General features: G+C 42.9%; 5 protein-coding genes across 16 annotated transcripts; 2 read left to right on the forward strand and 3 right to left on the reverse strand.

Moving 5' to 3' along the window:
• The first annotated feature begins 284 nt into the window (after positions 1-284).
• On the forward strand, positions 285-175,195 carry MTSS1 (MTSS I-BAR domain containing 1). 8 transcript variants are annotated; one of them, XM_084619974.1, is made up of 15 exons: positions 285-832; positions 24,002-24,063; positions 28,761-28,834; positions 124,466-124,550; positions 126,061-126,152; positions 128,413-128,487; positions 153,659-153,816; positions 154,945-155,052; positions 156,378-156,475; positions 158,700-158,910; positions 166,351-166,470; positions 167,427-167,621; positions 169,417-169,581; positions 170,001-170,160; positions 172,279-175,195. In XM_084619974.1, the coding sequence occupies exons 1-15, from the start codon at positions 761-763 to the stop codon at positions 172,974-172,976; spliced, it is 2,373 nt and encodes a 790-aa protein (XP_084476100.1). In that variant the 5' UTR covers positions 285-760; the 3' UTR covers positions 172,977-175,195. The 8 variants fall into 8 exon arrangements, with proteins under 8 accessions (XP_084476100.1, XP_084476103.1, XP_084476101.1 ...); XM_084619975.1 differs by having other exon boundaries at positions 290-832; positions 158,784-158,910; positions 169,998-170,160; XM_084619973.1 differs by having other exon boundaries at positions 294-832; positions 169,998-170,160.
• LOC311515642 (myb/SANT-like DNA-binding domain-containing protein 7) lies at positions 105,117-106,735 on the reverse strand (the record flags this gene model as incomplete). The annotated part of the gene is made up of 2 exons (XM_084618878.1): positions 105,117-105,611; positions 106,189-106,735. 2 exons carry the CDS (start codon positions 106,733-106,735, stop codon positions 105,526-105,528), a joined length of 633 nt encoding a protein of 210 aa, XP_084475004.1. The 3' UTR covers positions 105,117-105,525.
• Positions 175,196-183,060: 7,865 nt separating the features above from the next.
• Positions 183,061-191,222, reverse strand: NDUFB9 (NADH:ubiquinone oxidoreductase subunit B9). Its single transcript, XM_084620653.1, has 4 exons — positions 190,994-191,222; positions 188,458-188,650; positions 184,521-184,634; positions 183,061-183,312 (listed from the first exon to the last, which is right to left on the reverse strand). The coding sequence occupies exons 1-4, from the start codon at positions 191,218-191,220 to the stop codon at positions 183,181-183,183; spliced, it is 666 nt and encodes a 221-aa protein (XP_084476779.1). The 5' UTR covers positions 191,221-191,222; the 3' UTR covers positions 183,061-183,180.
• Positions 191,138-216,549, forward strand: TATDN1 (TatD DNase domain containing 1). Of its 5 annotated transcripts, none has more exons than XM_084620649.1 (12): positions 191,138-191,240; positions 191,939-192,004; positions 196,533-196,582; positions 200,164-200,227; positions 202,427-202,570; positions 202,659-202,701; positions 206,366-206,451; positions 206,558-206,598; positions 207,784-207,860; positions 208,784-208,854; positions 211,485-211,611; positions 216,126-216,549. In XM_084620649.1, the coding sequence occupies exons 1-12, from the start codon at positions 191,219-191,221 to the stop codon at positions 216,226-216,228; spliced, it is 894 nt and encodes a 297-aa protein (XP_084476775.1). In that variant the 5' UTR covers positions 191,138-191,218; the 3' UTR covers positions 216,229-216,549. The 5 variants fall into 5 exon arrangements, with proteins under 5 accessions (XP_084476775.1, XP_084476774.1, XP_084476777.1 ...); XM_084620648.1 differs by having other exon boundaries at positions 213,993-216,228; XM_084620651.1 differs by lacking the exon at positions 191,138-191,240 and adding an exon at positions 191,249-191,400 and having other exon boundaries at positions 213,993-216,228.
• Positions 216,550-217,854: 1,305 nt separating this feature from the next.
• RNF139 (ring finger protein 139) lies at positions 217,855-228,338 on the reverse strand. The gene is made up of 2 exons (XM_084622040.1): positions 227,997-228,338; positions 217,855-219,729 (listed from the first exon to the last, which is right to left on the reverse strand). The coding sequence occupies exons 1-2, from the start codon at positions 228,175-228,177 to the stop codon at positions 217,934-217,936; spliced, it is 1,977 nt and encodes a 658-aa protein (XP_084478166.1). The 5' UTR covers positions 228,178-228,338; the 3' UTR covers positions 217,855-217,933.
• Positions 228,339-282,106: the final 53,768 nt, after the last annotated feature.

Below are 282,106 nucleotides of genomic sequence, written 5' to 3' on the forward strand. Positions count from 1 at the left end.
TGGCTCGCGGGGGTGGGGTTGCCAATAAAGACCCGCTGAATCCCGTGTACTGGGGCTTTCTGGAAACATTGGATTCGTAGTTGGCTCCCCTCCCGCCGAGGCAGCCAGGCGATCGAGCGCATTAATAAATGCAGTTGGGCTTTTAAAATTGAAATATTAATTTGTTGCTCTGAATGCATTAGGCTTTTTTTTTTTTTTTGGCAAGCCTTTGATTTGTTTTGTTAAAGGCGCTTTACTTTTTTTTTTAAGTGCAAGCTGTATCGTGGGTGTATTAAATGCGTTTCTTTGCGATCAGATTTGTTGCCTTAAATGAATAGTTATTTTCTTTTTTTTTTTTGGTAGGCAGCAGATCTGGTGCATTAAATGTATTTTTAAACAGCTGATGCTGTTTTAGATTGAAATACCAGGTTTGATCCTACTTGTGGGCATGACCCATTATGCACAAGGATGGATTTTGTTGTTGCCCTTGTGTGGGGGGATAGTAGCAGCTTCGTTTTAAATCTCAGGACATTTTGGGGGGGTTGTTGGGGACTGTATGTAGAAAATAGACACCAATAACATTGGGATTTTTTAAAAAATAGATAAGGATTTCAGTTATTTTCCCTGCTGCCTTTAGATTTGCCTTTTTTTTATATATATATATATATAGAGAGAGCTGCTCAGGTTTTGTTTAGAGGTGGGAGATTGGGGCGATTATTTTTTTTTAGGGTTGTGAAATCGCAGCAGTGTCTGTGTCCTCTTGTGTGATCGAGCTGGGAAAATGGAGGCTGTGATAGAGAAGGAATGTAGTGCGCTTGGAGGGCTGTTCCAGACCATCATAAGCGACATGAAGGTAAGTGATTGAGAGGGAAGTGGGGGACCAGGTGCCGGGAAGCCATCTACTAACCTTTGCTGGGTAAACTTTACAAGCACCACATGATTGCACCATAAATTCCAGCTGCATTGAAGGGTCATTGCATTAACTCCCTACCCCACCCAAAGCCCCTTACTTTAGTTTGTAGGTGAGACAGAGACCCCATGTTTAATCTTTGGATGCGTGGTGGCATCAGTTATAAATGCTCTTTGCAGTATGCTAGGTAATTGTTGATGGTTTTGACTCTTGAGTTACTTGCAGGACACCACGTCCTTCTCCTGCAGTGCCCGTCCCTGAACGTTTAAGTTTAGGTCTCTTTACCTTAGGGCCAACGTTTCCTATACCGTTTTTTAAAACTGGTTTAGGCTGTGCCATTCCTAACAATAAATGCAACAAGGCCAGTAGTGATTCAGTGTAGGACACCTATTATAGTGTGTTGGAAAGCCCTAGGGTGGGGCTGAAAGGGGCAATATAGGCATCAATATACCACCATGATGAGTGCAACATAAGAATCTGGACCTGCAGATACTAAAAAGTATATTTGTTTTTCTGGGTTGAAACTGTATCTTAATCTGTGATTAATGTTTTTGTATATGGTATGTTCATATGGATGGTAGCTGCCCTTTCCTGAGTCCGTTTAAATGCAAAGTGCATCAGTTCTCATAGCTTTGCCCCCTTGCAAAATGAAATCACAATCTATGAAGATCATTCTTGTAAGGGAGCCATCAATTAAGGGGTGTTGACTGCATCCTTGACTGCAAAGGGCCTCTCTGCAGGATATGTATGTGTGTATGTGTGTGTATGTATGTATATATAGGGAGGATCTTCTAGCCTAGTCTCATTTAAAAAAACCAAACTACAGTATCTCTGCAGTAACGGTCCCAAACCACTATAGCTTAAAATAACGTTACTACAGTGTTTGCAGCTCTTCTTGCGGAATACTGTACAATGTTCTCCTTAACAAGGGCAAGATGCCTTTCGTGGATGGGGCATAGATGAGGGGCTAGATTTGAGGGAATCCAGCTATAGTCTACATACAGCCAGTAGTGAAGTGTTACACTGTTTAGAATCATTGCTGTAGGATGCTGTAATGTATTTTTAATTTGTACAGGACTCTTCCTAGAAGGGCTGGGAATTGAGGGTGCCAGGTGGAGGTAGTTCTCAGAGGTGAGGGATTCACTGGTGGGCGTGGATGTGCTCTGGATGGAAGCTCAGTTTTACTAGCTAAAAACTAATTAGAAATTAATGTTTTTTTGTATGTACAGTGTGGGAGGGGAGGTATCTGGTCCAGGGATTATTTTTTAGGTTGGTTTCACATGCATTTTCATCAAAACAGATCTTAATTAAAAGCATGGCTTGTAAAGAGTCGGCAGATTTGGGGGAGAGGTGTGTGTATGTGTGTATCAGGAGAATTCTGTAATTCAAGTGTAGTTTTTTCCAAATTTTGCTTTATTTTTTACTTTACACTAAGTGTAGGTTTCATTAAAAAGACATAAAAAAACCCAACCTCCGCCCTGTAATAATTTTCATTAAATATACCTCAAGAAAAACATTTAGCAGATGTTTTGTTCTGCCAGATTAAATCTGTTTTTTTTAAATTTAAATAGAGAAGAGCAGAACATGTCTTTACTTCTCTCCAATGAAAATGATGCATCTTGTTTTGCTGCTGCTGTTGTGTGTGTTTATGCACTGTTACGTGCACAGAAACTCTGCTCACTTGAAAGATTTTAACACTGCTGCTTTACAGAAATGGGAATAGGTGTGGATTTAAAAAAAATCTTTACTAGCAGTGGAACCTGTTTTCTAGACTGAACGCTAGAAGGGGTGTATTAGATTTAAAGAAAAAGAACACTGCCCCAATTCTTACCCCTGTTGATCACTGTTTAGATAAACAAGCACAATGTTCCTTATTGTTTAGTCTAAACAAAGCAATTAAATTACATTAATGCAATTAATGAAATATTAGCTGTCTTTACTAATTATGTGCAAGGATAATGATAGTTTACAAAAATAATTTTTTCAGAGATTAATGGGTGCTTTCAGCTACCTGTACCTTTGCAGTAAAATGGAACTTAGCTTTCTAAGGACCATTTCGTACAAGTGGAACTGTTTGGGGTGGACTCCTTACAAAGCTGTTTGGATCTGAGCAGGGGTCTGCCCACTTATCCTGTTGCAGGATCTGTCCGTAATTCCCATAATGGGAAGGCTATAGCCAGAGCCCTGTGTTCTCTGCAGTGGTGTGGAATTTGCAACAGAATCCAGCCCTTTCATTTTATTAATTTTTATTCTTAGTCATTGTGATGAAAAAACCCCAAATCTGAAGAGTGTGAACAGAGAGTCAGTGTTAAAGTACCCATTGCATGTGTCAACAATGGGTATGGATGAACACTGTTTGATTGCAAGCATAGAAGCAGATATATTCCATTTGGAACTGCTTGCCCATATCTGTGCTTGTATTTAAACTATGTTTAGCACCACTTCAGCTGTTCTGTTGTTGATGCCCACCTTTCCTTAGAGTGGACAAGGCTTCTGAGCCTGTAAAGAATAGCTTCAAAGTGTGATCTCCGCCAATAGACTCAATGGTGTGTTAACTTTGAAACTTAATTATGACTATGTTAGCAAGCTTAACCAGTCTAATGCTGGTTGTCTTAGCAGAAACATTGAACTAGTTTGCTTCTAGTCCACAGTCATAAACTGCTTCTCTCAATTTCCGAAGTGCCAAAAGTTCCAAATTGTTTTCCAGCAACTTCTACAATGCAGGTGTGGTTTCAGTGCAAAGTTTGGCAGCTATGTGTAAATTAAAAAATTTGGAGCATTGTATAATTAAGAACATAAGAACTGTCATTCTGGGTCTGACCAAAGGTCCATCTAGCCCAGTATCCTATCTTCCAATGCCAGGTGCTCCAGAGGGAATGAACAGAACAGAATGAACAGAAGGTAATCATCAAGGGATCCATCCTGTCGCCCATTCCCAGTTTCTGGCAAACAGAAGCTAGGGACACCATTCCTGTCCTTCCTGGCTAATAACCATTGATGGACCTATCCTCCATGAACTTACCTAGTTCTTTTTTGAACCCTGTTACAGTCTTGTCCTTCACAACATCCTCTGGCAAAGAGTTCCACAGGTTGACACTGCATTGTGTGGAAAAAATACTTCCTTTTGTTCGTTTTAAATCTGTTGCCTATTAATTTCGTTTGGTGACTCCTAGCTCTTGTGTAATGAGAAGGAGTAAATAACACTTCCTTATTTACTTTCTCAATTAAATTGAATATCAAATTAAATAACACAAGGAATATTGTATTGTTCATTTTAATATATAATTCAGGAACCCCTCCCCCTTCAGTTTTTTACTTTATCTTACTCTGCTGTGGAATTTACAGTTTGCTGTGTAGGCAAAATCCAGGCCCTCTGCTGCAAAGTTTAGGTCAGATTTATCATGGAGTATGCAGGGTCTTCACTATGACAGACTCAGGTTTGACAAGTTCACATTTGGTCCCATGCTTGGTATTTTTGCTCCAGAATCAGGATTTGGCAACTTCAGAATTCAAGCGAATCATAGAAATTTAGCTGTCCATTCTTAATGAACTATTGTTCCCTACAATCTATTCTTGAGGTGATAATGTACAGATGTTATATGTAAGATCTCTTTCAAAGTGGTCCAAATTAAAAAAATAAACACTTGCTTTGTGCCCTCTGAGGAGTAGATTTATATGCTGTGCTAACATTGTGCAGTTTTCCCTGTGAATGTAATGTGCTTTCTGTAGCTCCCTGTGGGAAGATAGCATTTGATCTGAATGGATTGTAACTCCTTTCTGGAAAGAAAACACTGAGAAGCACTGTACAGTAGTACACTGTTAATTTCAGTATTTCTCATCGCGTACAGCAAATGTGTGGAGATCATTTTGTGGTGAGCTTTTAAAGAGCATGTTTCAAACAATCCTATCTTTAGATGCAGATCATGCTCGCCCTTTTCAGTGTTGCTCTTCCTTTCCTTCTTATTCCTAATTCTGTGCTCTTCTTAACTTACTCCCTCCCGCTCCACTTTAGTCACACTATTCCACATTATAATTATTCGCTCCTCCCTCACCCCAAAAAGGGAACAAAGATACTGTGTGCCACTCATCACTCTTGCTTGCATGTTGCATCCTTTTTCCCCAACACACCCTTCATCTGTTTGGTCTATTCAGACTGTAAGCTTGTTGGAGCTATTGCTCTGTACAGCACCTGGTTGAATGGGGCCCTGATCCTGATTGTGGTCTCCAGGCATTCCTAGCATACAAATAAATGATAACAGGCAGGCCTACATTGATTATATCCATGAGTTTGCTTGGACTTATATTGAACAGGGTTTTTTAACCACTTTTTTTTTTTTAATGAAAACAAATCTTAAAAGATGACTGATATTTGCATTCATTTGTCCAGATGTAGGAGGTGCTGGGGGATTTGCAGTTTAAAGATACAAGAAGGGGATATACATTTTCTTGGAGAATAGAAACATATGTTTCTAAGGATCAGTGCCCACTTCCCTAATAAGGGATGGAAATACAGAGGCCTAATTATAAGAGAATATAAATTTTTATAGTCTTTTAGTTGAAGTCTCCATGAAGTAATTGAGAGCAAAGACTTGATGTGACTTTTATTTTTAATGCTAAGTTGGAGAGACACCACTAACTTTATTTTGCCCTGTGGTGGCTAGTAATACTCTTTCGGATGGGAATGTGGTATCGTTGCTGTCAAATGTTCAAGGCTGTTGCTGGTAGAGATATAGAAAGGATAGAAATCTGAGTGGGCCCAAAAGGAGAATAGATAAGAGAATGTATATGAGTGGTTGAGAGATGAGAAATATTAAGTACTGAGTATTTTTCCGATTGTCAGTGTATTTTCAGTATGGGAAGAGTGAAGAGTAGTTGTAAACCATGTACATGGCAAAATTTGTCACAGGATGCCACAAGGGAAATGGCTATAGTTCTTGAAGCAATTTGGTAGTTAGGTTCTACCACTGATTCAGTGGTTAGGGATAGCTGGTGGCATTTTTGTTTGTGTTTGGTATGAACACAAGGAAATGCACGTTTGAAAAACAGATGAAAATATTTGTGATGTGACTCGAACAATGCTAAGCCATTGTTGGGGTAAGCAAAGTGCTGAGCCAGTTACCACACAAATATGGCGTGAAATGGTCCTGGTCCCGTGATCAGATCTGTGCAAACACAAGAGGCTGCCCACATATATCTGCTTCCAGGACCCTGACTTTATTTTGTATAGCATCTCTCAAACAAGCTGTCTCTAAAAGCTTTGGAGTAAGCTGGTAGTAACAAAACTGAAGTAAAATATAGATACTACAGCTGAATTTAGGGTCTTCCAGCCATCCAATTTCTAATATGGCTAGCATTATTTTCTTTTAATGGTTAACTTAAATAAATGTGCAAAGCACAGTTGTAGACTTTGGGGGGAAGGGAGATGAGAGAGGGACTTCTTCCATTACTGCAATGCATACTACATTAGAATTTACATGTCTCTCTACATGATTCCTGAAGACGAGCTCTGTTTCAAGCATAGGGACTCCTGTATTTATACTATACAGTGTGTTTCTTTTTTTCTCCATGCAGCTTCTTTTTTTAGAATAGGTGTTTTGCTGTCAACACTTCTGTGGATAGCAAATACAGCTGATTGTTTGCAATTTGTGCAAGCAACTAGCTTGTTTTCTCTGAAATTCTTTGCTCTTTACAAACAGCTGCAGAATATTTCTGTAAGTGTCTTAAGGACTTCAGAAGAAAAAAATCTCATGAATTTATCACGAAGCTTGAGTGATAGTCTAGGAAAAGAAATACTGAATGCTTATCAGTGTATTGGGCCTATTGGTATGTTCCATACAATTGTGGCAGAGAGATGAAAATGCATAACTACAACCTCTTTTTAGCAGCAGATCCTCAGCTGGTGTAAATCATCTGCAGTGGAGTGATGACAGTTTACAGCAGCTGAGGATCTGCCCCTCAAGTCTTTAGAGGGCAGTTTTGTTTCCTGATATAGTGTGGAGGGAAAAAATATTTTAAAAAATCCTTTCCGATCAGGCAGATTGCCTTGGGCTAGCTACATAGTAAGGTTTCCAGTGTTGTAGCCTAGAAGAGGTTGTGCAGCTTTGCATAAAAAATACAATTAACGGAACAAATGCTTGAGAATAACGAGACTCTGTAATTATGCACCCAGCACTGGTTAATACATAACAAACACTGATGTGTCTCAGAGTTCACCGCTTCCTCGGTTCTGAACCTGGAAAAGGTGCATTAAAACCAGCCGTATACAATAGCAAGTGCTGTACTGTGTATGCATGTCTCTTGGTCACCTATTTGTTGCTCTAAGTGATGGAGCACTTTTGTGTATCTGTATAGAATATCTTCTAGAAGCACCACTATCATTGTCTTGGTGTTTTCAGCTTTTCAGTTACAAATCCCCATTTTTAATCAGGAAGGAAGTAGCGATCTGTCCATGGAAATGTCTATACAAGGTATTCGATGGAGGAGGGGGGGAAGAATCCCATGTCACAGAGCAGAATAATAAAATGACAGCTGTACTTAAAAGACGCATGGGTCTACTTTGAACCCACAGAATCAGGGGGGCTCTGAATTAATAAGGAGGAGTCCCCCCAGAGGGCCTCTCAGCAGGGTGGATTTGTTTTCTCTTTGTGTTTAGGTTTGTCAGTTTAGCATTATATACCGTCCCCAATCCAGCAGAGCACTAAAATGTATAGATCGTGCTGAACGTTAAGCACATAAGAAGTCCCTGTAGAGTCAGTGGGACTGCTTGTGCATGGAAGTGCTTTGCTGGATTGAAGACGGAATGCTTGGCACTAGGGTTGAGCCCATAGTGCATTTCATCTTCAAAGTGCTCTACAAAGGCTAGTACCCAGCTTCACAGGAACGGGAACCGTAGGAATATTTATCCCCTCCTTAACAGAAGGGCAAGGTGAGGCTTGGAGCTTTGGTGACGTTTTCCCCAAGGCTGTAAATGGAATAGGACTTAGAGCAAGGATTTGAGTTCAGGAGATTCTGGCTTTCACTACTGTGCTCTCTGAACTTTGTCAGCGCCTCAGACTTCACTGATGGTTTCCCCTTGTTTGAAGGTGGAGAAGATAATCTCTACAGTTGCTCATCCAAGTCTGATCATGAGGATTCCCCCCAACCCCCCCCCCCGATGTACATGAGGCCAAAAACATTGGGTACAACAGCTGTGTTGGTTTTTAAAGGAAGGGACTGATTGGAGCACTTTAACCTGTGGGATTATAGTGTATGAAGGATCCATAGCTGGCTATTCTGTGAGTGGCTGTTTTATCTCTGTCTGTCGCACTGTCACTAGCCAACAACAAGCTGTTGAAGAGGCAAAAGCGGAGCAGTGCTGTGCTGTTTGTGCTAATCTTCGGATGCAGGCTGAGATACTGGTCGAGGCCAGCGGTTCTCAAACTTCAGCGAACCGAGGACCCCAAGACCCCTGCTCAGCCCCGGGCCCTGCCCCCACTACACCCCTTCCCCCAAGGCTCCGCCCCTGACTAGGCTGACCAGACGGCAAGTGTGAAAAATCGGGATGGGGGGGTAATAGGAGCCTATATAAGAAAAAGCCCCAAATATCGGGACTGTCCCTATAAAATCAGGACATCTGGTCACCCTATCCCTGACCCACCTCTTCCTGCCCCGCTCCACCCCTGCCCCTCTTCTTCCCTGCCTCTTTTTGCCCCATCCCTGCTCCTCCCCCCCATCCCAGTGCCTCCTGCACGCTGGGGAACAGCTGTTCCCCCCGGCATTCAGGAGGCACTGGGAGGGAGGGAGAGGAGTCGATCAGTGGGGCCGGAGGCCCTCGTGGACCCCAGTTTGAGAAACGCTGATCTAGGCTATGTCTGCAACAGCACTTCTGGCAGTCAAACTTTTGTCAGTCGGGTGTGGAAAAAACACATCCCTGACCAACATGAGTTTCACCGACAGACGCTCCGGCGTGAACAGTGTTGTGTCGGCGGGGGATGCGGTCCTGCTGACATAGCTACCGCTGCTTGTTGGGGGGTGGTTTAAATATGCTGACGGAAGAGAGCTCTCCCGTCGGGCATAGAGCGGCTACACGGGAGACCTTACAGCTGCGTAGTTGCAGAGGTGTTGCTGTGCCGATGTAAGGCCTATAGTGTAGCTATAGCTGTGTGTCTGCTATAAGTAAAGTTAAGTGAGTTAACTTCTTGTTGTTGATGATTTTGTTGTGTTTGGTGCTCTTAATGATTATTCTACCTGAGAAATTCAATTTATGCTACCAAAAAGAAAGGGGGTGGTGGTGGTGGAGTGATATCACCTGTGGGTCTGAGTCCTCTTTCTCCTTAAACTAGCAATGCCACCATGTTTGCGTGTTGGACCCTCAATGTTGTTGTGAAATAGCTTTTGTGTAATAGCTCTGTAGCTGAGGGGGAGTTAGCCCGTCAGTGTTGAGCCTTATTTTGAGTTGGTAATAACTGTAGCCCCCTACCCTTTCCGATTCTTCTTTGCTGAAACTTGGCTTAGGTGTTTAGCTTGGGGCTCGGAAATTACTTTGTTTTTCTACTCTTAGCTAGTAATAAACTTGTAATAAACCCGGATACATATCATGAATTTTGAAACTATCCAAAGGGTAAAACCCTATATAGTTTGGGCCAGGCTGTCCAAGAGAACTCCCTTTCTCCCTATGTGCTGCCTTGCAGCTGTGATCAGCTGAGGCATTTCTCAACATCTTGGGAAAAGATTTTTGGCCCTGGAAATCATTTCATCTGCTGGCCTGAGGGAGCCTGTGTTAGACTTAACCATTGGCATTGAAACCATGGGCGTCTCTCATGTGGACTTGGTGGAGCATGCTTTGCATGGTGTGACTCTTGTAAAGGAGACACTGGTTAGCACATAAGATGCATAAAATATTGTACCATGCACAGGTACCGTGTGGTATGGGGCACTGTTATAAATTAACTTTTTTAGGCTAAAAGGGCTATGTAAAATTTTAGCTGATCAAATCCTAGTGCTGTTAATGGAGTTACCGGGCCATGGGTAGGCCCTGGTGTTGCTTTGAGAATTTACCCCGTATGCCTTAACCAGAGTGGATGCCTCTTGAAATTTTAATAATCTTAGTTTTGAGCCAACTGAAATATTGTGGGTTTAAGCGTCTGCTGTGCATACACAGGAGCTGATTCGTAATGTTAGAGTGGATGAAAGGCTTCTATTGATGAGTCTCTGTGGAGAAATCTTCTCTTCAGAGTTTCTCACAAGTGTGGTGTTCTAATCTGAATTGACGAACATGTAACTAAACGTTTCCCCTTGCATGACTTCTTTAGAATTATCTTCTTGTGTATACAACTCTTTTTACAGAATGCGCCATTGGATACTAGGTCAGGTTCTGCAATAGCTGCAGCTGGGTAGCTTTTTTCCTCCTCCTACAGACAACTTATTCTATTTAAAGAGAGAGTCTAGTTAAGACTTCTCATTTTAATGGAGGTCTGCATATGTTTGAGAGGGACTTTCAGAGTGGAAAAAACGTAAAGATATCCAGTGGGTGTGTACCCTCTCATACTGTATTAATACATTTTCTTAACATGTTTAATAATTTCCCAGTCTGTTTGTATTTAAACTTACTTTCTTGAAACTAAGTTTGCTAGGTCTTATGAACCTGTAGTGAAAATGTGCCATGAATGATGTCACACTTGTTGGCAGCTGGTGAGTGGACTGGTCTCAAGCCAGGATGTTATGCTCCAAGAAAGGGCAGGATGCTTTTAGAGCCCAAATATCTTGGGCCATTCCACCCTTGACATCTCACAGACTGATGTGATTATGACAATACAGTGTGAGTACTTCACTACTAGATCCATTTAGATGTGGGCTGTTGGGATGTGGGCTTTATTCCAATAAGAACTAAGCGAAGAAAATGGCTCTCTGATAACAAAATTACACCTGATTCGTATTCCTCAACTCCTTCCCTTGAATTTTTTATAGCTGCTATGATCATTAAATTGCCATATTGCAAGAGGTGGCTGCATTTCAGTGCTCTGGAATTAGTTATTGTTTGGTGGTCAGAAAGAGCTTTGGAAGTATCTAAATCAGTGGTGGGCAACTTGCGGCCCGTGGGCCACATGCAGCCTGTCGGTCGCCCACCACTTATCTAAATAGTAGAGATACTTTTTCCTGTGGTGTGGTGGTTCTCTTCTAGAGTTTTCCATAGACTTCCACCATGACTGGATCAGTTTCTTGAGCTGACCAAGCTGTTACAAAAACCCTGGACTAGTAGGGGTGGTTCCGTGAAATTTATAACATTTAACCCATACAAGCTTTCCACTGAAGTCTTTAGATTGTGTACGTTGCAGCATTGTGCTATTGCACAAGGCCCTGAAAGTAAAACTGGCAAGTCTGTTTAGATTGTCTAGGCTGAGAGAAATAGAAAAGAAAACAGTAGCATAAGTGGTGGAACAATAGGTTAGACTTAGATTTTCCTTTTAATCCTCTACTGTCATGGTTTTCAACTTATGGTCTACGGATGCCTGGGGGTCTGCAGACTGGCTAAGATGTCCAAAGGGGTCTGCACCTCCATTTGATATTTTTTAGTGATCCGCAAATGGAAAATGGTTGAAAACCACTGATCTACAGTCTTCTGATCCTGAAACGCAACACGGGCTAAACCACCTTTTTAACCTGATTTCCTGTGATTTGTCAGTGCTTTTAGTTGTGTGCAGTACAGCCTCTTAAGCTTGATGTTTTTCCTTTTAGCGAAGTTGGGTTTGAGATGCCTTAGTTTTGAAAGGAGATGAAATTAATGTCATTCTGTTCTTTAACTGTTAACTACAACATATCATTCCTGGCCCTGCAGGGGTTCTGGTGAGTAAAGAGTTTCTTTGGTTGCTGCAAAACCATTGCATCCTAAATCCTGCTCTGTGTATAGCATTATTTCTTTCTTCGGTTGTAGAACTCTTCATGAGATTATGGGCTTGCCCTTACCACTTGTGAGAGGTTCTGTGCACACTTGCTTCTCTTTTGAACAAAGTTGCATTCTGGGTACTCACAGTTCTCTAAGTGAAACTAAGTGGGGAAATTATTTTTCATTTCCCTTTCAAAAATAAAATAATACAGTGCAGTATTGCTTAGTAGGGGAGTGCTGCCCTCTTTGATCCCACAGGTGCATGTATATCTGTGATGGGTGAATGGGGATGCCTATTGGCTTCACTTTCAAAGGTGTCATGAAGATACATGTGCTCACCACCTTTTGTAAATCAGGCCATGCATATAGTTTGTAAAGCATTTTGGAATCCGTTAGAGTGAAAAGATTTTCATAGAAACATGAAGAGGCCTTGCATCTGCTTTATTCTAATTATCTATCAACAAGTTAAGGGTAGGTGTATTTTCATCTAATACAAAAATATTCTCAGATGCTGGTTATGAATGATATAGAGAAGGTAGATTGAAACTTCTGTTTGTCCTTTCTCATAATATAAGAACAAAAGGATGCTCAATGAAATTGAAAGGTGGCAAATCTAAAAGCTGCTAAAAAGAAATATCTGTACATAAGACTGTACATAAGATACCATTGAAGGGAAGAGATGTTCAGGATTCCAAAAAAAGAATGAGATGCTTATATGGCTATCAAGAAAAACCATAATGGTGACTAGTAAACGAGTTTTGGAAGGGATATAAATCTTCATGCTTCACGGCATAAGACAGTCTCTAAGTTTGGGGGTCAGCCTGCCACCATGAAAAAGCTTCCTCTGATCTCATTAACTACCTTGAGCAGGTTTTCTCATCCCTTCCTCTGAAGCATCTGGTATTGGCCACTGTCAGAGACAAGATACTGGTCTAGATTGAGCTCTGGTCTGGTCTGGCCTTGGAAATTCTAACAGTACACAGATTTTGAAAGCTTGACTTAAATTACATTGAGATTTCTCATGTTTATGCTATACAATTAACAAAATATGTTTTGGCTGGCATATCAGACAATGGAGTAACTTTTCTTTTAAGAAAGATTTGAAATGGAGTATTTTAATCTTATTTTTAGACCTTGGAATTGAAACACTATATTTTAAATGATTGGTTTTAAATTACATCTTGACATTGGAAAACAAACTAGAAATGCTCAAGATCTTGTATGATGGAGCGTATGGTGCATTTGGTGTTGCAGAAACTTCACGGGTTGATTCACTTAACTGGAATATTAATATTGAAGGATAGGAAAGGGAAGCGTGTGGGAAATGAATATGTCAAAATCACTTGCACCAAAGCAAGATACAAATTGGTAATGAAGGCAGCAGTAACGAAGTGCTGTTCATTAAGAGACAAAATAACATCCTAGAATACATGTGCTATTGTTCTAGATCTGCGTGAAGAAAATAGAATGAACTATTTCTGGACCCTGCCTGAGTTTACATTTCAGCTCACTGTAAGATTGTAGTTAATCTGATATTTTGTTGGGAAACAGATTCAGCTGAAGATACTTCAGATAGGTTCTTTAATTATTTTTAATGTCAGCTTTCTGACCTGAAGAGCGGAGGAACCAGCCAGCTTAGAGGGAATGCTACCAATGAGAGAGAAAATTATTACTATTAAGGTAGTAGGGAAGCTTGGAAAAGGTGATCATAAACTTCAGATTGGACTGTCTGTTCTGTGTCAAAGATGATCTGTTTTTTTGCAAGAGCTTTTATGGTCTTGTGAGTGGCTACACAGTCTAACTTTTGAGTTATATAAACCCATCCATGGATTGAGGAGAGAAATGCAGTACTGTTTGCTAGTGTTTTGTAACTTCTCTCTCTTGGCTTGCCAAATGCCCTTTTCCCTTGTTGACTGACTTAAAAAAAAACAAAAAAACCCACAAACTGTTTGCAGCAGATGTTGTTCTGGTTTAGCAAACTGATTTTTCAGCCGCTATATCTCCCCTCACATGTTGATATTTGTCAGCGGTTAAGGTCCATTTTAAGGTCATTGTTGTATTGCTTCCCCTGGGTGTTCCTTGCTCTGTCCATTGAAATTTCTTCGGAAGACTGGTGTCCTTTATGTCCAGTCTAGTCCAGTTGTGCTTTGTGTGTAACCTTTGTATATTTGTACAGCACCTAGCACAATAGGCTCTCTGTTCTGATTGGAGACATGGTGGTGTGCTCATAGTACTAATCATTCTAGTGGTTGTGGTAACCAATGAGAGGGAAGTTTTGTTGTGGGTGGGTAAGATTTTTAGGGTTGTGTGGTTTTTTTTATATTTTCAGGGCGTGTTCAGGAGTAGAGTTAATATTGTTTTGTTGTTGTGAGGACAGATGTGCAGTCTGTGGATGTGTTACTAGTGTGTGAAATTTGGTGACAGAACTGTAAACTTAAGTTTAGTTGTACAATTATGCTAAAAAACCCAAGAAGGAAATCACCAGTTAACTTTTTGAGAAGTGCTAACATAGTGGTTTTCAAACTTTTTGTATTGGTGACCCCTTTCACACAGCAAGCTTCTGAGTATGACCCCACTTATAAATTAAAAGCAGGGGGGTAATTTAATGGGGGCTCAGGGTTGTCAGCCCCACAAAGCTGACAGCTCGCAAACCCCATATAACCACCTTGCAACACCCTGAGAGGTCACGACCCCCATTTTGAGAACCCCTGTGCTAACGCCCATGATTTTTGTATTAATGCCTCTAAACAGTGAGCTGTTAATGTGATAAATGTGGGTTGCAGGGAGGGAAGCTGTGGCTTGAGGGGAGGAAGTGGAGATTCCTGGCTTTGATGAGTAACACTACTGCTCTGCCCGCTGCCCTCACCCTGCTTCCTCCCCATTTTCTTCTTTTTTTTTTCCTCCTCCCACCCCAGTGGGACCGTCAAACCATCTTCTCAATTTTTTCCCTAAAATAGGTAGTACATCCAGGTCATCCTGTGACGTTCAGATGGTTCTGTCAAAGGTTGTGTATGTGATGGATGTTAGCACAAGCAAAGAGTCAAACTTTTGCTGCGTCTTTTGCAGTAATTGTCATTGGTGAATGTCATAGGAGGAACTGACACCAGGACTGGAGTCACCTAACACCGGTTTTATTAGCAATGTGCATCATAGCTTCATCTAAGTCTTTCCTTCACCTTTGTCATTCGCAGTACATGCACATAGACTATTAAGGAAAGCCAGTCTTTTTCCTTGAAGTAGATAAAGAATCATCATAAACTGTTCACTAATTCCTTTTGCTAAGCTGTCAAGACCCTTAAATTTATTTTGGATTGCACAGTCAGCACCAGCAATTTGGTTCTTTCTCATCCTTGCCATTAGATATAATCCGTGTAAGTATGGCCCTCTTCATCAAGTATAGCCTTACTTTGCGCATCTATATCTGTGCAGTATTGGTTTCTTGATAAACCAGATCAATATCCTTTTCTGGAGAGAGTGAATCTTTACTCTTCTCAAGCTTGATGTTCTTAGACCTCAAGGTGATTGTTGTTCAGTTGTTTCAGTTCATATATTAACTACCTTTGCAGGTTTACTGGCCTGAAAGAAGGAAGAGAGCCATTTTTAGATCACCTCTTTTAGCAACTCCCAAATCCGCCAGGGAGTGACCATTCTACACTCGTTCCTGCGTGAAGAATCATGACCTACGTTCCCTGTAAGCTGTGCAGCAGCCTATTTAGTGCCGCGCGGGCGCTCAGGGAACCTGTCTGGGGACCTGTCGCGGCCAGGGGAGGGGTGTCCCTCCCCTGGCACCAACTATGCCGCAGCCCCCAACCTGCCACGGGGCTGCAGGTGGTTGCCAGGTTGCCACGGTGGTGGCGGCCCTCTGGCCCCAACTATGCCGCGGTCCATACCTGCCAGGGCGGCCCCAGCCCGGACCCAGAGGCCCAGATCCGGCTGCGGGTCACCCCTCCCCGAACCCAGCCCTGGCCCAGACCTGCGGGGGCCAAGGGAGGGGCGCCTATCCCAGCCCCGGAGCCATGGCGGGGAGAGGCGCCTCTCCTCCTCCAGCCCAGGTGCTGCTGCAGGGAGAGAGCTGGGGGAGTTCTCTCTCCCCACCGTAGCCCTGGAGCACCCTCCTGCACCCCAAAACCCTCATCCCTGACCCCACCCCAGAGCCCGCACCCCCAGCCGGAGTCCTCACACCCCTGCACCCCAACCCTCTGCCATAGCCCTGAGCCCCCTCCCACACTCCGAACACCATGGGCTCACCCCCACACGTGCACAGAATCCAAAGTGCTCCCCTTTGCCCAGGCTGGTACCAGCGGCTGGTACCAGTGGCCACTTTTTACCGGTACAACGTACTGGCGCACTTTCACCCCTGCCTTGAGGGGACACGGTTTGGAGTTTTAATTGTGAACTGGCTAAATACTGACAGGGTAGGACTCACTGTTTCCTTTGTCAGTCCGCAGGCTAGTCAGTCAGGGAGGAGAGGTAAAAGTAGAAAGACAGTGCCCTGCCCACCTTTACAGTACATGAATCGCCTGATCTGAGGAGAGGACTCACCCACGCTGCAATTAATCACCCATCAACCAACCAACTAAGCAATAAGATATGGTCTAATAATGACACGCCTTGATGGTTGGATGGCAAGCAGCCAAAACCAGAGCGTGCTAAACACCAAGGTGTGTCACTGTAGATACTTTGGAGTGTCTTATTGTGATGAAATATAAATTCCAAGGAAAAACACAGTAGTTGACATTTAAAGAACCAAGTTCTTCAATAGGCATAAGGTTAGTTCTGAGAAAACAGATCCCAAATGATAAAGCATTAACATTAAGAAACCTCCCAAAAACCAAAACTACAAATGTCTGACTTGTTGTGTAAACCATGAAGTTGCTTAATAGATGGCCCTTGGACTTATGTCCTGAAGCTGATCTGCCCAACACTCCCTTCATACTGTGAACAGGGTTTGAAAGATAAAGGAAGCCTTCCCCTTTTACAGATAACACTTGAGCTCAAATGACTCTAACATTTAAAGAAAAAAATTGATTTCCTTTATCAGCTGTTTTGAAATCAGAAATTTCAGACTGAACAATGAAACATTGCACTTAAAACCTCTTTGTTGTTGTTCTTCCAGAGTAGTCTTAAATCACACAAGGATTTTTAGTCAAAGCAAGTATATAGTTGCTTTTCCAATTAATTAAAAAAGTAATGTTGCATTAAATGTTTCTTAGGATGAAATCTTACAAATTTAATGGACAATCTGTTGGGCCAAATTCCATAGCCCCCTGTTGTATAGTATCTGAGCACCTTACAATCTTTTATCTTCACAACACCCCTTTGAGGTAGGGAAGTATTGGTTATCCCCATTTTACAGATGGGGAACCCAGAGAAACCAAGTGACTTGTCCAAGGTCACACACACAGTCTGTGGCAAAGAAGGGGCTTGAACCCAGGTCTCCCAAGTCCTAGGCTAGTGTTTTAACCAGTGGACCACCTCTTCCTCCTTATTTGCTCTCCATAAACCTCATCCAGATGGTCCTGCATAAATTGTTTCCTCAGCTGGAGGTAGGGTGCCATCAGCCCTGCCCACAGTCCACCCCTGCTCCTCCCAGGCGCCACCCTCATGCTGCCCCAGGTCCCGCCCCCTCCATATTGGGCCCCCCGCCACTGCGTCCTTCCTCATCCCCCACCTGCTCCTGGCTTGCTGCATCCCTCCTCAGTCCCCCCACCCACTGCTCGCCTCCTCACACCTCCTGCCCGCTGCTGGCTCGCCGCTTGTCTCCTCACACCCCCTGCCCATCGCTGGCCCACCACTCACCTCTTCACCCTCCCTGACCACCGCTTGCCTCTTAACTTCCCCGCCTGCTGCTGGCTTGCCGCTCACCTTTCCCACAACTCGCCTTGGACTATGGCACCGACTTCCCCTCTGCCTGGTGGGTGTTTGCCCGCCTCTTCTCGCCCCTGCACTGCCCTCGCCTTGCCCCCATTCCACCAAGTCCCTGCCCCTGCCTGCCTCTTCTCCGCCTCCTCCCCTGAGTGCACCACATCCCTGCTCCTCGCCCTTCCTCCTGGAAAGTCCTAAGTGTCGCCAAACAGCCATTAGGTGTTGGGGGTGCTAAAGCCCTGGGAGGGAAGGGAAGGAGTGGGGACGTGGCATGCTGGGGGGAGAGAAGGAGGCGAGGAGGGGGGAGCTTGGCTGCCGGTGGATGCAGCGCACCTGCTAATTTTTCCCTGTGCGTGTGCCATCCCCGGAGCACCCACAGAGTTGGCGCTTCCCTCCTGCTCACCTCCTTACTTGAATATTGGGACAAATGGGGTCCCAATTGTACATCGATCGGGATGCGTGAGAAAGGGTTAAATATCGGGACAGTCCTGATTTTATCAGGACCTGTGGTCACCCTAGCTGGAGGAGACAGGATAAATATTTACCCTCAGATCTTGTGACCTGATGAGCATCCTCAACTCCTACTGCTTTCACTGGGAGTTCAGGGCATTCAGTACCTCACAAGATTAGGTTGACAGAAGTATTTGGTTGAAGGGTTCAAAGGGACACCATAATTAATACACATGAATTAAATTCCAGAAAAGGGGGGCGGGTGAGGAAACAAACTGCTGATTTGGCTTCAGAAGAGGCTGACTTGAAGGTTAAAGGGAAAGAACATTTTCTACTGGATAGGAATAATTGGAAATTACAAAATACGAGTTTATATAGAAGATTAGTGGGGGAGAGGTCAGAGCTGTGGAAACGCAGAGTGAGTTATTGCTAGCCAAAGGGGTTATACAGGAATTAATGCTATAAGTGAAGTGCAGATAAAAACCACAACACACACATGCTGCTAGAAGGTGGGCTTGTTGCTAGATTGCAAGTGAGCAAACATTCAGGGATTCAATTAGGATTGAACTAAGAAATTGCTATTTTGGTATCAAGTTAAGCTAAATCGCGATCAGCCACTCTTAGATCAGTTTAAGAATGTCCACGTGAAAGGATTTGTACTGATTTAACTAAATCAATTTAGAAACCAATTTAATTACATTGATGCAGCTTCTGTGGGTAGGCTTAAAAACAAAGAGAACCAAGATTTGTGGAAGTGGTAGATGATGATTTGAATTTGATTTCTGTGTGGCAAGGTGGTACCACAAAATCTCCCCTTCCCAAGTTATATTTTGTCTCTACTCTCTCTTGAGTCTCCCTGTGACACAATTAAATTCATGACTGGTGTCCGTATTCTCTGTACCATTAGGCACAGTTAGCAGTGTAATGCTGCCACTGGAATGCTAAGCTTAGTTGTCAGCTTGTATTTTGCTTGAGAATCCAGTAAAGCCTTAGACCCTGCTGTTAGTTGTCAGTGCTTTGAATGTTCCTGGCATACACATACATAATGCATACGTTGCATATAGACACTCTAGCCAGCTTACTGTTGAAAGAAAAGGGTTCAAAGTAGTAGATTTCAGTAATACTGATAGGTTTAAGGAGATGGCAGTGATTAACTCATCAATGGGTGTCTTGCATTTACATGGCTGACAATTCTGTCTGAACATAAAACACTTTATTCAGGGTCTTACCACCCTGAATAAAATTTTAACATCCATTTCTTCCACATGAGGTGTAGACATACTTAGGTTCAGGTTCATGGCAACCTGACTGATTTACTGAATTCATTAAAATAAATGTGTGTGAAAGGTGTCATAGCCCTAGAGACGGAAATTTTCTCCACCCACAGAACAGTCACAGCTAGGATAATAGCAGGGCTTCTCCTATCTTGGTATGGTGTTTTAGTTATGCACAAGCTACTTCTAGGGATAAGAGGGAAGGGCCTCCTTCATACATCTTCACCCCTGGGCCTTTCTGCAGAGGTTGCCAGCTGTGGAGTGACTTCTTGTTTGTGAGAGATGTGGTCACTGGACAAGAATTTCCCATTTTACACACAGGCCATTCATGGCTCTCCAAGGATAGCCAATTGTTGTTACTCACCTTGGCCAGACTTGAATCAGAAATTTAGGGCTTGTTTTCACTGCAGGGTGTAAATCAAGCATTGCCCCCAGCCCAGTTCTCCTCCCCCGCCCCATCTCTAGCTTGAGGTAAATGATGTTTTAAACTCAAGCTAGCTGGCCTGTTAGGGGTGTAGCTGGAAGCCCCGTTGCTGTTGATGCTTGAGCTAGTAATTCAGCGAGGATGCAGCTACAGACTACCTTTCGAATTAGCACAGCTCATAACCTCCTAATCCAAACACTGTATAGCTCAAGCCTTTTGCCAGGTGGCTGCTCTCACTCAAGCAAGGCTGGCTCAACAAGGACCTGGAGCTAACTGCTGCAGTGAAGACAAGCCCTGAGATGGGTGAGGCTGTGTAATTCATTATCAGTCCTCTGATTCATTCTGTTCTTCTCTCGATATTTGCTGTTAATGATGGAAAGGCCAGTGTAGTGTTCTGCCATTTCTCTAGTTAAAGAGTCTTCATTTCTCATGTCTAATAGGTAGTGTATTAAATTAATTACATTGTGAGGTTGCTGGTGTTCAGAAGGCAGCAGATAGCCGAACTGTAAATGCTCTGGTAGTCCAGATTTGAGTTTCCTTCCCAATTCCTGATGGTGGTATGGAGGGCAAATGTAACAATCATTTCCTGTGCGTTTCATAAGGCACTGATGCAGCAAGGTACGAAGGACAGGGAGGTAATTGGGACTATTCATGGACTGAAATTTCAGTATGTACTTAGGCCCTGATTCAGCAAGGTACTTCTTTGACCTGTGTTATAGTAACAATAAGAACAATACAATTCTGCAAGTGCAGAGCCATTGGCTGCAAAATCTGGTTTCTAAAGGAATCGTGAATGTGGGAATTACAAAGAGGCCTCCTCACTTCCTGGTGTTCATTAAGAGTGGGCCTTGCTGATTTGGGGTGTCACCTGGAAAAAATCTCAGGGTAAAATCCTGGCCATATTGAAGTCAGTAACAAAACTCTCATTGATTTTAGTGCAGGCAAGATTTCAGCCTTATACTTCAGCGTCTGCATGTTCTGAAGCTGACTTTAATTACATGTGGTCAGCTTCATGCTGGGGTTTGTGTCTGCTGACATTTCTCAAAGTGGGGGGGAGAGGGGATGCATTCCAATCAATTAGCTGTGAACTTGATTAAGGAAATGCACTGTAAAAATGAGGCTTCTAAGACTTGTCAGCGAGCTGAGTTGAAATAATATTAGGAAAGTGGAGGAATCCGAGAACAGTAAGTACCAAATTTACATTAAATTGGCTATGTTGTATGAAACTTTTGTTGGGGAAACTGGTGTGTCCTTTTGAACCTGCTGCTTTCTGTTTTGCCCTGAAGATATCCCTTTGATTTAACCCTGCCAAGTACAATGCTCTTCTTTTCAAATAAACTTGGTTTTGGTTTAGCAAATCAATACAAGATTGGTAAAATAGTTAGTCTCTTCGATTAGGTGAAAAGATTTTTTTGGAGGTATTTAATATCTTAATCTGACTTATTGACACTGATACTTATCTACCATCACTAGCAATTTTAGGGTTTGAACCCGAGTCGCTGATTTCAGTGGGAATTATGATTAGGCTTGCCGGGGTCAGGCCCTTATTTTTAAATTCCACTGGATTATAGTTAATAAACACATTGTGATCTGACATTCTGATTTGCTGTCATATAGAGCAGTTAGCAAAAGAAGCCACTCCTGGTGCAGAATTCCTGTAAGATTGGGGTGTTACCAGATACGGTATTGCATGATACAAAATCTGAAGAGTAGATAATGTCTGCAAAAAACTGGACAACGGCTAGTGTACTGATATCACTGGTACACTGATATCAGTGCCTATCATGCTGACCATTCTTATCTTGTTGTTTCTTTGTATTTCCCAATTTGTATGACTGTATCATCTTTTTTTTTCCTCTTGACTGATATTTAGACTGTAAGCTCTTTGGGGCAAAGACTGTCTTTTTGTTCTGTTTGTACAGCACCTAGCACAGTAGGGCCCTGGTCCATGCCGAGGGCTTTTAGACACTGTGGTGATATAAATAATTAATAGACTATCTTCTGTCTCATTTGATAGAAGCAGAGATGAAACCTGTTGAGGGCAGATATGCCTTACTACAAACAATTGTATTTGCATATAATAACTTCCTATTTGGAATGCGTATTCTCAGAAATGGGCATCAGTTTTATCTAGGCTTGTACCATGTTGCAGTAACTGAGTGTCTTACACATTTGTTAAAGTGAACACAGTTCTCTTTTTCTCTCTAACCCCTAGTCAGTTGGAATTATTTGTGGGAGGGCATGGACAGTTGGTTGTACTAGGGCGGGGAGGGAGAAGCTAGGTCAAAGGGGGACTTGACACTTATTCTGAATAGAACTGTTGTGGTAATGGGGCCTACCAGTTTATCCTAATTGTGAGCTCAACTGAGAAGAGTGAGTGAAAGTCTGTAAGATGTCACAATAACCTATGCCAATAAACGTTGATGGGAAAAGGTGCAAAAGGGAGACAGACTGAATTAGTCTTAACAAAAACGCCTACTGATATAATTCAAGAACAATGTTAAGATAATTCTTGGTAACCAAGAAAAGCCTGGGGACAGGAAAACAGTGAACCAAAATTAGGGTATTAGAAACTAGGCCTAATTGGTGGACAAAATAATGAGGACCACGAGTCCTCAGAAGGAGATTTTGGGGGATGACGGCAATGCTGGCTGATTAAAAGAAGGGGAAGGAGTGAGCCCCACTGTCTGCTGGGACCTGGATCTTCTTTGTCCTAATCCTGAGAGGTGCTGAGCAGACTGGGCCAGAGAGGGAACCAGATGACATTGTCCTCTCCACTGGCTCTGGCTAAATCCTGAATACCACCTGGGATGTGAGACTTTGTGCCCGCCCCATTTCCCCCCCCCCCCCCCCCAACCACCGAGTATGTCGTTTTCCATCCACACGTTCTTTCTTATCTTTGCTATCCTTCTCAGTTTGCCTTTTGTCTTAGAGTCTGGCTTAGCCAGCCGAAAGTGTATATTTTGCTATGCTGCTTTGAGTCTGTGATCAGAAAGAGGCTGTTAAAAGCAATGCCCTAAACAGCCCATTGCTGGTATAAGTTTGCCAGGTCTCAGAGTGGCCAGTAAGACCATGTGCTGTGCCTGTGATTTTTCCAGAAGAGAGATTGCAAGCGAAAGTTAACACCAGAGACAGAAGCTGCACTTTGTCTTTGCTGTTCCTTCTTCTCCCTTCTTGTGTATGTCTTGTTTTATCTAAACAGGGTCAAGGGTCAAACTTCAGCTGCATTTATAAACTGCATTTATAACAGGTCCAACCCATCTCAATTAAGTTCCCCTCCAAAAAAGACAGTTATCTTTGATACCATCTGAAAGACTGTCAAACAAGGTGTTTTACTCAAAAAAATTCTCCCCAGGTAGAGTGGAAAAAGGAACAAGGGATGTTGTTCAAATGAAAGCCTTATTCTACATTTCAAATGCTTTAAATAGTAACCCCCCCCCATTTGTAATAAAAGGTTAAAAAGATGTTTAATTGTGTTTGCAATGGTGCTAAGCAGGGCTATGGGATCTGTATACCAAACCTTATTTGACACGGTTTAATGTTAGACAGTTTCACGGTCATGTTAGCACCTTTGACTCTTTGGGGGGAGATCGATCTAAGTTCTACAACTTCAGCTACATGACTAATGTAGCTGAAGTTGACGTAGCTTAGATCTACTTACCGTGGGGTCTTACGGGGTGTACTTAGATCTACTTACGTGGGGTACCGTCATCCTATGTCGATGGGAGACATTCTTCTGTCAACTCCCCTTGTGCTTCTCGTTCAGGTGGAGTACAGGAGTCGACGGCAGAGCGATCTGCGGTGGATTTAGTGGGTCTTCACTAGACCCGCTAAATTGACTGCCGATGCATCGATCGCTGCATGTCGATCTGCCGGTAAGTGTAGACAAGCCCTAAGTGGTTTGCCCAGGGTCACAAAGGAAGTCTGTGGCAGAGTAGGAATTTAAACTTAGGTCTCAAGTCCTGGGTTATAGTGTTCTCTCTGCTGCTTATGTTCAGCAAACAGGCAGCCTGAATTCAGAACCAGTGGGAGTTTTTTTTGTTTAAGGACAATGTAATTTTAAAGGAACAGCAGATAAATTGCTAGAAAAATATTACATGGCTCAAGGGATGGACATTTATTAAACAAAAATTAGGCTTTATTGCTTTACTTTGATCATTCATATTATCCCAAACACTGAATTCTGAACATCAAAATTGAATGGCCACTAAAATTCTTTTTTTTTTTTTTCCTTTCAGGGAAGTTACCCAGTTTGGGAAGATTTTATAAACAAAGCTGGGAAACTGCAGTCTCAGCTAAGGTAAGTTTCTTATCGCATAGCCCATCCCCTTGGCATGTGGGACATGCTAGACATACTGCGTAGTTTAAATGGTGTTTCATCCTTGATAGTCTATTTAGCATGGTTTTAGTTTAGCGTTTCTTTTTAATATTTCATATTCATAACTCATCGATGTAAATTCTGTGTGCCTCCTTTTACAGTTTTAGTATATTTTAGAAAAATAGCTAATTGTCCACACAGGACTGTAAGTTCTTTTCACATTTTCATTTTCATGATGTGGCCCCATCTGGAATTCTAATGTAAGACAGTTGATTTATTTTGATTTAATTAACCCATAGCTTTGGGGTCGAAAGTCCTCGCATTATTTTTATAAATGTAAGATAAAGAAGGCTTATTAAGTTACAGAAGTACTCTAAATATTGGGTAAAGTCTATGGTAACCTAAAAACTAGGACAGAAGATCTGGCTGCCAAGGAAATCCCAGTGCTGGGTCATTTGGCAGCAGTTAATAACATGTAACTAGTTGGGTCTCAGTATACTAAGAACATTCTGGATAACTTTTCATAGACTTCCATTAATAAAATATTATTCAAGCAGCTTCTATATCATATCACAACTTGGTATCTGTAACAGAATCAACAGGCTCATAAAATGCCTTTCTGCTTACATAGGGAGAGGGGAGAAATTTAAATTGCATGTTACTATGAACTGAACCTTATTTCCTAAACTAATGGGATATACACTTCTCATATGTCCTATTAAAAACCCCACAAAAATCCTGTATGTGGTTGGTTGCCTGACGTGTGCTTCCCTTTCCATGCAGTCCCATCCCATTGGGTTTCCCAGGTGGGATTCACCTGTCTTACTGAAGAAGTAAAAGGAAGGAAAGAGGAACCATGCTTTCTCTGACTCCTATTAGATTGTGTAGTTATCTATTTTTAAAGATTGTTTTCAGGTTTTTTTTTCCCCCACCCCCATGTCCTTCTCTCCTCCACCAGCAGTCCTGCAGTATGGGATTTGAAGCGTGCCCCTGGGGCTAGGAAGGCATTGTTTTGGCCAATGTGAGCTTGCTTGTCCCCACCCTATCCAGCCCCCACCTGCCCTTTTTCGATATGTGTTGCCAGTAAGGCAATTGCCATGTACTGGGAGTACTTAAATGCCAGAAAGGTTTTACAGGACTGTGCCAAAGTGTCGCTCCAAGTTGCAGATCATTATTAAATCCACTTTGGATTTTGGAAGGCACAACTGGAAAGAGTCTGCCTGGGTTCTTAGATGTTCAAACGTTGTCTGGCCAGTTTCCAAGTTCTCCCTGAAGTCTTATCCTGAATGGGATGGACTGGAAAGTGGAGCCATATTGGTACTTTTGGAAGGAGCTAGGCCCACTTCCTTATCTCCAGGAGCTCCTCCATGTACCCAATACCCCGAGTCTTATCTGGCTTCCTGCTTCTGCCACCTTTCCCTGCTTGGGAAGCTGTAGGGATAGATGGCGTACAAATGCAGCTGTGGCCAAGTGTGGGGAGGAAATGACACACAGCGAGAAGTGGGGGTAGTCTGTACAGAGGACAGGTGGGGCTACTGCTGGGAGAGGAGAAAAAGGAGTGGAGTCCTTGAGGGGGTTAACTGTTTGAAAGGTTACAGTGTAGTATGTCCTTAAGCTAAGGTGTGTTAAACAAATTAGGGCAACCTGGAAGTTTTTAATAATTTATTTAGGAAATACAGTTTGTTTGCCCAGTTGGGATTGCTTCAGAAACCGCTCCAGTTCCTCAAACATCCTGAATGCCACCAGTTCAGGACAATTGGGCAACTCCTTGTCTTTCAACAAGGAGACCAGAATCCAGGAGAATCTCCAGATCCTGGCACACACTAGCTAGCCAGATCTTGCCCCCTGCTTTGTCTCCCCAGTACATCTTTGGTCTCTGCCATTTTCTGGCTTATCAGTGCAGGTTTTCAGAGTTCTTCCTCATTTTTGTAATTTTCCTTATGGGCAGCAGTGACAAGGGACATTCCTCTCCTGCCCCCAAAAAAGAGGCTCTGCATACTCTAGCTGCACCTGTACAACATGGACCTTCGTCACGGATTCTTGCTGTGAAGCTGCCCTTCAGAAGGAGCAATGGCATCTGGCAGCACCTCAAAGCTCCAGACTACCTCTCTGCTGCCCCTGGCCTGGACAGTCTCTGATGCCAGCTGCCCATGACAGAGATTTACCTGAATAGGAGCTTTCAGATCCAGGCCTTGTCCTCAACTACTGCAGCTAGAAGAGTAGAGGACAATTTCCAGGACACCATCTCCTCCAGCAGCTTCTTTTCAAAGGGGGGAAGTGTTTGCCTTCAGGTGCTGAAGTTCTGTTGCTCAGCCAATTATTTTATAGGTCTTATTCAAAGTCTTTTTTCTCTACCACCCACGCAGCACAAAGAAAACTTCCCTCCCAGGTGCTTTAATGGCTCTGTGCACAGACAGTTTGAGGATTCACTCACTCACTCCCAGAAAATGTTAATCTTTTGCCTCTGCTGCTTCCTTTGACAAAGGGGAGAATATGTAATCGAAGCTGGAGTCAGGCCCCCCCTAGTATTTTTTATCAGAGAAGTGGAACCTCCTTATTAACAATCTGGATAAGATAATGTAGCGCATGATTTTGGAAGAGCCTAACAATAGGAAAACAGTGCTGGAAAAATCCAGGTCTGGAAATAGCCAGGTCCATGAATAAGTATTAACAATTAGCTAGAGAAGCCCTTCTCCTCCCCCTGTCTCGGGGCTGACCTACAAATGACAGCATGTAGAGAGCCCTCCTTCCATCTGTTTGAGGTTATCATCTCTTTCAAACCCATATCTTGGATCAGAAGATTGAGAAGGCTCTTAGGAGGAATTCTGCACCGGCTGTAGCCCAACCATGCACTACCATTTATTTCTCCTCTATTTTGAGGGTGTGCATGAAGTGAGGGTTGGATAAAATCCAAGTAGTCCAGTTCCAGCTCTCCCAGGAAAACCATTCTTTATCTACAATTCTGACTGCGGACAAGCTTCCCTGCAGCTTTCTGCTCATGTTTTTGGTTCGGCGGGGTGTGGCTTAGATGGACTTTTGCCTTTAGGCCACAATGAGGAGACTTCCATAAATTTTACTTTGTCTCAGATCTCTTTAAGGAAATCTTGATTGTTTGGGACTCATTTGGAATGATCTCTCCAACTGTTGTGGGCAGGAGGGAATTCACTATATTCGCCTATGTTTCTCTGTACCTCATTGTCCATGAGGACTAAGTATTGCTGTGCCACTGTTCTCATTTAATCCCTAAAGTCCTGTCCTAATTTCATTTAAATCAGGATACCCAGACTGTAAGAGAGAAAAAGAAAAGCTCTGGCACAAAGCTGCGATGTGTAGGGCCCTCAAGACCTGCTTATTTAGAAAATTGGAATCTGTTTGTCCATTCTGAGGGTAAGAATCACTGGATGCCAGCGGCTAGATTGGCTATCTAAATTGATAAAACTGTTTATCTGAATTATGCAATTAGCAGGCCTTCCTTGCCCTTTGAACCTTAAAGGCCTATCCAGTTCACTTCCTAGGCAGAGCAGGTGAGCAGCTGTAGCTGAAGAAGTGCAAATCTCCCACTTGGTGGTCCCTGCAGAAGTGTTCTCAACATACTGCCTCTATGCTTTCATCCTCAGATGCTGCCTATGGATAATGCATTCCTCATAGCTTGGTGGGCCTGCCCTCTGTCAAGGATGTGGGGGGTTATCGGGGGGAAGGTATTCTGTATCTTGTGCATTAGTTCTGATGGAATTTTCTTCAGGTGGCTCGTCTGCCTTTGCCATCTAGTCTCTTCTGCCTCTTGGGGTGTGTGTTTGTCTCCTCCTTGTGGTGAGTCTGCCTCCGGTACAGAAGAGACTTCTTACTTGTAACTCCTTTCTTTGCCCTGGTTCTGCTTGCACAGGCGCGCACGATTAGTCAGCAGGTGCAATTTTGTTGTTGTACATGTTTATATATAAGACATTTATAAGACATTTGGTTTAGCTCCTCTAGAGGCAAAGGTGGAGGTGGGTCTAGCTGGCTCGGCAACGAAGACTGAAGGTGACCTGCCTGTAAAGAGGAGAATGACATAATCATTTGTTCTGCCCTGGTGTAACTGTAGAACAGAGAGAACTCTCTGGGTAGTGAATATTCTCCTTTTCCCACTGGTCCCAAAACTCCCAAACAGGATCAACGGATCTCTTGGAAAGTACCCATTTGTGCTCTCACAATTATCAGGGAGGCAGGTACACTTCAAGTGAGAACTCAAATGATGTGCTTAGGATAGGGATTTGACTGGGACTGCAGAGAACTTACTTCTCCCTTATCTGGGGATGTATCCTGAAGCATACAGGTGCCTCCCAAAAATAATAGTGGCTTTAATTTGTTTAGATTCTTTTTCATGTTTGATTGCTTTAATATTGATTCATCAGATAAAATCCGCTATAAGGGGCTGACTGCATCCTTTTGAAATAACACCTGTCCTGTGCAATTCACAGTACAGCATTAGCATGTCCATAGTACCAGCACAAAGCAAGGAAGAGATTAAGAAATGAAGGCAGAAGAGGGCTAAATTCAAACACAAAATAGAGGGGGATTTGTTATATTGTTGCCCCTGCAAGTTCCCACTAGTTTCTTAATAAGCCTAAACATTTTTGACAATAATTAAACGGGCAGCAATGAGACACAGCTAATGTTTTGTTTTTCTGTATGCATTTCAGGACTACAGTAGTAGCAGCTGCTGCCTTTTTGGATGCCTTTCAGAAAGTGGCTGACATGGCTACTAACACACGTGGTAAGCAGATGTGTCAATATTTAGTTTAGCAGAATGCTGTGTCCAGCTTATATCATTTGTGGTAGTAATAATAATAAAAAAGCCTTACTTGTTACCACTGACAGGCAGATCTGGTAGACCTCTGTTTGATGAGCTCTTACTTTGAATATGGAGAATATGAGATGGTTTGAAAGATTTGTGGAAAAATGATGGAGACCCATAATTTAGATTTGTTTGACATAAATCGTTTTGAATATTTCTTAATTGCCCTCCGAATTACATGCTCAGGAAGAATATTTTAACTGTAGATTTATTGAAATCTGTATCTGTTCTCACTCTGACACTTTATCCCATAAATAAGTTTAAAAGAGATGTAAAGCCAGCTCCTCAGCTGGCGTCAATCAGTGTAGGTTCATTGAAGACCATAATGCTGTGCTGACTTGCACCAACTGAGGATCTGGTCTGTAGTTTTTTTTAATTGCTTTTTAAGCCTCGGTCCCTGGATATCTGAGGCAGTTGCCTGCACCTTCATTTTAGAGGAATCTTCCTCTATCGTCCCCACCTTTCCATACCCTATAATTTTTCCTTAATCTGCTAATTAATGGCCAAACTAGTTCTCCTGGCCTCTAGCAGGAAATGAGGGATGTTCAGGTTCATATGGGTGACTGACTGCAAGTTTGTCCGTGAATAGACCAGTAGAAACAGTGCAACTGACAATCCTGCCAGACCCCTAGGTGAGCGGGGAGCAAAAGGCTGCTTTTCTGTGGTGTGCCAGATGACCACTGACCCAGGCAATAAGAGTTCTGATGTCTCTGCAGAGGCTGGGCTGGCGAGTCCAGCAGGGCTCTGTTATTAAAGAGCTATTCCAAAGTGAATGTACAACTGTTCATCAAGTTGTTTTCAGTAGTTTCTAGCTTTGGGTTTTTGGGTGGTGTCCCCCCCCCCCACCCCCAAAATAAATCCTTGCTAGTTTCTATCTCTGAGTAATACTGCATCCCTAATGTTGAAAAGTGTGACGTTTAATTAGCAATGTGCTAACTATCTAAGCCACACTTTTCCTTCTGAGAGCAGTAGTAGCAGCTGGAACAAGAGTTAAATAAGGGCACTGTGACAACTTTGAGGAACCAGATATTTGTTTTTAAAAGCTGCTAATTGCATTCTGCTAAGCTTATCTGAAGGAATTTTTTTATCTACTATTGGTGATATTAATACATACGTTAAAAAATGCCAGCTCATACATGTTAGACATCAAACCATGACTGACAGACTTGGCTTCCTGTGTACATTGCACGAAAGGGACAAATCTAGAGATGAGACTGTCACAGGGACCCAAGATGAAAAATTTTGGGTTTGGAGTCTGAAACACCCCTCCAAAAGGTCAGGCTTGGCTGAGCTCTGCTTCAGTGCTGGGTAACTAAAAGCGCTTAAAGATCATTAAAACATTCTTTTTACAAGTGTTTTGAATTCTTGAATGACCAAAAAATTAAATAATGTGGATCTATGCAAATTATTGGGGGATATTTTATCCCTTCTGTTCCATGTATTTTGATGTATTTGGACTATATCCAGCATGCATTGCATCTTTCCAGACTACGTCCTTCAGAAAAGATAGGTTTCAGAGTAACAGCCGTGTTAGTCTGTATTCGCAAAAAGAAAAGGAGTACTTGTGGCACCTTAGAGACTAAATTGAAGTGAGCTGTAGCTCACGAAAACTCATGCTCAAATAAATTGGTTAGTCTCTAAGGTGCCACAAGTACTCCTTTTCTTCAGAAAAGAAGCTCTGTAAATTCAGTCCAGTGAAATTTGTATAACCCCCACTGTTCTTCCTCCCTTACTTCTCCCAATTGAAATGATAGAAGGGAATTTTGACATATTTTTAGAAACTGACATTCTGACCAAATAATTGAAATTTCAGGCTAGTGGCTCTTCCATTTCCCCCTATGTGTTGTTAAGAATTAGCACCTTGCATTGTACCCAAGAAGAAACCTCCTTGAGGTTCTTCAGCTAATGTGAATCCTAATATCTTTTGTTGTAGACTGGATGAAATCCCGGTCCCATTGAAGTCAATAGTAAAACTCCTGTGACTTCACTGGGGTCAGGATTTCATCCAGCATCTTCATAAAAGTAGTAGCTTAAGTGAAATCTGGCTTAAAACAACTGATTTCCACCCCCCCTTCCCTTTTGTGATGTGGAGATTCTTTTCTTGCCTGTGGTTTTGCCCCTTGAGGAGTTGTTAATTAGATATGTAGGACTGAAGACAATACTGTACTAAATGTTGTCATTTGTTTTGTTTCTGTGTATTTTATCCTTTATAAATGGTGTATTTCTTTGACCTGTGGTGGTTGCTGTTGGTATAGATTACACCTAATGCTGCAAAACCAAGGGTGGTTTTTAAAACAGTTTTGTCCCATGTTTGTTTACATTAACTGAAATTAGCAAAGTTTGCTTTTGTGTTTTAAGTATTTGTGCAGAGAGTATATACAATGTTTTTAATATATATGCAAATGTTTGAGGGTAAACTACAAGCAGGATATACATGCGTGTCCTGTGTACCACTACACAGAAGGTTTAGCAACTTTGCATGCTGTGAATTATAGGTATACATTGTCATTGTATGAAGAAGTATTTCTTTGATAACTTTAAGTAAAAATGCTGATCCACCGCCTATTTCAGAGAGATAGTGTTATTCCCTAATGTGAAGTAGTGTGATTAAATTGTTGTAAAGCTGTGTGCTGTTTTTTTATTTGTAATTGCTTACTGTTTTACTGGAAGTGGTGTGTTATTTTAAGGCCCAGCATTCTAGCTGATGAAAGCATTTTATCACAGTCAGTCAGCAGTAACCCTCTCTAAGTACTTGTCAATCTGCTTGCATCAGCATTTGCTTCAGAGGGAGAAAATACTGTCTATGTATATAATATATAAATATTTACAACTATACATACCCATGTATACAGGGGAAAACCTAATACCTTTGCAGATACCTGAGGATGGTGGGCTTGTACGTAGCTTCTCGTTTCATTTCTATGAAGTACAACACTGAAGCCAGGCTTTTCTAGCTGGCACTAACCTCTACATGATACTTGAGGTCTGCCACTCTGAAGTGCTGGCTGTTCCCTTCCTATCTACCTATCTCACCGGTTCTCAAACTTCGTTGAATTGTGACCCACTTCTGACAACAAAAATTACTACACAACCCCAGGAAGGGAGACTGAAGCCTGAGCCTGCCCAACCCCTGTCACCCTGGGTGGGGAGTGGGGGCCAAAGCCCGAGTCCCACCACCCTGGGTGGGAGGGAGGAGGGGGAAAAGCTGAAACCCAAGGGTTTCAGCCCCGGGCTGGAGGCCTGTAACCTGAGCCCCACTGCCCGAAGCTGAAGCTTGAGCCCTGTCTCCCAGGGCTGAAGCCGTTGGGCTTCGGCTTCAGCCCTGGACAATGGGACTCTGACTTTTGGCTTTGGCCCCGGACCCCAGCAAGTCTAATGCCAGCCCTGGCGACACCATTAAAATGGGGTGGTGACCCTGTTTGTGGTCGTGACCTACAGTTTGAGAACTGCTGGTCTCCCTTGGTCATTTGCCTCCTCTTGACTTTAACTTTGCAGGTTTTGCTTGTTGCACAGTTTTTATATTTGTGTTGGGATTGAAGTCTTTGAGGCGGAAAGCTCTAAGGGGAGAGTGTAAAACAATAGAATCACAGGGCGGAGTGTGCAGTACGCTATGCTGTGCTGCGCCATGCCATCATTCTGCACATGCTACCTTTGAGGGTAGCAAAGACCCCCTCAGTGTGACGCAATGCATTGTTGTACTGAGCTGGTATATAGAAACAATAGCTCAGAGTGGTATGAGCTGCTCTGTTCATTTCAAGGTGGGGGGCTAACTCTGAAGGATTTTAATATTGATGATGCTTACTTCTGATGTGTGTGAGCAGAAACATTCAGCTGTTCCAGGATTGTGAGTGGAGGATAAGTCCTACCACTTCTTATTTCCAGTCTGATTCTTTAATAAGAAGAGCTGTTAAATGAGTCGACTAATGAAAGAACATTGTCCATCTAACAGATGCAGTAAAAGTGGTGTGTTGCCTGTATTCGTTATATTTATATTCCGGATACAGAATTTGTTATAAAAGCATGTGAGCTCCAGTAGTAAAACACTGTGTTGTATTGGAGGATTTATCTCGCTTTAAGGAGACAGTGTGGTCTGGTGGATTGACCGCGGGCAGGGAGCCAAGTACATGTGAGTCTGAGTTCTGCACTGTATCCATTTCAGAGCTGGCCTTCCTCAGGTTGTGGGGCTTGCGTAGACTAGGATAAAAGGTATATTTAAAGGATGCTGGCTAAATTGGTTCACTCTGCATTTTTAAATATCCACCTTTTATTCTAGTCTAGATACACCTGCTGTGGGGCCATCTTGGGATATGTGCTGAGTGCCCCCAACTCCTACTGACTTCATTGGAAGTGGACTGTGTTTAGAAACTCCCAGGACCAGGCCCTGTACTTCTCCTCCTCTCTCCTCCCGCTCCATACCAGAAGATAATTCTTATCCAGAGTTCATGGGAGGATTAGTTCATGTGTAAAATCTATGGCCCCAGTTCAGCAAGGTGCCTGAGCTCATGCCTAACATAAAGCATGTGAGTTGTCCCACTGACTACAGTGAAGTTACTCATTGGGTGAGAGTTATTTTATGTCTCAATTTAAAAAACAAGCACCAAATGCCCTTAGAATTATTAAATGTGCAATAAAATAACAGTAAATACTAATACATTAAATTGCATTAGCCCCTGGCATTAAGGATGGGATTTTCAGAAGCGCTCAACGTTGGTGTAACTGTTCCTGTTGAAGTCCATGGTAGAGATATTATTGGCTGCAAATGGAGATCAGTTTACCTTGGCCAGCAAAAGATTAATAAAACAAAACAACCCCCCACCCTGAGAAGCCATTTTTCCTCCCAATTCTCCAAAATACTCTTTCTGCCCCCATCAACCCTTTCCACTAGATGGCTTTTGCCAGTTAGGCATAAGTTTCAATACTTTGCTGAACCGAGGTCTGTATGATGGTGTAAGTATTTTTATTTTTTTTAAACCCCCATCATTTAAAACTTTTTTTGCAGAAAAATTACCTCAGACCCATTTAGAATTTTTTGATTTATAAAGAACAATATCTTTCACCGGGTTCTGCCACAAAGTTTCCGTGTGACCTTGGGCAAGTCATTTAGCTCCTCTGTGCTGCAGTTCCCCATCTTTAAACTGGAGATACTAGCACTGCCCTACCTCACGATGGGCGTTGAGGATAAATGCATTAAAAGATGGTGAAGCGCTTTGAGATCTACTCATGCAAAACACTACATAAGTGCATTTTTAGGCGTTATTATTATTTTAATTATTATTGGCTCAGTTTGCATTTTGCTGAGGATGGAAAAAGACTAGATTGGTCTAGTCATTTTCTCATTTTCATAAGTTAGTGCAATGTTATTGCATCTTAGTTCAAACCATTGAAGGGGTAATGGTCATTTTTAGAGTCTTAAAATCCTAAAGCCTCTCCTCTAACCCAGCCTTCTATAAATGTTGGCCTTAAATTAAGTTGACGTGGTCCTGCTATGTTTTCTTATAACAAGAGAATCCCAATATGTTCAAATTACTGTAGTTTGAAAATGTAATATAAATTTGTTTTTTGTGCAGTTTTAGCATGTGGGTAAGTTGATTTCTTCGCTTTGTACCTACACTAATTTTCTCTTTGCCTTCACTGTATTTTGATGTCCTTCCGGACTGGCACTGGATTTAAAAACTTGAATATGTAGGGTGGAGAGGAATAGTGACATTCGCCTAATGTCTTAAAGCTTCAGAGTTAATACTGATGTTATCCTTTAAATCTGCTTTATTGAATATTCATAGGAGAGCCTGAATATATTAAGTGGCAATGTCTCCCCACCGTCTCCTTCGTTTTCACAGGTGTAAATTTAGAAGACTTATGGGAAGAGAAATTGAAAGCTTTGTGATTATGCGGGAGCTAACAATTGATCTTCAAAGTACGATTGTTAATGAGTCCTTCAGTATCCACTACGCATTTAGCTTCCCCCCCCCTCCCCCGTATTGAAGTGGTTTTTAATACACATAGCAGGAGTATTTGCTATTGGTAGATAAGTGTGCCTCAGAATGGTTTAATTATACAGTAACTCAGAGAGCTTTTCTGTGGACAGTCTGATTCAGTGTGTGATGATGCAACTCGGGGGCTTGACATGTCCTGCAAGGGATACGCCTTCCCTTCCCATGTACAGTGCAGTATACTTTAAGATGTCCGTGCTGTTTATGCTCTCAATCCCCTTCATTCTACAGCAGTCCATGAGGAGCGAAAGATGATCTGCACATTAGAGTGCTAGTGAAATGTGTGTCGGAAATGGTTTCCTGACGGTAGGTTAGGACTTGGGGTTAGAGGATGTCAAGGCCCTGGAGGAATAGCCAAGATAGCACATTAGAGAGCAGCCAAAACTGGTGCTTCTGTCTACGCTGTAGCTGAGAGCGTGCCTCTCAGCCCAGGTAGACAGACACACATGAGCTCCGCTCAAGCTAGCATGCTAAAAATAGCAGTGTGGATGTTGTGGCTGGATGGCAGCATGTGTTAGATGCCCAAGTGCAAGCTCACCTACTCCCTAGGTCAGAGCTCAGGTGGCTAGCCTGTGCCTCTGCCCATGCTACTATGTCCACAATGCTGTTTTTAGTGCACTAATTCAAGTCTGACTGGGCTGGGAGACATGCTTCCAGCTGCAATGTAGACATACTCCCGGGGCACAGGGTGCATACTCTAGTTGCTAGCCAGTGCCGAATTTTGTGAAGCATCTATGCTGCTATTATTAACCATGATAACTAGATTAAATCACACCTTTGCTATAACGCACCCGTAGACGCACCCATGGTGTTCCCAGGCTGGGGAAAGGCGACTGAGGGCTGTGGGCAGAAGATGAGTCTCTGCCATCCTGTCTTGTGAAAATGAATTATTTATTTGTATTTCAGTAGTGCCTGGAGGCCCCACTGTGCCAGGCACTGTGTAAACATGAAGTGAGATGGTCCTTGCCCCAAAGATTTTGCGATCTAACTAAACAAGATAAGTGGTATGTGGGGAAAAACCGAGGGGAAGTGATTTGCCCAAGGCCACACAGCAAATCACTAGCAGAGCAGGGAATAGAAGCCAGGTCTCCTGAATAAATATTTTAATTCTTCTAAACTGGTGTTTGACTTAAAAAAAATGACGGTAAATTGTGTTCGCAGGACAGAATTCTTGACCGTACAGCTGAATAGCATGGGAAATATTGAAAGAAGTGTCCCTTTTCTGTCCAAAAAAACCCCTTCAAAGTTGAACTTTGAACCAGCTGTAGAGATGGGTGCAGAAAAGAAACGTAATTTCCCCCCAAAACTTGTCCCTGTTTTTTGTTCGGCTCTATGGCAGTCTCCATTGACAGGTGAACTTGTATAAACGATGACCTCACAAGAAGCATGGGAGTAAAAGTGGAGCTGATGAGGGGAAGGGAATTTAGTCACTAAGAAACTATTTTTTTCATGAACAGCTGTTTAACTTCAGTGATATTAGAATAAAGGAAACCTTTGTTCAATTAAGGGCCAAAGGACTTACAATAAACATCTCTGTCCTTCCACTGGTCCTCCCAAATAAAACCCAGGGATGATCAGACTTTCCACACATGATACTTGTAAGGTGTAAATCAAGCAGGAGAAAAAGCAATATTTAAATAAACCTTTCATGCTACCAGTACGTGCAATAAAGAAGCAATTTAAAATCCTTTGCAGGTAGTTTTTAAATTGCTTGAACACATATTAACATACAATCTGTGTTTTGTAATATCAATTAATGCATAACAGGTTTAAAACTATTATCTAACTTTTTAATATTAAATCCGCAGAATCTGGGAAGTACATAGTTGAAGACCAGTAGGGTTAGCCATGTTTTCTCATCTCTATCTCCTTGCGCATAGAGTGCAGTGTGAAGGTCACTGAGCTGCATACCGACCTTGAGAGTTCTGTGGTACTCGGTAGAAGGGGTCAGAATGGAATGAGACCTGAGTCTTGTCTTTTTAGATGTTGTTTAATCTTAAATGCATAAATGCAAGAGATTTAAGGCTATTTTCTTATATTTTGTTGTTGTTTCTAGCTAGATTTGTGTGTGTGTGTGTGTGTGTGTGTTTTTCCTTAAGGTCAAGTCTGAAGCTAGCTCAGGATTCATGTAATCAAAATTAGTGCTGCCTTGTACTTCACACTGAGGGGAAATTTCCAGTTTGATAGATAAAATAATCGCTATGGCAACCTACATGGCCACCTAGTCCACGGTGCTTTGTGCAATATGGTGTATAAATAGCCAATGATGTCTCTTTCCCTAAGTTGAAGCGTTTTTTTATGAAGCCGTCTGTCTTTTGTAAAGAGATTGAAATGCAGTTAGGAGATGGATTAGGCTGCTGCAGCGATTTGTATTCAGGCAGCAGAAATGAGCAAATTTAATTGCAAGGGTTTCTTTAAAAAACAAAAAAACCCCAACAACCACCCACCACCACACCAATGTTTGGGAGGGAGTGCAAATAAGAAAAGGGCACGTGTATAGTAAGGAAGAGCTTGACACCCCTTTCTGATTAAAAATGCAAATCTATTCAGAAACATTGAGTCAGAAACCTTGTTGGGGGAGGTTGTGGGGGTAGAGGAAGAGTGAGCATTAGGTATGCATTGCTATTTAATCAATAACAGCAGTTTTCTTTCTGACTTAGTATTTCTTAGCACTGTAGTATCTAAGGCCCTACGGACCGACCCCTATGTCCATATGGTGCCTTTTATTTGACGCTGTGTAGGTGTCTGCCCACGTGGTGTTCCTTGCAGGACTGGGAATGAAATGCCTGTTTTTGGAATTGGTCTTGAGTTACAAGTGTTAAAGGGATGGGATTGGAATTTTAAAACCTTCAAAAATCCAGTTTCTTGGGGAACTGTGAAGATGAGTGTAAACCACAAGCTGTGTAAGGATTATTTCATTTCACTAATTTTCTGGCGGGAGAGAGTGAGAGAGAGAGAATGACTTTTAAAACAGTGGCGGCTGAGGTTTTAGTTGGTGGTTGCTTGTCAATATAGCTCATCTTCCTATGGTTGGAGATCCCCTTTCAGTCTGATTCAGTCATGATGTGATAAACTGGTCCTGTAGTCGGTGCATAACCATATTTCTGTAGTAACCACAACAAAAGAGCTTTTTTTTCTGCTCTGTGAATCTGTTAGTTAGCAACAGTTGCCAAAGAGATGTTTCCATTGTAGTTTACCAATATTTGTTCTATTTTAATCTATTCATCATTAGGCATCTATAGGAAAAATAAGTATAAGGTCATTAAGTTAGAATTGAGTTGCTCGTCCTTTACTTAAAGTACATAAGGAAGGTCATACTGGATCAGACCAAAGGTCCATCTAGCCCAGTATCCTGTCTTCTGACAGTGGCCAATGTCAGGTGCCCCAGAGGGAATGAACAGAACAGGTAATCATCAAGTGATCCATCCACTGTCACCCATTCCCAGCTTCTGGAAAACAGTGGCTAGGGACACCATCCCTGCCCATCCTGGCTAATAGCTACTGATGGACCCATCCGCCATGAATTTCTCGAGATAGGTTCATGCTGGTGGCCCTGGAGATGTTGCCCAAATAAAAGTACTGTATGCTTGCCCAACTGCCTTTCCAAATCCCACCCGAAGCCTTCTGAGGCCACCTCTTGAGACAAAAGGCAGCTGATTCTCTACGTGCCAGTTCACTCCTTGGCCTCTCTGGGTATGTCTACACTGCAGATGAACACCTGTGGCTGGCCTGTACCAGGTGACTTGGGCTCTCAGGGCTCAGGCTAAAGGGGCAGTTTAATTGCAATGTAGAGGTTTGGGCTTGGGCCACAGCCCAGACTCTAGGACCTTGAGAGGTGGGAGGGTCCCAAAGCCCAGGCTGTGGCTCTAGCCTGAACCTCTACACTGCAGTTAAACAGCCCCTTAGCCCAAGCCCTGCGACCTCGAGTCAGCTGGCATCAGCCAGCCACGGCTGTCTTATTGCATATGCTCTGCTGAGATTCAGAATGACCACTGTGATGGTAGCTTTAGTGAACAGGGGAATGTGCCCATGAGAAGTCAAATTAACAATGTCAACTTGCTTCCTGCAACTCACACCACATCTCTGTGCTGGTAACTTCATGTAGCTGTGTATCAACCCAGGCAGGATTCAGACCACTGACACAGGAATATGTCCTGTTATCACTACTTTAAGCCATTAGCCCCCTTTTCATTCCTTTACATCAGTTCTGAGTGATGCAAAGCGGTGTATTTGTTGCACATTATAAAGATACATCCTTTGGACTGGAATACAGGTTTGTTCTTAGGTTTTCCCCTCAGACAAAATTCTGTTTCTGACAACACAGAGGATACAAGCAAAGGTGAGATTACAAGTCTTGGAAGTCTAGAATTGAGAATTGCACATCCAGGACAATGGAGCTCTGTTTAATCCTTGAACAAAAGACCCAGTGGCATTTGCATTGTCTACCAGGCTTTCCCCCCTCTGTGATATACCGTCTGTCTCTCAGAAGGATGCTTGAGCTACTGTTTCTGATGTTGATTTAATTATTCCTTGGAGGCTAAACTCTGCCATGTCAATTCCTTTTATGCACCCTTACTGCAGAGGTGTCAGCAATTTCAGGGGGTGTGTGTGTGCGTGTGCGCGCAAGCAAACTAGTTAGGGCTGTTCTCATTGCCAGGCAGTTTGCTTAGTGATATGATTCATCCCGCATTTGTATACTTGCTGCTCAGAGGAAGGTTATACATTTGTATGGTAATAATGAGGTCTTGCTTAAAATAGATCGGCTTCCTGTATTTTCTTGTCCTTCTGTTTGCTTGTGAGCTGTTGGGTGTTGCTAGCTCAATTATTTGCCCCTGTTGCTATGTGCAAATGTCAGTTTGTTTTAAAATGAGGCATCTCCTGGAGCTAGACCTTAGACAGTTTTCTGGTCTTGTTTGGCCAATATTGGGGTAGAAATACCCTCTGTATGCAGAATTCTGAGCTCCTTAGGAGGGGAGCCCTTTCGGTTGTCAGATTGTACTAGAAAACTAGTATCAACCTAGGACAAGTGACTTACTGTTCTCCTCTCTCCCTCTCCATTCCCTTGCTTAATGAAGTCCAACCTGTAAAACTGCGTGAAAATTAAATAGTGTGATCGTCCTGCTGTTTCAATTCAGTGTTAGAACCTCTCTTATCTTCTTTTCTAGGAAGAGTGGGTGTAAAAGGGCAAACTTCTGTAGTGAGTGATTTCCCCCGCCACCCGTTCTGATTGTTTCGTTTGGCATTTAGCAGGCAAGTTCTGGTTCAGAAATGACCCAATCTCAGTGAATGGTTGGCTTACACTCCGTTAAATCTCATTGCATTTGGCACTGTTTGATATCCTCTTGCTAGGTCTGATACATGAGAGGGAGCACGTTCCTTATTCTCATTAGGACCTTGGTGAAAAATGCTGCCATTTTGCAGCAGCGTCCCTAGCACAGGTTGCAGATAACCATGTGAAAAATAACAGGGAGTGGGGGAACATTCTGCTGTATTGCAGTGTAGCAGAATCATGGGATAATTGTATGGGGTGGGTCTGTTTGCTATGCCAGTGCTTACAATTACTATGCAACTCTGTCTTTCTGAAGCATTTACTGCTATGTAAAATTGAAATCTGCATTATCCCCCACTGTGAGCATCTGGGCCTAGGGACTGGTTACTATAGAAACTAATATCAAGGAACTGGCTGGTGCTTTTCTTTGGAGTTGTATAGGAGCATATTTCACAGTTCCGTGCAATCCTGTGCAAATGTTTGATTACGACCAAGAAGATAGGGAATGTGGCTTTCCTTGCTGCAACTGAAGTGCATGCACCTCAAATGTGTATTGCGATCTGAAAATGGGCATTCTGTAGAATGCCAGCTTCAGGGGTGGACAGCGTGTAGGTTTCTGATGTTGCCAAAAGAGCCATAGATTTGAAGGATTGAAGAATACAGTGAGAATTGATGGCAGAATATTCTTATATTCTGGGCATCACTTCAGCCCATCTCAAAGTGAAATGTAAGGCTAAGAATGGGTGCTATTTCTCCACAGGATAACAGCTGTCACAAAAGTGTTTATCTCATACTGAGACTGAGCTGGAGTCTGTTTTGCTGGGCATAGTGAATAGCATTGTTAACAAAGTTCCAGTTGCAGGGCCAGATTCGGCTTTCATTTACACCTGTGCAGTTTTAAGTTACAATGGGGTTGCATAGCAGAATGAAAAGAGACAAGAAAAAAGGTGACTTTTACAATCCAGGTTTTGTGGTGCTGGTAGTCTGGAAAATATCCTGGTTCTTCTTGAACAATTATTATGTTGTGGTCTGAGAGATAAAGATGGAATCCCATGATATCTTTGTATCTTTCAGAGTAGAACCCCATTTTCATGAGAAGGGGAATACAACATAAAAATAGTCTACTGCAGTAGAGTAACAATCCCTGAGCAGAGAATATTTCATACAGTCGGAAGAATGCCTCAAAGAAGTGGGCATACCCAATGCAGAATGGTACCTGAACTGTGAACAGTTCCCCAGATATGTGGAATTAAAGTCAGCAGTCTTATTGCCAGCCAAATTTGTAGCATCAACAACATAGTCTGAGGTGTGAATGTGTATTCTAATATATAATTGAAAGACAGTTGAACATATATGAGTATAAAAATATGGATAATCATTCTTTTTAGAATAAGATTTCATAAGAATGGCCATCTAGCCAAAAGTCCATCTAGCCCAGTGTCCTGTCTTCCGACAGTAGCCAATGCCGGGTGCCCCAGAGGGAACGAACAGAATAGGTAATCATCAAGTGATCCATTCTCTGTCACCCATTCCCATCTTCTGGCAAACAGAGGCTAGGCACACCATCCCTGCCCTTGCTGGCTAATAGCCATTGATGGACCTATCCTCCATGAACTTATCTATTCTTTTTTGAACGCTGTTATAGTCTTGGCCTTCACAACATCCTCTGGCAAGGAGTTCCACAGATTAACTGTGTATTGTGTGAAAAAATACTTCTTTTTGTTTAATTGACCTTATGTTATCCATAACATAACAAAATGTTAACCTGCCTGTTCACATGATGCCATTGGTTTAGTGCAGTCATGATTCTGAGTATTTTTGGACAACAGTGAAATGTTTCCAGGTAACTTGTTACTGCCTCCTTCTGAGAGGTGGCACTGTCAGAACTAAACAGTTTGTGTTGGTTGATATTGCTGAGAAACCTTGTTAATCAAGGGGTCAGTTCTGGGGCCAGTTTTGTTTAACATCTTCATTAATGATCTGGATGATGGGATGGATTGCACCTTCAGCAAGTTTGCAGATGACACTAAGCCGGGGGAAGAGGTAGATACACTGGAGGGTACACTTGTGTGTGTGTGTGTGTGTGTGTGTGTGTGTGTGGGGTGGGGGGGAGCGTAAACAATTAGAGACACAGAGAAGGAGGGCCCAATCACATAAGTTTGAGAACCACTGTGCTAGACAAATAGTAGCTAAGTGTGGGCTTCAGACATGCTGGTTCAGAGGTAAAGAGTTCACATGTACTTCTGTGGCTGTGCAGCCAGGAGCCTGAGTGAGGAGTAAGAGTGATTAAACAAACGGCAGTTTAGCCTGCAGTTGGGGAAATGAAAGCTGTCTTTGAATAGATACTGTAATACTATGCCCGTTCCAGACCACTTGATAGAAGGGCACCATACAAGTTTGTGGTGGTTAATTGATAAAGCCTGTAATAGGGTGGCTTGCCCCAAAAGGCTGGAGGGCCTGGGTTTAACCAACCCTGATTACTAAAGAGGCACATCTGGGTTGGTTTAGGTACTTCCCTATAAAGGGCAGGAGGTAGCTATAGTTAAGGAGGAAACTGCAGGAAGTAAGAGAGATTTTTGCAGGAAACACCCTCTTACCTAGGGGTTTGGAAGCTAGAGCCATAAACCTGAGGCTTCAGTCAGTTAAGGTCTGGAAACGGCCTGCCACAGCAGGAAAGGCTGCAGGCAGGAAGGCCTAGAAGTAGGGTGAATTGGCTCCAGCAGAAACACCTGGAGCATGGGGTTTCCCTCCTGAGACTACAGACAGAAAAAGCCTGGGAGTGACCTGTCAAGAGAGTAAAACTGATTAATTGTATCTTGGAGCTTTGTTTATGTGAATAAACTCAGAGAAGGGGTGGTGAATGGACAAGAAAGGTCTGTGTGGAGTTTAAGAAGCTCCTCAAATGGGGGAAACAGAGGCAAACTGCCTGCAAAGTAACCCAGGGCCACAAGTGGGCACATGGGAGGCAGCCAGCTTGTGAGTGCAACATACTTTTCAAAATGGGAGGGAGGGAGGGTTTTTTAAATAAGCAGGGTGGTGCCAAAGACCTTTTTGTGAGTAAATGATGAAAGTGCAGAAGAAAAATGTACTGTAATACGACTTGAAATTTCATGCCCAGAATAAGTGAACAGTAACCTGCTCTGAAAAATTGAGAGAAGAGTGATGTTTCGAAGCAATTGTTGCCTGGTCGAAACAAAGCCTGCCTGTTCAAGCATGGTACTAGAGTACATAAACTTCCTTACAGTAGAACTTGAATGGGTGTGTGTTTTAAGAAAATGTATCTGCCTGTCCTGAGTGTCGCTGTGGGATGTTGGACAGAGCTGGCAGGAAGATCTAGCATTTCCTTTGCTTGTGGAAGGACTGATTACTTAAGGTTAAAGTAGGAAAACATGACTGCTTTTTTCACCTCAATAAGGTGGACTGTTTGATATAGTATTGCATTCAGATCAGAGTGCACTATCAAAAAACAAACCAGTGCTTCAAAACCTAATTTTTAATGCCACCTTTTATATGGGAAATATTCAAGCCTGACTTTCAAAATAGGCCTCCGTTTTTATGTGCACAGTTTTGCAGATCCAGTAAACAGTTCTACCCGCAATTTTTTTGTTCCTGTCTAATTCATACTTTCCTCTAGTAATTCACCAGGAGTTAGTCTTGGCAGATAGTTTGCACTTGCCAAAATGGTAAGCTTGGCTTGCAAAATGGGTCCTACAGGTGTTCCTAGATAGTGTAGCTTTATTGTTTAAAGAATGCCACCAAACTTTAGGAACTCTGTTGTGGAAAATAAGGAAAGGAGGTGCTATTAGCATCATTCTTTACAATAATTTCCTCTGTTTCCCTTTTTAAAATGAAGTGCATTCCCCATGTAAAAAGCTTTCCCATGACCAATGGGAGTAAACATTAAATATTAAGGCTGTGGTTTTAAGTTGCATGGAAATGAAATGGGGCAAGTCAGTTCAGTTTACCTTTGATTCATTGCTTCTAGGAGCTGCAAAGAGGAAAGGTCGAAAGGACATGAGGAAAATGTGAACCTTTTCCTTAGCTGTTTCACATAAAGGTGTGTTGTGTGCCAGACAACAACCTAGCTAAGGAGATATGTTGCGTTTAGGTTTCAAGTGTGATTTGTGGGTAATTTTTTTTTAAAAATTGCATGCCAACAGTATCTGACTGTGGAACGTCCGTTTATATAATCACAGTAATTTCTAGTTAAGGGTATTTCAGGTCTTTCTCAAAAGGGGAAACAGCCTAACAAAATGACTCAATGCTCGGCAAGCTAAGACTGTCTGTGGTTCCTCTTGGATAGCGGAGTGAACAGATTGGTTTAAACACTAGGCTGGGTGCCAGGAACTTCTAAATTCTAATCCCATCTTTGACATTTTTTTCTCTCTCTGACCTAGCTTATTAGAGTGGTTCCTCCTGACCTTAAAATCTATTAACTCTGGGCAAGTCACTTAGTTTATTTTCCTCCATCTGTTAAAAAGGCGAGTATTTTCTTACTTGGTGTTGTGGATTAATTAATGAGATGGATAAAAGAGTATTTTTTTTTTTATAAATGCTCAGTGCCTTCCCCTCAGTCACCTGTAGGATGCAGTGGTTGATTTGTGTTGGACTGGGGATTTTTCCATCAATGCCCCATAAGGCTAACAACCATGCTCTGCTTTACCTTTAAAGCTCTCCCTACGTTCTTTTGCTTCATTTAAATTATTTGTAAATTTTACCACTCCTGAGAACACAATGAGAACATATGATTTTCTAACATTTTTTGCGCGTGAGGTGGGTGGTAAACACTGGTAATTGTTCCCCATTTCTGGCCAGACTTCTCATGCCTGGTTCACGTAGCTCTACTGAGCAAATGGTAGACCTCACATTTTATTCACAAAGGCTTTATGTGCTGTTTTCCATCCTTTATCTGCACCTGTTGGTATCTTTCTTGTTTTGGAAGCACAAACGTCCTATGGTAAGAAGCAGCATCGTCAATATATTTGCATTAAACTAATGACCCATAAATATACAATTTGCAAAATAGTCCGGTTGTTGGTCACGTTTGTGAAAAGCAAGGTGTTTTGGACCCTGATTGCTCTAGCTCTGGATAATGGGGTTAGGGCTAGCCACAAATAAGTCTTAGCTCTAACAAGCCCAGGTGTTATGCCTAGTAGAGCAGACCTTTCTGATCAATAGCCAAATCTATTTTGCAGTGTAAAGCAGGTATAAAACTAGACAACTTTGAAAGCCTTGTTAATGTTCCACTTCACTATCTTAGTTCCTTTCATTCCAGGTTTTTATTACAAGATACTAATGAAAACAATATGTTTAGACACTGAAACTTCCATGCAATAAATGTAAAGAACACTTCAGTTCTTTAATTTACGTCCTGTTTAGTACTCCCGTTTACTCTTTTAGATTTCATTTCAGCAACTAAAGATGTTATCTCTAATTAATGACATTTTTTTAAAAACCTAGTCTACAGGGAGTCTGGTTTCTTGGAATTTTTTTTGAGAAATCTCAAATTACTTTTAACTCGGCTGAAAACCTTTTAATGTTGTTTTTTATTTATAAGTTTTAGACCTGATCATGCTGACAGGAGAGTGGGAGTAGAATTGTTTTGGCAGGAACATAAGGGACTGCATCTCTAGTCTGAATGAAAGCTTTCTAGACGTGGCTTATCAATTAATTAGGCCTCTACTTTGGCAGGCTTCAGTGGGAGTGCTAAACAGTGATGGCATAAAGAAGGCCCAGTATGACATAAATATTAATGATTGTCAGTTAATTCCTATGTGACTCAGATGGGTAGATCTGGGATCAAAAGGACTGTTGTCTTTTGACTTCATGGAATGTAGAATGCCTTTTGGGGCATTGCATTGTATATCTATCTGTAGTAACATGTGGATGAACTCTTTGCGGTGCTAAGTGGGAAACATCCTTATACATTTCCCAGTGATCAGCCCAGAGTGAGGAGGACAGGTCTTGCTTTACTTGAGAAAGATCGAGATGCTTGGGTGGGACAGGGAATACCACGTGGACTAGGAAGGACAGGTGACTGCTGTAATAGAACCTTCAATATGAAAAATATTGTTTCCCCTTTCTCCTGAATCTTCATGCTCCATACCTTTGAAATAATCATCTTTTTTTTTTAACTCCTCTTGCTTGTTTGAAAATGTAATACCCTCTGTATTTTTTCTAGATTGATAGATTAAAAGGCCAGAAGGGATCACTGCGATCATCTAGGCTGACCTGAATCACACAAGCCATAGAACTCCCCCAAAATAATTCTTAGAGCAGATTGTTTAGATGGAAAAACATCCAATCTTGATTTAAAAATAGCCAGAGATGGGGAAGCCACTATATCCTTGGTAAATGGTTAATTACTCTCACTGTTAAGAAGGTACGCCTTATTTCCCGTTTGAATTTGTCTAGCTTCAGCTTCCAGCCATTGGATTGTGTTATACTTTTCTCTGCTACACTGAAGAGCCCATTATCAAATATTTGTTCCCTGTGTAGAAACTGATACACTGTAATCAACTCACCCCTTAACCTTCTTTTTGTTAAGCTTAAATAGACTCAAGGAGCTCAATCGATCACTATAAGGCATGTTTTCTAATCCTTTAATCACTCTCATGGCTCTTCTCTGAACCCTCTCCAATTTACCAGCATCCTTCTTGAATTATGGACACCATTGAAATGTGGACACAATATTCCAGCAGCATCAGAAAGGTGCTGGCAGTTCCTCTGTCTGGTGTACATCAGACCTAATGGCTTGTAAAATGCCTAAGAACGGTGCCTATTTTGCAGAGTGGTTTGTAACAACACAGGTAGCCCTGCTGTACTTTGGCCAGGGCTTGTTCTGTAGGGAGTTCCTCTTTGCTGACGAATGCACTCTTGTAGCGCATACCGTTGAAGACATACAGCATCAAATCGACTTCTTTCTGGATCAGCAAAGTGATTTGGACTCTGTCAGCCTCAAGAAAACTGAATTGCTTTACCACTCTGCTCCAGGAAAAATGTATTCTGCCCCTGAAATCGCAGTTAATGGCACTCTGCTTACTGTGGTAGAATAATTTTGCTATCTTGGCAGCACTTGATCTAATAATGCCATGATCGACAACAGAATCACGCAGCGCATATCACAAGCCAGTACTGTCTATGGTCCTCTTTGTCACCACCTGTGGAATGTGAGAGGTGTTCGACTTCACACCAAGATTAAGGTCGGTTGTCACAGGCAACCTGTGCCTGTCGATCGATCGTGGGGGGAGGTAGATAGAGTGAGGACAGCTGGTTTCAGCAGTGTTTATTGAGCATGCTCAGTCTAAGGCAAGTAGCAAATCTGGGGGGCACGTGATCTTGCATGCACCCCTCCACACGCGTGGTCTCTGTCTGTTAAGCTCTCTTAACTGTGTTAAGCACTTCTCTCTCTGGCTGTGAAACATGGACACTACAGCAGGCACTTGGAGCAACTAGAATGTTTTCATATGCACTGTCTGTGTCTCATCTGTAAAGTCAAGTGGTCAGACAGGATACCAAACATCGAAGTCCTGGACCGATGCTGCATGACTAGCTTTGAATCCCTAGTCATACAGGTGCAATTTTGCTGAGCTGTTCACCTTGTACTATGGGTGATATGTTTCAGAGTAGCAGCCGTGTTAATCTGTATTCGCAAAAAGAAAAGGAGGACTTGTGGCACCTTAGAGACTAACAAATTTATTTGAGCATAAGCTTTCGTGAGCTACAGCTCACTTCATCGGGTGCATTCAGTGGACTGGATATGGGTGATATGTGACTCCCAAAGCCATATTTTATGGGCAGTTGAAAATGGGAGCACATACCTTGGGAAGCCAGTGAAATATAAGGACACTCTCAAAGATCAACTAAAAGCTGACAAAGTCTACCCGAACACATGGGAAGCTGCTGCTGATAGATCAGGATGGCGGCAGGCCTGTTGGTCTGCAGTTAAAGCCATCAAGAATAGCAGAACAGAAAATGCCAAAGAGAAGTGTGAGTGAAGAAAGCGGGCTGTGGTAAAAATATGAGGCCACGTCTGCCTGACCTGCAGATGCATCCATCTGTGTGAATCCCTCACTGGTTTACTTACGTACAATAAGATGCACTGAAACCGATTCTCCTACTTATCGGAGACCTCAGAGGTCTGTTGTACTTTGGCCAGTAAAACATTAAAGCTATGCTCTGGATAAGAGTTTTCCTGTAGCAACGATGGAGACCAATAAGAGGCTAGAACAGATGTAGAGATGCTGTGTTTAGATTTGAGACACAGTTGCCGTAACGATGATAATTATGACAGTTTAGAGTGCTTTGGGGTATATTTACTTGGTAAGATTGTCACCCAAGCAGCTTTTTGAAATGCTATAACAGGGAACTACCTTTGAACCTCAATATGCTCTTCTATCCCTCTTCCTACCATTTACACTGCAGGAAGGGGCTGGACAATAGGGAGGCTTGTTTCCTTCTATGCAAGCACAGCTATCTCTGAGTAACAGTCCCATTTTCAAAACCTGTACGTTGCTGCTTTAAAGCTGGAATAACTAAAGATGGGTCAAAATGTATTCTGTGCTATATTTTAAGCTGTAAACCTGGAAGATTTATTTTTAATTTGATAATGTGGGTGAAGAAAGAATTATCTTAATTTTTTATTAGCTCATTTAGGAGCCCTGGGTTGTACGGAGTGTAGTTCCTGCAACTTGGAATTACCCTGAAATATTGCCGACTAATTGCCACATTTTTGCTCTAGATGAAAACAAATTGCCCAACAGCTTATAATATGTGGTTTCAAATTGTATCCCAGAAAACTTTAATTGGATACGTCCACCATATGTGGATAAAATTGCCTCTCACTTCATAGTTTGTCAAGCACTTCTATGCAGACTGACAGATTGGGGTGAGAATATATATAAAAATACCTTTTGAAATAATATTTTAAAGATTATTTTCTTCTGGTATATATTTAAGCAGCTGGGCCATTTCTCCAAATTAGACCCCATCGTAGAGTAACTATGCCCTTGGTTTTCTGAACAGTAAGACCTTTAATAGCTAGGTCCCTGGTTTATGTTCTCTGGCAGTATGGTTTGTATGTTCATCTAATCACATTGAGGACCATGAACCTTGCACTATTGTAGAACACACACATATTGCCCCCTCCCTATGGTTTTGTGGCACTTGGTTTGGAAAGGGGATAAATTAGCTATGCTGGACTCTTTCAGTCAAATCTTGCACTTTACAAGATGGAAGGTATTGGCAAGGCAGTTTAGTAGATCTTACTTTGCATTACTTGTCCTTAATCCAGTAGAAAATCCCTGGCCAAAGTATACAAAGTTTGTGGATCCTTGTTCTGTAGGAGGGTGGTCTATTTGGAGGAAAGACTGATCTGTATGGAAGAATTGGGAACACTTTTTTCCTCCATGGACAAGGTTGGGGAGCTAAATAAGAAGTCAGAAAGCTTGTGAATGAGTCACCTCTCCCACAGTGCATGTTGAATCCTCCTTTCTTGTCCAGTAAATAGCAGTTACCCTAACTACAGTCGGGTACCTCCTACACCATGGCTGGTTGGAGAGAGGAGCAGACTAACAAGGTTGGCGGTCTGTCTTCTAGAATTGTGAGGGTTATTTTTTTTTTAAATGCTTTGAGGTGTGGTTAAGAAAGGATGATTAATAGTGGTCTTGTGCATTACTGCTCTTTTTTGGGTCTTTCCAGTAGTTTGCCAATCAATACAGGGGAGGTAGAGGATAGATGAAAGGGAGCAGTCAACTAGGGAGAAGCACCCAACAAAATCTGTCCGTAGCCATTCCAAAGTTCTTCCCTTGCTGAGGGACAGACAGTTGGCCTTTGGGAGAATACTAGCTGGACTGTCACTGAACATATGGCAGTGAGGTCAAGCAAAGTTAGAGAATGCTCTTTCTCCAGAGAATGGACACTTGGGGAATACCTGATCAAGTCTTCTCTGATTGTCCCCTCAGAATCACAGTAATGGCAGAGGTAGCAAAAGACCTGTGAGAGGATGATTTCAGTTGGTGGAGTTCTACCTCTATGTAAACATACATGGAGGCTCAGTGGCTCTGACTCCACAAATATTACTTACTTTAATATAACTGTAAAACAAGCAGCAACAGATTTATGAAACAGTATTTTGTATATAGTCACATCTATAATTAGAGAGGATTAGAGTACATATACAAATGTTGCTGCTTGTTTTACTGCAGTCTTATCTACATTTGGTGTGTGTAAATTTACATAAAAGATGTAGTTATGAAAACTTAGGTTACATCAAAAAGTGTTCTTGTAACGGGATGAGGAGGACAGAACATATTTTTGCTTCTTGAACTGCAGTTGTGATAGTGGGGGCTAATAGCTATTCTAGTATATTTGTATATATTTTTTGTAAGCACTCCTGCTTTTCTGATTGCAAAACCTTTTGATGCCCAGTTTATCTCTGCACGCTCAGCATCATTTGAAAAACTGATTTAACATTACCTCCGTTTCCTCATCTCACACGAGCGAGATGCTTGGATGAAAGGGATTATACCCATAGAAATTAAAGGTCATCTAAATCTTGGGGCAGTTATTTCTATATTGTACACTGTGGGATACATTTGTGTACCAGTGACCTACTTGCTTTTCATTTGTAGGTCTGAAGGTTTTTTAAATTTAACAGTAATTTTATTTGGAGTAAGCTAATGTGAAACACAACTCTTTACATTTCTCTTGTAAGCCTTTAATGTAACATGCATCTTTGATTAGTAGTTCAGACAAGCTCCATCCTGATTATAAAATATAATGGGCCTGTTTGTAGACCTCCAGCACAGATTTAAAGGAAGGGCACTATAACTGAAGCTTCTGGCTGATCGCAAAAGTTTTTGTTTAGTGTCTAATTCTGAAAGTCCTAGGTAGCCTAGCACTGTGTTTTTGTTTGTGTTACATTGCGGGATACATTGCAGGAACCAGGGATAGTCCCCAATAGTTTTTAAGAGACAACAGTAGGGGAAAAATACATTTTAAAGCAAAGTTGCAATTTTGGAACTGTATGAGACGTTAGAGCGCTCTCCCTGTTAAAACTCACTCTTCATTAGAGACAAAGCAGGACTTCAACATAGCAAATCAACCCTTTAGACATCCTGGGATCACCTACAGTGGAAGTGGTGAAAAGGTGTCTAGCTGGCATTCATTTCAACTGTTCTGTGATTCTTTGTAATGGTTTTGAAAGCAAAATTCATTGTTTGCAAGAGTCTGGAATGCCCAGCGACTTAAAAAGTAGCTAGAGAACATGGAAATAAGTGCAACTGCTTTTTCAGTAGCTCCGTCATAGCTTTTTTGGTGGTGGTTGTTTTTTGGTTTCAAAACATCTATTTTCAGATCTCTTCATGGTTTGATTAAACTTAATTTGATCAGTTTTTAACCCCCCATGCTTGTGCAGCAAAACATGCTGACGGTCCAAATTCATGCTTCTAAAACTATGGAGTCAAGAGTGGTTTTAAAACTGGTTCTACTTATCTTCTTCCAGTAATACGAATTGATACAGTACATCTGTGCAACTCGAGAACAAACAAGTATAAGTCATATTTCTTGAAATAATACATAGGATGGAAATGCTGAAGACAGCTTTCATTTAATCTCCCGTCGATCCTCGTGTACAGGAATTTGGAATCTTGGCTTTGACTCTGCATGAAGAATGATCCCGCTATCAACATCTGGGCTCTAGTTGGGAACAGATCTGCTTTAGATCAGTGTCTCTAATAACTTTTTTAAAGAAATTCACTTAATATAAGAAATTTGAGTGGTCTCCAAACCAGCCCAGATTTCCAAACAAAAAATTAGAGCAGATAGGATCTAAGTAACCTTAAAATGCTGTCAGCTGTCAGAGTCCACTGAGCTTTGTCTGTTTTTTGTAGTCTGCAAAAGGTAAACTGGCATTTTTATCGCCTACTTCTGCATCTTTTCAGGTGTTAAATTAAATTTTCCTTCTGCTCCACTGTATCTGCATGCTCTCCCAGATAATCTACACTGCCATGTTGCCATTTTTTTCAAGTGTTAACTATTTTAAAACTTCTAACTATTAGCCAGAGAATCAGTTATTACAATGTTTTGCTTTATGTAGAAGAGTGATTCTCTTCCCTGTCTTGTAACAAACCATTAGGATCTTTTAGTGGTGATGGCTCACTTTTTAGCTTTTGATCTCTGGGCATATGGAGTAATTTCTCAGTGTAAAAGTTACTTCTCAGCATTTCTTAATGCCTGGTAAAGCTTATATCTATCCTTTTTCTTAACTGTTTGTAGCGTACATCTGACTGTTAGTAATTACTTTGAGTGAGACTGTATTACTTTAACTTCCAAAGGGTTGTGTTAAACTGTGAATCAAGAATAACTTTTAAAAAAACGAGGAGAAAAAGTAGCCTGGTGGTGGTTCCTCATTCTTTTAAGAGGAAGCTGCAGTGCACGCCGTGCAGAGTTGACCTGGCGTTTGTGCCAAGAAATGGCTTTAACGCCTCTGAATTAAGGCTAATACAACTGCAGTCTGTGCACAGTATCTGGAGAGTCGGGGAGGTAAACAGGAACTTAAATTTGTCATAATGAAACTGATTCCTAATCTGTTTAAAAAAAAACAAACTTGCATGTGAACAACTAGACTTGCAGCCAAATTTATCTCTGGTGTCACTCCGCTGCATTACACCAGGGAAGAACTTGCCCATGATTTCTTTTTCAAACCGTTTTAATTAGAATATTATGTTTATATATTCTAATATTTGGAAGGCAAAAGAGGGAGAAGAAATATACTGACTCAGCCTATATGTGAAGTGTTTTTCTTCATGCAGTCAACTATTCTTAACGGGAAACAGATTAGTTCAGCAGCAGATTCAGAGATTGCATCAGGACTGTTTTAAAGTAGAAGTTAATGTGGTTTTGAAAGCAGGTCTCTTTTTAAATTACTCCACATGTACTCTTAAAAAGAACAAAATGCAAAAAGAGACCTGTGCATGGCAATGGTTAACTGGTGAAAAGAAGTTATCGAGTGCCGGAATCAGAATTTTCCTGGGTTGAGCATCACCTTAATTACGGAATTTGTACCATTCTGCCCCGAAAGGTGGCTATGATGAGTAGCCTTTTGAAAGCATGTTGTGTTGCTGTTGTGCTTACCACACCCTAAGTTGCTGGTGCCATTTTTAGAGATAATTGAAAGCTCACAGAAGAGCAGTAGTGAAACTGGAGCCTCGTATCTGTAGCGTTGGGGGAAATGCTATAATTTCGTCATTTTGGAATCAAACTATAAATCGGTTACTGTGTGACTGAGAATATACATTGTTTTGGCTTCTTCTGTTCCTCTACATCTACCCAATAATAACTGTCCACACAACATGGTTTAAGTGATCAGTCCTGGTTTTTTTATGGGGATGTAACCATGGAAACAGAAATGAAGGCTAGGAAGTTCCACATAACCTACTGTATGTGAGGGGAAAATAGATGTTGACCAAAGATATGTGTGCATTTAATGGTAGGGTTATTTAATGATTTGGTTAGCTGGGTTATGTGAAATTAACAAATCATTGCAGAAAGAACTTAACTACAGCACCACATATTGCGTTTCAGATTGTTTAATGGTGTAGCCAATAATAGGCATTTTTAGGCTAAATTTCCAAAGGAGGCAGGTCCAGAATGCAGAAGTGTGCATTTACTATATTTGCATGCACGAATAAGCATGTTGGAGGCCTTATTTGCACAGGAGCCTGATTGTCAGTGGGGTGGGGGGAGCTCAGCCCTTCCTTAAAATCAGTCCTTTAAGATGTCTCAGTTTGGTCTTCAGAAAAATGAGACCTAAAATCACTAGTTACTTTTGAAAACCTTATCTGAAATGAGCGGCTAAGGTTCATGCTCTCCCATGCTGGACAAATTGTATTTAGTATGAATCTAGGTGCCAAAGCGGGGAATGTGGAAATGGGATCCAGTGCTTATGTTGGGGTAAACTTTAAAGTTTTTTAATGGAATTGTAACTCTGGCAAAAACAGTTTTCTTATGTGCCTGCAATCTTCCTGAAAATTAAAAGGGAAAACCATTTTGGAATGCAAGTGATGGACTTCTAGCTGTGTATCGTTTGCACTGAGAATAGCATAGCTGTTCAATCTATCCTAGTGATTTTATTTGAAGTGCTGCAATGTTGATAAATCTATATAGTGGTGCTGAGTTAACAATGCAAGAATAGGTGGTTATGCCGTGGTTCAGTTTTCCCTGTTGCTTATGTTTTCTGAGGTGACTAAACAACCTCCTGTTTATCAGGTTAAGATAATGTCTTATGACTTATTCTGCCAAAAAGTAAATTGGCTTCTGCTGCTTCCATTATTAGATTTCCCCCCCTCCCCCACTGCCCTGTTTGAAATACTGCACCTTGAAGATATGGCTCGTGGTCAGAAAATTTTCTACCAAGGTTTTGGAGTGTCTTGTGTCTTTCCCACTGAAAGAGAATATGGGGCTTCAAAGAAGTGAAAGAGTAGATGTTAAATCAAAGCAACTTTTCAATAAATATGTGTGTGTGCAAGTTTTAGGTACAGTTCCACTTGGAACACTTGTATTGTCTAATTCAAGTTCTTGAAATATACTGATGGTCAAAAACATTAAATTGATTTTGGAGGGATGGTGTTGCCTTCACAGGCTCATTCGAAAAATATTGGAGATCATGCTGTTACCTTCATAACCACGAACATAATTAGTCACTCTCTCAACTGTAGTATGGAAGTGGTTAGTAACATCTAGATAATGTCTCATGCGCTTCCTTTTATTAATTGTTTAATTGGAAAATGGAAAATTAATTCAGAAAAGGTGGGTTTAAAACCACTTGCGTATTTTATGGTTTAAATATTGAATGGATTAGAAGGATGCATTTCTTCCTGAGCATTTTCAAATAGAAAGCAAACCTCTGTAAATAGCAACGGTGTCTGTTCCAGAACTTGGGGTTGTAGATGTTTTGCTAACCTAGCAAGCAGTGTATATATATTTGTGACAAAATGAGATACCGGTTGTACAACTGGATACTTTCTGTAAAACTACGTTTTGGTTCCTGCAGATACTATGTTTACTATATATGACCCCACCTTAAGGTGTAATGTATGTTTTGAGTGTCATGTTAGCCCCAAAAATATACTCTTTGGATAAACAATGATGTACAGTCACTCTAGTGTGAATGAGGTGGATTATCTTGAATGTGATTGGATTTAGAAGATGATCATCATTGACATCAATGGCTTTTAGGCACCTAACTCTCACTGAAAGTCAGTGCGAGTAAGGTGTTTTAACTGCTATTTGTGCCTTTTGAAAATCTCCCCTGTAGTGTTTAAAATATCTAAGCTTGTTTAACTCTTCTTGGGGGAGTTACTAATGCCTGCACTCAGAGCTGTAGTATCTGAGTGCCTTACAGGTGTATTGGTGTGTCCATGTAGGTCAATTGGCCTGTCTCAGCTAACTCTTCAGGCTGAAAGGATTCCGCTCCCTCCCACCCCCCCGCCACGAATGCTCGGATTATTTATTAGGCTTTGTAGAGTTGATGGGAAGGCTAGATTGAAACTGGGTTTTACATCTCATTCTGAAACTGCTGAGGTGGGTCCCTGAAGAGAGTTTCGCCATCAGGGGCCAGTTGCCAGGAAAGCTCTGCCTTCTGTATTCGTGTGCCATATAGGTAACATGTGATGGTTTCCAGAGGAATATGCTTGTCATGGGAGGGCTGTGATCCTGCAGAGAGAGGAAGGGTAGCCTGACCAGCCCTCTGGAGGGCTCTGAAAGGTGAGGACCAAAAACTTGAACCTGACTTTGTATTAAATGGGAAACAAATGATGCACCAATGGAAGCTGTTTCCCAAGGTTATCAGTTTTGCTTCCAGGTACCTACTGATGACGATGCTGTATGTAGCTTCATAAACATTTTTAGGTAGCAGTTGAAAGGTGGAAGTACCGTAGTCAAATCAAAGGTACCTTTATTAGGTTTGAGAGACTTCAGTACCCCGTTTCCCTAAACGGTATGGATATGGGGTTTGAAACCATGCACCGGTTTGTAGTAACACTTAAATGAGATTTCCTCATCACTAACACTGCTGTTAAATTCTTTGAATATAGACATGTGTTCTGATTGGCAGGGTTAGTAAATGACATATGCTTGTAAAGTGTTTCATTACTGCACATACAGCATAGGAATACAAAGAAATGGTTGTGGTTTGGGCTGAAATTAAATATTTCAGTGTACTTTTCTTGTTTGAATGGGGCATCAACTTGCATTCGAGGCTTTCCCTGCTTTTGCTGACTTTTTTTTTAAATAAAAAGGTTTTAAACACTGAGAATGATAACATAAATGGAAGTGTGAATGTTGTGTTAGGGCTAGGCAGCCCCATCGGGCAAGAGGTTTATGGTGATGACAAACGTGGAATCTGAATGTATCTGTTTAGAGCCTGTTGATGTGGCCAGACAGTTGTTGCATAGTTACGTGAAACTGCGGCTGCAGCTAGCCACAAGGGCCTGCAGGCCTCTAGCCTCAGTTGTTTTACTGTACAGCACCAGCTGTCCATAGAGTGCTAAGAAAAGATGAGTACTTCATCAGCAGTGTTGCCCAGGTGGGCCCTGTCTCTCTCTAAACTGCCTGACTGCTCATGTATCTTTCCACTTAGTGGGCTGATTTGAAGTCCTTTTCTCAGGCTGTCGTAGCCATACCAATGCTAGGTGCCCAGTCTATTTAGCAATGTGCAGGCCCTTCTCTGAATGCTATGGTAAAGCTGAAAGAAATAGGAATTTTTTTTACTAGCTTTTCTGTGTAAAGTGAGGGACTCTTTGTATACAGCATCAGGTCTACTATGAAGTCTATTTAAATAGAATGTCCATATTAATGAGAGAGCTTGCTTGTATGCTCTGTGCGTGACTTCTGTCTGCCTGCTCCTCCCTATTTTGCATTTTTTTCCCTCCCCACTTTACCGTAGAAAAGCTGCTGAAAGGTGGGCGTTCCAGTGCCATTTCTCATCTTGTCCTTCATGTATTCCCTTACCTGAAATCCCATTCATCTTCTATCCCGCCCTCAAATGCCATGAATTGATCTTAAGATGATAGGGGTGAGACAGCTGTTGCTATGGTTGTACAATTGCTTCCATTCTAACCCTGTTTCCAATTGCTCGTAACATTCCGAATCTTCTGTGTTGAAATGTTAGGGTCTTTGTCTCTGCCTAATAGGGTAGGTGTGTGGGAGTCTATGTGTGGGTGTGTTATAAGTTTGAGCAAGTGCTTTGCTGGGTTAGGGCTTAAGAGAAACCTGTGTTAAGTAAACCGCAGCAGTATGACACTTTTTGTGATAGAGCTTTGCTGTAGCATTCCATTGGCATGATTCAGGTGTCAGAATCATTGTCAGGATGCCATCTTGTATTGGATTGGTGAATATGTATCGTAGTAATGTTATGGTTTAGTCATATGACTTAGGACAGAGGACAGGAGTAGGTCTCTGGCACCTGTCCAACCATAGGAAACCAAAATATATTTCTCATGCTGTTTGATATGGTAATATCTTTGAGTTAGGAAAAGAAGGTTACAAACTTCCAAACGTACTACTGATGAATGCAGAGTACATATCTGTGTTCTTGTTAAAGGGGGACATAGTCCTGTGACTAATTTGGGTTTGGAATAGCTATAATCTCTCCTGGATTTTATATTTTGCCTTCTCTTGGATATTCTCCTTGGTTAGCATTTTGAAGGTCATTCTTGGTCAGTTGTATGGGCTGCTGAGAGCGCCAGCTGGTCAGGATGGCATTCAACCAGCTCTGCTGCTGCTGCTGTGACGCAGAAAGCAGGGGAAAGGATCAGAAGAGGAATATGGGTGTACAGCACTCTTACTACTCAAAATTATCATAGTAACTGTGGTGGAGTGACTCTTCCCATGCTGATGAACTAGGAGCAGGTATACATGAGGTGGAGGTAGCGGCATCACACATACAGATTTCAAGAACACTACCAAACCCATGAATTATCAGATTGAGCAGTGCTAGCTCGGTGAATTGGGCACACACAAACAGTATGGGTTTTAGTACAGCTAAATGTAAAATGTGTACATCTAGGAACAAAGAATTTATAGGCCATACTTATCTGATTTTTTTGGAGGGGCGGGGACTTCATCCTGGGAATCAGTGACTCTCTGAAAAGGACTTGGTGGTCAGGGTGAATAGGTTAGTTCCCATTGCAAACTCAGTGGCCAAAAGGGCTAATGTGATCCTTGGATGTATAAACAGGGGAGTTTCAAGTAGGAGTAGGGAGGATATTTTACCTCTGTATTTGGCAGTGGTGTGAGCACTATACTGGAATACTCTGTCCCCTTCAAGAAGGACGTTGGTAAACTAGAGAGGGCTCAGAGAAGAGCCACGAGAATGATTAAAGGATTAGAAAACATCCCTTTAAGTGATAAACTCAAGGAGCTCAATCTATTTAGCTTAACAAAGAGAACGGTAAGGGGTGACTTAATCACCATCTGTAAGTATCTACTTGGGGAACAAATATATAATAAGGGGCTCTTCAATTTAGCAGAGAAAGGTAGAACACGGTCCAGTGGCTGGAAGTTAAACTAGACAAATTCAGACTGGAAATAAGGCATAAATTTTTAACAGTGAGAGTAATTAACCACTGGAAAAATTTACCGGGGTCACGATGGATTCTCCATCGCTGACGTCCTTTAAATCAAAATTGGATGATCTAAAAGATCTGCTCTAGGAATTATTTTGGGGAAGTTTTATGGCATGAGATCAGACTACATGATGACAGTGGTCCCTTTTGGCCTTGGAATCTGACTCTGTAGTACATATTCTTTGAACTACAGCTGCTAGAGGGTGTCTGGATCTTGCTTTGACACATCCCATCCAGTAGAGAGCGGCTTACAGTGCTTGCATATGGGTGCAAGCACACTAACGTATGTATATAAATGGGATGCACTAATCGAAGATTTTATTCCTATTAATATTTGGGGCCCCCTTTAATCTATTTCTTCTAAAGTGTTTATCTTCTATATTGATTTGGCCTTTGTCTTGAATTGTAAGCACTGAGATCGCTCTTAGCTGGAGAGCAAACTTGTAATATCTAACCACCCCTGCTGTCTGTGAGTTATGAATATTGCAGTGTTTAGTACCCTAGGTATGCTAGATACAGACCTATAAGAAGGCCACAGAAGCTTACAGTCTGAGAAGACAAAGGGTGGAGGAAAAGGTTACCACCTAACCCAGATTTTAGAGATCCTCTCAGTGGACTCCGCCAGAATGGGAGAAACTTGGAAGAAGAATAAAATAAGTTGCAGCCAACATGAGTCATTGGCTTTTGCTTTTCCTTCTGTAGAAGTGTGGGGATGGAGAGATTCAAGGAAGCAAATGGATAAAAATGTGAAGTGTATTTTTAATTTTGTACCATATGCACCAAATATTGGATATGACATGCTGGAGTTGCTTCAGCCTAAATCTTTGGAGGAGCCATGTGCTAACTAACTGTCATGATTTACGTGGATCTGTAAAGCAACACAAATCCTCTTTTTTACGTCTGTGATGTGTCTTAGTATATACTTTCTTTAGCAGCTCCCTTCAGTAGTTTTTGTTTACATTATTAACAGTACTTATTCCTCCCAATTCCCTGCCTATCAGTTTAGCCATATTCCTTTGCTGAAGGAAGAGAAATGTTTTTTATTTTTAGAAACTTACCAGCCTTCAAGTTATGATTCAATTTGTGGCTTCCTGAGAAATTACTTTGGCAGCACAAATCTTTAGTGGTTACATAGAATTTTAAACAGCTGTTCAGTACAGGCCCAGACTGACTGCAAACAAGACTTAAATCTCTTTCCTTTACAGTAATGGTGTTTCCCCTATAGCTGGGACAACTGGTTAGCTAATCATATGCAGATTTTTCAGCACTATCAGTCCTGAAATATCAAATCAGTGAATTAGGAGGGAGCTGGGGAGCCTTTCTTTTTGGGAAGGTTTAATATATCTTAGCTGTTTGATACATTGCCTCTGGCATAGATTTTACTTGATAAAATCTGACCTCATTTGCTCTGTTGTCTTGTAAGTAGAATTCCCCTGTACCTGCTACTGTTGTTCACACTTGTTAGTCATCAATGACTGTACACCTACTTTGATATGGATCAGAGCTAATGTCGGTCATAGATTGACCACGTCAAACGAGGCGCTTTACTGGTGAGAAGGCATGCTGCCCTCAGTAAATGCACTTGTGCTAAATCTGTCAGATGTGTGCTGAATATATGAAAGGACATTACTTCATAGGATTGTTTTAGCTCTGGATCTCACTAACCACAAAACAGCAAGTGGCTTCTGAAATAGTACTTTGCACTTCTTGTAGAGTGGGAAGGTGAAGCACCAAGGAGACTGCTGAGTATTGTCCCTAGTCCTGGTGTGGTACCTGAACGCATGACCTTACATAGGCAAGATTTCTACAAATTGAGCGTGTCCTGTCATGTGTGCCCCCCCACCCGTTTTGGAGTGACAGTGAACTGATTCTTAACATTTACAATATGGCATCAAATCACTGTTCTCTGGAGAGAGAGAGAAGTAGGTTAGAAAATTAAAAGTCCAATACATTGATCCCTAGACAAAAGCCAAAGCTCTGTGCAGTAAGTATTATGTGCTTAGGTTACTGCTGATGGCAATTGATAAGCTCCTCTTAATGTTTTCTGCCCTAGTTTACTGATAAATATTCCAAGAATACAGATGCAACTGTGTAAAATATGCATACTTGTGCACTCTATCCATTTTCAGAGCAAGTTTGAGGGCAGAACAGAAAAAGGGTGCTTAAGGCTGAGAGGTATGGTCCCAGGAGGCTGGCCCTAATGAAAGAGTGTGACCCTAAGGTGGCTGACATCACTGAAGGGGTCCTCCCAGGGACTGTTCCAGAGCTGTTCAAGAGGGGCTGACTTGTGGATCCATGATAGGGGGTAATTTTTCTTCTAAGTATACAAACAAAACAATCAAACTTTAAACTTCAGATGGAGAAGTTCTGATAATCCGATTTCTCCAGGCTGGAGAAACAGCACATGCATAGAGCTAATACCTACTCTGATTACACTGCACTATGGGAATCATTCAGCACACGCTTTTGGATCATAAAAATCCTGGCTTTACAAGACCACCAAAGTGACATAACTACTTCTGCATAAAGTGGACGCCTTTGACTCACTCATTCTCGGGAGGCTTCGTTTCCATCATCACCTTGCATGCCTTTAGTCTTCAGCCTGCTGAGTTGACTAAACTGCCGTGATTCTTATTATGGTTAGGTTATGTTGCATGCTGTCTAGAAAATACCACAGATTCTTTTGCCCTCTTCCTTTTTTTAAATAGGTCATTTGTTAATCAAACTGATCAGTGGATGAGGTAGACAACCTAGTTTTCTCATGTATGGGATGCTTATTTATTTTTAGCGTTGGACTTAATCTTTACTTTGACTTTATTCAGTTTGGTCTCAAGATTTTGTCCAGAGAGATCTCAAGGGAAAAGTCTGAAGACACCCCAGTGTTGTAAAATGCAAACACTAAACAACCGCTGGTTGTTAAATATGTAATACATACAACAATATGCACACTTTGTTTAGAGTAAGTTATATGAAACTCTGGTTCACTTGTTAAACTGACTCTTATCAGGGATTTATGCTTCCAAGCCAGTATGGGAAGTATTTTCGTGGAAACTAAATTAATGTAGGGATCGTTACAAGCTAATGTTTGAGTGACTGGTTCCCTGGGAGTTGAGAAGTCACTGCACACTCTTAGCTGGAACAGCTTTGTTGCATTATTTGGTTATGATACATAGTACACTAATAATTTAAACACTACAATAAATTATCCATGGAAAAGTGCCCTCAAATAGGAGCCCCCTGATGATTGATATAATTGGGGTGTGTGTGTGTGTGTGTTTTCATAGAAACATCTTGCCACAACTCTACATTTTGATTTAGTAGCTCCCGGTTTCAGTAAAGTCTTGGGACTGCAATTATTTCCTGGGTGCTGGAGGCACAGGGTGTTAACACCACTTTAATTATGTTCCTTTAGGGCACTCTAAACTGCAGAGTGCAGCAGCTAAAGTTCTGCGGACTGGCTCAGTTACTCCAAACATCTAAACCAAAAAACCCCTTACTTTGAAAAAAAGAAATTTCTGTTTATTATTGTAGGGAGAGTTTTTCAGGGCTGCTGTTTAGCAAGCTACAGATATAGTGCACCATTTATTGGTGTGAGTATCCAGATACATTGTTGCCAACTTTAACAAATTTATCACAAGCCTTGTCATATATGATGATGTCCTTAAATCCCCAACTCCTGGATTCATGTGATTAGAAGAGAGTATCTCTGTTTTTATTTTAATAAAAAAGTAAGTTTCCAAGCCCTCATATTGCAGAGAAAAACTTGAAAATGTGGCCCAAGTGCGCCCCTAATAAATCAAATTAGAAGGCAAATAAAAATACCATCAATTTATTATATTTCAGAAATTACATGATTTTTGAATACTTAGGGTTGACAGTGCAGATATAAGTACCTTGCAATCCATACTAAGGCTATGTCTACACTACAAAGATAAATTGTTAGTTAATTAATTTACTGTGATGGTGCATGTCTACACTACCCTCCTTGTGTCAATGGTGCGCGTCCTCACCAGGAGTGCTTCCCACCGACCTAAGAAGGGCAGTGTGGGGAGCTGAGAGCCCAGTCTCGGCTCCTTGGGCAGCTCCTTATCAGCTGCCCCACAAACTCGCAGTGGGCTTGCCCCCTCCTCGGCTCCCAGTTCCATGTTGGGAGTGGGGAGGTAAGCCACCCGGGGCTTCTTGCCTCCCCTCCCCCACCAGGAGCAGTGGGGACACCGCTCAGGGCTTCTCGCCCCTGGGGAGCAGGGTCCAGTTGCCCCGGCTTCTTGGCCCCATCTGCTGGGAGCTGGGCAGCTTATCAATTTCAGGTCTCCAACATGGAGCCATGAAATTGACAAGAATGACAGCCAACAGCCCATGTAAGGAATGCAGCAGCGTCTACACAGATACCGAGTCACCCTAAGTGTATCGACATAAGCCTTACGCCTCTCATTGAGGTGGTTGTATGATGTCAGCGTAGCACGGGAGTTGCATTGGTGGGAGGAGCATTTCAGTGTGTACACCTTCACTGTTTCGAGGACAAAAGCTGACTTTTGTCGACAAAAGTGTGTAGTGTAGACAAGGCCTAGATCAACTCGATGTAATTGGCTGAGTGAAGCGAGGTTTTAGGCCAGGTCTACACTATAAATTCTGATGGTAGAGTCTGTGTTGGTCAGGGCTGTGAAGAGAAGAGGTGTACTCCCTGACCACATACAACATGGCTGTGCTGGCAGAAGTCCCTAGTGTAGACTCAGCTAAACCAGCAAAGCTGTGCTTTTAACAGTGTAACTTGTTTTGCTCATGGGGGGTGTTTTTTTGGTACTGGCACGCAGCATGACTTTGCCAGGATATGTCTAGGAGTGCTGTGTAACGAGGAGGGCTTTGCTAGTATGGTATACCGATACCCCTACGCTAGTAAGGTGCTCCATGTATGATGTGGGTTTACATTCAACTTGATGGCATTTCTTTGTCTCTGTTTGTAACACCATAATATTTGAATGCCACATACCATCAATTCTAAAATTCAGGGAGTGTTCTGAGCATCTGTGTGTGGAAATCTATGGATTTTGGGGGCTTTTGGGGCTAGACAGAGCCCCTGTCATCCTGTTAGCAGAGTTGGCAGCTTCATTAGTCTGTCTATAGATAAAAAAAAGTTGATGGCTGCCATTAACACCTTCCTGCATAATAATACACCACATCTCAGCTCTGTCCATTATCCCAATTCAGTGTGACCCCCTAAATGAATTCCCTCCCGCATAGAAAGAAAGAAAGAAAAAGATGAGAATGGTGGGAGAAATGGGGGCACTATAGAGCCCCTGGCATGGTGGGGAGAATGGGGGAGCCTGGTATGGGGGTAAGGGATAAAGCGGGGCACACAGAGTCCCTGGAAAGGGTGGGGAGAATGAGGGCAATGATGTGAGGGGGAGGGAGACATGGGCACTCAGAGTCCCTGACATGAGGAATAGGGGAAACACAGAGCCTCTGCCATGAGAGTGTTGCAGCAAGTCCCTGAAATGGGAGGGTGTGGGAGCGGCAGGGGAAGGTGTCTCACAGGGAGCTGATGGGGGTGGGGAATAGAGGGATGCAAGGAGTTCCTGGTTTGTGGAATGAGTGTGGCTTACAGAATCTGTGAAGTGTGTGTGTGATTTTCTGTCAGGACACTTTTGCATCACCGTCACAATCAATCTTCCACTCATACAAATCTCTGGGAGTTCTTCTCTCCCTGCCTGATTTCATTCGGGCGGTTGTGTCCAGCCTTAGCTTCCACAGCTACATTCTCAGTTTCTGGGAGCAGCCAAGCTGAGATTCTGCCTGCTGAATACTTTCTCAGGTGGTCCTTAAACCCAAAATGCCATTTGAACTTAAAGTTGGCTCACACTCAGCACTCATCCAAGTGTTCGGTCCTCTGTGAGAGACCTTGCTAAGCTGCGTAGACCACTTTGCTCACAGAAGCTGCGTGAATACTACATTCAATAGCTTCTAGTAGAGCAATGCTACGTAATCCTGGCTTTGTATGGTTTTTTTAAAGAGGAGATTTTAACAGTTGGCTTTGCAATGATCAGGTTGTCCTCTGAAGCTTCCAAACATTTCATCTGTAAATCAGTTTTTTCAGTGTACATTATCAATCAGGACCAGATCTTTTCTTCAAATGGTAGCCAGTTACCATCTAACAGCTTACTAGCAGGGTGCTGAGAGATTAATATTTGCCTCCCCATAAATTAAAAAGTTGCCGATTATTTAAAACTTTTGGTCAGATTTGGCCCTCATTTTAAAGTGAGATTACATAAAGAGAATGCACAGTTACAAAACATTCGTAATGCAGTAGCTATGCTGTGCATAGGGGAGCTCTGTAGTTGCTTGTTTCCTTTGTGTGCAAAGGAACGTTACTGTACGCAACTTTTAAGCACAGAGTTTGGATTGTACTTTTGAAGAGTGTTTATTTTCTAAAATCTGATATTACAAATACTTTATGATGCTGCTTCATTTTCAACGAAGGGTTTTTAATCTAAACATTTCTCTACAAGTTTTGAACCGAAGATTATAGTGCATTTGAACCAGAAGATGAAATTATAGTCAATTTTCATAAAATCATTTATTCTGTCATTGTCTAAGCTGAGAATAATGCAAAATGTGAAAGTTCAGTTAGGGCTTTAAAACATTTTCAGCTGTGGTCATCTAAGTCAGCAGTTCTCAGCCTGGGGTGCAAGGCCCGCTAGGGGGCCTGAGCAGGTTTCAGGGGGTCCGCCAATCAGAGCCGGCATTAGACTCACTAGAGCCCAGGGCAGAAAGCTGAAGCCTCACTGCCCCAAGCTCTGCCCCTTGGGTCTGAAACCGAAGCTTGAGCAACATAGCTTCGCGGGGCTCCCTGTGGCATGGGGCTTTGGGCAGTTGCCCGGCTTGCTACTCCCAATGCCGGCCCTGGCTTTTATACAGGGGAGCTGGAACAATCTGTAGAGTGGGGGTGCTGAGAACCATTGAACCAAACTATAAACCCTGTGTATGATGGAAACCACTTCAAGCTAGGGGGTGCAGCTGCACCCCCAGCTCCCCAACACTTATTCTTTTATGTGCAGAAGAACTGTTGTTTTGGCACAGGTGGGCCATGGAGTTTTTATAGTGGGGGGAGGGGGGGCGCATTCAGAAAGAAAAAGGTTGAGAACCCCTGATCTAAGTTATTGGTAATGGAAAGTTGTGGATTTTTTTAAAGTTATGTTGTGTTCTTTTTAAAATAAGTCCAATTTGTGTTATAATTATTGTTTGGATTATTATTTGTTGCATTAAATACAAGAAAGAAATGAATGTTACTAATGCACTTACCTATAATATGTTACAATCATGAATATGTATTGTGTGTTTGTATGTTCACTTAGTGCTACCTTACTACCTGCCTTTTAATTTGAAATGGGACCTCTGTGTTTAGGGCAGCTTGTTTCCTGAGATGGTAAAATCCTTAGTTGCATTCTGTGGGAAGATCAGTAAAGGGCAATATTTACAGGCAGAGAGAAGACAGATGCTAAACCACAGGAACCTCAGCATTCTAGCTAAGGTGCAATTAACAATCTGTTGCAAACTTTGGTGGTCAAAGGGCAGTAAACTGGGGCAATGAAACTTCCACTAGGCACTGAAACATCAGTAAGTCTTAATTTGTGGGAATCGATCTCCTTGTTTAGTTAGTATTAATGGGTTTAGGTAGTTGGTGTGACAGTTCTTTGCAGGAGCACGTAGGGTGCTGTCTCCTGGAAAAAACTGTTTTGTTGACACTTTAACTGGATTGGTTAAAACACTCAGTTCACAAAAGACTATGGGGAAAAAACAGAATTGGTAACTAGAAATAGAGGTGGAAATGGGGGGAGACCATGCAAAGCACCAATCCAAAGAAACAACTGTGCAGTCAATATGACAAAGAAGCAAAGTTGCCTCAAATGATCAGAAATTGAGACTTCCCATTGGGAAGTTGTGATGAAAAACTGTGTATAACCTTTGGATAAAGATAGTTGGTAGGAACAATAGGCTGCGATGGAGTAAAAAATGGGCAATGGTAAGTAGGCACAGGGGATTAAATCCCAAACACTACTGAGAAAACCAGTCCTGGGAAGTTGCCTGATGTACTGATCTGTTTTGTGACAGATACCAAAGCTTTCTGTCCTTCACGCTTTGGCACTTCTTGTGTAGCTTATCTGCCAGTGGATTACTTCTGAAACGGAACGAAGGTTCAAGGCGTTTACTACAGGAGGTAAAGCTTCTGTATCTGGTCTGGGGTGAGACTTGTCGCGTTCAGCAGCCATCAGAATCACCTATGCCTGTAGTTGCCTGCCTATGGCTTAAACTTCACCACTTCTACCCCCCAATCAAGAAATGCTAGGGTTTACAGAAGGGCCTTTCACTGTGTGATGGTGGTCAGCAAATTCTATCTCTGGTCAGGCGTGCTGGAGCAATTTGCTTAGTGGAGGTGCTGAGAGCCATTGAACCGATCTGTAAACCCTTTATATGGTGGAAATCGCTTCAAGCCAGGGTGTGCAGCAGCCCCAGCACCCCTAGTTCTAGCACCTATGTCTCTGGGCTGCCAACAGACGTAGAGCTGCCCAGCCAGGTCTCCTTCACTGAGAATGCTCAGATTCTAGTCCTTGAGTTCAGGTGGTGTCTTAAGAGGATACTAAGGAAGCAAGTGTATGTCTTTGAGATAACTTGATTCCAAGCCATTTAGGGGTTGATAGAGAACAGATGTTTAAATTTAAACGTGACAGCCCCTTTGAGCCAGAAAAGTAAGTGCATTAAGTCCTAAGAAACTGGTCTACTCCTATCTCGTCCCTTAGACAGTCCTAGAGATGGTATTTTTGAGAAAAAGTTGTTCTCATTTGACTTGCTGATGTATTATTAGACTGGACTGTGTAGGAAGGATGTGGTCCATCATGTGGAGTAACCTTCGTTACTCTGAGGTTCCACCATTGAAAGAGGAAACTCTCATTTGGCCTCTGGAAAAAGTTGTAAGATTTGGCTATTCACAGCCTTATTTATTATCTTTTTCCCCTTTCTTTTGTAGTGGTTGAGTTTAATGTTTGACTTTCAGTCCTATGTAACAGTATAACAGCCTTGCAAAATGCTACTTGCCCAGGATGGGTCACTTTTTTTAGCATATCGTTAGATTTTTTTCATGATCAATCATAATATAGGACAGGTAAGCAGATTTTTATCTGGGCCATTAAATTTTCCAAGACTCTGTTTAGGACATAATTTTGATTTGATGTGGCACCATTTTAACTTGAGATATTTTAGTGCTTTATGAAGTAAAGAGCTGAATCCTGACTCTGTGTGGTGGGGGGACAAATAGAGCAGCTATTTTTAGGTGCGTGGAAATAGCCCCTGTGACGTTATGAATGCTGAAACTTGTTTTATTGAGAGGAAACATGGAAAAGGATACCTGGATTATCCTCCTGTTCTTTTCTTATAAATTAAAACTTTTTATGCCACCTCTGCAGTAAACTAGAAAAACATGTAACCATCTCATTGGAGGTTCTAGGTACTGAATATATTTACACACCATCCCTTCCCCAGTCGTCTTCCCCCACCCTCTTGGGAATGTGTAAAGTGGGGGTTGTCATTAAATTCGCCTTCCCAGACAGCAAACATTGAAAATACCATGATTAGTCACACCAGGATTATAGGTAATCCTGTAGGTCATGTCAAAACCAGTCCATACCACTGAAGTTGCACGTTGTATTTTTTTCCCCCTTCAGGAGTTGTCCACTGGTAGAATCTATAAATTTAGTCTGTCATATTTCCAGAAGGGGTACCATAGGAAATTGTAGGGGGAAAATAAAGACATTAATTGTTTCAAACAGTGCTGTAGAAAGCAACAGTCAGTTTCTAACTGGAGAGTCACTAGGCAGGGGGAAGAAAATTCCTTTACATTCATGTAAAGGTGCTTCACTGTCCCAGCTTTGTGTACTGCAGGATATGCAGTGAGGGAATCTTAATTTCAGAAATGAAATCTCTGTTTGTTGTCATGAGGCAAGGGTGTTACCAATTATGCCAAACGGAAACAATGGTGGTCTTGCCTAGATCTGTTTTGACTTGTATAATGTTTGGGTTGGCTTAATTCTTTCGTATTTTGTATGACATATATGGGAAGATCTTTCTCCTTAAATCAGGTTTCAGAGTAACAGCCGTGTTAGTCTGTATTCGCAAAAAGAAAAGGAGTACTTGTGGCACCTTAGAGACTAACCAATTTATTTGAGCATGAGCTTTCGTGAGCTAGTGAGCTGTAGCTCACGAAAGCTCATGCTCAAATAAATTGGTTAGTCTCTAAGGTGCCACAAGTACTCCTTTTCTTTCTCCTTAAATCATTCATTCTGAAGTTGTTTGCTTATTTAAAATTGTTTGCAGTTCTAAAATGTTGCAATCCACCCCTGTGGCATAGTACTGATAAAGAGAGCATCCTTCAGTGGTTAAGGGACTAGCCTAGGACTTGGGTTCAGGTCAGCTCGCTTTCTGTGCCTCAGTTCCCCACCTGTTCAATGAGGGTAATGGCAGGGCCCTATCTTGCAGCAGTGTTGTGAGGATAGATACACGAAAGACTGTGCAGTGCTCAGATACTATGGATGAGGGCCATTTACATAGCGTAGTAGAAGGCTACGATCAGTAGGACACACTAATTTTTTTAAAAGACAGAAATCGGAGTTTCAGGATAGTAAGATGGCTTTGAATGCTTTCCGTAGTGTAATTTTTGGGAATGTTTTTGAGATACTTGATGATGACTTGTATTTAAAAAAAATGTGAGCTTACTCTGATTTTTATTATTTGTATTGTGATAGCACCTAGGAGCTCTGTTTGAGCCAGGCCCTCATTGCGCTAGGTGCTGTACAAACACAGAACATCCCAAAGAGCTTACAACAGATGGAGACAGACCGGAAAGCACAAGGAAACAATGAGACAATGCTGGTCAGCCTGATAGGCAGTGGTCTCAGTATGCTTGTTAAATTTTTTGTAGGGATCCTGGCAAAGAGTTTGAAGGAGGATAATGAAGTGAAGGGACAGCATGGGAAAAAGCACGAAGGTGCCTGTTGGAGAGTTGAATAAGTGGGTGATAGGGGCTGGCATCATGGGCTGATCGAAGGCAGCTGACACGTCTGTAGTGCAGTGTTTCTCAACTGCCAGTCTGTGGACCAGCGCTGCTCGCTTTGAGATCTCCCTGACACAGTATGGGAAGGTAGCAAGCTGGTCTCTGGTATCAAAAAGGTTGAGAAACTGTAGTGTATGAGATAAGTAGCATGGAATGGGCAGTGAAAGGCCTTGAAAGTGAGGACTAGTAGCTTATGTTTGATGTGATAGAGAAGAGGGAACCAGTGGAGGGATGAAAAGAGAGGGGTGACATGGTCAAAGCAGTAGGCTAAGAAAATGATCTGCTTGGAAGCAAATGTTGGCAATTCACCATCCAGCCGTGTAGATATTTTGCATTGTAGGATATGTCTCATGGAATCTTCTTTGCTTCAATCCCACACTTTAGAACATTTACACATTCCTTTATTGGGGGAGTGTAGAGTGAATATTATGGCCTAGAGGAAATAACCTGCTAAGAAGATAAAAATGATTCTAAAATAGTTAAACTATTGAATTTCTCTTTAAAAATTTAACAAGAAAACCAAGCAACCTAGGAGAGTGGTGGGCAGCACGCGGCCCATCAGGGTAATCCACTGGCGGGCTGTGAGACAGTTCGTTTACATTGACCGTCTGCAGGCACAGCTTCCCGCAGCTTTCAGTGGCTGCAGTTTGCCGTTCCCGGCCAATGGGAGCTGCGGGATGTGACTGGCAATGGTGAACCACGGCCACTGGGAGCTGTGGGTGGCCATGCCTGCGGACGGTCAATGTAAACAAACTGTCTTATGGCCTGCCAACGGATTACCCTGATGGGCTGCAGGTTGCTCGCCACTGATCTAGGGGCTTGTCTCCACAGTTGGGTAATGCACGCTATGGGAGTGAGAGTTCTAAAGCATGCAAGGGAACCTTTAGTGCATACTGGAAATCACCCCCCTGTAGAGCTCATTAGCTCACTGAGTAGACAAGCTCTAGATCAGAGTTTGATCAGTCAACATTCAGTAAATTGGGATATTAACCTATTCAAAATATAAAGGGAGGGAAAGGAATTGCATGAAATAGAGCTTAGGGGAATTTCTTTAGCCTTCTCTTTGTTGTAATAGTCTGTCAAAGGAAATGGTAGCAATCTTGTCACATGAATCATTCATGACTACACTGGACAAAATATTTGAATACGTACACTATAGGGAACTTCCGAGTCGGTCAGGAATGGACAGAGGGCTTACTAGTCTGTCTACCTTTCTCAGTTTCTATGATTACTGAAACAATAACCTGATAAACACTATCAAAAATGTGAACTAAATGAATGTATCTGAAACTGCTGTTCACATAGAAGTTTAACTAAGCAGATGAGGTGAACCTAGTATTTTATTATGATTATTTGGGGATTGCCTGCTTACTGTAAAGCATTTATCTTGTTTTTTAACCATAAAAGGAATTTACAGTTGGGAACCTAGCCCAATGAGGCTTGGTTGATGAGAATTGATTAAAATGATTGAGCAATAGTCTCTGATCTTTGGAAACGGTAGGCCTAATACCATTACCTCTACTTCCTGGTGTTTACTGAGATTTCGTCATATTCTGGGAATTACGCTAATAGTTTTCTGTTTAATTGGGATTATGTCATGAACTCAGGAATGATCAGCAGTATAAATTGAGCACCTGGTTGCAATGGACTCTTGCATCAGTTTGGCTGATCCACTGATGGAGACGTCAGTTGCATAGATTTTTTTTTTTTTTTAAGGCCGTAAAGGATTAGTGTGATGTAGTCTGATCTTCTGCAAAATGCAGACCCAGAATTTCCCTGTAAATGAATATTGTTGAGCCCAACAACTAGATAACTGGTTAAATTAGATCAAATATTTTAGAACGACTTTGCGTGATGAATTTGCCACTTCCCTTGGCAAACTCTTTCTTGTTAATCTAACCAAACTGTAGAATAGAGGCAGAAAACAAATGAAAAATATAAAATCTATGAAGTGGCAATACGTATTAAGAAATTAAAGTATGACAAAAGAAACTACTAACAATAGAATAAACCTTGATGAGATGAGAGAATTTTCTGTATGATACCCTCTTTTACTTTGGGCTAGCTTTTACCCATAAATTGCATTAATAAGTATTCCAAGTTTATTGTAGCTGCAATATGCAGCAGTTAAGTTCTATTTTTTTTTTAAATTATAACCAAAGAGGGGACGCAGTTTCCAGTGTTACATACTGCTTCCACTAAAATAAAAACCTACATGTTTTGAGTTGTGCACTGGATGCAACCTGAGTAATGCATTCCAGAAATATGCTGCTTTCAAAATGAGTTATTGTGGCAACCTGTACCCAATGTTCACCATTTTTATAAGGTTGATATATTTTGTACAAAGTATGTCTTGTGAGATATCATTTGAAAACTCATAAACTGCTGAACATCATTGTCCTGTTAAGATTGCATAACAACACTGTGTGTAAAGCTATAAGATTTTACTGTAGGATTATTAGTGAAATACGTTGTAGTTCTGGGTAATGCCTACAAACCAACTTCTCAGAGACAAAGAGACACTGGCACGCCGGCCAAGTGCTAAAGGGCCCTTACTGATTGAATTGGCTATTCCCTAGCGACTGGGAAGATATAAACAAGAAATTTTCATTGCATCGCAAGAACGTTTCAAATCTCATGTACACAAGGAACTGTTTGCCTGCATCCCGGCGGGGGGTAATCCTCAAAGAGGGGAGGAGGGTATAAAAATAAGAGACCATGACCTTCACCTCACCTCTCTCCTCCTTCCGTTTCTATTCTCATGAGAACAATGGCTCTCAAAGAACTGAACAAATGGGAGTAGTGATCCCAGACTGGAAAGGGACACAGCCTGTAAAATGTATTGCAGCTCGTGGTGAGACAAACTTTTTGCTTTTAAGTCTATTAGCCTTGGTAAAGTTTAGGAATTAGCTTGTGTGTTTTTCCTTTTATTTAGACTTAGACTTTAAGGTCAGAAGGGACCATCGTGATCATCTGGTCTGACCTCCCACACGATGCAGGCCACAGAACTTCACTCGCTCCTGAAATAGTCCCCTAACCACTGGCTGAGTTACTGAAGTCCTCAAATTATGGTTTAAATACTTGGTTACAGAGAATTCACCCTTTACACTAGTGTAAACCTGCAAGGGATCTGAGTCCCATGCTGCAGAGGAAGATGACCCCCCCTCCCACCCACCCACCCCCCGGGTCTCTGCCAATCTGACCCAGGGGAAAAGTGCTTCCCAACACCTAATGTGGTGATCAGTTAAACCCTGAGCATGTGGGCAAGACTCACCAGGCAGATACCTGGGAAAGAATTCTCTATAGTAACCAGAGCCCGCCCCTTCTTGTGTCCCGTCTCCAGCAGTTGGGGATTTTTGCGATTGGCAGTCACCGATGGGCCACATGCCAAAGCCAGTTAGGTTTTTTGCCCACACTGCTGTGCTTGGAGGGCTGTTCCAGAACATCACTCCTCTGATGGTAAGAAACCATCTTTCTTTTGTAACCAATCCTGACTTATATGCATCTATACTTGTAATTATTTAAAATCTTTCTTTCTCTAGTTAATAAACTTGTTTTATGGCTTTATTTAAACCAGTGTGTTTTGCTTGAAGTGCTTGGGAATCTCCACTTAGGTCAACAAGCCTGGTGCATCATCATTACCCGTTGTTGGAATGACAAACTATCTATGAGCTTGTACTGACCAGTGGGCTTCTAAGCAGTGGCTGCTGAGTAGTACAAGGTGCACGTTTCTGGGGAACAAGGCTGCGGCTGAAGGATATGCGGGTGCTAGCCTGTATATAATTCATGGATGGCTGGGCACAGCATTCATGTAGTCAGCTGGGAGTGACTTTGCATGCTGGTGGCCGTGAGCGAGCAGAGCCCGGAGAGGCTGCTGTTCATCAGCAAATCGGTGTAGAAAGCATCCCAGGCTATCGAGCTAAGGGGATGCATCAGTCCAGCAGTTCAGATTGCACCCTGGGGAATGCTACCGTTACATCTTGAAAATAGCTCTCGGCACTGTGCAGAACAGTGGTAAGTGTAATAAGTTTCTAATTTTTTCCTGTCAGAAGTTACATATTCAGATATGTAGGTTCCTGAATTGTAGTTTTCTGTGGTGGGCCCTTTGGGATAAATGGCTTTGATTGAAGTGCAATCTCTGAAACAAATGACAAGAAATGAAGCTGTGAAGCAGCCTTTTTAGAAACTGAAAACAAGGGCATTTCTTCCCCATCAGGTTCTTCCTGTGGCTGGCTGGCGCTACATGTTTGTATTTTTTTTTTAAAGATAACAGCTGTTGTTCATCATTTCCCTCTCAATAATAAGATCTTCCATATTTGTAAAGGTTTATCTAATTATGGTTAAAAGAATCCATACTTGCATTTCACATGCATGTAAATCAGTGTCTGAGATTTTCATAGTGAAGTCAACAGCCTCTTACGGTATTGTGGTAACAATGCTATACTTCTAAGGTTGAGATGGCACTTCCAGCTAAACCCCGACTTTTTAGAGTTTAGAAAATCTTCCAGAAATGGTATCTTTGAAGTTTTTCATGCTTGGTCTTGTCCTAAAAGTGTGTCTTTAGATTTTAAAAAGAAATCCAAGAGGGCTGGATAGCAGAGGATATAAGCCTTTTGTTGGAGGCTGCGGGTTCTTACGCTCTGTCTGCTCCTTAGTCTCTCTCTGGTCAGTAGAGACAGAAGGTTACTTATCTGGTGGCTCTTTGAGCTGTGTGAGAATGAGTTTGATCTCAGTCAAGTTCCTAGAGCGCAGAAGTTAGTATATCACCGCCTCCTCCCCGCCCCCCCCCCCCCCACTGCCCCACCCCGAAATGGCTGTCTTGACAGAATGGTCAAAACTGTAGTGTGCTGTGGAGACCAAATGACCATCTTCTCTTGAAGGTAGTCATGGTTGAAGCAAGCTGATGGAAAGACGTATGCATCTGTGAAGAGGGGGCTTCCCTATCCATAGTTGTCAATCTAGCACTTAGCACATGAGAGAAAAAAATTTAAAATTCATTTTGAAATTATCCATGAATGAGGAAAATCCTTTCATGATCAGTTTTTAAAAGCCACCTTGGAACTACAGGTTTCAGAGTAACAGCCGTGTTAGTCTGTATTCGCAAAAAGAAAAGGAGTACTTGTGGCACCTTAGAGACTAAGTGAGCTGTAGCTCACGAAAGCTCATGCTCAAATAAATTGGTTAGTCTCTAAGGTGCCACAAGTCCTCCTTTTCTTGTTGGAACTACAGAAGCTTTATTTTTATTTAGCCAATTTAATGTCTGTGCATAGGTTGAACTCCGTAATGAGATGGTTTGCATGTTAATAGAGATACAGCTTCTTTGCATGTTAAATGGTTGTGTATTTGGTGGTGGTATGGCCAGTGGCTCTGCAGCTTTGTAAGAATAGTGATGGCTGGGCACCTTGAGTACTCATGGGCTGAAACCAAAGCCTGTCTAAGCACCTTCAGACATTCGCAAAGTCTGGATCCAAAGTCTGTGGCTTGGGTCCATCCCAAAGAGAGGAGAAAAGTTCATGGAGGTTGGCTTTGTGTCACAATCTGCTGTTAAGAAGGGGACTCCATTTTCTCTAACTTCATTTTTTAAAAACTCATTCTGCACTAAAAAATCCCTCCCTTAAAAACAAAGGAAAACACGCACAGGATGTTTTTGCATTACAGCAGGGACTCTCGTTACATAAGCTCACAAACGTAGACATTCTCACATGCTCTTCTGCGAACATGACACAAAAGAGCAGCCTCCTGTTCTGTTTGCTTGCATTTTTACAACGGGAGTTTTTTGTTATTTCCACATATTGTTAAGTCAAGTAGTAAAGGGGTTGGTTGTAAAGTATACGTGAATGGGGAGGGAGATAAACTGGCTTTGAGGATCTTCACTCTGAATTTTAACGTTAATGTTGCTTTTGCGTGTGTGTGCGCATAGAAGTATTGCTTTTGAATATATTGATACGATTACAGAGGTGAGGTATTTGAATGGGAGTAGATTATTAGAGGAAACAAATTTGGCCAGGTAGAGAAGATGGGGAAACCCTCTACTTCCTCTTCCTGTTGTATGAGAATTGTGACGTTTTTCACTTAACATGTAGGCCGTTGTCAGAAAATGTATTCTGTTCTGCCTTTTGTTTGTCATTGAGTTCCATATGCTTTGGTAGTTTCTTTTTAAATAAAAATACTCCATATATAGGTTGAAAGCTTTATCTGTTTATCTCCTCATTAAACAGAGACAAAGTGTATGAAATGTGCCGACGAGGCTTTTACTCTTGCTTTCCATTCACATTGCATTTTCCATTGAAAGCCTCCTTTACCCTAGTTTTGTTTCACAGTAAATGAGATGATGATGTGGTTAAGGCACTGGACTAGGAGATCTGGTTTCTGGCTCTGTCATGACTGCTGCATGATCATGGGAAAGGCATTTAGGGCCTGATTCAGAGCCCACTGAAGTCAGTGGGAATATTTCTGACGACACCGATAAGAATGGGGTTAGATCCTTTAAAATGTGTGCCACAGCTCCTGGCTACAATATGGAGTAATACCAGTGATCAGCTGCCAAAATCTTAACAACTGGTTCCCTCCTCACCCCACGAGGGGGTCGTTGCCCACCCTCGGCCCCCGGGACTCCTGCCCCATCCAACTCCCCTGAGTTCCTTGATGTGCCCCCCCCCCCAGGACCCCTGCCCCATCCATCCCCCTCCCCTGTCTGCCCCCAGTACCGGGCAGGATCATCTTGTGGGCCACTGTAGCGGGTGGGGGAGCAGGGGGAGCGGCCACTCCCCCCACTGATCACATCAAAAGTGGCGCCTTAGGCGCCGACTCCGTGGGCGCTCCGGTGCTAGAGCACCCACGGGGAAAATTTGGTGGGTGCAGAGCACCCACCGGCAGCTCCCCACCCCGCGCCCGGCCCCAGCTCACCTCCGCTCCGCCTCCTCCTCTGAACGCACCGCCCCACTGTGATTCTCCGTGCGCCCCTCTCCCCCCGCTTCCCATGAATCAGCTGTTCGGCAGGAAGCCGGGGAGGGCTGAGAAGCAGGCGGTGGCTTGCCACTCGGGCCAAGGGTGGCGGAGGTAAGCTGGGGCAGGGAGCGGTTCCCCTGCGTGCCCCTCCCCCCCTTCTGGTTACCTGCTGCGGCGCGGCCAGCCCTCCTCGCGCCCCCTGCCCCAGCTCACCTCTGTCTCCCTGGGCCTTAGCGGGAAGCCGTGGCCTGCTTCTCAGCCTGCCCCAGCTTCCCGCGTGAACAGCTGATTCACGGGAAGCCGGGGTGGAGAGGGGGCAGAGAAGCAGGGCGGGGCGGCTTGTTCAGGGGAGGAGGCAGAGTGGAGGAGAGCTGGGGCCGGGGGTGGGGTGAGGAGCTGCTGGTGGGTGCTCTGCACCCACCAAATTTTTCCCTTGGGTGCTCCAGGGCTGGAGCACCCATGGAGACGGCGCCTAAGGCGTCACTTTTGGCCAGTTAAACTTAAAAGCCCTTTTAGAACCGGTTGTCCCTCGCGGAACAACCGGTTCTCCCTCGCGGAACAACCGGTTCTAAAAGGGCTTCTAAATTTAACAACTGGTTCTGTCTCACCACTGGGTAATACCCCACTCAGAGGGTTAACACTTGTAGATCCTTGCATATAAGGTGCTGTGGAAGTGCACTGTAGGAGTCTGATTTTCAGAAGAGCTCTGCTCCCATTTAGGTACTTAAATAAGTGGCCAGATTTTCATAAGTGCTTACTACCCAACATGTTGAGCATCTCAGCTATATTTTGGTGTCTGAATGGGAGCAGAGCTGTTCAGAAAATCTGGCCCCAGGTCCGCTAAAGCAAGTTAGCTAACTACTTTGCTGCTACTTATGCTTTTTTCTTGTCTGCAGCAGAAAGTTGTACTGTTTTAACTATACCAGCATACTTAAAGTGGTACAAACCCCTAATGTGAATGCAGTTTTATCTGTATAGCTATTTCTGTACAGGAAAGTGAATAAGCTAGAAACTATAATGATACAAAATAAACATGGCACACATTCAGTGGATTAAAAACTGGCTGATAGGTCCCAAAATGTAATTGTAAATGGGGAATCGTCATTGTGCGGGTGTGTTCCACAAGGGTCGGTTCTTGGCCTTATACTATTTAACACCTTGACCTGAAATGATATGAAATGAGACTATAAAATCATCGCTGATGAGGTTTGCAGATGAGACTAAGATTGGGAGAGTGATAAATAATGAAGAGGACAGGTCACTGATGCAGACCATTCTGGATCGCTCGGTAAGCTGGACACAATGTGTGTTTTAATATTGCTAAATGTAAATGTATACATCTAAGAGCAAAGAATGTAGGCCATACTTATATAATGGGGGACTCAATCCTGGGAAGCAGTGATTCTATCAGCCATGACCTCCAAGTCCTTTACAATCAGCTGATTATGAGTTCCCAATGTGATGCTTTGGCCAAAAGAGCTAAGGCAATCTTTGAATTCATAAATAGGGGAATATTGAGTAGGAAAAGGGAGGTTATATTACCTCTATTTGGCACTGGTGTGACAACTACTGGAATACTGTGTCCAGTTCTGGTGTACACCGTTCAAGAAGGAAGTTGCAGAGGGTTCAGAGAGGAGCCATGAGAATGATTAAAGAACAAACAGCAGACTATTAAATCGGTGTGGAAAGTGTGGCCAACTGACATGCTGCTGGTCTTGGATCCTGTTATGAGCTTAGTGTGCTATAAACATACCTGATAGTGAGATTTGTTTCCCCATGTGACTTCCTGATATCATCTTCTACCAGATAAGCTTGATCACCGGTTCACTGCCCAGTACAGCCAGTGTATGCACCTGTCATTTAAAAACATAATCTGACTATGACAAAGCCTAAATGCGTGGCTGTGTCTAATAGTTTGTGTGTGAGGGTGCGGTATCTGTGTGTGGGAGGGAATGAGGGCAGAATTAAGTGAACAGCTGGGCAAAGAACTTTCTGTGGAATCCTTACTGTGTTATAGGGAAGTAATAAACTTGATGTGAAATGCAAGTTTAAAAAAAAAAAAAAAATTCTGTGAAATACAAGTTGGAATCTGCAGTGGGTTCTGTCCAGCTGTTTGCTTAGAAACTGAATTCTTGAGATTTGGTTAGTGCCTGGATATGTCTAGGTTGTTTGTTTTTTTGGTGTGTTTTTGTGGGGGAGGATTTTTTTGATTAAATTAAAGGACCGTCTGTATGGGGTTGAATTTTCTAGTTATTTTACTACTCAATTAATAACAGATTAGATGTTATGTAATGTTGCCTGTCTCGATGGTGAAACAGCATGGTGTCTGATAAGTTCTTGCTTTATAGTACTCAGTTTAAGCTGCTGGCAATACATAGGTGACTGGGATATTCTAATGAAGCTGGAGTTATTGAAAATCTATTACATTTCAGGGATGTTTTGGCTTCACGCTTCAACAGTGGTAATTAGATATGTGACCCATTTTCCTTCTGCCTTGGCTCTTGGGGATGATGGAGCCTCATTAGAGATATCAAGGACAGAAAATACATTTGTTTCTCACTCTGAATATCTTCTTCAAAAATGCCCAAAGAGTTAGAGTGCTTTTAGTGTAGGAAGTTGATTTGATTTTTTTTTTTGAGAGAGCGCTCCTCTTTCTCTCTCTCCATTTAAAAATAAACAGAATTCTATTTATTTTAATTTGGAAAACCTAATGACAAATTTTCCTCTTCTATTTACTTGTCAACTAAGTCTATCTTGTTCTTAAACAGAACTGAATACCTTAAATATTACAAAAAGAAAAGGAGTACTTGTGGCACCTTAGAGACTAACCAATTTATTTGAGCATAAGCTTTCGTGAGCTACAGCTCACTTCATCAGATGAAGTGAGCTGTAGTTCAGGAAAGCTCATGCTCAAATAAATTGTTTAGTCTCTAAGGTGCCACAAGTACTCCTTTTCTTTTTGCAAATACAGACTAACACGGCTGCTACTCTGACACCTTAAATATTACAATAACTTCCCATCAATTGATGGATTTAGAAAATGCTGTCTGTGCAGCACTGCACTAAAATGTGCTGCGTGGCTGGCTGGCTGCTGAGAAAAGGTAGTGGCCATGAAAAGTAATGTCTGCAAATAGACTCCAGCAAGAGAGATGTAATGATTTAAATCTAGGGGGGAGGAGTAGGTAGAAAATCAGGCCAACAGCTGCTTGCAGAGCTGTTGAGTTTATTTGTGCTCTGTAGTCTCCAGGTTATTTTCCTGTAAAACTCAACTGCTTCATAAATAATTGTAAATAAAACAAAACAGATCATGTCCATCCATAGTGTGGAAAGAGCTGTTTTCTTAGGATGTTGAAAGATCTTTTTGTCAAAATAGGGAGCTGGGAGTAAGGCTCCCGGGTTCTGTTCCCATCTTAACAATAGATTATGCCTTTGAGCAAGTCTGTTAACATCTGTGCCTCTGCTTACCCATTGGTGATGCCTGTAATCTTTTTTTTTTATGCCTACAATAAAAATACAGGAAGAAATTTATTTTTAATTTACATTTACTGTTCAAGGCTTTGTTTGTAAACCCACATTTTGGAGGATTGTTTTTGGTGGAGCCTTTATTCAGATGAGTAAGCAAGCTGCGGTAGGGCGTTAGTTGGGTTGGGTTCAGGAAGTTTTGTTGTATGTTCGTTCTCAATGTGGCATTCTCAGTGACAAAGCTGTCTTTAGTCTAGAGGTATTTAGTGCTGTGGACTTTATAGCTCTGTTCTTTGTATTGTTGCAGACATGTATGCAATGGATGTTGAGGTTAACCTTTCTGTCTGCAGAAGGGGAGGGGAATAACCTTTTCAAAAGCTGTTGGTTTTGGAATGAACATAGTTTTTAAAATATGAACATGGACAGTATGAATTGGTTTGGGGTAGTAACTTCATTTGTTTTTATTGCACTTGCATCCAGAGTGTACTAGGCACTGTGAAGATGAACAAAAACAGCCTCTGGCATGAGGCACTTGCAGTCTAAACTAAGAAGCATACAAAGAACCTGGGAAATGGGGATAAAGGGTTGTGACTGGTTCATGTCTAAGCTGGAATCCTGCAATGATTTAAGCACATGGTTTATCTTCATGCACTGTCAGTATCCCTGTTAGGGTCGATGGGACTACTCGCAGCTCATATAGTTAAGCATGTGTGTAATGCTGTAAGGCCAGAGACCTACTTAGTTCGACTTGTAAAATATTTAATTTTTTAAATGTATAGAATTCCTTGCCATTAGCTAATAATCAAAAATGGGTAAAAAGTAGGCAAAGTATTTTAGTTGACTAGCTCAGGGCCTTTTGCCCTTTGATTGCTGTTTAGTTTATAATCTTCATCAAAAGTTCATCTGTATGTTCTTCCCTTCCCTGTCACTCGCTTTCCTGATCCTTCTGGTTTCATTTTCTTTTAACGTCTTGCCTGTTCTCAAAGTTTTAAATTGTTTCAGCACATTATTCATCAGGGCAACTATTTTCAGGAACATATCTGCCCAGTAAAGTATCTTTCTTGTGATCCTGAATGAACAGGAAGTTTGAGCTATTAGCTAATGCCATGTAAGGATTTCTGGCTTCTTTTGGCATACTTACGGCATCCCATGCGCTAGTTGGTGTTATCTATGTACTGTACAGCAAGTCTCCCCATGTGTTGATAGGAGACTGACTCCTGCTAAAGAGCAAATTCTGCCTTGGGATACACAAATGCCAGTGTTTCTCTTGCATTCCATTGAAGTTGTGGACTAGGATGTTCTTTTGAAAAGAAAAACATAAGCCACCTGTTACTACAGGCCATAGCCTGAAAGAACAGCTGTTGCCTGAACAACCGCATTCAAGAGAACAATGTCTGGCCTACAAATTGCCTGTATTTGTTACAGGTCACACTTTGGAATTTATTTAAAGTTGTTTTTGTACACAAATGATGTTGATATTTGGAAACATTTTGTGAAGTTTCTAAATTGATTGTTTAAAACCAAGACAGGTGTATCTGGGGGCATTAAAGTCAATCAGCAGTGAGTGCTGCTTTTTTTTTTTTTTTTTTTAAATTTAGAATCTCTGTGAAGAAAAATTGTTTCACTGATGTATTTACAATTGAATGAAACTTCCTTCTGTTTTGAGGCTGTAGTTTAGGGAGGATAAGGATGAGGACACTAAAGCACCTAATCCTTTTGTGGATCTGGAAAATAAGGTCATTCTCTCTTTGAGGTGAAATTTAACTCTCGTTCATCAGCCACGCTCAGTGCCCTCAGAAGTCAGTGGGAGCTGTTGGCATACGTTCAAGGGCAGAAGTTGGCCCTAAAGATCACAGAATGACGTTATGGATAAGTTTTAGCGAACTTAGTAGGAATGAAACAAGGTAGAAATTCTTCTAAAATCCTATAGATATGGGTTAAATTCCAGCAGACTTTTCCATTCCATAGCCGTATATATGGAAGCTATTTAGTGTCCAAATGGCGTACTCTGGTTTGGGTTTGATCAGAGAGTAAGGTTCTTCTTTGAGTGATTGTCCCTATGTGTATTCCACTCATGCACCCTGCTCCTCCTCATGCTCTGAACTTGTGGATATTAGAGGTGGTGTGAACTGACTGCTTCTCCAGTTCCGTTCTACTGCCCGCAGTCTGAGATTGACTTACCCAGACTGAATACACGTGGAACTTTTGGTGGCCTTTCTTTTTGTGTGGTGCTATATAATATCAGACATGGGTTCTGGGAATAATGACTATATGATAGAGTTCTTGTCCATCTTCCATCCCCCACAAAAAACCTTTAATCTGCCACCTGACTTCAGAATGATCACCATGGCAGCTATAGCTCCACTGCTAAACAAAGGTGATTGGTTTGCAATTCTTGACTTGAAGGGCACTATTTCAACATAAATATCCACCCTGCACACAGGAGATTCCTGCAGTTTGCTGTAGGCCTAGACCCGTGGTTCCCAAACTTGTTCCGCCGCTTGTGCAGGGAAAGCCAGTGGTGGGCCAGGCCGGTTTGTTTACCTGCCGTGTCCGCAGGTTCGTCCGAGGGACGTACTGGCCGCCGCTTCCAGCAGCCCCCATTGGCATGGAGCAGTGAACTGCGGCCACTGGGAGCCGCGATCGGCCGAACCTGCGGACACGGCAGGTAAACAAACTGGCCCGGCCCAGCAGTGGCTTTCCCTACACAAGCGGCGGAACAAGTTTGGGAGCCACTGGCCTAGACCATTACCAGTACAGAGTGCTCCCCTTTGGCTTCTCAGCAGTGCCATGGGTGTCGCGAAGGTGTTTTCAGTAGGGGCAGCTCATCTGCATTGTCTAGGTAGGGGAACACTCACATACCCTGACAACCACACACACAGGAAAGTCATGCCAAGAAGTGCAAGTGGCAGCTGGACCCTGCTCCAATTCCTGTAATCATTAGGACTCCAAGTAAATGCAGAAAAGTCCACTTTAACTCCCACACAGACCATAGATTTTATTGGAGCGACCCTCGATTTGGTCAGGGCCAAAGCCTACCTATTTCAGAACAGGTTCCCAGCTATGAAGGATCTCACTATTCAGCTCTGAGTGAGCCCTTGGACAACACCTAAGATCTTGTTTTGTGCTACTGGGCCACATGGGATCATGTACGTGTCACACCTTTTGCACACTTCATCTCAACATGTACAGGCTTGGTTGTGGATACTCTATGCACAAATGAGCACAGTTTGGACAAGGTCCCCCACAGAGTTCTAACTTCAGTCACCTGATGGGAAAACATGAAAGTAGTGTGTATAGAAGTTCCCTTTGTTTCCACTCTATCTTCCGACAATAAGACTGATTACGGATGCGCTTCTGCTCTGTTGAATGTACATATAGCACAAGGTACTTCAACATAACAGGATTCCAACTTACACATAAACCTACTAGGAACTGGTGCATGAAGCCTGCAGATGGTTTCTACTGCTGATCTGGACCCAGCAATTTCAAGTCATAGTGGACAACATGACAGCAGTTTGTTATATCAACAAACTGAGGGGCAAGGTCCATCCTTCTTTGCATAGAGGCTGTCAGTGTCTGGAACTGGTGCATCTGCCACCAGATTACCTTTTGGCAGAGCATTTTCCAGGGGTGCAAAACATGCTGTCAGGCAGCCCCAGCAAATGTTTCTTCAGAGACCGTGACTCAGTGGTGCAGAGCATCTTTTAGCAGTGGGGATTCCTGTCATGGGATCTCTTCACATCTCAAGAAAACAAAAAATGCCCGGCCTACTGCTCCAGGGCCACAACTCCAGAGGGGACACGTTTTGAATACAAGGGTCATAACCCCTAATGTACGTATTTCTGCCCATCCCTCTCTTACCACTAGTTCTGAGGAGGATCAGACAAGACAAAATGATGGTGATCCTCATGGCTCCCAGGTGTCTGAGGCAGTCCTGGCTCACTTGCATCTTCGAGATGGGCTTGCATCCATTCATCCATATTCAACTCTTTCCAGATCTGTTGACCCAGGACAGAGGCAAGATCCAATCTCTGTCCATCTGGCAGCTTGGTATTTGGATGGCTGATGAACTTAGAGCGATCATGCTCTGTGCCTGTATATTCCATCCTTAGCAATAGCAGTAAAAACTCCATGAGAAAATGCTATACAGAAAAATGGAAGAGATTCTCTATATGGCATCAGCTTCATCAGCTTCATCATATGATCTCTGCTGTTCTGGACTGTCTCCTTTCTGTGAAAATTTCAGGGTTGTATCTCGGCTCCTTGCACATAGCAGCTATTAGCGCATTTCACCTTCTGGTGGACAACCATTTTGTCTTCGCCTGTCTGACTACAGTATAAGGTTTCTGAAAGGTCTTGTAAATCTTTTTTCCAGTGTGGAAGCCTGCCCTGATATGGGACCTTAATCTAGTCCTACCTGCACAAATTTCCCATTTGAGCCTTTAGCCTCATGTTCATTCCTTCCTTCCTTCATCTATCTATGAAGGTTGCCTTCCTGGTGGCAGTCACCATAGAGACTTTCTAAATGGATTTCAGGATGCAGCCTGCTTTGCTACGAGTTGGTAGTGGCCCCTCCTGCATGTGGTATAAGAGCCCACTTGACTAGAGCTCAGGCTGCATTGGATGCTTCTCTTTGAGATGCTCCTCTTCTGTAATGCAGCAATGTGGGGCTCTGCATACATTTGCAAGACATTACGCCCTGGTACAAGCTCCTACAGCAGATGTCTCCTTTGGCAGAGCAGTCCTCCAATCTGTGGTGCAGCAAGGGTTCCTCACACCTTCCTCCTCAAAGAATACTAATTGAGAGCCAACTCCGATGGAATAAACCTAGGGACCGTTACTTGAAGAAGGACTGGTTACTTAGCTTGTACAGTAACTAGAGTTCTTTGAGATGTGTGGTCCCCCATGTACGTTCCACCAGCTGTCCTCCTTCACCTCTGCTGTGGATCCTTATCCTGTGGTTATTAAGGGTTCAGAAGGAACTGGAGAAGTCGTTGGTCTGCACTGCCCCTAATATCCTCAGCTCAGAGCATGAGGAGGAGAGGAGGGCAGGTGCAGAACGGACACTGCTAATTACAAATTTTCTGATCTTAGGCTCATGGAGCACCTCAGGTGGAATACACATAAGGACTGCACATCTCAAAGTATTCCAGTTATTATACAAGGTCAGAAACCAGAATATATCCTATAGGAGAGCATGGACTGTTCTGTTTTTCTGCAATGTTCATAAGTCAGATGCATAGTGGATGGGTGAATATTTCAAAATATTAAAAATGGGTCTTACTGTTCCCTATTTGCTGAAAAAATAGAGGATCTGCTAAACAACTCTGGAATCTGCAGACATGCATACACACTTGGTTGTCTTGAAGATTTGAGTGTTTTGCTGTGGTTACTGAGGAATGATTTAAACATGTTGATCTGTACAAGATGCTTTATTTCACTGCCTGGATGGATGACTGGATGCAGTCTCTGGGGTGGGGATCATGGCGCGCCAGTAATTGTAGTTAAATGAACATGGCTGGCTCTCAAGCAAATGAAACCGAATTTGTCACAGCTGTCAGAAGGATCATGTCACATCTGTTGCCTTCGGGAGCAGTTTTAGGCTGCATACCATGTTAACGTTCCCGTTTCTGTCATTAAATATCAGGCCACATGTTTGCTGACCCTAGTCGTCTGTCTATTTATTTATTTATTTAAATCATCAGTTCCATCTCTTCTTACCTAAACCAGGATTGAACTTCTGTGAATCTTAGTTGTGTGTTGCAGCCTAATTTCAGACCTTAGCAAGTAAACAGTACAGTACTTCAAGGACTTCAACATTTCAGAGATGTTTGAGTTACCTGCGCAAAGAAGCAGAGAGATTTGTTTGTAGTTTAATATATTCAAAAGTCTTAATAGAGAAGAGTCCACTTCAAATTATGTCTTAAAGAGCCAGCCTCCCAGGCTATATTCAACATCCGTTTACACTCTGCCTCATGCTCTGTAGACAAAGCAAGCTACTGGAAAGTCCCAGGTGATTCCTGAATCCTCCTTATCCGTACCATCTGGAGATGCAGCAATTGTCTTAGTACAGGACTCGGATAGATTTCAGCATATAAATATTGCAATCAGGTGCAACTTGTCCTACCATTCCCCCTCCACCCTATATTTTAATATTTACTTTCTTTTTAGATAAGTGCATTGAGTCTGAACTGGATAGAGATATTCCTCTGCCATAAAATAAGTGCTATTTGGTTATCAGACACTGGGGGGAGATAATTTTCTGCCACACTCAAAATGTGGTTCTAAAGCAGAATGTTTAGTGTGATTTTAAAAATTAAAAAGTGGGTAGAATACCTGTGATGCATGTTGGGGCAGGGATCCCCTGTATCCTTATGAATGGGGCTGAGGGGCTGTGAAGTGAGGTAAAGGTCTGTGTCTGTATTGTATAGCTGTGTGGGAAAATGTCAGCAGTTTCTGGGGTCACTCTGAGGAATGAGTCCTGGTGCTTTCATCTAGTCAATGGACTTTCAAGAAGGCATTGTGTAGCAGCACTGCACCATGAATGTCATGAATTGTATAAACATGGCTTTTTCCCCCCCCTTTCTTTGCCACCTGTGGACTGAAGTGTAGACCTTCAGCAATGCAGACGTATTCTTTCCAAGCTACTCTGACAAAGTCAAGAGATTTCATTATGAGCAATGTCCTGGCTGTGTGTATTAGCCGACTTATTTCCTTGTTCAAGTTACTACATGTATTTGGCAGTCTCTAACCAGGGGTATCCAGACATTGGACTTTCAATAAACCTGTACATAGTAATTGCCACTATGTTACAGTTGCAAACACGGGGGTAGGAGGAATCAATGGAGGAAGTGGAGTGAAGCCAATAAGATTGGTTCCCCATAGCTGCCTTATTAATGAACACTACTTAAAGCTTCACTTGTTCTGGGCCTATTCGGCTGTCAACATAATGGCAGCAGCTAAGGGTTATGTTTACAGTCTCTTCTTTATGACTTTCCATATATTCCGCTCCAAAAAATTTTGTTTGTGATACAGAAGAACAAATTACTCCTCTTACATGAAGTAAAGAGAAAACTTCTTCAACAGTGATCAGGTTTAATCTTCCATAATATCTACAAAACATTTTAACAGTTAATAAAAAAGCACGTCTGTTTTTGTAGATAAACATTTAGAACTTTAGCTTAATGATTTATTGAAATTTGCATTTTTGTTTTGTTGTAACTTTCATTTTTAATACGCAGCTGTCTGAGTGCCCCTGAAAACAAAGAGACCAACACACTCAGATTTGCATTGCGATTAATGACTTTAAATACGTATACAATTTTTTTTTCCCCTGAGCTCCTCGGCATAGGATTCTTCATTCTCCTTGCTCACATCGTATATTAGATATGGGAGCATGCAGAGCTTTGTTAGTGGGGCTTATGTTTGCTTTTTCATTCTGGTTATCGTTTTTTACCCAGACTCCATCCAAAGTCCTGAACTGTTGTTGCTGCTGACCTGGAGCTTTTGAGAGGTGATAATCACCTCAGAAACTGCTGGGCTACTCTGTCAATCTTTGACATAATGGAGGTGATGAGGATGATGTACCACATGAATCTTCTTCCCTTGTCACCTAATGCAGAGTGGCTATGCTGACTACAGTCCTTCCACTCTGAGCCTCTCTTACAAAAGCTGCTTCAGTTTGTCTGGAAAAATCAAGGCAGAGTTACTCTGAAGCTTGTTGGGAGCAATAGTGCATTGTGCCATCTTTGTCCTTTGCAAACATGCATCGTATCTTAGTGGAATGGTGCTAGTTATGACTAGCTCAGATGTATTTTAAAGCCACTTGGGTTTACTATTGGCTTTGGTGGTTTAAAAAACCACCATGGCTCACTCAGGAGAGTCTCTGCCAGATGTGCCCCATCCAAGTCAGATCTGTGGTAGCTTGTCTCAAACAATGCTACATACACAGATTGGAGCAGGAAGCATCTTGGTGGTGGTTTCCATTCACAAGGTAAGCAAAACTGGGGGAGTCAGGAATACTAGAGAACCTGTCCTAGTTCTGGATGAAAGTGGAAATGCGTCAGGTCTTCCTGTTTAACTTTCAGGAGGAGACCAGTTCTGATTATGCCTCACAGCTCTTTTAAAACTGTGGCTAGCTTTCTGAACATACCTTCCACCAGAATACCAATAAATGCTCTGTAAAGGACTATAGGTGCATACACCTCCTGCATGACCGGCCTACGGCAAAGCAGTTAGCCACTTGTCGTGCACAGTACTACATCATCCTCATTATATGACCCCATTGTGCAACACTGACTCATGTTGGTGAGCAGTTACTTAGAAGAGGAGTCCTATATGGACAACTTGTGTGACTGAGGGCTAGACATCTAGTCATGAGATGGGTCTATGGGTCTTGATGGCGTAGTTAGGGCAGTTATAGTATAAGGCTTTTGAAAGGCAGCTGCTGGTTTGCCCTGCATACGTTGAGGTTTGGTCTCCTTTGTGTATATATATGTACGTAACTCCCATCCGCATTAGTGGACGTAGACATGCTGTTGAGGGGATGATCAGTAATGGCACTGCTGGGACCTCTTTCTGTTGTTTAGTACTGGAGTGCTAACAGTGCATTTTTATTGGCTGCTGAAGAACAAGAAGCGACTTAGTTATTAAAAACCCTACCCGTGATTTGTTTAATACATTAGCAGGTTGTTTTTAACCAGGAAATTCTCACTTGCATGTGGGGCTGCAGCTCCATTTGCCTTGGGGAGAATCATATTGCCTGCCAGTTATGGTACCTGCTATATAATGTAGAATGAGGAAGAAAAGGAAGTTGTGTAGGTGTGAGGGTGGACAGGTCCTGCAAATGACTACAGTCGGGGGTTAAATAAATGTGGTGCTTAAGTACTACACTTAATTGAACCAGATATATACTAGTGTATTATCCATTTTAGGCACAGATTATAGGCTGCTTACAAAAAAAACTTCAGTTTTAAATGATCAAACAGTCCTCTTTCATCATGGATATATACAGGGGAACACCTGAGTCTTTTGACCTTTGTCATTTTGGAGGCAGTTCCTAAAGAAGTGGTGCATGGTTGGAGCCCAGACTAGAAGTAAGGAGCTCTGGGCTGTAGCACTGATAAATCAGCCTCTTTGGGATATGTCTGTACTTCAGTCTCTGAGTGCGACTGCAAATCGACTACACGTTCCCTAGCTAACTCGGGTAACAGAGCAGTGGTGCAGCCCTGCCCAGACCCTGGGGAATTACTCATGTCGCCAGCCTGTGCAGCTGCTATGCTGCTCCAGGACCCAGACTAGATAGAGCAAAGCTGACTCAGGTGTGTCTGCTTGCGCTGTGGTCACACCCTGTGATTGCAGCCTAGACTTAACTTCCGAGTCTGTCCCTCTATCTGCAAAGAATCTGGGAAGATTTCCCTACTCCACAGGGCTGGTGAGGTGTAACGTTTAATGCCATTCTGAGATGCTGGGATGAAAGGTGCAGTGAAGACACTTGGTTTTGAATTTAGCTAGTGCTGCTACAGGTGTCATTCCATCTGTCCTGAAATGAGAGACAGTTGCATGGTGATGACTTTTGTGGCTGAATGTTTTGTCGTGCATTATTGAAGATGGGAACATATTTCTTGACTCACGAGCAGTGGGGAGGCAAAAAGATACCAATGGGGGGAGTACTTTGCCAATATGTCATGTACTGATAGAATAACCATAGCAACACTTTGGAACATCCAGTCCTGGTCTGTCTGCCACCTACCCTTTTGGCAACATCAAGTCCTGAAAAGGAGTGGAAGAAAAATATCAAAGCTAATGAACATGCCAAAGCCGGTCTCTAGAGTACTTAGGGTTTCAGAATGCTTATCCCTCTTAATTTTATTTTTTCGTCTTCTTTCCAGCCTCCATGAAGTGATCAGGGGTATGCCTACACTGAGGTAAAACACCCTGGCTGGCCCATGTCAGCTGACTTGGGCTCAGGCTGTGGGGATACAAAATTACAGTGTAGATGTTTGGGCTCCAGCCCAGAGCCCGAACATCTACACTGCTATTGTTATAGCCCTGTGAACCTGAGTAAGCTGGCAGAGGCCAGCCATGGGTTTTTTTATGCAGTGTAGACATAACCCAGATGTCCCAGCCAGAGAGGAAGAATTTGGTTATTCTATTAGGTTATTCTGGTCTTGTCAATATGCTGATGTGCCTATTCACTGCTCTTCTGCCACCTCCTGTGTTAATTATTGGTTGGGAAATCAACTCTGGTCTAATTTCCAAATGCAGCAAGGAGATTGGGCAGCTATGAGGGAATGCTATGTAAGCATGATGTGTCCAGTCAGTAGTAAAGTAGCTCTAAAGTTCTCTTAGCAGAATTAAACATTTATTAGAAGACTGTCTGTTAAGCAGCTGGTTTTGCCAGTCCCTCTGAGTTGAGTTAAAACAAGAGTCATTGTGGGTTGGGGGGGTTGTTTCTGATTTGATAAAATGTACTCGCTACCAGGTTTTGTGTTAGTCAATACAGAACTAATTGACTAAATGTCAGTCAGGCTCAACTCCTTAGAATAAACTTGACCACCCTCTGCTTTGCAAAACTCTGTGGAAAAAACATGGGCCATATACTATGCCTTACCAGGTTAGCACTTTTGCCTTTGATAGATCATTGAGAGAATTGACTGGCACAGCTGAAGACTATTCACTGAGAATGTTGTGTCCCCTAAATTCAAAGGTAGTCCAGATTCTGGTGCAAGGGATGTTACCTTCTCCCATGCTTCTGTGAAGTGGGTTGTGGTTGAAGATTGTGAACTTTCCCTCTGCAAAGCAGTTCAGTCTCTTCCTCCCTCTGCTAAACCAGCTTCTTAGTACATGTTTTCTTTGGAGTCTTTTCCAAACCTCCATCTATGTTGGCTGTGGGGTGCCTCATTGTGGCACAAGACTCCACTCAGATTCTTTAGGATGTGAAGCAGCTCTGATTGTTGTCTCAAACTTTGCTAAAGTGTTTGGGGGAATTGGAATCCTACAAGGAAGAAAAAGTTTTCCCCGACCTTTTATGCGGTCACCTTGAAGTACCTGGGCCTGTTTTGCTTGTGATTGGAGTTGCTAGGATTTATTTGTAGGAACAGTGAGAGGTTTGAAAATCGTAAGTGATTTTTATAAACATAAAAGGACTGATAGAGATTATTATTATTATTATTATAGAACTTGGAGAGTGAATGTGTGTTGCTGTATATACTCAAGAGTAAGACTACCCCAGTAGAAAAGAGATTCTATTTAAAGCTTTTCCTTAAAAGAAAGGTGAGCTATTTCAGACTCTCAAATATAATAGAGATAAGAGCACCCTTTCCACCCTGCTTTCTAGTCACATGGGTGATGGGATTACTGTTCACCTTTTTTTTTTTTTTTTGGACCAGCTGTCTGCTTGCTTTGTGGAATGGATTGATTCCCCACCCCCCCTTGGTTTTCCACTTTGTGTATACATGAATTTTTTTTATTTTTTTTTTTAAGGAGTGGGAGAGTCCTCCAACTTCATTTCTTCTCACTGGTGCAGGCATTTTGATGTCCATCACGCAAGCCTTTCTCTTGCAGCTGTCACGGCTGTGTTTACCCTTTGAACTTTGGAAAACCTCTGTTACCAAATTCTGAGGGCTTGTCTACTCTGGAAAGGTTGTATCCTTTCAACTATATCAGTATAATTGTGGTGTAACACCCCCCCCCGCCCTCCACCAGGCCTCCCCAGTGTGGAAACAGTTATATCACCATAAAATTGCTTTATATCCGTGAAACTCAACCTTTCCAGACTACTGTTCCCCTTTCAGGAGTCTGATTTCTCTTGCAGACCACCAAGTTACATCTCACTTAAAAACTACTTGCTTACAGAATCAGACATAAAAATAAAGTGTCAGAGCACACTATTACTGAAAAATTGCTGACTTTCTCATTTTTACCATATAATTATAAAATAAATAATTTGGCATATAAATATTGTACTGACATATCCGTGTATATAGAGCAGTATAAACAAGTCATTGTCTGTGTGAAATTTTAGTTTGTACTGACTTCGCTGGAGCTTTTTATGTAGCCTGTTGTAAAACTAGGCAAATCTCTAGATGAGTAGATGTAAACCCCCCCTCTTCCCCATTCCTCCCGGAAGACCCCAGGGGTACGCATACCCCTGGTTGAGAACCACTGCTTTATACCATTATAAGTCACAATAATGCTGCTATTTACAACTGACAGAGTAAAGAGATACTTAATGAAAAAGTTTGATAGAACTAGCAGTCATAGATGAAAAAGCTTTCCATGCCTATCCTCATAAAACTCCCTGCAGATTCTCATTTTTTACTCTGGTTTTGAAGAACACGTAGTCTCTGGATGATGGGTCAATGGCAGCAAAGCTCGAACCTGAGACCTCTGCTGGATCTGAAACCGTGAGCCTCTAGGCTGCCTGTGCTAAAATACCCAACTCTGCAAACTCAGATAGGTTTATGAGTTTGCTACTGTGTGATCCCGCCACTAGAGGGAGCTAATCTCCAGCGTGGGTTACAGTTGCATACCCAGTAACTCATCAAGTTAGTGTGCACTTGGCTCTTACGTTCAACTTGAATTTACACTTTTCCAGTGGATTAGTAAAAATCAAACTCATTTCCTGTTTCAGTTTGACATGGATAATAAGTTTGCTACATAATGCTGAGGGGTTTCGAGCATGATGTAAGCTCTTAGGGCATGCTTTCATGACTTTGGCACTGGCCAATGGTGATTCCTATTGATTTAGATTAAAGCCTGGGATTTCCGGAAGACGTGGTGGTCTCCACTGTTCTACTGCAGTGGCTTTGTGATTGGAAAAGCAGAGCTTTGGGATTCAGTGTTGATCTGCCAACCATTAGATCTGTTGGCTAGAAATTTCAGACATTTGCCAGCAATTCAAAACCTTCAGTAACTAAATTGTCAGAGTGGAGGGGAATCAGAGCTCCAGAGTTGCATATTTAAATGGAACGAACACCTTTCCAGTTATTTAGTTTGCATTACAGTATTGAGTCTCCTTGTGCTGAATAAATGCATAGTAAGATGCCCCAAAGAATTTACTGTCTAAATAGGTTGTAAATTTACACCCTAAATAGACAAAGCATGGGGCAGAGGTAGTATTAGTATCCTCATTTTACAGTTAAGAAACTGAAGCCCAGAGATGAAGCGATTTTTCACAGAGTGATGTAGAAAGCCTGTGACAGAACCTGTAATAGAATCCAGGTCTCCTGAGTCTAGGTCCATTGCCTTAACTGCAAGGACCCTCCTCTACCTTACATAAACACGTCATCACAGAACCTTCCCTCCCCTTTCAGCCTCTGAAATTTGAGTGTTTTAACACAAATGAGGTCGTGCATTGCATACTGTGCTGAAGGTTTCACTTACTTGCCATACTGGGGAACAAGTCCCAAGCGGCTTCCTGGTTCAGTCTCAAGCCAACTGGAAAATAGATTCAGTGGAGGAGAGCAAAGGGATATATAGATTCATTTATCACTGAATTACAGCCATTTCTGGGGGTGGGGGCAGCAGCTCAGGCCAGGAAATGAAGAATAATGTAGCAAACTGAAACTGCAGAAGGTTAGCAGTTTAGGCTGGGAGAATATACTGCCCAAGTTGGATTTGCCAGGATACCAAGGTTAATGCCCCCGGCCTTGCAGAAAGCACCATGAGACCAGTGACCTCAGGAGGTCAGCATCTCAGATTTATGTAATTGAAAAACCCACCACCTGCAGTTGCAAAATCAAGGGAGTGGTGCTGCCAAAGTGGCCCAGTGCACTGCTCTGGCACCTGAAATCTAGGTTAGAGCAAAGCTCTGGCACTTCAGAATTTCCCTCTCCCTCTCTCCCACTGACTCCCTCTGAGGCTTGTGCTCCTCTCTGAAATGTGTGTTGCCCAGTTGCTCCCGGAGACACTGCAGTGGGAGAGGTCCAAGGGGTGCAGGTGGCTAGGGCTAAAGGGAGCCTAGCAACCCCAGATCTGAGCACCCCTGCTGCCTGTGTATACATCCCATCTTAGCAGGCAAAGCTCTGGCAACGCTAGGGCCAGCTTGTCCCTGAGCTGCCTGGTTATTATTTTTCCCTTTATTTGTAAAAGTGCAAAATTAGTCTGTACAAACCCAAATTCTGTAGGTATAAAATTGAACAGTCACAACATCGTGAACTCTTCCAGGAGCTGATAAGTTACAGTCCAACTGTGTAGCTATATGAAGTTTAAATAGTTTTAATGTTCAGTTCAGGGTGAAACACAAGAATTGTACCACTTGGGGATCAGATGGAGAGCTGTCTCTCAAACCTTGAGTGGGTCTCTGTCACCTGGCAGTTCTCAAGGTTCCAATAAATTAATAAATAGGTTGCCAGGCATCAGAAATGAGCCGGGAGAGCTCCCGGAGCCTGGCAGCAGGCAGTGAGGTGAGTGCGCAAGGCCCCAGGGACATGGCGCTTTGGGCAGACTCCACCCTGGGTGTGGCCAGCGCCCAGCAAGCCAGCCCCATCCCAGCTGCAGCTGCAAGTCCATTCCCTCCTCCCCTGTGCTTTTGAGTGGAGCTGGGACTGGTGCCAGTGAGGGAGGTGGTAGACAGAGAGGGGAGGAGGGGGGAAGAGGCTGCAGAGGGAGCCAGACACCACCACAGCCAGCTGTGGCCATTGGCACCTCCACACAATGTTCTCCCAACCCCCGCCACCGCCATAGACTTCCAAATAACCCTGCTCCCACCCACCTCCCCTCAGCCCCTGCTTAAACTCCTGATACCCCACCCCCCAAATAAACACACCCCAACTCCTTCCCACTCCTCCTCCCCCAAACTCCCCACTACCTCAGCTCCTCACCCAGCCACACCAACCCCCATCTCTCCGAGTAAAGCTACCCCATCACCCAGCCCCCCCAAAACACTCCTATGAAACATCATCCTGCCAAACCTGCCCCACATCTCCACCCCCAAACCCTCCCCTGCTACTGCTCACCATACTCCAGCCCCCTTCCCCAATAAACCCACCTCTTAAACCCCTTGTACTCACCCACCCACTAATTCCCAAAACACTTCCTTCCCCCTTCCTCCCTCTTCACCCCTGCCTCCCCCACTATTCCACCGCCACTTCCTTCCCCAAGGGCTCTTCTGCTGCAAGTCCATCTGCTGGACAGATCAGCCTAACTGCCCCCAACTCCTGGCTGCACCAGCTCTCCTCTCCCTTTCCCAAGTGCCCCAGTCCCCTGAGGCTCACCCAGGAACACCCTGCAGGGCCCTTTAGCCCTGGCATCTGCATCCTATATTTGCTTTGAAGTGTTAAGCACCACCCCTCTCATCTTGGGGTGGTCAGATGACTGTCATCTTTCCCTCCTCCTACCCTTATTCAGAGGAGCCTGCCACAGCAACTCTGCGAGTGGTAAGAGCCAAAAGGCCAGAGCAGGCAGCTGGGCCCATTCCCGTCGGACAGAAGCCGCTACTTCGGGGTGAGTTTGGGGCGGGCATGCTCTCCAGTCCATCAGTCTTCTCTTTCACACCAGGCTGGGCTAGAGACAGCCACCCTTGCATGCACCAAAGAGCAGGGCCCAGCCCAACAGTTGTACCCGTCTCCCCAAAGAATATTTTCACTAACCATTATGCTAAAAGGCGACTTGAGCAGAGCATGGGGGGCAGGCGCTGGAGGGAAGGGGCAGGTGTAAGGTGGGGAGATGGCTCCAGTACTATAAAACTTACCTCACTGCCCACAGGGACTCCAAATGCCATCCCAGGGCACTGATTGAGTGCCACTGACTAAACCATCTGCACTATTCCCTGTAGTACCTGAGTTTTGACCAGGCCTGGCCCTACTTAACTTGTGAGGTTGAATGAAACTACAGTCAGGGGGAGTGTTGCTGCAGTAGACAGATCCTGAATCAGATTGAAGGTTGTTAAGTGTCTAATTGAATTATTGCACTACAGGGACACAGTGACTCATATTGAAGCTAATCACCTGCTGTTTTTTCTTGGCCACAAAGAATAGATCAGTAGTTAAACACTGGCAGGTCATAGTCATGGTAATTGGGATGATCTCCTTGTTTTTCCAGTTTGTGTCTGAAGGCATCCTGCAGTAAGTTAGGAGAGGTGCTTCAGAGAAGTAGCACTTTAAAGAGGAGGGATTCCAGCTGATCAATTCTTCCATCTCATGCTGTGGAGCAGGTGATATTGTTTATACAAAGGACAGTGTTTTGAGTTTGTGAAACTGACGTCCCCTGATCCAGCGACTTAACACACATTTCCCCAGCCCATAACCACTTTAGAGACATTCTTCTGTGGTGGTTCACTTTAAGTCCACATAAAACACAGCTCTCCGATCCTTGGAATACTTTATTCAGGGCCATAACTAGGGTGTGGCATCCGCTGGAGCCCAGGGTGCTTGGCGCCCCCATCCCTGCAGGATCATGGGCCCAGTGACCCCAGCTGGCGTAGGCTCTCCCTGTGGTGCTAGGACCAGGGTAGCAGGCAGGCAGAGCGCTGAGTGCGCTGCTTGGCTCCTGCTATAAATGTACTCTAATAGACTGAGCACGCTCAGTAACATCTTTTGAAGCTGCTGCGTTTGCTGGGGATTAAAATCTGCTGGTGTTCAGAGAGGTTAAAGGGAGCCAATCGGAGGCGGGGGATGGGCTGTGTCTGAGCAGGGGTGGAAACTGACTGTGTGGGGGTGTCAAACAGCTGGAGGCAGGGGCAGGAGTGCGGCCGAGGGCAAAATCAAGGATGGGAAGGGTTAGGAGCCAGGGGTGAGGGGCTACCAGAGTGGCAGAGGGCAAAACCCTGGCACAGGGAAGTGCAGAGGGGGTACCAGTTACCGTGATGGGTTGAGCCACCTGCAGCGGGGGGGGCGGCGGGCTTTTTTATTTCCCCTCCCTCAGAACAGTACAGCTCAGCATCCGCTTCTAAGGGCTCTGTTCTTAAAGGCACTGGCATCCCAATGCCTACACAAGGCAGCTGTTCTGTCTCTTATAACGTACTGAGGTGGTATAGGAGACTTGATTCAGTGACATACACCCCCCAAAACTGTGTCACACATTTTGAATACCTAAAAGAATCCCTTACCAGTTTATATGTCTGCATAAAGTCTCATAGCAGTTCACAGGTTTGTCTCATCTGCTGCTGTAATTCCCTGAATTTCACCCCCTTTCTGGTAATCCATTTTAAATAGAGTTTTGCTCCTTCTAATTGTTTAGTTTTTTAAATGTTTTTATTACTCTTAGCATTTCATCATTTGCCTTTGCCAACACTAAGCAGATGGATGTCATTGTGCTCTTCAATGATTATTTGCTATTATAATATAAATTAAAAATGTTTATAAGTAAATGGTTGCTAGTAGTTTTTAGCAATGACATCTGTGTTTCTAGCATAGCACTTTCTATGTTTTTACTATAGCACAAGTTTATTTTGTTGGGATCATGTGACTTCCAGTCTGACTGATTTCCTAGCTTGGTGTCAAAACTTCATTTTCATTTGATCCGCCAGTGGGGATTGCCTTTCTCAACTCTTGTTTTGCCTCTCAGTCCAGCCCTTCGTGCTTTATGCATGTCACTGCTTCTGTGTAGAACTTGCTTCCCCAGTAGTCACAAAGGGCCGTATACTATCTCATATTAAATCCTCTCAAAGGCAAACATCTGTTGTAATTTGTACTGAGCATAAGAACAGCCATACGGAGTCAGTAATGGTCTGTCAAGCCCAGTATCTTGTCTTCCAACAGTGGACAATGCCAGGTGCTTCAGAGGGAATGAAGTCATCGAGTGATCCTCTCATCCACTCCCAGCTTCAGGCAGGCAGAGGCTAGGAATATGGACATCCAGAGCATGGGGTTTCATCCCTGACCTTATCTAATTCTTTTTTTAACCCAGTTATAGTTTTGGCCTTCACAACATAATGAATACATATCTACAACCCCAAGATTGTTTGACAATCACAAGAATTAAAAAATCATGAGTTATACACCCTGAAGTCATGAATAAAAGACTGTTTTAGTCATGGGTATTTTTAGTAAAAGTCATGGACAGGTCACGGGCAGTAAACAAAAATTCACGGCTCGTGACCTGTCCATGACTTGTACTATATGCCCATGACTAAATCAGGGGGATGGGCGGCCAGGGGTGCCACATGTGCTATGGGCTGTTCAGCAAGGCTGGCAGGCCTCCTGCCCAGCTCAGCACCTTCTCAAAAGTGGCAACATCCCTCAGCTCCTAGGTGGACTGGGAGGCACGGCCAAGCAGCTCTGTGTGCTGCCTCTGCCCCAGTCGCTGGCTGCACAGCTCCCATTGGCTGGGAACCATGGCCAATGGGAACTGCGGGGGTGGTGCCTGCAGGCAGAGGCAGCGCAGCGAGCCCGTTGCCACACCTCCGCCTAGGAATGTCACCATTTCTGCGGAGCTCCCCCGAGGTAAGCACCGCCCAGAGTCCTCACCCCCTCCTGCGCACCCAGCCCTGAGACCCGCACCCAAACTCCTGCTGTTGCTGGGGGAGGGAGACACGGTGGCCTGAGACTGCCCCAGCAGCAGCCAGTGCGGCTGGCCTGGGGCTGCCTGAGCTGCTCAAGTGGCCCCCGGGCAAGCCGCACCAGCCACTGCAGAAGTCACAGAGGTCCTGGAAAGTCACACAATCCGTGACTTCCGTGACAAACTCGCAGCCTAAGTCATGAAATTTTTAAAACAAAATAAATGATACTGGGTTCTTTTTATGTGTCTTTGTTCCTGAGCCTTTAGGGTGCAGGAGGCTTAGATCCACAAAAGTAAGCTCTCAGTGTATCTTGGCCTAGCCTCATACTTTTGCTGTTACCTCTCCCAAACAATTCATATACGTAAGGCCCTATCTACACTACAAACTTATGTTCACTCAAGTTACATCAGCATACAGTCACCGCAGTGAGTATATCACTTGTGCATGGGCCTGCTTGGCTCCTTGTGTCGGGATGAGTGTACTCACTAGGAGTGCTTGTACTGATTCAGAGTGCGGTGCACCATGGGTATGTGTCAGCCACCCATCACAATTTGCTACCACTCAGTTGTCATTCTCTAGTCTAGGGATAGCAAATTGTGATGGATGGTTGACACCCTGTCTCAATTTGGTACTCCTGGACCAGAGGATGGGAAAGGCGAGAGGTGGCAAATCATGACAGGGCAGCAAAAGAGAGCATCCAGAGGTGTCAGTAACAGCTACTGGTAGAAAAATCCATCAGTTGCAGTTTCTGACAAGGTACCGTGGCTTCTGGCAGGAGGTGACGGTTTTCAAACTGTAGGGCATGTCTCCCTCATGTGGCACACCCCACAGTTTGAAAACCTTTGTGCTAAATGGAAGGCAGAAATCTGGGAAGGAGGAATGTGACCCCTCATGCTCTGCCATGCATCACCTCTAGTGGGCACAAGTATGCTTGCTCACCCTGGGCGCTAAAATGCTTAGTTACGGCTCTGACTTTATTCCTGTGGATCTCAGTGAAATCCAGAAGTGAAAGCAGAGCCAGATTCCCAGCCCTCACAGCTAATCTGGTCCAGGCCAATGGATTTAGCAGAGCTTTCTTGCTCATTAGGCTAAAAATATCTGAGGGTGACAGGGTTTTTCTATTTCCACCAGAAGCTTCTTGACAGCTTTTTAATGATGGTTTTTGATAGAGAGGGGTGTGTGTGTGTGTGTGTGAGAGAGAGAGAGACATCAATTTAGAATATAACTTGCATTGCTATATTCCTCTAATCAATTGCCTAAGGGATTTGGAGGAGGAAGAACTCAGGGAGTCAAACCTTATCTTGCATATCTTCTGTAGAGAGGAATTGTGAACTCTCCTCTGTGGATCGTCCATCAAGGCTACCCAATATCATTCTGCGTGGTACTTTCCTATTAAGTTGCTGCATTTGCTTATTGCTTCTTTTATTTGGGATAAGTGGTATGATTCCATGATTCATGAGAGTAACGATCATGCCATCAAAACTAGTGGAGTCATACTTGGCTATTAGTCTGGAATAGAGCTCTCACGGTGGAAAATCCAAAGATAAAAGGACAGAAAATTCCCTCCTGTAGCACATCATGGCAAAGCATCAAAATCTTCAGCTGAGAAATCCAGTTATTAGGTCGTTATTTTTTAATGTTGGCATTGGTTTGTGGCCCCAATTAAAATAAGACTTCTGAGGGAAGTTACTGTGATGTTTTCCATACAGAGGTGTTCTGTGGCAGGAAATGTTCCCCCCAGAACACAAATTAAACTATTTTAGAGTCTGGGTCAATGACTAGGCATGACTTTTTTCTTTTGAAGTAATCTTGGCTGCCCTGAGCTGGCTAGAGAACACTGGGGTATGTTTCAAGCTTGGCTACTTCCTTAATTTTTTCTATGATTTGAAATCAAAGCTTTGGAGACAGTTTGGCATGTAAACAATGGGTTTCTTCCTTTGCTGCTGTGACCTCTGTTATTGGACAATGATCTCATGAAACTAGAACAAAACGTTTGTCTGTAGCTTGCAGACAGCTATGCTGTACACTCTAACACAGGATGCATGCGGACCAGCAATCAGCTGCTTGGGACTGACTTGGTGGATGATGGCACATTTTGATTTGCCCATGGCTCACACTTCCCCCTCCACCCTCAGAAGGAAACTTTGCCAATTGCCTCTACGTTTTCTCCTATTGTATTTGTTGGTATTTAGTAGAACAATGATAGTAGCCATGGATCCAACTATAGAAAAGCCTCTTTGAAGGGTGTAAACACTAAGGAGAGAGAGGAATTACTTAGTGGTAAAGAGGATGACTGCGTTACGTGAAGAGGGGAAAAGTTTAGGATGAATATCATGAAAACTTCCTGATGATGTGTTAGGCTGTAGATTAGTCTACAACTGGTGCGAAGCACTGTGTTTGGGACACTTAAAACACGTAGTGCAGGGAACAGCCCCATGTTGTCAGCGAGATGAACTCGATGGCCTGATAGGTCTAATCCCTTTTTGATGTTTTCATCCTACCCCGTATCATTTTAAAAAATGTGAGCTCTTTGACATCTTTAGACTAAAGAGGAGGCCATTTCTCTTAATGGGACCCCTCTGCTGCTTTTGCAGACTGATTTGTTTTACTCTTCCTTTTGCAAAAGGCAGAGAAACTTCAAAGGGGGCCACATCTTACCTCCGCGTGCATGCGCTTTACATTCAAATCAGATTCTTCTCGTTCATTGCTTGTGGTGAACAGAATGTCCTGGAGGGGGCTTCCCAGTGCATTAAATTACTGTCATTACTATTGTTATAGGTAAGCTTAGAGAGGGGGCATATTGGAAGAGAAGCTGGGACTGCTGCTTCTTGCTCAGTACTTATTTTATGGCTGCAAATCTGGCACCTCTTTAAGCGCTTTATGTGCACCCACCCACCCCAACCCTGTAAAGGGGAGAAATCTCCTATCTCCCAGCTCCTGTTTGGAACTTGGCATGCTCTTTAATTTCAAGCTTGCCTGCTTGAAACAAATCTAGTAGAGTAATATGTAGATCACTGTTCCTTGAGTCTGGTTCTGTTGTTGATTAGCGTGCTGAAATTTATCAGTCCCCTGAGAATTTTCTGTGCTTCCATTTCTGTCCATGTAGGATTCTGCCATAGTTACTGGATAATAAAATATTGGATTACATGGAATTTATCCCACATGCATCCCTGTTCTCTCTTTGAATTACCAACATTGCTCTCATTTTATTGCACTTTTTCCTGTAAGCAGTTTTTCACAGGTTTCTGATCCTTTTGGAAATGGCAGATTAATGAGACTAAAGGAGTGCCTTGGAAAGGTTTTTCATAACTATAGAGTGGCTGCTTAGGCCAAGATCTAATTACTCTGTCCTTATTCTTCTATCAAGAAGTAGTTCTTTATATAATTTATTTTACCTACTTAAATATACTGTTATGAAATCTAGGCTAATGCTGTTGCAGGCAGTTGTTTCTAGAATGGATTGCAGCTGGACAGATTGAATGCACCAATTATTTTGTTAAGGATTTGCCCTTGAGTTTCTCGGATTGAGTGGCAATGTTGCTGCTTCAAAAGACAAAATCCGAGATAATCAAAGACCACACAAATGCTGCATTGCAGTTACTGTGAGCCTACGTCACAACCAGAAATCTGGGCTGTTGAAGTGTTCATCAGGAGCTTTTAGGGTATGTCTACGCTACAGAATAAGGTCGAATTTATAGAAGTCGGTTTTTTAGAAATCGGTTTTATATATTCGAGTGTGCGTGTCCCCACAGAAAATGCTCTAAGTGCATTAACTCGGCGGAGCGCTTCCACACTACTGAGGCTAGAGTCGACTTCCGGAGTGTTGCACTGTGCGTTGCTATCCCACAGTTCCCGCAGTCCCCGCTGCCCCTTGGAATTGTGGGTTGAGATCCCAATGCCTGATGGGGCTAAAACATTGTCGCGGGTGGTTCTGGGTACATATCGTCAGGCCCCCGTTCCCTCCCTCCCTCCCTCCGTGAAAGCAAGGGCAGACAATCGTTTCGCGCCTTTTTTCCTGAGTTACCTGTGCAGATGCCATACCACGGCAAGCATGGAGCCCGCTCAGGTAACCGTTACCCTATGTCTCCTGGGTGCTGGCAGACGCGGTACGGCTTTACTACACAGTAGCAGCAACCCCTTGCCTTGTGGCAGCAGACGGTACAGTACGACTGGTAGCCGTCATCGCCATATCCGAGGTGCTCCTGGCCACGTCGGCTGGGAGCGCCTGGACAGATATGGGCGCAGGGACTTAATTTAGAGTGACTTGACCAGGTCATTCTCTTTAGTCCTGCAGTCAGTCCTATTGAACCATCTTATGGTGAGCAGGCAGGCGATACGGATTGCTAGCAGTCGTACTGTACCATCTTCTGCCGAGCAGCCATGAGATGTGGATGGCATGCAGTCCTTCTGCACCGTCTGCTACCAGCCAAAGATGTAAAAGATAGATGGAGTGGATCAAAACAAGAAATAGACCAGATTTGTTCTGTATTCATTTGCTTCCCCCCCTCCCCCGTCTAGGGGACTCATTCTTCTAGGTCACACTGCAGTCACTCACAGAGAAGGTGCAGCGAGGTAAATCTAGCCATGTATCAATCAGAGGCCAGGCTAACCTTCTTGTTCCAATAAGAACGATAACTTAGGTGCACCATTTCTTATTGGAACCCTCCGTGAAGTCCTGCCTGAAATACTCCTTGATGTAAAGACACCCCCTTTGTTGATTTTAACTCCCTGAAGCCAACCCTGTAAGCCGTGTCGTCAGTCGCCCCTCCCTCTGTCAGAGTAACGGCAGACAATCGTTCCGTGCCTTTTTTCTGTGCAGACGCCATACCAAGGCAAGCATGGAGGCCGCTCAGCTCACTTTGGCAATTAGGAGCACATTAAACACCACACGCATTATCCAGCAGTATATGCAGCACCGGAACCTGGCTAAGCGATACCGGGCAAGGAGGCGACGTCAGCGCGGTCACGTGAGTGATCAGGACATGGACACAGATTTCTCTCAAAGCATGGGCCCTGCCAATGCATGCATCATGGTGCTAATGGGGCAGGTTCATGCTGTGGAATGCCGATTCTGGGCTCGGGAAACAAGCACAGACTGGTGGGACCGCATAGTGTTGCAGGTCTGGGACGATTCCCAGTGGCTGCGAAACTTTCGCATGCGTAAGGGCACTTTCATGGAACTTTGTGACTTGCTTTCCCCTGCCCTGAGGCGCAAGAATACCAAGATGAGAGCAGCCCTCACAGTTGAGAAGCGAGTGGCGATAGCCCTGTGGAAGCTTGCAACGCCAGACAGCTACCGGTCAGTTGGGAATCAATTTGGAGTGGGCAAATCTACTGTTGGGGCTGCTGTGATGCAAGTAGCCCACGCAATCAAAGATCTGTTGCTATCAAGGGTAGTGACCCTGGGAAATGTGTAGGTCATAGTGGATGGCTTTGCTGCAATGGGATTCCCTCACTGTGGTGGGGCCATAGACGGAACCCATATCCCTATCTTGGCACCGGAGCACCAAGCCGCCGAGTACATAAACCGCAAGGGGTACTTTTCGATAGTGCTGCAAGCTCTGGTGGATCACAAGGGACGTTTCACCAACATCAACGTGGGATGGCCGGGAAAGGTACATGACGCTCGCATCTTCAGGAACTCTGGTCTGTTTCAAAAGCTGCAGGAAGGGACTTTATTCCCAGACCTGAAAATAACTGTTGGGGATGTTGAAATGCCTATATGTATCCTTGGGGACCCAGCCTACCCCTTAATGCCATGGCTCATGAAGCCGTACACAGGCAGCCTGGACAGTAGTCAGGAGCTGTTCAACTACAGGCTGAGCAAGTGCAGAATGGTGGTAGAATGTGCATTTGGACGTTTAAAGGCGCGCTGGCGCAGTTTACTGACTCGCTTAGACCTCAGCGAAACCAATATTCCCACTGTTATTACTGCTTGCTGTGTGCTCCACAATATCTGTGAGAGTAAGGGGGAGATGTTTATGGCGGGGTGGGAGGTTGAGGCAAATCGCCTGGCTGCTGGTTACGCACAGCCAGACACCAGGGCGGTTAGAAGAGCACAGGAGGGCGCGGTACGCATCAGAGAAGCTTTGAAAACCAGTTTCATGACTGGCCAGGCTACGGTGTGAAAGTTCTGTTTGTTTCTCCTTGATGAAACCCCCCCGCCCCTTGGTTCACTCTACTTCCCTATAAGCTAACCACCCGCCCCTCCTCCCGTCAATCACGGCTTGCAGAGGCAATAGTCATTGTTGCTTCACATTCTTTATTCATTCATCACACAAATAGGGGGATGACTACCAAGGTAGCCCAGGAGGGGTGGTGGAGGAGGGAAGGAAAATGCCACACAGCACTTTAAAAGTTTACAACTTTAAAATTTATTGAATGACAGCCTTCTTTTTTTTGGGCAATCCTCTGTGGTGGAGTGGCTGGTTGGCCGGAGGCCCCCCCCTCTGCGTTCTTGGGCGTCTGGGTGTGGAGGCTTGGGGAGGAGGGCGGTTGGTTACAGAGGGGCTGCAGTGGCAGTCTGTGCTCCAGCTGCCTTTGCTGCAGCTCAACCATACACTGGAGCATACTGGTTTGGTCCTCCAGCAGCCTCAGCATTGAATCCTGCCTCTCATCACGCTGCCGCCACATTTGAGCTTCAGCCCTGTCTTCAGCCCGCAACCTCTCCTCCCGGTCATTTTGTGCTTTCCTGCACTCTGACATTATTTGCCTCCACACATTCGTCTGTGCTCTGTCAGTGTGGGAGGACAGCATGAGCTCGGAGAACATTTCATCGCGAGTGCGTTTTTTTTTTCTTTCTAAGCTTCACTAGCCTCTGGGAAGGAGAAGATCCTGTGATCATTGAAACACATGCAGCTGGTGGAGGAAAAAAAAAAGGGACAGCGGTATTTAAAAAGACATTTTATAAAACAGTGGCTACACTCTTTCAGGGTAATCCTTGCTGTTAACATTACATACATAGCACATGTGCTTTCATTACAAGGTCGCATTTTGCCTCCCCCCACCGCGTGGCTACCCCCTCAACCTTCCCCCCTCCCTGTGGCTAACAGCGGGGAACATTTCTGTTTAGCCACAGGCAAACAGCCCAGCAGGAATGGGCTCCTCTGAGTGTCCCCTGAAGAAAAGCACTCTATTTCAACCAGGTGACCATGAATTATATCTCTCTCTCCTGAGGATAACACAGAGAGATAAAGAACGGATGTTGTTTGAATGCCAGCAAACATACACTGCAATGCTTTGTTCTACAATGATTCCCGAGTACGTGTTACTGGCCTGGAGTGGTAAAGCGTCCTACCATTAAGGACGCAATAAGGCTGCCCTCCCCAGAAACCTTTTGCAAAGGCTTTAGGAGTACATTTAGGAGAACCGCGAATGCCAGGGCAAAGTAATCCTTTCACATGACCATGTATAGTATTTTAAAAGGTACACTCACTGGAGGTCCCTTCTCCGCCTGCTGGGTCCAGGAGGCAGCCTTGGGTGGGTTCGGGGGGTACTGGCTCCAGGTCCAGGGTGAGAAACAGTTCCTGGCTGTCAGGAAAACCGGTTTCTCCGCTTGCTTGCTGTGAGCCATCTACAACCTCATCATCATCATCTTCTTCGTCCCCAAAACCTGCTTCCGTATTGCCTCCATCGAAGGAGTCAAACAACATGGCTGGGGTAGTGGTGGCTGAACCCCCTAAAATGGCATGCAGCTCATCATAGAAGCAGCATGTTTGGGGCTCTGACCCAGAGCGGCTGTTCGCCTCTCTGGTTTTCTGGTAGGCTTGCCTCAGCTCCTTCAGTTTCACGCGGCACTGCTTCGGGTCCCTGTTATGGCCTCTGTCCTTCATGCCCTGGGAGATTTTGACAAAGGTTTTGGCATTTCGAAAACTGGAACGGAGTTCTGATAGCACGGATTCCTCTCCCCAAACAGCGATCAGATCCCATACCTCCCGTTCGGTCCATGCTGGAGCTCTTTTGCGATTCTGGGACTCCATCATGGTCACCTGTGCTGATGAGCTCTGCCTGGTCACCTGCAGCTTGCCACGCTGACCAAACAGGAAATGAGATTCAAAAGTTCGCGGTTCTTTTCCTGTCCACCTGGCCAGTGCATCTGAGTTGAGAGTGCTGTCCAGAGCGGTCACAATGGAGCACTCTGGGATAGCTCCCGGAGACCAATACCATCGAATTGCGTCCACAGTACCCCAAATTTGAGCCGGCAAGGTCGATTTAAGCGCTAATCCACTTGTCAGGGGTGGAGTAAGGAAATAGATTTTAAGAGCCCTTTAAGTCGAAATAAAGGGCTTCATCGTGTGGACGGGTGCAGGTTTACATCGATTTAACGCTGCTAAATTCGACCTAAAGTCCTAGTGTAGACCAGGCCTTAGGAAGGTGTGGCTTTAGTTCTGTATAGTGGGAAGAGGTCTCACAATGTGTAGGCTTTCTAAGGTTTTTGATGTTTTAAAGGCTTTTTCTGCATGATAGTCACTTGATATCAGCCTGCTCCTCTCTTTAATACTATGTACAAAGCTGAAAATGCATATGCAGTGAGAGATTTTGAACCTTCTCTCTATGTATGTGGATATATACACGTATAGTATGTAAGAGAATTAACCAGAAGAGCTGGGACCTAGCTCCAGTACTTTAATGCAGTAGCTAGTGATCCAAAGTTTATTTACAGGATGGAAGCACGGATTTGATCACAGTTGTGTTGCAAAAGAGCAAAATAGTAGACAAGTAGTGCATATCTATTTTTCCATAAGTAAATGGCCTTGCAAGCTGCAGGTGGTGAGATTGGCTGTTGGGTATTGATGCTTCAAATGGAAACTGATTGTGGAGAAGAGATTTGTGGGGTGGAAGGAAGTAAAGCAGTGAAACTTCTATTCCATTGGATGTCTCAAGACTGATAAGATGTTATACATACCAGAGCATAACCAACTTGTATATTTTGCATATAGCATACATTTCTAAGGATCACCACACTTCTGACCATCCCATTCTTTCATATAGTGCAATATCTCATTTCCGGTATTAAATATTACAAAGTATTTTTACTAGTTTAATAACTGGATGCTATTTAAGGCTCACAAGTATCAAAACTTGATGAGAATCATTGATACAACTCTGTAGTTACAGCAGAACAGCCCTGTACTTAATGGATAACTGATACAAATTTTGCTGAAGCAAGGGAAAGAGCTTTTGGATGTTAAACATGCTGTATTCATTTTAGTACTTGTGGCAATATTCATTCTTAGAAAGCAAAGCATTTCAGAAAGATGGTTAAGTTCCATTATTCCCATTTTACAGTTGGAGAAATAGAGGTATAAAGAAGCTAATATTTTGCAATTCATATTCATAATTTCCTATTTAAAAAATCAACCAAAACCTAAGATGTAGCAGGTAAACTGTGTGAGAGACAGACCACACAGAAGGAAACAAAACAAACATGCTCCCTATGGTTGAATTTATGTGATCTAAAATAATTTTGATCACTGATCTTAGTATAGCTTTGATTTTTTTTGTCAGAAGTTTCATTTGATCTCTTATATTGTTTTTCATTGACGTTTACCGTCAAATATAAGACACATTTATTGATGTGTCCATAATGCGATATTTTGGGCATAGTGTTAATTGGGACGCATGGTTCCCTTAAAGCAAGGGTAGTCAATAAGCGGACTGCAGGCCAAATACGGATCACCAGATTGCAAAATCTTTTTATTTACTAATTATTATCATTATTATTTTCTCTGGAGTCTGTACCTTGACCAAGAAATTTGGACCTTGACAAAAAATAATTACCCCGGCCTTAAAGCATTATGAGCAATCGTACAGTGTAGAGAGTAATTAATACCATATGCAGTAGCTATGGTTGGTCTCCCTCTGTCTCGCACCCTTTCAGAGATGTTGCATTCTTGTCCTGTGGACTGTTTTTTCTGATCTTCAGGACCACACCTTCCATCTGGAGCTCCTCTGTCCCACCCTTGGCCATGATTTGTAACTCATTCATGCGCTGCATACAAACAGTTTTAAATGAATCATACTTTGATCTGGGGATCTGAGACTAGAACTCAGGTCCTTTAGCTTCCAAAATGCAGGTCTTCACCACTTGAGATCACAGTAGACGATCTCTTAACCTCTCTGTGGTCCATCCATTAGAGCAGTGGTCTCCAAATTGGGGTGCATGAGATGATCCCAGGCGGTGCACGGCAGCAGGAGCGCCGCCGGACGGCACCCCGACTTTTTTTTTTCTTCGGCGGCAGCTCTGCACATCCACAGCTGGTGTTCCCCTCCGGTAGCGCGTCTGCGGCAGGTCTTCCAGTCTTCTTCCATCAGCGGCACGTCTGCGGCAGGTCTTCCGGTCTTCACCCTGGGGGTGCGTGAGCCGAAAAGTTTGGAGACTACTGCATTAGAGGGCATGTCTCCCACAAAATCAGGAAATTATAAATGCACTCTAAAAGACATTGCAGGAGGAGTTACTGCTCCCTACTACCCCATTAGAGCATAACAAATGTTAAACTTATAAAATGGTCTGTAATTGGGTCATGCTCTTTGTCTGAGAGTAGCCTGGTTCTCATGTTGACTGTCTTCAGAGGAACAGCTGGGTGAAATGAACAGAGTCCTGCTTCATGGTCGACAGAGAGAAAGAGAATGGGGGATGGGGGGAGGGAAGTCTATAATACAAGAGCATCACTACTAATGTGGGAACATGGCACTAAATCAAACTACTTCCTCTGGGAATAGTTAATAAATTCTAAATAGCAGGCGAATCTTTCCAAGTAGTTTCCTGGAAACCTGCAATTTAGATGCTGGCATTATGTGCACCAGAGCACTAAGAGCCTAGGTCAACAGCCCTTTTGCCTCCTCTGACATTTCCTGTCATGTTTAGCTGATAATTTTATAAACTAGCCCTGCCTTCCTAAGCAAAGGCTGAACAAAGTTGAACAAAGGAGTGGTAATGAGGCTTGAGAAGATGTGAGATTTGCATGAACTTACCTCAGTACCAAAAAGTCAGATGACCAGATGCCGATCTCAGTATCATTAGGCATAAGTCAACTTAACCTTGAAAAACAGGGCAAAATGTATTTTGATGTGCTTTAGGAAGTACAGAGAAAATATCTGTGTCCAGATATGTTGGTGTTATCCCAGAGCTTAGCTTCTTTTGCTGATAGGTCCTCTCAAGTACACCAGAGAATCTCTGTAACTAGGTTGTGACACTGGCATTTGACCTGTTTAACACACATGGTTGAGTTGTGTTGACATAAAAACATTTTTCCCAATACAAACAAGCGTCCACTGTGTTTCTGTCCACACCTACCAGGCTGCTTTACCACGTCGTCTTTCAGGTCATTCTCGATAAATTTGGGCAGCTAATGCCTGAGGTGGGAACTGAGCATCTAGAAGTCATGCACACAGCAGCAGTGGGCAATGTGCTCTGGGATGTTCCACTTAGGGTGACCAAATGTCCCGATTTTTGGGTTTTTTTCTTATATAGGCTCCTATTACCCCCCACCTCGTGTCCCAATTTTTCATGCTTGCTGTCTAGTCACCCTCGTTCCACTGCACAAAATGCTGGGAGGAAGGACAACCAGCTAAACTGGTTACACAAGTACTCTTTGTGAAGGGAGGGGGGAGATGAAGTGGGCCAAATGAGTTACAAGAAGACAGCCATGTGCCAGCTGCATATGCTGGCAGGGAAGGGAACGTTGCTAGCTGCCATAGTCACTAAGGCGGGAGCAGCAGCAGTATTGTGTGTGGACAGAACCTTTGTGTAGAGCCAGAGAACCTTGACTGATTACAAACTGTTAAAAGTTGTAAAGTAGACGGGGTGATGGCACTGTCCTTTATAGGTGTGCAGAGGAACTTTGTCTTCCTTTTCAAGTCTTGAATCGCAGGGCATGCTAAGTCTCTATTAATCTTTTTTCCCCCCTCTTGCGTGCTTTCCTTCCTTCTTTTAGCTTTTGTCTTGGTGTCCGTGGGTAGGGAAAAAACTGTCGCCTTTAAGGGTGGGTTTCTCAGAGCTTTTTACAATTCGTTTCAGTGAGGGAATGCACAAAGTGTCTTTAAGCTTTCTTGTCCAAAATCTGAAACTTGTTTTTTGCTTAATTTGTGTATATCGTAGCAGCAACTATACAGCAACGTTATTTTGTGTGCAGTCTAACAATCTGAGCTCTTAAGTTTCCATCATAGTTGTGGGGATCTCCTTAAAGAAGAAATCAAAAAGACACGTTGCTGTATTTTGTGGACAGTGCTAAATCCTGCACTGGTACTTCCTGCCTTGTCCATGCATTTTACTTCCCTTTTTCTCGCCTTCACTGATAGCTCTGCAGCAGTGAGACATGAGCATATGCTATGCTTGTGTAAGTGGGGGAATAGTCCCACTATTGTGGGGAACTTTCCTGGCTTCTGCACTACCCCGGTGAAGTGGGCCAGCGAAAGGATCTGAGTCCTCACTCCCACTTCCTTTACCCAGAGGCCTCCCCTTCCACCCTCCTGTCTGGCAGAGTCCTTGTAACCCCAACAAGGCAGGGCCCAGGATTCCTGGGGGGCTCGACCCCCAACCCTGCTGTGGTCACCTGGGACAGGGGCTAGGGTGTCCCCACTCCGGGGTACTCTCTCTGCACTGGGCACTTCTCTGACCCACTGACCATTACATACAAGTTAAAGCAAATGCAAGTTATTTAATCAACAATTAATTTTAAAAAGAATAAGGGAAAATGGGAAAGGTTAAAGGAAACACATCACCCCACTCTGTGGCAGGGAACATCACAAACAGTGTCTCTGGAACGTCAGGGCAGTTCACAGTCTGTTCCTTGTAAGGCTCTGGCTGCTGCAGGGATGCTGTGGGTTGGACACTCGCTCTGGTGGTGGCCACAGACTCTCAGGCTCTAGGTGTCAGGCCCCTTCTTCCCAGCATTGCGCCCGCCCTGTCGGGGTTACCAATCCCCCTCCGAGTCTGGCCTGCAGAGCCTCCTGGCTGAGGCGTCTTCCTGTGCTGGGTCTGCTGCCCAGGATCCCCCTCGCTCTCCCCAGCTGCTCACCACACCTGGCTCCGGACTGCCCCAGTCCCAGCCCCGCTCTGCCTCAGCATGGCTGCTGCTCTGCCTCCAGCTCCCTGGGCTGCTTCTCTGGCCCCTCTGCCTTTGGTTGCTGCAGCTCTGCTCCCAGGACAGGTCTGCTCTGCAGGCTGCTTCTGTGACTCTGCTGCCAGCACTGACCTGCTTCCTGGGCTGCTTTTCTGGCCCCTCTGGCTCTGGTTGCTGCAGCTCTCCTCCCGGGGCAAGTCTGCTCTCTCTGGGCTGTGCCTCTGGCTTTGGAGCTGCAGCTCTGCTCCCAGCACAGGGTCTGCTCTCTCTGGGCTGCTTTTCTGGTCCCTCTGGCTCTGGCACAGCTCTGATCCCCAGCTCAGCTTGGTCCCCTGTTTTCTCCTTTGCTCAGCCCCACCCTGTCTGACCCAGGCAATTCCAGCTCACAGGGAGGACGGGACCTCCCTGGCCTCCTGACTCCCTGATTAGCCTGCCTGCCCTGTCATTCAGGCTGACCTGGAGCATTGGCCTCTCCCCATTGTTCCTGGGGACTGTCAGTCTCAGGGTCCTGCTTTCCCTTCGACCCTTCCCCCTTTTAGTACTGGGAGCTGCAACTAAAACACCCCCCACTGAATGTTAGTAAGGGGGCAACAGTCCCCTTACACTTGGTATTTGCATGTAAATGAACACCTTAAACATCTTGGTTTGCTCCAGAATTGCCATGCACTACAACAACGCACAGCTTTTTTAAATGAAGGATGTTTTTTGTAAGATTTGCAGGTTTTACTTGCAAAATAAGAAAATCTCAGGAAGCTATTCCCACTTTTATGCTCCATGCTTTGAACAGAGGTGCTTTAAATTCAGCATGCCAATTTCGATTGTTGTAAAGAATTTTGGGGTAAACAGTACATTTGCCAGCTGAGCTGTTAACTCAAGCCTGCAAAGAATTTATTTGGAGAACAAGAGCTGGCCTCATCAGGTTTCCCGCCTCTAAATCAATCTGTTAATGGGTATGCAAGCTGCTTAATGTAAAAAGCGTAGTCCTCTACTGTGCGTATATGCAGAGGGGGAAAAGTAGCTACAGTACTGTTTTTAAATTCAAAATTGAAACATTTTATAATTAGATTTAGTTTATTTCAGAGTTTGTATCGTTTAGTGCATTTATGTGGCCAGAAGAGCAAAGACACTTGACTTTCGTGTGTTCAGATTATTGTCCTCATTATGTTTTTCATAACAGGTGGAGTATTGCTTTTTTCCATTGATGTCAATGTTGTGTACTAAATTCTTGTGCCTACTGGGTTTAAACAGCCAGCTGGTGTTAGGCTGTGTGGTGCTAGTCTCCCTCCATTTGTGGAAAAGCATAACTAGGTAACAAATGTAGGAAAGCTAGAGATGAAAGTAGTTGCACTAATGCAAAATATTAGTGCCAGACCAGCACAGCATTGGTCTTTGAACATAGCACTGGATAAAATAGCTTAGCAGGTTTCATGGAATCTAGGTAATCATTTTAGTGGCACAGTTATCCAATTTAAACTTAATACTTGTGTTGGTTGTCGTTTGGTTAAAGGAGTTAATAAATTCTCCAAATTTTGCTTAAGAAGTTGCTGTCTAGAGAAGTGGTGGGAAAAGACAGTTAATTTTAAAGCTCCATTCTTTGTACCAATCCATGTTAAAACAAATTTCAACAGTGAATTATTCCCGGGAGATAGAGTTCACAGGTATTTCGAAATACAGTTGAGATCAGATTTTTAAAATTGGCTTCACAGAATGCTCAGCAGCTGCCTTTGGAGAGTGTGCATTTAGGTGTGCAATAAAAACTTGTTCTGACAGTCATACCACACTAACCACAGTGAAAGAATGTTAACACTAATGCAAAGTGAAAGACATTCACAAGTGGGAAATGAAGCACATCACGGAATACCTGGAAATGGAGTATAGCATTCCTCTACATGCTTTATTGGGCTGTGTTGTGCAGAAGACCATGTGGTGCTGTTCTGCTTAATTGTGCATTTAATTGTTGTTGTTGGTTGATGTTGCCATTTTAATTTAAACTTTCGTACTGTATTCCTGTATGTTGAATGAAGACCTGTGAAATTTTATGGAAAATGTGTTAACTTTAATATAGCATTTAGTGAATTTTCTCCTTTTGTTACCCCACCATCCTCCCTTGTACCCTGCCAAGGAAACTGCTCTAGAGTTGTTCTGCTCAGAAAAGTGGCAGTTTTAAAAACAGCACTGCCATACTCTGCAGAACTGCTCACTGTGTGTTCTCTCAGTTGTAGCTGCTGCCTTCAGTGACAAATTCTTTGTTCTGCTTTTTGCACCTGTTAGACTTAACTGTGTTTGGATCCAACTCACCCTTCCATGTGAATATCAAACAGAATTCCAGTAGCAGTGATGTCCTGCATATGTCATCAGTTTCATCTAACCCTTAATACATATAGGATGTCACAGAGCGTTCTGGTGCCCAGTTATCTGGCATAGTCCAGTGAACACTTGTGTATTTGCATGCTCTTCCCATTTCCTAAACTCAACCTAGTATTGCACTAAGTGCACCCACTGTGTGTGGATGTCAAAGACCTAATCAAACATTCTATTCTAAATTGAACATCTTGAATACAGATATTAACAAATGAATTTAGACTGAAACCGTTCACGCGTTTTCTCAGATTGAGGGGTTTTATTTTGTTTTTGTGGGTTTTGTTTTTAAATTCCCAAACCTTGTTTGGAGATCCTCAGAGGGCAGAGTTTTGTTGCTCTTCAGGAATAGTCTGTGCCTCTATATTTTACTGAGATCCATCATTCACATTAATTAATTACTAGGTCTGGTCCACATCTTAAAAGTTTTGCCAGCACAGATACGTTGGTAAGGAGTTTGAAATATTACACCCCTGACCGACATAACTATATTGGCAAAAGCTGTATGGTGCAAGCACTTATGTCAATATAGTTTATTTTATTCGGGGGAACTGATATAAGCTATACTGTCAAAAGAACCCCTTTAGCTAGTATAAGCTGCATCGCCACTGGGGGGGGTGCTGGCATAACTATGTATTTTTTTAGCTGCGGTGGCCAAACTTTTTGGCCCGAGGGCCACATTGGGGTTGCAAAACTGTACGGAGGGCCAGGTAGGGATGGCTGTGCCTCCCCAAACAGCCTGGCTCCCACCCCCTATCCGCACCCTCCCACTTCCTGCCCCCTGACTGCCCCCCTCAGAACCCCTGACCTATTCAACCCCCCTGCTCCTTGTCCCCTAACCGCCCCCTCCCGGGACCCCCCGCCCTTAACCACGCCCGGGACCCCATCCCCATCCAACCCCTCTGCTTCCAGTCCCCCGACCCCTATCCACACCCCTGCCTCCTGACAGGCCCCCCCGGGACCCCACGCCTATCCAACCCCCCCGTACCACGTCCCCTGACTGACCCCCACGCAGAACCACCGCTGCATCCAACTGTTCGCTGTCCCCTGACTGCCCCCGAGACCCTCTGCCCTTTATCCAACTCCCCAGCCCCGGCCCCCTTACCATGCCGCTCAGAGCAGCATGTCTTGCAGCCGTGCTGCCCGGCCAGAGCCTGCTGCACTGCCCTGCAGGAGCGCACAGCCCCGCCACCCAGAGCGCTGCCTGTATGGCAGCGTGGCTGCGGGGGGAGGGGGGACTGTGGGGGAGAGACCGGGGCTAGCCTCCCCGGAGGGGAGCTCAAGGGCCGAGCAGGAGGGTCCCGCAGGCTGAATGTGGCCTGCGGGCCATAGTTTGCCCACCTCTGGTATAGCTAGATCCTTTCTATTGTAAACAAAGCCTTAGTACCATTGACACAAATAGCTCCTTCAAGAATCTGCATCTCTGAGGCAGTTTTCCTCTGATTTGTGTCTGCAAAGACTTTGGCATCCTTAGTTACAGAGAAAATAGCTATTTAGCATACTTCTTTCTCAGCCAAGCTGGGAACAGAATCCCATAGCCTGGGCAAATTTTCAGTCATGTTTATATCTAAGCCCATTTAAATATATATTACCCAGTACTTTTTCAAATAGGCTGTCGTACTGAATATTACACTTCATCTAGTCTGTGTTGACAATTGTATGGCTATGCAGTGCATGACTTTGGCTTGTCATAATTGTAGGGTTTTTTTTCTGATTTAAATGAAAATAGTTGAGGGAGTTTAGACCTTGTAACAATTGCAAATTCACACTTGTTTCAAAGATGTCTAATTTTTAAAAAAGTGAATGAAAAAACTTTAAAAATTATTTTAAGTACCTAAGAAAATTGCTTAGTTTTTATCACCTTGAGCAAACAATGTTTAGAAATGTTTTCCAAGTGCAGTTCAGCTAGGAGTTGCCCAACACTCAACTGTTTTTCCAACAATTCTTTTCAGGGGAGGGGAGGCGGAGACCTGTGCTAACTTAAATAAATCTATAAACAAAAGCTCCTTCCTCCCCCAAAAGGTAGTTTATAGCATGGTTTTAAACAAGTTTATAATATTGTAACAGTGTTCGTTTGGTTTAGTGCATGCAAACAGTTGGCCTGTTGGGATTTCTTGGGCTATATGGAGCCTAGCATGGCTGCAAGTCTCTGTGGCACTTATCCGTCAATCCATCCTTTACTTTTGTGGGACTGCATGTGGACACAAGTGTCCCCCCATGGCTTGTAACCCATAAAGGAAACTGTCTGCTATTTCAACAGCTTGAGTTTAAATAAGGGTTGAGTGATAAGTCGAGAATGTCCCACTGCTTATCAGCTTGTCACAGCCTTGGTATTTAATGTATTTAATAATGGAGCCTATAGTCAGCTGCTTGTTTAATCTATGCTATGAGATGGAAGCATCTCTTGATAACTTTGAAATTGCAAAATATTATGTCCCCTTTTCATGGTCTCCCTTCCCTTTTGGACTTCCCCCTTGAAGATAAAAAGGAATCACTTAAGTGGAGTCTTAAAGTCACTTCCTGAAAGACAGTTGTCAAGCTAACCTTCTGTACCCTGCTCAACAATGAAGTTAAAGGCTAGAAGAGATAAGAGGCTGATTGTAGCCAACTGCTTTGAGTATACAGAAGGCCTTGTAGTTATACAGCTGCACGTTTCATCAAATAATCATTTCATTGATACATGATCATTAAGTAGAACAGAATGATTCTAATAAAGCAATTTAGCCTGTCTCTTCCTCTCCCCCTTCCCCCCCATCCCTACTCCTTTTATTCCTCTGTGGTGTTGAATAACAAATGGGCATGGAAATAGAACCATTTAAGCCTTTACAGTGGCCTCCTTGTAGCAGTATTACACAGCATTTCATTTAATTAGTTTATAATGAGATTTTTGGTCTTCTTAAGCTTGGTTGGGGGACGCATGTGTGTGTTGTGAATAATGCATTTTATTTCTGAGAACACAGAATCCTTGATTTTTTTTTTACCCTGTTTTTTTAATTTGATAAAATGACAGGTTTTTTTTAATACTGATGAGAGGTTCCACTGTATAGCAGTAATGCCATTCTCCACTTGTAGAATATTTCTTTAGACAGTGTTAGAGAATTTTAGAGACGTTTAATGAATCATTGTAATGTGCCCTGTAAGGTACATAAATTTTACCCACATTTTATAGGTGGAGAAACTGAGACGTAGTTAGGGAACTTGCCCAAGGAGTCATAGAGCAGGGAGTGGAACTCGGGTCTTCCAACACTTTATCATCTCTTTTACTAGGAGACTGCTAAATATGCCATTATAATCTCTTGTCTTCAGGGGATTGTAAGTGTCATAGAAGCATGCTGGGACTTTGTGCAAAGTGTCAGCTTTTAAACAAAATGGAGTTTAAATTGGTTCAGCAATTTCTCAGCTACAGGAATGCATGGGAGTGGATGGTATTGCAATGCAAAGCCTTTTGTCTGGCTCTGTCCAATTGGGTTTGGTAGCAGCTGAAAGCTGGTGCTCTCTGTTTGCTTCTGGGAAACAAACTGACAGCATTCTGTTCTTCAGTGAATAGGTTTTCCCTTTGCAACTGGCCACTTGTAGAGAGTCTTGGTGGGTAAGAAGTGAACAGGCATGGAGATTAGACTCATCTCACCTTTTTAGAGGTGGGTCTCTCTGGGACATGGTTGCGGAAAGTGTATGAGTTAGTGCTGGAAAGCTTTCACTGCAGCTTCCTATGCTTGACTGTAGGTAGACTTCACTTTTCAGGGTCCATGCATACTTGCATTAAAACTTTTATTTTAAATATGAAAATACTTTCCCATATGGATTTTAAAATCCTGTTTTGTGCTCTTAAGCACTAGACTGCACCAATTGTACTGCATACTTAATACACGAACTTCCTCCCACATTCCATTCGTGTTGTTGTGAGGCTAAACTCCCAAGTATAATGCTGAGGGTTTGCCTGGTGGATTAGTTAGTGGCTGAATTACTTATTGCCATGTGAACTTTCATAATTCTGTAATGAACCAAATAGCTAGTGGTTTGTTAACATCTCATTCTATGGGCAAGACCAGGGGTCCCCAACACGGTGCCATGGTGCCTGCCGGGGCATTTTTGTGCGCCCGCAGGAGATGCCGCTGCCGAAATACCACCGAGAAGCGTTGCCATTTCTCGGTGGCATTTCGGTGGCAATGCTTCTTCCCGCTGCCGCTTTTCGGCATTGGGGTGTCTGGCGCCTGCCACAGTCTTCTGGGGATCACTGCAAGACACTAAGTTACTGTAATGATGAACCAAAGTATGGGACTGCCTTTCCATCTGTGATGACCCTCTGGAGGAAGCTAAAAATTAACGCTAGTTTAAAAACAAAACCAACAACAAGCTTCAGCAATTTTGAAGATTCACAAATTTTGGATCAGCTCTACTAAGATCGTATGACTTGAAGAGATCTTCTTCTGCCTGGTGCTAGTCTGTGTGGGCAGTGTCCCACCAGCCGATGCCAGTATCTTTAAGAAGTGCTGGGATTGACCAATAGCAGTCCTCCCAACAGTGGGTACTGCAGTGCCATCCTGTGGTGTGGCTCAGCCCAGTCACCCCCCCAACACATACATACACACACACATTCAGTTCCTGGAAATTCAGTCCCTATTAATGTATGGACCAGCCACAGGAAGGGAAGCCAGCATGCTCTCCATCACAGAAGTGAAGATAATGAGAGGGTCAAATGGTTGGACATATCACAATAGGAAATAAAGCGAGGCTGTAAAGGGCCTAGTGCAGGTTGCTCCAGTTGAAGGCCAGTTGAGGGAGGTCTAGGCTATATTGATATGGGCATATTTAGCAGAGACTGAAGAATTATATTGGTAGGGTGGCTCTTGCAGTGACTTTAGATGGAAGGACAACTGAGGGAGAGATCAAAGATGCAGTACATGGACCAGGTATCAGTGGACCTCAAAAGGACATATCTGCACAGGAAAACCCGTGCCTGGCTTGTGCCAGTGGGCTCAGGCTGAAGGGCTGTTTCATTGCTGTGTAGACTTATGGGCTTGGGCTGGAACCTGGGCTCTAGGACCCTGTGGGGTGGGAGGGTCCCAGAGCTTGGGCTCCAACCTGAGCCTGTAAGTCTACCCAGCAATGAAACAGCCCGGCAGCCTGAGCTGGCTGGCATGGGCCAGCCATGGGTTTTTCTTTGCTGTGTAGACATACCAAGAGAGATCAGTTTGCCCAACAGCTTGGCTATAAAAGTCATCAACCCCAGATAGGGAAGTAGCAAGAAAGAAGAAGATAACTTTCTCCCTGGAAAATATACTGAATATATTGATAGCATGGTAGTGTTTAAATGGTGTAATCTGATGTGGGGCTGAAGACCTGGTAGGGGCCTGCGGGTTTTTTTCTGCCCCTGGAAAATATTTTTTAAAATACCTGGGGTGTGATACAATCTGGTCCATTCCAGTCGAAAAACATTTGCTCTTCAGGGTATTTTTCAGAGTCCTGGGTTATAAGTAATCTTTGGCAGGGATACTTTAGTGATAGGTGGAGAAAGGGGGTGGTTGATTCAGAGGCAGGGATATCAACCCAGTTTGATGGTTGAATTTTATCAAGGGGCTCCAGGGATATCTCCCAGTGTCATTGTGTAGGTCATCTTCAGAGATGAGATACTCACAGGTATCAGTGCAGTTGTTTCTTCTTCAGCATCTCTCTCTCTCTCTCATATCCTATAAACCCAGCATGCCTTCTCACCTGGATAGGTATTTACAGACATATTTGTGGTTTTCTGGCTTTTCTGATCAAAAGCGTGTTAAGATTAAAAATCCAATTGTCTCTTCCAGCAGTTCTGTCTCATACACTTAATTATACTTCAACAACATTAGCTCTTAAATGGGAATTTGAAATGCAGAGTGACTTTGTTGTTGCAGTATGCTTTGAATGAACCCCAGGTTTGTTTTTGTTTTTTGCTGCGGCAGAAGCCTGCTCATACAGAACAGCTTTTTCAGTGCATGCTTGCCACCTGCACCCCTCTATGGACTGATTGACTGTGTAGCCATTAGCTGCCTGCTGTGTTGAGACGGTAGCAGCCTGCAAATGAGAGGGCTTTGAGGAATAGAACAAAGATCACCATGGTCTGCATCAAACAGCACTGTAATTGTTTATGGCAAGTTGCTATATGCAACTGGTTTTTTTTTTTTTGTTTGTTTTAAATGGTCCCATATTATTGTTACCCTGGGATGAAGATGATGATGAGCTGCTGGAAGGTCTGGATCTGGGACTTAAATAGTCTTTGCAGCTATATTTTGATACTGACTGGGGCACTGCAGATGTCTTGTTTCTGGGATCATCAGACTCGGTGTCCCTCTGCTCTTCCATTTATGCATACATTTTCATTTAGTAGCACATTTGATCTTGAAGGTTCTGAAGAAACCAATTCTTTGTGTTTTATTGTATGAGCATGAATCGTCTTTTGTTACTTAGCAACTTTTGGTATTCACTTGTTTCCTAACACTTCCTTTGGTTTTAGACGAGCTGAGTCAGATACATTAGTGTGCTGTTTGGAAATGACTTAAACATTAACCACTCATTTTGTGGTACTGATCAGTTCAAGTTTCACATTTACCACTTAGAATGAGAAATTGCTTGGTGAATTCAACACTGAACAGAGAAAAAGAAGATTAAGCTAACTGACATTATACAGCATCATTGTAACGGGGTGCCCTCACTTTTTGCGAGCGCCCTCTGGCAGAGTGTGTGTGCTTGCATTTTCTCTCTGCTTTGTGATGAGTCTTCAGCGATCCAGCCCTCCGGCCAAGTCACACACAGTCTGTGTGTGAGATAAATCAAACCCCATCCCGGATATAAGCCCAACAGGGGGCCCATCTCAGGTCCTGCAGAAGACAGGGTATGCATCCGATGAAGTGAGCTGTAGCTCACGAAAGCTTATGCTCAAATAAATTGGTTAGTCTCTAAGGTGCCACAAGTACTCCTTTTCTTTTTGCGAATACAGACTAACACGGCTGCTACTCTGAAACCTAAAAGAGTTCAATTCCTCTTCTGGGGAGTATCAAAGTCCAGGCCACTTTCCCAGTGGCTGGTGGGGCTGACCAAGCCCCGCCCTCTACTCTGGGTCGCAGCCCAGGGATCCTATAGAAAGCAGCCATCCGCTGCTTTTAAATAAACTGTGTCAGTGCTACAGTTCCCTGGGCCACTTGCCTGTGGCCCCAGAACATTCTTCACCCTTACCTCAGGGCCTTGTCCTGGTGGAGTCCCATCAGTCAGCTCAAAGCTCCTTCATGTTCCTGCCAGCCTCTGCCAGCACGGCTCTGTCCTAGGTCCTGTAGCTCCCTCAGCCTAGCCAAATACACCATCCACTCTCCTCCAGCTCTAGCAAAGAACTGATCTCTCTCTGGCCCTGCAACATTTCTTATACTAGCCTGCTGGGTCCTGATTGGCTGCTCCCTGCAACCCCTTTCTGATTCGCTGTGTCCCATACAGCCACTCTAGGCAGCTTGGAGGACCCTCTCCACTGCCCTTTTCTGGGGCGGGTGTGGCAGGGCTGCGAGGCCTTCAGTAGGGGCCCTCAGAGCCAGGTCCGCCCCATCACAATCATATTATCAGATGCCCTACCCACTCACAGCAAGATTTTAACAAACTAAGCCTCCTGCTAACCATTGACAACTTCTCCCAGTCTCTTCTCTTTAATATTCACTGACGTTTAATTTCATGTGCTGGTCCGGCTTCTCCTTGTTATCATTGACTCTGCCCATTCGTCTTCCCTTCTATGCTTCTGTAACAGTTCTAGACTTTGTTTCCTAACAGGCATACAAAAACTTGGATGTGCTCATCATTTCCCTTTTTTAGGATAATTTTCATTCACAGATTGACATTTACACCTAATGTTTCTGGTATAAAAAAAATAAACCACCTTTCAGATATATACTATGATTCTAGAAATACTTCCAAAGAACATGGAAATTCAAAGTGGGGTGGGGGGGGGCAATTGGTGGTTTGTTTGTTTTTTTAAAAGACTGTCCATCCCAAAAGTAGTGTTGTTTTCTGGGAGAAAAAAAGTTTTTTCACACCTCTGAAAGAGCTTTTTACAATTAATAGTAAATACCTTCCCTTGTTTCATACAATGTTGTTGTGTTATATAGTATATATCCTTGGTGTTGAATGTGCATATTTATGTTGGCTGGTTACTGCTACTTGGGTTAGAATAGTGCTACCTGGCAGTTTTTATTTGTGCCCTTCTTCATTTTAGCTGACCCTTATTTCCCATTTTACAAAACACGTTGTTCCCCATTTCCCATTTTCTGTTCTTAAATGGCTCTTCCTTTTCTCATGGTGTGGGGTTAGGGAAGCATAAATATTTAACCTATAAAAACCCCAGAATACTTGTGTTCCTATTCAAGTTTCCCCAGTTCTTGCGTAATGCAGCATTTCACTGTATCTTGAAAGATAAGTTACTCCACTAATCACAGTGGAGATAGTTTTAGCAGCCATTTCTCAGGAGACCTTCCTTGAAATCTGCAGTAGGAGTTCTGCCTCCATTAGGACAAGAAGTCCTGCTCTTTGCTTGTTTTTTAATGGCCTGGTAGTTCTCTGTTGGGGGAATGAAGAATAAGACCATATTGAGCATGTGGGACAAGAAAGATGCCGTCAGTAGCTGACATAGTTTTTCACTGTGGGAGATGAGGGGTCTGACTTTTCCGCTTTTTGGTACACAGCTGTATGTGTAGTAACAGCTTTTGTATGAACTGCAGTATTAATGAGAGACGACTGATCTGCCTCCACTGTAAAGACCCATTCAGATCTGCAAGTTTTCTTCAGTCATTGTTTTTGCACAGTTGTTAGTTCTACTACAGCACCTTAATACTTATAAATGTTAGTAAAACTTCAAACTTCTGTATGTTCGTTATTAAATTAATTCTTCAAAGGAATTTAATTCTGAACATGTTCAAAAGGGTAAATAAAAGGCTTCTGCCATAATAAGAGCCAAAAAATAAAACCCCACAGCATTTTTGTGCAGAATATTTGCAATTTCATTCATTTGATGGGCCCAAAATTTTGTAAAAATAATTTTAACATAAAAACGTGACATTTAGCAATTTTTTTAAATGTAAAAATTGGAATATTGACCATATTGAGCTTTTCACTTGAAAATAAATTCTTTCCCCTAGTTTTTAGCAAAACTCACAAAATTTCAAAGTATATTGCAAAAGCAGATCAAGATCACAATCAAAATGAAAAACTTTACATTTTGAGGTTTTAAAACTGTTATGGGTGTTTCACACAACCCTGGTGAATATTTTTAATCAATTAGTTAGGACGTTGCGTAGCAGTTTGTTGAGATGCTAACTACAGCTTGGCTTACATATAGGTAGAACCATATGGCTATCAAAACAAAAGCTAACTGAACACAGAAAAGGCCAAGATGATTGTTTAATCAAATAAAGCGGGCAAATGCTTGCTTTAAAAGAAAATATACTTTGGGGAGAAAAAGTCGTAAAAATTAATCGTTTGCTGTCAAGAGAAGTTATCATTTGGAGGCACTGAAATGAGTGAGTGGGAGTGCAGAGCACATAAACAGTGCCATCTTCTGGCAATATTGTGAAGTGATAGATGCATGGTCTATGATGACTACCGATATGTGTCCTGTATACAGGATTGGGTTTGGGAAGAGAGAGCGTAATCTGTGCTGAAATGGGGTGTTTTAAATGTCAAAACCTTTGCAGTATTGGCTGTGAAGAATCTGGCCAAAGAAAATTAGTCGAAAGTCCTGGATATGTTGTTTCAAGACTTTGGATTACTGTGTGAAGTGAGCTGTAGCTCACGAAAGCTTATGCTCAAATAAATTTATTAGTCTCTACGGTGCCACAAGTCCTCCTAATCTTTTTGTATCTCTCTAGACACTGACTTGATCAGTGTTTATGCTACTGCTCCCAACTCTCTCTCTCTCCTCTCTTCACCCTACTTCTTCCTCCTACACACCCAGCTCTGATCTCCCAGCTCTTGCGCTCCTTTTGGATCCCTTCCAAGTAAAATGTTGCGAGTATGTTGATCCTCTACACATTCTTGGCACACTAAGGCCTCTAGAGAGAAAATTACTTTGTCCTCTTGTTAATCCAGTTCTGGGCTTCTGGTGACCAGCAATAAATCTCTCTTTTCCTAAATGTCAAATATTGTTTAGTGGTTCTGCTGTGTTAATAGTACACTAAGGACTTAATTTTACAATATGATATTTAATTCAGCTTCCATCTACATCCCAGTGAGAGTCTCACATCGGAGAGATCCCTGTCCCTTAACTCTTTTGTATTTCATTTGCAGGTGGTACCAGAGAAATTGGGTCTGCCCTGACGAGAATGTGCATGAGACACAGAAGTATAGAGTCCAAACTCAGGCAGTTTTCAAGGTGAGCAATTACACAACCTGGCCCAAAGCTTGGGAATCACTCTTCACTGGCTACTGGACTACAGTCAAAACGTAATTGTTACACAGCCCCTTTCATTCAGGAGCACGTTAAGCTGTGTACCAGTATTGGCTTCCAGCTGACCTCTGACTTAAAGTCAGTGAGAACAGGCTTTCTTTTCTCTCCCCCAACAAATTGGACTTCATAGAAATAGAGAAGATCAGGGATTTAGCTGCTCATTCTGAGAATTGGACTTGCCAGCTCAAGCTGCTTTAAATGCTGGAAATTCCTATCATCAACGTTACTGTAGCTCAGCAGTGAGCAGTCAATTCATGGTATTGGGGACCAGGCTTAAAATTTCTGTGTTGTCACTGAGTAAAAGCAAGTACTTCACCCCGTCTTCTCAAATGCATGGGAATCCGAATAACATGCAGCCAAGAAAGTATGGGAGCAAACTGACATGAACTGAACTCCTCCACTGCACCCTATTTCAGTAGATTTCGACAGAATGCAGAAATAGTGAGGTGGGGAAGAATAACACAATCTTGTTGTGTGTTAGGAAGAAAGCTGCCAATATGCTTACTCCAACACCTTTTATCAGAGAAGTAAAATGCATACTCTGCCAGTGGTAAGAGGAAACCATGACCTGCCATTTCTTTGACCTAGATACGTTTTTTTTTTTTAATGGGGTAAATTTGAGGGACTGAATGAAGATTGGTGAAAGGGGGTAGTCCTGTCATCTCCCAATTACTGCTTTTAATTCAGTTCATGTCAGCTATGGCCAAACATTGGCTGGTCAGTAGCCTATTTGAAATGAGTTTGGTCTCAATCCAGTTCCCTAGAGCACAGTTCCCAATGCCATATCACAGAATCCACAATAACAATTGAAACTCCTACTTGGCATTCTCAGTAGAGATGCCAGGAATTCAGTGGGCATAGAGTGGGCTGAATTAGCCCATCACCATGGTCCCCACTGATGAGGATTGGGGCACATGGATGGGGCAGAATATAGAAGCTTGCAGTGCTGCTGGTTTTGCTCTGCGTGAGCATTATGTATTTGTACAATCTTTTTGGATAAATAGAAGCCATTAGTCTTCAGGACATCAATCTAGAGCATTCTGCAAACACTGACTTCTGCAAGCGTGTGACAAATGAAAAATCTAATAGTTTACATTGGCCCTGTTTCAGGTCGCTCTTCTGGTTTATATTCTATTCCACACTGTCCCTGAACTTCTACACACTGATTCTTGTTGCCCTCTTATGTGGGTTTTTTGATTGTCCCATCTTTGGCTTTCATCCAACCAGAGAAATTTGGTTCACGTCCTAACAACTATTTAACCACCTGATTGTATACCAGGCACTTAAACACTTTTGGGTTTAGATATTTGCATTCCATGGCACTATTAACTGTTGCAGCGGAGTGAAATACTCCAGTATTGACCTTGGCTCTGGATAGAGAAATAAGGGCATCTGCAGGATTTGATTGCTCTTTGTGTTTTTTCAACAAAATTAGTGCTTTAATTGACTGTCTGATAAACCCACTTCAAGAACAGATGGAAGAGTGGAAGAAAGTGGCCAATCAACTGGATAAAGACCACGCAAAAGGTAGTTACAGAGGAAGAACACTGTAGTATAATAGGACACGGTTGTCATACAAGATTTCTTCCTAACACGGCACTTCCCTTTTTATTGGGTATTGGGTAAACCATATTAAACTTGCTTAAGTATCTATACTAATTTTCCTCATTAGTTTTTGAAAAACTACATAGCAAATATAGTTAGCTAATTCTTCAGGCTTTACAGGCTTAATTTTGAAGCTAGGTGCTTAAGGGTCTAAGTGAACTCTGTAATGGGCTGTTTTCAGCATATTACTAAACGTAGGTGAATCTTCTCTTGTAAATTTAAGTCTGGCATGGTGTTTCTCTCAGCAATCTCTTGCTGCGTGATGCCTTGTCATGCGCTCTGCTGGGGATATGGCACCCACCACTCGACAGCCCTGGGATATGTAGACTACCTGTAAGGTTAAGGCAAGTCTCAGCCAGACTGCCCTCCAGATATTGTGTAGTCTTCTGAAGCATTCAGTCTTTTTTGGTTTATATCCAATAGGATATAACAGATGAATATTCAAAGAGAACTTGGAAAACCATCTGTTAGAGGGCAGGAGAAGCCAACTTCCCACTTGGCAGAGCAAGAGTGGCAGTGTTGTTCCATGGTGGGGTGATCTCTCCCATAGAGTGCCCAGTGTGGGGAGAGAGGGACACTTGCACGCAGCCGGAGCCATGGCTGTTGCCAGGAAACAATTTCAGACATACGAGGCGTTGCATTGGGGGGGGGATGGGGGGGAGTTGACCTCTGACATAGCCATTTGAACTTGTTTATGTTTTGCTGTTAGCCTTTAAAATTCAAGCCCTTGGGTCTGCGTGAACAAAGCAAAATCATGCTTGCTGATCTAATAATGCTCTGAGCATTCAGATCAGGATCTCCTGCATGGCTGTGCAGTGACTCAGGCTGGCTGGACTGAGAGCAGTTGACACTGCTGTGGAGGCTGCACAGTGGTCCCTGTGGGAGAAAGTGCCTCTTAGCACTCAGTTCATGTTATGGCCTAATAGAAGCATCAACAGTCTCCGAAGGAATTTACACCCTGACCTTCACCCTTGCAACTACAGAGGTGACTGGGGGAGATTTAAGCAGAGAGAGCAGTGGGCAGGAGGGATCTGCAGGGCTCCTAAGTGTGGGGTTCTCTGAAGAGTGGAGGTTGGGGCTCAGTGCAGCCAACTGGAATGGGATACAGGAGACCTGGGTTCAGTTGCTGGCCCTGTCACTGTGCTGCTGGGTGATGTTGGGCAATCCCTTCCTTTTCTATGCCTTAGTTTTCCCATCCGTAAAATGGGGATTATGATACCGACCTCCACTATAAATCCCTTTGAGATTTACTGATGGAAAATAGTATATAAGAGCAAGGTGGTATTACTGTTAAAACAGATGAGAGATTGCATACTTGGGACCAAAACAATTTGCCAAAATGACACATGTTCACGAAATGTCGGTCAACCAGAATCTGCATTTTTAATTTTAATTTTTTTTTTTTTTTTTGCAAAAAGAGTTTCAGCCAAAAAGTTTTGCCTAGCTCTAGATATGACATCCCTTCCCTGACTTTCAAAGGGGATAGTAAATACAGTGTTCTCTATTTTACAGTTAGTGGTTACTAATTTTTTTAACACAAATGTTCTAAGAGGCCTGTCAAAATCCTTCTGTGTTCCATTGCTGTTAGTGGATAAGTCATGAATCAAGCTAGTTCTCTCATTTTGTGTTGTGTTCACTGAGATTTCTGTAAAGACCTAGTTTATTTGGAAAAAAGTCCATTGGGGTACATCTACAATGTGATACACTACATGGCATGGGAGCAGTTGGCTAGCATCAGCTGACTCAGGCTGATGGGGTGCAGACTGTCAGGCTATAAAATTGCAGTGTAGACATTTGGGCTCAGGCTAGAGCCTGGGCTCTGAGACTCTGCAAGGGGGAAGTGTCTGAGAGCCCGGGAGCCAGCCTGAGCCCAAATGTCTCCACCGCACAAGCTCTACGAGCCTGAATCAGCTGACCCAGGCTCTGAGATTCAGTGCTACGGGTTTTTTATTGCGTGTAGATGTACCCTGTGAGCACTATTTCACCCAAAACCAAAGCTACAGACACTACAAAATGTCAATCTGATTTTTAAGCTGCTCTGATTAAAAGTGAATATCCCTGTGTGCTGTGCTAAAATTTCTAGTCTAGGGAGCATTTATAGTGTCTTAAAACATAGTCTTTTTTGTAAAACAAAGACTGAACCAAGTATCAAATGTGTTGACATACAGACTGTGTTTTTTAGAGTACAAAAAAGCCCGCCAAGAGATAAAAAAGAAGTCGTCAGACACACTGAAACTGCAGAAGAAAGCAAAGAAAGGTAACTTCCTCCATACTTTTATCATTGAGGTACTTTTGTGAAGGATTCATTGGCAAAAATTGCCTAGGTATAGGATGTTCTGTGGAAACCCCATCATTCCATATAGTGTCACATCTAATGTGTACCTGTAATGGTGTTCTTGTAGAAAGCATAAAAGCTGCTGTCTGTCTTAAAATGCCTTAAAAGTGTGTGAAAAATCTCTATGTACAAAATTGATCAGCAGAGAGAGTTTTTAAAATGGAATATTTTTGTGGGCTTTTTCGTGTTAAGAAACTGGTAGTGTTGTATGACTTGTGCTGTGTTATACATGCAAAATCTCCTGGAAGCTTTGGAATAGTGCAGAAAAGCCATTATGCAAATGCTCTGTAGTGGTTATAACAGGAAATTATGCTGTTCCCCCTTTTCCACCCCCTTCTTTTACAACCTATAATCTCCTAAATTTCCCATTGTTTGTTACAAGATTCATAAAATGACAGCTGTAGAAAGCTGTCAGAGAGTGCACTTAGCAATAGTGAAAAGCCAGAAGATGAGGTAAAGAAGGGCAGTACAATAGTTTCCTCTTCCTCTTCCCCAGCAAAATTCCCAAGCTCTTTCTCTCATAATCCCTTGATACAATGTTTAGTAGCAGAATCTGTGGTTTTTCACAGTGGTTTGTTCCCCATTGGTGACTTGCCAGTGCTTTATTTTAAATTTGCACTTTCCTGAAGTCAGAGAACTGTGGTGGTAATACTGATAAGTGAGGTCCCGAGCGCTGCTGAGTGATGCACAAACTTCACCAGCCTGTAAGTTTCAGATTCTTCCTATCACCTCTGTACGCTTGCAAAACTAGACTGGAAACCTTGCACTTCTTGGGCTCTCTGATATCAGGTTGGTCGGAAATACGCTTTGGACAGATTCGCTGTTGGAACTTATGCTTCCCATCCTGGCTGAAACCTGGATGTGCAGAGCCAAGCCAAGTGAATGGTGGAGATGTCGTGTTTCCTTAACTTTCTACACCTCAGCGATTCAGATGAATTCATGTTTTATCCAAGGCATCCCTTTCTGACCACTGAGTTAGCAGAATTTGTGAACAAGTATTCTAATGGTTGATCATATGACTAAATTATTTCATAGTAAATAAATTGCTCTTGAAGCTTCTCTAGCTATTTAAAGGAAGAATGGAGGGGAAGGGGGAAAAAAGGCAAAAGACTGCAAAATAGGGGATTAGCACAGTGGGGCCAGCAATCTTTGCCTGTATCAGTAGTTGTCCTGGGGAAGAATCCAATATCAAATCATAACCTCGGTTTAGGTTCTTAGCTTTGTTTACTCCTTGTTTGAGAAATTGGCTGATTTCAGTCTTAATTTTATCAAACCAGTGTATGTTATTCCCCTCCCAACCACCTGCAGTCCCCCTTGCTTCTTCACTGGATACCATGAGCAACCCTGCAGTGCATGGCATCCTTCAGATGGAGAGTTACAGAGAACATGTCCAGAGTGGGACTATGGAACCATCTTTACATGAGTTTTGTCTTAGAAGTTATCCTCTAGTGGGTTATCCCTTGCTCTCTCCCAGGCCAGCCGGCATACTCAGTGCCGCAGAGACTCCCTGGAGAGAAGGAACACTTAATGCCCCCTCTGCTGGAGCATGGAGATGTTCATTGCTATCCTATCTAGTTTCTTATACCAGGCTCATCACTGTAGTATCTGAGCATCTTCCAGAAATGCATTAAGCAAGGTGACTAATGTGTGTGTTCTCTTATCCTGTCCCCATGTACAGGAGTGTGTGCAGAGGAGGGTATTGCCTTGATTTTTTTTTTAAAGGAACCAGAGCTGGCCAAGAGAAAATCAGCTTACTGTGGTGTTTTATTTTATTTTTTGAAAGGATTAAAAGGGGAGAAGTAAAAGGCCATTTGCGTTAGTGTCTCCATTGTGACACAGATACCATGGTGGTAATACTGTGAATAGGTACTGGTTTAAAAATCCAGTCACCTTTTCTAAATGTTGGCACCTTGGGATATGTTGTCAGACTCCTTACTGAATCATCCATGCTGGTGTGCAATGCATTCTTGGAACACTTCAGATCCCAGAGTTGTCTGTCTTGAACATTCACTTGGATCCAAAGTTTCTTTAAGGTAGAAATTGAGGACAAAATTAATGGTAAAGTGAGCAGCAAGGGAGGTTGGAAATGAGGAGAGCAAACGAAGCCAGCCAGATAGCCAACCCAATATATAGTGAAATCAGGGTTCACCATGTTTCTTAGGAAACTTTTGTCCTTTCTCTGTCTACCTGGAGTATGGATACACAGTTGTCTAGCTAAACACTAAATCTTATATAGAAGTGGAAAAAAAATGAATTCCTGTGATCGTAGTGGATCACACACACAATGGATAAGAGCATAGCTACTTCCTCTAACATTTGAAAAAGCAATGACGTGTAGAAGAAAATAAGTGTCACGTGCTTTCTCTTCTCCATATCCACTGCTCCTCAGACTTGAAGCATCAAGACATTGTCCTTAAAATAAAATCCGTGTCTAGCTAAAAGCAGGCATCATGAAGGCAAAAGTGTTTTTGTGCTTCCTCCTAAATATCTGCTTAATATGCCTCAGTCTTGACTGCATTATTCTTGCTATCAATCTGCAGTGTCTCATAAGCAGAAACTTCTAGTACTACCAAACTGAAATGGGCTTGGTAATTAAGTGTCAAACTTCTACCAGGCACTACATTGACAACACTAAGCGAATTCCATTCTAGATAGAAACAGGATTTGAACCACAATCTCTAGAGGACTGTGTACTAACCAGTAAGTGTATTAACTTTAAAACCCCAAAACCTTGACATCATGACACATGTAAGTTTCAAATGAGTATCCTTGTACTCATACCTGTGTGTCTATCACCTGTGTTTCTTCCCCCCTCCCACTTCCTGCTAGTCATAAACTCATTTGTCTGTTACATCCCTCATTAAAATTGAGCTATTTCCAAGCAGGAACTTATCCCTTTTATTTTCTGTAATGTTCCTAGCACGCTTTTGAGAACTATAAAATAACAAATAAGATAATCTTTCACCTTCCACTTCTCAAATATATTTAACAAACCTTATGATCCAAGATGGGTCAATGGGGCAGTGCTGAGATCTGGATCTAGATTAAATTTAAGGTAAAATCTGGTGCCAGAATTTTACTAGCTTTCCATAGCAAAATTTCTGCCACAACTGAATTGGAAAGTAGACCCCTCTTGGCTTTGGATACAAACTATATGGGTAGCATTGGATTCAGAGATTTGAGCATTATAATCTGCCTCAACACAATGCATCCTTCATCCCCATTCCTTAGAATTCAAAGAAGGTTGAATGTATTTGGTCCATATTTTTTTGTCTTGTGTAGACTATATATAGTCCTGTGTGACTATGTGGAAACTCAACTTTAGACTTTCTTGAGATCAGTAGTTAGACATTATACCTATGGAATCAGTGGTGTTAATTGGGATAAATGTGTTTCCTTTTAAGATGAATGGGAAGCACTGGAACGCTAAACTAAATGAATGATTTTAGGATTGCTTTTTCCAAGTTTGCAAAAAGGTATTTGGCAAAATGGTAAGACTTTTATGGAAAGGGAAATGGAGATTTTACAATTTTCTTGGGGAATCTTATTGATTTTGTACATTGAGGTCGTTTCTTGTGGCTGCTTTATGACAAGCTTATTAAGACTATAGGAAAAGCATATGCTTTAATTGATCTACATTTTTCATTTATTTTTGTTTGTTTCCAATGGATGTAATTACATGTTCCATCTTTAAATTGCTCTCCTTTTTCACATTATTTTTTTGAGAGATCAATCCCTTCCCACTTTTGTGTACTCCGTGTGCATAGGAACTGATTCAGTAAAGCACATAAGCATGTGCTTAAGATGAGGTGTGTACTTCAAGTGTTGTGATGAATTGGGACCAGGTCCCCAGCTGGTGTAAATTGTCGTAGCTATTTTTGTAGGTGTAAACGTGGGGGGGCAAGGGTGAGTTAACATTGTTAGGCACATTTTAACTAAAAATCATATTTTTAAAAAAATATTAACTAAAATCATGAATAACCTCATAGGTCATAATTGAAAAAAAAATCTAATTACATCTAGCTAGACTACTCAGATTTCACTATTGCTTAATTTGTGTTTGGTAGGTTTCGCTTTCAGGGTCTTTGTGGAGCATTGTGTTAGTCCAAGGGCTGCAAACACTGCAAGGGAAAATGATTAAATCTGAAAAGTTTTCAGATAGATAAATCTTTTGGGGTAGGGGAAGCAATTAATAGTCAAAAATCCCTTTCTCTCTCCCCCCCCCCATAAATTTTATAAAACATATACAAAACCTGCATTTTGGATCTGAACTACCCAATAAAGTCCCTTTAGAGCTCTACTTACACTTAATATACCTGAATGGGGACATCTCTCATCCATCAGTAGCCAGTGCCTAAGTTCATGACATGTAGGGCTAATGGGTATTTACTTTAGATACTGATTCTCTGTACTTTTGAGTTACTCAGCAGTTCTTGAGAACTTGCTCTTCAGAATTTTAGTGTATATATTTGAGATTTGTTTTTTATTAAGTAGCTTTAGAAGCTCTTTAAATTCTTTTTTTTTTGTTAGACAAGATAAATATAGTGATGGCAGCCATATAAATACTTAGATTAGCATTTTGATTAAAATCTCTTAGCTCAATTTTGCAGTCCTTAGTACGAAAAGCTCTCATGAACTCTCACTGGAGTTGGATTGCAGGTAAAGGACCTCTGATCAGGTCCAATTTTAGAATGTGTCTACACTAGGATTTTCCCTTTTAAAGTAAGCACATGTGCTATCACAGTGCATGCAGCTCCAGCAGTGGGAATGTAGACAGAGCTGACTGCAGTACAACCAGGCTTGGAACAGTGATTGGAGCTAAACTGGAGGTAACAACTTCTAGAAACTTTCGGAGAAAATTATAATGTAGACAAGACACCTAGGAGCATCTTATTTCTCACACCTCTATCATGTAAGCTCTGCTGGTGACAAGATGAAAATAAAGGTGTTAGGGAAATCATTGACCAGAAATCTTGTTTTGATACTCGTTCCTCTTATCGTATTTAAAATCACAACTTGCAGAGGGATTGTTTCCCCTTCGTAGTAGCCGCCTTCTGGCATTGTTTTTTACTGCATCAACCTTTAGCTTATAAAACAACAGCAGAAAGTATGCTGGAGCATGCTGCAGCAATCGGTGCAATATGTCAGCATTGCAAGGACTTGAACTACTGTTCTATGTATCACTGCAGCTTTAAATAGAGGTATAGGGAAAGTTAGACAAAAGGACATTTACTTCATTCTTGTTCATTAACTTAATGAGTCTGAGTATTAACTATATATAGTGTGTGCTTTCTTTAAGGATCAGCTACTGTGGTGTTGCTGTAAGTTAAACAATGTTGATTTTAAAAATTACTAAATGGGTTTAAAGTTACTGCCTTTAAAATATAACTGCTTGGCATGTAATGGGAGGTTTGTTTATTAATGAACTGTTGTAAATCAATGCTAGCAGTTTTTCCTTGATACCAGCACACGAAGAAGTCAAAGTAGTATAATCTGAAGTGACTCTCTCTCTCTTGTCCTGGAGCTGATATTGATGTATAAACACTAGGAATGCTGGAATACCAGTTTGACTTTTTTTATTTTCCTTTTTGTATCAATTTTATATCCTGCAATTTCTCATCATGCGCACCTTCCCGCCAGCTGAGGCTCTGGGTAAGTCTGTGCTGTGCTGTATCCCTGGTGGCTGGTTGGTTGTAGTCCTTTCTGTGGCCTCTTCATGGTTGTCTAGTCTCCACTAGCTGCCTAGACTTTAATTTCTAATTAAAATAATAAAATTAAAATACCACCTATTCTCAATGATCTTGAAACTCAACAATCATTCTTTTAATTTTCCTTTTCTTTGCATCTAGTTGGAACACTGTAAAAGGAAAAAAAATCTGTTTGTAGTAGCTAAATTGTAGGTTTATTTTAGAAAGGGATTAATATGCACTGGTTAAATCATGCCATGCTTGTGAGAGAAGTTACATTACATTAAACACACAATCTATCATCAGGGTGATGCCCAAATAACTTTTTTTCTTATTGCCAGTGTGATTTTTAAAGTCTAGAGCTTAAAATCCTTCGTGGTGTTTTTTTTGTAAACCTGTTATCTGAATCCCTTTTAAACACATTGCATGCACCTTTATCATTGATTGATTAGTAACAAATTATATTGATCTTTCAAAGGGATGGAAATTGGATTCTTCTTTTCTGCTGCTTAACTGTCTTAAATCTATTGAATCAGAGGGTTATCTTCAACCATGCTATTGGAAATTGAAAACGGTTGTTTTGCTTAGTCTTTTAGTATTTTTTCTCCTTTTTGAATTGTACTTTGCATTTTTCCTGGGCTTATCTAAATCCATAAGTTTGCATTACTTAGAGCTGGCCTTATAAGGACAACTAACAATTTTTGCAGCATTAGGGACTGATCCAACGTCGTCTTCTAGTCACTAAAAAGACTCTCATGGATTTCAGTGGGAGTTGGATTTGGAATTAGTTTCTGAAGTTTGCAGCAGCAATTAGCTGTGTATAACAAGGGGAAGGCAAGTGGAAGACAGTGGAAGAGGGGTATTCATGTCTTCCTGTATTTGGACAATTGTTTACTGAGGGTCAAGTCCAGAGAGGAAATCCTCTGTCCTGTCCACATCACACATACATCATACTATGCCTCCTAGGTCTCATCCTGAACAGTGGAAGTCGACATTGGTTCCAACTCAAAGAATTGAGCTCATTGTGGCCCCAATAGATGTTGAGTTAGAGAGCTTTTCTGCCAGCCAAGCGATTATTGGTGATTCACCACCTATGTCTAACGCTGCAGTCTCAACCCTCAACCACAGCCTGAGTACCTCTGAGGTTGCTAGGCCATATGCCTGCATGCTTTCTTAACAGGTTGGGGAGCACAGGGGCCTGCTGAAAGTTCAAGGTCTGTAGTCAGAACAGGAAGCTTCTCTGCATATCTATGTCCTGGAGCTTCATGCCATTTACAATGACTGTCAGGGCCTTCGAGATCACATGAGAGACTCAGAAGTGCACATTCTTACCAACAATGCCACCTCGGTGTATTACATGAACAGACAGGAGGAAGCAAACTCCAGCATGGTGTGTCAGGAGACGATCAGGCTCTGACAGTTTTGCCCTGGGAAAAACATTATCCCCGTGGCTGATCACTTACTGGGATCCAAAATCACTCCAGCAGGAATTTCTCCTTTAATCATGAGTAGTCTCTGAACCCCAGTGCCCTGCAGTCTATCTTTGCAGTTCGGAGCATCCCAACAATCTGCCTGTTCACTGGCTGTTTTGCTCTTAAGGGGGTCTCAGTCTGGGCTCCTTGACCAGTGCTTTTCACCTGAGTTGCAAATCAGCACTCCTGTATGCCTTTCCTCCAATTCTGTCATCCGATCATTCTCAAGCTGAAATTGGACTGTGTTAAGCTCATTCTCATTGCTCCGGTGTAGCCAAGACAGTGTTGTTTCTCCAGCCTCCTTGCGTTATCAGGTCGGCCTTCCATATCTCTTCTTCATTCTGACCTCCTTATTCAGCACCATGATCAGTTTTGCATCCCACGCTCAGCTTTCTGCATCTCTCAGAATGGATGTTGCATGGTTAGATGAAGAGAAGGAACAATGAGGAACAAACAAAAGGAACAAGGTCCAGCACGTCTTGCTGAATAGTAGGAAGCCCTCCACTGAGAGACCTCTTTGGTCAAGTGGAAGTGGTTCTCGATATGGTCTCTAGCCCAGGGAGTTCATCCAAAGTTGGCTTGTATCTAGGATATCTTGGGGTACCGGTTACACCTTCAGTCTTCTGGTCTTGTGCCCTCTCAATGAGCTAAGCACCTGGCAGTGATTTTGGCGTGTCATCTGCCCATCAATGGAAGATTGGGGTTTTCAAACGCCATGTTGGAGGGGTTTTTGAAAGGAGCCGCTCGTCTCCACCTGCCGCTTAAAGAGCAGATTCCTTTTTGAGACTTAATACTATCTCAGCAGCTCTTGTGAGGCCTCCATTCGAGCCTCTGGCCACGCCTTCTTTTCTCCCTTTTGTGTCAAAACCTGCCGTCTTTATGGCAGTAATCTCTGCAAGGAGGTTGGGTGAGTTGTAGGCTTTGATGGCGGAAACCCCGTATGCCCAGGTTTCTGAAGACAAAATAACCCTGCAGCCGCGCCCTAAGGTTTTATCTGAAGTGGTTCCCTAGTTTCACTTGAATCAAGCGATATGTTTACCTGTATTCTTTCCTAAGCCGCATTCAACCCCAGAGGAATAATATCTTCACACATGGGATGTCAAGAAATTTTTAGCTTTTTATGTACATAGGACCAAACCTTTGCATTCCACATCTCATTTGTCAGTTTCATATGCTGACTGAATGAAGGGTCAAGCGATCCCGTCACAGATGATCTCCAGGTGGATAACTTCCTGTATCGTGACAGCCTATGAAGTAGCCCCGATTACGCCACCTCAAAGGGTGCGAGCTCATTTCACAAGCACCCAGGCAACACTGAATGCATTTCTAAGTGACTTTATTGGACATTGGCAGGGCTGCCATTTGGTCCTCTGTGCATAGTTTTATACGCCACTGTGCCATACTGCTGCATCCAAATCAGATGTAAATTTTGAGAAGGCAATCCTGCAGTCCTCTGGCCACCCTTATATGGCCAGAGGAGGGGGTAGGGCTGCAGGACATGAGCACCACTCCTATGGATACTGCTAGGCAAAGTTCTCCAGCTCCAGTACCCTGGGCACGCACCCACAAGTAGAAAACACATCTGCATCACCTCTCAAAAAACAACGGTTATAGATAGGTAACCGTTTTTTCTTGATGTTTGCAGGAATGGAGTTGGGGACTGGATCAATTACTGGGCTTCTAAGGATTCTGTTCTATAAGGTACCTCAGGCATTCCTTAGAGATTTTGGAGAAGGTTATTTGTAAGTTAATATAACACATTTGAGTTTTTCCTCTTACTTTTGAAGATAGTCGGATTAATCCAACAGAAACCATTTTTTAACAGGCTATTCTGACAAATTGCAGATACTGTTGTATAGTTTCTTCCCAGCGGTCTGAAAACAGTTGCGTGGTTCTTTTGTTCTTGGACTACACCATAGTTGTTTGTTTATTCACTGTGCAGCACTTACAGTAGTGAATTATACTGGAAGGTCAAGGTGCACACGGTTGCCATAGGAGAAGAATAGGGGGTGCACGACTACAGCAGCTGTTTTTTGGTGTTATTGTTTATGTGCTCAGCTTGTTAATGTGTAGTGTAAATTGTCATTTTGCGTAGAGTCCAAATTAAAAATTCCTTGTAGACACCTGGAAGGAGTGGGGAAGCAATCTGTGAGCCAAAAAGCGTGCAATGAAAAGTAGTCTTAATTGAACCAACGTATATGGTGTTATCTGTCTTGTCTATGCTCGCAATACCATTAGTGTCCAAACCTAAATTGTGGGTGCGTTTTATACTCCTGGGGGAGTTCTGCGCCACTGCCTGTGCTCAGAAGGCATAGCATCACAGAATCATAGAATATCGGGGTTGGAAGGGACCCCTGAAGGTCATCTAGTCCAACCCCCTGCTCGAAGCAGGACCAATTCCCAGTTAAATCATCCCAGCCAGGGCTTTGTCAAGCCTGACCTTAAAAACCTCTAAGGAAGGAGATTCCACCACCTCCCTAGGTAACTCATTCCAGTGTTTCACCACCCTCTTAGTGAAAAAGTTTTTCCTAATATCCAATCTAAACCTCCCCCACTGCAACTTGAGACCATTACTCCTCGTTCTGTCATCTGCTACCATTGAGAACAGTCTAGAGCCATCCTCTTTGGAACCCCCTTTCAGGTAGTTGAAAGCAGCTATCAAATCCCCCCTCATTCTTCTCTTCTGCAGGCTAAACAATCCCAGCTCCCTCAGCCTCTCCTCATAAGTCATGTGTTCTAGACCCCTAATCATTTTTGTTGCCCTTCGCTGGACTCTCTCCAATTTATCCACATCCTTCTTGTAGTGCGGGACCCAAAACTGGACACAGTACTCCAGATGAGGCCTCACCAATGTCGAATAGAGGGGAACGATCACGTCCCTCGATCTGCTCACTATGCCCCTACTTATACCCCCTTGACCCCCTTGTAGATTTCTTTGCCTCCTCACAGAAAATGACAGGGAAGCAAAGGGATGCTGCGTGAGGGGAGGGACTGGGTATGCCCATAGGTGTGGTTTGGGGGGGCATTGCCAACCCCCAAGCTGAGGCGAGGTGAGGGGGCATGCAGGGTCATGTGCCACGGCTCCACTCATTTCTGCGAGCACAAAGCTGCCTGGCTGAAGGAGGCTGGTGCTCCGCTCTCTGGCTCTGAAGCTGGACACTGCCTCCTGGGTCCCAGTGCCTGGTTTGTGTACAACAGTGAGTGCCCACGGTGGGACAGGGTAAGGTGGGTGAGGGAAATGAGGAAAGGGGGATGGGGTGGTGGGAAGAGGCAGTGGGGAAGGAACAGGGGTGGGATAGGGCAAGGGGTTATGGGAGTTTAGGTGAGAGGGATGGGCCAGGGGACAGTAGGGAAAGGAAGAGGGATGGGATGGGGAAGAGAAGAGGATAGAGGATTTGGGGGCAGGTGGGAGAAAGCAGGTGCCTGGTATGCAGCATCCCCTCAGCAGTAGCAGCTAGGGCTCTTCTATTAAGCAGGCCCATCAAACCCCCATCCCGAAGAGCCCCACCCCCTTGCACCTGGACACCCCAACAAGCCCCCTGCACCCAGACCCCCATCCCACTGAGTCCCAACCAGCTGCACCCAGACCGCCACCCCATCAAACCCCACTCTGCAGCACCCAGACCCCCTCACCGAGTCTCCCTCAACCAGACCATCCCTCCTGAGCCCCAACCACCTTCACCTGGCCCCCAGTGCAGAGTCCCATTGTCCCTATGCCCAGAACCCCGCAACAAGCCCCTGTGCATCCAGATGCCCCCACTGAGCCACCCGCACCCAGGTTGCCCCAGACAGAGCCCTCTAACCCCACACCTGATCCCCCTCACTTAGCCTATCTATGCTTGGATCCTGCTGATCCAGAGAAATGTTCTGGAGAAAGGGGTAAACAGTGAGGTGGCAAAGTTTTCAGATGATACTAAACTGCTCAAAAAGAAAAGGAGTATCTGTGGCACCTTGGAGACTAACAAATTTATTTGAGCATAAGCTTTCGTGGGCTACAGCTCACTTCATCGGATGCATCAGATGCTGTAGCTCACAAAAGCTTATGCTCAGATAAATTTGTTAGTCTCTAAGGTGCCACCAGTACTCCTTTTCTTTTTGCGGATACAGACTAACGTGGCTGCTACTCTGTAAACTGCTCAAGATAGTTAAGACCAAAGCAGACTGAAGAACTTCAAAAAGATCTCACAAAACTAACTGACTGGGCAACAAAATGGCAAATGAAATTTAATGTGGATAAATGAAAAGTAATGCACATTGGAAAAAATAACCCCAACTATACATACAATATGATGGGGGCTAATTTAGCTACAACTAATCAGGAGAAAGATCTTGGAGTCATCGTGGATATTTCTCTGAAGACGTCCATGCACTGTGCAGCGGGAGTCAAAAAAGCAAACCAGGATGTTAGGAATCATTTAAAAAAAGGATAGAGAATAAGACAGAGAAGATCTTATTGTCCTTATATAAATCCATGGTATGCCCACATCTTGAATACTGCGTACAGATGTGGTCCCCTCATCTCAAAAAAAAGATATACTGGCATTAGAAAAGGTTCCGAAAAGGGCAACTAAATTGATTAGGGGTTTGGAACGGGTACCATATGAGAAGAGATGAAAGAGTCTAGGACTTTTCAGCTTGGAAAAGAGGAGACTAAGGCGGGATATGATAGAGGTATATAAAATCATGAGTGGTGTGGAGAAAGTGAATAAGGAATATTCTCAGAATATAACAACTAGGGGCCACCAAATGAAATTAATGGGAAGCAGTCTTAAAACAAATAAAAGGAAGTTCTTCTTCACTCAGCATACAGTCAACCTGTGGAACTCCTTGCCTGAGGAGGTTGTGAAGGCTAGGACTATAACAGGGTTTAAAAGAGAAGTGGATCTATTCATGGAGGTTAAATCCATTAATGGCTGTTAGCCAGGATGGGTAAGGAATGGTGTCCCTAGCCTCTGTTTGTCAGAGGGTGGAGATGGATGGCAGGAGAGAGGTCACTTGATCATTACCTGTTAGGTTCATTTCCTCTGGGGCACCTGGCATTGGCCACTGTCGGCAGACAGGATACTGGGCTGGATGGACCTTTGGTCTTACCCAGTATGGCCATTCTTATGTTCTTGTGCTGGACTGAGCCTGCCAAGCCTGCCATACCTGCCTCACCTGTTATAAAGGGGCAGGGCCCTAGGTTTTCCCGGGGAAGGCCCCACCCTTGCACTGTGTCAGGGTTGGGTGCAGCCTCACTGCTGAGTCTGTGCCCCGAGGGGGTTTGGCGCTGCAGAGTGATCTCCCATCTCCATGTACCCAGTGGCCTGTGTTCCCCCCTGCTATGCTGGAGCCTCCACATTTATTTATTGACGGATAAAATTTGCAGAATGTTGCAAAATTTTAAAATGTTGTGCACAGGATTTTTAATTTTTTGGTGCAGAATTCCCTCAGGAGTAACTTTTTTAAAATAATCCATCAATTCTGCAGTTGAAGCTAGCTTTTATTTAAGTTGTAGCACAAACCTCAGTCATGAAAACAAGTTGGAAATTAGAATTATTAGTTTTTAGTATGCTCCTTTCATTAAACTTTTGTTTCAATAGATGAGTATTTAGGATTCAGGCTCACAAGCACATTCAGCTGCATCTCTCACAGACGTTTTAATGCATGTTGGCCCTTGAAAACTCTTGCATGCCATGCTACTGATCATGCATGACTGAAGCAGCTGCTATGAAGGTAGCATATTAAGACTGTCCTGTGGGTAGCCATGGATTCTTGTTAATATCAATGAGAAGCAACCCAGCAGCTGTGGTGAGCTCTCTGTACAGTTTATTAGACGTGTATCTGCCTGTGTCGACCTCTTAGTCCCACAACTGCCTGAAGCTGCTGCTTTTTCGACCCGCAGAGTGGAGTCGGGCCACAACCACTCACGCAGTAGCTCTGCTCCCCGTCAGCAAAAATCAAGATTGAGAGAAGAGTGAATGGACAATAAGAAGCCTTTTGCCTTCAGAAATCTCTCCTCAGGGTATTTGAGCAAGTGATTGGTCCCTTTCTGAGCGTGCACCTTAGTGTTCTGTAGAACGACCACACTGATGTTCTTCGCTCTCGTTGATTGGGGGAACTCCAAATCAGACCTTTCTGTCTGTCGCTAATTTCTATTCTGTCAAGTCATGCAATCCAATACCTAGCTGGGGCAGGACTGTCCCCCAGCGTATATTTTTCACTGCCGTGTATAATCCAGTATTAAATGACGAAGCGTCTCTGGAAATTTTTTTTTATAATTTAAGAATTTTATTCTATGAAAACATTCCTAGGTAGCTAGCCTAAGGCCTTGTCTATGATAAAGAGATTAATCGGTTGTTAATGTTCCCTGTTGATTGCGGTGTACCATGTGTCCATGAGGAAAAATACTTTCAGTGGTAATGGAGGCAATAATCCATTGAGGTTTCCCTGGTAACTTAGGGGGAAAAGCCTCAGTTGATTGAAGTTGTTCATTCAGTGCCAGTGTAGATGCATGTGCACAGTTGGCCACCTCTCCTCTCTGGCAGCAGCTGGAGCTGACAGCTCCTTCGCATGAGTAACGCAGTGGAGTCAGGTTGATGAAGGCAATAGCTGGGAAGTGCCTGGTGATCTGCAGTCTAATATTACAACCTCAGAGTTTTTCAAAATGTGTATCGCAGTGTATCAGGAGTGCAGCCTAGAGGTAGCCCTGTGTGCCATTTCGCCTGGGGCATGGAGACCTCTGTAGGGCTCAGACACAATTCCTGCACTGGTAAAGCCTGGGAGTGCTGCAGTTGGCAACTGCCACTGCTTTTTCTAGTAGTGGACTTATGGGTGCTCCACTTCAGGTGCGCATGTGCTCTCGAGCCCTTGAGCAGAGATTTTTCTGTTAGCAGTGTCCATTTGCCCCTCGTGTGCTTGAAACAACTTCGTTCCACTCTCTGAGCATACGTAGGGCTACGTTGGTGAACTGACCTCAGTTCCTTTTCTACCGCCTTGGCCTGAGACGGGGTTCTAGCATGTCTGCCTCAGGTATGCCTCACTGTTTTCTGTAGTTGTTGTTTAGTTAGTTTAGTGTTTCTAGTTAGTGTTGGCTATTGTTGGTATAGAATGAATTAGGTTATTGTGAGGGGGTTCAGTTTTTCCTCCCCCCCCCTATTTTTCCCCTCCCCTATTTTTTCTGGGGGGCTTATTTGTCCTGCCTGGGTATGCCTCACTCACCAGGTTTCAAACACTGCCTCTCTTGTGGGGAGGCTATCCTGGTCAGTGACAGCCACTCTATGTGTATCTGTTGCATGGGAGAGTTCCATAGCTCCCAGAAGAGTAACTCTACCTGACTCTAAAATCTAGAGCTCGGAAGAATCGGGAGATGAAACTGAAACTGCTGATGGAAGCGCTCTCTTTGACTCACTTCCGAATCAGATCAGGAGACCCCCCACCACCACCTCCCCAAATACATCCGTCTCCAGACAGATCCAGTGCCCCTTCAACTTTAGCTAAGGTTTCGCCTAAGAAGAGGAAGATTTTGGAGGACTCAGGGTAGGCCTTGAAGAAGAGGAGCTCAGCCTCCTACCACAAGGAGCCAGCTCCCAACAAGTGCAATTCTCCTGGTAGGTCTGTGATGTTGTGAGCCTCGACCTTTTGACTCAGAAGAGTCTTTCGTCTCCATGGTACCTCCAGTGCCAGCAGAGCAGGGAGATCCTAGAGCACTTTGGAGAAACATGACACTGGCAGGGCCCCAGTACTATGCCCCTCCAAATCTGCACTATCTATTTCACTTATTAATGGGGCCTTCCCACTCCGCGGTCTTGGTACCAACAAAATCAAAGCGCACAGCTTCGGTGCTGGCACCTAGATGCTCCAAACCAATGGTACCACCAAAGTCAACTGCTCTGTAAGTACAACCCACTTGTTACGACAGAAATTCCATTACTCCAGGAACTTGTCAGTGTTAGATGAGCCAGAATCCCCACTGCTCGTGGGTACTGAATGACTTGGTACCAAGACCCTCGTCTCTGGATTACCAGTGCTTCTCCATGCCATAGGATTCTTTACCCTTTTCTACTACCCCTCCACCATTAGAGGACATTGAGGAGGATTAGGGAGACATTTAATCAATCTCCCCCTTATCAGAGCAGGGTTCTTTCCTCATCATTATAGGAACCCATACTTTGACAGAGTCACGCCCATGTCAGTGTGGGATCAATCCTAGGTACCACCCCATCTCCTATATGGGGATCCTTGAGCAACGTATCGGCAGCAATTTGCCAGACCTCCAGCTTCACTGCACCAGGAAACTAGAGTCACGCAGTCTCCTCCACCAAACCCTGAAGATGCTCCCAACTCAGGGCAGATGGTCACCTCAGGAAACCAGTCTCCATATCAATTTGTTGGAACTCAGGGCAGTCAGGAATGCCTGTCTTCAGTTCCTACCCCTCTTCAGGGGCAAATCAACCACAATCCTGATAGTGTATCTTGTATGTTCTATATCATCCCTCTCCCTGTGTGCCAAAGCTATAAAGTTATGAAACTGATGTATAGCCCATCAGATTCAGATTTCAGCTCTTTATCCTCCTGGAGTCCAGAATGTCACAGCCAATATGCTCAGCAGGTGCTTCTCCCAGGATTATAAATGGGAGCTGGACTTTCAAATTCTTCATGAGATATTGCAGAGTTAGTGACTTCCACAAGTGGACCTATTCACCACACCCAGGAACAGGAAGTGCTCCTTATTCTGCTCAAGAGGAAGCCCTAGGTGCCTCTCTTTTGGAGACACCTTTCTCCTTCCTTGGACAATAGGTCTGTTTTATGCATTCCCTCCAACACCACTAATTGTAAGAGTGATTAACAAAATCGGGCAGGACAAGGCCAGGGTTATCCTCGTAGTACTGATCTGGCCAAGGCAAGCTTTATATCCTGACCTGCTTCACCTGTGTGTCCAACTGGCACTCAAGCTTCTGACCGTCCCTCATCTCTCCCAGCGTGAGTTGTGCTTCACCCCAATCTAGGGGTTCTCTGTCTCCAAGCATGACTTCTGCATGGTTCATGGGATTAGAATCCACCTGCTTGACAGGAGTACAAACGGGTATTACTAAACACTAGAAAATTGAGTCAACTGAAATTACTTGCCAATGACTGAACCTCTTCCATTTCTGAAGGGGTCACCATTGCTGTCTTGTGTCTGAATCTTTTTCGCCCCAGACATCTTGGATTATCTGCTGGACTTGGGGAGAGCAGGGGGAGCTCTGTTAAGGTTTATCTTGCAACAATATCAGCTTTTCATTCCCCACTAGAAGGACTTTCTGTTTTTGCACACTCTGTCATCAAAATTTATTAAGGGTATGGGGAATCTTATTTTTATCCCCAGGTTAAGGATCCCACTCTGACTTGGGATCTCAGCCAAGTACTTAAATACCTTTTGGACCCTCCATTTGAACCTGTGACGACCTGCTCCTTGTTTCACTTACCTATGAAGATGGCCTGTGTAGTAGCTATCATGTCAGCCCACAGAGTTGGGAAATTGGAGCCTTGATGGCAGACAGCCTCCCACCCCCCATTTACAATATTTTTCAAGGACGAGGTCTCCCCATGACTGCACCAAAGTTCTTACCTGAGGTGCTGTCTATTCTTCTACCAGTATTTTTTCCTAAACCACATAAATCTGAGCAGGAGACTTCCCTTCACACATTATATATATATGAAGAGCATTGGCCTTTAATCTGGATAGAACCAATCCATTTCAGAAATAACCTACACTCTGTGTTTCCATTGCAGAAAGATTAAAGGGGTCCATGATCTCATCACAGAGATTGTTGGGAGGGATCCCTGTGTGTATTACTGTTTGCTATGATGCAGCTGGTGCTTTGCTTCTGCAAAGGATCATAGCACACTCTACCTGGTCACAAGCAACTTCCACAGCATTGCTCAAAAACATACCAGTGTCTGAGATGCAGAGCTGTTACATGGGCTTCAGTACGTACATTTTCTAAGCACTAGGCCTTGGTCCGCACCATCAGATCTGGTGCAGCATGTGGTTCTGCTGTACTGTCTTTAGTCTTGGACTTGATGATTAGGCTCCCTCCTCCCTGTGAGGATACTGCTCGGTAGTCACCTGAAGTGGAGCACCCATAGGAAGGCTGCTTCAAGAAAAAGAAAAGTTACTCATCTTGTGCAATGCCTGTGGGTCTTCAAGATGTGTGTCCCCATGGATGCTCCGCTACCTGCCCTACTCCCCCCTCTGCCTCGAACTGTTCGTTTTGGACGTTCGGGTGGGGAAGGAACCGAGTGAAGGTGGTTCGCCCGCGTCGCCCTCTGTATTTTCGGAGCACAGCATGGAGTAAGGAGTGCATGCATGAGCCAAACAGAAACTGCTAATGGAAAAATCTCTGATTAAGGGCTCAAAAGGCACATGTGCACCATAGGGACATACATCTCGAAGAACCACAGTTACTGCACAAAGGGAGTAACCTTTTCTTCAGGGAGCAGGGAGGGTAGGCCACACATAGATCACAAGCCCTATCTGCTGGCTGGCTAGGCTCTGCGTTGTGGGTATTCAGTACAGTTTTCCTGTCCAAGGAACAGTCGTTAGGATGCATCCTGTCCACATAGGTTTGGCAGGTTACATAAAGGAGTAATACAAGAGCTTTATAAAGGCACAGGTGATGCCAGAGCTGTGTGAGGTTAAAGAAACTTTGTGTTGAAGGGAATTGGGCTAAAATACACTGGGCCTGATTTTGGTTACTCCTTACTTACACGAGTGGTAGTCCATTGAAGTCAGTGGAGTTACATTAGTATAAGCTAAGTCACTTATACACCAAGTAATTAGTGCAGGGTTTTTTTCTATATAACTTTTAAACAATGATGATTTGAATTTCACCATCAGTTGACTTTACTTCATCAGTAGATTCCTAGTGAAATAGTGCATCTTTTATCATTTATACCAATAGACCTATGAATTTAACCTAGAATCTCTGTGTTCATCCAGGGCTTTCACCATGCACAATTATATTTGAGGAGCAGCTGAACATTTCTAGCAGCTCTCTGAAACAGAGTCATTCATTAGTTTCAGCAGTTCAGCTAATGACTAATATTTCGCATTTGGTAGACTTACATTTGTGAGCTACTGTCTAGATTTAAGTCACTTACAATCATTTTCAAAATCCTTCTCAAAATATAGTCACTTTCGTATTTTCTTGTGTGGTGTCAATAATATAATCCTCGGTCTGATAGAAAAGAAAAACTCCAGTGTAATGTAAATGGTATTCTAATCACTGCATCTAATTACAAAGAGGAGCGAATCACTTGAAATAAAAAGGATTTGAAAGTTATTAAAAAATGACACAAAGTTACCACCTTGCCTGTTTCAAGAGGCAGATGAGGACTCTGAAAATGTGAGTCCATTCAGGAACGATTTGAAATTGGGGTGGATAAAAATCAGGGTTTTTTTTAAAAATCAGATATTTTTATTTAAATTGGATTTCTTTGATTTTATTGGTTTAAATTATACTTTTTCTTTTTAAAAATCTATTTAAAATGAACTCTGAATTTAACAGTAAACGGCTTATAATCTCTTAAAACATTTAAATAGAAAAAAATATGCTGAATCCATGAGTCTCTTTCAGAAACTTGGAGTTAAAACTGATTTTCTATATAAAGAGAGAATCGGGAAAAACATCTAACTTTTGAGGTCAAGCTTTATAAATATGGCACAATAATAGTAAATAAGCAATATATCCTTCACCATTTTCTAACATACTAAAAAGGTACAGATAATAGGAATCTGAAAATACTAAGCTCTGTAGTTGCTTAGATAAATGTATTTGTGTACCCTCCTAAGTAGCAAAAAATGTACCAAGCCTGATGTAAAGGCAGCATTAGTTGTAAATCAACATGGTTTAATGGTTATATCAACCAATGAGAATGCACCTTTCTTTAGAAAATAACTGAAGAACAATTGATTATTTAAATTGAGGCTTTCCACTTGGTGCTTTAAATTGCCTTGATTTAAATCAGTCCACCCTGTTTCAAATCAGAGTTTGCCAAAAAAACCCACAATTTTTAATGTTTCATTTTTTCGGGGAGGGGAACTTAGTAATTCTATAATTTCACAGGCCACTATTAAATTAACTATTTTTTAAAAGTTATAGACCCTACTGTAAAACAGTTGTGAAAGTGTTAGGCCTGGTCTGAGAAAAATCCACGGATGGTAATGTCAGTCAGTTGATCTGACACAGCTGGTCAAACACCAATTGAGTGTGTCCTCACTGGTAATGCTGCACCAATGTAAGTCAGTGTGCAGTCTTGTCCTGGGTCCATGCTAGCACTGTGCTGCTTTAGTCGAGGCAGATGCATTGCCCACTAGGAAAACATCAGAGAGTTCTTCACACTGTACAATAAAGCACAGTTTTCTCTCTAGATTACACTCTCTGCATGTGCGTGGATCGGTCTCAATTTTTATGTTTTTGTTATGTTAGAAAATTATGAATAACACATTGTATTTTCTACATGATGATTAATGTTTTACTTGTGATTTGTGCCAACCTGTATTTGGATGGAGATTCAGACTCAATTAAAAATGCATGTCATGGGGTGAAAGGGATGGCACCTTTGACTGATTTTTCCTTTCAGTTAATTGGGCAGCAGATAAGCACATGTGACCAACTGGCTGCTGCTGATCAAAAAGGAAAGTATCTGGGTTTCATAAGGCAGGGAGGAGTGGATATGAAAAGAGGGATGTGGAGAGTTTCCTGGGAGAGAGTCAGGAGCAGCAGGGGAGTGCAGCTGGAGGTAGAGAGGAGCAGCTGGGGTTGAGCTCCTGATAGGATTCCTTTGGGAAGCAATTGGGAAAGTTTTCTGGAGGTACAGCCTGAGAATCCAGAGAGCAGAGGTGTCAAGAAAGGGACCTGGATAACTCAGAGGACTCCAAAGGGAATGAGAGGAAGTTGGAGCTAGAGAGCACTGTATTATCCAGGGAAATTGAAGCCAGACCTCAGAGAAGGATGACTGTGAAAGGGAAATAGACAGGCCTTAGACAGGAGGACTGTACCCAGTGGAGGACCTCAGAAAGAGACTTTATTTGAAGCTGCGAAATAGAAAGACCTTCAGAAAGGAGGGGCTGTACCCAGTAGGATACTGGGACAAAAGGGACTGTTTGAGCATATTGTATGTTCATAAACTACTCCCCAAGAAGGGTGTTGGCATGTGACACAGGCCTCAGTGGACTTACTGTGGAGCTCCTGGGCGAAGGGAAACTGAGTGCCGCAGAACAACTGTGCTCATTTCATGCACAAGAACAGCATTTTAAAATTGTTTTTATGAGTTAAATAAAATTACCTTAAATGTTGTGGATACATAAAGAAAAAAGTCAGTTTATCAAAAACAGGTTTTGCATATAAACTTAATTTATTAAACAGAGGAAATACTATCTGTAGTTAGTGAATTGAACTGATTGTTTCTTGTCACCATGTCCTTCAGGACTTTAGAACTAATAGATCTCATTCTCTAAAACAGTTGTTCTCAACCTTTCCAGACAATTGTACCCCTTTCAGGAGTCTGATTTGTCTTGTGTACCCCAAGTTTCACCTCACTTAAAAAGTGCTTGCTTACAAAATCAGACACAAAAATACAAGTGTCACAGCACACAAGCTTACTTTCTTGTTTTTGCCATATAATTATAAAATAAATTGTTTGGAGTATAAATATTGAACTTGTGTTTCAGTGTTGTACTTGAGCCTGTTTTTCACTTGTCTAAAACCCAAGCCTCAGGTGACGGGGCTGAAGTATGTAACTGAGCTTCATGGGGGCTGGGGCAGTTGCCCTGCTTGCCACCCCCTAATGCTGGCCCTGCATTTGCGATTCCCCAAACCCATCCCTGTGGCTCCCCTGGGGGCTGCAATCCCCAGGTTGAGGAAACACTGATCTAGATTAATTGAAGTATCCACTGGAAGACCTCTGCATACCGCCAGGAGTACTTGTACCCCTGGTTGAGAACCACTACTCTAATATCTAGTTTTTATTCAGAGATTGGAAGAGAAAAACAAACATCTCTGCTTTTTCAACTCCCATTGGTGTCTTAACTTTGATGCCAACTAGTCACTGAACTGAACTAGCTGAATAAACTGAAATGAAGAAAATATTCTCTCTGTTCCTGAAGCAGCAGCCACTGCTGTCAAACCCGGTTTAGCACTTCAGAAAATTCTAGTTCCAGCTGTTTATCCACTGACTTCTACCAGTTCAGTTTTCAGTGGCTTGACTTTCTTTAAAAATTTAGCAGCAGACATGTACTGATAATTTTTTTTTAATTTAATTTATTTTAATAGCGTATAATAAGTTTAAGCCTTAACATACATCGTCATGATTTCATGGAGCTGGCTTGAACTTTGATGATCAGCTGGCAAGTGCAACAGAACAAGGGCACAGTTTTGCCTAAAAAGTTGGGACGTCCAGGGTAAGGCTTAAAAAGGGGACTATCCTGGCCAAAACAGGACGGATGGTCATCCTAGGCTTTGGTAAGAGCCTCCCAGAGAGCCCAAGCCACTGTGGGGAACCTCGGCCCCTCCACCTGCCTTGGGTGGGGGGCCCGAGAAAAGCTTTGTCTTTGCCCCTTGGAGCACACTGTCTAGGGCAGGTGCCAGGGCTCACCACAACAGCCCAGGCTCCCTGGGAAGCTCGTACCACAGCCCAGCTCTGCTTCTGGCCTGAGCTGGGTCTTGGTGGGAAGGAGAAGAACAGGAGGCAGGGCCCTGGCGGGGGGGGGGGGAGAAGAGACTCAAATATTCTTTGTGCCCAGGGCCCCAATAAATATTAATCCAGCTCTGCGCCTATAGCTTCGATTGGATTTGCATCAGATAATTATATTTTTGGTAGCTTATCATTGTTACAAACCACTTTGACAGAGCATATATATTGTATATTAAGGCACTCACGAACTCTCAGTTTAATTTTACACGCTCCTCAAAATACTTGATCATTCAAGATGTCATATGTACTCTGCTGTCCCTAAATGTGCTGGTGTCCTAGCTTCTCTGCTGTCCTACATCATTAAAGCCACAGAACTTAGAGCCTGGCATGTAATTCAGTGCCAGCTTCGGCTAGCCCACAGAAATAACTAACTCCTATTGTACTTATCTCTATATAAATCTTTACTGACAAACATGCATCTTAAGAGATCTCTGCACCAGTTTATACTGGCTGTGCTTTTAGGTCAACCACTTTAGTGCTAGTTGTTTGATACATATAAGGTGTAGTTAGCTAGAGATCTATTAAATGTTTTCTCTACCTGACTTGAGTCTAAAACAAGTGAAACTGAATTATACATATTTTTTTCAACCCATTTTAAACTCTAGATTTCAACCCCTAGGCAACAGGAGCCCTGAGCTCAGCACACACATTGCTTTAATAAATCCCAAGTCTCAGCACCATGGGTTAAATTCTTAGAGTATTTTCCAGAGGGGCCTCATTCCCCCTAACATGCTATAAAATCTGTAGGTGGGTTGAAAACATTTACCGGAACGTGGCTCTGGACAGCTCTGGCTGAATTTAAGCCCTGCTCAGCACCAACTAGTGAAAAGACATTCACATGAATTCTCTTTGCTGACCTTCACCATAAAAGCCCTCAGGTCTCAGTGAATGACCTTGTTGAGGGGTGAAGCTGGTCGTGGTGCCTGTACGGTCCAGTTAGTCATGCTCCCAAAATGGCCCCAGACATCACTACAAGGTGATGCAAAATGCTCCTTTGTATAAACTTCCCTCCTAAGAAAGGAATATGCTGCCTCTAAAGGAGACAGTACATCTTAGATGGTGTACTTCCATCATGTGCATGGTAATGTGTTACCATCAGGCTAACCCAATCTTACCTTGCCTTTTGCTTTCTCTCTAAAACAATGTTGTACCAAGATATCAAATTCTGTTCTAATTAAGGTTGGCAGTAACTATTCTCATCCAATGTATGAGAGTCCAAGGTGAAATGAGCATGTGGTCTCTGGTCTGTATAGGCCGCGTTATACATTTGCACCTGGTACATCGAGTAGTCTTTTTGTTTTATAGAGGACCATGTAGGTATAGCTTCTGAAGTTGGCTTGCAAAACAGTAAGGAAAAATCCTATGTTCTGTCAGGTCTGCTCCCTAATAGGATTTCAGCTTCCAGGAATTGCAACTCTGCCAACTTTCATACCACTGAAGTTTTGGTGCACCAGAAAAGGCAAGTTAGTTTCTTCATCTGCCACCATTTCATAAACCCCATCCTTGAGCCAAACATTACAAAATGTTATATAGCTGTCTTTGGTGTAGATGGAGACAAAAAAGGTTTCTACAGAGGGTGAAATGTAAATGTTGGGCCAGCTTCACAAAGGGTGTAGGAGTTGCAATGCCTAACAGGTGCTTAGAAACTACTGGAAAAACACTGGGAATCCAGAAAACCTGAATTAAGTGCCTACACTCCGTATATGGTGAACGGGGGGAGAGAGGTGCTTAACAAAAGCCAGCATACTAGGCAGGGAAACGCCTAAGCAGCTAATGGGAGATGCTGAGAAGAAGGGTATGTCCTAAGCCCTGCCCCTCTCTTGGAGTTCAGTAACTCAGCTTGGGGGGAAGCCCCTACATAGCAACTATGTACCCAAACATACTAACCAACTGTTATCTTGCCTGGAAATGGTCTTCCCCCGACATTTCAGATGGATGCAAAAATTAGTGATGGGCAGTATCACTGCAATGAATCTGGGAGGAGGAGCTTCACTAATATGAACAAACATAAATATAATATACAAGTAGTCCTTGGTATTCCACACTGATGGAAATGGAAATATACAAAGTACATAAAATTTTCAGAAAAAAGAAAAGGAGTACTTGTGGCACCTAGAGATTAACCAATTTATTTGAGCATAAGCTTTCGTGAGCTACAGAAATTGGTTAGTCTCTAAGGTGCCACAAGTACTCCTTTTCTTTTTGTGAATACAGACTAACATGGCTGTTACTCTGAAAATTTTCAGAAAAGACATCACATTATTTAACGCTTAGGGTAAATGTACGTGTCTGAGTCTAAAATATTACAGAACCTAATAAGTTGTACTAAAAAGTCTTGTAGCTATAACAGTGAATCAATAATGCTTTAGCTAAGGCTGCTTTTCATTACAAACCCATTTTTTTGGAGTTGTGGACAGTACGCATGGGTGTAACTTGTTTTAGAATGAGACTTGATGTATACTTACTGTGGCAGCAAGCTTCAGCATAATGAGTTTGTTGCAACTATATAGATGGATCTCTGACAAAAGTCTGTTCCTATTACTTTTAGTAGATTGGTTTTAGGTAAAAAAAAAAAAATGTAAAAGCTACTGGACTTATGCATAACTTATGAAAGGGTTTTGACCTTAGTAGAATGGTGAATACTGTGTTTTGCTATTACCAGTTACTTCTAGAGATACAAGAGAATTCAGTGTTCTAACCATCAGTAATTAGCACCTATTGTCATTTGATCCTAAGGAACATCACTAGTGCATGAATCTTTCGTGGTCCTACCAAAACCAAAAATAACTAGGAACTAGGCTCAAAGAGAGGGTAGGGGAGAGAGAGAAAGCTGTCAGTGATTGGCACCTTCACAACTCCTGCATGCAACAGTCATTAACAAGAATGGCTGAGGGTTTTTTTAATAAGATTGGCTTTATACAGCCATCTTACACTCTCCATGTGAAATACAAACCAGAATCTGCTCTTTCTAACTTGAAGGAACCTCCTTCAATTGGAATTGAGGGGGTTGTATTTCTTCTTCCAGGTGAAAAAGAAATTATGGTAAACTACTTGATTAAGAAAATATATTTTAATTATAGAAAATGCTGATTAGTCTCACATTATGAATAGCCTTGTCAGGCAATGAGGCAGTGATATTGACTGAAAATAGGGAATTCCTTCTGTGTAAGCAAGTAGTTCAAACAAAACCTACTTATGATTCTTTCCCATGTACAGGGAGAGGAGACATCCAGCCCCAGCTGGACAGTGCATTACAAGATGTCAATGATAAGTACCTGCTGCTTGAAGAAACTGAGAAGCAGGCTGTTAGAAAGGCCCTCATTGAAGAACGCAGTCGCTTCTGTACTTTCATCTCGATGCTACGGCCTGTGATAGTAAGTCTTTTGTTTCAAGTTCTTAAAATTAACAACCCTGACAGGTGAACGTAATTTTGAGGTAGAGTAATTAGTAATAAAAGTTTTGAATGAACTTTTAGATGTTACTAATTCATATTCTGCCTCCCTCTCTTTAAAATGGGATATTAAAAAGTATCCTTCCTCCCTCACTCTTCACTCCGCTAGGACTTGTGTACATTCCATGAGCCAACCCCCCATATACAGAAACGATTATCTGACAGATTCCAGTTTGCTCCGACACAGTTTTCCGATGGCATCGGCCACCTACACAGGGCCCTTTTCAGTTCATTTGAGAGGTTTAAGTATATTTCCTTAAGCTCAGTTTGCCTGAAGCCCAGGGATGGAATGTTGTCTCATTATATAAGACTTGTGTATTTGTGGATAGTTGCATATGCAATATGTTCTTGATGCTTGCTTATGAAAGGCATCAGTCCCTAAGTAGAACCACAGTTAAATGTTAGGTAGGAGGGTGCCTAAGCAATAAGAAGTGAATAGCAGACGCTGGAGTTCTGGATAAAATTGCCATGGTAGCTGAAGCAACTGCTGTGGTAATTTGCCATGTTCCTGAAACTGTAAGGTCAAAACCAGCCCTTGGCATAATTATGTGCCAGTCTGAATCTCAGATTTATGTAATGACTTTATCTAAATGAAGTGCACACAAAACCAGCAAAAACTATAAGTTCAACCACTGTGTCTTAGTTTCAAGGATAAGATCCCTTAGGCCAAACACTGAATACACTTAGGAGTTCTGATTGCCATTCCAAATGCAGAGAGGGACTGCACTTCTGTTTGCACAAGTCTTTCTAAAAGTTTGCTTAGATTTCTGCATCTCCTGGGTGAGACAGGTGGCTTATTGAGCATGAGCTTTGAGGCACAGATTTGCTGCAGTGTGGTTCTCGTTCTTAAGAATTATAGATTGAACTTTCCAGCCCTTTTCCATGGGAAATAATAATCTCTTGGACAAACACATGAGCATGTAACTGATTGTTTGACATAGTTGTACCCAGGAGGAGGAGTGATAAAGGTTGCACATCATGGTCTATATATGGCAATTTTTAAAATCCAAGAGGATTGTGAGCCTTACTGTTATGTTTTTAATCTCTTCAGGAAGAAGAAATATCAATGCTAGGAGAAATAACGCATCTCCAAACCATATCAGATGACCTGAAAAACCTCACTATGGATCCTCACAAATTGCCATCATCAAGTGAACAGGTTATTTCTTATTCCCTAGAAAAGGCAGTGTTATGGGAGTGGGGGGAAGGGTGGCTGCTTATTAGAAATTTTTACTAACTCCAAGTGGTAAAAAATACTTGAGTATATATTTGTAGGTGCCTAGGTGCAGCTTGATAACTTTTTCACTTTTAATATATACAGTGTTTCCAACTTGATAAATCAAGTAAATCATCGATTCTCTCCTGAACTCGTGGCAGACCAACCCAAAATGTCACTTTGAATGTAGCTAAGAAACAACCACCTGTGCTCCAAAAAGGACTGAGTGGAAAGTGCTGTTTATAAATCAGTTTCACCATTTGGTGCTGGAAAATAACATCCTGCAGCCACAGAGCTGGGGGACTCTTTCAAAGGGAAATGGCTTTTTTTTTGTCATGGGGCCCCACTGTAAGTTTGCTGCTGGCTACAGTTAGAATTAGGCTGCTCGGGGAGAATTTTCCACCCTCCACCACCTTTGTTTGGCCACTGAAAACTAAAAACTGGTATAAATGTTCTTTTGAACCTTTAAAAGTATCTGTTAAATGCATGTATAGAACTGTAAAAGCAAATGCAGGAACAAATCTTAAGGTAGTTATGGTAACATTTTAGGCTGGACATTTCAAGAGGCTAAGGGAGTTAGGTGCCCAGCTCCCATGGAAACTCAGTGGATTTGGGTGCTTGACTCCCGTAAGGTACCTTTGAACATCTTAGACAACAGCAGCACTGCTCTGGATAGATAATTCCCAGCATTCTGTTATTTGAGTTTTACACCCAAACCCCCATATAGGTCTACTATCAAGTAACCTAGTTTTAGAATTTAGGCCCTTATCCCACAAACACTTGAGTAGTCTTATGGAGTCCAGTTCTTATTCATTCTGACTCCTTTACACTGATCCAGCAGTGTAAATGAGAATTGGATCCATTTAATTTAATGAGTATGCTCTTATTTGCAGGATCATGACCCGAGGGTTGATATTTTTTTATTATTACTACATGTAAATAAGTGAAAAAATTATTATTATTTTTGTATAAATCTAAACTTTCCCTTTCATGTTAGTAACCCAAATACTGGGACATTGCTTTAGTGTGCCAGAACCCAAAAATGAAGCTGACTAGTCTGTGCTCATCATCCATCCAGAGCTAAATACGAAAAAAAATAGAAAGCATGAATTTGGTGATCACAAAGTGTAAATCAATAGAAGAATATCGCTAGATTTGTAGTGAAAATTCCTCTAATGAACAACTTTTTGCAAATTTGGAGTATTTTCTTGAGAGGGAAAATGGCTTTTTTTTTAAAGCATTTTATATGATCAATTCTGTTTCACCAGGTGATTTTAGATTTGAAAGGTTCTGATTACAGCTGGTCATATCAAACTCCTCCATCCTCTCCCAGTACCACCATGTCCAGAAAATCCAGCGTTTGCAGGTAAGCAGATTGGGGAAATGTCATTTTAATCTATTTTGGGGAAAATAGAGACCCAGGCTCTGTTGCAAATTTGTGCCTGTATTTTGTTTTAATAATGAAATATCAATCCCTACTAGTCATTATCCATTTAACTGTGTGACAGGACGTGAAAAATGAGGGGCACTATTAAATAACTGAATGCAAGAAGACTAACCGCTGAGGATACGTTTGATTCAGTTCAGCTTAGTGCACTGCAGATGAAAGAGAAACCATATTAGCCAATCTAAGCTCTGAATTGTTCACTCATAGTTGCCCTTTTTGATCATGAATACATCATGTTATGATGATTTAGATAAAGAAATGATCATGCAGTAGCTGTAATTCACTACTAGCTTAAATTGTATGAAAGGGAAGAATGTACTAGTCAATTACTTTTTCAGTCTTTTAAATGGAAATGCTTTACTGTGAAATACAAGACTATTTAATGCTGTCTAATTCTGTCCTAAAGTGTATTTTGGAATAGTTGGATCTTGTCTTTACTTTCTCTGGAAAACTGTTTTCTTTCAGTAAAACAGTTTATCAGCATGTTGCCCCTGTGCCTTGGTGTCTAAATAATTAACTATCCCACCCTTTAAAAAAAAAAAAAGGGATGAATACCTATTGTGTATTCTGCTCTAATACCTTTGTAACCTTTAATGCTCTTATCTTTTTGATTTACCTTGCAAATCAAATGGATCATACGCTCCTTTGTGTGAGCTGAATTCAGCCTATAGCATGGCAGACCTAGCAAAATTGCACTTCTTCATATATGTATCTAGCTGTCTCTGCATGCATATATATATATGTATATATATATATAATATAAAATTATCCACCATATATATACATACACACACACACACACACACACGTGTATGTATATATATGTGTGTGTATATATATATATATATATAGTGGATAATTTTATATGTACAGCAGTGAACACAGGCTTAAAGATGCAATATCCTGAAACTGTAAAAGAAAATGGCTGAAAATACATTGTATATTCCTAGACAGCTTTTTATTTTCTCAAGTGATAAGATCATGTAGCAGCAGTTTTTGTGTGTCTGGATCAAGCAACACAGCCCTCCCCATCTTTGTCCCAAGCACACACTTTTACATGCAATTTTTAAATAGAAAAATTATGTTATATATGTTGAATCAGCATACAGCTGGGTGGATACCTTTTCTGTTTCCTTTATACCATTGGGGAGAGCTTACCAGTCTGAGCAGTTATTCCCTATACTTACATTGGGGAGTGCTACTAATGCCATTAGTAAGTTATCTTAAGAGGCAAGAGGAAACTCTTGAAAACCACCCGTATGTGGCTGGTAAATAATTAATGCAACATAGATTTATTGGAACTTTGAAAACAGTCTCTTTTGGATTATTCAGAAGTCAGTAATATTTATGCCTTTTTCACAGTTACTAGCTGGGATCTTTAAGTCTCTTCCCTCTCTGTACTCACTGACATTTGATAAATACCCTCAGTATAGCTTTATCTTATGTGCTTTCAGTTTGCAGTTTACCAGCAGAAATCTTTTATACAGTGAAACCTGCTGTAGAAGATCTAGAGAACTCAAGATAAGTTTGCATTTTCAAAGCCATTTCCAAAAACTGCATCTGCCTGCCTACTGACCCTCTTTGTCCAGTCAGATGCAGGCTATTGGATGTGCCTTTAAACTTTGCAGACATGTTACTGGCCACTACCTTAACAGTGTGGCCCATTACATTGAATTTAACATATCTGAGCCGGTAATATTAAACTAGACTCTCTCTGCTGACCATCAGATAGGGACAGTAATGGACTGTTCATGCTTGGTGACAGGAGCTCTGTAAAAGCCCAGGGAGTGAAAGTGAGTGAGAGAGAGTGTGTTCTACTGTCTCCCCAAGCTAGGGAAATGAATTCCTTAGGGCCAGATTGTTCTACCCTTACTACTCAGTGTGAGTAAGTGTGTCAGAGTCCAGCCCCTAATGAGCGCAGAACACATAATAATGCAGAACACCATTTTCCCTTTCTGATCGCTCAGGATATTTGCAGCTTCTTATGATTTTTACCGATTATTGATCAACATTTCTTTTCTGGTTTATGCTGCCTGTTGCTAGACCTGTAGAGTGTTAATTGTACTGTATTGGTCTCTTCCCATTCCTCCCTCTTGTCTTTCCCTCTCCCCTTTCCTTTCTCTTTTCCTTTTGTCTCTCACAGCAGTCTGAACAGCGTTAACAGTAGTGATTCCCGGTCGAGTGGCTCTCACTCTCACTCACCTAGTTCACACTATCGCTATCGCAGCTCCAATCTGCCTCAGCAAGCGCCCATGAGACTGTCCAGCGTGTCATCCCATGATTCTGGATTCATATCCCAGGATGCTTTCCAGTCCAAATCGCCATCCCCTATGCCACCCGAAGCACCTAACCAGGTACGTGCAAGCGAAAGAATACAAATCTGAGTGTGTCGTGTACGGTAATGCGCACACAAAATTTATGGAGTTAGAGGAAGGAGCACGTGGTTTTTGGGTATCATGGAATCAAGTTGAACACTTTTAAATGAGGCAATTAATTTCCACTTGAACTTCACGCACCCAGCTCACTAGTTCATACCCTATCTAGGTCAGCAGTGCCTGCAAGTTGTTAACATCTAATGGCTGTTGAGTTAAGTCATCTCAGTTCAATTTCTCAGTGGTCAGATATCCATGCCACAGTAGCCTCATAATTCGTATTAACTCTGGTGCCCTTGCTGATAGTGTTGGCAAAGAGGCCAAGGACTAAATACACATAAGACTTCATTCCTGTTTGACCTCTGAGAAATGGCCCACTCCCAAAGCAGGTGGAGTACCAGAAGCGCTGGGAGAGCTCTCTTCAAAGCGCTGGGAGAGCGCCCATGACAGCGCTTTGAAGTTTTGAGTGTAGCCATGCCCTGAGTTGCTCTGCCACTTGTGGTATCCTTCTCCATGGATAACCTCATTCTCCAGGGCTGCCGATCCAGCACCCGACAGAAGTACTAAAACAATGTAAACTTTTTAAATAATACTACTTATAAGACATGCATATTAACCTAAAGATGTTGGGCGAAATCCCAGCCACTTAAGCCAATGGGAGTTTTGCTGTTGACATCAGTGAGGTTAGAAGTTCACCTCTTGCTTTTTTCCTGGTCTTTTTAAACCAGACAGTACATTCTATACATGTCTCTGTCAAACTGAGTTGTGTTCTGTTTATGGTCTGTTTGTTTGTATCCTACAAAACCTTGGTGAAATATGCAAATGGAGTTTCTGTGGCTGACTGGCATCTCGGTTTCAGCAGCTGAATTTTGCATAGTTTCTACAAATCACCCTTTAAATACAATTTTTTTTCTTGCTCTAATTAAGGCTTTTTGCCATTTTACATACTAAATTCCACCCCAGAGCTCAACATCACAACACTGGGGGTATGTCTGTACTTCAAGCTGGGGGCATAGCTCTTGCATGAATATGTCTCCTCAAGCTGGGAATTATATCCCCAACTCAAAGTGTAGACATACCCATTGAGTAGGTCTTTGTCATCTTTTGTAAAGATTTGTGTTTGTTGCTTAGTAGCCCACAGGTCACTGGAAGAAGAGATGCCCTTAGCGCCTCTTTAATGAAGGTTTTTAGTTTAATAAATACAAATCTAATCTTTTTCATCTGGTAAAAGCTAGGTGACTTTGTATGCACTAAAAACTATGACTTTCCAGCTAAAGCAGGAAATGGAGAGTTTGAATCCAATCAGTAGAAACACATCTGTCATCAGTACATCTGGTGCATCAGGTCCCTTGTTTCTTGCTGAGTATTTGATAAGTATAACTAGAAATAAAACTGTAGGACATGTAGCAGAACGCTCTCAGGTTAATTTAGGTCCAGAATATAGTCACATAAATGGAACATCAACACAAATACTTCCATTTTTTTATTTTAATGAAAACATTTTGTTTTCAAGTAAGTATATCCTCTGCAGTGTTGCAGCTCAGACATTGCAGCATTTTTCACATGGATGAGATCCTGAAAGTGAAATTGATTAGGAACTGCATATAGACAGTTAATTGACTGCTCTGTTTTGATGATCTAAGGCTAAGCCAAGTGAAATGCAAAAAGTAAATGCAACATGAATGATCAAAAATGAAAATTGGATTAGTAAAAAGGTAAGAAAGTTAACTTTAAAATATATGGATTTAACCTGTCGGTATCCCCTTACCTTTCCATAAAACATCCAGCACATTTGGGTAAAAGGGTGGTGAGTTGCGGTATGGTACTGGCAGGTATTTTTGCAGGCAAAGTTTTTTCTGTTAAGGTCATTTAGGGAAGGGAAGCATCAGCACTATCTCCTACAAATTGTCTTTGCATCTTCTTAAATAAGGGGACAGATCCTCACTGTATAAGTCGACATAGCTTCATTGAAGCCAATGGACCTGTGCTGATTTAAACCAGTTGAGGATCTGGCCCAAGTATTATTTTAGTTCATTTCTGAAGCTACGTATGAAATCACAAAGCAACCCGAATACCACTGTAGCTCCTGAATAGCGGTAGTAAATTAGTAACTGGGAATTCAGCTATTTTACATTGACTTGCCAACTGTAGTATCTTGGTACGATCCATAAGTATGTACTCAACATGTCGTAAGTTATGTCTGCCTTTCCCTCCAGGGAAAGGTAACAGATCATTGCCTGGCAGTTTCATTTTTGCTTAAGTGGCTTGCTTTGTATGTGCAGCACTAATTAAAATGCGCATGTTGTGCTGATAAATTTGTGACAGGAAATTTATGAAAAGGCTGTTTAACGTACAGGATATTTCATGTTGTGAGTCTCCAGCTAACGGCCAGACTTTCATTCTTGTATTGTGCTTCCACGCTCCTATGGGAAGAAAGCGCAGGTACTGTTTGCTAAATGTTGCTTTTGAAACCCAGATGTCATTTCCAACCGTAACATTTTGAGAAGCAGAAAAGGGAGTTTTAGAATGACAAAAGGAAATCAAAAGCTGTACATCCAGCATTGACTGAGCACCTGCTCTGGTGATTTCTGTGAGCTCCATGTATTAACACCACGTTGTTTAAAGGGACCGTGCATAAATTCCATGGTCATGTATCTTCCACGAGGGCTGTAGGAGATGGGTAGAAAGTGTAAACCATAAGTTTTAGAAAAGTATATAACTAGTGGTTTAACAATAAATCAGGATGTGGATTTTTTTTTACTAAGTTAGCTGAAAATGAGGGATACCTAGTGTTTTAAACAAGAAGGATACAGACTTTACCAAACAGATAGACAGAGCTACCTAATCTATCAGTGAACATCCAGCAAAGTGAAGACTGCTTTTCAGTATATTGAAGTGATAGCTGGATATTACTGAGCAATTAAAGAACACAGATCAGGTTGGTCTTTTGTAGTTGATAGTTATTTAAAAGGCCAGACTTATATCAAGTGGGGTTGGAATTGCCTAAGTCTTGTTTTGAGGGAACTCCATAAAACTAAGGAGGAGAATATGCTGGTAGAGACAGCACGTAACATCTCTTTGGGGGCACACTTTACATGGCAGAGGTCCTATTGAAGCTAACCATAGCCTAGTACAATAGAGAGGCCCAGGTTTGGGAGCATCTAGGGTCAACTGATGTGGTAATTATTAGGGTTGTCAATTAATCACAATTAACGCATGCGATTTAAAAAAAATGAATCACGATTAAAAGAAGTAATCATGATTAATTGCACTTATAACAATAGAATACCAATTGAAATTTATTACATATTTTTGGATGTTTTTCTACATTTTCAATATTGATTTCAATTACAACACAGAATACAAAGTGTATAGTGCTCACTTTATATTATTATTTTTATTACAAATATTTGCACTCTAAAAGTTATAGACAAAAGAAATAGTATTTTTCAGTTCACCTAATACCAGTACCGTAGGGCAATCTCTTTATCATGAAAGTGTAACTTACAAATGCAGATTTTTTTTTTTTGGTTACATAACTGCACTCAAAAACAAAACAGTGTAAAACTTTAGCGCCTACAAGTCCACTCAGTCTTGCTTCTTGTTCAGCCAATCGCAAAGATAAACAAGTTTGTTTACATTGACAGGTGATACTGCTGTCTGCTTCTTATTTACAATGTCACCTGAAAGCCGGCGTTATTTACATGCCAGATATGCTAAACATTCGTATGCCCCTTCATGCTTCGGCCACCGTTCCAGAGGACATGCTTCCATGCTGATGATGCTTGTTAAAAAAAAATAATCCATCAATTAAATTTGTGACTCTACTTCTTGGGGTGAGAATTGTGTGTCTCCTGCTCTGTTTTACCCGCATTCTGCCATATATTTCATGGCATAGCAGTCTCAGATGATGACCCAGCACAGGCTGGTTTTAAGTACACTTTCACAGAGGATTTGACAAAACGCGAAGATATCAATGTGAGATTTCTAAATACAGCTATGGCACTCGACCCAAGGATTAAGAATCTGAAGTGCCGTCCAAAATCTGAGGGACGAGGTGTGGAGCATGCTTTTAGAAGTCTTAAAAGAGCAACGCTCTGATTCGGAAACTACAGAACCCAAACCACCAAAAAAGAAAATCAACCTTCTGCTGATGGCATCTGACTCAGATGATGAAAATGAACATGCGTCAGTCCGCTCTGTTTTGGATCATTATCAAGCAGAACCAGTCATCAGCCTGGACGCATGTCCTCTGGAATGGTGTTTGCAGCATGACGGGACATACGAATCTTTAGTGCATCTGGCACGTAAATATCTTCCAATGCCAGCTACAACAGTGTCATGCGAATGCCTGTTCTCACGTTCAGGTGACGGGGTAAACAAAAAGCAGGCAGCATTATCTCCTGCAAATTGTAACCAACCTTGTTTGTCTGAGTAATTGGCTGACCAAGAAGTAGGACTGAGTGAACTTGTAGGCTCTAAAGATTTATATTGTTTTATTTTTGAATGCAGATTTTTTTTTGCACATAATTCTACATTTGTAAGTTCAACTTTCATGGTAAAGAGATTGTACTACAGTACTTGTATGAGGTGAATTGAAAAATAATTTTTTTTGTTGTTTTTTACAGTGCCAATATTTGTAATAAAAATAAATATAAAGTGAGCACTGTATACTTTGTATTCTGTGTTGTACTTGAAATCAATATATTTGAAAATGTAGAAAACATCCAAAAAGATCTAAAATAAATGGTATTCTGTTGTTGTTCCATCACATAATTAATCGTGATTGTGGTTTAATCTCTTGACAGCCCTAATAATTATATTTGACTTATCAGGGTAATAATAAAATGATGTCTTTTGATTTTGAGTGAACATGAAAATGCCTTGTTTATAATAATGTAAGAAATGTACTGTAGGAAAGTGGACAGTAATTACACAGTTGGAGAGACTGCACATGGAATTAATTCTAGTTTAAATCTAATCATGACAAAAGGACAGCAAAAGCCATTGTAAAGGCACAAGTCACAAAAAATCAAAAAAGCTTTTAAAACAACCCAGTGAGGATGAAAACTAGGTAATGGTATTAGAAAAGTAAATAAAGAAGCAGACAAAGCAAGTTGAAAGGACAACTAGAGCAAAATAAATTCTGATCTCAAATTGCAGAAGACAGTTTGACTAACAATAAAGGATTCTTAAAATATCTTTCTAGAGATGACAAAGGAAAATGGGTAATCTCTAAAAAGGGAAACTAGGTCAGAAATATGTGGCAGGTTTGTTTTAACTTGCTTTTGCATGTACAAATCAGGAAGCTGATGGGAATCCGCTGATGAGGAGATCCCAGATAGTAAGGAAGAAGTTAGTATAGTTCAGAGTGGAAATATTTCTGGAAAAAAATCCTTCTTTCTACATAAATTATGAAGTGCAGATAACTCTACAAATCCTTTTCTTTAAAAAAAAAAAAAAAAAAACCTGACTGAAATTAGTAACAGTTTCACTGACAGTCAGTGTGTGTTTGTTTTTAATACCAACTTAAAATATATGGATCAGGAACCTTTACTACATGTGTTAGGTAAACTAGTAGGAACACCTGGGTACAAGGGCCTGGAGGTCTGTTATGCTTAACTAATTGTTGGAGTTCATCAGTTATTTATATGGCAGTCTGCAGAAATTATTATGACTATAGCTCCCCAAGTGTGTTGAGTGCTTCCCAATTACAGATGAAGATGCAGCCTCTGTCTAAAAGATCATACAGGCTAAAATACAGGATATCCTTTGATACCTAGCTATTCAGAAAGCATTCAATAAAGTACTACATTCATTGGCTAGCAGAAAGTTCTGGTGTGTGGATAAACTAGCTTTCCTTGGTTAAGAAACGGGCTTGGAAGACATTAACTGACTGGACCAAGCATCATTTTGGTCATGTCAGGAGCTCTTCCTTTGTTAATGATTTATAAAATATCAGTTTGTTGTCACTTCATTTCAGAATTGACCCAGTCACCCAACGGACCACGTGTGAGATTTAGTAGGGGTCCCCCAGGAACTATAAATCTCTGTGAGCCACCATCAAGTATTAGCTTGTCCTGAGTTTCTTCAGCTTTAAAAAAATCCAGTTGGGTTGTGTTATTGACCACAGACCATCAGAAGTCACTGCAGAGACTTTCTGCTGCCCGTGGAAAAAATCCAAGGGAGTGATCTCAAGTCACTGTCAGCCTGACCCAGCTGAAGTCAGTGGAAAGACTCCCACTGGTTTCAGTAGGCTCTGGATCAGGCCCGTCAGTAAGATTTTGTCTTCCTTGGTATGGTGAGAAAAGTTTTTTGTTTGTTTTTAAGAAGCAACACAGTACATGAATTGAAAATATAGCAAAATGAGGATGCCGACAGATTGAAATGGATATGGCTCTTGTATAGGTCGAAAGCTGGAAAGTGCCATCTAATCTAAAAACATGGTACAATGGCCCAAAATACTGTATATATTCGATGGAATGCCCCTAAGCCATACTAACCAAGAAAGGTTATTGAAGAACAATCCCTGACACCAAGAGTCGTCATCTAACAGACAAGGTAGCAGTCTACGTAGAACAAAATATAACCCTGAAAAATGGCATTTGTTGGCTGTGCAAAGCACTGTTTAGATTGCTATGTTAGTGTTGTGTTAGCTTTAATCTCTTTCATACAAGAGGTGATTTTTAGATTTGTAGCGAGTGCATTCATTGAAGGGTAACCACGGTCATTCCAGGCTTTAACAAAATATAGACCGTGATGAAATAGTTAAAGGGGTGAATTGAACTTTAAGCTCACCTAATAGGTATGTTCATAATTGTGAGGGGATTTCATAGTCAACCTGGTCTCACAGGGAAGGGTTCCAAAGAGGGAAAGTCAGACTGTATGCTGTTCTCTAATGTCCAAACGCAATCAAGCTTTGCATACGCACATTTGCATCTGCAAAAACCAGAAGTTGTTTGCACAAGGGGTGTTTGCCATTTTGCAGGCACATGTTGAGTCTAGACAGCTTCCAGTAGGAAACTGAGCTCATGATATAATCTGCCTTTGATATGAAATAGTTAAATGCATATAGGGCCCATAAGCTGAGTTCCCTCAATTTCCACTGACTATATAGGAGGGCCCTCAGCACCTGAGGGCATCTGGCCCTGGAGGTGCAGTGGCACAGAAAGCAGTGGGGGTGAGAGAACCAAGAGGTCCATCTGTCCTTGCATTAAGGAATTAGTTTCTTCTGTACAGTTACTGATCACTAGTGATGGCTTTGAGCAGTATTTAATGATTGATTTTAACCCCTAACCCTCTGCTTTTCTCATCCTTCCCCTTCTTCTGTGTTTGTCCGTCTGTTTGTGCGTGCTCTTTGTTTTCCTTTGTTGGTGGCTTGTTTTTTCCTTTCCTTGCGTTGTGGTGCTGTTCACGCTGCAGAATTCGTCCAGCTCTGCCTCTTCAGAAGCTTCTGAAACCTGCCAGTCAGTGAGCGAGTGCAGTTCCCCCACCTCAGTCAGCTCAGGCTCCACCATGGGGGCTTGGGCCTCCACAGATAAGGTGAAAAATTTCATCTCAGACATACAAATCTTTTGGCTCATTAGCCAAGCCCAGCCATTGAATAACAGCATGCATGGGACATGGAGCTAAGACCCTTCCCTGTGAAGATGAGAAAAAGAACTGTTATACACTCCCTCAACGAATGAATACATGAGTAAACTACAGTGAAACTTGTCTAAACTACCAGTCTGGGGACCTACAAATTGGTGGCTTAAGAGTTTTTGTAACACAGGTGCAGCCATACTGCACTCTCTGCTTGGGGGCACTGTGGGAAGTTGTCTGCAGAGAGTAGTTGCCTAATATGAGTGGCCTCTTGTTCAGGTTTCACTGTCCATGTGTTTTCTCCAAATTATTGTATTATGCATTAATCTCTGAGAAACCCAGGTATGCAAAAAAAAAAAAAAACCCACCATGCTAGAATAAATTTTGGATAAACCCTAAATTTAGGGGAGCCAGTGATGTCAGTATCCATTCTCATCCAGCCATTTTTCCTTCCCTCCCTTGTCATTATGCTGCTGGTACATATCATTTTCAGAGGCTGCACACTTTCCCCTCTCTGTTTTATTGCATATGATAAAGCTGACATGAACATTTTCAGCTTTGGAAATGTTTAGTTTCCATATCCAGAGCTGCATCATCAGTAAATTGTTGGGTCTCTTTTTTTTCAAAATACCTTCTCCAGGGGAGACCAGGCAAAGCTGCTTAGTCCAAAAAAAAATGATTTCTGGATTGTCCTCTGAAATTTGTTAATTCAAATAACAATTTTCAAGCAGGCACACTTCAAGAGCAAACATTAGATCCTTTTTTTAATTAGCTGTTAATTTGTAGCAGTTCTCAATTTTTTTGCTTTAAAATTAAGAGACTTTCTGCCCAGAGCATATCAGTCACCGTATATTTCCATACTCATCTTGTTTATATTAATTTATTTTTTGTTTGTTTGTTTTTTTTGTTTCCAGTTGTCTAATGGGTTTTATCACTGTAGTTTATCAAGTGACCCATACCTAGCTTCAGTTGGTGCAGGTCCTTTCCCTCATTTCCCGCCTGTCTCCCGCGCATGGACTCGGGCTTCCTCAACCCTCCTTCCAGAACGCGGTCATTATTACACCATTGGGCCAAGCATGTTATCATCATCTAAGATCCCTAGCTGGAAGGTTTGTGTTTCTTTTGTTGCAGCAATGCTCTCCTCTCCATGCATTTCGATACTCACTGCGGTCCTTGCCTTTCAAATCCCACTTAATTACCAGTTGATCTGCTCTGTTTAGTACCATTCTAAAGTGGAGTTTAAATGCTGAATATTTACCACAATCCGATTATAAAGAACTAAACCAATATTTCTGCATGACCATGAATAGTGTAAGGTTTGTAAAATACTTGCCTTTAAAAATAGGGTTGGCCTTAGAAAGGGGGATGGGGGGGTTGTTCCTTTGTGGGCACTCTAGGCTCTGTTCAACAGGTGGTAAGACTTCCACAAGTTGCTTAGCACCCCACCGAACTTATGCCTGAAGAGGCAAATGTAGGGTTGGCATCTAGTTCACTGAGTAGATGTTTTTTAAATTGATTAACAATGTACATATGTTGCATTTAGCTATTGTAAAGAACTACTAGAGAATACCCCTGTCTTTTAGTGGATGGAATCAGAACTGTTTCATTGTGTCATAGGCCCAATAGTGCCCAGAGCTTTCAGAGATTCTCATTTAGCTCAAACAGGAGGAATGGGCCTGTGTTTTTGGACCAGGACAATCTGAGTTCTGTCCCCTTGAAGCTCCAAGTAGCCATGGTGTGCATCATACAGACAGCTGTGAAGTTCTTGGCTGGCTATGGATTTTTGTTACAAGATTGCAGCTTTTTTAAATGGGACTTTTTATAAATTAAATCCAGACTTGGGATACTTATTGCAGCTGTAGAATGCTACATATAGGCTTCCAGTTCTACCCCACCCTCTGAAACTTGGAGTCTGTAGCTCTACCTCTCTCCGAAAGCCCTTTATGGAGGATGGTAATGACCACCTCTGGGCTTGGGTATCTTCCATGAGTCCTCCATTGACTTCAAGAGGGTAGAGAAGAGGCTGATTAGCAGCCAGGCTGCTACCAGAAATGGGCCGTGTAGTCTTCAGGTTCTGGCAGTTCACTTATGGAAAGGGGAGAAAGGACTTCATGTACAGATTAGAGAAGACCTCTTTACAATCAGTTGAGCATTATCATTTGGTAAGCAGCACCTCTGATTCTGGTCATCAGTGAATTTGTAGTCCCACCAAATTTCTCTGCTTAACACCTTTCCTGGTGCATGCTCTATAATTTCTATGTACCCTCAGAATTTTCACTGCTTAAGAGAGCCATAAGTGCATATATTCCCAATAGCTTGAAAAGTTGCCTTCTTCAGGGATTCAGCATCATCAGTATGCAAAGTGAAGTTAGCCCTCCTCAATATAGCTCTAACTAAAACCTAGATTTCAGCTAATAAATAGCTTTAAAAGAAAACACTCAGAATAAATGCACACTTTTAATGTGGTATTTAGATCTGTTGAAGACCAAATTTTCAGAACACTGCAACCATAATGTGATGTGTGCACTTTCTGCTATTGCCCATGCATATGAATTTTTAGATGGCTAGCTGGCCATTTGCACATGCATTGCAATTGCTCATTTGTGGTAATGACATAAATTTTGCCTCTGTGTTTCTGAAAATTTAGGTTTTAAATGCAACTGAGTTTTACCTGGAGAGAATTAAGGTATTTTAGGTACCTTGTTTAAAGGAGGATTAGAAGAGATGGGTTTATATCATGAACTTCTTCATATATATCCTGAGAATTAAGTATTTTATTTCACTTTTTTCAGTATTGTACCTACATTTGATACCTAGTCTGCTGCTATGTTGGTATTGTTCTATAATAGGAATGGTTGTATTTCTGCATAGACCATATGTTTACTAATGGAAACGTTTTCCTAGGATTGGGCTAAACCAGGTCCATATGATCAGCCTATGGTGAACACATTGCAACGCCGCAAAGATAAACGTGAACCAGACCCTAATGGAGGAGCCCCAAGTGGACCATCTGTGCCCACTGAGGAGGCCCAGAGACCTCGGAGTATGACTGTGTCAGCTACCACAAGGGTGATGCTCTAATTTTTACTATGGAGCTCTGTGCACAGGGCATGTATTTGTTAGCTCTTGCAAACATTTTAGTTTAATGATTTCTGTGGTCATAACTCTTTTTATAAAGACAAAATGGTTAAGGCATGGGCATAGTCTTCGGCATTCATAAATATGCAACTATGGAGGATACACAGTTCAGTATGTTGGCACTTTGGAACTATGATGTAAGAAGAAACACCTATTTCTCTCTCCTTTTCTTTTTCTTTTTTTAATAGTGAATATTTAGAAATAATCCTGTTGGGTTGTGGTGGTGATTCAGGTTGAGGTGGGAAAGGATACAACAGTGACAGGACCAAACTTGGTGTGGTCTCGGAAGTAATGCCCCAGCGGAATCATACATAAATCTAACGAGCTGCTTTCCTGTGTGTAACTAGCAGGGAGAGGAGATAGAAGCATGCGAGGAGCTAGCTCTGGCTCTGACGAGAGGTCTGCAGCTGGACACCCAGAGAAGCAGCAGAGATTCCTTGCAATGCTCCAGTGGCTACAGCACTCAAACCACCACACCATGCTGTTCGGAGGACACTATCCCGTCACAAGGTATACGGATCTAAGCTGCTGCACTTCTTGACCATTCAAAACAAAGGCCATCACAGCCCCTGACTTCTCACTGCTAATGGATTTGTCTCACTGACTGTGTAGCCTTTTGGGTGGTCCTGTATTGTCCAATGGCAAATCCATGAACTTTGCTCAGTAGCTGACTAGTTCATTCTGTGAGCTTTTTTGAACATAGGTGGAAATTGTAGTAACTTTAACTGAAAAATAGATTTTCTGAAAGTTTATTTGGGGATACGTGACAAATTGCATTCTCGATTTATTTTTAATTCAGCTTCAGAAGAGGCAACCCAGCCAAGAGGGAGTGAGCCGGATTTATTCTTTGTGCACCACTAAAATTGTTTACTAATTTTGAATCCGTTACACCTATGCAAGCCCATTAAAGGTTATAAGGGTTGGATAGTTATAACTGAAGGCCTAATTTGCCATAACCTCTAACTTCTAGTCTGTGAGAAGGAGACTTAACACTCAGAGCTTAGGCTGAGTTTGAAGGGCTGGCCATTAGAAAATATTTTTACTCCTAAGTCGAATGTATCTGATGGAGAAATCATTGAGACACAGCAGATGTGCACCTCCACAATGCAATTTTTAGAATGGCCTTTTAGATCAGGACTGCACTTCCATCATCACTGATGAATTAAAAATATTGGGACGTGGCTAACAGGACAGAGTAGTGAGTGGTTTTAAAACTTGGGTTCTCTATGGTTGGCACCCAAATTTTTTAGACACCTGAATAAGTTATCTGATTTTTTCAGAGGTGCTAAGCACCCATAATTCTCATTAACTTCAGTGAGAGATGTAGGTGCTTATCCCCTCTAAAATCAGGCCACTTAGGTGCTTAACTTTAGACACCTAGGTTTGAAAGTTGTGGCCATGGTATCTTAGGCTTGTTCACCTTTTGGGTGCGTGCACATGCCGGTAAAGTGTCTTCTGCAAATATTAATAGATACAGTAACTCCTCACTTAGTCGTCCGGGTTAACGTTGTTTCGTTGTTACATTGCTGATCAATTAGGGAACATGCTCGTTTAAAGTTGTGCAATGCTCCCTTATAACATCGTTTGGCAGCCGCCTGCTTTGTCCATTGCTTGCTGGAAGAGCAGCCCGTTGCAGCTAGCTGGTGCGGGCTTGGAACCAGTGTGGACTGGCAGCCCCCCTATCAGCTCCCTGCTCCCCTAAGTTCCCTGTGCGGCAGCTGCCCAGCAGGCTATCAATTGCTGGCAGTTCAGCTGTCTCTCCCCCCACTGCCATGTGCTGCCCCTGCTCTCTGCCTTGGAGCTGCTCTTCAGAGCCTCCTGCTTGCTGTGTGGGGAGGGAGGGGGGCTAATGTCAGGGTGCCCCCCTCCCCCCTGCTCCTGCACCCCGCTTACCCCATCTTCCGTAGAGCAGGGGGGACACACGACAGGGCTCAGGAGGGAGGGAACTTCCTGGCCCATTTCAGCTTGTTGATCTACTTAACAAGGCAGTGTACTTAAGAGTGGGGTCAGCATACTTAAAGGGGCAATGTGCATCTCTCTCTCTCTCACACACACACGGTGTGGGTCTCTGTCTGCCATGCTGTCTCCCCTCCCTCCATTCGTGCTGCCTTGTAGATTGTGAGGCTACATTAACAACAATGAGTTAACCCTTGAGGCTCAACCAATTGCTAGTTCATCATTTAGCAGTAAGACGTTCCCTGGGAAATATCCCACCCTCTGACCTCACCACCTCAACCAAGCTTCACAATCATCATTGCTGTGTACCAGTATTAAACTGTATGTTTAAAACTTATACTGTGCGTGTGTGTGTGTGTGTGTATATATATATATATATACACACACACACACACACCATTTATATATATATAGTCTTCTTGTCTGGTGAAAAAAATTTCCCTAGAACCTAACCACCACCACCCCCCATTTAAATGAATTCTTATGGGGAAATTGGATTCACTTAACCTTGTTTCGCTTAAAGTTGCCTTTTTCAGGAACATAACTACAATGTTAAGTGAGGAGTTACTGTATTGACTTCAAACTTAGTATTGTTATACACTTACTTTAGACTCACTAACCTAATACAGCTGTTTGCTCCAGCTTGTTTCTAACAGTATCCTTTGGCATCAGTTTCAGATTATGATTATTTCTCCGTGAGTGCCGATCAGGAGACGGAACAACAAGAATTTGACAAATCCTCAACCATTCCAAGAAACAGTGATATCAGCCAGTCCTACCGCAGAATGTTTCAGGCCAAGCGTCCTGCTTCCACTGCAGGCCTGCCAACAACGCTTGGACCTGTAATAGTTACACCCGGTGTAGCAACCATCAGACGGACCCCTTCCACCAAACCTTCGGTCAGACGAGGTACCATAGGGGGGGGCCCTATTCCAATCAAAACTCCAGTAATTCCTGTCAAAACGCCAACAGTACCTGATGTACTAGGGGGACTGCCAGGCATCCTGGGTGGGGCAGAAGAATGTGCTGAGCAGAGTCCTGAGTCTGAATCAGCAGGCGACGGTGGGCAAGGAGTCACCAGTATGCCCTCTTCCTTGTGGAGTGGACAAGCATCTGTCAACCCTCCACCACCAAGCCAGAAGCTGAATACCCCAGATGAGCAGAGACAAGCAGTCCCTGAAAGTGAGGGAGAAGAAAGCGAAAGGGATAGCTCAAGCACCCTTGCGCCCCCATGCCAGCCAAAGTGTGACCCAGGAGACCTGAGCCCTGGAGATGCCCTGCAAGGTGAAGACATGCTGAACGCCATTCGCCGTGGTGTCAAACTGAAGAAAACTACCACAAACGATCGCTCGGCACCTCGTATTTTGTAGACAGGAGATTGCTGCCAGAGTTCTAGTCAGTGAGAATGAACTGTGATGAAACCTTATTTGTCTCTATCCATTCCAATCTATAATCAAACAGTTTTGTAGGAAACTCAGTAATAGACAGTTTTGAGGTACTATAAATGGGAAAAGGAGATGAAAACGCATAGTAACAGACATTTTCACTAGTGTTTTAATTTGTAAATATCAGTGATTTTGTTTCTGCACATTTTGGATCTAAGACCCCCTTTTAATTTTTTCTGAAGGTGCCAAATCCCATTTAACTTTTGTATAACTCTTTGTAAAGTTTTAAATACGCAGGAGGAAAAAAAAGTTAAGTAGTTAACTCTGGCAAAGAGATTTACTGCATTTGGCTTTTTTGCAGGCTTTTGTAGAGCACCTTGTAATAGTGAGATTTAAAAGAAATGATACTTCTGTGTATAAACGAACCAGTAAGGAATAGATACTCATTTAAGTATAATGATTTTGTTTGTTTGTTTTGTTTGAAAAGCGGGAATAACAGTTGATGATAAAAGCAATATAATGCAAGAAAGAAACCTGCAACTGGTAGAGTATTGGGGGATAATGGGGGGGAGGGAAATGCCATCAAAATAGCAGATGCTGTTGCACAAGAGTAGCCTAGTAGGATTAAGTGCTAGTAGCTTCACAGTAAGTGCATCCGAATAAGCCATATTGGATTGCGGTGTTTGTTTCTGTAGCGTGTTTAAAGACTTTAGTTTTTTTCCCCATATTTCTTCTAGACTGCACAGCAACAACTTTCAGTCACATGCATGCCACCTGAACTGTGTAGGCTTAGAGGTCCTCCATCACTTTCCATTCCGCTCATCCTTTCATCGAATACAAACAAGTTCAAGAGGCTTAAGGCAGTTACAAATGTGAAAACGTTTTAAAAATGATAGCAGGGAGTTCTTCGATATATCAAAATGCCTTTTAGTGACTGAGCCCAGCAGGCTGGGCACCCTGAAAAGCCCGAATATTTTGAGAAAACACTTAATGATTTGACTGCAGTCACCAGCTTAAGATCTAGTAAATTGCAAATATATTTCTTTTCCAATTCAGGGGCTTGTTTTTCTTACCGTCTTTTAAATGGCAGTTGATTGGCTTTTACTAAATACTGAAAAATAGGGGGGTGGGAGAAAGATTTGTATTTAATGTCACTTCTCCAAGACTGACCACTCTGTTCTCTTTTTTGTATTCTAGGCAATGTATTTTTGGAATGTTATTGATAGAATTATAGATGAGATGGATTTTTTTCTTAAAGTAAAATTAAGTTATTACTGCAGTACCCATCTCCTGAAGCCAACAGAAATGTGCAGAACTTGGGAGTGCCGCAAGTGTTCTGTTCAAACAGCCCAAAAGGGCACAACCTGCCTGTCTTCATCAACCCCAAAAGTGAGATAGGTACCAGGTTTGTATGTTTGTGACTGTTAAAATACACCAAATAAAATGTAAGGGGCTAGTTTCCACCAAACACTGCAGATTTCTGTTGGCTTTTGTCTTCCCTACATAACCTCTTATGCTTTAATACATAACTGCATTGGATGTGAGCCTTCTTGTAACTGAATAGTCACTCTGTTCTATATAATATTTACACTGCTGTGGTTGCTTAACATTTTTATATTATGGCTTTAAAGCAAAAAGGCATGATTCTTAGAACATAGGAAACCTTCCTTTCTTTGAAAAACAAGCTCCTTATTACCGAATATAACAAACAGTAGTGCCTGGGGTGGAGCCCACCAATCTTGATAAAGTAGCTGATGCATTGTGCAAATGATGCTTTGAGGCGGTTTTTGCTTAAACAAAAACTGTTAGGAAATAATCTCAATAGTTAAGTGTTATTTAAACCTTTGAAATAAATGGATGTAACTGTACCGAAGTACAGCTTTTCACTTGTTTAGTTCTTAAACGTAAGTATAATCTCGGTAAATGTAATATAAAATGTTGCCAAATTCAATGTAGAAAGAATGTGACAAAACACTTTGGATAGTTCTATTGTTTGTGTTTTTGCATATTGTAAAAGCAGTGTCACAGCTAAAAAATAAAAAGTTTCTAATGGTAAATTATTGTGGTTTAGTTGCTAGTTTGTACTGAGAGTTGACCTCTCCTTGTGCAGCTTTTTGTTCTAAACTGGTATAAATAATTGCTGTAACTGTGGGTCTCCCTTCTACATTGTAATGATTGCTTCAGCCTACATTATAAATAAAGAACTGATGGAAAATGCGTGTTTTTCCATTCTTAAAAAAGACTCCGTCCTTTCAGGGCTTTGGATGTAGATGTTTTTCTTCGTCTAATTCCTTTAAAAAAAATATAAAACACAGAACATGCAAATCATGCCTGAACTCCAAGCATCTGAATCATGCATGTAGGTAAACAGAAGCTTAGATGAGGACTCTCGGAGATTATACTTTTGTTCAGTTGTTTTTTTCCTAGGGCGTTTGGAGAGGTGGCCCTGAGGTTAGAGGAGAAAGATACATCGTACAACACTCTAAAGTGCTGGCCAATACTGTGCTTTCAGTATATCTGTTTTCCTGGTGGACTGCAGTTATCCTTTTGCCTTAGGACGAAGATTACTGCTGTTGATGCGGCTTGTGTTCTAATAAATATATTAGTCAGTATCAAGCATAACAGTAAGTGCTATCTTCCATATATTTCTGACTGATGTCTGCTCTCCGTTCTGGTGCCTGTCCTAAAGACAAAGGTAGGATGGGAAGGAATTGTTTTAAAACTACCATACAGCGTCCTAATTTACCTGCTGCTGAAACAGACAATTCATGTCCTAAAGTTTTCATTTTTCATTCAGACATGAAAGGAAAACTCAAGGTGGTTGAGCTAGATATATGTTGTGCCTTTAAAAGCAGTATACTTGCATACCCACTTTCTTTCTACTGCCATAATTTATTTCATAAGTGCGTGGTGCTGCTAGGCAAGCCTATACAACCTTGAGGCACTTTCCTAATGGTTCTCCAGTGTGTGTCAGCTTTGACCCTGTGTGCAAACATTTGAAAAAAGTATTCTCCTAGAGAACATCAGACATAGGGCCATCAGATCTGATAGCCACTGAAGTCAATGGAAAGATTCTCACTGGTTTCAGTGAGCAATGGATTGGCTCTTCAGTGCTAGCTGTAAACATGGAGACTTCAGACAAGTGGAATAAAAAGGGTATATTTGTCCCCAAAAGGCCATAACAAGGCAACAACTCGGATCTGTTTAGTGTTTACACTGAAGGTAGGAGTTTAGTTGACAAACAGCACAAGAATCATGGGAGAGTAAAAAAAAAAAAGTGGCTTGTGTCCATTTTAAAGAAAAAGAATCAGACAATTCTGTGTAATTAGTTGCTAAAACAAATTGGCTGTTGGAACTTGTTTATGGAAAACATCTCAAACTAGCCTGATTTTTGGGTGGCTTTTTTTTATGACAAGTTTAGTTGATAAAGGCAATAGTGCTGATGTAATATATTTAAGACTTCTGTAAGACATTTGACTTGGTACCACACGACACTGATTAAGAAGTTGAGTAATGCAAAATCAACATGGTACATATTAAATGGCTTAAAAACAGGTCTTAAAATGTAACTATAAATGGGAAATCATCGAGTCGATATGTTTCTAATGGGTCATGCAGGGATTGGTTCCTGGACCTTTGCTATTCAACATTTTTATCAATGATCTGGAAGAAAACAAAATCATCGCTGATGAAGTATACGGATGACACATGGATTGGGGTTGTGGTAAATAATTAAGATGATGAAGTAATCTGGAATGTTCGATAAACTGGGCACAAACAAAGGTGTTTGAATACCACCTATGTAAATGTATATATCTAGGATCAAAGAATATAGGCCATTCTTTAGGATGGGGGACTCTTGAAAGGACTTTGTGCTTCTAGTGGCTAATCAGGTGAACATTAGTTCCCAGTGCAAACCTGGTGGCCAAAAGGGCTAATGCAATCCTTGGATATATAAACAGGCATCTCAAGTAGGCGTAGGGAGGTTATATTACCTTTGTAGTTAGCACTAGTGAAACAGCTATTGCAATACTGTACCCAGTTTTGGTGTCCACAATTCAAAAGGGATGTTGATAAACTGAAGTTGAGAGAAAGCTATGAGAATGGAAAACTTACCATACAGTGATAGCTTACAGGAGTGCAATCTGTGTAGTTTACCAGATTAAGGGGTGACTTGATCATTATGTAAATACTTACATGGGGAACAGAAGTTTGATGATAGCAGGCTCTTCAGTTTATCAGAAAAAGGTGTAACATGATCCAATGTCTAGAAATTGAAGCTAAATAAATTCAGACGAGTAATAAAGGACATTTTTTAATAATTAGGGTAATAAATCATTGGAACAATTTACCAAGGGTCATGGTGGATTTTCCATCACTGGCCATTTTTAAATAAGGATTTGATGTTTTTCTAAAAGATCTGTTCTAATTCAAACAGGAATAAATTCATCCGAGTCCTATGGCCTGTGTTATGCAGGAGTCAGATTAGATAATCACAATGGTCCCTCCCTTCTGACCCTGGAATGTATGATTTTGGACTGGCTAACTTCCAAAATTTTGCTGCAATTATTAGAGCTGCTGTGCTACAAAGAACCTAGCTATGGCAAGGAGTGCTTTACAAATGCATGAGTAAAGGCTTAGCTGGGACTCCTGTTATGAACAAGTCATCTCTACAACAGCCCTGTCAGTGACAGCCACCTCCTCCCGCAGCCCAAGACATAGCAGGGAACTGCACCAGAGGCTAAAGGGGGAAGAGGAACATCCTGCGTATGTGCGGAACAGTTCTGTGCTAAAGATCAGGGGTCATATGTGAGAGAGAGAGAGAGAGAGTTGTGCTCATGTTGGAGAGGAGTGCTGGAATGGGGCACAGACCACCTGCTGGAGGGGGAAGGGTCCTGTTCTGTGGAAGGTGAGTACTCTTCAGGAGGGTGTACCACAGAAAAGCTAAAATGTATATGAATTTCAAAGGCAGATAAGTCAATTTTAGTTAAGCAGTGCCAGTGTATTCAAGTCTAAGGGAGGCATTGTGGAACAGTGGGTAAAGCCTGATGCCGTAGTCAAGAGACTCAGGTTCTGGAGAAAGGCATAACCCAGTCAACAGCTGGATGTTAAAGCCACATACATTCATATTATAAATGCCACTTTTTATGAATAAGGGTGATTAACCATTGGAACAAACTACTAAAGCAAGTGGTGGATCCTCCATCTCTTGAAATCTTCAAGACTGGAGGCCTTTCTGGAAAATATGCTTTAGTCAAACAATTATAGGACTCAATAGTGGGATAACTGGAGGAAATTCTGTGGCCTGTGATATAGAGGTTGCACAAGATGGTCCTGTCTGGCCTTAAAATCTATAAATGTCTGACTCTGGAGATGAGAGACAAAGTGGGGTAATATCTTGATGCATACAATTATATTGCATGCAAAGATTGTGGAGATGACATTTCAGTTAAATTACTTGGATTATTTCCCCACATGAATCTGTTGCTCTTACACAAGCTTCATTTTTGTGTGCTTTGCTACTTTATTCTCTATTTACATTGCAGGCTAGACACCCAATCATAGTTCTATCAATCAGCTTTATTCTCCTCTCTAATCTTGTGCACCTGGTTAGAACTCACACCCTTCACTTCTCCCCTGCAACACCAGCCTAGGTGAGAACAAGAGGGGCTATACTAGAAGCTACTGTTAGATACTGACTTACCTCCATCTTCCTAGACCAGTTTGGTTAGAATACCTTCAGTGCCTGATATGGAGCTGGACTGACCTTCTGTCCTTTACCATGATTGCAACAAACAGTGGTAAAGGATGCTGCTAGGGTGATGCCTAGTGTTTCTGGTGGATGTACAGACTGTGCCTTGGAAGGCACAACGCTTTTAGAGCTAAAACAGTATCGGCTTTCTGCAAAAATGTCTACTTCAAACATGTCCAAATTCTCCGATCAGCTCCAGCTACAACCCATTTCCATGATCACATGTTGCAAAACACTAGTCATGCATTTTTGGATTTGATTGCATTCACAATCTAGATGCCAAGACAACATGCACATGAAGATTTTAATTTCTCCCATTAAGTTGCCAGGAGCTAGTTTGAGAGAGAGAGACAGACAGACATGTCTCCCTTCTGGGCACCTGATGCACCATGATCTCTTGCAACTGGGTTCTCCTCAGAGTCCTAACAGGTTTTTTTTAACTCCTCTCTAGTTTCACAAATAGTACCAGCAATCAGAAAACTTAGTCTTACTCTCTGCTCCAACGAGCAGGACTAGGGCTCTGTCTCCAGGCAGGCACTTAAGTTGGCTCCCTGTCTTCTGTGCCCTGCTGTAGAGAGAGGCTTTTTGATGACAGGAGTCTGCGTGAAACTGGTATTTAAGAGAAAGCACAGTACAGTGGCAAGTCCATTTAAGATCAAAAGGGCTTCTGCTCACAGCCCAGCAGCATACTATGGTACCAAGGCAGGGCTAAAACTGTTTGGGGAAGAAAGTCAGCTACAAGAACCAGCTTTCCAGAATCTCCAAACCCAGGAGGCTTAGTTGGTGCTCCTGCCTAGGTGAAACACGGTAGCAAAGGCTGACACCAACTGCAGTAACGTAGCAGGCAAGCCTTAAGCAGCTCAGAATGGAAATTCAGTAGGACCTGGCATTTTGGAATCAACAAGCTCAAGAGTGTGAAATATAGTACAGGAGCAGCTTCAAGACGCTGGAAAACTCCACTGAGCAAGATTTCCCCGTCCCTTTCTGACTGCTGTGAGTCAGTAATTGCTCCAGGAAGAGCTTTAGTGAGTTCTTGTTATGGTCAGTATCTTGAACCTCTCACTCTTCCCCCTCTGCTGGGCAGTCCTGATGCCTACAGGCTCCAACACCAATGCCACATTAACTCCCTCACCCCACACATAGCTCGGATGCCTCATATTTGGTACCAGTTGTTACTATTCCGTTAGGCTAGCTTGAGAGTTTGGTCCAGTAAGCCTGTTCTCTGTTCCTGCACCTCTGGGTTACTGCAGCCTGCCACTTCCCCATGCAGATTTTTTTTCCCCCCTCGGTGAGGCAGTAGAACTGCTTGGGCCGTATTGCCAGCCTGGTGGTGGTGAGCCCTGTATTCCCCTCATACATGGCCTGGGCCAGTGTCATTTTACCACTGCTATCCCCCACCCCATATTATTACTCCTGGGAGAATGCTGTACCAGTTCACACATGCAGAACATGTCCCCTACAGAGTTTTCTTTTCCCCACTGCAGAATAATGTATTTTGCTGGGGAGGTGCTGCAATTAGATATTTTTCCCCACCAGGGGCTGCTGTGGCCCCAGAAGAGAGGACAGCCGTCTCAGGGCCAAAGCAGCCACACACTGGTCCAGGTGATGAGACATGGACTATGGGGAGGATGGACAGTTTGGGGCACTAGGGGGCAGGGTGTGTGTCACACAGACATGGATTCAGAAGGGCTAGTGGGCAGGACAGACTAGAGTGGGAGCATGGGAGCTAATGGGGTGACAGCACTGAGTCAGGGCTGAATAGAAGTGGATGCTGCAGGGTCACATGGGGAGAGGGCTGCAAGGATACCTGGGGATGGAGTGGCTGAGTGTGCAAGGACACATGGGACAGGCAGAGGTGCATGACTGAATGGGAGACTAGGGGTTAGCTAGCATCTGCATGGGGTAGGCTCCTCAACTCACTAACAATCCCCCCACAAAAAAACCTGTTCCATACTTCTCTCACCCACACCTTCTAGGTTCACTATCTGTTCCCTCTCCCTCCCCTGTTACCCCTGACTCCCCCAAGCCTTTGCACTGGTTCTGAGGAGTGTGGGAAATATGTTTCTGTAGTGTAGTTTAAATGAATTATTAAAGTTCTGTATTACTATGTCTAGGTAAGGAATCTTTTTTGTTGTCTATTAAATATTTCAAAATAGGTTAGTGAATATAAGTTACCAAAATAATTAAAACTGACATGTTTTACAAATAAGAATTGTCAACAATTTTAAAATTTTATCTTAGGTGCAGAATTCCCCAAGGTGTACCACATACAGCACAGCATTCTAACTCCTATTTCCCCCCAGGGCCAGGAAGCCTGTTTAGGCCTCCGTTGGGTCAGTGTGGTCTAACCCCTGCCTGCCTATTTCTTTTCTTACCAGTGCAACCTAGCTCATTACATCAACCTACATGGCCCAAGGATCACCCACATTTCTGGAATACACATAAGTGTGATAAAGCTTTTCCCTTTTCCTTCATGAGTGCCAAAACAGACTTGCATACCATTTTATTCAGCCCAGCAGCAGCTTTCATTCAAGAAACACTCCCAGCTGCCTAATTGCTCACAGTGGCAGTATGCTGACTCCAATGGACAATTTGAATGGCTGTGATTCTACACTAACACAAGCACAAATTACCTAGCCAACATTTTTCCTTCTCTGAAGTGGGCAACTGGTGCTCTGAGAGCCCCACCCAGGACATCCTATTCCTATTAGAGGGGAACTCTTTCCTTTTTCCCCTTATAGGCCATTGCTGCAGAGAGATGGAGATTCTTAGAATTCTCACAGGAGAATCTTCCTTGCTGTAAGTTTTTTCCCATTTGTTATGTGTTAATGAAAGAGTAGCTAAGATAGTATACTGCCTGGAGGGGGCTACTCTTTCAAGTGAATAAACAGAATTGATAGTGAGGCAATCAGTTCTCTAAACATGTCCACCTGCTGGCACTGCATGGTAATGCTAGAGGGGATTAAGGGAAAAAAGGATTTGTGCTTGGCTGATGAAGAATGGTTCAGTTGTACCATATCAAAGAACACCATGGGCCAGCTTCAGAGAAGGAAAAGTGATACTTTACATAGATAATGTTGGTACAGGTGCATAAACTTGCATCTAGCATTTACATTACATTTTCCTTAATGTAACTAAGGTACCTTAGTGAATGCAAGAGCATTTGGATTGCCCTGCCGATTAACACATTTAATAAGATAAACAAGTCATATTTCCAGTGCTTGAAACTAGGACTTCTTCCAGCAGAGGAGACTGCTGCATTAAGCCAAACACCATTAAAATGATTCTTTGCAGTTTGGTTGTTTTAAAAAAATCAAAATCACTTGTAGCCCATTTAGCCAAATCAGTAGAAGGCTCACAAGCACTCTAATGTGAAAGAAAAATAATACAACTAGCTTACTAGAGATGCACCCATAGTTTGCAGTACTACATAAAATTGCTGATATCCAAATGCATTTTTGGAAAAGTACGAACATTTTAGTTTATTCTATCTTGCCAGGTAGTTGCTAAGCGCAGTGTCTTAAAGCAAAACATCAAAGGGAAGAGAGCAGGGCTTGCGATCTTTTCTTCTGCTTCATTGTATAGAGGCAGCCTGCACATTTTTTCTGCTTACCTTTGAAATTCTTGTCCTGTCTAGGAGGGAAGAGCTAGTGTGAATGATAACACAAGGCATGAGTGAAAGTTCAGCTATTAAGAGGGTTAGAGATTGCTCATCACTGTTGAGAACTTGGCACCTATTTAACTTAAATAAAAGCCTCCTTCAGCCATCCTTATACCTCCACCATCTTCCAATCAACCTAGAGAAGGCCAGAAATTAACATTTCAGAAGCAGAATTAACATTTTACAGGAAGATGTCAGTGCAGAGGGATGCACAGCATCCAACTAAAATGTTGTGTACTTGGCTGAAAAAAAAGGCATCTGACCTACAGGCCCCAAATGATGTGTGAAGATACAGATGCCTACACACTACAGTAGAACCTCACAGATACAAACACCAGAGTTACAAACTGACCAGTCAACCACACACTTCATTTGGAACCGGAAGTATGCAATCGGGCAACCACAGAGGGAACAAAATCAAGTACAGTACTGTTAAACTAAAAACATAAAGGGAAAGTAGCATTTTTCTGCTGCATAGTAAAGTTTCAAAGTTGTATTAAATACATGTTCAGCTGTAAACTTTCGTAATATGAACAAATGTTCTTTCAAACAACCTCCATTCCTGAGGTGTTTGTAACTCTGAGATTCTACTGTACGATAGGTAGTTTTGATGCTAGAGTTAAGGTAGAATATCACCAAATCCCATCCAAAGTATATTCATGTTTGTTTTAGTTTTATTGTGCATTAAGTACAGTAGTGCATGTTACATGGAATTCCTACTGGTCGTAGAGAACAAACCACTTGAGTGTAATTCTCTTGTTCATGCACGGATTCTTTTACATTGGCTGTTCTCGGGGTCTGGTTACATGATGCCACCACAGAGGTGGCAGATGCCCTTCTTTGCGAGCTGGGGGCAAGGCTTCATTCAAAGGACCACCAGGTGGAGTTTCATCTTCTAGCTGCTTAACCTAAAACATACAAGAAAACAAATTTCACCCAGTATACCTAAGTCTTGAATCCTGGTTTGTTTCATTTGGTATTTTGCTTTGCCCTCAAATATAGGCCCAGAACACTTCCTTCTGTCACAACTATAACCAAATGAAGAACTGACTTCATGAACAGGATAGAGTCAATACAAATAAAATTCCCTCATTTAGGTTGACTGCACTATCTAGTGCTCATTTGCAATTTCAGTCACAGATCTTCTGCCCCTACACTAATTTAAGTTAAAACTTATTAATGACAAAGCAATATTTTAAACAGAAGCTTATTCCATTATTTGTTACAGGTAATAAGTATCCTCCCTCTGCTTTGGAAGCCTATCAGATACTTTAATAAATATTAGCGACCCAAACCAGCACCACTGGACTCAGTAAGTGTCTTTCCATTGCCTTTAAGGGACTTGCTCTAATGTCCTTGCAGGATAAAACCTTTTTAAAATATGAAACATTCTATATGGAGCCAAGAGCCTCAGCTCCCATTTCTGTTATTTTGAGCTGATTGTTTTTGAAGTTAAGAATGTGACACCTAGTGTTAAGGTCAGCTTCACCACCTCTATGTAATGGCATAGTCACAAATCCACTCCATTTGCCTAAACATTGTTTGGAAAAAGTTCAAGATTTCAACATAATTAGCAACTTTTTTTCTCCTGAAAACTAAATGAAAAATGGCCCAAGATGGTTCTGAATTCTTTAAAAGCATGTTGACAAAATGAGCTTTGCAAAAGCATGTACCTATTTCTTCAGAGCTTCTACCCACAAAAGGTATAGTACAATAATAATAAAATAATATTATATAATAGAATTACTGTCCTATTTGTCCCAGTGTGACACTTACAACTTTTGTGGCTAAGTGTTGCACCCGGTACACTAGAGGATGAGACAAGGATATAATTGCAGCTTTAACTCTGAAATGATCCTTTGGAGTCCTTATGAAGTTGTGTGTCATTAAGATATCTGCATATGGAAAGCTGTCAGTATTACAGAACTAACAACTTTACTGGGAGTAGTCTAATTAAGAATTCTGTAGGGAAATTTAAGTATCATGCCTAAATCAAGTAATCACTTTTAAAAAGTGTTTCTTGTCACCCAGTTGGAGTCTGGAATACATTGTTTGCTTCTTTGAAAGCACAGAGTCAAACCAACTGAGCTTCGCTCCACAGTAAAATAGTACTGACCTCTTTTTCCCAGCTTTCTAACTGCAGCCTCTTCCACTGCTCTCTTTTGGAGAAGTAATCAGGATACATTGCCTTCTCAGAAGGATGCCAGAAATCCAAGCACCACTCAGGAGCCTGTCAAAAATCCAAGCACTAGATATGAGAAACTACAGAATATACAGCAACACAGCTTAGGCAATCACATTAATAGGACATTGGCAAGTGGCCCATAAAGCAAAGCATTACATAATACTACCTCTTATATAGTACTTTTCAGATGTAGATCTCAAAGTGCTTTACAAAGGATGTCAGTATTTTTAAACTCCATTTCACAGAAAGGGAAATGGAGCCACAGCAAGGTGAAGTGGCTTGCTTAAGGTCACCCTTAGGTGGCAGAGCTGGAAATAGAACCCAGGCGTCCTGAGTCCCAGTCCAGTGTTCTGTCCACTAGGCCAATTACTTTCATCTTTCCCCTTGAAAGAATGCCAATTGCTTATACTATGAGTTAACAGTTACAGAAGAGGTGTAATTTAAAATAAAAAACAAAAAACTCATGTCCTCCTAAATTTGGGGTTTAGTTACCAGCATCTGTGATGCAAACCAGCTGAAGTGATGAAGGCAAAATATAATTATAACACAGTGGTCCAACGTTCAGTTTATTTCTGCTTGTGTGCTCAGCAATCACATATCCAGAAGATTATAGTACAATCTGAACTCTGAAGTGATGTCTAGTCGAGATGAGGTGGTATATCTGGATTAAAAGGTGGATGTATCTTCTGGGCTCCAAGTAGGATGCACAGAAGCCCCCCAGAAGAGAGATAAAATCATAGTTCCAAGGACTACACCTGTCCAAGACCTCATGAGAATTGTTATATGGTACAAGTTCCTGTTGTAAATATTTTCCTTCTCTGTTGTAGGGTGAAAGATGCACATCATCAAGAGGAGAAAAGGGACTATACAGAGGAAACAATGAAACGGACTAGTGCTATCAAGTACACGAAGTAAAAACGAAAAAGAAAAACCTGTTTCTCTAACCCCTTTCAGTTTGTTGTCTTACATGTTACTTATCTCCAAATAAGCTCTCAGCAAAAGTGCCACTTCTAAATTGATGGTGTCCCCTTAAACAGCATTTTTGCTGCTATTTGTTTCAATCAGTTACTATACAAAGTGCTTGAATCTCAACAATGGACAATTTAATCTTCTCCCAGGAAATACACTTTAAGAAAATGGGATTTGAAAAACTGTGCAATGCATCAGACCAGACCGTTAGCTACATTTACAATGTTCAACCATGATGGAGTCATTAATGAATCCATTTTAAGTGCAATAGTTTTTTTGCACATGCAAACAAAAGTGTTCAGGTTGAAGCTTTGCATGCTTTATCTTAAATCAAATCAGAATTTTGGGAAAAGCGGATAAGCTATTTAAGTTGTGGTTCTTACAACTCAGAACATGGGAAGTGCACATTTTTGTTTAAGTCTCTAGGCACAAAGAATTCAGATACTTGGTACACATTTATCCTTAATTAAAACTAGAATATAGACCTAGCTTTACTTTTGTGTCTTGAATTCTTTATAAATTCTCAATGCACAGCAACAGCCAACACATGCTGTCATAAATATAAAGGGAAGAGTAAACACCTTTAAATCCCTCCTGGCCAGAGGAAAAACCCTTTCACCTGTAAAGGGTTAAGAAGCTAAGACAACCTCGCTGGCACCTGACCAAAATGACCAATGAGGAGACTAGATACTTTCAAAGCTGGAGGGGGGGGGAAACAAAGGGTTCTCTTGGTCTGTGGGTTGTTTTTGCCAGGACCAGAGCAGGAATGCAGGTCAGAACTGTAAAAAGTCAATAAGCAATCTAGTTAGATATGTGTTAGATTCTGTTTTGTTTAAATGGCTGGTAAAATAAGTTGTGCTGAATGGAATGTATATTCCTGTTTTTGGGTCTTTTTGTAACTTAAGGTTTTGCCTAGAGGGATTCTCTATGTTTTGAATCTGATTACCCTGTAATCTATTTACCATCCTGATTTTACAGACGTGATTTTTTTTTCTTTAATTAAAATTCTTCTTCTAAGAAGATTGCTTTTTCATTGTTCTTAAGATCCAAGGGTTTGGGTCTGTGTTCACCTATGCAAATTGGTGAGGATTTTTATCAAGCCTTCCCCAGGAAAGGGGGTGTAGGGCTTACGGGGGAAAGAGGTTTTCAAGTGGGCTCTTTCCTGGTTATATTTGTTAGACGCTTGGTGGTGGCAGCAATAAAGTCCAGGGACAAAAGGTAAAATAGTTTGTAATTTGGGGAAATTTTAACCTAAGCTGGTAAAAATAAGCTTAGGGGGTTTTTCATGCAGGTCCCCACATCTGTACCCTAGAGTTCAGAGTGGGGAAGGAATCTTGACACATGCGAACACTGTTAAAAAGTTCTCATGTTAATATTCCTACTCTGGGGTCTGTCTTCCTTACAACACTGGAGCATAAATTTACATAGGATTTTCAGCTCTTGCCAAATCCCTCAACCCACAATTTGGGGACAGACCCCTGCAGCAAAGTGATAATATACCAAGGGAAGAACAATGAAAAAGATGGAGTGAGCTTTCGTGAGCCTGTTACTGACCCTTTTAAAAAAAAACAAAACCTGCACTTAATCAGAGGTGTATAAACTCTGCAGCAAACTCCCACTCCCACCCAGCTGTGGCATTTTTTAGGAGAGAAAAAACAGTCCATTCCCAGGCCAGGAGTCCCACCCTGGAAACTGTCATCTCTTGAGAGGTGAGGAAGACATAGGCAAGTCTCCCCTTTCCTGGGCTCTTTGGGCAACTGCTTTCTGAAGTAGCTGATTCCTTTTCAGACAGCCAGTGCTGTCCATCTAGCCTCATCCCCAGCAATTATGGTTCTACTTGGGATTTAGCCAAAGAGAAGAGACATTTTAAAAACAATTATGTTGAGATGTACCTTGTCCGTTTTTCTTTCATGATAAACAATTCCCATTGTTTTGATTCTGTCACTGCTGACACCACTATCATCCTCCCTATCGCTCAGGCCTATGACCTGGGCATCATTGATTCCTTCTCCCTCACATCCAGGCCATGTACAAATCCTGTTGCTTCTCCCGCCATATCATTTCCCAAATTGACTGTCTTCTGTGCATATTGTTAAGACCCCCTCAACCTTGATTACTGTAACCTCCTCTCTAGCTTCCCACAACCCATGTCCCTCCCAAGTCTGTTCAAAGCACAGCTGGTCTTTTGCTTTGATCATGTAAGCCCAACCCCCTTTGAATCCTTCCATCACAGCAAATTCAAGCTTCTTTCTTGTTCTTGCTTTCAAGATGTTTCACAGCTCTTCCCTTTCTTATGTATTTGCTTGTTTATCAGGTTGCCGTTCGATTCCCACGGCCATCATCAGCCTTGTTTTCCATTTGTTTCTTTCTTGCTACCCTTTATGCATGGAACATCCTGCTGGATTTATCTGGATGGCCACTATCCTCTCTGCCAAATCCTATTTACTGATGTAAGAAAGGATGAATCTCGGTTGTACCATACAGAACTATAGTCTTATTGTAATGTATATAACAAACAAAAAGAGATCAGACTTAGAGTTCACCTAAGAACTTTATTTTTATTTTTTTTATTAACTTTACAGTTTTTTTTAGTGCCCATTATACTATAGTACTCAAGTAGCAAACCTATAATTAAGATCTACAAAGCATCTTCTGAACATCTACAAACCTAGTTTATAATATTAGCAGAGTAAGGCAATTGGGGACTGAAATAGCAGAGATCCGTCAATAGACCAAACTGAAACTAGAGTCCTGACAGACCAGCAAAAGAGCAAGACATTATAAACAGTGCTTGAAATTCCCATCTTCCACTCCCAACAGAACAAGAGACAACTCATTAAGACAGGAGAGAACAACATAGGCCAAACATTCCATTGATACTACTTTAGAGCCTACCTACCTTGTAACATTCATATCTCTCATAAGATGTGCCTCCTGGAGAATCAGGGAAGATGTAAGGTTGAGGATGCTGGTTTGCCCAAAGTTCTTCCTCAGCAGCTCTCAGCAGTTTTGTTGCTTTTATCATATCCTTCTCATTTTTGTGTTGTTCGAACCGTTCTCTCAGCACACAGGCAAAGAATCGATAATTGTCCCTATAGATACAAATGTGCAATATTTCTAGTGGTATAAATATCAGGGTTGTTTTCTGCATTGTTTTCTAGTACGGGAATATTAGAAGTTTCCTCACCACAAACTAAAAGACTTGCCCTTGACCTTTTGAGAATTCACATCATTATCACCATTCTTCATGGAACTCAGGGATGGAAGAGCTTCCTTGCGTCATCTAGTCATTGGATGTCTACAGTAAGTTCTCCTTGTTTATGGTCTAGTCTGAAATGAGTCAAACCCTTTATCTAGTTATAAACAAGTTAAGCCCTTTCTGCAGTTTGACCCATCCAGGTGCTGTCTAGCCAATTCCTTCATAACATCTCCTCAATTCTGTATGTCCTCTCTGTCCGCATCACCAGAACTCCCATAATCTTGCACCTTGACTACTGCAACCTCCCTGAGCTTGATTGCAAATTGAACTCAAGTTTATTTGAAATGCTGATGCTATGATAGTTTTCCTGGCTCACCACTTATCACATAATTGCACTAACCTAATCCCTGCACTGGCTCCTTCTTCATTCTTGTATCAAACAATAGTTCTTGTCTTTATCTTTAAGGCCTTCACAATTTGCCCTGCTCTAGCACTTGAGACACTGCCCACGGATAAGCTTCTCCCTTAAATTTTCTGCACTCTCTTATGCTGCCTGTTATGCAAGTAACAAAACTGTGGCCATTTCAGTTATTTTTAGGTTATATCCCCATCCCTAATCCTTTGTCTGCTCCTGTATTTTTTTTAGACTCTGGGCAGGGGCTCTCTCTTTATCCATGTTTGTAATGTAGACGGCACAACTGAGCCATGATTTTGATAGGAGCCTTTTGGCTTATTGGAATGCAAAAGTTTGTTAGTAATAAGCAACCTACCCTAAAAAAGTTGTAAACCGTTTTGGGCAGAGAACATCTAAGTATTTGTACATCAACCAGCACAGTAGGGCCCTGATGATCCTGACTGAGGCCACTGGACACTACTGTAATAGAAACAGATTAAGGCCAGAAGGGACCATTATGTTAATCTAATCTGATCTTCTGCAGAACAGAGACCATAGAGAAGTGATGGGCATCCTGCAGCCCATCAGGGTAATCCGCTGGTACACCATGAGACAGTGTTTACATTGACCGTCCACAGGCATGACCACCCGCAGCTCCCAGTGGATGCAGTTCACTGTTCCCAGCTAATGGGAGCTGCGGGAAGCGGTGGCCAGCATGTTGCTACAGCCTGCGCCGCTTCCTGCAGCTTCTATTGGCCAGGAACGGCGAACTGCGTCCGCTGGGAGCTGTGGGAGGCCGTGCCTGAGGACAGTCAATGTAAACACAGCCTCGTGGCCCACCAGTGGATTACCCGGATGGACCGCAGGTTGCCCACTGCTGCCATATAGCCTCACCCAGTAATTTCTGCATCAAGCCTGTAACTTGTTTGAGCAATAGCGTATCTTTGAAAAGAATAGGGAGTCCTGATTTGAAGGCCACAAGTGATGGAGAATCCACCACACCTAATATTCCATGATGTAGTGGACACAGCACTGGAGGGGAATTCAGGAGACCCGGATTCTATTCCTGGCTCTGTCACTAATCTGCTGGGTGACGTGGGGTAAATCCTGTCGAGTCTGTGCCTCAGGTTTCCCCATCTGTTAAGTGGGGATAAGGATATAGACAGCCTTCACAAACCTTTTCCAAGACTCTGGATGGAAAGGGCTAGTTTAGAGCTGGGTATTAATACAGCAGACTACTGTTTAAACTGAAAATTTTAAAGCCACGGAAAAGTTCAAAGTCAAGTAAGACTGAATAAAAGAGGCTTTAGCACATCGCCAATGCCAGAGATCTTCCAGCGAGTGGAGATGGGCTGAAGCCTGTACTGACCCGTCTCGTTTCAATGCCCTTTCCTTTCCCGCCCAGCCCCAGCCCGATCCCACCTCACACCCACCCGCCTTCCACCCGTTTATTACTGACCGTTACTGGCGCCAGAAACGTCACCCGTGGGCGCAGACAGCGACCTCCCCGCTCAGCGGCCCCAGCCCCCAGCTCACCTCCGGCCCGCCCGCCCCACACCGGCCCCCGGGGAGGGGAAAGGGGCCCGAGGTGTCAGCGCTCAGGCCCAGAGGCCTGCGCGGCCAGGAGCTCGCGCTGCGGAGGGATGAGCGCCCCGGGGGCGGGAAAGGCAGCAGCCTGAGGCACCAGCTCAAGCCCTGCCTGGCGCCCAGCCCCCCACGGAGACGGCTCAGGGGGCGCTAAGAGGCCGCTCCGGCGCGGGGACCGTGCGCGGCGCTGCGGGAGTCTCCCCTCAGCAGGGCCGAGGGCGGCGCGTAGGGGCCCCAAGACCGCCCCGCGCTCACCGCTGGATGCACCAGGACTCGAGCTGGCGCATCGCCCGCTTGTAGAGCCGCAGCACCTTCTGCTGGTGCGTTAGGTACGCCGCCATCTTGGCCTTCGGCCCTCGCCCTCGCCAAGGGGGCGCGTGGGCCGACGGGGAGGGGGAGGAGCCCGCGACGCTCAGGCCGGGCGCTTGCTCCCTTCCTTCCGCCGGCCCGGGACAGGGAGGAGGCGGAGCTGCGGCCGCCATGAGCCGCTTTAAATTCATCGGTGAGGGGGGCGGGCGCGAGGTCCGGGGCCGTGGGGAGTGCGGATCCCGGGCAGAGGGCTCCAGTGTGCGGGTCCGCCGCCGCCGGCGCCCGGGGCTGGCCTTCTGCGTGCGCCCAAGAGCTTGTCTCGTTCACGGGCAGAAGCTGGTCCCATAAGCGAGGTTCCCCCCGCCGCCTCGTCTTTCTGCCCTGCGGGTTGTCCCGGGGGCAGGGACTCGGGAGGGGAGGCTGGCGGGCTTGGAGAAGCGGCCTGGCCTGCCCCTTACCCGGCAGGTGCGGGAGATGCTGCCTCTTTCCCTGGGCTGGCACGAGGGAGCACTGCTGGAGATGTGCCAATACACACCGTTCCCTAGGAGGCTTATCATTTAGGGCTTTGCTTTGCTTTGCTGTAGGTGGAGTCGGGTTTTTAAAATGTTTTATAAGGTAGCACGAGCCTGATGCTTATTCCCAAACAGGCCACAATTTGTCATTCTCTCAAGCCTAAGAAGTGAAACTTCAGGATGGTTGAAGAAAACCCATGCTTAAGCTTTAAACTCTCTCTCTATCTCTGTGGTATCTGGTGCCCCTCAGAACCATCATGTACACAAAGATATATCTGTTTCTCCATGGCTTACTTTCAATACCGACTCTGTTGAGCTACATGGGGAAATAGAAAGACTATAACAGCTAATTCAGCCTGCATTGTTTTTCTCACTGCAGATATCGGTATTAACTTGACAGATCCTATGTTCAGAGGCATTTACAGAGGTACACGGAAACATCAAGGTAAACGTAACTTTTGACAGATTCAAGGAAATCCGATTTCTTACCTGAACAGCAAATAAGAAATATTCATCTTTTTTTTCTCATCAGTTGCTTACAGTATCTAAGCATTATTATCTATATTATGAGATTCCAGGAGTGTCATTCTGAAGCTTAGATTAAATCTCAGGAAAAATTTCCTAACTGTAAAAACAGTAAGACAATGGAACAGCCTGTTTCGGGAGGTTGTGGAAACTCCTTCACTGGAGGCTTTCAAAAGGAAGCTGGATTCCCATCTGTCACAGATGGCTTAGACACAATAAATCCTGCATCTTGGCATAAGAACAGCCATACTGGATCAGACCAATGGTCCATCTCACCCAGTATCATGTCTTCTGACAGTGGCCAATGCCAGGTGCTTCAGAGGGAAGTAACAGGGTTATTGGCATGGGGTTAGACTACTAGACCCTTGCGGTGCCTTCTAACCCTATGATTCTAAGCTTAGTGTGAAATGATGGAATCTGCTACAAGCATGGTTGAGAGCTCTTCTTGTTTAGTTTTCAGAGTAGCAGCCCTGTTAGTCTGTATTCGCAAAAAGAAAAGGAGTACTAGTGGCACCTTAAAGACTAACCAATAATAATAAATTGGTTAGTCTCTAAGGTGCCACTAGTACTCCTCCTCTTCTTGTTTAGTATATCACCAGGTTCAATCATCACTGGAATTTGTGGTATATTAATGTCCAATATTCAAGTTCTCAGACATTTTCTACTTTTTTACACTTACTTACACTCATACAACAGCAATAGGCTTTCACCTAGTTGTTACTTATTTCTATAGTGTCCAAAGTGAGGTTGGTGCTTTAAAAATACATGTTTATACCTTCTAATTAGAACATGTATATTTTGAAATATAACTTCCATACAGATTCAAATCTAAGTAGCTGAACATTTTGGTAAAATCTTTCCACGGTGGTTTTACAAGGTTATGCAGACAGATCTGAGTTTAGACTTCCAGCCTTTGTATTTTGTGGGTCAGATCATCAGCTGGTATACTTTGGTGTAACTCCATTGTAATCAGTGGAGCTACTCTGATGTGCCCTAGCTGAGGGTCCTGTCCTATGTGTTTAGACTGTAGTGTCTGTCTGGTTTATATTGTAAGTTTTATGTGACAAGGTCCATTACTTCTGTTGTGTATGTACAGAGTTGTACACACTGTCTCTCAGTAAATATTTATTAGTAATAACAGTCAAGATTTCTTTCTATAAATCTTCAAGCTTCTTTTTCTCTTTAGCTTCCATGTGAATTATTTTGTGATACATTGTACTACAGGGCATTAATTTCATATTTGTTGGGGAATTCTCTCCTACACATTCCTTTTCTTTTCCACTCTCTTCTTTCAAAAAAAAGGGGGATTCAAAAATTTTAGGTGTGAGGTTTTATACAATGTACTGACATGAATTCCAGATAATTATAATTTCAATCCTAACATGGAGCAAATTTTCTTCTATTTTTCTTTGTTCTGGGTTTTTCTTCCTTTTTATTGGTATGATGCTCCTATCTGATTGGTCCTCAGAGGAATTTTAAGAGAGTGTGAGGAACACCTGCTTCTGGTGGCATAGGAAAATGCAAGTTATTTTCAGTCATGTGCCTAACTTAATCCTTGTATTAAATACTCCTGAGGGCATTCTGTGCCAAAAGGTTACAAATTCTGCTCCTAAAAATTATGTGCACAAGATTTTAAAATTCTGCAAGTTTTATTTGTCAGTAAATAAATGCAGAGGCTCCAGCATGGCAGTGGGGAGCACAGGCCACTGGCTGTGTACGAAGGTGGGAAATCACCCCACAGGCTCCCCACCCCTAATCATCAGGGCATGGATTCAGTGATGAGGTTGCATCCAACCGTGACACAGCACAAGGCCTGGGCCTGCCCCTCTGTGCCAGGTGTGGAGCAGGCAGGCTCAACTAGGCAGGATCCAAGTGTGGAGGGGCTTAGTGTGGAGGGATCCAGGTGTGGGGTGAGAGGATTCTGTGTGGAACAGTCTGGTTGCAGGCAGCTCAGTGGGGGGGTGTTCTAGGTGTAGGAGGAATCTGGATGCACAGAGGCTTGTTGGGAGGAGTTCCAGGTGCAGGGGCTTCCAGGTGAAGGTGGTTGGGGTTCAGCAGAGGGATATGGGTATGGGGGGCTCAGCAGGGGAGTCTGGGTGCTGGGGGAGTGGGGCTTGGTGCCGTGGGGGTTTAGGTGCAAGGAGCTCAGTGGGGGAGGGGGGTGGTCTGGGTTCAGGGATGGGGGTCCTGAGGCAGGAGGTCTGGGTGCAGGGGGGCTCCAGATGCAGGGGTTGAGGTTCAATGTGATGGGGTTTGGGTATGGAAGGCTAGGGGGGTTCTGGATGTCTGGGGTGAGGCTTGGTGGGGGTGTCTGGGTACGGGAGTCCAGATTCATGGGGATTGGGTAGATGGGGGAGCAGCTCCCTATACAGTGACCCCCTCCCTGGCAGCTGAGGAGTGATGGAAGCAGGGGAGGATGCCGAGTTTCCTGTAGCTGGGAGAGTTTCTGGGGGTGGGTCTGACACAGCCCCAGCCACTCCTTACAGAGGAAGAGGAAGTCCTGTCCTCTCCTGCCTCCAGCCCAGCCTAGCCTGGGCTAACAGCTGATCCCGGCTCAGGGTAGGAGCTACTCGCTGGGGTTTCCCCAGCCCTGCAGTGGTTTACGTCTCCACCATGTGCTTGAAACAATGTACCTGCGTAGCTAGGGAGTGGTGTGTGACTGCTCTTGCAGCTTCCTGTTGCTTCCCTGTCAGAAAGTCATTTTTCTGCGGTGAAGCAAATAAATCTGTGGGGAACATTAATTCTGTGCATGCACAGTGGCACAGAATTCCCTCAGGCATAATTAAAGAAACCAGATAAAGTAAATTGTATTATGTGGTACAATTTGGATGTTTGTTCTTATATTCACACACAATAAATCTTTCAGATGGTCACTTCCTTTGTAGCAGAGACGTTTTCCTTTGGACTTCTAAAAGGAAGGCACAGTGCAGCATATTATATGCTGTATATTTTAATTCCAATGTTTTCCTACTATCTACTTTTTTTTTTAGTTTGTGGGAACTTAAACTCTAATCCAGTCCACCTGTTCTGCTGAAGACAAGACAGCTGGCTTCACTTTGTTCTAGCTAGCCAATTATTTAGGTCCAAAGACTATTCATACCATATTAAGCATAATACATCAAAGTTAAACAGCAGTGCATATGAAATACACACAGGTTTTTAGAGTGCATTTCTTTATGCTACAGATTCACAGGAATCAACTTTGTCATGTCAGCAGGAGTTGCATTTATGGCAGAGTTTTTAATCTTTCATTGGTCTATTTAGTAAAGCTTGTAATTTGTTTTTATGGTACATGGGCAAATGATAGGAGCGTATTCAAAATACAAGTAAGTATTATTTTGTTTAGATTCCTGAAGATCGTTTCCCTCAGTCTATTGCTGTTTTATGAGGTGGAAAAATAAAGTAGCTGAGCAGTATGGCTGTAAGAAATATACAAAGTTATAAAATAACATTGTAATAAGATACAGAGTAGAGCCAGATCTTCTTTTTTTTTATAAATGGCTTTTTGACTAAATTTTTTCCGTTTTTTTGTTTGGTGGCGAAAATTCCACTTTCTTTCACTTTTTTTATTCTCTCGTCTCCCTTTCTAATGGAAAACAGTGGGGGAAAGTTTAAAAAAAAGAGTGGTTCCCCCACCCCCCCAACCCCGAAACAAAACTTCTTTTGTTTTTTTTTTAACTAACCTTTAGTTTCTTTTGAAAATTTTCATGAAATATACTGACCCTTTTTCCAACCAACTCGAAAGAAGAGTTATTTAGAGAATAAAAGGAAAGAGTTATTTAGAGAAGCTAAAAGGAAATTAGACAATTTCCCCACTTCCCAAAGAACTTGTAATTCATTTTCATTCTTTTCTGTTCCTTAAATAAGCAGTATTTCATTTAACTGCAGTCTTTCATTTGGATTTAATTTCAATATTGGAGAACAAGTATTGACTGACCATGCAGACAGCTCAGCTCTTGAGGCAGGAACAGAAAATCGGTGGGATTAGTTGGCCTACAGCTACTTACAGACTCGTTAAGCGACACAGTCTCTACCCGTAGAGACAACTCAGCAGATGGGGGTCTATGCAGGCGGAGTGAGCTATCAGGCTGTTGGTGTGCTGGGGCACAGTGACCCACTATACCTACTACTTCAGCAAACACAGTTGTCAGACACAGAGCTCAAGACAAGAGAGGCATTTATGTAACTAGGGCCTGATCCAAATCCCATTGAGGTCTATGGAAAACATCCCATTAACTTAAATGGGTTTTAGATCCGGTTCTTAGTCATTTGCATCATCCTCCTATTTGCCTTCCTAAAGATTAACTAATTGTATGTGTCCAAAGATTATTCACATCATGTTAAGCATATTACTAACTGTACATAAATGACTTTATAGCAAAGGAATGTGCAAGTTAAATTATGTGTTAAGAACTGGACCTTAATTTACCAAATTTTTACTTTTGCAGATGACTTTTTGGATGTAATAGAGAGAGCAGTCAAAACCGGTGTTAAAAAGGTAACTTCTCTTATAGATCATGCATATATGGTTTTGTTATGATGTTGTACATTTTTAAAAATGGATTTTAACAGCTAGAGTTTTTAGGAATACTGAAGTTGTAACAAAAACAATTTTCTGCTGAAATTAGCAACTATAAAAATACCAGAAACTTTCTTTAGTATTGCAGAGTTCTCTGCAAAATCCAAATTCTTTGTACCCGATATTACATCTTCCTGTGCACAGTGATTAGCTGGTCACAAAAATACATGAAAGGGCATCCTTTTTGCAAAAAACTTCTGTATGTAAAACTGGCCATGGCAAGTTCTAACGTAAGGGAGGGGGAAGTTTTCTGGGTGTTTTTTGTGTTGAAGGAGGCCAGTATTGACTTCCATTATCTATGTAACTCTCTCACTTTGTGATTACCTCTGTCAGCCTACACCAAATATTCATGTGGCCTTGATTCTGTAAACATTTGAGTTCAGTAGTTCGTAAACTGGGGTCCGCGAGTCATGTCCAGGGCCACAGGCCCCACTGATCAACTCCTCCCCCTGCCTCCCAGTGCCTCCTGCACGCCTCAGAACAGCTGTTCAGCGGCGTGCAGGAGGCACTGGGAGGGAGGGGGAGGAGTGGAGACAAGACACGCTTGGAGGAAAGGGTGGGAAGAGGAGGGGCAGGGGTGGGGCGGGAAGTGATGGAGGCTTGGGGGCAGGGTCTGGGGTTGAGCACCACCAGGGAGAATTAGAAGCCGGCTTTAATTCAATCATCTTTATGTGCTTTTTACCTGTGTAAAGTTAAGTATGTCCATAGATGTTTGCAGGATTAGGCCCTTAGCTGACTCTCTGTTAGTTGATGTACTAACAGTAGACGTACAGTTAATAGAGTTCTTACCTTTATTTAGATTTACATCATTATGTGCAAACTTGGAACTCTATGATAAAAATTCTTGGCCAAAAGCTCCTTCCCAACTACAGTGGCCAGTGAATATTCAAGAAACAAGTATTCAGTCCAACTCCTTTTTATTGGACCTCTGTAAAATTAAAGATATTTTGGTTTTCCAAACAAAAAATATGAATTTGCTCAAATCAGCAGTTTTGTGATGATATAACGGTATTTTACTATGTTAATAAAGCATAGATCTTAGTTTGCTTTAAAAAGAAAGAACCCACACCTCTTCCACAGGAGGTTTAATAAATAAATAAAACATAATCTGAAAGGAGTTAAAATTTGGAGAGTAGGGGAAAAGTTCAAAGAAACTAATGTAGAATCAGTAATACTTAGCACTTATGTAAGTGCTGTACAAACATTATTCAATCCTCACAACACTCCTGTGATGTAATTAATTAGTAATATTCCTATTTTGCACACAGAGAAACTGATAAACATAGATTAAGTAATTTGCCCAAGAGCACATCATTATGTCACAATCATTATGTTGCTGTTTTGTGGCTCTCCTGATTAGTTCTAGAGAAGCTTGCATCTTTCACAGTAAGATGTTTCTGTTTCTCCTCAGAGCACAGTGACCAGTAACATTCATGGGAATTATTGACATATAGCAAGTAGATAATAAACCCCAGTTACATCCAGAGTACGTGAGAAATTGTTTAGCTATCATGAGCATTGTTAGCCCTGATTCTGAAAAATGTTAGGCACGTACAATACATGTGGTGTTATATACTCCTGGAGGAATTCTACGCAAGTGCAGAATTAGTGTCCCCCACAGATTTTACCCCACAGAAAAACTGATTCATGCATCCCTTCTGGGGAGCAGTCAGGGTTGGAGGGGCACATCTGGTTTGGGTGTCAGGAGCAGCGCGGGGGGGATGTAAATCGCCACCTTGTGGGACAGGGCTGGGCTCTCTCTGTCCCTCTCACTTGCTATTGAAGTAGCTGGGGAGGGACAGGGCTGGGGATGCCCCAGCTGGTGGCTCCTACCGGGCACTAGACTCTAGCTGCTAATCCTGGCTGACCTGGGGAATGGGACTTCCTCTTCCCGTCCAGTGGCCACTCCCAAGGCCACTGTCGGATCAGACCCACCCCTAGAACCTACCCTGGCTGCAGGAAACTCCACCTCACCCCTCCCCCACCCCCACCCGCTTCCTGCCATCATCGCTCCCTGGCTGCAGGGGAAGTGTTCACTGTATGAGACGCTGACCCTGGTCTGGCCAACCCCTCTGTATCTAAACCTCCATCCCTACACCCAGAATCCCCCAACAAGCCCCTGTGCATCCAGATCCCCCTTGTACCCAGACCTGCCACCAAGCCACCTGCACCCAGATTGCCCCACACAGAACACTGTGACCTGGATCCCCCCACACTAAGCCCCTCCATACTTGGATCCTGCCAGGCTGAGCCTGCCTGCCCCACACCTGGGTCAGGAGGACAGGGCTGGGCGTGCGGGTATGTGAGACTCTGTCCTCCTTGCTTACTGTGGAGCCATATAGATGTACTAATATGCCTACTATGCAATCTATTTGTCAGAAAACATTTCCTGAATCTTTTTTGTAGTCTGTATTGTTACAGACTTACTTGCTGACCGGTATTTTGAAATAAATTACCAAAATAATTGAAAAATGTGTGATTATATTGTGTTGTTTTGACAAAGTGTGCAGATTTTTAAATATTTGGTGCACAATTCCCTCAGAACTAGTAATTGCACACCTTTAACTTGTATGTGCAATTGATGTGATTGCGTATCCCGATGACGTAATTATGTAGTCATATGGCCAAATCTTGGCATTTGCACATATATTAACTTATTTGCACATGCTGTCACAGCTATCAACTGTTCATTTTGCACAAGTAACTTAAAATCCAGTCCTGTGTTTCCAAAAACAAACAATAGAAAATGTTCTATAGCAAAAGCATTACCTGGTTTGAAGAAAAACTAATAGAGCTGAACAATCGTACATTTAAATTGCCTTTGTTCTCCCTTGGGAGAATGAGACATGGTTTTATTGCAGAGGCAATAAAACGCTGGATGTACATCCAACATATGAAAGGTTAAGAGGACACTTAAAACTACAATGTTAATGTAACAAGCTCTGATGCTATGGTTGGAGCATGACACTGAGGGCCCGAAACTCCTGAATTTTTAATCCTGGGGCTCTAATACTGATTCCCTGGACGGCTTTTTAAAAATCACATCATCCTTCTACTTTGATTTCCCCAACTGTAAAATGGGGATTATACTTTACAAATGAATTAATCCTCACAGAAAAGTACCCAGAAAAATGCCTTGAAGATGAAAATCAAAAAGGTCAATACTGTTATTAATAGTGGTATTGCAGTAATTGAATGGACTGTGACCGACATTATGGTGGGAGGCTAATTTATGTACTACTGATCAAAAACCATGATTTGGCCTATAGTACATTCACTAATATGTCTGCTGAAAGTCTTAATGAATCTTGAGACACTTGCGTGGTTTAACAGAATACTACTATATTCATAATACAGATAGCTACTAGGCATTCCTTTGTCTAGGTTCTTCTCTGATTTCTATCACTCTGGTATCTGAGTGCCTTTTAAAGCATTTCCTGGTTGTTTGCTGTTAATTCAAAGTTGAACACACATTTACTAACTGTTTTTCTTCGTTTCAGTTTATGATTACAGGCGGAAATCTACAAGATAGTAAAGATGCATTGCAGCTGGCACAGACAAATGGTATCCTTACTTTAAAAGACATGATATATATTTAATCCCTGTAGCTGTAGATTTCCACCCTTCCCCATGGCAATTAACATTTAAAATTACTTATTCCTGGAGCTATTGGCAGAATCCACATTATTCAGATTCAAGAAAAGAAAAAATATATCCAGGTTAGGTGGATATATTCTACATAATTTATTTCTTGTTATTACAGAGGGCATGGGGTATTGGTGGATATCAGTCCTTCCTATCTTCTGTTTCTGTATTTCTAGATAAAACAAATCAAGAGTGTTTTTGGAGGAGGAGTACTTTTCTGTCCTAGAAGAACGTACAGAATAGCCAGCTCCCCTTATTATCTATTTCAGGGATTTTCAAAAGGCATTTGACAGCCTGCAAAGGCATACATTGCAGAATATTCTTCAGTCTTATGGAATTCCAGCTAAAGTTATCAATATCATCAATGCTGTATACAGCAATGCAAAGTGTACTGTAAGAGTGAACTACCAGACAACAGCATGGTTCAGTGTGCACAGTGGTATGAAACAGGGCTGCATTGTGTATCTGATAATGAAGCAGCATGTTACCAACACACACATTGGCATAGCATGGGTAGTTACCAAATGCCTAGAAGACCTAGACTTTACTGGTGATATCGTGCTACTGAATGACACCCTCAAAAGCTACAAACAAAGACCGACATCTTGGCAAAAACAGGAAGCCAAGTAGGGCTCAAAATCAGTTACGCCAACACAAACATCCTTGAAACCTGGATGTTAAGCTGGGGCATCCTATTAGAAGGTAAAAACATCAAGAAAGTAGAATAGTTCATTTACCTGGGTAGCACCAGACTAGCCAATGGAGACCTCAGGAAAGAAATGACATCAAGGATAGGAAAGGCATCCACAGCATTCACTAAACTCAACAACCTATGGAAATCAGAGATATAGAGTGCAAAAACAAAACTTAGAATTGTCAACTCAAACATAATCTCAGTGTTAATATACAGCTCTGAGGGCTGGAGATCTACCAAACGATTAAACAGAAAACCAGGTGCCTTTGAAAATAAGTGCCTTTGAAAGATCCTGGGCCTTGGATGGAAAGGTTTCATCACCAGTGAAGAGATCTAAGAAATCACGAACCAGCAGCTTGTCTCTACCAGAATCAGAAGGAAGTGCTTGATGTATTTGGGGCATGTACTCTGGATGCTAACACCCAGACTTCCACATGAACCTGTCAAGTGGAAACCAACTGGTGTGAGGAAACAAGGGTGCCCAAGAAAAATCTTAACAAGAACCCTTAGTAGGGAGGGCAGAACAATTGGTCTGAACACCATAGAGCAGATGGAAGCAACAGCCAATGACAGAAGGGGATGGAAGAGACTCGCAACACTGGTGTGAGAAGGATGTAATAATACTTCTCTGGCCCCTGCCCTTCTGGAGCCAACTGAAATGCTCGTATAGTATTTACTGCTCAGGCTTGCAGTGCCACACGGTGTGGAGTTTGTGCTATTTTGTGGTGATTGTACTAATATGATTACCATGTGGAATAGGGATATTTTTCTCTTTATTGCAGTGTTTGCAGGTTCCCCCTTCTCTTTCTGTTTGAAAGCAACCTCCATCCACTGTTCACCTAGATCCCTATTTAGCAGATCATTTAAGTGTGTGAATGATCCCGTACCTATTCAGCAAAGCAGTTAAGCCTGTGCTTAAATTTCAGTATATGCTTAAATGCTCTGTTGAATAAGGCTGGGATTATTCATGTGCTTAATTGTTTTGTTGAGTTGTGGTATTAACTTCCTTCACAAACATACCCACAAATTCTGAATACCTAAACTCACTCGGCGCATAATTTTCTGCTATAAAAGTTCCATAGGTGCCTAAGTTGTAGACTCTGGGACATGTGCACTGATGCCTCCCTCTAGGCTTCCGGTATCAAAGTATCAAAACTTCTGGACAAGTTATCCCCTTACCTAGCTGGACTGAATCTCTCCCACCCCAACAAGGATTGCATAGGAGATTGGAACAGGTGGGAGGAAGAAAGTAACATGTTAAATCATGAGCCTCAGAGCTGAAGGTCACCTGGTTTGCTTGAACCAGCCCCACTTCTGCTCAGGGTTTGCCCCAAGGAAAAAATAAATTCAGTATGAGTTGCTGTTAATTTGATATAAACTTACTGTATTCCTGGAAATAAAATTCTAATACTGTTATGCACTAGACATGTTTTACAGTACGGTTGGCTGCCATCCCACCCGCTGTGGAGAATTTGAGCAGAGTGACCCTGACCAATATTTAGGTGAATTGCAAAATCTCGTTGAAAAAAATAAGGGGAAGATCAGAGCAATTGGGGAATGTGGCCTGGGTAAGTATTGTTGGGATAGCTCAAGATTATCCTCTTCGTTGAATTCTTAAAAAAGACAAGGAATTAATTGTTTTTTTTTCTTTTGTAGATTTTGATAGATTAGAATTTTGCCCTAAAGACACCCAACTCAAGTAAGAGATTTGATAACTATAGAGATTGATGTATAAATCTTTACAGTGATTTACAACATTTTTCATTTTGTATTATAGCAAGTGGCATTTTGTTGGCTACATACTTATTCTAACTTGAAGTCTGATATCTATTATTTTTTGACCAGCAATAATGATTTTATAGGAAAGAGACCTATATTTAAAAAAAAAAAATCAGGTACTTAGGGTGTAATTCACAAAGCAATTTAGGTGGTTAAATTCCAGAGAGTTAAACACGTAATCCCAGTGCACAACCTCACTGCAATACTCTGGATGCCTAAACTCACTCAGCACCTAACTTTCTGCTGTAAAAGTTCCATAGATGCCTAAGTTGTAGACCCTGGGACATGTGCACTGATGCCTCCCTCTAGGCTTCCGGACACCTATCTCTCACCAAAGCCCCAGAGCAATCTATGAACTGGGGGAAGATAGGCATTGGCCGCCTAAGTTGCATGTAAGGTCTGATGTGGTAGGCAAACTTTGAGCACACCGAACAGGTTGGGTTCCATTCCGCATCTGTCCAGAGGAGGTTGTGGTGCCCACCTTACAACTTTTATCCCTGTGTTTAGAGCACTCACCTGGGATGTGGGAGATCAGGATTCAATTTCTCCCTCTCTGCAAGAGTTGTAGAAAGGATTTGAACAGGGGTCTCCCACCTCTCAGGAGGGTGCTCTAACCATGGAGCTATGGGATATTATGATGTGGAGCTCCCTCAGTCTCTCCTGTTGAAGCTGTTCCGCTGTGGATAAATAATGAAGGAGTGATTGGAGCAAGGGGATTGGCACCCACTTAATGTGCTGGCTTTTGTGGATTGCGGTGGTGTTCCTTTGATTTTTCTAGGTACCTAAAAGGCGCTGTGATGCTCAGCTTTGCAATGCTAAGCTCCTTCATGGAGTGTTGTGTCCAGTTCAGGGCACCACATTTCAGGAAAGATGTGGATAAGAGGGAGAAAGTCCAGAGAAGAGCAACAAAAATGATTTAAAGGTCTAGAAATCATGACCTATTAGGGAAGATTGAAAAAAACCTGGTTTTGTTTAGTCTGGAGAAGAGAAGACTGAGAGGGGATATAACAGTTTTCAAATACATAAAAGGTTGTTAGAAGGAGGAGGGAAGTAAATTGTTCTTGTTAACCTCTGAGGATGGGACAAGAAGCAATGGGCTTAAATTGCAGTGAGGGCGGTTTAGGTTGGACATTAGGAAAAACTTCCTGTCAGGATAGTTAAGCACCAGAATAAATTGCCTAGGGAGTTTGTGGGACCTCTGTCATTGGAGATTTTTAAGAGCAGGTTAGACAAACACCTGTCAGGGATGGTCTAGATAATACTTAATCCTGCCAAGAGTGAAAGGGACTGGACTAGATGACCTCTTGAGGTCCCTTCCAGTCCTATGATTCTATTCCACTTTTAATATTGCAAAACCACTCTTATACCTGACATTGAATCAATACATCCTTTGCTGTAAAATCAATCAGAATTTGAGAGTTTCTGGATAGGAAAGGCATTCACTGACTTTGCTATTCAAGAACTGTCTGGAGCTCCAGTCCAGAGGGAAGCCTACAATAGGGAGTGGCATAGAAGGGAGGCTTGTAGAAGGGAGTGGAACTGTCACAGAGGACAAAGCCTGCAGTGGATAAGGGGGCAAGATATTGGCAAGGTAGGCCTTAGGAGCAGGGCAATCTAGGAAAGCTGGTGAGGAGCGGGCTAGTTTGTCAGAGGGCAAAGCACACATTAAGGAGCAGGGAAGGGACTGAGTTGTTCTGATGCTGGCACTGCACCCAGAATTGGGTTGTGGTGTTGGGGAGGAAACCCTGCAGAAATGAGTAGGGCTGTCTAGGGAAGCAGTTGAGAAATACATCTTTGACAGCAGATGATAAATTTCAACAAAATAACCTTTGGACTTGTGGATGATGCTTGCACATTGCTGTCTGAGTAGGGAGAGAACTAATGTCATTCACAGAATTGGAGAGGTTACTTAGGACTTTTTACACTTTGCACCTGCAGTATGAAGCTGTAGCTTTTGCTACAGAAGGTATAGTGGCTTGTAAATAGGTTAAAAGCTACAGCATTACATGCTACTGCACTAGCCTCTTGTAGTAAGAGGATCAGCCAAGTGGCCAGCATATTTTGTTCTTGTTCTTAGTTTCCAGTAGCAACCAAAATGTGCTGAATTCAATAAAGCACAACTTGGTGAAGACTTGTTCAACCATTGCTGTGAAATGAAACACTGGAATAGTGAGCAGGAGTAGATGATGTCACTTTGAAGATTCTTCTGTTTCCTAAACAGAGCCTGAGCCTACTGAAATAAATCTTTAGAGTCTAATTGTTCCTTCCCACTACACAAGCTAACAGACAGCTATCTGAATCAGCATGGTCAGTGATGCAAGTGCTTGACTTATAGTTTTAGTGGGCTAGAGGAAAACTTCTAATTAACCATACTTAAATTGGCGTGGGAGGGTAGAAGAGGAAAAATAGAACAGGTAGATCATCTGTTGAGCTGCAGAGGCAGAAGGTCTCTACATCTGATTGTTCAATGGATTGTCTGAAATAAATTGGTTTTGTCAGTTCAATTCCTGTTGGCTCCACTTGGCATCCTTGCTGGAAATCACCATAGAGAAAAGATAGATGGGGGGTGGGAGGGAGGGGAATGAGAGCAGGCAACAAAGAAATGTAAAATGGGGAAAGACACATGCCACTTTTAGGTTTGTAAATTTAATGTTATTGTTTTTCCTAGATATTTTTGCATTTTGCTGGTAGCTGTCCTACATATGTCTGGGAAAATTACTCAGATTTCAGTGGTTCAGGAGCCAAATTAGCCATCCACATTATCTAAAAGAGCCACAGTAGTGCAAATTCATTGTTTCTTTACTATATATACACCAGTGGTTCTCAAACTTTTTTTCTGCAGACCACTTGTTGGGGGTCTCAGTGAACCACTTAATGATCTTTCCAAACATTGTTTGTATGATTAGCTAACTATTGAAAAGTGCTTTGGATAAAAACATTCTTTTAAAAAAAACTTAATAAACATTTTTTTGTTCTACAAATAAAAGCGCACAATTCATATTTTAATATCAGTAGTCTTACCTTTCCAATGCGATGGATGTACCCTCTCTCCCCTGCCACAGCAGCTTCCAAGCTGGGGCTGGGAAGAAAGGGAGTCTCTCCCCCACCACAGCAGCCACAGAGCTGCCATCTCTCCCCGACAGCTGCAGCACTGGAGCTGGGGAAAGTCGCCTCTTTCTCTGACCGCCGCAGCCCTGCATGTCCTAAATTCTGCCTACCCCCTCTTCTCGCCTCACTGTCCTCTTCCCACCTACCTCCTATTCCCCCCCCCGGCCACCACCTCACCTTACATGTGGGTCTTCTCCAGGGTCCAGGCTCGTAATTAGTGGAGGCTACGTCTGAATGGCTCCACTAATTAGGTGGGTGGCCCTTCATTCTCTCATGTGTGACCGCCCAAGCGCGCACCTGAGAGGGAACTATCCACGGACAATCTGAATGGAGCTCGCAGACCACTGGTTGTCCGCAGACCAGTTTGAGAACCTCTTTTTCTTAAAAAGACCATTCTGTCTCATGGCCTCCTTTACACCATTTTTATTCAATCTTGCACCCAGTTTCTATCTAAAAACATATTTTTTTTCTTACAGATACTTTGAAAAGCAATTTGACCTGTCAGAGAAAACAAAATTGCCAATGTTTCTCCATTGTAGAAATGCACACACTGAATTCTTAGGTAGGTTTTGCTCAGGACTGAATGTGACAAAAGTTTGTAATAGTTTGCTTTTGCCCTTTAGCAAATAGTTAGTTTTGCTTACATTGTTCTTTCTTTTAATTGGCAGAAATAATGAGAAGGAATAGAGATAGATATGTGGGAGGAGTGGTAAGTATGACCAATCTTATAATAAATTATATTCAATCTAACACTCATTTAATTGTTTTGAGTACTATCCTTTTGAGTGTAATATAATCTCAGTAGATTTCCGGTTAAACCATTTAAACCACTACAAATCCATAGTAGCTTTACAATCCCTTTCACTACTTTTATCCTTCTCACTGTTGCTTTTCCAACAGTTTCTTGCAAGGTATGAGGATTGGTCAAGGAGAGAGAGACTTTGCAGCTGACATCAACAGTTTTTATTGGCTTGCCAGAAGTGCAGCTTTAAGCACTTTTTGCTTAAACTGGCTCCTTCCCAATTCTGAAGTGTCTACAGCTGCAGTTAGTTTTAAGGAGTACTAATCCTGTCTAGAAATTGAAACCCAATATAAAATGGTGGGTTTTGTACATGGATATGGGCAGGGTTCAGTTTAGATATTGATTGGTAGGATACCAGATCACCAAGAGTTTAAAAAAAAAAAAAAAAAAAAAGTCATACTTTAACATAAGGGTCATGCTTACATCACTCCAAACCAGTCTGTTTTAGCGATGAAGTCCTCTCCATCGTTGGTCCTACTACCGCTAATGTCTAGGATGCCTTTTCTGTGATTGACAAACTGCACTTTTTCTGGTGCAACTAACTTTGTACCACTGCATTTTTAATTTTTTGTCTGTTGCATGCTCCAGCAGGAACGGTAACCACAAACGTTCACTTTTTATATCAAAACACTTTGTCAAAACCATGTCCATATGTAACTTTCAACCAGTATATATCTGCAGAAATTAAGGTTTTATATTTTAATGTTAAAAATAGTAACTGAAAACAAAGGACAATTTTTTTTTTAAAAAATTCTTGTAGGTTACTTTAAGATATAATCATCATCCCTGGCTGAGAGAGAAGAGCAGGCCATCCTTCCGAAACGCATTCACAACCAACGCTACTTGTCAAGGGGCTGCACTCTTTTGTCAATATTCGGGTGCAGAATTCAGCCTGTGAGCCTCTTGCCCAAAAGCAAAAGTGCTATCAGATGAGCCTTACTTACTCTATAATTCACTGAATTCTATATAAATATATCTTGCATATTACCTCTGGTTTTTACTTTACAATTAAGAACTATAAATATTTACACAAATATTAATTTTGGGTTACAGGTTTTCTTACATGATAAAGTATATAAACCTCTTTTCTAGGTACATTCATTTGATGGCACAAAGGAAGAAGCAGCTGCTATAATAGATTTGGATCTCTATATAGGAATAAATGGTTGGTAAGTTCTTTTCAACAAATGATATTTTTAAAATAGTTTCATAACTTGAAATGTAATTACTTTTTAAAATGAGGTTAAGACTTCAAAGCCCATTAGACTAAGTGATCATTTGTAGACAGATTTAGATTTGCATTTATTAATCTGTTAACTGCAAAAAGTTCTCAATTCACAGGTCAAATGCATTCTTCTTTACACACTGAGATAATCTAGTCTTGGGCCCTTTCTGAGATGCTCCATGCCAATTCTAGTTTGTAAATAAATGAGGTGGAGTGTAGAGGCAGCTGTATTTTAGGACAGAGTAATTAAAAAAAACAAAACTACATTGTCTAGTCCAAAAGTAACCAAGAATTAATGTGACCAGCCTGATCTACCAATGGACTGGGCTGAAATCACACTATTAATTATCCTGAGACCTAACTGTTTGATTTACGTGAGCTCAGACTGCTACACCTTTTGGCAGGAGCCTTTAAATTATCCAGATATCGAGCCAGGTGAACACAGAAACCCAGCAGAAGCTTCCATGTGCTTTACCAGGCCAGTGTGGCTGTAGAAGCTGATCTGTGGAACTGGAATTAGGACTGGGACAGCGAGCCACCTCCCAGGGTTGTCATTTTTAGCCGTGGCTTGGACACACAGCTGGGAGCTTTTTTTAATATAAGTTGAGGCAAATAATACTTACACATTATTTAGAAATTAACTCTTTAAGAAACCACTTTTGCTAAGAAACCATTTTTGTAAGCAAGGTAATTAAATACCAGCCAGAGAACATTCTACTTAGTTTCTAAAAGTTATGAGCTTCATAAGGCTCTGAGAAGATGATTCCAGTCACACATGGCTTAAGTATGGTTTGAAGAAAAAACCACAATCCTCTAACAAAACATCAACTTACGTCCAAATTCACTCCCTATTCTTATGATTTCTAGCTCACTGAAAACAGAAGCCAACTTAGAAACACTGAAGTCAATTCCTAGTGAAAGATTAATGATAGAAACTGGTAAGTTGCTGTTCTGATGGACCATATTGCATTTTTTTTATGTTTTGAAAACTTTATTAGATGTGCAGTTATGCTTGTATGGCAGTGAATATAAAGGGCAGTCTTCAGACACAAACTCACCATTACAGTAACAGGGGTTAGGAATGGCGAAAGGATTACCTTGTTCTCTATGGGTATATCTACACTGCAGTGTAAGCTCAGGGTTGGAATTCAGGCTCAAGCCTAGCCCCCTCTTCCTTCTAGACACAAATCTTGCTAACCCACAACTCAGACCCAGGACCCCAAGGAGGTGGAGGGCCTGAGCCTGAGTCAAGCCAGGACCCACAGTTCAAGCCCTATTGCTCTGCAGCATAGACGTAGCCCCACTGGGCTTCTGGTCCGGAAGACTGCGAAAAGTATTCCACAATCCCACAGGCCAACTTTTTGTCCTCTAGACAGGCACAGTCAAATTTTTCCACACTGCACCACAATCAAAGGGTGAGAGCAGCCACATTTTGGGAGGGTGTTAAGAAGTCTGGGATATGGGTGGTTGGATTCAGCCCCACATAATGCAGCGTAGATGCTGGAGCCCCAGGTTGGGATGCAGGGTTCAACAATTCCTAACATGGGGTTACAAATGAGTGTAGATGCTCAAGCCCTAGGTCAGGGGTCGGCAGCCTGCGGCACGCATGCTAATTTTTGGTGGCACTCTGCTGCCAGCTGGGGTCCTGGCTGCCGGCCCTGCTCAACCTGCTGCCAGCCTAGATGGATGGAACCCAGGGCCAGCAGCAGGCTGAGCGGGGCCAGTGGCTGGGACCCCGGCTGGCAGGGGCTGGCAGATGGAACCCCAGACCAGCAGCGAGCTGAGTGGCTCAGTCCGCTGCCGGTCAGGGTTCCATCTGCCATCCCCACTGCTGGTCTGGGGTTCGGTCCGCCGGCCCCTGCCAGCCAGGGTCCCAGCCGCCAGCCCCACTCAGCCCGCTGCCGTTCTGGGGTTCCAGCCCCTGGCACGCAAAACCTTAAGTTACAGTAAATAAATGAAGACTTGGCACACCACTTCTCAAAGGTTGCCGACTCCTGCCCTAGGTTATAACAAACCCAGTGTCTGCTAAGTGGAGTTCTATTAACCCTGGGTTTACATTGCGGTGTAGACATACCCTAAAAAACTCTCTGGCAGACTCAATGAGCAGAGTTCACAGGCTCCAGAAGTAGTTATATTCAGCCCTCTTCTGGTAGAAAAGAACATAGATCACCTTGACAGAGACTGAGGGCATGAATGAATAAAAGGGGAGACACTAAAGCCTGGTCTACACTGTGGGGGGGATCGATCTAAGTTACACAACTTCAGCTGCATGAATAATGTAGCTGTCGTTTCTCCCCCCCCCCCCCCCCGGTCAAGTCTGCCTGCGCCTCTCACGGCGGTGGAGTACAGGAGTCTATGGGAGAGTGCTTGGAGGTCGATTATCGCGTCTAGTCTAGACGTGATAAAATCGACCCCCGCTGGATCAATTGCTGCCTGCCAATCCGGTGGGTAGTGTAGCCCTACCCAAAGCAGAGTGTAGATATGCCAAACACTATGGTAAAGAACATGATAAAGGCCATCCCATTATCAGCAGTAATGGCACTTGGGTGCATACCAGGAAATTCCAATTCATTAAGCAAAACAATATGAAAGAGGGCCTGAAAATGCCTCCTGGAATAATTAGTTACGATTGAACTGATCTATTAGTGGATATTGGTTCTACTCACATTTATTTCAGACATCAGTAGTAGGACAGTTAAAAATAGATTAGGAGATTTAGTCAACAGTTATGTAATTTGGCATATCTGAAAAAGGCTGTTTTTAAAAACCCTGTAAATCCCTGCATTTCATTTTTGTCTTATACACCCTGATGTGCCTTTGTTTATCAGTGATACTCAGACTTCAGTGGTTCAGGAGCCAAACTGGCAATCAACATTACTCAAAAGTCCCACAGTAGTGTGAATTCATTATTTTATTTACTATAGTACTATATATTCATATTTAAACAGTATGATGGGGAAATATTAATTCATATATATAATATATATACACACGCACACTCACAGCAAAATGACTGATCAAGTATTATTATTTTATCAACTACAATTGGTTAATATAGTAAAAGCATCCTGATTGATTAATAACTTAGATTGGGGTTAATAATTAAATCAGTGTTTTAATATCACGTGCTGCAAAGAGCCACAGGAGACGCATTTAAAAGCCACTTGTGACTCATGAGCCTCAATCTGAGTATCACTTGTGTATCTAAACTTTCTGTGGGTTACACAAGTGGTTCACTGGCTAGCAGCCCTTGTCATGGTAGCATTTCTCTCTGCTTCTATTATTGCTGAATAAAGTGGCTAATTTTATAATATGTAAAAATCTTACAGAATGTAATATAATGGAATAGTAATTTGAAGTAATTTATTAATTATTATGGATGTTAAATGAACTAATCTCATAATCATTCCTTTATCATTTGGGAGAGAAACTGTGCTTAAGAGGAGTGATTTCTAAAATGGGCTTTGGTCTGTGGAAGGTGGGGAGGACATAAACTGACAGAAGAGCAAACAATTATATGAAATTATTAACGATTGTATACATTTAACTCTTGTTTGAATCATGCAAGATGCTCCCTGGTGTGGTGTGAAAAATACTCATGCTGGGTCAAAGTGTATAAAAACAACATTTCCCACAAAAAAGAAATGGGAACTAGAGCATTGCTTGAAGGACAGAAATGAACCTTGCCATATAATGTAAGTATGTAATTTTTATATTTGAAACTAAAGGTTTGGAAATGTACACAAGTACATACAAAATTTAGTAGGCTTAAACCAATACAGAGTTATTGAATCGGGAGCAAGGTGCTGTACTCTAAAATATGTTTTACAAAATACATTGTGGCTAACTTTTCAGAGGTTCTTGCATCTCCATTGATTTCAGCAGGAGGTTCGGAAGCTCAGCAAATCTTAAAATCAGGTCCTTAGTGATGTCTTTTCATTTGATATCCCATGTATCCCTTCCCTCTACTTCGTAGTTCTCCCCTTAGCACTACCAAAATAGAGTCCAAGTACCCAGACTCTAATTCATGTCACTGTGTTGCTTCTCCAGATGTAGCTGTTAGAATACATGCAACACCAGAAGAGCCAACTGTGTGATCTTTTAAAGTGGGAGGGGCTAGTGGGACACAGAGCGGATACAAATTGTTTTCTCCAAATCACTACTGGTTTAAGAGTACTTCCAGCAGATGAGGAGGCTAGTGTTGGTGTAGCTGTAACCTGAGGATCAGCAGCAAAATGAAACTGATTAAGATCACATCAGTTTCATTCTGCTCTACAGCCAGTAAAGACACCAGTTTGAGGTTTGGAGATGAACAAGAATGCCCCAAAGGGGCGTTTGGAGAGGGAAATGCTTCAGGTGCCTATGGCCCGCTTTGCTCTAGAATCTAAATGTCTAGAAAAAACAAACAGCAGGGGGTAAAAGTGCTACTTTTGATTTTAAATTGTATTAACTATAATCACTAAATGAGATTGATAGCTGAAATACTCAAATCTCATCAAATGCTGATCCCCTATTGTTTCAGTCTGGTCTTGGGGTTAGATCTGCTTTCTCCTGTTTACCCACCACCACAAAACATTACGTGAAATGCTCTGATTATAAGTAGGCTTAGAAGAGTTTGATTTTTATTATTTTATAATGTCAATTGAGGATGATTTTTTCTGTTTTTATCAATTTACATTTCACAGTTGTGGGAAATTAGGCAATTATTTAATGACAGTGGATGTGGAGAGTCAAAAAGTTAAAGCTGTATAATTATAAAACGCAGAAATGGTCAATATCACATCTAAATATCCTTAAATCAAACTCTAAGTTCTCAAGCAGCATTTTTCTCTATCTGTACATTTCAATTATCAATGGAAATATTTTTTTCACCAGTTTGTATATGGTGAAATTGACATTTACCTAAAAATCTAATTCTCCCAAGCCTAGTTGTAAGTGACTTTAATTCACTTTTGGCCCAGTAACAGTTTGCAAGAGTGTCTGTCAGCAAGAATGTAAATACGTTTGTAGTAATCAAAATCTGAAACTAGTTTACTTGTAGAAATGTTCAGTCATTTTGGGGAAAAAAAAAGTTTTATAGCTTAATTTTTAAAAGCCAGTGTCTTTATTAAAAAAAAAAAAAAAAAGTCTTTGGATGCAGCTACTAAAGAGTCCAAATAAATTTGGCAAGTAATCCACAAGAGAGTTGATTGATCTTACTTTGATATGGCATCATCTATTCTAAGAGTGTTCAGAAGCTCTTTGTGCATAGCAATTTGTAGGAGCTTTTGAATAACGTGTACTTTCCATACTTTTCAATACATTACCAGACCTTATAGGGACACAGTTTGATTTAACAATTTCTAACAATATTTTGACAAACTTGTATGTCCCCAATTTGTAAAGTTTATCTTCTCCCTGCTGCTGTTTTAGAAAGGTTATCTGGATGAACCTCAAATTATGTTAAGAGTCTGTTCCTCCCCCTCTCTACACACATGCTTGTCAGCTGATCCTGTTTCAATTTAGCTGTTAGCAGTCAATACCTTGTTACAGAGAGTGGGGGAGAATATGCAGGGGAGCTCCCCCCACCCCCCGAAGAGCAGTACATGATATGAAGTGCAACTAACGATGGATAAAATTTTGTTTATTATTTTACTGGGAGCGGGGGAAGGATTTTCTGATTTCAGTGACAGTCAGCAACCTGTAACATTAGGTATAAAATGTTTAGGTCAAAATGGGACTAAAGTCAGTCACCCTTTAAAATGATCATAAATAGTATGCAGCCAACTTCAACCCTGAATATCAATTCTAAGATGTAAATTGGACAAAACAAAAATCTTCAGTTGATTACTTTAGTCTCAGATAAAATGAAGTGTGATAAGTGACATTGGAGGCCATCTTAGGCTAGATCCACAGAGATTTTGGTACTTAACTGCCACTTTATATGCCTACATTCTACCCTTGCTCTGCTGCTGCCTGAATTCCTGCTGGTGGGCACGTGCAAAGCTGACCAAGTTCTGATGCTCAGCACCTACTTCATGCCTCAGCCCTAGTGGGATTCACAAACTAGACTTTCTCTCATCTATCTTGCCTGCAGGTCCCAATTTGGTAGGCATTCTCAGGGGTCTCTTAAGAGCATGTCTACTGGAATGGACCCCAGAAAAACACAGCCTGAAAAAGGAGGTGGAATACTTTGTCACTGGAGCAGAGACCTGAGTCTCCCAGGAGAGTATGCTAACCCCTAGGCTATATTCTCTCTAGGCTGATGATTAAGTATGTAACACAAAAGTAAAACATCTTCAGCAGGAGAGATTGAGAGACATTCATCCCAAAATACCGTTAGCCTAATGGTTACTCACCTGAGAGGTAGAAGACCTGTGTTCAAGTCCCTGTTCTCAATCGGGCAAAGTGTACATTTGAACCTCTCTCTCCCACATTCTGGCAGAGTACGCTAACTGCTTGGCTACTGAGTTTAAGGGCAGTACCCTCTTCCTCAGTTTTACTTGAAAAAGGGCTGAGCTGATCTAGGGATCTAATTAGGAGACTCTTCAGTGGTGAATTCCAAGTGGAAACAGGCACCCAATTCCCTTTGAGGGGGTGAGGCTTAGGCAAAACCTCTCTTTGGCATTGTCTCCTAGTTAGTTTAGGCAGCCTATGGTGGCTTTTGTGAATCCGCTTTTTAGGCACCTGCCCCTCATTCACAGTGCAGAGAGTATGGGAGCCTGACTTGGGGCTAAGGTGTCCTCTGGGTGGCAGAACACCTAAATGTAGGCATTACAAGGCTTACCCTACATCCCCTTTGTGGATCAAGCCCTTCCTCTTTAACAACAAAAAGATGTGGCTATTAAAGGAGGGTAAGGTGGAAAGTACTGTCAAAATAAACTACATCAGGCCTTTGTCATAGGCCATTGGGTGATGGTCTGTTCTCCATGAGGGGAAAATTCCCTGTTGTCATTGTCAGAGCTATACAGATTCTCAGCTAGTGTTACTTGGGATGGCTACATAAGCTTCTGTAGAGCTACACCAATTTACACTGGCTAAATGTCTGACTTTATGGACTTCAGGTTGAGATTTTCTATTCAGGAAGCTAAATAGGTGGCCTGGTTTTTCAGAAGTGCTAAGCAACTTCTGCTGAAGTTAAGGGGAGCTGCTGGGTGCACGGAACTTTAGAAAAGGCCACTTATTTATTGGCCTAAATATGGACTTCAGCTTAAGATTTCCTAGTGAAACTTCCTGAGGCCAGATCCTCAGCTGGGGTAAATTGGTGTAGCTCTACTAAAGCTAATGTATCTACAACCAGCTGAGAATCTCTCCCTCAATGATCACTTTCACTTAATGTCTTGTACCTACAACAAACCACCTGTGCAGAAATTTTTCTTGTGAACTGAAGCTTTAGTGGCAATAAAGAACTTGAAAGGGCAGCACTGTAGAACTTAACTGAGGTTTTTTCTAAGCAGAAGTGTATCCACTAATTCAGCTGCATCTAAAGAAGCACAATATTGCATTAATAGTCGGAAGGTAGTCCTAAGGGCTATCGGGGATCACCAAGTAGTGGAAGGAACTACTATTCAATCCTTGTTTTTCAGCTACTAATTGGAAACCTGTATTTTCTAAATACAAATAAGTGGTAGTGCATTGCTCCACCTGTCAAGACTTCGGGTAACAGTTTTTGAAAAGTGTGACTATTAATTTAGTCTTATCCTTTGGCTTCTTCCCCATCCCTTTTAACAACAGATTTATTTAAATACCATATTCCTGAAGTGTTAATTTAACAAGCTATTGCTAAACACCTAAGAACTTGTTCATTAGAAATAAAAAATGTGGATAGGAAGCAAGAGTATAGGCTATTTAATTGACTACACTCTTAAATTCACCCTCTGAACTTCTGATGGCCTACGTGAGAGATTTATACTGCACTTTATCCAAAATAGCAGAAGTTTCACCTGTACAGCAAAATCACTTTCATTGGAATGTAAGGTTGTTTAACTACCTATGTAGGCCAAGCAAAAGTTGTCAAAGGATCAAAGATTAGGAGACTGCCAGTGAGTGGTTGATGTTTTAAGTGGTAGAAGCTAGTTACTGTGTACAAATGAAACTAAAGTATACTTGCACCATTAAGTCCTGACCATCTTGGTCCCCTCGTAGCTAGTTGTGTACGCATAAACTAAACTGACATTAGTATATTTACCATTACACATAACTGAGTAAAATTAACTTTTTTTCTTTTTAGTCAAGTGCTAGAGATAATGACGACAGTAAGAGAGGAAGACCCACTTGAACTGGCCAACACTCTTTACAACAATACTATTAAAGTCTTCTTTTCTGATATGTAATGCTGTTCCTTACCCTTATTTTGTATAAAAGTATGCAAAGTCTGTTAACCTTACTATAAAACTTAAAAAAAAAAACAACCCCTCCTGCCATAAAAAAAAAATTATATTTTGAGGTATGACAAGATTAAACCTGTCTTTGTAAACCTCAAATACTGAACATCTAAAGCAGGGGTTCTCGCAACAATTTTTTTGGTGGCCACTCTGACCATTTTTCCTAAAATAATTAACTTTAGGGAAAATAATACATATGCACATATACATGTCCAAATCACTAATTTGTGTGGGGTTTTTTTTTGCAGACTCAATAAAAAATGTACAGTTATGTCTATTCTTTTCTGGACCGAAACAGAATAGAAACAGAAAGTACTTTGCATAGTGTTGTTTTGTTGTTCTTTTGGGGGGGGGGGGGGAGAGGATTTTTTAAAGATTTGCTAGCTAGTAAGTCTGTTTCTGTGAAAAGTGATATTTGTATGTTAATCACTTTTCACAGCAGCAGGCTTGTTAGGTAGCTGGGAGACAGTGAATAATATACAAATATCACTTTTCACAACTGACTTACTCAATTTGTCCTCCAGCTTGCCAGAGCTAAGCCCTGGATAGGGAGGTGGGTAGGAAAGCAGCAGGGGCCAGGGGTAATGGGGGTTGAGCCAAAGGAGAGGAGCCCTGCAGCTATGCAACAGGGATAAGAGGCCATAATGAGGGCCAGAAGTATGGGGGTGAGTGTGGGGCTGGAGCCCAAAGCCTAATGTCCAGGGGATGGAACCTACTGCTGCCTGCCACCCCAGGTCTAAAGCCTACTCCTCTGGTATTTGTGGATCCAAAGGGGGTCAGTCCCAACACCGGCTGGTGCCCCTGGGGGGGAGCACTGCTTTGCCCCCCACCTCCATCAGTGCCAAGGAGACTATGGCTACACAAAAAGCCCGATGGCCACAGACCTAATGCCTCAACAAACTTGGTCTGCTTTTTGTACAGTCAGTTTTGCAGCTCTACTTCCCTCACAACATTCTAGGATCAATTTTAAGGGTAGGCTGTAGCAGCTATGCTCTTGATTCATCTTTTCCAGTACTCTGACTTTGTATCAGATTAAAATAAGTCTGTAAAAAGCAAAGTTTTTACTTTCCATGGTACCTTCTCATAATATTAATGAAGTTTACCTATCCATCATACAGCTTGGTTCTGAGAAAGTTTTCCAGAAAACATAGCAGTTTCATTCTTATATTCCACACACACAAGTACTTTTAAGTTTTCTACAAACCTGAACTTTATTTTGAGATAGCTATAATGTTCTGCTAATGTTTTTAAATTTATAGGTTCAAAACATTTCATCTCTAATTGTGTCTTCCAGGCATACTGAAGGTCTTTTTTCTCCAATAGTTTAACTCACAGCCAAAAATCATTGTTCTAGAATTTAGCATGCAGCCTTTGGCACAGCAGATGGATTACATATGTCACTATATCAAGTGTTTGTCCAACTTTGTCTTAAACATGTGAAAACATTTTATTCCATGTACAATAATGTACACAAGTTTAAGGTAGTCATGAAAGAGACTGGAAATAATTAGTGGTATATTTACAGTAGCACACCAGAGTAAATGACAACCATTCACAGACAACACTGAGATGCCATTGTTGTGCTTAAGTATACAGTGAAGTGAAACTTTTATTCTGTTGTTGAACTCCATTTTAAACAAATACCTCAGTGATTTTAGTCACCCACGGAGTCAGAATCAACATTAAGAGTCTCATTCTGGTGTTCTGCCACACAGTCATCATCATCACCACTGTCAGTACTGTCATTATCTTCATTTATTTCATGAGCAGCTTCTTCTGCAACTTCTACAGGATTTTCATTAGGTGCAACAAACCCATTGTTAGAGATATTTGCATTTTCCTTTTCTTCAATATATACTTTTTGATGGCACATTGGACAAGTGTCTTGAATATAGAGCCATTTCCGAAGGCAAAGTGCATGAAAGTAATGATTGCATGGAGTAATACGAGCAGATGTAGTAAACTCATGGTAGCAGATTGCACATACATCATCTATTTCATGTAACCGACTTCCTTTTACTTCAGGAAGTGAGTTTATTTTCTTAACAGCTGTCCTCCGATTTATAAAAGTTTTCCAGCCATTCTTTGCTTGCAAGTAGATGTTGAAATAAGCATGTAGACACATCATGCAAGCACGAATCTTACTTCCTGATTCAAATACCATGGTATAAGCTCCATTTCCAAACATGATCACACCAAATATAAACTCAATAATATTGCCTGTTGAACGAACATAGTAGACATAATCATCAAGCTTTTCCCATAGGACATTATAGTAGCCATCAATCATGAATAGTACATAAACCGTGATAGAAACAATTACTTTTAGGCAAAGTTCCACACAGAATGCTGTAACTGCAAAAAGCCATGTATTTAGTGCATAGTGGTGCCAAAGGATATAACTGAGCAGAACTGGAAGAATAAAAAGGCAAGCTGAAACAAGAAGTACAGGGAAGTGTCTGCGAAACGATGACACATGGGAGGCACTGAGAGACATTAGTACAGGGTCTGTCATTCCATGGATAAAATGCAGGACTGCAGTTAACAAAAGGCACATGTTTCGACTTAGGCGAACTAGTCTCTCTTCTGGCTTTAGACCACTTAAGCCAGTCTGCAGAGCCAAAATAAAAAATAAAACAGGTGCTACAAAACCAAGCCTCTTGTCATCTTCATCAGTTGATCCAATAAAGGCCAAAATACCCAGACCCAAATAATGGGCTACTGAAGAAATTACAGCGCTCATGCCTAAGACAGTTAAAGTAGAATCACACCCACTTATTATAAGACTGCAAACTAGTTCCCAACAATTTTCCCAAGAAATCAAGTAGAACTTCTCTTCTGTATTAGTTTCTGCCATCTTGACAACATAAGTTAACACAACTGCTTGTGCTGTAAGTCTCGTTAGCCAGAACACACGCAGTACAGCTGGAAAACGAATCCTTTTCCACGTATCTTCCATCAATAACTGTAATCCATAAATGCGATACATATGCCTTAAAAGGAGATAAACGTATCGTGTGGAATAATAGAACCATTTAATTTTCATAACTAAATTGATTGTGGTATGTAATGTCAGAATTAGGCCTGAAATAAAAACTAAAATCTGTCTGACATTTAAAGGTAATTCAATGATCAAGCCTATTATAGGAATCAGTATATCCAGTATGATTAGTTGGGAGTATATGGACTGTACGTTTAACAATGTAACATATCCAATCCCAAAGGTAAGCTGAAGGATAGAAAGTGCCATCCATAGTGAGGGTCCTTTATGAGGGAGGAACTGAATTCCAAAAGCTGCTGTGTAGTAAGCACTGTAGAAGTTTATGTGCAAAGAAGCATAATAATTCACCAACACTGAGGTTGCAGCTAGCAGAAATGCTGAGCTGATCATATAAAACTTGAAAAGTGCTCGCTGTTGCAAGACCAGAACAACACTGGATACAAAGACCCCTAAAAAACAGAATGAAATCATTTAGTTTTCAGCAGAAATTAGACATACGCATTTTACCTATTAACTCTCATGATACACAGTTCAGAGTTTTTAGCTTTGATGCTTTTATTTACCTTTAAACATTTCTAAAAAACATTTGTGAGTAGAGCTACTCTTTAAACTTTAGCTTTTTCTGTGCAAGAGGCACAGGGTACAGGACTACTTAACTTGCTTTTAATACACACAAAAAGTGAGCCCCACACCAATTATGCAAAAACAGTAAGTCACCACCACAACTGTCCGTCTTTTTTGCAATTTCAATACAAAGACTTAACTACTTCCCCCATCTCGGTAGAGTGGGATCCTTCCAGATCAGTATTGAGACACAATGCAGGGAGATTCATAGATTTTAAGACCTGATGGGACATTTGTTCATCTAGTCTGACTTTCTGTATATCACACACCACTAAATTTCCACTCAGCTACACCCGTATTGAGCCAAATAACTTATTTTTGACAAAAGCACTGAATTGCCAATGCCTGAACTCTTCAAGTACTGTGAATCTATAGAGGACTTCAGTCTGTAGGACAATTAATCCAGAGCCTTTCACTAACTTTTTTTTTTAATTATTTTTAAAATTTAGAGAACAGTATAAGTAAAATGTTGCTATCAGAATATATTTTGAAACCTTCAGACATTCTTAAATTGCTGCTATTTTGAGGTGTTCACTTCAATCATTCTAAGAAGTCAAGCTATTACAACACCTTAAATAATCTAGTGTCCAATTAGTTTAACTTTTTAGTTTGACGATAGGAAACCAATTATTTTTGTAATATAAGTATGATAGTAAGAGAGAAAGCCAAGAATACAACTGTGCACATTCATTTTCATACAGGATACCATATTCCTATCCAGATCTGTAGAAAGTTGCTGAAAACCTAGGGTAAAACCTACAATTTTTTTTATGTATTTCTAACAGCTGTTTGACTCAAATGACAAAACAATCCGCTCCAATTTGCTTGAGGCAGCATTTTTCAACCTTTTGAGATTGGTGACCACTTATTCAAAGTCAAATTTTGCAATCTAACATTTTCACTCTTATAGTAAATGTATTAACAATGATAAACCTATATATTTTTGTGTGTGTCGAGAGATTGGTAGGGAATACTTGAAGGGTAAGGGTCTGCAGGGAATAGGGGAAGATTTTTTTTGTTTTAGACTGTGATACCCCAACCCAATTCCTTTCATGACCCTGCTGCGGGTTACAACCCACTGGCTGAGCAACACTGGTCTAGAGAAACCAAAAACATACTGCTCTTACAAGCTGAGAGACAATCACAGAAATTAGACCTAATTGGAAAATAGAATAGATACTAGTCACTGTAGGCCATTCCCTATAACACATTTTAAAGTTTGTTTTCCCAGTCTAGCTAGATTTAGTTTTCCTACATTATGGAGGGAATTTTAGGATTCCGTTCCACAGCTTAATAGATTGTTAGGAAGTTTTCAGAAAAAATGTGTATTAATTTCATCTTGTAACTCCTAGATATACATCCTTGTACTACCATAAATAATTTGACATAATTTGATATTTATACTATTCAGATATTTTTGAATTGTTATGTCTCATCCTATGTAATTTCATCTTTTTTTTTTTATACGTGTACAGATTTACTTTTATTGGTCTTGTTTGCCCACCTCTGAATTAGAGGGAGTTCAAAGTACGGCCCATGGGACACTCCTGCCCAGCCCCTGAGCTCCTGGCCTGGAAGGCTAACCCCCAGAACCTTCCCTGCTGTTCCCCCTCCCCCCGCAGCCTCAGCTCACTGCACCACCGGCACAATCCTCTGGGCAGCAGAGCTGCAGAGTCACAGCCTGGCCCGGTGCTCTGTGCTGCGTGGTGGTATGGCTGGCTCCAGCCGGGCGGTACAGCAGCCTGGCCCGGTGCTCTGTGCTGCGTGGTGGTATGGCTGGCTCCAGCCGGGCGGTACAGCAGCCTGGCCCGGTGCTCTGTGCTGCGTGGTGGTATGGCTGGCTCCAGCCGGGCGGTACAGCAGCCTGGCCCGGTGCTCTGTGCTGCGAGGTGGTATGGCTGGCTCCAGCCGGGCGGTACAGCAGCCTGGCCCGGTGCTCTGTGCTGCGTGGTGGTATGGCTGGCTCCAGCCGGGCGGTACAGCAGCCTGGCCCGGTGCTCTGTGCTGCGTGGTGGTATGGCTGGCTCCAGCCGGGCGGTACAGCAGCCTGGCCCGGTGCTCTGTGCTGCGAGGTGGTATGGCTGGCTCCAGCCGGGCGGTACAGCAGCCTGGCCCGGTGCTCTGTGCTGCGTGGTGGTATGGCTGGCTCCAGCCGGGCGGTACAGCAGCCTGGCCCGGTGCTCTGTGCTGCGAGGTGGTATGGCTGGCTCCAGCCGGGCGGTACAGCAGCCTGGCCCGGTGCTCTGTGCTGCGTGGTGGTATGGCTGGCTCCAGCCGGGCGGTACAGCAGCCTGGCCCGGTGCTCTGTGCTGCGTGGTGGTATGGCTGGCTCCAGCCGGGCGGTACAGCAGCCTGGCCCGGTGCTCTGTGCTGCGAGGTGGTATGGCTGGCTCCAGCCGGGCGGTACAGCAGCCTGGCCCGGTGCTCTGTGCTGCGTGGTGGTATGGCTGGCTCCAGCCGGGCGGTACAGCAGCCTGGCCCGGTGCTCTGTGCTGCGTGGTGGTATGGCTGGCTCCAGCCGGGCGGTACAGCAGCCTGGCCCGGTGCTCTGTGCTGCGTGGTGGTATGGCTGGCTCCAGCCGGGCGGTACAGCAGCCTGGCCCGGTGCTCTGGGCACCGCGGCTGTAGTGCTTCCAGCGCTCCAGGCAGCGCGGTAAGGGGGTGGGGGTTTGGATAGAGGGCAGGGGAGTTTGGGGTGATGGTCAGTGGGCGGGGGTGTGGATAGGGGTCGGGGCGGTCAGAGGGCAGGGAACAGGGGAGTTGAATGGGGGCATGGGGTTCCAGGGACGGTCAGGGAGAAGTGGTGGCTGGATGGGGCGGCGGGGGGCAGTCAGGAATGAGAGGATGGGTTGGATGAGGCAGGGGGGCTGCCAAGGGACGGGGGCGAGAAGCGGGGGGGGGGGGTCGGATGGGGGCAGGTGCCGGACCTCTATACAATTTCAGAAACCCGATGTGGCCCTCAGGCCAAAAGGTTTGCCTGCCCCTGCTCTAATTTATCTCTCTCTCTTATAAGGTCTTGTAATAAGGTGTTCAGAACTGAACAAACTCATACAGAGAGGAACTATTAACTACTTGTTTTGTGACATGATAGAATTCTGTGATGTGTGTACAAAAGCATTGGTCTTTGCCTGCCATATCACTGTGAAAACTCACACCGAATTTGTTGTCTGTCAATTTCAGGTCTCAGCATATTTGTTTGCCACATTTTTCCCTCATATAGAATTTGTGATGTCTTTTGCCCCCGATTTAAAAGCTTGCATTTTTCCATGTTTAATCTTGTTGTGTTTTTCTTGGGCCATGTTTCTAATCTCTACATATATTTGTATTATCTCTGTCCTTCCAATGCCTCCTTCTTTAGTATCATCTATGCATTTCATTAGTGTGCCATTTATCACCTCAACAACCACCTCCAAGTCATTATTGAAAATGTTAAATACAATGGGACTCACACTAGCCTCTGTAATACCTCACTCGTCCATGGCCCTTCTGCCCATGCGACAGTGTTCACATCCAAACCAGTCTGGATAAATTTTGACTAATATCGTGAGGATTTTTTTTTTTTTTGCGCTTCTGCAATAACACACCATTCTAAGTAACGAAGAGCTGCAGGCACCTGCTCGGGATAGGATTGTACCCAGTACCAGTGTAGTTCTAGCTATACACATATCGTGAGTTGCTAGCAACTTCATTTGGAAAATCCAAATATATCATACCTGGTTCATGTGTTTTATATAAGGACAGAACCCGATTGCTTTCTGAAAATAATATTTTAAATTGATTGCTGCACAATGCTCTAAATCCTCTGAGAACAAAGATTTACAAACAGTAAAAAACAATTATCTTAACATGAGGATGACATTACTAATAGTGTAATTTGTATCTTCCCTTATACTGTAATCAATACCTCTAATTCCCTTGTTTCTATTCTCAGCTGCACTCCCTGCAATTTGTCAATATCTTTCTGGTAATGTGGTACCCAGAATTCAACAGAGTATTCAAAAGTCAGTAATATACAAGCTATATTAGAAGGAACTATTACTTGTCCACATACTATTTATTTTTTAACTCTTTAATCAGCCACTGAACTGTCTTTCCACCCCCAACTCTGTCCACCTCAAGCTCAATCTACACTTAGAAAGCAACATCTCCAGTGAACCTGTCAAATCAGCACACCCCAAAGAAGAGATATTGCCTTCTGAAGTGACAATTTAATGCATTAGACACACATGACCCCAGAAATGATTTTAATGCTTAAAGAAAACTGGGAGCCAAAGGAGATGGTGAAAGGAGAGTGTGTAATTAGGGAGATAAAGTGAGAGGTTAAGCAGAAAGGTTAGAGAAAGCTTGGAAATAGTTTTAGGACTCCATTCTGCCCTGACTTCCTATTCACCTAATCCCAGTTGAAGCCAATGTGGTTACTTACATAGGAAGCAAATGAGGGCAGAACTGAATACAAAACTTAAACGGAAGCAACAGGATTCCATAATGTACCATAACTGTACAGCATTCCATTCATTCTTCTCAAAACAAGATATACTATCTGGAATAGCGTTTCAAAACTATTCAAACAGCACTCCCCAACAGTAGCAATGAAATTTCATTGGGACACATAACCTTTCCTCCCATCCATAGCTAAATTAGGGTATTTATCCTATTTTTATAAAAGTATATCAAATGCTGCAACCAGTTTAGTTTTTAAAAAAAGAAAAGGAGTACCTGTGGCACTTTAGAGACTAACAAATTTATTTGAGCATAAGCTTTCTTCCAAAACTTTCCATGGAGGAAAAATAAACAAAGAACAAAATGATTACCCGCTCCTTCTCCAAAAACCTATCATACAGACACCATTCTGAAGAGTGCCATAATCATATTATTAGACACTTAACAGAGATCATCCAATAACAAACACACCAACTCTCATTTATGTGGGATTAATTCCAAGGCACTTTCTAAAGCATCTGCCTCATACAAAACAGGACTTTGAAAGGTGTTTGAAAGGTGTTCTAAACGAGACATTTAGAAGTATCACTTAAAAAAAAAAAAGGTAATTTATCAGTTTAAGGTAGTGCCCACACCAGCTTAGGGAACAGAGGGAGTAAGTCAGGGCCTTCCAGTCCCGCAAGACAAGAGAGACCTTCCTAATGAACAGGAACCATTTACCCCCCTCCCTTTCTCCCAACATACAGAAAAGCAGGAACAAGAAGGGCTCCTTCTCCAAAAGCACCACTACCAGCTTCAACTGAAGGCACAGTGGGCACATGAAGGCTTTCTAGCCTGCATACTACAATCCATGAACTCACCTAGGCACTGAGCCATGTAGCCTACCCAATTCTTCACAGGAGGAGCAGCAGCCACAAGAAGCCTTTGTGTAATGACACATCCACTCCAGTAAAACTATTTCTCTTTGTGGGTGGCAGGGATGGATAGCCCAGTGGTTTGAGCATTGGCCTGCTAAACCCAGGGTTGTGAGTTCAATCCTTGAGGGGGCCATTTAGGGATCTGGGGCAAAAATTGGGGATTGGTCCTGCTTTAAGCAGGGGGTTGGACTAGATGACCTCCTGAGGTCCCTTCCAACCCTGATAGTCTATGATTTCTGCTCCTACTGTTCTTGTAAAGTGCTGGAAATGACCCACCTTGACTATCACTACAAAAGGTTCTGCCCCCCGCCGCTCTCCTGCTGGTAATAGCTCACCTTGTCACTCTTGTTACAGTCTGTATGGTAACACCCATTGTTTCATGTTCTGTGTGTATATAAAATCGCCCCCGCTATATTTTCCACTGTATGCGTCCGACAAAGTGAGCTGTAGCTCATGAAAGCTTATGCTCTAATAAATTGGTTAGTCTCTAAGGTGCCACAAGTACTCCTTTTCTTTTTGCAGATACAGACTAACACGGCTGCTACTCTGAAACATTGTATTTTGTGTTCCCTTCCCCCACCTTCTGCCTCTCTCCTGTCTTTTGGGATTGCAAACTCTGTACAGGTGGGAACTGCATTTGTACCGTGCTTAGGACAATAGTATCCCAGTCCTGTTTATGGGACACAGGAACACTACTGTAATATAAATATATTATATATCACACAGGAAAACAATGAAAAATTCCCCAATATCAACCATGACTCCTGCCAAGTTTCACTTTTTCCCTATCTGGGAATTCTTTTTCATGTACTTTATAAGCTATAGGATTGAAAAAACTGGGTTTCTTTAATCTGAGGAAGAGAAGACTGAGGGGAGACATGATCATAGAATCACAGGGTTGGAAGGGACCTCAGGAGGTCATCTAGTCCAACCCCCTGCTCAAAGCAGGACCAATCCCCAATTTTTACCCCATCCCTAAATGGCCCCCTCAAGGATTGAACTCACAACTCTGGGTTTAGCAGACCAATGCTCAAACCACTGAGCTATCCCTCCACGCTGCAGTTTTAAAGTACGTAAAAGGTTGTTACAAAGATGAAGGTGAAAAACTGTTCTTGTTAATCTTTGGAGATAGGACAAGAAGCAATAGGCTTAGATTGCAGCAAGGGAGGTTTAGGTTTGACATGAGGAAAAACTTCCTGTCAGGGTGGTTAAGCCCAGGAACAAATTGACTAGAGAGGCTGTGGAATCTCTGTCACTGAAGGTTTTTAAGAACAGGTTAGGAACACCTGTCAGGAATGGTCTAGTTATTATGTAGCCCTGCCTTGAGTGCAAGGGACTGCACTAAATACTAGATGACCTCTTGAGGTCCCTTCCAGTCCCACACTTCTGTGATTCTATTACATTCAAAGATTTTGAAGTATGTTTCAACAAAGCATATTACACTTCTGGTGGTTGTTTTTTAAAGTCTCTCTTATCAGAATGTGATATGTGTAAGATCACCAAGCAAAGGACTGTTGAAAATCTCCAGACTACACAGAACATTACAATCTCAAATATGGAGAAAAAGAAAAACTCTAAAGAGAAATGGATAGTAATGCAAAATGGTCACATAGCAGAAGACCCATTACCACAGTGTAATCTATTTTAGAGACACTGAAGGTATTAGCTTCAGCATCACTTGCAGGCCTTGTTAGCCGGATAAAGTTACAATCATAATTCCTAACACTTCGATGGAATTTTAAAATTTTCTAGGGTTCTCAAATTGTTACTGAGGGGCAAAAATATCTCATTTGAGGGCAGGTTAGGAGCCACACGCAAAAAGCAAGAGAATGAGGAAAGAGGAGCAGAAGAAATCTCTTCAGTTTACTTCAGTTAGGAGATATGTAGCAGAAGGAATCAGCTCTCAACTTGCTGCCGTTAGGAGGGAGAGATGCTGAAGCAGAAGGAAAAAAATGATGAGTGGAGAATAAAAAAGAGTGAAGCGCTATGAGCTCAATGAAGTCAGACCAGCAGCAGGAGAGGAGGAAAGTGCAGACATATCTACTCAATACAGGTAAAAAAGAGAACTAGGGCAACAGAACAGAGACTAGAGAATTCGGATCAGCTGGCAGTGAAACAGGAAGGAGACGAAACGTGGAAGCGCTCGAGGGAAGGGGCCCTAGGTATAGAAGGGTTGCGGGGAAACAGGCGTAAGACACCAAGAAGAGTTATGGGGAAAGCAGCAGCCACCAGACAGAGGCTGGCGGGTGACTCGGCTGAGCTCGAAGTGGGGAGGGAGGCGGCCGGGAGGTGTGCGGATGCACCAACAAGGAGGAAAGGAGTACTTGTGGCACCTTAGAGACTAACCAATTTATCTGAGCATGAGCTTTCGTGAGCTACAGCTCACTTCATCGGATGCATACCGTAGAAACTACAGAAGACATTATATACACAACAAGGAGGGTGGCGGACAGTTGGGAAAGTGCAGGTATCCCCCGGGGCCCAGGGGGATACCCAGCCCCCGCGGCAGTGCCTCCAGGAGCCGGGGTGGGATAAGAAAGGGGATGTACAGTGGAAGAGGTCTCCCCCAGCAGCACCCCCAGGAGCCCGGTGAACAGGGGGAGGAGAGTAAAGGGGGGGTGTCTCTCCCCCAGCAGCACCCCCAGGAGCTCAGTGAACAGGGGGAGGGGAAGAAAGGGGGGGTCTCCCCCCAGCAGCACCCCCAGGAGCCCGGCGCACGGGGGGGGGTCTCTCACCCAGCAGCCGCAGCAGCACCCCCAGGAGCCCGGCGCACAGGGAGCCCCCCGGCAGGGGGTAAGAGTTGAAGATGGCGTCGATGAGGAAGAGGCTGGGCACCCGCAGCGCAACTTCCAGCCCTGTTCGGAGCCGCGGGCCCAGCCCCAGCCCCGGCAGCTGCGGGGGACCAGGGGCCGCCATCCCCCGGGACCCGCCGCCTCGTACCAGTCTCTGGCCCAGGGACCTCGCTATAGTCCTGCTCCCGCCTCCTGGACGGGCCAGGCCCCCCGCAGTGCGGCCTCCTCCATGTTCCTTTCGCGCTCGGGCCTCGGCCTGCGGCAGCCCGCACCACCCTACAGGGAGGGGGGAGGCGGGAGGCGGAGACACGGCGCCGTCACAATGCGCGGCCCCGCCCCCGGCTTCCACCCGGGGCGGGCGGCTGCTGCCGCTGGGGGCTCGGGGAGGGTTTTCGCCGGGAGCCCTGCTGCCCCCGGGTCTCGCACACCGCCCCATAGACTCCCCGCACACCTCCCGGCCGCCCCATAGAGCCCACCACACCGGGCTGCCGCCTCAGCCCCCCCGCACACCGGGCTGCCGCTTCAGTCCCCCCCCGCACACCGCCCGGCCGCCCCATAGAGCCCACCACACCGGGCTGCCGCCTCAGCCCCCCCGCACACCGCCCGGCCGCCCCATAGACCCCCTCACACCGGGCTGCCGCCTCAGCCCCCCGCACACCGCCCGGCCGCCCCATAGAGCCCGTCACACCGGGCTGCCGCCTCAGCCCCCCCGCATACCGCCCGGCAGCCCCATAGACCCCCTCACACCGTGCTGTCGCCTCAGCCCCCCCGCACACCGCCCGGCCGCCCCATAGAGCCCGTCACACCGGGCTGCCGCCTCAGCCCCCCGCACACCGCCCGGCAGCCCCATAGACCCCCTCACACCGTGCTGCCGCCTCAGCCCCCCCGCATACCGCCCGGCCACCCCATAGACCCCCTCACACCCTACTGCTGCCCCCCATCCCCTCACAGCGCATTGCCAACCCATAGCCCCTACACACACTGCATGGCCGCCCCCTCTTCCTGCTGCCCCATGAATCCATCCCTCACCCTGCACTGCCGCCCCATAGCCTTCCCTTACCGTACTGCTGCCACCACCCCTCCATTGCACTGCCGCCCTGTAAACCCCCATCACACCCTACTGCTGTCCCCCACCCTCTCACAGCACATTGCCGACCCATAGCCCATCACTGTCACTCCTTTCACACCCTACTGCCACCCACAGCCCATCACTGTAACCCGCTCACACTTCACTGCCGCCCCATAGCCCATCACTGCAACCCCCCCTCATACCCTACTGCCACCCATAGCCTGTCACTGTAACCTGCTCAAACCCTACTGCCGCCCATAGCCCGTCACTGTAACCCGCTCACACTTTACTGCCGCCCCATAGCCCCTGCAAACCCTACTCCCATGGCCCCCTATAAGCCCCACTATAGCCACCCACATGTCCTACTGCTACTCTACCTACCGCTCCTCCTCACATTCCTCAAACCACACTGCTGCCTAATTGCCCAAACCCTGCTGCAACCCTCTTAACCCCCACAAACTCCACTGCTGCCCCCTCGCATCTCCTAATAACCCTCAGACATCTCAGATGCCACTGCTGCTCCACATCCCCCCTGCAAACCTCACTGCAACCCCCACTCACACCTACCTACTGCACCCATCACAAGCCTCAAATCCCCCCTGCAGCCTCATCCATAATCCCCATAAACCTTATTGCAACCTCCCTCTCACACATCTCAAAATCCCAGTGCAGCCCCTCTAAAACCTCCACAAACCCATTTGCAGTCTCCCTCACACAAACACTTTAACCCCCCTTTGCAACCCGCTCATATGCCCCCAAACCCCACCTATACACAAACACGCACGTTGAAACCCCACTGCAGCCACACTTGTACATCTAGGCCCTGTCTACACTACAGAGTTTTGTTCACAAAAGTTATGTTGACACTCAAAAAGCGCTATAATAAAAATCGGTATTGCATGATCACACTTGTTCCCTCTGTCGGTGGAGTGCGTCCACAATTGGGGCACTATCATTGACAGTGTGAACAATGCACTGTGAGTACCTATCCCACAGTACAGTTTAACACCTGCCGCTAGGTCTAGTGGGAAGGCGGAGTGGATCGGGGCACATCTTGAGATCAGGTTCAATGTCCCATGATGCATCATTTTCCATCCCAGCATTCTATGGTCTTCTGGCTTTCTTTCACGGCATTTTTCAACAGCTCTTGTTTGCTGTGCACTCCGGCATCTTTGTGGATGGATCGCGCACTGCTCTCCTGTGCTCTGATAACTGTCATTAACACATCACGAATGGCAGTGCAGTTAATCATGAAGTTCCTAATGAACAAGACTCGCAGTTGCCTGACATGGTGTGTGATATGGCTAGGAGCGACTTTAGATTTCTTTTGGCATTCTCAGAACAGCTGCAGACAGTGGATCATCGCTTTTGGGCTTAGGAAACAAGCACCAAATGGTGGGATTGTACTGTCATGCAGGCCGGGGATGACAAGCACTGGCTACAGAACTTTCGGATGTGGAAAACCACCTTCTTGGAACTGTGTGTGGAGCTCACCCCAGCACTGAGGCACAAGGACACCAGAAGGAGAGCTGCCCTATTGATAGAGAAGCGTGCGGCAATTGCAGTGTGGAAGTTTGCGACTCCACACTGCTACCTGTTGGTCACAAATCAGTTTGGAGTTGGGAAGTCGACCGCTGGGGCTGCGTTAATGCAAGTGTTCAAATCACTTAATCACATCCTGCCACGAAGTACCGTGACTCTGGGAAATGTGCGTGAAATAGTGGATGGCTTTTCAGAAACGGGTTTCCCTAACTGTGGACAGGAGATAGATGGCACACATATTCCAATTTTGGCACCAGACCACCTTGCAACAGAGTACATCAATAGGATGGGGTACTTCTCCATGGTGTTGTAGGTGCTTCTGGATAACCATGGGCAATTCACTGACATCAGCGTTGGGTGGTCTGGGAAGGTGCATGAAGGGAATGTTGAAATGCCCATAGTGATCTTGGGAGACACAGCGTTCCTCTTAAAACCAGAAAAGGAGTACTTGTGGCACCTTAGAGACTAACCAATTTATTTGAGCATGAGCTTTCGTGAGCTACAGCTGACTTCATCGGATGCATACCGTGGAAACTGCAGCAGACATTATATACACACAGAGATCATGAAACAATACCTCCTCCCACCCCACTGTCATGATCTCTGTGTGTATATAATGTCTGCTGCAGTTTCCACGGTATGCATCTGATGAAGTGAGCTGTAGCTCACAAAAGCTCATGCTCAAATAAATTGGTTAGTCTCTAAGGTGCCACAAGTACTCCTTTTCTTTTTGCGAATACAGACTAACACGGCTGTTACTCTGAAACCTCTTACAACCATGGCTCATGAAACCTTACATGGGAAAATTGGATCGCAGTAAGAAGCAGTTCAACAACAGGCTGAGTAGGTGCCGGATGACCGTGGAATGTGCCTTTGGCAGATTAAAGATGTACTGGTGATGCCTTTATGGCAGGTTAGACCTCAGTGAGGGTAATATACCCATTGTCATAGTCACGTGTTATATGTTGCATAATATTTATGAAGCTAAGGGTGAAAGGTTTGCTCAGGGGTGGAATGCTGAGGCAGACTGCCTGGCTGCTGATTTTGAGCAGCCAGATACCAGGGCTATCAGAGGGGGGTAATTCGAGGAAGAAATTGTGAAATTATGGGCCTTAAATTCAAGTAAGTAAATGATTAAACTGCCTATGTATGTCTTGGTAGTGCCTGCTATCTCAATTTGTAAGACACAAATAAAGATTAGTTATTGTTCAAAACTTTGCTATTATTTCAGAAAAAACAACACACACACACACACACACACAGAGTTGGTGGGAAAGGTGGTACCAGGGAAGAGCAGACTTTCAGAGCTGTGTGTAGGTCCAGCTATCATTTTGAAAGTTGTCTGAAGGGGTGGAGTGAGCGGGAAACCGAGAACTTCCAGAAAGCGGAAAGGAATGTGCAGGTAGAGTTGGGTGGGGGAGGGGAGGACACGGAAAAGAGTTTTGAATGAGCTGCAGGGGAGGGCGTGCACACATCTGCTCAGACTGCAGCATTATTAAGGACTTCAGCATCTGCTTGTTTGTTCCTCCATGATTTTAATCATCGACACGGTAGCGTCCTTAACGAATTCCTGATTTTCTTTTCTGTCCTGCCTTTTGGCTTCCCTCTACTTCCTGGAGAGGGCCGGATTAAGGCAGGAGCTTTAGGGGCTGCAGCTCAGGGCCCCGCAAAAATAAATTACAGGCAGCGATCTCTGGGATGCTAAAAGGGGCTCTCAGGCAGGCTGCCTGCCTGCCATAGCCCCACGCCGCTCCCGGAAGCGGCTTGCTGCTGGCACATCTCTGCAGCCCCTGGCGAGGGGTGGGGGAGGCAGCTCCGTGCGCTGCCCCACCCCCAGCACTGTCCCCACAGCTTCCATTGGCCAGGGGCGGCACTTGCAGGTGCGGGCAGTGTATGGAGACCTGCTGCCCTCCTCCCCCAAAGGGGCACCTAGAGATGTGCTAGCAGCCAGCCACTTCCGGGAGTGGCATGGGTCTATGGCAGACAGGGAGGCAGCCTGAGCCCTGCTGCACCGCTGGCCGGGAGCTGCTTGTGGTAAGCGCCTCCCAGCCAGAGCCTGCACCTCGCACCCCCTCCTCCACCTGAACCCCTGTCACAGATCAGAATCCCCTCCTGCACCCAAACTCCCTCCCAGACCCTGCACCCCCTCCTGCACCCCAGTCCCCTGCCCCAGCCCCCTCCTGCACCAAACTCCCTCCCAGGAAAAAGACTGGTATACAGGGGCCCCACAAAATCTAATAGCCCCAGGCCCACAGGAGAGTTAATCCAGCCCTGCTCCCGGAACATGTCTTCTTTGCTCCGTCTTGGGCGCTTTCTTATCTCGCGGAGACACTCTGCTGGTGTGTATGGGGTATCTCTAAGGCCACATCTGCAGAAACACAAGAAACAATGCACAGAAGCATGATTGTTAAGTTCATGCACAGCATTGAAACATTTCAGTAAAATACACCTCTGGTAACATTACAATCACTCTCTCACTGACCCTTGGCAAGCGCACATCTCGGCAAATACCCAAAGCATGGTGAGTGTTGGCTGGAGGGGAGGGCTCTCTACATGGGAAAAAGAGCACTGTAGAAGGGATGCGGTGCAGCTGACTAGGGGAAAAAAATCTAAATTCTCCCACATTTTCCACAGGCAGGGGTCATTGTAGTAGATCTCTCACTCCTGAGGGTAAGCAGGGAAACAAGGGCACATCTACTACACACTTGTGGATTCCACCCTGGTCCCTATGTTGCTCACCTGTGTGCCGGTTTGGTCCCTGCACAAGTGATTGCTGAATGGCGCGGGAAGTTTCCTACAATGGGGGAAGGAACAAAGCAGCTCTGCCAAGGAACCTTCAGCAGAGGAATGCCGAGACCTCCAAGGAAGTTTCCTAGAGATCTCTCTGGAGGATTCCCAGGAGATCTTGGCATGCATCAACATCCTGTTCCGCCATATTGATTAGCTGCCCAGGAAGTGTCTGGGAACACAGTAATACAGCCAGCCTTCCCATTTTTATACCCTGAGCCCACCTCCACACTACACAAACCACATTCACTTACCAGGTGTCTTCTCTCCTTCTTCTTGCTCACCTGAGAGCAACTGGGAGCAACTGAGACTGGCTAGACACCTCTAGAGTGGTAAACAGTTCCTGGCTGCCTGCTCCACCAGGCGACCCTGTTCTGGGTTCAACATTGTCGTCTAACTCCATTCTTCATCAATGACTTCGTCCTCCGGGTTAGGTCCTCTTTCTGCTGCCTCCAGGCCTGCCAAAATATCAATGGGGGTCTTGGTGGTGGCGGTGGGGTTGCCACCAAGGATAGCATCCAGTTCCTTGTAGAACCAGCAGGTCTTGAGTGCAGCACCAGAGTGCAGGTTTGCCTCCTTTGCTGTATGGTACACCTGACTCAGATCCTTTATCTTCACGCTGCACTGCAGTGTGTCCTGATCATAGCCTTTTTCGCACAAGCCTTGCACAAGTATCAAAATTCCTAAGGCTGAAGCACAGCTGGGATTGCACAGCCTCCTCTCTCCAAATACTGAGCAGATACAGCAGCTCCGCAGTGGGCCAAGCGAAAGAGCGTTTGCTGCATGAAGCCACCATGGTCACCTGGGAAGATGCTATGAGTCCTCTCCACACCGAGCAAACAGGAAATGGAATTTTAAAATTTCCCAGGGCTTTAAAGGGGGAGGGGCAGATGGTTGTTTACCTGGCTGCAGGGCAGCGGAGTTCAAACCGCTGACCAGAGCCGTCAGGATGGGCATTGTGGGACACCTCCTGCAGGCAAATTAAAGCAATAAAATCAAGCATGGTGTCTACTTTGGCACTTTGCCAACAAAACTTTTGTGTCTCTTGACAGGGTGGTTTTATTTTGTTGCCAAAACAGGGCATTTTTGCCACCAAAAGTCGCATTGTAGTGTGTATACATCCACTGTTTTTTCAACTACATCCACTGTAGTGTAGACAAGGCCCTAGAATGCTCTCATACACACACCCTAACCTCAAACTCCCACAGGGCCCCTGACACGACCCAAACCCCACCACAATCCCACTCACACATATCCCTAACAATGATCACAGTGCCCCTCCCACACACGCCAACCGCACTGCATCCTTGCATACTCACTCATGTACACAGCAAACACCCCCTCAGAAAATCCACCACATCCCTTAGCCACCCTCTCTCACATACACCCAGCACTAACCACCAGTACTGAAGTTAAACAGATCATCTCCTCACTGCACAATTCATTCACATATACTAAAGTTACACAAATCCCCATGCATTACTAACATTAATATGGCAGTATGACCCATTTCACATAATACACTCCACACACATAGGACATATCAAAAATGACATACTATGTATGTATATGAAACTCATATGCCATTATACAGAAGTTACATATAGAAAAATTCCCCAACCCACAAAACAGTTTTTTTTAAATGAGGAATCCATTTTTTAAAAAAAGAAATGTGTGTTTGATTTTAATAGCAATGGATCTTGAACAATCCTGAAACTCAATTTAAGGCTGGAATGGTTTCAGTTTGTTTCAACACACAATTATAAAGACTGCCATCTCTCCCAGCATACCAGTATTGATGTTTTTCTGTTTTTATTAGCTCAGCTATCTTATTTTCTCACAAGAAATTGTATGTAGTTTGCACTTCAAGGCTGTGTCTACGCTGTCCTTTTTAATAAAATTTCTCATAGGTGCCAGCATTTTTTTACCACTATATTGTCTAACCTCATTTAGTTACAGGCAAATTTAGCATTGTCATTTCCTGACTTATGAGTGAGTCATTCACCTTGAAGTGTCAATGTTCCTTTAATGTTGGGGGAGGGGGCAGAAGATGTTGCATGGAATTTCCTATTTTTATGTGTTATCAATAATGCAGAAGCTCTTGCCTTATTTCTCTGCACACCTTTCTATATCAGATGGAAGAAGGCAGTACTCCTTTGGAACCATGTCTCCTTTCCAGCATACATCTTTTTTAGGGCATGTCTACACTTACCTCCGGAGCAATCGATCCAGCAGGGGTCGATTTATCGCATCTAGTGAAGATGTGATAAATCGACCACTGAGCGCTCTCCCGAATGAGAAACGTAGGTGCAGTCAATGGGGGAGCATCAGCAGTCAACCTACCACAGTGTAAACATTCTAAGAAGCTCTACTTCAGCTATGCTATTTTCGACGCTGAAGTTGCGTAACTTAGACTGACTTATCTCCCCCGCACCTGCTCCCCGGTGTAGTCCAGGCCTAAGAGACAGACCAGGCCCTACAGCATTGCATACAAACTTTCCTAAGCTATGTCCACATTAACAGAACCAATAGAACATTGGCAGTTTGCTAAAGGATTGCATTACAAATCCAATAAACATTCAGAAAGAACATTTAATAAAACAGACAAAACTTATCTTTGACAATGCACAACTAATTTCCACTAGATACTGATAGGCATATCTGCAACCCTGGAACTATTTCCATGCCAAATAAAAGTTGTAGGTTTTGGTTTTTTGTTTTATAATGAGAAATGTGTATTTTTTAATTTCCTCATTTTTAAAGATGCCTGATGCCTATAATAATATTGATAATATTGTTCAATTTGAAATAAAAATAGAGAGCAATGCAGGCTTGAGACGAAGTATTTGAAATAAATCAACACTAATAATTTTTGAGGAGGAAAGGAAGAGAAAGGGGAACAACATGTATATACCTGATCATTCTGAATAAGATATATTGAAAATGTTTATCTGTATGGGGTATAATTTAAATTAACTAACAGCTGCAAAGTCTTCCATGCAGAAGGACCCTTTGGTCTGCATGGGGCCTCATTAACTACAGTTGGGTTCCTCACTGATGGAAGGTACACCTTTGCAGATCAGCTTGCTTGATAGGAATTTACATTGCTATTTTCATGTTGCTTTAAAGGAGTTAAGCCAATGGTCCCTAAACTGTGGGGTGTACCCCCTTAGGAGGGTGCATGCAGACCAATGCTCGGGGGGGGGGGGTGTGGCGGGGCCCAGGCCAGCCCCCAAGGGGGTGGGAGCACCACCCAGCCCCGTTCTGCCCCCAGCTTCACTCCAGCTCAGGCCCTAGCTTCGGCTCCACTCCTGACTGCAGCTCCCAGCCGCAGCCGCAGCTCCAGTCCCCGGGGGGCTGGGGGCGGGCCGATTACATTACGGTTGGGGGGAAAGGGGCGAGCGCAACATAAAAAGTTTGGGGACCACTGAGTTAAGCGTTAAACACAGTGGACTAGATTCACAGTGATTCATAGATTCAAGGCCAGAAGGGACCACTGTGATCATCTAGTCTGACCTGCTGAGAAACAGAGGCCAGAGAACTTACTCAAAATATTTTTTGTTGAAATACATATGCATGTTTACACACATTTATACAAGCTAATTTAGGCACACAAGTACCATCAGGTGCATGTGCATGTATATGTGTTGGGTCTTAGGTGTAAAACAACTCCAACTTGTGTGTGCCCATCAGGTGTAAGGTCTAAGGTGGGTCAGATCAAATGAGCACACAAATTTTTGTACATACACTTCTGAAAATCTGGCCCAGGGTTTAACATTGCTGCTGTTATTTTTAAAAACCTTCTAAGCTCGATTATTAGCAAGCATATAGTATGAGTAAAGATAACATCTATTGCATATTTACACTTTGTGCTCCCAAATGTGGTGGTGATCACTTGGAATAATGAACCAAATTCTGCCAGTTACTCTGGTTTGGAACCTCACTGAAGTCAATGGGGTTGTATACATGAAGTGACTCTTCCCCTGTGGATAAATTATCCCCTCTGGATAATAGTCATTGGGTGAAAAAGAGAGTGAGCATAAGAATGACTATAGTTCAGTGATTAAGGCACCCACCTGACAGGTGGGAGACCCTGGGTCCACTCTCTCTTTTCCAATCACTTTATCATTATTTATTCACTGTGGAACAGCTTCAACAAGAGAGGGTGAGGGAACCCCCACATCAGAATACCCCATTGCTCAGTGGTTAGTACATCCGCCCTAGTAGGGGGGAGATCCCTGTTCAAATCCTTTCTGCCTCTCTGGCAGGGGAGAGGGAGAATTGAACCTGGGTCTCCCACATCCCAGGTGAATGCTCTAGGTATTGAGCTAAAGTTATAAACTGGGTTCTAGTTCTGGCCAGATTCTGAACTAGACTCGATCCACTATCTGAGCATACCTATTGGATCAGATCCTGCAGATGACTTTGGCAGCTGAATACCTATCTTCTCCTGATTCATGACTCACTTTGGCATTTACATGGGAGATAGACCTTGAGGGAGGCAGCAGTGCACAAGCTCAGAGGCAGAAACATAGGCACCTGGGGAACTTTTCCCTGAAATCTTAGGTGCTAAACTGAGTTTAGGAGCCTACTGCATTCAGAAGGAGTGGAACTAATCCTGGGATTTAGGGCCTAACACTGGACCGTAAGCACCTAAATTCCCTTGTGGATCTGAGCCTTAGTTTCTTGCTATATAAATTGGATATAATAATTACCTGCCAAATTGCATTCTGAAAATTAATTAGAGTTTGAACAGTACTTTGAGATTAGAGCCAGCTGAGGATTTTTAAAATTTTGACAAAATGAATTGTGCAAAAATGCTTTAAATTTTTTTTTTTTTACAAATGATTTTTACTGTTTTATAGCCAGATCATCGATTGGTCAAAATTCATGAAAATTTTCAAAAATTGTTTGAGATTTTGGGTGAGAGGTGCTATATAAATGAAAAGCATCAAGTATGGACTGCAATGGTTTGCTTGAGCTGTAGCTGGTTTAACAAAATGAATGCAAATAAACTGGACATAAACAAAAGACATTTGCTGGAGCTCAAAAAACTCCTTAAACTTGCAAATTAAAGAATGCCCTGGTACAACCACACACTTCTCACACCAGGCCCTCTATACCTTGTCACCTCCTGAAGTCAAATGATAGGATTCTGCAAAATGCTCATTCATAAAGGTAAAAAAAAAGAAAAATGGGAGAAGACTTTGTGGTTGCATTCCTGTTTCTAGCTACAAATTCCTGAGAAGCATGTAAATGTATTCAGAGACCTTTTTACCCTGTGTGGCCAAATGTTAATTTAGCCAGATCTAAAAAACATAAGTTACGTAAGAATTATAAACACTTACTATTTGTTAAAAGAGACTCAACTCAAAATTTGGGTATTGAAAAATTGAAGTTTGTACACAGCTTGCAAATGATGAAATAATTAATGTCTTGCTGTATTTCAAAAAGAGCTTTTTTTCCTTTCTAAAGGCTTAAATCTTTTGGAACCAATGATTTAACACTTCTTATTGAAAAGCTCTGTGTAATAGCTCATTAATTTATTACCGGGTTTTTCACATTAGGAAGAGTGAGGATTTTTGTTCACTGGACTGGAATGAATGAGAACTGTGAAAGGAAATTGGAGTTGAGGGCAAAGGGTTTTTTTTTTATTCCCCTCACTGAATGATTTTCTAGCATTAGATAGATTAATATCTGTACATTCCTTTTTAAATGCTAAGTATTACTGTTTATTAGTATGGGCTTTGATACGCTGAGTATGCAGATGACATCCAGCCTCTTATAGAGGGACAAATTCAGACCCCAGTTATGCTTGTGTAAAATGTTAATAGGTTTGTAACAGGTGTACTGACTACAAGGTCAATAAAAAACATTTAGTGTGTACTGCACGTAGACTTCATATATCCTAAACCTGCACCTGTTGTTTTGCAATTCGGTATAGATGGATTTTTGCACATGATACTAGAAGCATGAATGATACTTAAAGACCAGAGCAGTTGCTGCTTGGGGCTTAATGTAAGAAAATTACAGTTACAGTGTATATTTTACCTGTGTCTTTAATTATAATGTGAAAAGTCTTTGCCAAGAACAAACAGTTTATGAGCTACTTATGAGCAAAATAATGAAAACACAGCAAACTAGAAGCTCCTTTGAAAAAGAAGAGCAACTGACTATAACAGTAGTAGTAAATATTTGCAAATGCCTTAGGGACATCTTTTTGATATTTGGTTCTCTTCCCTTTTCCCCGCCCAGAAAAAAGCACATGTGTCCAAGATTCAGCTAGTAAACACAAACCTCAGGAAACTGTGTTTACCCTTTGATCTTCTTCTTCTCTGCACTCCAAGCCATGAGTTTGGTTTTCACTTTTAAAGCCAAGTAAAAAGTGTGTGAAAAGTGATTTATTCCTATTAAATACGGACAAGTCGCATGGTAATTTATTTCTGTGTAAAAAACCCCATTTTTATTTCACATTTCTAAGACACCTATCACTAGAGTATGTAGGCACCCATTATATAACAATTCTCTCAAAAGGGAGATGAAGATCTCTTACCCATTGTCTGGCAAAACATGCTCACTGAAAAAAGGGAACAGGAGAATGTTTCTTTTGTACAAGGTAAACTATACAATGGCATTTGCGAGAAAAAAAGACACTGCAAAGTGCTTTAAGGATCCAGTAATAATGATCTCTAGGGGCAAACGTACAAAACAGTAAAGTATATGTAAAGTAAAATATAGCAAAGTAGTATAGCAGTAGCTATAAAAATGTCAATTTATCCTGGGCTGGCAGAGTCAGTGTTTCTAGATTTGTTTTGGTTTTTGCTGCTCTTTAGAAGTTTGTAGTAAATAAAATACTAGACCTGCTTGTGCATTGTAACATCATTTAAAAAAACAACAACTCTCAATAGCAACTTTCCTGATGATTCAATTTGATATATTGATTTCCATAGCTAAGGAAAACGAAAGTATTTTACGCTCTAGATGCATGTAGTGCACCGATTATGTAGGTAGAGAACTTAAGGACCTGATCCTGCTCCCCAGTGACTTTGGTGAGGCAGGTTCATACTCCATTTACTTAGTTTCTGATAAATCTTGAACACTGGAACCTGTTTTGCTTTGAGAGAACATGTGGGGAAAGACACTGAAATCCCCTTTGTCTTTCATTGGCACCTGGATGGAGACACCACAGTGGAAGAGGTCATTAGGAGTTCTGGTTCCTGTGATGTTTTGGCTCATAATGAGTGAGTGCCACCAAATGACTGATATTGATCATCTTTTTAACCAGTAAAATTTTGGAATGCAAATATTAATCTTGTGAAAGTAGAATGAATTATATTGAAATTATAATTCATTAAAGAAATGCATCTGGTGGGTTTGTTGAAATATAGTTGGAAGAGAAGAGAAACATTAAGGAGTGTGAGACAATAAGTCCTCAAACTAATTAACTTAGAGCTCCTACTGAGCTAGGAGATTGGTAAATGTCAGTATGCAAATAAGATATGTATATATATTTGTCAGTTTCTGCTTCCTTTTGTCTCTTATGTTACATTGGCTTTGGCTTATCTGTATAAATAAGTTAGCTTGAGCTTTTGCAGAGGGCTCACATCTGGGTGCATTGGCAAAGCGCTTTGCTAATAAACAGAGTAGTTTGACAAATTCTGTGAGCCTTGAATCTGACTTTGACAATTTGGAGGTCCCACTGAGATGGCAACCGTCTTCACTGGGGCCGTGTGACTCCTGACCGTTCTTAGGACGGCTGTGGCAAGCCAGCACCTGGGCATTTGGCCCGAGCGGTCCTCCGCCAGAACGGAAGGGTGAATGACCACAGTGAAGTCTACGCCATTGAACCTGTTGGTTTCCTACTCTGTTCTGGTAGGGATCCCGGGATCTGACATCAGGAATCTGGTCAGGTAATTATTTCTGTGTTTTGTCCAGACTGAGGACTGTCTTGTCTCTGTGTCTGTCCGTCTTCCCTGTGGTGTGTTTGAGTCTGGGTGCTGTCTCTGTCCGGGGATTGGCTGACCAAAGGGTTCCTGTCCCCACGGTCTGAGTGAGTGAAATCTGCACAATCGCAGCTGCACCGTGCCTTGGGTAAAACCCTTGGTGTGAAAGCAAGGGCGATTGAGGCAGTAGCCTGTGGGCTCTTTATGTATGTTGCACCGGGCTTCGCTCTGACAAACCCAACTTTCCTTCTTGTGTGATTGGTATGTAAAGACCTCCTGTATGTGTAACCAGACGTCTAAGTTGGGACAGTTCCCTAAAGGAACGCCGGCTCATTTTATATATTTTAGGAAGGGTCCGGACTCCTGTAAATTTCTGGAAAAATGGTCTAGGCTAACTCAGGAGAATCCCAAAATTCAGTGGCCACTGTTAGGATCTTGGGACAAAGACCGAGTAGACGTCTTAAAAGACAAAGTCGGCCAACCTAAAACTAAATTGGCAAAAGGAGAGGTTGATCATTTCATGCAGTGGTGGGAAGAGGCAAATCATAGGTGGACAGAATCAAAACTTGCCTCTCTAAGTTTCTGGCTTCTATCCCACCAGATGCAACTCATTTTATTGTTGTTGATTTGTGCTCTGCTTTCTTCTCTGTCCCGGTTCACCCTGACTCCCAGTTCCTTTTTGCCTTTTCTTACAAGGGGCAACAGTACACATGGACCACACTGCCCCAGGGGTATACTGAAAGCCCGTCATATTTTTCCCAAGCATTAGCCCGAGACCATGCTGACCTTGTTTTCCTGTCCAGGTCCATGCTAGTCCAATATGTAGATGATCTACTCCTCTGTTCCCCTTCATTGTCTGCCTCTGAAACTGACTCTTTAGTGCTCCTTACTGCCCTAGCAAATAAGGGTCACAAAGCTTCTCGCTCTAAACTACAACTCTGTCAAGCTTCTGTCACATACCTTGGCTTTCTCCTCTCCCAGGGTTCCCGTGCACTTTCTCCCACCCGCGTCCAAGCTATCCTTAGCTTTCCCTGACTCCGCTCCCCAGGTCCGGAAGTTTTTAGACATGGCTGGATTTTGCAGACAATGGATTCCCCAGTATGCCTCCCTTGCAAAACCTCTCCAGGAACTCACTCGAGTCTCTGTGCCTGACCCCATGCCGTGGCCCCCTGAGGCCAATCCTGCCTTTGTTTCCCTCAAACAGGGTTTGGCTTCTGCCCCTGCCTTAGGGCTGCCTGACTTTTCTAAGCCTTTTACCCTTTTCTGCCATGAACAATTTGGGTGTGCACTTGGAGTTCTCACTCAGATGCATGGAGAAAAGAACCACCCAGTGGCTTATTTCTTTGCCACTTTAGACCCTGTTGCCCAAGGCTTACCCCCCTGCCTGCGTGCTGTGGCTGCTGCAGGGCGCCTAGTTGAAATGTCGATCCCCTTGTTCTCTGCTCTCCTCTTACCCTCCTGGTCCCTCACTCTGTAGAAACTCTCCTGCTACAACGTAACACAGGCCACCTCTCCTCTGCCCGCCTTACCAGGTACAAACTTTTACTACTATCAGCTTCATATATCACCATAAAGCGCTGTTCTCAGTTAAACCCTGCCACTCTCCTTCCTTTGTTTAATGACGGTGATCCCCACGACTGCCTTGCAACTGTCTCTGCTGTCACCGTCCCGCGCTCTGACCTTTCTGATGTCCCTCTCCCTAACTCTGACCTTGTTTTATTTACTGATGGTTCCTGTTTTCGAGACGACTAAGGTCGTCTCCTTGCAGGATACGCTGTAGTATCACTCTCTGAAACCCTGGAAGCTGTGCCTTTACCTTCTGTAACCTCAGCACAATTCGCTGAATTAGTTGCCCTCACCCGTGCCTGCTTTTTGGCAGAGGGACGCTCCGCCACCATTTACACTGACTCCCGCTATGCTTTTGGGGTTGTACATGACTTTGGTACCCTCTGGCAAACTCAGGGTTTCCTTACCTCTGCCGGTACCCCTGTTAAAAATGGGCCCTACATCGCTGCCCTTCTGTATGCAGTTTTACTTCCGTCTGTCCTAGCTACTGTTAAGTGCCCTGGCCACTCAATGGCGGATACTGATGTTGCTAAGGGTAACGCATTTGCTGATGCCTCTGCTAAACATGCTGCTGCCATAGAACCTTCCCCAGATGCATTTCTAGGTTCCCTTTCTGTTTCTATACCGCTGCCATCCCTCACTGACCTCATCCTGCTCCAAGACTCTGCCCCAGAAACTGAGAAAGAATCCTGGGTTGCCCAAGGTTGCTTTCTACATCCCGATTCTTTTTGGTGCCCGTCTCTGGCGGCCCTGCTACACGGTGTTTCGCATGTCGGAAAGGAGGGGATGGTCTCTGCTGTAACTGAGACAGGATGGTGGGCCCCCCATTTTAGCTCTTTTGCAGCCTGCCACTGAGTAGGCTGTACCACTTGCCAAAGCCATAATATTGGCAAACCTGTAAAAGTGGCCCAGGGGTTCCAGGGTCTGCCTCAAGCACCGTTCTTGCATTGGCAACTTGATTCTGTACAAATGCCTAAGTGTCAACAATATGAATTTATACTGGTTATGGTATGTTTAGTCTCTGGTTGGATTGAAGCCTTTCCTTGTCGCAAGGCTGACTCACTGTCTGTTGCCAAATGTTTGTTAAATCATATTATGCCTGCCAAGGGAATTCCTGCTACTCTGTCCAGTGATCGGGATACACATTTTACTGGACAACTTGTTCAAGACCTGGACCGTATATTGCGTATCAAACACCTGTTGCATTGTCCCTACCACCCACAGAGTGCAGGTGCAGTTGAAAGACGAAATGGTGTACTTAAGAATAAGCTTGCTAAAATTTGTGACTCTACAGGATTAAGCTGGCCAGTAGCCTTACCATTAGCCCTTATGGACATGAGATCCACTCCATCCCAAAGGCATAAATTTAAGTCCCTTTGAAAGTGTTATGGGACGCCCTATGCGAGCTATGACTATCATTACTCCCATTCCAGATTTGAACTTGACTCACAGTGCGCTCCTTAAGTATTGCAAGGGACTAATGCAAGCTGTAAGTCACTTCCATTCACAGGTTCGAGCCGCCTGGCCCACGGAACCCACCTCCGACGCTTGCCATAACCTTGAGCCAGGTGATTGGGTCTATATACGGTGCCATCATCGAAAGCACGCCTTGGAGCCCCGGTGGAAGGGTCCTTATCGGGTACCGCTTACTACACAGACGGCTGTTAAACTATTTGGCATCGCAGCGTGGATACATGCTTCACAGTGTAAAAAGACACCATCCCCAGAGAACCAATCATCACCTCAGGACAACGCAGAGTCAATTTTGACTCCAGAAGAAGACATAGAGGAACAGTCTGCAATACCTTACAATCTACGCTCTCGTAAGGGTTGCCAGAAGCAGACAAGAAGAAAAGAGGGGGAAAAAAAAAAAAACCCTCGTGGGAGTAAAACCGTGACTGCAGTTCCCTCAGTTGAGGTTGTCAGAACCAGAAGAGCCTTGCCTCCAACATGCGCCTCTGTCTGTTCCTTGGCTGCTGGTATCTTACGGTCTGGGGAGACCACGATGACCATTCTTTTATCCAGCAGCAGGTGTGGATAGCTCAGACCCTTAATATTTCTAATTGCTGGGTCTGCAGCCACATCCCAGCCTACTCTTAAACTGGTGTTCCTGTCCTGGCTATCCCACTCAAGTCCCCAGACCTCACTGGAGGGCCTCGTCCGTTTAACAAAATATGGAACAGCAATGACACTTGGGAAGCGGTGGGAATAAATGCATCTAAATGGATTAAGTGTGGTGGAGTGGAAAGGTCATTGGTGTTGGGTGTGTAATGGGACAGGGCTGGATCTGGGGAAAAGCTGTTGCCTTCAGCATATTGTGGCCAATGGTGTATGGTATTATTCAAACAAAACTAAAAAGTGGCGGGCTGGGTATGGAGATATGAATTTTTTTCTCAACCTGGGATCAAACAGAGAAATCAATCTCATGTTCCCCCTACAGTCATGCAAATAACACCACTCCTCGTAAGGAGAATTACCCTGTACCCTTTGGGGGATACTCCTCCTCCTTTGCAAACACCTACATGACAAATGGGTGCAACCGACCCTTCCTGGCCTTAATAGGCCATCACTGGGTGTGTGGGACCAGAGCTTATACCGCACTACCAGCTAATTGGTCAGGAATCTGTTATCCCGCCCGACTCTTCCCCCAATTCCGAGTGCTAGGAACCTTCCCTCGAGAACGCCTCCACAATTTCAGGCGAAAAAGAAGGGACTTAACAGATGCCCAATGGTATGTAAATAACGTAAGACCCTTAATCTGGGAAGAGGCCATTGGCGGTTCCTTCATACCATTAGGGGGAGTAATACACCATGCAAAAAGGCTCCTAAGGTTACAAGCAGTAGTTGAAATAATGGCAAATGAAACCAGAGAAAGTTTAAGAGCCCTAGCCAAAGAAACAGGGGCAATCCGACAGATGGCCCTCCAAAACCGTCAGGCATTGGACATAGTGCTGGCGGCAAAAGGAGGGACTTGTGCTGTCATTGGAAAAGACTGCTGTGTGTATATACCAGACAACACCAATGAGGTAATAGACCATGCTAGCCACTTAGAACAAATCGCATATCTTCCCTACGAAGAGCCAAGTTCTTTATGGAAGTGGCTAAGTAACCTTTTCAATTTCTCTGGCATAGGAAACTGGTTGTTTCAGGGAGCCCTAACTCTCCTGTTTGGAATCCTAATAATTTTTGTATGTTTTCAGTTACTTTCCTGTTGTATCCAAAATTGTGTCAGACATGCTACACAGATAGCTGCCCCAAACCAGAGTGCTAATTTGATGATTTTAGATGTCACTGATGAACAAAGAGATAAAGAATGATTGATATGTGGAACCCAGTAATTGTTGGTCATTGCGTAGCTTGACCAAAAGGAGGGATAAGTCAGATTCAAGGCTCACAGAATTAGTCAATCGATTGGCAGCTTTCAACAAATGTATCTGAAAACCCTGACCCCTACTCTCAAGTAGAATTGTTTCTTACAAGTGTATTTGTAATACATTTTACATAGAAGCAGGAGGAAAATACCAAATGGATTTGATCTTACAAAAGTTTTATACATGCAGCTCAGTAAAAATGATTATTTATTTGTCTTTTGGATATGATAGTGTATCAAGAAAGAATGATATGTCAGTGCACAGATATCTATCATCAGAGATCTAGAACTGTCAAGTTAGGTGCCGTTAGCTTGAATTTACCAAGCCACTTAGAGTGACAGGCTAAAACAACACCTTCAAGTGTGCTTAGAAACAAACTGGAATCTGATGCTGACTATGAGCACATCTTTAATTTGCTCCCTGTGGGAAACACTGCTAAATAAGTGAGCAGCAACATTCTACACCAGTTGAAGTTTCTAAGCGGTCTTCAAGTATCACTCCCTGTAGGGTTTATTTTAGTAACCTAAGCTGGATGGGGGGAAAATCATAGGTAACTGTGGTGAAATCTGCATCTGAAAGACAAGATCATAACATTCTAGCTAAGCATACACACAATAAAGCCATCTTGGCAACTGCTGCGGTCAGATATTCAGCAGCCATCTAAGATATAATTACAAGATCACCATCTGTCTCTCTAACAAAAAGCAGGTCGATATTTCCAAATGAGGGAGCTCTCTACTGGTTTCCCTCAGTCTAACATGATCTCTGTCTTTCCTGGGCTGAATGTGGCCCAGCTATGTTTTCCTGTGGGTCCCAATCTGACTACACTGAGAGAGCCAATCAACATTGCTGACACAGAGCTGGGTGTCTCCTGCCTACCGAATGCACCAAAGCCCACACTATCTCCCCAAGTAATCTCTTACACATACTGAATGGAGGGGATGACAAGGCCCCCTACCTGGGCCTGCATGCATTTGCAGCACAATGCCAAATTAAATTCATTAATTGACAAATGCAAGGTAATGCACATGGGAAGGAATCATTTGAACTATCCATATACATAACTGGGTTTTCATTTAACTATAACCACTCAGGTTAAAAGAGCCAAATGGCATTTGTGGGCAGCTCAGTGAAACTTCTGCTCACTGTGTAGTAGCAGTAAAAAACAAAACAAAACAAAATATACCAACGACAGGATAGAAATAAATATGAGAACACTTGTGATGTTCTTACAGGTAGGTCCCTACCAAATTCACAGCCGTGAAAAACACATCACAGACTGTGAAATCTGTATAGTATATGGTAAAAGTACACAAAAGACCAGTTTCAGAGCGGTAGTCGTGTTAGCCTATATCAGCAAAAAGAACAAGGAGGACTTGTGGCACCTTAGAGACTAACAAATTTATTTGCGCATAAGCTTTTGTGGGCTAAAACCCACTTCATCAGATGCATGGAGTGGAAAATACAGTAGGAAGATATATATACACACAGAGCACATGAAAAGATGGGCATTGCCATATCAATTCTAACGAGACAAAAGACCAGATTCATTGGGGAGACGAGCGTTTCTCAAACTGGGGATCCCAACCCAAAAGAGGGCTGTAAGGGGGGGTTGCAAAGTTATTGTAGGGGGTCGCAGTATTACCACCCGTACTTCTACACTGCCTTCAGAGCTGGGTGGCCAGAGAGTGGTGGTTGCTGGCCCAGGGCCCTCCTCTGAAAGCAGCAGCGCAGAAGTAAGGGTGGCAATATCACGACCCCCCTACAATAACCTTTTGGGTGGGCACCCCCACAGTTACAATGTCAGGAAATTTCAGACTTAAATATCTGAAATCATGAAATTGTTTTTTTAAATCCTATGACTGTGAAATTGACTAAAATGGACTGGATTTGGTAGGGCCCTACTTATAGGTCAGTGATTCATTCTCACCTTGAATGTTGCATTGATAGACATCTAAAGGTGAGGAAGATGATTAGAAGCATGAAGAGATTTTTGTATGAGGAGAGATTGGAAATACCAGAATTGTTGCGTTCAGGCCACTATTCTGCAAGCTGCTTCATGTGGACAGAGTCCTGCACCATGTGGGATCTCACTGACTTCAGTCAGGCTCTGGTTTATGGCTGCATGGAGCATCTACAGGTTGGGGGGAGGAGCTAGAGATGAGAGGAGAAGAAACGGTAAACCAAGAATTCCTGTTTACCCTTTTTCATAATAAAAGAACAAGTAAATAGTTAAGGAAATTGAAAAGTATAAATTTAAAGTGGATAAAAGGAACTACCTTTTACAAAATGCATAATTAGCCTTTGGAACTCATTGCCAGAGGATGCTATTGAAGCCAAGAGCTTAGTTGGATTCAGAAAGGAAGTAGGCATATAGATAATCAGAACATCCATCGCTCTATTAAGTAGGATACATTTTTTTTAAAAGAAGGGATTAAAATACTCATGCTTAAACCTGCCACTAACTGATGAGGGTTGGAGGACACCTCTCTTATAGGCAGACTATTCCAAAATTGTCTGCTCCAGGATTTCTTGCACCTTCCTTTGAGATATCTTGTAGTGGTCACTGTCAGAGACAGGTTAGTGGACTAGATAAACCACTGGTCTGAGCTGTTATTGTGTTGCCCATGTCCCTATGTTTTATATTTTTAATGACTGATTTTAATTATAATTTATTTATAAAGAAGGCTTGATTAGATTCAAGAAGACAGAATCTATGCTTTTCTCCATAACTCAAGGGCCATTGAAATCTCATAAGCCCAGGAATGTAAGCTCCAAGGCAACTTAAAATGAACTCAGAACCCTTAATATGGACTCAAAATCTTGTCTCTTTCACCAAGAGAAGTAGGTCCAATAAAAGATATTACCTCACCCACCTTGTCTCTCTGCATTCACATGGCATTTACAAATTGGCACAAAGTCTTCAAATATTATAGATTTCAGAGTAACAGCCGTGTTAGTCTGTATTCGTAAAAAGAAAAGGAGTACTTGTGGCACCTTAGAGACTAACCAATTTATTTGAGCATAAGCTTTAGTGAGCTACAGCTCACTTCATCGGATGCATACTGTGGAAAGTACAGGAGATCTTTTTATACACACAAACCATGAAAAAATGGGTGTTTACCACTACAGAAAAAAAAAAAAACCCAACAACCTGGATTTGTGCTGGAAATGGCCCAACTTGATTATCATACACATTGTAAGGAAAGTGATCACTTTAGATAAGCTATTACCAGCAAGAGAGTGGGTTGGGGGGAGAGAAAACCTTTTGTAGTGGTAAACACCCATTTTTTCATGGTTTGTGTGTATAAAAAGATCTTTTTTACTTTCCACAGTATGCATCCGATGAAGTGAACTGTAGCTCACGAAAGCTTATGCTCAAATAAATTGGTTAATCTCTAAGGTGCCACAAGTACTCCTTTTCTTTTTGCAAATATTATAGAGCTTCCCAGGGTGTATCTTCCTCATGTATTTTGATAAATAACCCCCATATGTCAAAGCCTTTCAACTGTAATCTTTCTCAGCTATGGGGGGAGCCTGGTACAGAACCTGTATGAGGATCAGATTTATGAGATCTGAGAAGGTCAGAGCTACTTATATTCTGAACACGCATATATCATCAGCTTTTTTATTTTTTTCTCAGGGAGCTAACCAGCTCCAGATGACACCAGAAATTAATCAGCTCATTAATACTAGCTTCTATTTATAGAACCAGTTGAAAGTGGCGACTGCTTTGGAATGTAACAGTTTGATTAATAAACTGGACATTTTTCAATTAAAAATTATCTGCTTCCTGGGAAGATTCCTGTCTCTGGTCTAGCTAGCCTTAAAGGTATCTGTTTTCAGCCCTTTCCTGAGTGTCAAGCAAGGAGCTTGTCACTTGCCTTTGGAGTTATTTGTCTGTGAAATTTTGCATCTAGATGGCAAGACAAGAGTTTGGCTGGGGAGGTGGAGGGGATGAGTGTAAATAGTTGCAGGTTGGTGGTAGCATCACAGATCCTGTTACTACAATTGTTCTTCACTGATCATTAATACCAGCTGTCTTCAGTGGGAATTCCACAAATAAAATGATCTCAGGACTGCAGTATCACACCACTTTCAATAGAGGATTGTGGAAAACATATTATGATGCTACATGATTAAGGGTATAGCTCACTCTTGTGCAGAGGGCACACAAGACTCATGCTAGATTTAAGGCTTAGGAGGGATTTAAATGATGCACAGATTTGATGGCCCTCTGTACGGGGTGAATTTCACCTAAAATAATGGGCCAAATTCCGATTGGCAGCATGCATATGCAGATCAGAAAATTATGGGTGGCAGGGGAAGAGCTTTGTGGAAGTTGTTCTCCTTGATTCCACAACCTCCAGAAAGTTACGTAGGGCTAGGTTCACAAAAGAACTTAGGTGTGGCGATGCTGAGTGTCACCATGCCTAACATTTAGGCACTTAGAAAATCCCTGTGATTCACAAAGCCTGAATTAGGTGCCTAGACTCCCTCTACAATAGATAGGGAGAGAGAGGTGCCTCAAAGTACTGTGTAGACATAAAGAAAAACCCAGGGCTGGCCTGTGCCAGCTGACTCGGGCTCACAGGCTCGGGCTTGTTTCATTGCTTTGTAGGCTTCTGGGCTCCGGCTGGAACTCAAGCTCTGGGACCCTCCCATCTTGCAGCAGATTGGGTCAGAATCCATGATGGATTTAACAGGTTGCTGTGTTAACACACATGTGGCTTGCCGCTTACCATGTTATTACTGCATGCAAACACGCAGCACTCTACAGGTTTCCTCCTGCCCACACCTGGCACAGTTTGGGGCAAAAACTGACACCCCACTCATACTTGGGAGAAATGATTTGGTGACCCGCAGACAGCACAGATTACCTCTAGCTGAAATGGACTAGATTTCATCTAGAAATAGAATACTGTTTCCCAAACACACACACTGACTTCACTATTTCCAGGCAGCTCCATAGACCGAGGAGCAGGGATTACAGAGCAGCAAATTTCAAGTCCTTCCTAATGAAAGGAAAACATGAGTGACCCTAGCAAACATCTGTGACTTTACACCGAAAATACTCTTTTCAGCTGTTTGAAACAGTCACCATTTTGAACTCCACATTGCGGGGGATGAGGGGGAAAGGCGACACCAACGTGCTCTGAAAAAACCTGCCATTGGCGGGCACACGCTGCTAGCTGGGGCTTCTCATAACTTTTGCATTGCTGCTTAGAGCAGAAATTCCTCCCATTCCTGTAATAATAAACTGTTAATTGGAATCATAAATTTACTGAGCTCTGGAGCGTCTTCTGTCTCTGAGTTTGCTGCAGATTCAGCAGTGGGCTGTTCCTGGTGGTGGTGGTGAAATCAAACTGCTCTTCTGAGTAGGGTTGCCAGTTTTGGTGGGATGTATTCCTGGAGGTTCCATCACATGGCATAATCTTTCATTAAAGATTAATCTTCAATTCCTGGAGACTCTAGGACAATCCTGGAGGGTTGGAAACCCTAGTAGCAACAGAGAATTTGCTGTTGATCCTGATCATCAGCCTGCTCTGGTTTCATTGAGAGTAACATTATGCTCCTCAGGGGGAGCCTGCTGCTGGCTCCCTTCAGTCCCCATGCTGGATTCAGAGGCCAGCAGGGCACCATCCCAGCTCACCAGGTCAAGTTGGCTCAGTGCTGGGTGCAGTGCCTCGCACCCGGTCAAACTGCTCATAAAACAGGCATGTCATTGGTGAGTTGTTCATTGTGTGGTTCTTGTCCCTTGTCTTCTGGTACTCAATCTTCAGCCTCTTACTATGCTCCCTGCACTGATCACCTGTCTGGAAAATCTACAAAGCTGCCAGCTTTTTAGCTATCTGCTGGTAGGCGTCATCATTCCTGGTGCTTTTGCTAAAGTCCACAGTTTTACTGACCTCATACCAGAGAGTCACCAAAATTTGACTGTGCTCCCGTGACCATGAAGCAGCGTGTTTTGTAAAAGGCATGCTCTGCTTGATCTCCATTGCAAACCTAGGAGGCTCTGCAATAGTGTGCTTGCAACTCGGTGATTAGAAGAGAACGGGTTAACACTGTCCTGAGCTGCTGCCCTATGCCAAGATGAGGGTGGCAATAGAGTCAATTGGAGATTATTTGGTTAGCAAGGACTAAGGGAGTTGGCCCCTGGAATTGTGGGATACTTCTGGTGGTCTCCCAGGACACGAGTCACAAGAGTCACTGCGTCTGCACTGAAAAGCAATAGGGCTCAGACCCTGGGTCCCAGCTGGACTTGTGCTCAGACCCTGCAGCCCTACAGGATCCTGGGGCCCTGGGGCTCAGGCTGGGTTAGCACAATTGCAGTGTAGATGCAATGAGGCGGCGGTTAGACTTGAGCCTGAGCTTAAGCATGGGCTTATGTTGCAGTGTATACATATCGTCAAAGCCCAGGTCAATTGACTCAGGCTCATGGGGCTTGGGCTCTGGGGCTAAAAATAGCAGTGTAGGTGTTTGGGCTTGGGCTGGAGCCTGGGCTTTGAGACTCTCTCCTCTTGATGGATTTCAGAGCCCAGGCTTCACCCCAACCCCGAATGTCTATACTGCTATTTTTAGCACCTCATCCTGAACCCTTTGAGTCCTAGTCAATTGACCCAAGCTCCAAGACTCAGTGCCACAGGTGTTTTATTGCAGCTAGACATAACCTGTGGTTGGAGCAGTCACCTGGGCGTAGGAGTCCCAGGATCCAGTCTTCCTGCTCCAATTACTTTTTTATGTTATTTATTCACAGTGGAACAACTTCAACAGTAGAGCCTGAGGGATCTCTGAGCCCACTTACCAGACTGGTCCCTGCAGGCAAGTTAGATGATTTCCCCAGTTCATGTCTTCACTGGGAAGCCTGGACACCAAGAGTGGAGCAGCAGCATGAATGTACAGAGGTAGACACCTAGGCACTGAGGGAACTTTTACTGCAAAAATGTAGGTACTGAGTGAGCTTAGGTGCCTACAGGGTTCAGCAGCAGCTGAGCAGGGCTTCTGTGAATCCCAGTGGGGCCTGATTCTTGGACTTAGGCACCTAAGTCCTTTTGCAAATCTAACCCCTAGAGACTGTATGGAAGGTTTTCATGACTGACATCAAGGAAGGGAGATAAAGGTATATGAGCGAGCCAGGTGGGAGATGTAGAAATTGGCATACCGTGCTTATATTGAGCCTTTATACAGCTACATAGATAGTCCCCATACACACACCATCCCTCCCAAATTAGAGCTGTGCAGAGGACAGAAATTCCATTTTGGGAAGGATTTTGAGATTCTGAGATTTAAAAATCTGGCTTTACTCCAAATTGGAACAAACTACCAAAATTTTTAAATTCTCCGTGAAAGAAAATGTCCCTCTGCCCCTCCCTCCCCCAAATTCACTGTGGATCAATTGAAACAATTTGTTTTGACAAAACTGAAATGTTTCATTTCTATTTCGACTTTTTTATTTCCTTAATAATATAATATAAAAAAAGACATCAAAACAAGAAGTCATTTCAAAATGAGCAATCAAAATGTTTCATTTAGAAAATAGAAAAACAGGAGATTTCAACATTTCTGAAACTCCCCCCCTCCCATTTTTTCTCCAAATTTAAATTTTGGCAAAATTGTCATAATTACGTGAATTACTTCTGTTTCAATGCAATGCCTTTTCTGATGAAGAATGCTTCTATTAAAGGTTTTCTGACCAGCCTTATCCTGGATTATTGCTGCTCCTGAACACATGATGGGGCTGTACGTGTGGTGGGTCTCGAGCAGAATAAACTGCATGTCAAAAATGTTTGTAGTGTACATACATGTCGTTTGGTGGGGTTATGCCACTCTCACTGCATTCACCAGAATGTAGCCCTATATGTTTATATTTTAATAGATGATATTTGAAAATTAGTTTCGGCTTTGGCTAAGTCCTGAGTTGAGAATTTCATGTTTCCCTGCAACAACTGATGAATTCAGATATATATAAAACAGCTTTCCTAGACCTGAGTTCAGATGCAGATAAGTGAAGAAGGAACTAACTTTCAGATATGTATTTAGTTGTAAACTAGAAGATTTTGGGATCTCAGATAGTTCAAGGTCATACAAAACTCTGCACTGCCCTACACATCCAGTTAGTCTCTTAGTATGTCACCCTGTGCCCATCAACAATGCCAGCCTCAGTGCTCCATTTGTCCATTCCTTTCTATGTCTTTTTCCAGAGTCCTCCTTATGTATTGAATACCTTCACAATTCTGGTCCATCAATCTATTACCTTATCCATTAATATCCCTCCTGAAATCTTGTCTCTCTCACCAACAGAAGTTGGTCCAATAAATGATATTACTTCACCCACCTGGTCTCACTTCTTCTGTGATGCTCGCAAAAAGACAATAATTATAATATTTCTTTCTAAAAATACTAGTTATTTCCTCCTGCAGGCTTCCTAGTGCATCTTGTCTATATCTGTCTTGTTTATACCATAAGCTCTTTGGTACACAGACTATCTGTATTTTGTGGTTTGCTCTTCCCCTTTTAGATACTGAAGGTGGATGAATCAAATACAGAACCTGACATTCCTAAAAATGACCAGCATGTTCTGTCTGGCTTTCTGGGTGATTCATAGATTTTAAAGCCAGAAGGGATCATTATGACATCTAGTTCTGCTGCCTGCATAACACGGGCCATACAATTTAATCAAGTAATTCCTGCATCAAATTTAATAACTTCTGGTTGCAGTACATCATATCTCTTAGCAAGACATCCAGTCACGTTTTGAAGACCTCAAGTCATGGAGAACTTATGTTGGAAAACTTATGTTACCTCTGAGCAAGCAAGCAAGTTCTTCATTCCCAGTTAAAAATACTTCAAAAAGTTTTCTTCTGTGGGGTCAAATTCTAGTGAGTCACAAGGTTACTGTGCTTTGGCTTTTATTAGAACTGTGTGAAATATTTGCAGTGGAACCTGGCACTGTACAAACTCTGCTAGAAGTTCTACTTCAACCTTGACATTTAACAAAGGTTCATCCAAATGCTCTATAATAGTTTGTGAACCTTGGGCCCCTTTTGTGGGCAATCTTGGCTTGATGCTGAAGCCATCAAAATTTGTGATTTTAATGCAAAAATAGATTAATTTTGATTGTTTCAACAATGTGTGACTCTTAGAGTAAATGCAAACCTAAAGGAATGCTCAGGAACGTAAACGCTGCAGAGAGAAACCAAAGAAAAGATTAAAGATGAAGCCTTGTGAACCAAAAGAGAGGAGTTTTGCATAACTCTAGGGCCAAATTTGTCCCTGATGTAATTGGGGGAATCTGTTAACATCAATGGCACCCAGGCTTAATTTGGGCCCCAGTTTCCTTGTGTCAACAACTCTCAGTATAGAAACTTTCATGTGGGTGTAAGCAGTGTCAGGATGAGCTCCACCCTGACATCTGGTGGTGAGGTGTGGCAAGTTGTGGAAAAGAACTTCAGGGGCTGATCTCATTTGCATAGGCACACCCACCCCGCCTAGAATGAGGCCATAGCTGCCCAAATGGTCACTTTGGCTGCTGTGGGATCCCCAGTGTCTCTGTTATTGGGGCAGGAAGAATAAATTGTTATTACCCTGATTATGGGAACTGTGCTTGGAACTGTACTTGGCCTTTTGTTATGATGGAGGGACTCACTATCAACTAAGTAGCACTCGCTAGGCAAGGGTCATGGGTTTTAAATCTCTGTGAATTGAGAGAGGCTGGGGACAAGTGTTAATACTTGGTGGTATGCGCCACTTGGTGAGGGCCTTACATTCTAATTGCACTTCCTCCTCTCTCCACTGTGGAATATCAGAGCTAATTTTGATTCTATTAGGAGTCTAGTTACAGGCTGCTGAGCTCACTTTGGGCTAATGGTGCACCAGCACTGAGGCTCCCCTACTACAAGCTGAATTCACCAAAGAGCTGAACTGACTCAGAGCTGAAATCACTGAGCGTTGTGTTAAGTAGTGGGGGAGCCTGAAGATATATTGTGGTGCAGTTTGCGGGGACGGCTGGAGTGCCTTGTGGACAGGCTGGTGGAGCAGTTCGTAGGACAGCGGGAGCTGCTGGTGGGACGTGGAGCAGTTCGTGGGATGGTGGGAGCTGCTTGTGGGCCGCGGAGCTGAGTGAAGGAGTTCGTGGGGTGGCTGGCGGAGCGAAGCGAAGGCGTATGGAGCTGTGGGGCAGTCAGCTTCAGATCATGTAAGGTGCCTCTTACCCCCATCCCATCTCCACCCAGGTTGGGAGGTAAAGCTCCGCAGATAAACTTTCGAACTCTGGGGCTGCCCTGACCAGGGACAGAGACTTTTGGGTCATTGGACTTTTGGGACTTTGGGTGATTTGGGGTTGCTGGACTCAAGAACCAAAGGGAAAGGGGCATGCCCCAATTTGCTTGGGGTGGGTTTTTTTGCTCATGGGTTGTGTTATGAATCCTGTTGGTGGTGTTTCCCCAACATAATGCCACATTGTTTCTCTGTTATTAAAAGGCTTTTTGCTACACTCAGACTATGTGCTTGCGAGAGGGGAAGTATTGCCTCTTGGAGGCGCCCAGCAGGGGTGGTATATATTTGTCCCAGGTCACTGGGTGGGGGCTCGAGCCGGTTTGCATTGTCTTATTGGAATGGAACCCCTGGATATTGAACCCGGCCCTTGTTGCTGCCAACTCTGACGGGCAGAAGGGTTACATGGGAGTATTTCCAGTAATCCAGCCATTTCCATTAATCCAGCCATTAATTCAGTTTATACCTTGTTTTGACCACAAGATGGCAGGCATGTTTTGTATGAAGAATTAAAATAGCCTCTACAGAGTTTTTCAGTTTATAGTTTTTGAAAGGTTTCCAAGCAGGCTTGTGTTTTAATTTAAGAATAAAGTTATGCAAAAGCAAGACTTTTTGACTGTAAATTACACTCCTGGGCAATTTTTAGTACTCTCAAAAACTGTTAATTTTTAAAGATAACAATTTACAGTAACAGTATTTATAAATATCCTGAAAACAGCACACAGGTTTCTTTACTGAGCTCAGAAGAATAAAGATGTCCACACTTACTTTGCTGATTTTAAAGTTAATATATTCTCCCTTCTAAATCTGAGCCCCTCTTAACTTCTCGAGTCTGTATCCACTTTCACAATTGGAAGGAGCTAATACTTTTCTGGATTAGAAAAAACACAGGAATTATCACCCAGTGCAAATTCTTTGGTTCATGTTATTTCTATTTTCTTCACCTTTCTATAATTTACCCAGGGATGGAAGGGAGGAGAGAAAAGGACCTAGGGGTTGAACTTTCCCTCTCACACAGGGGTGCTGAGAGCCATTGAACCAAACTGTAAACCCTGTATATAATGGAAACTACTTCAAGCCAGGGGGTGTGGCTGCACCTATACCCTCACAACAACCACAAGGACAGGCCCTTTACTACTTTAGAAGCACTGCCTGATTATCCTTCCAGCTGGTAGTGACTGGATCTGACTTCTAAAGTTTATAAACATTGTTTCTGAGTTGGCCAAATGTATGACAGTAGAGCAAAGCTGTTGGAATTATTAAAAATATTTGAAATTATGGGAAATTACCAAACACCAATTTAACCATAAATTCCATTATTAAATCCAAAGGCCAAATGGTACTTTATGTAGTTGCTCTAAACATGTCAAAAAAGCCTAAATAATAAGCAATTTACTACATCCAAATAGTAACAAAACATTTATAAGCATTAGATTAAGATACTTTCAAATGGGCTAACTCCAGGGGTGCTTAGATCCATGTTGGTCAGCTTCAGTGTGGTCAGGCAGGTGTTAGCAATGAACCCATTCAGAGCTGACTTTCTATACCCTTTAACAAACAAGTGATGTCGTTACTGACTTCAGCTAAAAAACATTTAAGACAGTTCACCCTTATTTCCAATTTCAATCCAGATAAGATGTATAACCTTCTTTCTTCCCAAGGTCTTTCCTTCCCTCCTTGTTGCTGTCCAACAGTTTTCCCATTGCACCTGGGTTCACACAGGCTGGAACACGTGTGTGGGTTGGGGAAGGGCTGTGTTGGCTCATTTTAGGACAGATTCTCTTTGATTTAAAACCATTTGCAGTTACTCGTATTGGTCAGCTGCCTTCTTTTTGGAAACTTCCCCTTATCTCATTAGTTATTCTTTGAGCCAGACATCCTCCCTACTTCATTATTTCTGGCATTATAACTCATTATTTACAATTCTTCCTTCTACTTGCTAGTCAGGAATGTTTTTTTTACAACATATACATATTTCTTTAACCAAACTTAAGCTAACTTTAATGTTATACTTCTCCTACAAAAGCAAAACACTTGCTTCCTCCAGGGGCTATGCATTCCGCCTCTGTAAGACTCCCAGCCACTCACAGAATCATAGAATATCAGGGTTGGAAGGGACCTCAGGAGGTCATCTAGTCCAACCCCCTGCTCAAAGCAGGACTACTCCCCAATTAAATCATCCCAGCCAGGGCTTTGTCGAGCCTGACCTTAAAAATATCTAAGGAAAGAGATTCCACCACCTCCCTAGGTAACGCATTCCAGTGTTTCACCACCCTCCTAGTGAAAAAGTTTTTCCTAATATCCAACCTAAATCTCCCCCACTGCAACTTGAGACCATTACTCCTTGTTCTGTCATCAGCTACCACTGAGAACAGTCTAGATTCATCCTCTTTGGAACCCCCTTTCAGGTAGTTGAAAGCAGCTATCAAATCCCCCCTCATTCTTCTCTTCCGCAGACTAAACAATCCCAGGGTATGTCTACACTACGAAATTAGGTTGAATTTATAGAAGTCGGTTTTTTAGAAATCGGTTTTATATATTTGAGTGTGTGTGTCCCCACAGAAAATGCTCTAAGTGCATTAAGTGCATTAACTCGACGGAGTGCTTCCACAGTACCGAGGCTAGAGTCGACTTCCGGAGTGTTGCACTGTGGGTAGCTATCCCACAGTTCCCGCAGTCTCCACTGACCATTGGAATTCTGGGTTGAGATCCCAATGCCTGATGGGGCTAAAACATTGTCGCGGGTGGTTCTGGGTACATATCATCAGGCCCCCATTCCCCCCCTCCGTGAAAGCAAGGGCAGACAATCGTTTTACGCCTTTTTTCCTGAGTTACCTGTGCAGACGCCATACCACGGCAAGCATGGAGCCCGCTCAGCTCACTGTCACTGTATGGCTCCTGGGTGCTGGCAGACGTGGTACTGCATTGCTACACAGCAGCAGCATCCCATTGCCTTGTGGCAGCAGACGGTGCAATAGGACTGGTAGCCGTCATTGTCATGTCCGAGGTGCTCCTGGTCGCCTCTGTGAGGTCGATCAGGAGCGCCTGGGCAGACATGGGCGCAGGGACTAAATTTGGAGTGACTTGATCAGGTCATTCTCTTTAGTCCTGCAGTTAGTCCTATTGAACCATCTTATGATGAGCAGGCAGGTGATACGGATTGCTAGCAGTCCTATTGCATCATCTTCTGCCGTGCAGGCAAGAGATGAGGATGGCTAGCAGTCCTATTGCACCATCTTCTGCCGAGCAGCCATGAGTTGTGGATGGCATGCAGTCCTTCTGCACCGTCTGCTGCCAGCCAAAGATGTAAAAGATAGATGGAGTGTATCAAAACAAGAAATAGACCAGATTTGTTTTGTACTCATTTGCAAACCCCCGCCCCCGCCCCCCGTCTAGGGGACTCAGTCCTCTAGGTCACACTGCAGTCACTCACAGAGAAGGTGCAGCGAGGTAAATCTAGCCATGTATCAATCAGAGGCCAGACTAACCTCCTTGTTCCAATAAGAACAATAACTTAGGTGCACCATTTCTTATTGGAACCCTCCGTGAAGTCCTGCCTGAAATACTCCTTGATGTAAAGCCACCCCCTTTGTTGATTTTAACTCCCTGTAAGCCAACCCTGTAAGCCGTGTCATCAGTCGCCCCTCCCTGCGTCAGAGCAACGGCAAACAATCGTGCATCTGAGTTGAGAGTGCTGTCCAGAGCAGTCACAATGGAGCACTCTGGGATAGCTCCCGGAGGCCAGTACTGTCGAATTGTGTCCACAGTACCCCAAATTCGACCCAGCAAGGCCGATTTAAGCGCTAATCCACTTGTCAGGGGTGGCGTAAGGAAATAGATTTTAAGAGCCCTTTAAGTCGAAATAAAGGGCTTCATCGTGTGGACGGGTGCAGGTTTACATTGATTTAACGCTGCTAAATTCAACCTAAAGTCCTAGTGTAGACCAGGGCTTAGTTCCCTCAGCCTCTCCTCATAACTCATGTGTTCCAGTCCCCTAATAATTTTTGTTGCCCTCCGCTGGACTCTTTCCAATTTTTCCACATCCTTCTTGCAGTGTGGGGCCCAAAACTGGACACAGTACTCCAGATGAGGCCTCACCAATGTCAAATAGAGGGGAACGATCACGTCTCTCGATCTGCTAGCAATGCCCCTACGTATACATCCCAAAATGCCATTGGCCTTCTTGGCAACAAGGGCACACTGTTGATTCATATCCAGCTTCTCGTCCACTGTAACCCCTAGGTCCTTTTCTGCAGAACTGCTGCCGAGCCATTCGGTCCCTAGTCTGTAGCGGTACATGGGATTCTTCCGTCCATAAGTGCAGGACTCTGCACTTGTCCTTGTTGAACCTCATCAGATTTCTTTTGGCCCAATCCTCTAATTTGTCTAGGTCCCTCTGTATCCTATCCCTACCCTCCAGCGTATCTATGTCTCCTCCCAGTTTAGTGTCATCTGCAAACTTGCTGAGGGTGCTATCCACACCATCCTCCAGATCATTTATGAAGATATTGAACAAAACCGGCCTGAGGACCGACCCTTGGGGCACTCCACTTGATACCAGCTGCCAACTAGAAATGGAGCCATTGATCACTACCTGTTGAGCCCGACAATCTAGCCAACTTTCTATCTACCTTATAGTCCATTCATCCAGCCCATACTTCTTTAACTTGCTGTCAAGAATACTGTGGGAGACCATGTCAAAAGCTTTGCTAAAGTCAAGGAACCACACGTCCACCGCTTTCCCCTCATCCACAGAGCCAGTTATCTCGTCATAGAAGGCAATTAGATTAGTCAGGCATGACTTGCCCTTGGTGAATCCATGCTGACTGTTCCTGATCACTTTCCTCTCCTCTAAGTGCTTCAGAATTGATTCCTTGAGGACCTGCTCCATGATTTTTCCAGGGACTGAGGTGAGGCTGACTGGCCTGTAGTTCCCAGGATCCTCCTTCTTCTCTTTTTTAAACTCAACTCCGTCAGCCTGGCAGTGCTCTGTTTATGTTAGAAAAGGGAAGACCAAAGAAGTGTGCCTGGCACTCAGAGTGTAAGGTGGTGATATTTGTAATAATCCTTAGCTCCTGTGGGAGTTGATTATACAGTCGTGGGCTGGTCCCTGAGAAAACTCTGTCTCCTGCACAGACTACCTTTATCCTTTTTGTAGATTGTTGTTATTGTGCCAGAGGAGCAGAGCTCTGGTGGCTCGTTTAGATACCCTGGGCCCAGGCCATTGAGCGCTCAGAAGAGAGGGACTGAAACCTTGAACTTGATTTGATATTCTATAGGAAGCCAGAGTAGAAAGTGGAGGACTGGTTTGATGTGTTTGTGGTAGCTAATGTTGCTAAGGAGATGTGCTACAGTGTTCTGTACCATTTGTAGTCTTCATCACTGAAGTCTTCATGCCCATGTATATTGCATTGCTGTAGTCCAGCTGAGAGGTGAGGAAAGTATGAATAACTGAGGTTAGGTCATCATTTGCCAGGATGGAGTGGCGTCTCCTACCCAACTGGAGATGGCAGACAGAGCTACTGGCAAATGCTGTTATATGAGAGTTTAGTGTCAGTCAGAAATTCAGAAGCACTCCTAAGCTACAAACTGAATTCACCAATGTGGATGTATACCTTCAACCAAATAAGACTGTACCATGGCTACAAACTCTTCAAAATGCTTTCCTCTGCCCACCAACATCACCTGTCTCATCTGAGTTCAGCTTCATCCAGCTATTCTTCATCCATGAACTGATCTCATCCACACCCTGGGCCACACTGGAGGTAACAGTATGGTTATATGTGGTGAAGTATAGTGTAGATGTTGAATAGGACTGGAGGGAGACTTGATCCTTGTGGTACTTTACAAGTGAGGAGTTTGGTAGTACAGGTGCACTTTCCCATCACTACTCACAGGGTGAATTTTTCCAGGAAGGATTCAAACCATTAAGGCTGCTACATAAGCCTTGTCTACACTAGCACTTCTGCTGTTGCTTCTTTCAGTGGAGATGAACCACTGGTAGCAAAGAGTGTCTTTTTTTTTTTGCGGAAAAAAGCTAGTGTTAACAAGGCAGGATCTCTGGAGAGAGAGGGCAATGGCCTAGTTCAAGGGATATTATTTTCATGTCTTTACCACTTTGGTTTCAATTCTGTCAAGATTTCAGTTGTCCTGACTTCTTGCTGACACATCAGTGCTGGGGAGCCCAAACTTGCATGAACAATAGAACAAAGCTTTGAAACTTATCAATATGTGGAACTATATTTAGAAAGGGAGTAGGAAAGACAGATTTCTACATATGCTATTCTGGATCAAGTCTCAAGTTTGGAAGCAATATTGGGGAGTTATACTTGAGTATGGGGGAAGAACCAAGTCCCTTTGTATTTGATTAATAATATAATAATCTACTTTTAATTTCCTGATTTAATATTAAAGATACCATTCATATCTTAGTTATAGCAAGAGGTACAAACTTCCAAGCAAAATATATCAATAAGCAGATGAAGATGCCATGCCATTGCCTAAAATACCAAATGAGTAATTAGGCTTTTCCATCAAAGAGGTTTAAATGATTTTTAAAATGTTTTCATTTTAATTTGTCAGCTCTCACGATAGATTATGGGAGAATTAATTCCAACCCATGTCATGGCATGATTACTTAAAACAATGCCCTTAATAGCAGGCCTCCTGAACTATTTCACTTGAATTTATTTTTAGAATAACTAAAACCTTGATTAAGGCTGAGCACTACTACAGAGGATTGTGAAAGATTTAGATGTACACAGATGTGTGGTAAATTGTACATACACCCTTTGAAAAGGACTCTGAGGAGGATAGAGCTGTATGTGAAAGTTAAAGTCCTGAAAGTACTTCCAAAAGAAGAGATTGCAATCCAAATGACAAAATTAGCCTTGAATCAAGAAGAAAATCCAGTTATTAGAAAATGTCCCAAGAAGTGAACTTCCACCTTATCTAGGCTGATTGGTCAGTGTTACATCATCACAATCAAAGCTAGTGGTTCATATTTCAATACTGACTCTCAGCAGTCCCTCCATTGGCTCCACCATGCTCACTATACTAAATTTAAACTTGTCAGACTCTTCCCAAGGCCCGTAATAACTGCTCTGGCCTGTACTTCAGCTCTAATTTCTTATTATTTCTCCCCTCCTCTGGCTTTACCACTGAAGTCAGTCTTGATGAGATGTAGTCTAGCCAAGGAGTCCATCCCATGGGAGAGAATGGGGGGCATGAAGACCCCAAACTACAACTCCCATGAGACACTGTAGCACCCTACACAGATGCAATTTAATGTTGGCCAGACTTGAAACAAAATGCAATTCAATAAACTGAAAGGTTTTGATTGGGATGAAACCTCCCTAAAATAAAATATTTCATTTAGATTTTCCTGACAGAAAATAGACAAATTTCAGCAAAATCATTTTTTGGGGGGCTGAAACTGCATTATCTGTTAAAATCATTTGTTGGTTAGCAATTATCCAGGTCTAAAAATGAACACATTTTTCATAAATACTTAAAAAAACAAAAAATACTGAACATTTTATTTCTATAAATAAAAATAGTGGACCAGATTCTCAGCTGCCATTAATCAATATAGCTCCATTTACTTCAGTGGAGGCATGTCAGTTTACATCAGGTGAGGATCTGGCCCAATACTTTTAATCTAAAAATGCAGAAATTACTGCTAGATACTTTAACCCAAAAAATAAATAAAAACAAACAGCCCCTAATAATAAGGTGACTAACTCTTGGTTATTGTTCATCCTCTTACACATAATGCTATGTGTAACTACTTTCCTATTAATATTTATTGTTGTTTTCACTATTATTATTTATTAGTTTGTATAGCAACCAAAGGCTCCAATTAAGATCAAGGCCTTTTTGTGCTGGGCACTGGACAAATATGCAATAAAAGACAGTACATGTACCAATTTGCTTACAGTTTGATGTCCTGATTCTGCAATTAACTTCTCAATGGCAGATCTCTGGGCCTGCTCAGAGCTCATTGCAAGATTGGGGTTTAAATTAGGGTTGCCAGTTTTGGTTGGGCATATTCCTGGAGGTTTTATCACATGACAATCTTTAATTAAAGATTAATCTTTAATTCCTGCAAGATCCAGGGTTGCAACCCTAGTTTAAATAGATCGTGTACAAGATGCAAGGAGGAGTGAAGAACACAACATGGGGTGAAATGGCAGGACAGTGCTCATGGAAATAGAAACACAAAGTTGCTTAAGGCTTCAGTGTTGCTCTATAGCTAATGTGCTATATCTCATTCAAACTGTTCGGTTTAGGAAGCTTGGCATATTGCTGTTTCTGGGAAGAGTGGATGATGATCAATTAACGTGCAGATGCTACAGCCACTTATCTCAGTATCCTGTTTCAGTGTATCGACTACATTTCATTATTAATACTATAGCCAAACTAATGGTGTGTATCCTGCTTTACCATTCAGGTTACCCCATTATGATGCATTATGTTATAACACACTCTGCAATATAGGAAGATCTGAGGAAATGTTGTACACATCAGCAGGTCTGACAACCTGTAACTGAATCTTAATTCTGTGATTGTTTCAGAATCGTAGGTGGAGAAACCACAGGCCCAGGCAGGCTCATTCCACTCTTCGCACACAATATGTTTCAGTGCTCTGTACTCTTATTTATAAGCTTTCCCTCATGAAGAGAAGTGATTAGTCTTTAGCCTTCATGCAGCCGGGCATAAGTTGATCAGCTGGAGGCTGTGACAGATTTCCCTTTGGGTACAGAACTGAATGGTTAGGTATATTATAGAGATTTTATGCCATCCTCAAAGTATCCGGCATTAGCCATTATGAGAGGAAGGGATCTGAGGATGTTGTTAATGGGAAAATGTTGCTGTTCCAGGATGACTGTCCCTGTACTCTCAGAACAGTTTCAGTTAATTATTTCCATTCAGTGAAAACAACTGGCCATTTTCTTTTTAAGGGCCAAATGCTTAATCCCTGCCCAGAACCCTAATAGATAGGATTCCTTCCCATATGGCCAGCTGTGGAGCACCATGCAGAGCCGCTCTATGGTTGCCATGGAAGCCTCAGGACTGCAGCAGCGTCTCTGGCCCCAGATTTTGGCCAGAGGTTCTACATAGTTGTTGACCCTCTCTCATCACCCATCCCCGAACCCCTCCGCATTGGCCCAGAGGAAAGTCACCATATTGCACTGCTTTGCTGCCGGTGGTTGGTGGAGTCTCCCTATGTGTGCTGCCCACAACTTGGGCAGCAGAACCATGGCAGTTTTGGTGTATTAGGGCCCTTCCCTCTACAGAAGGGGATGGTGCAGAATATCTCCTCACATATTATCTAGTTGGATGTTGTAGCAAGTGAAGAAAATATAATTTACATTATGCTGGTACACAACATAAATTCATCACTAAGGGCCTGATCCAAAATCCATTGATGCCAATGGAGAGACTCCCATTGACTTCAGTGGGAGTTAGATCATGCCCTAAACCATACACACGTCTACTCTTATCCTCTGGAAATTGATGGTACTGTTTCTTTTAATTAAATGTGGCCTGTCGGACACCTGTAGTAGTACAAGATCTACGCCAGCCTATAACTGATGCTGCAATAGCTCCAATAAGCCTCATGATAGGGTTTTTTTTTCCTAGTAGCACTCATAATATGTGATAGAGGCGGTTGAAAAACAAGTAAAAAAATGACTTAAAAATTGGATTTTCAATATATATATATTTTTAAATAAATTAATCAAACCAGCAATCAAATTGGTTTCAAATGATAACCTCTCTATGAAAATCTTCATTGGGAAAAAGATTTTTTTGGGGAGTGGTGGTGGTTGAAATTAAAATTTGTAAAATTCATCAAAAGGCAGAAGAAGACATGGCCCCTGTCACAGTTCAGGGCAACGGCACCTTTAGTTCCCCTCAGTGGTTCAAAAAGGGGTCCCATATCAGTCTTCCAGCTCCCCAGCTGTTGGGTCTATTAGGTAGAGACATGCACCTATCTCTGTTCTGACTGGGTTATTTCCAGGCTGCACCGGTCTCTGCCTTCATTGTGTTATCTCTCACAAAGACAGTCTGCCTAAAGAGACCCGCTTGCTTTCTCTTCAGATACTGATCACAGACTGATTGCTACAGGTATAAGTTACCACACAGCCCTTTCTAAGCAAGCCTCCTTTATTATAAGGTAAAAATCATTACAGAGAAAACATGGGAAAAAAAAATAAAAGAACCTACGCACATGCTAATAAGTTCACCAGAGTCCATCCCAACTCTAATATGAATTCTGGCAAGAGATGTCCTTTAACACACACCCCTCACACCCCCAAAGGGATTCCTTGTGGTTACAAGTTCACCATAGCTTCAGTTCAGAACAAGCACCCAGTCTTATGAGGCCTCAGTAGGCCAAGTTCTGCCAATCTTCTCCTAAGGATTGGGGCCCTCTGTGGACCAGGGGTCCTGCCCATTTGCTGGATCAGGAAGAAGGCCCTGAGTCAGCTTAAAAGCAGGTTTTTTATCCAAAAGTCCTTTCTTTGTCTGTTGGTCTCTGGAGATTCCAGTTTGATCTAGAATATGCATATATCCCCAGGGAGTGACTTCATAAGGGTTAATAAAGGAGGAAATGCATTAGCATCACCCCTCCCTACTAGTGAAGGCACATACAATGCCACAATGCCACATACACAATTGCATTTTTAATACAATGTACCCCAAAGACATTGAATAAGGTTTAATTTCAATAATAACCTCTAGTTCAATAAAGTTTAACTTAAAACTTTATTAAATTATCTTAATCCCATAAGGTTTGTTCTGGATATTGTCAGTCCATCACAGTCCCTACCCCAAAGGGCTCATAATTTAAAAAATCCTGAAAGGGAAGCTGGTAGTGATTGTGGGAATAAGATAGGTAGTAGAAAACAGGGCTATAGTATGGAGTTTGGATACCCTGTGGCATGGACATTCTTTGGGGTACCTGACCTTAGAAAAAATTGCATGGTTTCTATGGATTAACTGGCCTATTCCATGTTTATTCTATCCACCTGCTGCTGCTTTTCTGAGAGCATTTCATCATTGTAGCACTTTGGTTTTGCAAAACATAGATTAAAAATAGAAAGCATCTCAAATGGAATAATTTTCTTCTTGCCTCAGTAAGTAACATCTGTAGGAATTATGAGTGCACTAATCAAGAAAAGATTCATAGATTTGTGCGTGTGTGCATGCTTGCATATCAAAAATATTGCAACTCTAAATGACAGATTAGTTTCCTGGAACACACAAAATAAAAATAGCCAATCCCCAAAGCCTTTGTTACAGGAGGACCATCTCCATTTCAGATAGATTATTTCATTCTTGCGCTATATTTCTGGAATAATTCAAAAATGTGGGCATCCCTCTGACTGACAAACTAGAATGCCTAAATGTAATTAACTCTTTAGTTCTGGGAGTCATGTTTTTTGTTTTTGTTTTTAAATACCGCAATTAGCACAACGCACCAAATCTTGACTCTTCCTACATCAGGTATTGTGCATTGGATTAATGTATTGTAGCTACTTTGGGCAAGATTCTCAGCTGGTATAAAATGTTGTCATGCCATTGATTTCAGCAGAACTACACACCAGCCAAGGATCTGACTTTATTTATTTTGTACTAATAGTTTCTGTTTAGTCATCACACATGGATGGCTTTGTATTTTTGGCCAATGTTGATACAGAATTTAAATATTTCTGCTCTAACATGACAAAATCAAGTCACAACATGCTCAAAATTGCCAGAATCTCTTCTTAATTTAAAATTTTCAACCACCAAGGGAAGATTTAGAAAACAGCCTTTACTTAAAAAGAAAAGGAGTACTTGTGGCACCTTAGAGACTAACAAATTTATTTGAGCTTAAGCATCCGATGAAGTGAGCTGTAGCTCACGAGAGCTTATGCTCAGATAACTTAGTTAGTCTCTAAGGTGCCACAAGTACTCCTTTTCTTTTTGCGAATACAGACTAACACAGCTGCTACTCTGAAACCAGTCTTTACTTAGTAGGCTTTCTTCTGCTGCAGAAGAGTGCATTTTAGCTGCAAAAAACACTAAGAGCTCACCTTAACTTGTTTTCCCATTAAAGAGTTGAAATTCCATTTTGCTAATAATATGGCACAGCTGTCTGATCTATGATAAACAGTGAGTATTCAAATAATTTCAGATACAAGCTATTGCTAGACATTTTCACCTTGGGTGAAACCCAGGCTTCATTCACGGAAGTTTTGCCATTGATTTCATTGGGACTAACATGTAATGCAGGCCTTCTATTTCTATGGAGTTTAGATAAGACAGTGACCAGCATCCTAGAAATACTTAAGCTACATATATATATATATATATATATATATATATATATATATATTTGTTTAACGTATGCTGATTTCTTCAGCCATGGTAATTCTGAGCCTTCATGGCTTTATGTGGTTGCTAGAAATGTCATTGTTTGGTCAGAAAACTGGAGACTCTTCTTCAATCTACCTGTTCAAGCTCTCATCAAACATCACTTATTTCAATTAGCCTTCCATCACTGACCTTGGGCCCTACTCCAGCCACTGTGCCAAATCTTAACATCTTTTATAAATAAGGGAACCAACAAACCTATATGTAGCAATAATCATACTTCATGTTGTTGACATTATCCTCATAATTCTATCCTCTTTCCCACACCCTTTGTTTATTGCCATTCCTTACTGTGTTATTTTTAATTTAGACTGCAAACTCCTTAGGGAATGGACTAGTCATTTTATTTGACTATTAAGTTGTATGCACACAAAGGGTGATCAGTCTAGCTGTTGTAAGCGTTGGTGGAATAGGAAAGTGATAGGTCATTTTATACCCGGAGTGAATAAAGTACCAGAGAATAATTTGTAAAGAATGTTTCTGCACTGGACTCCAGGGGTTAAACTAGATTGGCCTAATAATGATTAATTTTTTCCATCTCTCATTCCTACCCTAACTTTGGTAAAATAATGGCAAAATTCCCAGTGTCTTCAATAGAACCAGGATTTTACCTTTTGTTTCTACAAGATTCTTAGGTGCTATATTTAGCATATGGAAAGTGTGTATTCTTTCCCTCTCTTTTTTAAGTTTAATACTTTTATTTGAATTTGGAGTAAATTCGTTTCATAGAAAACATTCAGTACTCTTAGAATCTCAACATTTATACAAGGTTAAGTGTAGCATATTGAATGCTACTTTCCAGTATTAAATAATTGTTCCATAGCTACTCAGATTTATACCCATAGTGATATATATGATTTAAATACTTAAAGACTGAGATTTCTATGTCCAGTTCATAAATATTGTTACATGGGAGGATCAACTTCTTAATGACAAAAAGTACCCTAAATTTGCTGTGCATTTTTACTCACCATCCACATTTCACCCCAGAGCTGGCTGCATTTCAGTGGTAGGTAAATCACCATTTAATATTCTAGAGAGAAAATAATTTTGCAAAATGTCTGCCCTTTATGCTTTGGAAAGGAAATATATAAATTCAAAATAGATACCATGCTTAAGAGAGCCTTATTCAGTGGAATGATGCAGAGATAGTGATAGTAAACTCTTCAGGGCATGACTTAAATGCATTAACTTAACTTTATGTTTAACAAGTTTGGGTCCCATTCCAGTTGGTGCTGATCTTCCTGAACTCCCACTGAGTTCAACAGGAACTGAAGGTGGTAGAATTTCACAGGAAGCACTCAGAACCTTCAGTCCTTTATTTTCCCCATTGCAGATTTCTGCAACGCTTGCTCCTTGTAATGGCAAAGACAGGTAGTTTCTCACATTAAAACAGAATCAAGGGGAGCACTTCACTACTATGCTATTTGTTTTTAATTTCTTCTCCAAACCCTCCTGTTTTTCCACAACATTTAATCAGAACCCCAAGCACAACCACCTCCTCACCTCTCTGTCCCTTTCACTGTATCGTTCTGCCACTGAATAAGGCTGTTAAGCTCCTCGTGGAATATGTTTTCCTCTACAAATTGTTGTATTACCAGAGAGGCTGGCTGGGGCAGGGACCATGTCATTTTCTAAATGCCAACAGTGCCACCATACATGTCTGTATACCTAGATCCCATTGAAAATGATAAAGTAAGAAAGCAACATGAACAATTAGCAAACAGAGAGAAAATTCTCTCTTGAGCCATTAGCTGCTTTTCACAATCCTGTTCTATCTTCACCCAATATGATTTGAAGATATTAGACTCAATCTACTGCCATCCATTTTAGGAAGTTGTGGAAGCCAGCAGCTTAATTCAGTTTTTAAGGCTTATTCATTTTATTAAAGGACAACTTTGATAGGACGCTGCTGTATTACTGGACGTGAATAATCTCCTTTTTCACCCACCTTTGATGCACTTTACGAGGAAGCATGTTCTAGAGGTTAAATTAGAAAACAAGGGATGAAATCCTGACTCTATGAAGTCAATGGGAGTTTTGCTATTGGCTTCAATGGGGCCAGAATTTCATTATAGGTATTAAAAGATGGGTCTCCATCTAATTTGCTTCCACTAATTTGCTGTGTGATTCTGAGGAAGTCACTTAATTACGCTACTGGGTAAACATGAGTGTGACACTCTATACCTCGGGGGAGCACCCTGTAACCTCCATATTAATCATTTATATATAATTGTGATATTTCATATAAAGCATGCCATGTAAGCCATAGACGCCATCTTTATGAGTTGCCGGGGGGTGCTCGACCCCCCACTCTGCCCCAGGCCCCTCCCCGACTTCACCCCTTCCCCCAAACCCTTCTCCCTGCTCCTTCTCTTCCTGCCCCTGCTCCACCCTCCCCCCACTCTGCCCTCTGGCCCGGCTCCTCTCCCTCCCTCCCAACACCTCCTGCATGCCACTGAACAGCTTATCTGTGGTGGGTGGCAGGCACTGGGAGGGAGGGGGAAGAGCTGATCGGGGGGCTGCCAGTGGATGCTGAGCACCCTCTATTTTTTTTTCGGTGGGTGCTCCAGCCTCAGAGCACCCATGGAGTTGGCTCCTATGATATAAGGAAAGGTTATGATCTGCTGAAAGCCATTGCTTTATCTAACTATGTATATTATTAGTGCATATCAAGTTTTGAGATTGTGTTGTATGGTTGTCACTAAAATATGTTGTGAGTTAGGGAATCACCCAGATATTAGATCCCCAGAGACAACAAGAAGGGAGGTAACCAGCATCTGAGCAGGTGTTGAGCAACCATCAACAGCCATTGTCCAGCAAGGGAGTTACAATTCAATGACTCACTTGCACAAGGCCACACTAGGGGAATTGCTCAGCCTTGCCTGGTCACTCAGCAATGCCCACCAGACATGCCTGGACTTGTGTTCTCCAAGCACATGAAATGAGAATATAAAATAAAGGACAGAGGCTGCATGGTTTGTCCTTTCTCCTCTCCCACCTATACTAAAGACAACAAGAATACTGGAGCTGAGGAGACTGGTCCCCAGGCTAACAGGGACAGCCTGTGTATGAAAGACTGTAACCAACCCGCAGTATCCAGTAGGGTGAGAAAAAATTGCTTAATCTAGCTATTCCTAGTCTAATAAAATTGAAACGTTAGACTGCATGCTTATCTTTTATTTTCTTTTGGTAACTACTCTGACTTTTTGCCTATCACTTATAAAAATTTAAAATCAATCTTTTGTAATCAGTAAACATTATTCTAATGTTTATCCTTACCAGTGAGTTTGACTGAAGGGCTTGATAAATCGTCTCAGGTTACAAAGGCTGGTGTATGTCCGCTATCCATTGATGACGTGGTGAACCAATTAATAAACTTGCATTTGCTCAAGAAAGGGTTTTGCGAAGTGCTAGACAATCTAATCCTGAGGTATAAGGCTAGGAGCTGGTGGCGGGGGAGGGAGTTTGGCTGGTGCCTTTCGCTGTGTGGTTTGTGAGTGGCTCTGGGAGCATTCATGCAAACTAGCTGGGTGTGGGGCTCCACATGTAGGTGTACTGAGTGGCAAGAGCACCTGGTGGGGTTTGCTACTTGTCACCAGTAAGGCATTATGAGAGACACCCTAGATTCGTGAGTGAAGGTGGCACAGCCGTCTCACAGTGCCAGAGTGTACCCCAGGGATCCCGTCACAATGGGAATCCAATTTTGAAATTTGGGAGCTTAAATCCTTCCTTTGGGTGCTCAAACCACCATTTACAAGGGTTGCCTAAAAGGGCATTTAGTTTCCCAAATGCTTTGTAAGTGCTCAGCTACAGGATTTAGGCAGACGACTTTGAAAATTGAGTCCCATCTGAACGGGAAATAGGTAGCAAAAAAATTAACTCCTGGAGTTGACTATGAAGAGAAGATGGGAAACGGAAAGCTGTTGTTTTCTGAATGCCATGATTATATTTATGACAGTTATTTTCAGTGATTTAATATAGTTAAGGCTTCCTGTTTGGGAAAATTATTTGTGTCTATATTGGTGGAACTCCTCAAAATACTTGAGCTGCCAGTGGTACACTGCTCCTCAATCTGAAATGGACAGGCAAGTGTGTGGAAGCTGCATGACAGATATTAGGAGAATGGATTTAATTGGCCATATATGATTTCTGTTTGGAAACCAGGAGGAGTATGCCCCCATCTGTCCTCAGTCAGTGGATCTGATAGTCCACAGCAAATGTTAGTTCATTTTCCTCCCCCTTTCCCCTCACCCCTGCCAGGTGTCATCTCACAATAGATGATCATGTGGAGACTAGGATAAAACCGCAATTTAATTTTCACATATGACCAGAGACAGGACTTGAATTTAAGTGATAAACTAGTGCATTAACTAACCCCCAATGCCATATCAAGAATTAAAACCAAATGATCAGCATTTTAGTAGAATATTCCTGATTTCTGATAAGGATCCAAAAAGCACTTGGCAACAAAGGTCCAACATTAAATTAATTCCAAGACCAGGAAATTTACAGGAAAGCAAGCTTGAATCTACCACACAGTGCAAAAATTAGGCTTCTTAATCTCAGTTACTGTCTCAATAGGCATAAAAGAAGAAGTCACTTTCAACATATTGAGATAATTACTCTTCTGTGCTCAAAGCCACGAACGTTTGAAGACTGTTATGGGTAAGGATGCATGTCACAAACTTTCACAGGAAAATCATTGCCAGTAGGTTTCACTCCTCCTCCTTATCTTCCCTCCTCCATAATCAGCTAAAATAACATGAAATGTCAAGTGGAACACCAAGACTAATTCAAGGGTAAATTGTTCCCAAAATGTTTATAGAAGCATAAAAAGTTAAATTTGTTTTATTGTGTGAATTTTCATATCATGCAACGACAACTATTGTGGCAGATTCCATCCAGTTATTGTGAGTGATCTTAGTGTGATCCAAACATACTCAAAGAGCTAGTCTGGGACCCAAAGTACTTATATATTCAGATGGACAGTCAATACAGTATTGCCACAAAATCTACAAGTTGGCTAAAAAAAGCCCACAAAACAAGGAAGGTAGATTCCTTCTGTAATATGTAGTTATGAGCAGGGTTCTGTGTCTGTCACGGAGATCGCGGAAGTCATGGATTCTGTGACTTTCCGTGACCTCTGTGACTTCTGCAGGGGCCAATGTGGCTGACCCCAGGGCCTTCCAAGCAGCTGCCTCTGGGGCCAGCTGCTCAGGTGGCCCCGGGGACAGCCACACCAGCCCCTGCTCTGGTGGCCCCAGGCACCAGTCCCCAGCTGGCTGGCTGGAGCAGCCGCAGTCCACTGGCGCTGGCAGCTGTCCCCGGGGCCAGCTGCTCAGGTGGCCCCGGGGACAGCCACACCAGCCCCTGCTCTGGTGGCCCCAGGCACCAGTCCCCAGCTGGCTGGCTGGAGCAGCCGCAGTCCACTGGCCCTGGCAGCTGTCCCCGGCTGGCCCCAGGCCCACTTCCCAGCAGTGCCCCCCCGGACGTCCCCCCAGCTGCGTCCCCCACCCTCCAAGATTTAATCACAGGTATTTTTAGTAAAAGTCATGGACAGATCACAGGCCATGAATTTTTGTTTATTGCCCGTGACCTGTCCATGACTTTTACTAAAAATACCTGTGACTAAATAATAGCATTAGTTGTGAGATATGAATTGTGGCAGTATAAAGAGACAAAGGAAGTGGTTAGGTGGTCCAGTTGGTGGAAAGAGTGCAAAAATGTAACCTGAAGTGGAGTTCTATAGGGTCCTGAAGCTGAGGATGAGAAATCTCAACTTAATACAATGGACAGAAAAGAGATGTAAATAGGGGAGACACATAATCACACTGGTGAGAAGCTTTTTTCACAGCTGCATTCTGGATGGGCTGGAAGGTGGCAAGGTGAGAGGTAGAGAAGCCAGAGAGGAGAGGATTGCAGTAGTCAACACAAGAAATGACTAAGGCAAGGGCTACCATGCTAGCTGTAGGCATGGAAAGGAAAGGATGAATTCTGGAGACACCTTGGAGATAAATACAACAGTATTTGGCAACAGTCTGGATTTGTGTGTGTGTGCATAAGGAAGGCAGACTGGGGAAAGAAAAGAATAAACAAACGACATCCAATTTGGAAAGCCTAGGTGGTGAGAAAGGTAGTGGCATCATTGACAGCGATTGGGAAAGGGGGCAGATGGGAAGTCTTGAAAGGAAAGATAAGGAGTTCATCTTCTATCATATTGAGTTTCAGCTTGTGGTTGGTCATCCAGAGTGAAGTATGAGAAAGTTAGCCAGTGAAAGAATTGTGTAGACTGTCAGTGGGAGAACCGTGTCTTTGTGCATGGGCTGAAAAGTTTCTATGCCTCTTATATGTGGATTGATGGATCTATAAATCTGGAGCAGATAAAATTAGGATAAAATAAACATGAGAAACAAAAGTGCATGTCAGTAAATATTATATGAAATGTATTGCTGCAACGTGTCACTGAGTCCAAGAACTTAGCAGGATACAGAGAAGAACTAAACATTTATATTGATAATGTTCCATTAAATAAAATAAAAATTGAGGGATATAAATCCTCATGCTTCAGGGCATAAGCCAACTATTAGTGACCTAGGGTTAAGAAGAAATTTCCCCTGTGAACAATTTGTTCCATAATCATATCTTTCTTGGAAGCAATCTGGTATTGGTCATTGTCGGCGATAGAACTAGGTGGACCACTATTCTGATTTGGTATGGCAATTCCTATGTGGCTTGGGAAATGAAATGATTGATGGTTTCTCATGTTTACAATTCCATCTTGGAAATGATGCAAATATTAAATTAAAAAATATATAATAATTCCAAAATCAGCTTAACAGCAATGTTCCTTGTCTTGAATGATTGCTGTGCATGAAACACACAAAACATAAAAATTCTGCATTCAGAACGAACATAGATGGATGTAACATAGATGCATTTGAACATGGATGTAACATAGGTGCATTCTAAATAAATGATTCTTCATCTTTGTATTTATCCATCTAGTCATGAACAAAATCCCACAGAGCTCACTGTATCCAACTTTGTTAATTCTTTAGCTGCAGTAGAATGAGGATATCTGTGCACAGAAAGCTCTTACCCTCTGTGAAACAATGTAGACTAAAGATCATTTCTTCCACAGATGTTAGGACTGTTGTGGTCTACAAATCATGATCATGACTATACAGAAATAATTAAATGGAAATTCTTGATTGACAGCAACACATGTTCTTTGTCTCCAGAATACTGATGAATAAAACCACCCTCATCTTTACTGTAGACAAAACAAATAACAGGCAAAAACAGATTCCAGTATGTTGGAGGTTTGAAGAAGGGGACTTAGGTATTTTCTAGGTATTTTCATTAATTTTCTGCCTCTATCATATGGGAAAAAAGGTATTTTCCAAATATTTTGCCAGGCATAGACATGATGGCAGGAGGCATTATGTAGTGTGTTGCACTCACTTATTTGTGTCTTTTATAAGGCACAATTTGTTTTGTAGAGCATGGCCTATTGGGAGGATAGACATGTTTTTAAACACTCTGATATTCTTTATGTGTTAAAAAACAACCTTCCAGAAGCAGTGACTATATGGCTTATCTTGCCCATGCCTCCCATATGTCTATGAAAGAGTTTGATTTTGTATATCGTATAATAAAATGGAAACTAAAATTTCACTCTGAGAGTGGAATTCACCTCTATGTGTAAGGCTCTCCAAAGCATTTAAGTCTTTAGGCTGCACTGGGAAGATCTGCCGGCTGGGTAGGAGTTAACATGCACACATTGTGTAAAGAGTTGTCACTTTGGATGGGCTATCACCAGCAGGAGAGTGAATTTGTGTGGGGGGGTGGAGGGTGAGAAAACCTGGATTTGTGCTGGAAATGGCCCACCTGATGATCACTTTAGATAAGCTATTACCAGCAGGACAGTGGGGTGGGAGGAGGTATTGGTTCATATTCTCTGTGTATATATAAAGTCTGCTGCAGTTTCCACGATATGCATCCAATGAAGTGAGCTGTAGCTCACGAAAGCTTATGCTCTAATAAATTGGTTAGTCTCTAAGGTGCCACAAGTACTCCTTTTCTTTTTGCGAATACAGACTAACACGGCTGTTACTCTGAAACCTGTTGCCTCAGGAACTGTCCCCACAGTGGCCCTGCCTAGGCTGGTGAGAAAGGTCACATTGGGTTTGGACAACAGGCAGAATGGAGAGGGGTTTAAGATCTGCGTTTTCATGGCTCCAGTATTCCAGACGATAGGTAGATTTCGCCTCCATAGTTTCCCCATGCGCCACCTGCACAGAGAAATTCTATCCAGGTAGAGTGAATTTCTTTTTCAGTCAGAATGGTGCCAACCACATTAACCTGTTTTCCTATTAAATAAGATTTATAGTCATTAAAATATATATCGAATGAGATGTGTACAACATCAGTATTCAATCTATCAAATTATATTAATAGAAAAAATTCCTACTCTTAAATACAGTCTATATGCTAGTATTAAAAATAAAGTGAATGGGAGCCTTTTGAAATCTACCATCTATCGGAAACATAATGCAGTATACTTGACTTACTCCTTATAGTGCAAAGGTGGCGGCATTTAGTGCAGTAAACACAGGCCAGAAGCAATGAGCTCCAGTAGCAAAATCCTGGTCCTGCTGAAGTAAAGAGCAAAACTCCCATTGAATACGGTGGGAACATGATTTCATGCCTAAGTTCTAACAACAGCTCTTACAGGTCTGGTGTACAATGGAGAAATTTCCTCCCAAATTCTAACTGGTTTTAAAACTAGGTCAGCTAAACAGATTTAAAAACTGGTGGGAGCTGAAGTGTAGATCAGGCTCCCCTGTTTTTACTGATTTTTGTTCAAAACCACCCTAAGCAAGTTTTGAATTAGGTTCAGGCTGCCTGGACCCTGACCTATTCTATGGCTCCAACCAGTTTCAAAATTCCTTTAGCTGAACTGATTTTGAAACTGGTTAGAGAAAGTGTGTGTGTGCATTAGGAAAAGGAGGACTTGTGGCACCTTAGAGACTAACCAATTTATCTGAGCATAAGCTTTCGTGAGCTACAGCTCACTTCATCGGATGCATACTGTGGAAAGTGTAGCAGATCTTTTATACACACAAAGCATGAAAAAATACCTCCCCCCACCCCACTCTCCTGCTGGCAATAGCTTATCTAAAGTGACCACTCTCCTTACAATGTGTATGATAATCAAGGTGGGCCATTTCCAGCACAAATCTAGGGTTTAACAAGAACGTCTGGCGGGGGGGAGGGGGGGAATTAGGAAAAAACAAGGGGAAATAGGTTACCTTGCATAATGACTTAGCCACTCCCAGTCTCTATTCAAGCCTAAGTTAATTGTAGCCAATTTGCAAATGAATTCCAATTCAACAGTTTCTCGCTGGAGTCTGGATTTGAAGTTTTTTTGTTGAAGAATTGCAACTTTCATGTCTGTAATCGCGTGACCAGAGAGATTGAAGTGTTCTCCGACTGGTTTATGAATGTTATAATTCTTGACATCTGATTTGTGTCCATTTATTCTTTTACGTAGAGAGTGTCCAGTTTGACCAATGTACATGGCAGATGGGCATTGCTGACACATGATGGCATATATCACATTGGTGGATGTACAGGTGAATGAACCTCTGATAGTGTGGCTGATGTTATTAGGCCCTGTGATGGTGTCCCCTGAATAGATAGATATGTAGGCACAGTTGGCAACGGGCTTTGTTGCAAGGATAGGTTCCTGGGTTAGTGGTTCTGTTGTGTGGTATGTGGTTGCTGGTGAGTATTTGCTTCAGGTTGGGGGGCTGTCTGTAGGCAAGGACTGGCCTGTCTCCCAGGATTTGTGAGAGTGTTGGGTCATCCTTCAGGATAGGTTGTAGATCCTTAATAATGCGTTGGAGGGGTTTTAGTTGGGGGCTGAAGGTGACGGCTAGTGGCGTTCTGTTATTTTCTTTGTTAGGCCTGTCCTGTAGTAGGTGACGTCTGGGAACTCTTCTGGCTCTATCAATCTGTTTCTTCACTTCCGCAGGTGGGTATTGTAGTTGTAAGAATGCTTGATAGAGATCTTGTAGGTGTTTGTCTCTGTCTGAGGGGTTGGAGCAAATGCGGTTGTATCGCAGAGCTTGGCTGTAGACGATGGATCGTGTGGTGTGGTCTGGGTGAAAGCTGGAGGCATGTAGGTAGGAATAGCGGTCAGTAGGTTTCCGGTATAGGGTGGTGTTTATGTGACCATCGTTTATTAGCACTGTAGTGTCCAGGAAGTGGATCTCTTGTGTGGACTGGACCAGGCTGAGGTTGATGGTGGGATGGAAATTGTTGAAATCATGGTGGAATTCCTCAAGGGCTTCTTTTCCATGGGTCCAGATGATGAAGATGTCATCAATATAGTGCAAGTAGAGTAGGGGAGTTAGGGGACGAGAGCTGAGGAAGCATTGTTCTAAGTCAGCCATAAAAATGTTGGCATACTGTGGGGCCATGCGGGTACCCATAGTGTGTGCATTGTGTGTGTGGCAGGGTGTGGGAGCTGCTAAACTTCCTCACTCTCTCAATATTTTCCCTCGGACAAGTCCTCTGGCAAGCTGCCCTGCATTGCCTGGCTCCAGCTTCCTGCCTCCGACCTGGCCAGGGGGTGGGGAGAGGAGATTGTGGGGGGAGGTGTGGAGCTTCCCCCGGGACTGCCGTGCTCTTGCGCTGCAGTTTGAGGAGGAGCAATGCCCTTCATGTCCTCAACTCTGCCCATGGGCTCAGGGTTTCTGCCCCACAGGGAGCACCAGGGCTCAGGGCTCCAGGCTTCAGCCCTGCGGGGGGCACTGGGGATCAGGGCTTCAGCCCCGCACCCCCCAGCTTCAGTCCTGCGGGGGGGATTGGGGCTTCAGCCATGGGGCCCCGCGGCCCCCTTGAAAGGGCTCTGGGGGTCCGTGGACCCTGGTTGAGAACTGCTGATCTAGATGAGTTGGTGAACCCCCTGGAAGACCTCTGCATACCCGACCCTCTGAGAGCTGCGTGCATGCCCCTGGTTGAGAACCACTGAGCTAGAGAGACTTTCAGAGATGTCAGTAACACAAAGGTCTTTCTGTACCCAGTGAAGCATAGGAAGGAAGTTACAGCTGAAGTGGAGGAGGGACAGGCTGAGATCTGTTAATTCTAGAAAAGTGAAAGTCTGTCATAGTAAGAAGGAAAATAAAAGTAGCTGACGGCCAAAATGAAAACTATAAATGTCTATGGGCCTGGTCTAGTTCCAATTGACTGGAATGGTGTTGGGCCAAATCCCCATGTGAGAAGCTGTCATAAACATAAAGGGAAGGGTAAACCCCTTTGAAATCCTTCCTGGCCAGGGGAAAGCTCCTCTCACCTGTAAAGGGTTAAGAAGCTAAAGGTAACCTCGCTGGCACCTGACCAAAATGACCAATGAGGAGACAAGATACTTTCAAAAGCTGGGAGGAGGGAGAGAAACAAAGGGTCTGTGTGTCTGTCTATATGCTGGTCTTTGTCGGGGATAGACCAGGAATGGAGTCTTAGAACTTTTAGTAAATAATCTAGCTAGGTATGTGTTAGATTATGATTTCTTTAAATGGCTGAGAAAAGAATTGTGCTGAATAGAATAACTATTTCTGTCTGTGTATCTTTTTTGTAACTTAAGGTTTTGCCTAGAGGGGTTCTCTATGTTTTTGAATCTAATTACCCTGTAAGATATCTACCATCCTGATTTTACAGGGGGGATTTCTTCATTTCTATTTACTTCTATTTTTTATTAAAAGTCTTCTTGTAAGAAACTGAATGCTTTTTCATTGTTCTTAGATCCAAGGGTTTGGGTCTGTGGTCACCTATGCAAATTGGTGAGGCTTTTTATCCAACATTTCCCAGGAAAGGAGGGGTGCAAGTGTTGGGAGGATTGTTCATTGTTCTTAAGATCCAAGGGTCTGGGTCTGTAGTCACCTAGGCAAATTGGTGAGGCTTTTTACCAAACCTTGTCCAGGAAGTGGGGTGCAAGGGTTTGGGAAGTATTTTGGGGGGAAGGACGCGTCCAAACAGCTCTTCCCCAGTAACCAGTATTAGTTTGGTGGTGGTAGCGGCCAGTCCAAGGACAACGGGTGGAATATTTTGTACCTTGGGGAAGTTTTGACCTAAGCTGGTAAAGATAAGCTTAGGAGGTTTTTCATGCAGGTCCCCACATCTGTACTCTAGAGTTCAGAGTGGGGGAGGAACCTTGACAGAAGCTTACAAGCAAAACTAGATGATCTAGAATTCCTGGAAAAGAAGAGGACCATGAGATAATAGGCAATATTAACACTTGGTGGAAAAACAAAAATCATTATAATACCTGGTTGTAAATTCTACAGGAAGGACAGATTATGGCTGTTCTTAATCTTGGTAAAAGTGGTCAGATTTAAATGTTGCAGGTTGGAGACAAGACTTTTGCAGAACAGGGGCCCTAACTGCTGTTATATAAACTTAAACTGGTTGATATATGGCATCATGCAAGAGGTACCTGAATGTGTTACATTTGGATTTGAGTAAGTTGTTTTTGTGGTTCAGGGTGTTCTGAAAACAGATTTTTATGGTACTAGATAACACAGGTGCTGGCTTCCTCCTTTCTCCAGGGGTGCTCAAGCCCCACTCAGCCACAGGCCCCACCCCACCCTGCCCCAGCTGCGCCCCTACCACCTTCCCCAAGTGCGCCCCATCCCCGCTTCTCCCCCTCTGCCTAGCGCTTCCTGGATGCTGTGGAACAGGTGATTGCGGTGGGTGGGAGACGCTGGAAGGGAGAAGGAGGAGTTGATTGGTAGGGCCGTTGGCAGGTGGGAGGCGTTGGGGGGTGGTGGTGGGGAGCTGGCTGCCAGTGAGTGCTAAGCACCCACTAATTTTTTTCAGTGGGTGCTCCAGCCCTGGTGATGCCTATGCTGGATAATCTTTACATATTTTTAAATAAAATGCAAACAATCTGGAGGCTATTATTAATTCATTATAACTGTCCAATTGAATGTTTAATCCTTTTCTGACTCTTGGGTGGGCTTGGTGAGTTCTGCAGCATGGTTTGGGGAGTTTATGGTGGAGAGGCTTCATAAC

This window comes from Lepidochelys olivacea (genome assembly GCF_965140295.1).
Source record: "Lepidochelys olivacea isolate rLepOli2 genome assembly, chromosome: 2".
Classification (NCBI taxonomy): domain Eukaryota; kingdom Metazoa; phylum Chordata; order Testudines; family Cheloniidae; genus Lepidochelys; species Lepidochelys olivacea.

Bases quoted from the DNA above. Each gene is read 5' to 3' on its own strand.
- RNF139 (XM_084622040.1), bottom strand. From the start codon at position 228,177: ATGGCGGCCCCTGGTCCCCCGCAGCTGCCGGGGCTGGGGCTGGGCCCG. The intron at 219,730-227,996 runs GTGAGAGACCCC...TCTGTTTTTTAG, and splicing joins GGTGCTGCTGCGGCTGCTGG to GGGTCTTTGTATCCAGTGTT.
- NDUFB9 (XM_084620653.1), bottom strand. From the start codon at position 191,220: ATGGCGGCCGCAGCTCCGCCTCCTCCCTGTCCCGGGCCGGCGGAAGGA. The intron at 184,635-188,457 runs GTAGGTAGGCTC...GATTTTTGACAG, and splicing joins AGAGATATGAATGTTACAAG to GCTCCTGAGTGGTGCTTGGA. The intron at 183,313-184,520 runs GTCAGTACTATT...TGTATGTTTTAG, and splicing joins TAGAAAGCTGGGAAAAAGAG to GTTAAGCAGCTAGAAGATGA.
- TATDN1 (XM_084620648.1), top strand. From the start codon at position 191,219: ATGAGCCGCTTTAAATTCATCG. The intron at 206,452-206,557 runs GTAGGTTTTGCT...TTTAATTGGCAG, and splicing joins TGCACACACTGAATTCTTAG to AAATAATGAGAAGGAATAGA. The intron at 207,861-208,783 runs GTAAGTTCTTTT...TATGATTTCTAG, and splicing joins TATATAGGAATAAATGGTTG to CTCACTGAAAACAGAAGCCA.
- MTSS1 (XM_084619973.1), top strand. From the start codon at position 761: ATGGAGGCTGTGATAGAGAAGGAATGTAGTGCGCTTGGAGGGCTGTTC. The intron at 833-24,001 runs GTAAGTGATTGA...TTTTCCTTTCAG, and splicing joins CCATCATAAGCGACATGAAG to GGAAGTTACCCAGTTTGGGA. The intron at 169,582-169,997 runs GTGATGCTCTAA...GTGTGTAACTAG, and splicing joins CTGTGTCAGCTACCACAAGG to CAGGGAGAGGAGATAGAAGC.